Genomic DNA, 254453 nt, shown 5'->3' with positions numbered 1-254453 from the left:
CGGTTCAGTGCGGCGGTGGCGGCGGCGGTAAGGTAGGGTCTGTCACCGTCAGAACATCGAGGGGGCCGTTGGACGAGTAACTCGAGGGGGGAAAGCGGGGCGAGGGAAGAGGCAAGAGATTCAAAGGGGCGTAAGGGGCCGCTGTCGGGCATCCGGTGGCGCGGGGAGGGGGATGGGTGAGGGAACGGGCGGCAGGGACCTTTCCGGACGATGAAGGTAGGGCGGAGGGAGGGGGAGAGGGGTGGTATAGCGTAGAGAGCGAGGGGCTAAGGGGCGCCAGCGCTCATCGGCCGAAGGGGCTTCCACGGGTGTGTTAGGCTTGTGCTTAGAAGGGTATGTGCCCACCGCTTTGCTCCTCCGATGTACATGTGCGCATTGCTACGTGGACGTACGGTATCTACGGGCTCTATCTCTTTCTCTTTCTCTCTCTCTCTCTCTTTTCAGTCGATCTTGGTCTATTCGAGCGTGTTGCGCTTTATCTGTACCACTCCTCTGTTTCTCTTTCTCTTTCTTTTTCTCTCTCCCCCCCCCCTTCTCTCTCTCTCTCTCTCTCTCTCTCTCTCTCTCTCTCTCCGTTCCTCTGTCTTTCATCGTCTTCTCCTGGGCATCGGACTCTGTCCTTTGCACCATACTGTCACGCTAGTGTGCTACTACCGGCGATACGTAACGCCGCCGCGGCTTTGCCGCGGTACTTGAGAGACGTAAGTTACGCGGCACCTCCGACAAGAGTGGTCTCTCTCGCCTGTCCGCTTGCTTACTTGCCTGCCTACGTGCGACCTGGGCGAAAGAGCCGGACGGGTTTGCTCGCCCGATGCATTTTTAGGGAAGCTCTCTCCGTTTAAACCTTCCGTATTATTAGCTCGTCATCGTCGTCGTCGTGTCGCCGGTCCTGGTTTAATACCAGTGTCGATGATCCATGATTTAGATAACAGTTTCCTGTATCATTTATTTATCTTTTCCTGTGTGATTCAAATAATTCCTATGTGATTTAAATAAGTGGTTAAAATCACACGGATTGCTGTTTGTTTTTATTCAGCTACTTCATTTGTACAACGATTTGCATCAAGTAGATTATAAAAGTTTAATATCGACTAATACTTTTGTCGAATATTCAAAGTGCAATAATGATCATGCATTGATTTTCAAATGTACATATTATTCTTTTTACCTTTACTTTTATTTTTAGGGAAATTTCCCTATTTAAGACTTTCACATTATTAATCGATCGTCGTGTTACATTTAATGCCTTGTTTACAGCTGGCGAACGTGTAAATTCCAATAATTATAATATCGGGGCAGAGCGATTGTCAGATATATGTTCGTTGTCACTTTTACGTAATTGTAGCTTTAAGCTTGTAGCCCGATCCAATTCACATGATGAATCATTAAAAATCTAATTCGCAAAAAACGACGAACATAAAACTATCTACCTGTGTGAAATTAATCGTTATAAAATTTTTAAAAAATCAGAAAAAGTTCTGGATGTGTTTTTGGAAAGTTCCAAAATTTTTAAATTAGAAAACAATGTATATTTTTTAAAAAATGATAGAGCGATCTCTTCCTGCTGAGATTAATTTTTGAAGGTATTTTAAATAAAATTCTTTTGAAAGTTATCTAGAACTATAGAATTATTTCTGAAGTTTCTCAGAAGTAATTGCAATTTTTACATAATAGAAGACATCGCGCGCAAAGGAGATTTTGATATTTTCATTGTTTTAAATGACAAAAGTCTTTGTAAATCAATTAAGTCTTGTAAATCAATTAAGAATTTTCGGAAATTCTGAAGGAACAATCAGAGGAATTGTAATAATTTATTTTTAATTTTGAAAAAATAAAATTAAAATTTTTCGTAAAAATTAAATGTTTGCGTGCAATAGCTCTCTTACTGCACGTCAAGTTAAATCATATCACATACATATATATCTTGGAACATCATTCGTGAATGAATGAACCGACTTACGGTGACGCATGAAAGGATTCGTGTATACTTGAAAGACTTTAGTAATTCTTCAACAAGATTGCGATTTCCTTTTACTGTAAATTTAGAGTGCTCCTGCAGTCAATCAATCATATGCACTGATTTTATTAGGTCAAGTACGAATAAAACTATAGAAAATCTGCACTTTTTAATAGATGGACGTAAAATCCTGGCTCTTGCCAATTTTGGTACTTCAAACAATCGAGACTTCTTCAGAAAGTTTTTCCAAAATATTGTTCGTTTAAAACAGAAAAAGAAACTAGTTATGCAATGCTTATATCAAAAATTAATGTGAAACAAAAGAATTAATTAAAACGATTACATATATGTATATGATGTATATATAAAAATAAGGTAATAATAACATAAATTTTTCAAATTAATATACATCATCTATTTTGTAAGAATACAACGAATTTTATAAAAAATAGCTTTTAAAAAATAGGAATATTGCCGAGGTCTCTTACAACTCCGACGATGCCGCATCGCTGAAATTATCTATGCGACAATACGTAGACAAACCGACAAGCGGCAACATAGAAATGACCTCGTAAATGGTCCTGCGAAGGATAGTCTTAAGAGAAATGAGCAGGTTATCGGGCCAGCGTCGTAAAATGCTTTTTCTCTCGACTTTACGATGGTTATACCATGCGCACAGACGTCCTCGGGGCTCCACCTGTCCGCTTGACTTCCTTCCAAAAGGCGATCTTTTTATTGGCCGGTCCGCGTACTTTATTTACGATGTCTTCTGCAAGCTGTTTTTCCCTTTTTTTCTCCTTTCTCTCTCTCTCTCCCTTTCTCTACTTTGAAAAGCAAAGGAAACTCCAGTCGCGAACTAAAGCGCGAACTTATTGGGATTAATAATGTTTTCAACAATATCGTACAAAATGCACGCGGATAAAATAAATGAACGGATGAATGCGTGCGCAGACACACCTACGCTTTCGCGTTGTGTCGTCGACAATAAAAGTCATCGGCTTGTCGATTGAAAAAGTCGAAAGCGTAGGAAGAGAATGCACGAGTTTTTTCCTCCTTCCTGTCGATAGATCCTAAAGAGATTATTTCTAATTCCTTCACGTCGATGGGACAAACGTTCACCTCCCCTCTTATCACACCGCGGTACGCGATAACGATCTAAGCAACAGTTTGCTTCGACGGAAGTAAGAAAACTTCGGGACACAAGGAGCGTAAAAAAGTTTAAAACTTTCCGGCGAAAGTGCGATTTTTCCGATTCAATCTGACGTTAGATGATCCGTGTCTTACCTTAGGGAGATACATATAATCGCTTCGTTATCATTATTACCCTTATTATCACTCTTGTAAACGTCTTTATCAGTCTATTGAAGGATATCGCGTGGCTTCCGCATGAAACGAGAGAGGCGGCGGCTGTTAACTTAATTTATTACGAAAACTTTTCTTAACGTAGTAAGTTATATTCGTCTTTTTCTATTTTAGAAGTAACGAGAAGAATGTAGAAGTAACGGCATATTATCGGTGCGATTAACAATTAAATTCTGAACCGGAATGATTTATTATTTTTACTATTTTTTATTTATAGCAAGATGTTCAAATGTGTGTTCCTTGTTTAAGATCAATGCTGTACTATTCTTTAGCGTAAATTATGCAACAATCAGCCAAGTCGATGTGTATGTACGTATACATGTATAAAAGAGTCTCTTTACCTGCGTGCATGCATGTGCACCCACACATGCACAGGGTGCGTCATCTCAGCGAGCGAACAAAGTCCACTTCGGCATTAGACACCCTTGGTTTCTGAAGCCTCGGGCGGTAGATTCCCCTACCCTTTGCCGTGGCACCCCTATGGATCTCTCTAGTCGAGCTCTCACCCTCTCTCTTCCTCGTGGCAAGACCCTTTCTACCTCTCCCCCTCCCGGCTGTCCCCGCTCTTTCCTCGACCTCCCACACCGCCTTCGCTACCTTTACCCTAACTCTCCGTCTTTCTCTCTCTTTCTCTGTCTCGCTCCTTCGGTTCGTTCCCTTCTCCGTCTATGTTTCTCATTCCCTAGAGCAGCCCCTGCTTGCTTGCCGGTTTTTCTCCTTTCCTCTTCCCCCTCCCCCCCTCCGCCGTTGCCGTCGTTCCTCACCGTCGGCAGTCGCCCTCGCCCGTTCGTACCCTACCGCCCCCGTTCTCCCCCCCGTCTCCCTCCACATCCGTCCTGCGTACCCGCACACCCTTACAAAAAACCCAAGTCCAGTATGGGCGCAACGGGGGGTTTCTCCCTTCGCCTCCTTTTACCCTCTTCCCATCATTCCTCTACCTCTCCCTTAACCTTTCCTCGTCCCTTTTCCTCCCCTTCTGTTCTCGCTTCTCTCTTCCTCCATCGTCGTCTTCTGTCTCTCTTGCGAGTCGTCTCATCGTGCTATACCTTTGCCTCGGCTGTTCGTTCCCGAGTCTATTGCTCCGTCTCGCTTCAACGTGTACCTGAAAGTTGCCTCTTGCTTCTATCCGAGCGCTAGTGATTCTCAACCATCGTCGAACGCAGATGACTCCACGACTGTTCCATGTTTTTCGCAAAATTGGAAAAGTCATCCTGTGTGTTATACGCCGAAAAGAGTTTCCTCGAATTTCCTTTAATTTCCTTTCGCGCGTATTTGCCAGCAATGACGAGTTTTAATCAAGTTAATGTCTCTCTTTTTTCCATTTCGACTTTTCTCCCTCTATTATGAAACTTACTTTATCTTTTTGTTCCATGCCTGTATTATTTACACATTTTATAATAATAATACATTCTTATAGAAAAGTGACAAATATATGTGATCATTGTGAAAAATGAAAAATAATTTCACGGTTTATGTAATTACATATTTGCGCAACTGCGGATAGATGATTCTTCCAATTCCACATGGCTTACTTATGCTCCGTGTTCTTCAGATTTGACACTGATTAATTCGCTTTTACGAGGCCCAACGAATCGCAGTGTAACGTCGTTGATAAACGACGTTTAATGCGCTCCGATTGCCAAAATTGTATCACAGTAATCCGGGAGTTACCTGCTACCTGCCTCACTTTGCATCGATCCCCGAGCCCACGCTCGTCTTTTGTCGATAATATTCGTAACGGGATATACCGGTACGTATAACACCGACTAAATATATTACGCGCCAAGATGTACCGTTAAGACGCGCGCAGGATATAATCAGATAATCCCATTACGGTCGCCAAGTCTGAAAAGTGAGTGCGCGAACTGCCGTAGGAACTGATTTTACGGCGGCGGACTGAGGGAAAAAAAAATTAAAACTATCACGAAACTATTCCGATCGGTTTTCAAGTTCAGTATAATTTACGTGGCGCGTGATTACGTGGCTCATTCGTGGTGATTGATTTTTTTATCGCATCACGCGAAACAAAAATTTGAATCGATTTATTACGATTAATTTCAGAATTAATTCCAAACGACAAAATACTTTTTCATTTTCTTGACAAAAGATTACATTTTACACGACTATAAACTCATGAAGATAATTTCCAGGCTGATCGACGATGATTATATAATTATAACGCGTATTAAAATAATCGAGCAGTTTGGACATCCTTGGAGAGGATGCGTATCCTGTAGATTGCATACGGCAAAAGTAGCTCGAGTTAGAAAAGCGTGAAGAAAAAATATCGGCAACAAGATATTCCTCTTGTGCGATCGACACGAATGATAGAAGAGAATAAAAAATTGCTTTTCGATGTTATCAAGTTTTTTCTGTAATCACGTTCATATTTCGCCTTATATTCGCTTAATGATTTTCCCGTGTAAAACATGCTTTTACGATCATATTGTTTCTAATGGACTGTATTATTGTAGGCGGTGAATATCACACGGCAATTAGTCGATAGTATCAGATAGACCCTCCCGATGCGTGAAATGTCCTACTGGAGTCACAGGACTATCGAACTCTGTAAGCTCCTATTCACTTAACTTGCGACAAAGAGATATATCTATATATGTATGATCAAAGTTTCTTGGACATGATATTGTCATCCAACTGAAAGGAAATGTCACGGAAAATATTTTATATTTATATGTTTCGTTTATTCTCTCGACCATATTTATATTAATCATAAAATCTGCAAATAAGATATTATGGTATATTTTTCTGCACAAATATTTAAATTGTATTCTAAATTTTATTTAAGATATGAGATTTTTTTAATCATTGCACATGTTATAAATTCCCGACTCCGTAATGAATATTACTTTATTATCAGAAAATTATTTCTACAGAAAAGTATTAAAATAAAGTCTCAAATATTTAAATTATCGATCCAACTTTTGTAAAAGAAGAAAATAGGTTTATCGGAAAAACAAAGAAAACTCATATAAACTATAATTTACAAAATTCACAAAATTAAAGAAATACATAAATGATTGAATGCTTTGCATTTCTGATGATTCATGACTCAATAATTTTCTCATTCAATCAATAATTTCGTCCAATTACGAATATAATTTGTCCTTTTTTTTCACACACATCTCGATGAAAATTCGACGCGAGAAGGCAGAATGCACGCTGCGCGTGACTGTGCATTAGCTCCGGTCGCGACCGGAGGAGAACCATTGTCGCGGCCAAGTTTTCCAGGTGCAAGGTTTCCAGAGGAGAGAGAAGACGCCGGCGCGCATTCCCCTGGCCCTTATGTACCACGATGTACATCGACCGCAGGGCGCAGGATACACGAATGTGTGCACTATGCCGTCGCAAGAACCGAGAAAGAAACTTCAGCTCTCTCCTCTGCCATCACACATGGTGGCCACGTTGCCGCCTCCTCGGTGTGCCGAGACGCGCCGAGATGCGATGTTCCTTCGTCCCCTTCGCCTCCTACGCCTCTTCTAATGCATTCCCCAGCGCTAATACGCGAGGATGGTTCACACCGTGGCCACTCTGTCCCCATCGCGCGTGTAAAGACGTAACTCTGGCCCGTACTTCTCGCCGCTTTCTTCGTCGTCGTCATCGTTTACGCTGCCATCGTCGTCCTGGTTATACCTCTTACCGGGATGGTGGGAGACTCCTTTTAATAGTACCGAAGGAGGATGGCGGAACATGCTGGGGATGCACTCTCAAGATATGATCTCTAGGCGATATTACACTCGTTTGAGATACGCGTTTCTTGATTAACAATCTTTATACTAAGGACTACTAATCTTTATGCTAAAGATGATGTCTTTGTTGAATTAAATAGTAGCTCTCATCAAGAATAACATAACAATGCAATTTTGAAAGAAATTGATGCAAAACTTAAAAATTTGCATTTTTTTTTCAAAAAGAAACCTTTATTTCCGCTATTTTCAATTCGATTTTAGTTCACGAATTCAGACGAACGAAATATGAAATGTATTCGGTAAAACCTTTTTTGACCGTATTCATATATGTATGAGGCAAGGAGAAATGAGGAGAAAGAATGATTTTCAAAACACTGTTCAATAGCTGTACTCGCGGAGCGATCATTGCACCGCGCATTAATATGCAAAAGCATGTGCGGCGCAAAATGACGGCTAATAATGCATAGCACGGTTATGCGAGAGTTAATTAATGACTGGCGAATAAAAGGTTCTCAAATATAAAAGATAAATATCGGATTTTCTCTCGCTGGCGACTCAATTTTTTCACTTTTTCCCAAACTTCATATTGACGCCAAAAGCATTTGTTTGCAAAAGTTGCGTCACTACAAGTCTTGCATTATAAAATTCACACACACACACACACACACACACACACACACACACACACACACACACACACACACACACACACACACACACACACACACACACACACATGTATGCGAGCAGGTAAATATATTTCCCCTCTTTGTTCCACGTGAAATTACGAAAATTAATTTTGAAAGATTATATTTGCGTGCGCAAAATTCGAAACGGCACATGTTCGTTAAATATCGCACGTGTAATCGAGACGTGCCGTTTTCTAAAAACTCGCGCAACACGGACTTCGAAGGATCTAGGATCGGTCGTGTATAGCTCTCGCCTAATTAATATCCAGCATACGATTGGCCGAGATACGTAACTAACGAGCGGATAAGACGCGCATGTCACAAAGTCCTCCGGTAAACGGCGAAACTCCTCGCGAAAGCATCCCCGAGGAGGTGCGAACTTTCGCCGAAGTTCGTGAGCGAGTATCCGATCAACGGGGGATTTGACGTAAGGGGCAATTTGATGCATCGTCGGATTCATTACTCGTTACAGAGAGATGCAGCTTTGTCGCGTTCATCCGACTGTTTGTCGCGATCATTTTACCGTTTTACATCGAATGTAAATTTGAAAACCTGGAAATTGTTATCGTATGACATATGTATAGTGAACGCGATGAAATCGCACGTACGGAAAATATCATGAAATTCAGGAAACTCAACGATACAATTTTCCTCTATTTTAGGAAAAATGAGACGAAGAATTTAAATTATATAATAACATTATACTCTTGCCATTAAACGTCCTAATTATAAAAGGATAAAATTAAAACGATTAGAGCTTTGACAGAGGGCTATTCTCGGAGCACTGTGAATTAGGGGCTCCGCTTCTCGAATGTTGGAAAAACTAGACTTCTTTTCAGGTTTCAAAGGAACGCGATGGCTTCGCGCACCGACGACGATGCGTACAAATAACAGCACGCTCGTTATTCCCGTTGTTCCCAATTAGGCGGCGGGCGAATCGACGCGCGCGCGTGCACCCGCTATTCATGAGAACCGGATAGATCTGGATCCGGTGATTCCGCGGGCTAGGCGCTACGATCATTGCAACGCCTGTTTGTGTTACGCGACGTGGCCAATGACGGGTCGGAAAGAGGAAGAGGGGTGGCGAGGTGCGCGGGAGGGTGCGGAGATGGGAGAGCGGGGCACGGGTGATCGGTTTCGCGTTCGGTTCGATCGCGCCGACATGAATTATTTACGCGGGTTTTGCGATATCGCGTTCGCTGCGTGACGCCCAGCGTTGTCCGTCGCGTTACCTCTATAATTAATATCTCGTAATTTGGATAGTCAAAGCACGACAGCAGAATGTGTTACACGAGCATCGTACACACTGCACGCTGTATATCGCTAAAAGCGTGATCATGGTGGCTCGTTAATGCTTCATACGACTGCGATGTACATTTTTATTATATTATCGTATATTAAGAGTACATTTTATTTTTCTTTCTTTCTCTCCTCTTAATTTTTCATCTTATTTTAATTTCTTCTCTTGTATTTCACTTTTAATTTGTTCTTTATAATTATTGGTGATAGATATGAATGTAGAGTACAGATATGTAAGCCGACGTGTAAGTTTGCTTTATTCTCAAGAGAAAGAAATAATTAAAACAATTTATTAACAAGTCAAATATATTATTGTTCAATCTCTGAGAGGCTTTAATGCATTTATCTGAATGTTACGCAAACATGCAAAATGATAATGTACATGTGAATCTAACGACGATCTATATATATAAGTGTTCCATGCTTAAGTAGCAATTTGCTATTCTACTATCATGTCTTTTGTCACAAAATTTCTCAGACAATTACGCTTTAGGGATCATTTAACGTCCGTTTATTTTTCACTTTTTGCGACTCGATACTCGTTACATAATACATTAATTCGTTAGCTGGAGCTCGGAAATTTCGCGCTCAACGATGGCGGTTTTCACAAATAATTAAGTATTCTTTCTAAATGAAAACTGAAATTATCCTTCGCTTTTCCGCGGATATCATAACCCACAGTAATATCGAAATAGCCGGCGCACCGAGTCAGTCGCACGAATAGATCGCCCCTTTTCGCAAACGGACCAACCCAGGACGTCGAACTTACGTCATTCGGCCGTTCCCTAGAAAATCTATAGGAACCTTCTATAATTCACGTCGCTGCGATGCTCCCGATCGAAACGTTCCGCCGCGCAGGAAACACTAATGCTATTTCGAAATCGCAGGCAGATAATTTCAGAATCGATAAAGCGAGAAATTTTTGGATTATGTCATAATTCGGAAAATTCTCCTTTTTATACGAAGACATTTATTGATTTAAAATGTGAAATAAAAATTTTATTTTTCGGCGCGAAATGATTGTAATTACTCAATATCTTATAACAAGTATCTCTCTTTTAATATTATCATGAGTCTTTTTCCACAGAGAACAACTTTTCTTTAGCATAATTTATGTACGTGTATATTTAATTACCTATATTATAAATATATACACATACAATATGCATATATATAATGCATTACAGAGTTTAAATAATCTTCTGTCATTAATCTTGCGTTATCGTATCACATTTTTATGGCGAATTCTAGAATCTGCTCATCATGATTGTTTCCTTCCGGAACACCGCGTATAATTGCACGTATGTGCATATACATGCGCGCACACATCTCGCTATCACCGACGAGGTGGGTGCCACCCACTTCAGGATCTACCTACTCGACCGAGTCGGTCGTCCTTTGCGTTCAATGGGGGGAGACCGAGTGCACCGTGCCACACGTGTACATTCACGTATGATAGCCACATACGTGTACACGCCGACCGAGTATGATCCTGTACATGGAACTCGTATACGCGCAGCGTGGTGCATCCTGGGTTACCGGGAATGCACTCCCTGGACCGTCGTAAATGCATATATACAGGGTGTTTCGATGCGAACGTTCGATCCGCAAAATCCCTTTAGCATTCCGTTCATTAATCCTTCAAAGATATAATACGACGATTTGGTGCGTCTTTTGATTAAGGATGCGAGAATCCGATAACGTTCATCTCAAGGTATTGAAATAGCTCCAGATACATCGTGTATTAATTTACGAGTTATTCGATAAATTAACAATATTATTACTATTTTATCAATAATTTTAATAACAATTTTATCAATAATTATTTCGTAGTCAAGTCGTTCTGTGCTGATCTTTTAACTCTTAGATTTTCGTCTAAGATCTTTTAACAATTAATGAACATAACAACATACTTTCTTTATCTTCATTTAAATCTTGATAAATACTGGTCGTAGAAATCTGCTGACAAAAATTTCCTCAACGGTGCAAATGCCGCCTCACGCAACATGGCGCGTCCTCCTTAATTAAGAATGTATCTAGGATAACAGCTGTAAGATGTCGAGACTTTCTAAACCAAGCGGTACCAATTGAAGGGTTTAGCAAAACGTAACCCACTTTTTTTAAGAACTTTAGGAAATAAAAGTTCCCCGTAAAAATTTAAGGAAATCAAATTTCATCAATTTCAAGATTAATTTTGTCAAATTAAAAAAAAAATAGATGTTGCACTGAGTATCTTTCATTTTCTTCCGGACTCTTATCTATAGAACGTACTCGCTACGAGAAAACCATTGATAAATATGTTCCAATTTCGTTTCCGAGTTTGGAAGGACAGTCTGTCGGCTAATATCTGACAAATTCGTATGCACGTTCACGCACACGTGCGATCCCGGCGCTGCAGAGGAAGAGGGATAGAGAAAGAAGGAGGGAGAGGAGAATCGCGCGTGCAGGAGCAGCTCGCGCACCGTTGCCAACGCAATAAAACCAATCACCGAAATAACCGCAGACCACCTCAGCCGGCTTCCCGTCACGGACACGTGGCCTCGCGAACGCACACATGTACGACATCGCGACCCGTGCCGATACGACCACAGACAAGCCCGATACCTATATTCATATTCATCTCGATATTCCCCCTTGTTCGTCATCATCTCTCTCTACATTCGTCTCTCTCTCTCGGCCATCGATTACAGATCTATAGAGAACTGTATTTATCCATTCGCGAAAATCAAGATAAAATACAAGTAAAAATAAATCTTATATAAAATTATATACTAGTAAAAAAATAAGCGTTTTTATATAAAAAATACCAAGTAGTTTTCATTATATATGTGTGTATCTCTGAGATTCCCTCAATGAATCTCTTCATTCTAGGATCTAAAAATATTTAATAGGACATTTAAATGAGATTTTATTAGACATTTAAATTAGATTTTATTAGAAATTCAATGTATCACGGAATCGCGGATTGGCTTACAACTTTTTTATATAAAATAAACATTTATATAAAAAGATATAAATACCAAAAATATCATCTTCGTAAAATACTATCGCTTTATCAATAATATTTATTTATAATTAGAAAGCATACATGCATATGATTGTATACAGATACAATAAATAAATGGCATCAATTGTATTTGGATACTTTCTAGGATATTGATGAATTACAACCCTGTCGCATCGTCCCATTTCTCCTCTCAGTTTAGATATCCGTTGATCCCCCTCCGTTTCCTCCTGTCCCCATATTTTATATATATATATATATATATATATATATATATATATAATATATGTACATGTATATGTATGTATATGTATCTTCATATTATATATCTCTACGTATGGGAGCTGGAGGCGTGCGTACCTTCGAGTGCTGCGGCTGGCCGACGGTACCGCTAAAGGTTTAATTAGCGAATCGGTTAATCGGATACGTGACTATTAGCGTGAAATCCATGGCGCGAGGACGGCCATAGAAAAAGCCCACTTCCCGCGCGTAGAATCGTGACTCGTTTGTATTCAGGTGCGAGAAAAGTCTTCGACGAGTCTCCGCGTTATCGATTTATTGTCCGATGTTAGCCTATCATGTGTATCAGAGACGTACTGTGATAATCTTACAGCAATCGCAATGGTTTTCGCTCTAAAACTATTAGGTGTGAATTACAGAATATATTGCCTCAGAAAAGATCAATAAAAAGCCTGAAGGCTTAATTTTTTATTATTCAGAAAAATATATAACGATAACAGATCGCATATAAAATCCTATTAATATGTAGAAGTAATTCATTGATATTAATAAAGTTGTACAAATTCTCTTGTCAACGTATCGCGAATCATCCATTGACAAAAATCTTTTTTTTTTCATTAGTGTGTGATCGGGATACAGGATTTTTTGCACGGTCACCGGAAGGGCTAAAATCGCTGGACTCATTGACCAACATTCTTTTCATGCATTCGTTGGTAAACCAGAGTTTAAGAGAGCGTGGCGCGCGCGTAACGACGACAATTTATGCGCCCGCTCGAGTTTATACGCATGCAGAGGGTGGGGACGGAGAGGAACAGCGAGGGCAGATGAAATAAAAAGAGAGAACGAGAAAAAACGAGAGACGAACGAGAATAAAGGGGATGACCGTCGGACGCGTTTTGCGGCACTCGCCTCTCTAACTACCGCATAAACTTTCGCCCTCCGAAATCTTAAAATAGTCGCAATAATTTATGTGTCCTGCTGTGTAGCACCTTTGCCATCACGGTTTTTTTTTCGTCTTTTTGAAATACCCGAAATTATCTTTGCTCATGTAATTTTAAATTCATTTAAATTATTTGTTCTGGACGATTTTTCAAAGATATTTCATTCAGTATAAATATTTTCCAAAATAATTTTTACGTTGGTTTTTTTTTATAATCTCTATGATACAGAAAATATTTTAGTCCGTCGAATTTTGTAATCAAGAGACATATATAGATTGATTCCAAAAACTATTGAGAGATATACATGAAACATATTGGCCTTCGTATTTATAGTTGATGAATATATATGTCCGTGAACTAAAATCATGACATGGAAACATCTGCATGAAAACATTTCAACGTTTCGTATGATTATCATCGCGTTTGTTGCGAGCGGCAGCAGTGCCAGTTACCGCGGGATCTCGCCGCGAAAGCAAAGAGTTCTCGCCGATGCTGTTTTATAATACATCGCGTTTCCGCGGCGAAAAGTTTCCGCTGGAAACCCACTGGCACCGCCGCGTAGCGAGCATCGCGACGCAACTTCGCGAAAACGCCCGTCCGTGCGGTAAAATTTATGCCAGGTCTCGTTACGATGTTGCTCAAACGCGCGCGGTTCTCGTAATTGTGCGTTCGGCGGCACAAAATGGAAAGAGAGAGAGAGAGAGAGACGGAAGTTTCGCCGCGGCAAAATACCGTCGCGATAGAGACGCGCGAAAATTTTCGCGGCACTGATATATTTCCGCTACCGTGCTAATTGTTAATTATCTTCATCCCAACGACGCTCTCTCAGACTCTCCTAATAGATATCCGCACAATATATTTCTTTTTGGTCGCATTAAAATTTTTATACTGTTGATCTTTTTTCCAATCGCGTCTAAAAATTGACACGATGAACTTTCCAATAATAATAAAGGAAAAAGTGTGTCATTAAAATATACACATTGTTTTTGAATTTATTCTAAATAATAATATGTACCTATATCATCGTATTATATAAATTTATCATGCGTAATTTTCATAATTTTATATGTTTATTGTGTATTTCGATTTTTTATAATACGCTGTTTCCAAAATGACTGACACAACTGCTGTTGCGTTTTAGATAAGCATGCATCTCAATTGATATTTTGTTATATTCGATACGAAACGCCTGCTACACAAAAGCTAAGATAGCGAGACAAGTATCTTTGACACTCACTGCTGAAAAAGGTAATTTTCCAAAGACAGATGAAGATGGAAAGAAAAGTCAACTCCACTTTTCACTATTTGTTTTTATAACGAATAAAAAGGAAAACTGCACAAAAAGTTGTCTACATACATTTAAAAAAAGAACGTATAATTATTCTTTCTGTTATTTCTCATAAAACATCTAAAGTCTAAATGATCAATATCTTTGTATGTGGCACAAAAATATTGCATATGCAACAACGAGTATATTCATTTTTATTAATTGACGATAATAAATCTGGAGAAAATGATAGAATACGTATATAATGTTGGAAATTGATAGATCGCGTTGTTACATTGGCGAGTATCTCAAAGATGAATAAGTTCCTATAGTGGAATATGGAAATTAAATCAGGATTTCACTTAGAGAGACTATTATATATCGCAACGTACATCACTATCAGATTTAATTTTATACGTACTAGTATGTTATACCGGGCCGGACTAAGAGAAAAATCTCGCTCTCGCGTTCTCGACGCCTCAATTATCGTTAGCCCGAGCGACGTACGTTAATGTAAGTTACGTTATCATACCTTATTACACGAATGTAGCATAATGCATTACCGTGTCCGTTAACGTTCCGCGCTTTCTCGCCATCGCTCCTCCGCATGCAGATGAAACAAAGTGCGTAAGGTGGGAGCGAAAGGGAGCTATCGCTTGCGCAGGTAAGACGATATTCGCGACTAACGGTGAAAAGCTTCGTTCGTTATGCATGCTTTCGTAAATGAACATGTTAATTTAATTTATAAGAGAAATTAATTGAGAGAAAATAAGTAAATTCTATTTTAGAAAAATTACCCAAATTGTTTAATTGTGTTTACAAAGTAGTTCTTCACATTCGATGTGTCAGATTTAAAACACAATGCGGTATATCTTTTAAAAGTAAAATTCAAAATGTTATATTCATAAATCTTATTTATTAGATATATATTTGTGACGATGAAGAGAGCTTTATTTATTACACAGATATGTTGAATAAAATAATTACAGATATGTGAAGAATAAAATAATTGTAGCCAAGATGATTTCCAAAATAGTTTTGATGAGATAACAATTTGTAACAATAAACTTTACGCAGTTTTTTCCGTGAAGAATACTTCAACGCGCGACTTATCCTTACTCGTTTCATTTTCCCCAATTTTTCTCGGCCATAGTCCCGATGATAATCCAGTCACGGAGCCACGAAGTATTTTTTTTATTGCGCGCCGGGCAGGCCCCGGCAAAACCACAAAGAATCGTCATAAAATGATTCCTAAGAAAGGGCTGCAAGCTAGAAAGATCTGTCGGGAACAAAACGGATCTCGAACTAGGAATGTTTAATTTTTTGATACTTTTGACGTTATCCTTTATCGGTGATCCTTCGATTGTCTCGACACGTCGCGGACCTGGTATACCGAAATTATTTATCGTTCGCGATCTCTCTCTAGATTCGTTACGTACAAGTGGATTTTTGCCAGTCGGTTATATTTTATCGTTGGCGCAGAGAGCGACGAGGGAAGAAAACGGCACCGCGTTATTTTCCACAGGGAAAAGTCACGTAAGAGCCGGGAGGATCCTTCGACTTTCAGCAAAAAAGGACAGAGGGTGGGTGAGAAGGGGGGGGAGAGGAGGGAACTCGTTCTATCCGGGGCCGAGTCTCTTTCCTTCGAAGCTCTCAGAACCAGGCAGGACTACTCTAGTTTCGAGGTTATCCCTAGATAGGGAAAAAATGTCTCGGCCACAGCAGCTGGGTAAAATCGTATCTCCTCCGCCATCCGCACCCCCCCGGCTCTCTTTCCACCCTGGACGAGAAGGGGTCGTCCTCGTTGTCGGAGAGTATTGGCCGCCACGAGCAAAAACCTTGGAGCCGTATGTACGTGAGCACGTGTGCACGTGTGTATAGCGCGCGCGGCTCTTCCTCTCTACGTGTACGTGTCGGGGAGAACGAGAAAGAGGGTTGAGGGAGAAGAGAAAGCAGGCGAAAGGTAGAACGGTAGATGGGAGAGCGGAGAGAGGAGAGAGAGAGAGAGAAACCCGGAGTAAAAGAGAGCCTTGTAGGGAGCCACAGGGGGAGGGGGAGGGGGAGTGAGAAAGAGCACGAGGAAAGCGGACGATAGGAAGGAGGGGGAGAGCGGCAACAGAGGAGAATCGGAGGGAGATGGGAAGCTCTGTGAGATTCGTTCCAGCGCACACAAGCCATCCTATATTACGGAGCCTCACCCTCTATCCTGCCGCTGCCGCACCCTCCCTCGCCTCTCCGTCCCTCTAACCCCCGAGATGAAACCCAACTTCTCTCTGCTACCTCAACTCACACTCCCTCGCCACCCTTCAGTCTCCCTCTCTCCCCTCTCCCCTCTCAGCTTCAACCGCCCGGTTCGCCCACCCCGTGCCCTTCCATTCCCCCTTCCCGCCGTCTCTCTTCGCCATACCCTACGCCGGAGAGTAAGGGAGTCCTTTGGGGTTGAATCGAGGGAGCGGTGAGGGGGTACGTCGGTGCGGAGGAGGTAGAAGGACACGGCCGAGAGAGGAACGTATCCGCGAAGCGTTGTATGTATCGTCGTTATGTACGTATGTGCGCACTGTCCGGTATATGTAACGGTACATGTGCACGTGTCGTGCGCTGCGCGCTTACGTAAATGTGTGTGCGTGTGTGTGTGTGTGTGTATGTGTGTGAAGAGGTGAACGCCGCCGCTGGGCGATATTAATTTCTCTGCGAGGGCTTTCGTCCACCTCTACCTTCCCACACCGCTCGCGACTGCACGGAACGTCCCCCGCGAACCAACTCGCTACGACCACCATCTACCACCCACGCACCCCCGCGAGAGAACGCTCCGAGTTGTGACTTTCGGCGGTCATTTCAAACCGCCCGCCTCCCCCTTCGCCCCTCTATCCTCCCTTTACTCGTCCTACGTTCCTTTCACATTTGTCCGAGGTTCGTTCGCTCTGGATATATAGCGTGTCCTTTGCAAAGTCTGTCGTACACTTAGACAAGCTAATCATGCAGGATGCATGGATCCTAAATATTCTAAATAATAATGGAAGAAGGGAAGTGGAGGAGAGGAGTCAGTGTAAGGAATTGTATTTGTACGATTTCTATTTGAAAGATAGCTTTCTAATGTTCTTGTGAGTACCGGATATCCATTCTCACGCAGATAAGAGTTTTCATTGAGCAAACAAACAGATGTTTTCCATTTCTCTTAAGAAATAGCTGGAAATGATTGTATGACAGTCGGTAGGATTTAAGAGGCGCGATATATTTGTTCGTGAGGGATGTGAAGCCATTATATTCAAGGAGAACTCAGTCGAAAGTCGACAACTTTTCACAATGCACCGGAATAATTCAGACATGATATGATTTGTCATTCTCACCTGTATCTTATCGTGTACATATGTGTGTCACATTCCGTCTATAATATTTTATGAAAGTATCTCGAGCACTGTTTTTTGCCAGTGAAATCAGGAGAGTTTAATGACACTTGGTAGTTAATCATATTTCTCTGTCCTCTCATTCGGAATCGTGCGATCGCGTTTTATCGTCTAGTATCGAATGGCTGCACAAAGGATTGCAAAGTTGCGACCGACGATGCTGCTCGGTATAACGATACCTGCGCGCTGCCTTTTATTTCATAGATCGCTAGTTACGGCCCGCGGCATTTGCGTGAATTTAATTAAACAAACAGAGTTACGCGCTTACGGCTACACATTTTGCAAATAGAAACCTCCAGTAATCGTATCCTCACCTCGGTAACCGGAGGCTAACTATAGGGTGAGGTCAATCTTGCGCTGCAGCTCCGAAATAGAGCCCGATCGATTGAAACGGATTTGAATATGAACCGTGTTAACGCCGATTGCCATGAAAATAGAAGATTAAAGCTATGCATGTGATTAATGGATTGGAATCTGGCGATATTGACAGATATAATTTTTTACGATTCCGAATCGATTTTGTAGCCGTAAGAGTGATTTTCTAATTGTCAAAGTAACAGTTAAAATTAATTAATGAATTTCACTAACATGAGACATTATTCAAAAATACATTCACCATACCTCCACATATTATCCTCCACATATTAACCTCCATATTTATCGCAATAAGGTCCATTTTCTTTTTGTGTATAACATTGAAAATACAGAACCAGTTTAATATAGTTGGCTGTAATAAATAGGAAGCGATAATTATATCAAATATTTGACGGAAGTGTGAAGCGTTGAGGAAAATCTGTAACGCGTTTGCGTATCTATTACTTTGATCGTTCTACCATCAATGTGTTCTAGTAAATATAACTTTTGACAGCAGGCCGGATATTTGTTTCGCTCTCCACTTAAGTGATATATTCATCGCGTGCGTCCGGCGGCGACGTGAAAAATACCACCGAAAACAGATCGACCGGATTTAGACCTTTTATATACTCTGCTATTGCCGCGGCAGGGCAAACGGGAGCGCGCTTTAAAGTTGCACGTCGCACTTAACGTAAATCAATCCACCGTCAATCTAGCGCGCAAATCCGCGGTAACGGAGGAAATTAAATTATTCTTCTATTTAATATGAGACCGAATGCATTTGCCGCTTCGGCGCGAATAACGATTTTCGCCGGAAGATAGGAAAAAACAGCGTCGTCGTCATCCTCGTCCTCGTGAGAGACAGACAGACCGCCACGAAATTGAATTATAGCTGACAGATGAGGAGCAAGATTACGAGTTCGACCAAGCAGCACCTTGTCGCGCAAAAGTCGAAAAGTGGAGCGTACATTCCATCGCGAGGTCCTTCGTCCTGCCGTCTTGCCGTTCTGCTTGGTATGGACCGCCGGTTCGGGGAATCCTTTTGTGATCTCGTTGAGGACGATCGCGCGGTCCATCCCCGAGGAATCCGGGGGAGAAAGGATCGCCGGAGTCTAAAACCTGTGATATAGCCACCCTCATCGCGCGCATAAATCACAATAGAGGCGGAAAGTGGCGTGGAGAACTTCTCAAGCAGGGATATGTTCTCGGTGTAGTTCCTCCTCTCACCCCTCTCCCGCCCTCCTTCGCCCCTCCTCGACCGTCTTTCCCGCGTTCCTCGGTCCTTGCCAATACTCCCAGCCGCTTCTTCTGCTTCTTCTTCTTCTCCATTCCCTCTTCGTCTTTTTCCCTCGCGCCTCACAACCAGTCATCCTTTTTACGCGACCCGTTACGATTCCCTCGCCAAGTTCTAGCGAAACAGTGACACCGGACTGGAACTGTCACTTGATTTATCATAGCATTTTATATCGTGCGTTGTGTAGAATCACGCACAGCCAACATCAAAATAGCAATTTAAGCGCGGGAGAAAGAAACAGTCGTAATTAGAATGTCGTCTAAAAGCGACACGAAAAGAAACGGGGAGCACAATTAAAGTGTAAGGTTTTTTCGAGCTCGCATTACATGTGGGGAAAATGGAAAATTTCACGAGGGCCTTTCGTGGAAAATTTTCTATCTCACGTAGAGATAAGCCGCTGTACGTTAACGGATTTAATACAATGCAATATACGTGTTTGCAATACACGTATACATACACGTGCGTGTGCACCTGTATATATACGTTTATCTCTATATAGCGCGCAGATCTTATATAGACCCAAGAGTGAGGTACATGTGTATACATGTATGTCGGACTTTTACTTGTATGTGTGTATGCGTGTGTGTATATATGTGGTGTAGGACGGCGCGAGGCGGAGGGACGTGCGGAGAGGACAAATATAGGGGCGGAAAGACCGAACGTCGTCCTTTATACCTTAGGTGGTCCCCGTGGATCCTAGCTGAGTCCTCCTTTCGTATCTTTACTCCCATTTCATCTCCTGCCACCCCACCGGCTTCCCAAGCCGTCCTTATTCTCTCCACTAGTCTTTACCGCGTTCTCTTCTCGGATCGAGTCTCTTAGGTTGGGTTTCTGTTCTCCTCCTCCCTCCTCTCCCTCATCCCTCTTCGCTTTTCTCTCTGACCACCCCTCCAAATCGCCCGAAGCAAAAAACCTTCTAGCCTTCCACGAAAGGGTAGGAAGGACGACGAAGGGGAGTGTCACACAGTCGTCGGATGAAGGTAGACAGTTATCTTTCAGAGAGAGAGTTTGGCCATGATTTTTGTCGCCACTCTGAGAATCAATAAAATTTTATGACGCTCTTATATATGGAACCTTGATTAACCGAAGATAAAGTGACGTCAGTAAAATAGAATTATGGAATTGTATAAAGTATCTAACCAATATATTCCCTGCTAAAAGTAGTAGTGTTATCCAGAAATCATATTGCGACAAAACAACAGTTAAAAATATACCTATTCCTAAAAATAAGCGAACGTTCTAAATCAGAGGTGACGCATGAAAGAGAAAGGAGAGATCAAAATTTTTTGAATTTTCATAATAAAATAAATTGATAGTCTCTCTGTATTAATACAGCTTGAAAAATATGATGAAACTTCTATAAATTAAACCTCGAAATTAAACTGAGAAACAAAATTCCTGGAAACGTTCTTTGATTTTTCCTTTTTTATTTTTAGTTAACACTTCATTTTTCAGTATTCCAGAAAATTCTCAAGTCTGGAATATTATTCAAAAAGTAAAAAGCCATTTAGATTTAAAAATAATGCAAAGAGGATACATGCGATTGAAGATGTTATAAAAAAATTTAATAGCAATATTTTTTTTGAGTTTTTAATTTGGCTCGATCCGTGACATTTCCCAGAAAACTGAACTTTTAAGCCTAACGATAAATTCTCTTCATTCTCGCTCGTGTATTATATTTTTTTGTTGTGAACATAATATATCTTTTTGTTGTGAACATAATATATCTTTCACGCTATTAACTCTTTTAAAATTCTAACATTAGAGAAATATATTCCATACCAGTAATTGATCAATATATCAATAATTTTACCTATTGATAGTATAAGATATATGATAATATAAGATTGATAATATAAGAAATATTTTATTACATAATTTTCGCCAAATTTTTCTTTAGTGAAATAAGTGAAAATAAAAGAAAGAAAGAATGTAGGAAAATAAAAAAAGTGGAATTTGTGTGTTGCTTTGAAAAAATTCATAAATAAATATATAAAAACTCTAAATTTTTGAATTATTGATTAATTAATTCGTTAGCAAGAAAATACATATTTTATCTCAAATTTTATTTAAACTAATTGCGCACTCAGATGTTACGGATATTCCGGATGATTTTCCATGGAAAATATTCGACAATCGTGTAACACATAATTGTTCATTCGTTGATTTGTTCTTATAAATAATTTCGTATAGGAAAACCATATCAAGCGCGCAAGCATAACTACGAAAAATTTCGTAGTTTTATTTTTTCAGATAATTTCGTCTACAAAATCGTTCTTGACTAATTTTTCATGCTATATGACTAATTCGTAGAATGTAAGAAACAAGGACAATAGGATCAACCAAGTACAATGTTAGATGACCGCGCAGTAGTTTCTTCGAGGTAACACGTTGGGATTAAACATTTCCTTTGTTCGTTTCGAGCCCGAGTCGTCTGTCCGGTCGGTCTTATACCCCTTTGTCCTCTAGTGTCTTTTTGCAAAGAACCTCTCTTTCCAACCTGATCATCTTTCTCATTTGCTCTTTCTATCTTTCTGCCGGCGTCTCTTTTTGTTGATCTCTTTCTTTCGTTCTATCTATGTCATTTTGCCTCGCTTCTATTTTCCTCCGCCTTCCTTCTACAGCAGACCCTTAGGTAATACCATCGTAGCTGCCACCCTGGACACCACCAAGTCCCCCACAATTTCGATCTCCACCCTTCGTAGACCGAAACTCACATCCCGGCTTCCATCCAACCAACGCGTATCCCCGCTCGCCCCTCTGTATTCTCGCTCTCTCTTCCCGCATTCTCCATACTCCTGTCACTATCATCCTCCTTCTCTCAACAGGAACGATGGAACAACGTCGGGACGTTGCGCGGAGGGACGCTTGGGCGGAAGGGTAAGTTTCTTGTTAGGGTCCAGACTCACTGGCGACTCCTAAGTTGCTGTAGGCATGTGCCTTGTAGGGCAAAAGAGAAGTGACGGGACAAGGGAGGAAGAAGCGGCTAACGTAGGAACGAGTATAGTTGCCGAGATACGGGAGAGAACGGACAGGCGGGAGAGGTAGTGAAGGGTGCAAACAACCGTGGCTGGACAAACAAACCGATGGACCCGAAATCTCGTCGTGATTCGGATTGTTTGAAGATTAAATCAGCCTCGAACTACAACCGAGTTCGACCACTCGAGCCGCGATGAACACCCAAACGACAAAGACGACGACAAGTAGGAAGATCTCGCCGGAAAGGTTTCCAGCTGCTGGAGATTTACCTGATCCGCCACGTAAATTGACAATCGCTTCTAATGCTCGGTATTGCGATCTGTAGTAGAATCGGGATGGATTTGACAAATGATAGTTCTCGGGGTACACGCAACATTGTAGAAACAATTAATCAGTATATCAATAAATCGTGTCTTATCATGTGGAACATTTATACATATTAATCAATAAATTTTGAAAATATTATTATGTCAATTTTAAAATGCGCGAGAAGAATATTTAACTCAAATATGTAGTATTTCCAATTTAAAAACAATTTAAGTTTCGAAAATTTTTCTCATTAAAATTCATTATTTAAAAACTGAAAATGTTAATGTTTCCACAAAATGAAAGATTTATCAAAATATATACAATTTATGCATCATAAAATGTTACATACGGAAATATGATATTATTATATTATTCAATAATAAATAATAAATTATAAATTACGATTATCATGTTTTCTGAATGTTAATACTTCAACATTGAATCTCTATAACTTATTTTTCTATATAAAAAAATTAATACATTATAAATTATAAACAAATTAATTTGCACCATATTGTTTTTTTTTCGCACGTTACTTTTAAAAATTTATAAACGCCCTTTCATTCATAAATGAATTAACTGTTACCATCAAGCTTCCTTTCGCGATTCGAATCTCGCAGTCGGTTACGATGTCTGAAGCAATATTAGACAAGATAGACGGAAAAATTGATTGTTCCTCGGTGGAAAGCGCGAACCCTGAACTCGGCTAGCAGTTGCACAACCGTGGATCGAAAGTCTGTTCGATCGTTCGGCCGTTCATTCGTTCGCACGGCCTAGACTCCGACGGCCGCGAGAGCGAGGTGAATGTTCTTCGCTCGTCGGTGCGCGGCCGGACATTATTTAATAATGCATTACTACGTACATTAACACGATACAGCGGCCATATGTGACGGTGCCTAGATACATCCTCGTGCGCGCTATCGCACGTGCGTTCCGCGTCCACGTATGCGCGCGCGCACGTGTGTGTGTATACATGAGTGCGCAATAGCGTGCTCGCGTATATGCATATCTCCTATCCTTGTATACCTTTCAACGTAGTGACGAGCGAAAGAGGGGTAGCTATAGGGGAACCAACCCCTTCCCTCTCTCCCTCTGTCTCATCCTCTGACTCTCTCGTGCGCTTTTCTCCCTCTTTGTCTCTTTATCTTCCTTTCCCGTTCGCTCTTCTATCGCGTGCCCCTTTACATATACATATCCGTGCGCACAAAGACATATGCACACTCATACGCCCGTGCTCGACACACGCACGCGGTACGCGCTTCTAGTGGGCTGTATATTTCAGGACTGCGGGCATAGTTACAGTGCACCGTGCAATATGCACGCTGTGGAGGGTGCGGACTGTAGCGTTCGAAGCCTCCGAGTGCAACGTGCTAGGGCGCAGAGAGAGAGAGAGAGGGGGGGAGGAGAGGGAGAGTGGATAGGGAGAGATGGCCGCATGGGAAGGGAGGGTGGGTTTAAAGCGAGGTGCAGTGGACAGCGCGGTGGACTAACTGGGGCTCGTGTTACGGGGCCGCACATCGGCGAACTTAGCGTACCTATATGCCTGCAAGCAGAGAAACGGGACGAGATGCAAGGGCGGCAGAGAGAAAGGGACGAAACGCGCCGACGAGATAGGACGGTGAAGGCGAGAGAGAGAGAGAGAGAGAGAGAGAGAGAGAGAGAGAGAGAGAGAGAGAGAGAGAGAGAGAGAGCGAGAGCGGACAAAGGTCGCAAGGACGGAGAGGGGGAGAGGGATGAGAACAAAGGGAGAGGGAGAGTACACTCTAACCAAAATGTTAATTATTTAACTAGCAGGTAGCTCGGCTAACGAGTCGAGTATGCGGACCGGAGTCTAGGTGCGTCCGTATAGATCACTGTAACTCGGAAACGGCGGTGGAAGTTTAGCCGCGTCCAATTACCGGTGCCGGAAAAGCCGGTCTGAAAAGAAAAGAAAAGAGCTCCGAAACACGCAAAAGTGATATTCTCGGTCTAAGAAAACGTTTCATCTAATTTTCCACGCATCCAAATCCTAACATTTGGGAAGAAATTTGAAGAAAAACACTCATCATTCGTAAACTAATGATCTATATATAATAAAATAAATTATAGTATAACTATAAAAATAAAGAGTAACTTATATATATATATATAGTATCGTTGTAAAAGTGCAATTTAGAACGCGTAATATTTTTTGGGTCACAATCGAATTACTATTTTTCTTTTGTCTGCCGCACATAAAAAGAAGGAAACAAATACACGGCACTTTTAATTTACGGGGATCAATGAAGGGGTCGGCGATGCGATTATTCACCGGCGCGTTAGCCGCATGAACGGCACTTCAACACCGCGGTCTTTGTCATAAAAAAATCACGCGATAACATGTATATCAACTCACGATGCTGTAGATAAATAATACGATAACATGATTGTCTCGTTCAGCGATGCCACCCCGTGGCGCTCTTCAGCCTATCAACCCTCTTTCCATCCCGTTCTTCCGTATGCCTGACTGCCGCGCTGCCGGCTTGTAAAGCTGTGACTACAGTAAGGACGAGAGGAAGGAAGGAAGGGGGAGAGGGAGAGAGAGAGAGAGAGAGAGGCCCCTTAAGCGAAAATGGGGTAAATCGAGATAAGGGCCGGGAAATTAGTGCGTGGACGATTTTATTAGAGCGTCGGCGTGTAATGAAGATTTTATGAGCGCCGCTCAATTATTGGTTATTTAACATCTCCACGCTACCTAGTAGAGGAGAGAGGTGAAAGTGACGGAAGAGAGTCAGGAGGATGGGTAGACCGCCCATCCTTGTGTTGGATTCATAATTGTTTTGCAGCATCGAGAGAGGAAGAAAGAGAGAGAGAGAGAGAGAGAGAGAGAGAGAGAAGGAGAATGCTCGAACCCTCGCCGATAGGATCTCTCTCGATATCGCCGAATACCTAATTACCACGAAGCGCGCGGTCGCCATTCATCAGATAGCGCCAGTCGGGTCCTTATGGAAATTAGAGAGGAGAACCGAAACATACATATCGCGAGTCTCACCGTTCCTTCATTCCCATATCAATTCCGGATCTCGCTGTGTTACTGACCCTCTTACGAAACGAGAGAGAATAAAAGAAATTCTTTCTGCGAAAATATTTCTCGAACGAATCAGCTACTAAAAATTTAATGATAGATCCTCTTGAAAGAATAATAAGAACTAGAAGTATTTGACGCTCTTTTTTTTGTAAACATGGCAATTTAATAAGTAAATAAAAGTAGTCCCATGTTTAGAAATGAAGAGTGACATAATTAAAGAACTAAATAAAGTAAAATAAATGAAATAAATAAAATAGAAAGATATAAAATATAAGTATTAATAATAATTAATAATCACACATTTCAATTATACTAAATTATACTAAAAATAATTAATAATTAATCTTAAATATATATTAAATATATTAATTATATGCATACATATTTGTGTGTTAATTATATTTGAGATATATATATTTAATTTCAAAAGTACATTATATGTATGTATATACACACACGAGAACAAATACTATTGACAATGAGAAAAGTATGATTTTATTTATCTATAAAATAACAATATGTACAAAATAAAATCTTCAAAAGTTTAAATATTTCATTTCATATGAAGATCTCTCTCTCTCTCTCTCTCTCTCTCTCTCTCTCTCTCTCTCTCTCTCTCTCTCTCTCTCTCTTTCTCTCCTCCTCCTCTTTAAATTTATCATCTCCAAAATAAGACTATTCTAGAGTTATAATGCCTTCCAAGCCTCTAAAGTTAATACTATGTTATCCACACTGAGAGTGGAAAATTCTCGTCGAAAGTTGCGGATTCTTAAAGACCGAACTGCGTATATCGACTATGCGGCGTAGCCGAGTTCTCGGTGCTGTCGACCACACTCTCCGGTTATCCGGTCTCATCGCACGAATCAATGTCCTTGAAGATACCTTAGGCGGAAGTTGGCTCGCGGGTAAATAAGAGAGAAAATGAGAGAGAGGGAGAGAGAGATAGAGATGGCAGGTCTATGATACCTTGAACCACCGTCAGGTTGGAAGCGGCCATTTTGCCTCTCTCTCTCTCTCTCTCTCCCTCTTTCTCTCTTGGCCCTGCTATCTCTCTCTCTCTCTCTCTCTCTCTCTCTCTCTCTCTCTCTCTCTCTCTCTCTCTCTCTCTCTCTCTCTCTCTCTCTCTCTCTCTCTCTCTCTCTCTCTCTCTCTCTCTTTGGGCTCTCCAACCCGCACTCCCGCAGCACAGGGGATGGATACGGGGGTGTTTGAGGTGGACTAAACGGGGTGAAGGCACACAGCTACACAGAATGTTTGTGTATGTGCCTTTATATAGTATATATAGATATCTATATAGTATATATAGATATCTGCTCTCTGCCCTCCAGTACCGGAAACAGCTCCGTCCCGAACTCAACCAACGCTATGGCAGCATGGCGAACCCAGCGGTGCTCATATTTTTTGGACGGGTCGCTTTGTCGGCGTCGCCGCGACAACGGTGAACTTTGTCGGTTGTATGCAACGGTTAAAGCAAAAGTTGGATGCATATGCATCGCCTACCATCGCTGTTGTATTTCAGATGTTAAAGGTCCGCCCGAAGAACAACGTGCCACTACCACCAGAAGATGAGCGGTGACGTGAAAGTCGCGTCGCGTCAGTTCCCCTTCCGTTCACCGGCATTGGCACATGGCAATTTCGGCGGTATTCGATAGCATTAACGTATCGTTCACTTCAAATGGCTGAAAAATAAAATACGTTTAAATAAAAATTCGGTGAAAGAGAAACTATTCACGCCAGTGACTCATGTTTCTCCATTTCTACTGATACAATTCAATATTCGCAATTTTATTTCATCATTTGATCATTTTCGAGATCTATGGTACTTAGAAACACGATGCAAAACGAAAGTTGTTAAAAGTTGTACTCGTTACCTTTCGAGCCTCGCTCGAAGCCGAAGCGCGGAAGAAGATCGGTATATCGATTTTCACGTGCGACAGATACACGGTTATATTAATTATAATTTTATTTCGCATCACATGAGCATATTAGCCACCGCGAGCTCTCCCAGTGGATCCATTCTCGTTTGCGCCAGCAATCCGATTAAGATCGAAAAGTTGAATTGCGATGACCCAATTCGCGCTCTGACAAAGCGCGCGCCCTTTTTAATCCGACCGGAGAGCGGCGCGGCAATGCGAAGGTATTTCACGTGTGTACGCGAAGCGTGCGCGGCTATATACGTCCTTTCGTAAGTGAAAGAGGGGAAGAGAAAGAGCCAGCTAATGTGCGCAGCGCACGCCATACGTGGGTGTGACAGCGCGGTCATAATAACACGGCCCTTCACAGCACGATGTATGCCTTCGAGTGCTTAATAATGAAGAAATTAATAAAAAGCGAGAGCAGCGAGGCGTTTTGTTGGGGCAAACGCTCGACGGTGCAACCTACTCGTTATCTAAATAACAAGCTCACAAATGAGAAGAAAAGACTTCTGGATAGTCGAAATCTTTTTTAGAGAAATGAAAGTCACATGTGAAAATTTGAAAGAAAGTTATGACTATGTTATATATACTATCTTTTATAGCGGAGAATAGAATTTCAAATCCCCCCTCGATTCAAAAAAACACATCACACAATTCCAAATAGATATATTACTTGAATTATAAGCATTCGGATTACATATATATTTACATATATAATTTTTCACTTTTAGTTATTGTCTTTTGAAATTATTGCGTCGATTAAGAGAATGAATTGCAATTGATGACGCGAACTCTGGAAAAACGATATTCGAAAATTATATAATCCATTGAATAGAAAAATATGAATCGTGTACGCTTCACCTTCTGCAAAAGTAAAAGCACTTTGTATACAAAGAAACGCTAGAGACACGAGATTCTAATAGAGAGTTAGAAGTATTTGCGACCATACGCTCTTATAAGTAGAAGCACTCGACACAAAATACACACATACGCACATACACATGCACTCATGTCGACAGTAACATATAAGATTGGCGCATCGTAGAATGGTTAGTGAGTGAGTATTTGGACTTGCAGACTTGAAGATAGGTACTTTCCGCCTCCGGTGGAAACTGACGGCAAAGGGAGAGCTTTGCGAGAAGAAATTGTCGGCAGAAGATACCCGGGCTACGAAGATAGCGATGGCTACGAACCTTTCGGGAAGATATCATTAAATTTCCGGAGCTCGTCCTAGTTCGTCTACCTTCGTCCTAGCGTATCCTGGTCCATTCAGCGACGTTGCAACTGACGTCGTATAGACTGCAACGTGACGATCTATTTCTGCAATAGTCGGATAGTGCAATGGTTGAATCGTGGAATTTTCAAAATAATAAAATATTAAGACCATAAATATTGTTAACTGTTTTTAAAAATGTAATGTAAATATGTTGAAAAATAATTTAACAGTTTTATAATTTTATACTATCAAAAGATATATGAAATTTCATCGCTTTGCTTTCCGATCAACTGCTATTTAAGCAGTTTATAATCTGCTATTTATTTATACTCTAGAGATATTAATTAATACTTTAAGATTATCGAAAATCAAATTAAAAATATCTTATCTCCACACGCATGATATGAATCTAAATATCGCGGATATGTTTCGGTTTATTATACCATAAAATTTATTTGAATAATTGTTTTTCTTTAAATAATGTTTCTGGTAAATTAGAACATCTTATTTTCAAGGGCTTTTCCCGGGCAATGCGGAGCTTCTCCGCCGGGCTCGTCTCTTGTACGCGTTTGGAATAGGGTCTTACCTCTCGCCTGAGACGGGAACCAGGATAAACGGGAACAGGGAGGGTCTCATTCGAGTTGCAGGGTCGTTCCCTGCGAAGGTGGAGCAAAGGAGAAGCTTTCGCCTTCGACCCCAACCGGTAAGGACGGGAGGGCGGGAGGAGGAGAGGGGAGGAAAGGAACTAAGAGATCCGGAGGGTTGAGAGAACGAGCAACCCTCAGGATTCGACCTGGACCGACGACGACCCTTCTGCGAAATATCCTCTGGACCAAGGCTGTCTGCAGCATACATACTCTTCGTTGGTGTAAGGGACGCACATACATACATACATACACGCAAACTACACTTGCGAATGTTACATACGTTACCCGGCCATTCCCGCCGCTGCAGTAACTTCGCACTTGCACACACATTGGCGCATGACGAAGTATTCGTACGTGTACGGCCGTGTAAAGTTGGCGAAATCGTTTGTTCCATTCTTTGTGCACGTACGACTGCACCCCCGGCGGCTTTGTGTACGCGCATAATAGTCCTCTACGATTCGTTTATTACGCGGAGATACACCCGCGCGCCTCCTTTATATATAGATACACCGGTCGGATTTTTCTTTCGCGTCGTACTCAAAGGACTACTCTCCGCGCGCGTCGCAGGTCAATAGGTGCTCCGAGGATTTTCGCAACGAGTATATTGACTTTTCCGCATGTGTGTGGCTGGCACTGTTATTTTCATTATCGTTCTTTAACGTAGTGATTAATACATTCACAAATGATGAAATCTTTCATGATAATATAAAAATTATTTTATTATCAATATATAAATAAGTAGAATCATACTTTTAATTCAATTATATATACATATATATATATATATATATATATATATATATATATATTTGAGCTTTACCAAATTGCTAATATTATCTTTCAGACATAATATTGATTTAATAGACATTAAAGTATTGAGATAATTAAAAACAAGCTTCGATAATTTCTATCTTATGTTAATATGTTTATATTAAATACTGATTTATGATTAACGCATATGTCTAATGTTAATATTTTAGATAAATAATTAATTTACATTTTAGTGCAAAATTGAAAAAAAAATCGTATATATACTTATACATACATACATACATACATACATACATACATACATATATACATATATACAAATACATACATACAAATACATACATACATATACATACATACATATACATACACATATATATATATATATATATATATATATATATATAAATGTGTATACCAGAGAGTGTAAAGTTCTAATATCAAATTGCTTTAACAATTTCGAGACATTCAACGATAACCCCGCAAGTTTCGACATTAAAAAGATTAAGCCTCGCATAAGCTATCTCATTATTCTTCTCACGCGCCCGCTGATGCAAAGTACACCTCACGCCCGCCTTATGCCTCGCGGTATCGCCACCCCCTTCTTCTCCTCTGTAGCAGGTAATCCGCATGAACTCCGTAGATCCCAATAGTTAAAAACCGGTTCGGGCGTACTGGGAGTTTCACCGCGCCCGCGTGTCATATCTTCTTCCTCGTTTTTTTTCTCTTCACCCTCTTTGCCGTCCCCTTGAATAGTCGCACGGGTATGTGGATTTCGGATTTACCAAGCAGGTGGAGGTAACCGAAGCCCTCAGCAATCGTACCACGGAATTATTTAGAACAGTGGATAGTAGCCACGTTGTAGTTAGGTTGGCTGCGGTGTCCAGGACTACCACCCTATATCCACCCTACCTTTGCCATCCCACACTACGAGCGGACCCCGATGTTCAACCATCCTACTCACCCTTCCCCCTACTCCCCCTTGCCTCCAACCCCCGGCCGCCCTTCTGCCCCCGTGCCAGCCAACCATCCAGCCTCTCCTATCCCCTTTGCCCTTCGCCAACCACCGAGTGTACTCCACCTCCAGCCCGGCTTAGTTCAAAGCAGCCCAGCAACCCGCCACCCTCATCCGACTCTCTCTCCCTCCCTCCGCCCCTTTACCGCTCCCTCGCCCACTCGCTCTCTAGCCACCCATCTACCCGCCACCCCCTAGCAGTAGCTCGACGTACCCTTGCGTGCTTGCCTGCCTGCCAGCCTGCCTGCCTGCCTGCCTGCCTGCCTGCCTGCTTGCTTGCCTGCCTGCCTGCCTGCCTGCCTGCCTGCCTGCCTGCCTGCCTGCCTGCCAGCCATCCACCTAACCCAACCACCCCAACCACCCACTCTCTCTCCCGACTACGCTACTACCAACCACCCACACTCTGTGCCCCCCTTTCGACCCATCCCCTTGACGCGCACCAGCCCTGCCTGCTACGCCGCAACCACCCCCGAACAGAAAACACAGCTGAGCCAACGTGCTCTCGGGCTGAAATGCCTTCCACCTTTCAGAGGGAAGAGTGTCTTGCTTCGCTTTCCGCGCACCCACCTTCCGCCCGCTTCACATTCCCCATTCCACTCCCCCCTTCCCTTTCTACCTCCTTTCCGCCGTCCTGTCTCCTTTTCGTTCCTCGTTTCTCGACCTTCCTTCTGCCGTTGACGTCTCGGCTCTTACTCCTTGTACGATACGTAATACAATACACAACTGATAAAAATAATTGAAAATACGATGTGTGTAATACCAAATACTATCTCGTCTTCTGTCTTTTCACTTTCCTGTCGATTATCGCCTCCATAATAGCTACAAATGTATAGATATATATACCTGTCCACCGCGAACACGGCAACTCAGTCTGCGAATATTTTAGCGAGTACATCCTCCGTAACGGTCTCGCGTTGCGCGCGGTTGCTCCTCTTTCCTCTTGCTGTGTGTCCCCCAGCCGAGAAACAAGTCCGACCGTATGCAGACACAACATTACACAGCATATAACTCACCCGCCGCTCCCAAGTGGCGTTTATTTCGATGGTTAGTGCCTCTTTCGTCGTTTGTTGTGCCCGCGTTTCGTTTGCGAGGTAATTTCATTCGCAGGTTGAACCTTCCGTGCGTTTCTGACGATATCAGTCCAATTACATGTTATTAATTATAATTAATTGAATTGCAAACTTGTCTAATAATTAAAAAAGAACTTTAACTTCTGAGAATAATATATGTAATACTCGTAAATGCGTCAAAAAATGCGTATACTTGTATATTTGTTTCATCGCGATTTAAAATCAAACAGAACAACTTTTTTTTCATGTAATATTCTTCAATTTTTTATAATTCTTATATTCTATAAAATGAAAAAAATGTTAAATGTACACATATTTGCGCATGTGTAAAGTGTATTTGCCTTTTCTGTAACTCCATAACTAACTCGCAGAATAGAATTGATTGTCCTCTTTTCAAGATATTGACACTTTGATTTCGTGTTTCGTATTGGACTTCTCGCGGTTCTCGATTATCGTTTCCGTGACTTATTTCCTACATACATACGTAATGAACGTACTGTACAACGTAGAAATGCAATTCTTTACATAATCGCGCACTCGAACGATTAGTCCATTTATTTCCTTCCGCTCTTTGTCCGCGTATTCGAGCGATTCATTAATAAGCCGACATTTTGTTTTGTATCCCTTTGTCATTGAAACAATTAATTCGCGCACACAATCGGGCGATATTTTTAAATTATCCGGTAGAATTTGCGTTTCGTTCGTGCGGTATCGTTTCGAATTTCAGTTTGTTAATTCCATGCAGAATGGCTGCAGTATTCCAACGGTCCTCTGATACTACCGTTGCGTGAAAGGTATTAGCGATCAATTAATAAACAATTAATCCAACTGGCTGTAACGTTAAACACGTACTTAGCTTAGGGTACACGCGATCGATGCGTCGATATACACCTGACGTTCTCGACCGTCCTAAAGCCTGTGTAGAGCATCGTACAATCGACCAAGCATGTTATCTGTACTTTCTTATAAAAACAAGATAAATTAGAAATTTATTTTTCCCTTCAGAACTCTCTCGTAACAGAAATAGAAATTCTCTATGCATAAATATATTAATTTGTAAGAAATATATGAATTCAGTTGACATGGATTCTACAATAGAATGCAATAGATAGATAAAACTAATAATTTCATAGCGAAACAATTATAAAAAAATTATCAGTCAAAGATAAACGTCGACTTTTTATCTCAGCTAATAAATTTAGAGCATCTTTAATAAAATCATTCTAAAATAAAAGTATTAAACGATTACTATTTCTCGTTTTTTTACATATTATATATATATTAAGACGCGATGTCAAATATTTGTTCAATAATAATATACCCCAAGTGCTCTGAGGCGGAATTTTTCATCAATGAATAGTTAATCAATTATTTCCAAGATTAAGTTGACATTTAGTCAGCAGAACGCATCGATTGTCGCGTATGTATGTCTCACGTTCTCAATTATCCCCTAAAACCTACGTGCGTAGAAACGCGTTTGGCCAAAGCGGTCAGGCGAACATACGCGCGACTAGTCACCACCCCCTTTGTGCCATCCCCCGAGACCGCTTTCTCCCCTGTTTCACACATACTTACGCAACTGGTACCTGATACCATGTGCATGTCTCCGAGAATACCTGTCTCCGTAAAGCGGGTATTCCGTATGTATGTCCCTACCTGCCTTTCCCTTCCCCCCGAAGCCCCATCTTGCAAGTCACCCCCGCAGACACCGTGTAAGATAGAGATAGGGAGAGCGAGAGAGAGTTTATATATTGTCCTTTCTCTTTCTCTCTCCCTTTCTACCTCACCTCGCCTCTTCAAGTATGTGTACACTCGCGCGCATACACACGCGTGCGAAATCGCACCGACCCTCGTCGTGCGTGTGTCAGAGGGGACCATGAGCGAGCGGTTGAGAGAACAGAGGAGAAGGATAAAGAGAAAGAGAGAGAGAGAGAGAGAGAAAACGGGGGAGAGAGGTACAATATTCTCTATGTATTAGCTACATATCCGGCACATAGAGTAGCCCCGAGTAAATGGAGGTGATGTTTGTAAGGTGTAACACATAGGCGCGACGTATATAAGAGCGCGCGAGCGCTCACACGCGCCTGCACATGTATAAACATACATACACATATAGAATAAACCCCGCAAACACATCCATAGACGTCGTCCCTGTGCGGAGCGTTTTGCGGGGGTAGTTGAACGGGAAGAGCGCGGGTCGAGCGGGTGCGGTGGCCGAGGTAGCGAGGAACAGGGGAGAGGGAGTGGATGGGCAGAGGGTCCCAACGCGGCTGACACACAAACAACCGAGCCACCTCTTCCCTCCGACCCGCCCTCCCCCCGCAACCATCCCCCGGGTCTCTATCCACCCACCCGTCCACCCCCGCACTAGCAACCAGCCAGCCCGTCGACCACCCCAGCGCCTGTCCACCCCTGCCCACACTTTCGCAACCGACCCATCGCCACCCACCTACCGACCGACCGCCCGGAGCCACCCTTAACCAGCGTTAGGTACAGCTGAATTACGCACTCCGATGCGAATGCGGAACCAACGGGCAAACGCGCACCGGCGAGCAAGCGTGGAAAATTATGGGAAAATGAGCCAACATTTTCCGTCTTTCGTCGCGACGGGCCAACCGCGTCCTGCATCCTGCGAATTCCATCTGATATCCGCGAGATTCGAAATGCGCAAAAATTGCGCGAACGGAAAAAACAATGAAAAACATGCCGATAAGCATGCAAAAATTGTGGAAAAAACGAGGAAAAATTTCTCCTTTTTTTCATCAATAGCGATTAGATGATTTTACATCTTGCGAATTCTGCCAAATAGGATGAGATGACCTGAATTCGTCGTGATTTACGTGCGTACGAGGGAAATGCTCGCAAAAACGGTGGAAAACGCGTGACATGGAGAGAAAGTTTGCGCGTCTCGAGATTATGCGTTTTCCGTGCGTCGAGGGGAAAGTCGGACACATGTGATATACGAATCGACTATTGATATCAGTATAATACAAGACATGTTTAATGTTCCCCAGTTTTAAGAAATAAATAAAGGTATTAATCGTTGATTCTTGATGTATGAATTCTCTCTCTCTCTCTCTCTCTCTCTCTCTCTCTCTCTCTCTCTCTCTCTCTCTCTCTCTCTCTCTCTTTCTCTCTCTCTCTCTCAATATATGAAGTATCTAAAATACAACATGTAATTCTTTTTTGCATGCAAATATTGCAAAGAATGATAATAGTGATTTAATGTTAAATAAAAGCTGCGCTTGAATAGAATTTTATAACTAAATATAATGAATCGTCTGTTGACAAATTTAAAAAATGTAAAAGATAAACTTATAATCCTATATTTATAAAACAAATGGGCTATTAAACATTTATCAAAAGATATAGTTAAGAGAAAACGTGTGATACATTTCTCTTCTATATATTCAATATTTATCTACAAATATAACACTATATATTACAGTCGTAATTAAGTTTTCCTTTAGATTAATTTTATTGTCGCCTGCACTAAAATATCTTAATTATTCGCGATTTAGGAGATTATCCCGAATATATTTACGACTTACCGTCCCGAATATATTTATGCAATTTTCTTCGTAAATGGCAGAAAGAAATTACGATTTGGAACTTTTTCAAAATACTTTTTTTACTATTACATAACATGGAACGGGGCAAAGCGAGAGCATGGCAAAACATTTCTGGTCCCGGATCGCAGGGATTGTTACCGCAAAAAGCTACAAGCGACAAAGCGAGCACATGGGCGCCGAATAACCGCGCGAAGGCAAGGACGGCGTATAAGCCGTACACGCGACGGACATAAATAGTTATCAGCACCTTTTGCGGAAACGAGCCTAATGGATTCGCGTCGTATGGTAACGGTACGTGTGCGAATCGGAGTACGACAGAATTTTACTCGCGACGCCAGCCAATCTCGCTTTGCTATCTGTGGCAATGCGGCCCGGTCTTGTCGATTTTATATCTACCACATGACCGACCTTTTTTCATCAAGACTGCCGCCTGATTCAGAGAGCGAGTTACAGAGGAAAGAGAGAAAGAGGGGAAGAGAAAGAGAGAAACAGAGAATCGCGCGATACGCGCACCGGGTATTCCTCTCCACTATGAAATCAGCCTCGCATCGCGGAAATCCAGCCACCATCATTCCACCCCTTCCCCTCCCTCCCCCCGAGCACGCCACCCACCGGTAGCAGGGGACAGAGCCGACGGGGGGGAAGAGGATGCGGGTGACACGCGGGCCGAGAGGCGAGGGAGGAGGGAGTGGAGGAGGGGTGGATTCCGCATGGATTTCGCACGTTTCAATGGAACAAGGCACGTTGATGTCAACCTACCTGCGTTGGTTGGGTTCAACGCACCTCTAAAGCAACCACACCTCTATCCACCCTTGCGTTCACTACCTTCCCCTCTATTTTACCCTCTCGACCCACCTCCGACCTACGCCACCCTCTCTCGCCCTTTTCCACCCTCTGTCCCCTCGCGCTCTCACCGATCTCCGTCCCGCCGAACCCTCTAACCACTCTACCGGTCGACCCTATCTGTACGTACGTAGCCGCGCTCGCTCGTACATACGCTCTCTATGTGCCCCCATGTACCTCGTTTACATACATACATCTGGTACATAGATCGAGGTATGGTATCAAAATGGACGCAACCTACGCCAGTGGGCACCGCGCTAGATACGAACGTACACATATATGCATGTAAATACATATATACACCTACATGTGTTCGCGCGGCTATGACAAACCGCATTCATACGAGGCACACACCAACACATATAAGTGTGCATACATACATATACATACACATACATACATACATACATACATACATACATACATACATACATACATACATACATACATACATACATACATACATACATACATACATACATATACATATATATATATATATATATACACACACTTGTACATGTACGACAGTTATATAGTACATTCCCGTTACATAGTATCACGAATACTTGAATGTGTTACGCATCTTCGTATCGCGTCTTCGCTCGCGCTTGCTTGTATCTTATGTACAGAAACATCATCGTCGTCGTCGTCGTCGTCGTTGTCGTTGTCGCGCACAGATACAAACGCGAGCATACACGCGGATTGCGTATCGCCGGCCTCGGCTGATTGTGGACTTGTGCGGAATTGGGCCTCGGCTACACGGGAACACGGCTATGCGCCGATAATCACAGGTAGCGATTCATCGCCGTGGAATCGGCCCCCGTTCGCTCTGTCCGAGACATGGGTCGCCCTAAAGGGACTTTGAGATATGGTCACGGCTGGTTGAACAGCCGATACAGACCAGACTCCGTACCAAGGTAATCCGTATCGTTCCTCGTTCGCCACGCGTTTGTTTAAACGCAATCCTTCATACGTACCATGATATTTATTAATAAATATTTCTGTATAACGTTCAAAATAAAAGATTTATTTTTATTTTAATTCAAATTTGCAACGTGATAATCAGAAGAAAATAATAATTATATAACGAGCGGTATAAACAAGGAATGAAGTAACTAACTCGTTTTGTAACGATAATAATAACTTAGTGACAATTGATAAATGTGACAGGTAAAATGTAGAATATACAATGGTTAAATAGAATTCAGTACATATATATAATCAAAATAGATATGATATATCCTAATACGAACAAAAATAGTCTCTTGTAGAGAGATGTATTTTGTATATTTTTATAGAACACTAAAAAATGTAAATTTCAATTAAAGTTTAGATTTTAATGATGTAGCCAAAATAAAACTACAATGAAAACACAACAATTAGCGACATACATTCGGTCATTTAAATTATCGACGAATGAATTCATTACAATTATATATCGATCTCGTATCCTGAATTATGCGGGAATGTTTCGAGACTGAAATAATTTTCATATCGGAGATAATTTTCTATCATTAAATCTACCGTGGCAACTTGTTGAAAAAATACTAGCGTTATTTCGTAATTTTGTCAAATAATTATGATAAATAAATCGATGTCTTGCAATTGTAACCTCTTGAATAAAATAAGGCCGTTTCCTAAGTAAATAATTGATCGTCGTAAACGCAAGGACGATCCTGGATATCTCGATATTGAAACGCATTGCGGTAGCTCGCGAGTAACAATCGCGAACTGCAGCTCGGGCCGTAACGCAACCCTCGAATTTTTAGTTTCGCACAAACATTAAATATTCGCAGTCGCGGCCCGGCCGGGCCACGCCATGTCGTTGCGCGGATTTATTTGGAAATATTCGCGCGGGTCGTGCCGCGTCCCGCGGTTCTTCTCCCTGGTCCTCCATATATACGCGCATACGTATGTGCACGTACATGCACGGATACGCGAGTGCATAGATGCGTGCATGCGTGCGTGAGCGCGGCCGCAGATACTGCACAATGTTATTTAAAATTTCGACCATTCATATTTCACAGGGGCGACCGTCGGTACAGGTCTCGCAAATATTGACGGTCGTCGAGCGTGTATCGTGCCAAGCCGGCCGTTCCGGCCGGATACTTTCGTAAATATTTAAAGGTCCACCCGGGTGGTAATTAATCGGCTCTCAATGGAGCGTTAAAACAATCGCCGGATCGGCCGTGCCGGCTATCGACGATGGCAACGACTGCGAGAACCCTCTTCGCGCTTACGGACAAAAGCGCAGCATGGACGACGCGGCCGGGGATGACGAAATTTTCGGAAGAGTCGTTTCAATCAGAAACCTAATATTCTTTTCCAATTTCGAGCCAATCGATCCGGCGGTCTGCTGGAAATTCCCTTTGCTCCCGATCCCCATCCCGCATACGCATTCCCATACATACGATAAACCGATACAGCGCGGCCCGCGCTTTCTCTACCCCTACCCCCTACGCGAGACCGCACACATTCTATGTAAAACGTAACTAATTACCAATATCGTTATTGTATGAGTAACGGACCGCACGGCGTCGCCCGTTACCAAACTTTGCATTTACATCTCATACGGCAGGCGATCACGCGATACAATAACTGAATCTTCTTATGTTTTACAAAGGGATGATTAAAGTTTAATTTGGATTCGAATGTAACGCCGAGGCCGAGAGATGTAATTTCATGTGAATTCGGATACGACGCTGCAGCGTGGCATTGTGCAGAATAATCGATTACAACAGGCGGCGTGCAGTCGCGTGTACACACACACACACACACACACACACACACACACACACACACACACACACACACACACACACACACATATATATATATCCATCGCAAAAACAGTAAATCCAATATTTTATTATTCCGTAAATTTAATGATTACATCGCGAATGGAATTTTAACGTTTAAATTTAATTAAGTCGAGCATTTAACATGACTACTTTACTTGTATAGCGATTAACCAGTTGTTGAAAAAGGCCTGATTCTTCTTTTAAAAGTAATTAAATTACTCCATGTTAGATTTTTCTCTCTGTCTCTCTCTCTCTCTCTTTCGTAATGTTTAATTAAAAGTTATAAAAAATCTTGATAAAGCGGCAGGATTAATGAAGAACTTTTGCGGTTCGATTGCGCTTCGTGAAAATAATCGGAAATTCGTCCTACTTTTATCACGACACGTGCTATATCTCGCCATCTCGATGACACCTTTGCACTAGGTGAGTCGACCCAGCTTCCTTCTCCCGGCGACGGCAGAAGGGTTCCGTTAATCTACGATCCGTGGGTTGGAACGGCGATGCGCGGAGACGAGCGGACGGAGGGAAGGTTGACGGAGGGGCGGACAGAACGACGAGGGAACTGGAAGGACCAAAAGAGACTACGAGGGTAGAGCCGAGAAGATGGCCGAGGGAGAAAGAGCGGGCGGAGAGGAAAAGGGACGAACGGCTGCGGATAGGATAAGGGACGCTTGCGGGGAAGCGGGGTAACGGGGTTCGTAGCACTGGGGGCTCTTGATAAAGGTGGGGTTGGTAGATCCGTTGATGAAGGTTCAGGCAAGAGGGTTACTCTCCGCTCTTCTATCCTGATGGTTCCGAGGCGGACGAACCGACAACGGGGGAAGGGGAGGAGGGTAAGGAGAAGAAGAGAAGAGAAGAGAGAGAGAGAAGTGGTTACGGAGGTAGGAAGATAGTCTGCGAGGGTGTGGGTCCGGTGCGGTCCAAGAAGCACTGATTCATCCCCGGAGTTATGCCCCGGACGGTCAAGGAAGATATACAACACCGATGTATTTTCGTGGTGTCTCGCTCTTAAATTCTTTTCTTCGTCCACGGCGGGCTTTACTTCGTCCAAGGGCGGGTAGGAGGATAAAGATGGAACAGCACGGAGAGATGGGGAGCAAGCGAACCGAAGCCGCCGTCGATAACGAGAGAAACGAAACGCCTGGGGAATTGAATACGGGAGACAGGGAAAGTAGAGAAATAGAGAGAGGCATCGAAAGTGTCGAAATTAATAAGGACACCAATCGCTATTACAGCGGTAACAATGCGGCGTTTTTCTCGAATTGCGCACTTATCATTTCGACGTTTTTCCATCGAAATCGATTATCGCGGAATCAATTTGAAAAGTCGCGAATGGCCTTATGTAAACTGGAAAATGCTTAATTAGATCGTTAACATTTGTGGTGGAAGTTGCGCATCGTGCACGGAACGCTGCTATAAATTTTTTAATCGTCTTACTTTCGCATCACGTCCCTCTACCTTTTCCCTCTTCATCAAGTAATTAACGTCAAACTGAAATTTTAAGAAACGATTAGGACCGACCTAGATACGAAAAGACTTGCAAAATGAGCAAAGGAGAAATGCAAAATGAAGCAATTATATAACACCAAAGGTTTCTCATCTATATTTGATTAGGAAATTGTGATATATTGTTTATGAATTTATCATGATAATGATTATGTTACTCATATTTTATAGAAAAATATGAACAATAATGCAATAAATATTTTAATACAATATAAAGAATATTATATAATAATAAATTCTTAATATTTATAAATACAAAAAAAATGATATAATACAATTTAAAGTTTCTATGTCTTTTTTATGTTAAATTCATAATGTGTCAAAATCTGTATTGTACTGTTTATCTTGAATAAACATTTCATGTAAATAGAAAACAACATTTTCTAATTATATTACATAAAATGGCCGAAAATTGAAAATAAGTTTCGAAGAGTTTGGAATTATTTATATAAGAACTTCAATTACTCTAAAAATATAATTTAAACTTATTATCTTGTGCCAAAAAGTAGTGCAAAAAGTAATTTTTTTTTATACTGCAATAATCAATATGATTTTGGCAAAGTGGGTTTTATACATATAGATCGTTTGGCAGAGCGACGTAGATATATTTTTCGGAGAAACCAGCACAGAGAAGTAGAAGGACTATGATCTCATCTCAAACTAAAACCATAACGAACCTCGAAGGGGGTTAGCCAGGGTGTGGGACCATAACGACGGGGTGTTTAGATGACAAAGAGCACCAACGGAGTTTCGAAACATCGTCCTGACTTGCTACTGCTGGCCGAGGAAAGTGTATATAAGTCGTAATACTAGTAGCAGCCAATTAGAAGACTGTGTAACAACAAGCGCAAAGCTATATAAAGGGAAATATACATCACAAGTAAAAAAACATTGTTAATGTTAATGTAAAAAATGCAAAGCCCCGTGTATTTTTTATATCCTACTCTAAAAATATATTTGACAAATATTACAAATTGTTTTCAAATAGATATAGTCTTAATGAGGAATAAATGTGTACGTAGCATCTTTAACAAATGAAGTCAAGTAATATATTTTTCAAAAAAATATTTTTTTTCTCATTTATATATATATATATATATATATATATATATATATATATAAATGAGAAAAGCCTTAATATTTATTATATATTTTCAATTAAAATGATAAATTGTTTTTTTAATTTATAAATTCCCACTAAAATAATAAAATTTATCAGAATATATTAAAAATACTTTTTAGCCAGCTGTTAATGATTTCTATATAATACTAAACTTAAAGACTAATCAGAATATCGCGTGAAATCTCTAATGTATAAAAAAGTGTGTCATAAAACAGCAAATATGACTTGAAACGGTGCTACATATAATGAAAACATTCATTGTGTACATATAAGTACGTATATAGATAAGAACTTGTCGTGCACTTCGTATAGTTCCTCGTGTCTGTCGAAGCACTTGGAAGGCCAAGTGGACATTCGCGAGCCGTCAATTCGATCTTACACGAATTCTCGGATTACCGTAGTTCGACAATAGGACGGATGGGCGGCGAAACAGGATGGGTTACCTCATCCACGTAATGGAAAAGTAAATAACTCCGACCGAAAGAGAGAGCTAGGGAAAGAGAGAGAGAAGATGGTAGGAAACGGCGAGCTTCTTGGCGACGTAGGTGTCAGTTTGGGCAGAGACGTGGGAAGAAGAGGGCAAGCGGAGTGGAAGGAAGGGCGCGATCGTGGCTCGTGGGCCGGTGGTAGTCAAAGAGCGGTGTGGGAAGTAATAAGGATAAACTACTCTCGTTCCATTACGCGCGCTATCAAGGTCCGCGCGAAACGTTTATTAATAACCAAGGAAGCTAATCTCTCCGTCTCGCTCGCGCACCCTTCGCGCCCTTTCAGAATCTCCGTCTCGCAGTGCCCCGCGCCCCTCGCCCTTCCCTCTTTTCAACCGACGACGCCGTCTCGGCAGAGACCGCCGTCTATTCGGCTCGCACGAAATTCCACTCAGAATTCTGCTTCTTGAACGTGTGTGCGTTACGGTTATATCTGTCGCTACCCTTAGCCGCCTCTCGGGCGCCTTTTCCTCCCCCGAATAGTCGAGCCCCTCGAGATGGTCGTTCGAGGGGAAAGAGAGCGGCAGGGAAAGAGGGTTGGATATCTCGGGCGTCCTGTCCGTAATATCCCTAGTCCTCCTGCTTCCACCTAACTCACCCTATCCACCCACTCTCCCGTAGCCCCATTTACTCGTAGCGAGCCAGCCCACGTTCACCCCCGGGGGCTAGAGAGTTAGGAGGGTTGCCTGGCGCCCTTCTACCGCTCCCGCGTCTGCCCCTACGCCCCTGGCCTCCTTCTCACCCCTTGGACGCCGCACAAAGTGCGGACGGTTAGGGGCTGATGGTTGAGGGGGTGGGTGGGTGGGTGGGTCAGGATGGAAACGGACCACGAGCGTACGAATACCGACGTTTGTACGAGGTTACGCGCGCGCGTCTGTGTATATGTGTGCGAGCACAAGTTTCTCATGTTAGGCAATGATCCTGTATCTACCAATGCGTGGTGTAAATGTAACCATGAATGCGTAGTGAAGGTACCCTTTGTCACTGGTAAACGACTAAATTGTACGTCCTACTGTTGGAGAGGCTGCTGATGTACAATATTACTAATGTCCGGCGCAGATCGCATCCTACATGGGAATAATGAGGAAGGCTCGCGTACATAGAAGACTGGTAGTCGTTGTTATATAATGGTGGCCGTTAGTTATGGTGGGACACTTATTGCTACCGTAAACCGCTTTGATCTTGCGCGTTGCGGAGATTTTTACGACAGAACGCGAGCGAGATCGTCAACGAGGAATTATGATTTACGAAGCATTGCGAAATTATTAATTATGCTTTGGTTATCTCGAATCGAATCATCGAATTAATTTGTGCAAAGTTGTCCATCATGTTTCAAGAAATTAGTCTTCTATTAAATTATACATATTTAATATAAAGAAATTATTTGCTTTATAACGATTACATTGTTTTTCGATGTTAATAAGATTTTCTCATTTGCATATGATGAATAACTCTTTGTTCTATGAAAATTCGGAGAGGTTACATTCCAAATTTTTTATAATATCTTATTTATATTTCTTAAAATATTTTATTTAAGAAGTATATTGATTCTCCCCCCGTATTTGCAATTATCTAGTATCAACGAATTCCTACGCATTACTATCGAATGAGCAAAGATTCTGCCCTTTGCGATCTGAAGCAATTTTGCAATGGATTGCATCGTCTGATATAATTTACCATTTATTCAATAGCTACTACCTAAAATAAACAAAGAAAATTAAAAAAAAGAAAAAAAGAGTAAACGGCAAATGTAGAAATACAATAATGTAAAGTGGTTGTGTATTTGGCGCGAATATACAACCCAATTACTATTATCTCTTTTTTTTTAATGCAATATAAAGTATTAATCGGCGATTTATAAATAATAAAACAATCGACAATTTTGCTCAAAATTAAACGCTTGATACAATTTTATCGTAAAAACGTGAAAATAACAGCGAAAATGTAATTCTATAACACTTTTAAATAATATTCTAATTTCTCTTTTTTTAGCATATAAACTCTTATTATTTTCAAAATTTCGTTAATCCTTCCCAATCTCAAACGTCGATTTTGAAGATGCGGATCTTGAGATCCAATGATGTAGGATATTTCGCTCTTGTCTTGAGATGACGTTGACGAGTCCACGAGTATCCAATATCAGCAATTCTGAGGACGTATCCGTCATCGCCGGCGAAAGATCTAATCGTCCTTGGTTGGTTCCCTCGTTTCCGGCTGCGCAGTAGTCGGGCTTGCGTGCGAGGGGATTACGGGTAAAAGTCGAGAAGGGTTCCCGGGCGATGCAACCCCCGTTTTTCGTTTAGCCTCCTACCCCCGCGCATTTCGCCCGGGAACACAGTCGGTCGAATGCGTTTCAATCCGCGCCACTATTGGATGGTAACTGGATTGGTCCGTCCGAATTCGATGATTAACCGCGTTGTCTAAATATCAATGACTTTACCCGGGCGCAGAGTGGAGGGGTGCGGGCGCGGGCGCGAGCGCACAAAAACGATGACTGCGGAAAATCATTTACAGCGGTTCCGATGGGCGCGGCGCACCGCGGGGAATAAATCGCGTGCACGGTAAAATTGTAATTTCGCCACAGAGAAAATAAAAATACACACCGCGCCCGGCCGCGCAAATTACGCGCTTCAATTTTGAACATCATATATTTCATTTCGCCGCAGCAAGTTGCGTTTTTGGCCTCGCCCATTGTGTGTACCCTAAAACGGCCGGCACGAATTTACAAACTGATACGTGCCGCCACATATTTTCGCTTCCGAAAAAAAATGCGAATCCCTGATGCTCGATGCGTGGGATGCAGTTATATTTTTCAGAAAAAACGAGGAAATAAATATATAAAAAAAGGAAAAAGAATATCGCAAATCATCGGAAATTCCATAGCTATGAGCGGCAAGTGTTAAAAATTCGCAAGTTGTCATATAAAATATGTGTGATTTTCATTTATATATATATATATATATATATATATATATATATATATATATATAAACTTCCTTCCTTGAAAATTCAATTTTAAATTGTCTGAAAAATTGATGGTTTAAAATAAACGCTCCAGAGAGCAGTTTTGCTATGTTTATTTCTCAACAGTACTGTTTTTTTAAATCGCCGAATTATCTTATCTCTCATGCAAACGCACAGATCCCAAGACGCGTTCCGGATGCTAGCGTATACGCGCTCGCTCGCATATCCGATATCGGTAATTCCTCAACAACGGAGTTTCTCAGGTCACCCGGGTCCATAAAGCGTGCGCCTCTAATCTCTCCATACTCGGGAGGATCGAGGGAGAACGGATGATGCGGAAGAGAAAGAGAGAGCGTGGGCGATGAAGAGCTTGAGCCGATGGAACGGGAAAGGCAGAAACAGACGGGATGCGCACGTACGAACGACAGAACGGTAGGTACGCGAAGAGAAGGGGAAACGGATAGATGGAGAGAGGAGGCAGAGAGTGAGTGGTGCACCCCCTCGCCGATCTATACGCACCCCAATATCGCCCCCGGGCCGTGCAATCACGGCGTACAGAGAATGGGATGAGTCCCATCCGAAGAGAATGGGTTGGATAGTGCGGCACGACGAAGAGGAGGCAGGGGGACGCAAGGGGCGGTGGGTGCAACCGGAGCCGAGCGTCCCACCCCCGATCCTCGTCGCCGCCACCGCTGCCGCCGCCGCCGCCAATTGTGCGTCGTTGACAGGCCTGCATCGGGGGAAAACTTATTGTTGCGCGCGGAAAACCAAAGAGAACGTTCCCTCGGGGGACGCGAGCGCCAAAGTTACGGATTAAACGCTCCCCGCGATGATGATGGGGGGTGAGCGAGCGCGCGGAACTCCATCTCGCCTTTCCTGCGACGTGTGCTAACTCTTCCTTACTTCCTCGCTTCCTTGCTTCTTCTCGTCCTCGTTCCTTCGAGAATCGCACAAGAAAGAGAGGTTCGTTCTTCCTTCTCTAGCCGGAAGTTTGACGCGCTAGATTCACCCTTCATGGCGGTGTTCAGGCGGATCGTTAAGCGAAACTCCACCGGCAAGTAACAACGGTGGAATGTCAAAGGACGACAACGCCCGTTTGGCTTCTTTTTTTAGAAAGAACAACTCGCCGATGAGGTGATCAAAAATAGAAACGTCGCGCTCTGAAAATATACGAGTAGGTAGGGATCAATAAATAAGGATCAATAAATATTTCCAACAATTGATATTGTTGTTTATAACATTTCTTTACCAATCAAAATTCTTTCTTTGGATGCTAAATATATTAATTTGTAAATTACTACTGTTGATAATAAAATAATAGCAAATTATTATTAATAATAATCCGATTATAGATAGAATAACATAGAATAATAAAATAAATAAAATTTCGCAAATTCCTTTACGTTTTATTTTACAAATTTATGTTTCAAAAATTATTTCTAAGCTGTTTTCTTGATTAAAAATAACGCAAAAAGCATTGTGTTTCGTGCATATTTAGTACAAGTAGAAAATAAAGTGCTAAAGAGAGTATAATTTCGAAAAAAATCACTATGTATCTTTCATGCGTGCATCGGAATGAATCTTTGTGAAGGAATGTCGGAAGAGGAATAACAGAATGAAATTGACTACGTCGACGCGCGAAGGCGGGCTGTACTTCGGCCGGATTTATAGTACAGAATACTTTGTGGTTTTACGAGAGTGGAGAATAAGAATGGGCGTTGGTGCGATGGTGCCGCGATGCATTTTTGAATATTTGATCCATCTTTGTTGCTATTCGAATCATAGATACTCGACAAGTTGCAACTGTATACATTTTATGATATTCTAAATCTGATAGCTCGATTCTGTATTTTGTTAAACGTTTTAAACCTCTCAAGATTGTCATATACTGTCGTTATACACCGTATCTGCAATTTTTTATGTAACAAAATTTATTATTTTTTTGGAAAATGTGATATTAAATGCTGTGATAAAAAAAGATTGTTAAATTAATATTTCTAAAAAAACACACACACAATAATAATTATCAATTTGTATTTGCTTTTTCTCTCGTTCTCTAAAAAACAAAAGTATCATTTTACAGTGACGTATATGCAAATGTAATTAATTTTCTAATTCTACTTCGTAATAAAAGCAATTATTTAGAAAAAAAAACATTTTTTAAGTTTCGAAATTTTCTGCTATGTCTCTTGTTTTTATATCACATACTAATTAGTATTACGAATTGAATTTCTTTGTATGAAACATTTCGCTTTTATTACACGAGTATTGCGAACTTTCGCGCTCTTGTATACATGTATCGACCTATCTGTCGAGGGGTGCGTTACTAGGCAGGGGTGTGAACGAGTCCTTCCTCCGAGGGGTGGCAATGACCATCGGCTAGGAACGCATTGCATTCTACACAGCGTACAACGCTGCAATCACGTTAGTGATAATGGCCGTTGTGAATGAGGCTTAATGTCGAGAGCCTGCCGGTAGCTATTGTGCCGCTAGAAATTTATCTCTCGATTCGAACAATTTCCCGCGAAGTGGGAATGAAAAAAAATAAAAGGAAAAAAGGAAAAAACTAGAGCGCCGGTCAATTGAATTTCCACGCAGCACGCGTGGAAAGTGAGAAGCGGCATCCTGTTCGATTTAAAAATATCGGAGCATAGACGCGCGCACGCGATAAATTCGCTGTATTATTAAACATTCACCCACGCTAGCGGATGCGAACAGGATCATGCGACACATACTATTCCCAACGGAGATGACTATATAGAACTATAATACCCACTCTACGACCAACGTATATTATATTTCAACTATATACTTTTCAACGAATTTAGATTCGATTTTTATATTGCAAAGATTTGATGAAAATAATTAGGAGAATATATTTCATATTAAGAGGAAAAGAAAGTGTTAAGAGGAATTTAAATTTTAAAAAATTTAAATTAATATATATAAACTATATATTATACATATTTTCCACCTTAATTTTGAAACTGATATTCAGTATTGAATATTAAAAGGTCGCGATAAAAGCGAATTATTAATCACATTTTCGTTGAAAAAATCGACTGCTTCGAAGAATTTATAGGAAAAAGAATACATTAATGATGTAACATTTTGTATATGATATCAGAATAGTTGATCTTAATTTTAATAACAGATTATTGAAACAATTCAAGGCATGTTAATCTCTTAATAATTAAAATAAATATGACATTGCTTATTGAGAGAAAGATTATACAAAGGGGGGAAGATAAAAAAAATTAACGCGGCCAACGGCGGAGAAACACGAAAGCTCCAATAGTCACCCCTTTACCTTAATGGCAGGCATCTGTTTTTCCACCGCGAGCCACTACCATCGGCGGAGTCTCGCCAGGTTCGCGCGTCCCAACCTTCCTTTAATTAAAATTAAAAGACGGCAAACGCCGGATTCCCGGCGTCATTTTCATCCTCCGCTCCGTCGCTTCACCACTTCCATTCCGCCCTTTCGCTCGCCACCCATTCCCACCCTCGTCGTCGTTCTGTCCTTTACTCAAACCACCCACCATCATTCGCCGATTTATATTCATAATTACGGTGGACCCACACCCTCCAGTTTCACCTGGCACCCCACAGCGGCTGAATGTGGAAGAGATTATTAGCTGACGATGGAATCAAAATGGCAGGGAAAGTCGCACGATGTACTGCGTCTGTCGTTACAAGCGTTCTTTAAATCCTAATCATAATTCTGTGACGTTATTGTACTTTTAAAGATTACCTCCGATGTTGCAAATTTTGTCACGTATTCATACCGAAGGGTTTAAACAGAAATGTATTATATATTCTTTGAATGAATTATTTTTGAAAAAACGTATAGAAAAAGGAATTATTGCTTAGATTGTTTTACTCCGAAATATAATTTCGAAAAATAAACTTTTTAAAAACTGCATATTAAAATAAAAATTCTTCCTTATTATTTAAAAAATTATTTAGAAAATTATTGTCTTTTAAAATTTACACCATTGCATAAATAATCTTTGAATCAAAGAATGCATTTAACAAGTTGTACGCAAGATCTATTTGCCGTTTAAAGCAGACGAAAAGTATCGGACCGAATATAATAAATTGCAACAGAAAGAATGGCACAACCTCGCGAGATTTTACTGTCACTTTATGATAACAGCGCCGACGTTATAAAACGAGGTGATGAAAACGGAGTTACGATTGTTAGATTGTTACGACGGATGTAGAAGTGTATTGTACACGCACACAAATTTATACATATCGCATACATCGAAGGCGCTGGGCAATCTCTTCTTCCCCTCGCTATCCTTTAATTATTAATGGACGATAAATTTCCGTTTTAATCGTGGCATCCTCACAATGCTTAGGCGACAGAAGGGTCGATGAAGACCGGGATCTCCGTACCAATTGTATCAGTTGAGTCGAATAAATCTATAATCGAGTCTGTCATAGTTAGCTAAATGTCGATCGCTCTCAAGAGATGTTGAAATAAAATAATTGATTACAAGAACAATTATGGAATAGAAAATAAGAGTTAAAACATAAAGTTTGATATTTTCTAATCTCAATAAAACATGTACAGAAATATTTATGTGTGTGTATTTCTCTTTTTTTCTTTCTGCAAAAATAAAAATATAAAATATATCAACAGTCATGAAAAATGCAAACTGATAGGCCAAGTGAAAGTAATAGCAAAATCTATAAATTATAATTTAATACTTCCTCAACTTTTAACGGATACATCTTCTAATTTTGATTTATATCGACAATGAGAGAGAAAAGAGGTTTTGTTTATTAGATTTAATAAATTAGTCTTTATGCAAAAATAATAATGACTCACACAAAATACGTCTTGTCATTTTTCATTGTAATTATATTAATAATCAAGTGCGATCAAAAAACACATACAACAATGTCATTTCACTTTTTTTCCTTGTACAAGATTTTGTTCATGTTGAGAACTATTGTAATTGTTCGTATGTCGGAGCGAATCTATCTTTTGGTTCTGATATTGCGGCGTGCGCCTCGCGAGCACATGCACATATACGTATCGTGCACATGCACGTGTGCATATCACGCACACTCACAGAAATGATCTGAATTACACCAACTCGCGCGCCTGCAAATCTATCCACGTTCATCGAGCGTACCGGGTGTACGGGACCAACTGGGGCGAACTGCTGGTTCGATTTCGCAAAAAGGGCTCCCGACGGTTTTGCACTGACGTCACGGGCGCCGATGATCCTATAGTTCCATTACGAACCAAAATTCCTGAAACCGGCTGCGAATCGTCGAAACGCATTGCGCGATGCAGTCGGATTGTTTATGCTCGCGACATGCGATCGTGACGCAACGTAGTGACAAATATTGTCTTGTTTTTAAATTCAATTCATGGCTTTTATTCCGTTCATCTCTTTTATTAACTATTATTACAGAAATGGAAAATATGAATTATTTTACATATATTTGCGCAAATCGCGAAATGGCAATTAATATATACCATAAATCCACAAAATTTGGAAGTCCACCATTTCAGAAATACGAAATATTTGCGACGCATTTAATGATCATTACATACAGTCCGCATTTATTAATTGTATTTTCTTGTTCCGCGATCGATTTGACAGCAGGAAATCCACTGCGCCGCGATGTCGCCGTTCCATCATTAAAAACCATTAAACCGGTCGCCTGCAATTTTTAAATTACATGTACATGCGATAACTAGATCGATGAGCGAGTTTCCGGCTGCGAGACACTATTATCGAGCGTCATCAAAATATTTCAGTTCAGCCTGGTGTTCTCGCTGTAACGAGCCGTCGTGCATCAACGAGGCGTGTCATGAGAATTTTCACTGTTAACGAGTCATTGTAATATTTTCCTACCTGGCTGACTGATGCGCGTACGCGAATAAAAATTCCCGTACAAAAATTTGAAAAAAAAAAAAAACTCGCGTGTGTAAACACCGCGCGAGTCGTTTACCGTTGATTCTTGTTGGACATCTTTTTTTCTGGTTGCCATCGATTATCGGCCGATGCGTCAAGCCATCATCACACATCGACGCGGCGTAGTCCGGATAATAAAATACAAGCGAGGTATCGATGTTGCGCAATTTTGTTGCGGCAGCTTTTTCCAGGTTGATTCTATGTCAAGCGCCGGCGCGTGATAACGCATTGCTCTGGGCATTATAAACAATGAAGCCGCGGACGAACGTGCGACCGACTAATCTGGATATATACGAAAATAAATCTAAAACGTGCAATAGTCACATTATCGTTCATTCGCGAGACACTCAAGCAGCGGATTTTCAAACGAATTCAAATAAAATTCGTATTTTTAACCAACAAAGTTAAAATATGCGATAAAGCGTATTTTTTAAAAGAACATCCGCTACTTGACTTGATTAAGCATATGTGTTTTTACCTTTCCTCGGCAAAATATTAAGATTATAATTTTCAATGGATAAATTCAAGAATTAATTAATCGAAATAAAAGTCACAAAAGTGATGCGAGTAAGCGTTAAGCTGCCATGTACATATATTTCAAAATTGCATGCCCAAAAAATTATTTCGCTCATATAGTATTGATTCCTCATGACCCACTTTTACGTTTTAACATATTACACTGCGTGTTACAGTGTCGCGATAAGAAACTTGTGCTAAAATATTTAAATAACATATGACAGACATTTCGAATTTTTGTTAATTAATAAAACTTCTATATGAGCATTTAGATCCGCAATTCTTGCATCTCGTCGTTATAAATTGTTTCATTTATGTGCAGATGGACACATTAAGGATTTCATTACAAGTAATGTGACGCACCCATGAAATCATCTGCGACAAAAATATGTTAGTAAAATGAACGGAAATGATATCTACTTAAATTTATTTAATTAAGAACATTTTAACACACACAGGAGCATCATACGACGTATACTACACGTATTATTTTTCAGATATGTATTAACGATATACCGACCTATCTAGAATTTTACCCAAGAACTATGTCATCGAAAACTAAAAGCTATAATATCATCCTCGACGTAATATAAATGCTAATGCAAATGTGTCGTAAATGCTAATCCTCGCAATAATTTTAAATAGCGCACTTTTCATCTAGACTTAAAATACACAGTATTCGAAAAATAGTAATATATGACTATAATCCTTTAAGCTACAATTTGCAACAAAAGTAAAAATAAAATTTAATTGACATTTCGAAGATATGTATAAACACGTTTATATAAAATTTCTCAATTCTACAAAAATTAATTTGTTCATGAAAATATTTATTAACATTTTATCTATTAGTATTATCTATTATCCGTTAGTATTATTATTTATTAGTATTATATTATTTTATCTGATAAATATAATATATAATATATAATTTTATTGTTCTACAAATCTATCTCACTTTTCGAAAATAGGTCCCACGTACGAAAATCACTTTAAATCGATCGAAGGGCACGAGAATGGGTGCATTTTCGCGCGCGTGAATTCGCGCGGGAAGGGTGGGCGTCGCGATAGGTAGTTGGATAGTGGGTGCGCTTTTCCTCGTATTCAGCCGACCGCAATCAACAGTTCCGGCGGCCAAGTAAGCGGCCTCGCGCGTATGTGTACCGCACGCATGTACGCATACACACGTACCTATCTATAGTTAACTCAAATTCAGTTCGTGCCGTTAGCTAAGCGTGACGACCGATGCCACATCCATGGCGCTTCTAACCGTCGCAGTTCACGTGTACCTTTAGGCGCACATACGCCGTCCGCGTGGACACTCGTATGTACACGCAAAGATAGGGTGAGCTCGTTCGCCCACCGTGTTCTCTTTCACCGACATCAGCTCGCGCGACACAGTCACGGACGCACGGTAAACACTTACCAGGTAGCCTCCCACGCGTCCACGTGCACATTGTGACATATATTTGGCGATTATCCGCCGCTCGCCCACTCGCTCGGCGACAGGCGGAATACTCGCGCGATGACTATTCAGGGGGAGTCGTGGCGACAGGATGGTTTCGCGAAAGTGGAGGGTATACGTCAGGCACCCCAGAAGCGTACGGTGGGGGAGGGGACGGGCGGAGGAGGGGAGGGGTGTGAGTATGCCACACGTAGGTGGGCACCCAAAGGGAAACGAGCCAGGGGGTGGTATAAATTATACCGTTCAATCGATTTGCTGTCAGAGGAGACCCTCCGCTGCCACTACTATTGCGAGGAAACTCATGCTGCTATTGCTGCTGTTGCTATTGCTACCACCCCGTTACTACCACCGTTGCTGCTGCTTCTGCTGCTGCTGCTGGGCTGGTGCTGCTGCCGCTCTGCGGCTTGCTAGGGTGCATTTAGTCGAACGGACGCTCGAGCATCACGCATACAAGCGCACAGGTGCGCGTGTGCGCGCGCGCGCGCGCGCGTGCATAAGGTTGACATGCGTCCGCGAGGGAAAGGGTTTGTCACGGATCCGAGGCCGATACGAAGGGCGGAGGCGCTACCCTCTAAAGGGTAGCGCTCTCTCTCTTCCTCCCTCTCCCCCTTTCTCCTCTCGCTTTCTCGTTGGATCGAAAGGGGATTACGGTGGAGTTGGACTACCCTCGCGTGCATCATCGCGCGAACTTGCAACGATGATCGGCCGTGCATCGAGGCAGTCCCCTCTTGGTGTATGTAGCCGCGTGGCTTTTATCGTATGCTTATATATACTCTACCAGAAGAGAGAAAATGAGAAAGAGAAGGAGAGAGAGAGAAAGAGAAATGATGCAGCTGAGAATTTTTTGTAGGTGAATTCTCGAGCGTACAGTACGTCGGCGCATTCTTGGAACGCGTGGGATGGACATAGGAGCGTCACGTACTCGGCGAAGTCTCGCGGTTTCGTTTCAGTTCCTCGGAGAATAATCAATATAAGTCGATAATTAAATTGATTGGATTTTAATGTCTTGCAAAACTTTCTTTATATAATTTATACGGATTTTTGATCTTTCAATGTGCGATAATTTTATATTAATCAATTACATAAATAATTTATCCATCGCATTCTTCAACTTTTTAGAGATTTCTAGATTTAAGAAATTAATTTAATTTAAACTGTTTAAAAAATCAATTCATTAAATTTTCGCTAGATGTAAAGCAAAGTATTCAAGTATAAATAGTATCTTTTAGAGAAGTTTTCTGTGAATATTTCTAGTTTATTTTAAGATTCTCTACCTTGATATAATATATGCTTTAATTGCTAAATGGATAATTCATATGATAGAAATAGGGATATTCGCGACGTGTACATAATGGCATAAGTGTGACAGATGCATAAATGACAATCACATAATTCGCTGATGTTCGGCAGGTCAGATTTTGCTATGAACGACTTGACGTAGGTTGAACGGCAAAGCACATCAGTTGACTCAGATATCAAGCAACCTAATGTAGTTAGTATACCTGACACATCAGATGCGTAATTTAGATAATACATACAAGATATCGCGTACGCAAGCGGATAATTTACTCAACCTTGGTACAATATCTCGTATCTGAAAGATACTTTAGATTCTGACATGAATAATGACACACCTCAAAATTTATTGCTCAAAATTTCAAAATCATATTTTGATATATTCATCAAAATTCAATTAATAATAATTATTTGTTGAATAGGAGCATTTTTTTAGAATTACCTTAATTATAAAATAGAAAGATATAAGTTAATTATAAATTAGAAAGATAAAAAACTTTAAAACTTTGTATATGCACACATAAATCCATACATAAATATGTATACGCGCGTACAGTACGTATATATACATACATATACACGTATATTCTACAACATCTTCTTGAAAAATTTTCTTTTTTTTATAAATTAACTTCTCTTTCAGATTCATCGTAAATTCACACATATATATTCCAAAGTTAATAAAAATGCACGACATGACGCATGATGCGAAAACGTTATACTCTTGAAAAGCTGACATACTGATATTGAAAGGACGAAAAACAAGTCCGATGAATCGCATTCCCGCGAGTGGCGCGCGCGAAGAGAGAAAGAGAGTTAATCGAACCGGCTCTGAGTTGGCCAGCAGGGGCTGAAAGGGGCGGTCTCGCGCGGGGGAGGGAAAAGTTTCGCGGCAACTTTCGTAATGTACGCCGGATAGTTATACAAAATTGAACGTGGAGGACGGGCAGAAAGGGCGAGAGGGAGAAAGAGAAGGAGGACGCCCGACGAGGCAACAACGCAACACTCCGGGCAATGTGCCGTGTCTGCCGTTGGGGATGGGATGGAAGGAGTTGGAGTGCCGTAGAAGGCAGGAAAGGCGGCAGTAGGTACGACAAGGGTATACGGGACGAGGCGGGGGAGGCAGGGTGAGTTGCAGGTGGTCGGGGGGCAAGCGAAAGATGAGCGAGGGTGTGAGTCCAGAAAAGAGGGTTGGGTCCCCGAGTCCTCGGTAACTCACCCTCCAACGTAGAGAGCATCGCCAGAACTCCGATCCGCCCTCTCGTTCGCTCCACTAAAGCTCGCTGCCTCTTTCTCTCTCTCTCTCTCTCCCTCTCTTTCCCCTCATCCTCTCGTTCTTCCTTTCACTCTCTCCCTCCTTCTTTCATTCCAGCCTTACGAGCGCAATCCCATCCTACCGCCCTCGTCGCCAACATCGTACCTTCCAACGCTCTCGCTTGGCTTCAGGGACGCACGACGTTGCTGTAAAATTCCAAAATCCAAGGAAGGTTGTACGCTTCCAACAGCGCTACCATCTCCGGTATCCCTCTCCTCCCGCCCCGCACGGTCTCCTTCATCCTGCCCACGCTCCTTATGCAAGGAGCGGCAATGAGAGGTTGGATCGTGGCGCAACTTTTCTACCGAAGTCCCGAAGGTTAAGCGTCCTTTCCTGAAAATTCCAGGAATCTTTGAGAACCCGGTGAGAGGAGGAAGGAATAACGTGAATAGAAGTACCGGGGCAATTACTTGAGATATTAATAATTTTGCGACCGTAGAAACGTAACACCGACGTCGTCGAGGGTGGTCTCTTACGCTTCTCTCGGGATGGACGTTTCTTCGGCATGCCCTCGTTAACGCGCAGTGAAATATTGCGCTGCGACACCGAGACTTGTTCTTCGTTCGTATCTCGCGTTTCTCTTTTCTTTATCGTTTAGTCTTCGGATGGCTTCGCACTGTTTTATTCGAGCTTCGAGCTAGTTAAAGCTCGGAAATGAAAATTAGGAATCGATTCTGTCGTTGCTACCAATTATTTTAGGTTTGTAAACTTATAAAAGAATAAACAATAAAAAGAAGAAGAATAGTAAATAATAAAAATATTTTAAAGCGAATGAAAAATTACTTGATTTTAATCATCATTTACAAAATAGAAAAACTTGAAAACATATATGTACATATACTACATATATGTATATATTATATTATATTATATTAAACATACATATTTTAATGACATAATGTATTTTATTTTAACATTATTATTTTATGATAATATCACTATTCTTGTATATAATTCAAATATTGATTAATTTTTATTTCTTGACAAAAATTTAATTTTTATTTTTAAATATCTCCGGCTTAAATTCTTGTAATAATATTCTCCGGAAAAATAAAATTCTTGAACACATTTTCACATACATAAACTAATAGTCAAATTGTTTGGTCTCTTTGAAACTAATTTGCTTGGAATTTGCACGTCTTCCCCCGTAAACATACAATGCAAACGCGTGCAAAGTTAATTCTATCGTCGCAATGTAACATTATCTCTACAATGCGGCGGTGGTATTCGCGCGGGAGTGGTTCGTTCCTATCTATTTTAGCCAAACTACGACAATAGGCCAACCAGCGGAGCGTCTCGCCTAAGCGCCCCGCTGCATTAATCTCCATCCTCGTATCCGGGCGCATAATCACCGTCCATTATCGAGACCGACGTTCACCGCAAAATAATTCTACGAGCATAAAGACGACGACATTACCCGTTTGAACCAAAGCGGCCGTCTTTCTCGTCATCGATCGGTAAACTCGACGATGAGATCGCTACACCTTTTTGCGGTAACAAAGCCAACGGGACGTAAGAACGACGAAGCGACCCCGAAGAAGAAGTCTTTCAACGACCAGGGGTGGACGCGGGAAAGTTTTCAGCAAGCTCGAAGGATAATTAAGGCGGCCCTGCCGAGCGACCTCGAAAGTCTCCTCGGCCCCTGGCTACTACTACGTGGCGTACAGGGTGGCGAGTGAGTCCGTTACTCTCTTTCTCCCCCTCGTTCTATTCGTTACCCTTCCGCCACTCTCTCTTGCCGCAGTCCGCCCTTTCCGCCCAACCAACCAACCATCCACCCATCCACCCACCGTCGTCCTCGTACCATCGTTCCTCCTCGGCCTCGCCACCTCAAACCACCCGCTTCTCACCCTTCTCATCCCCCGACCCCTTGCAAGCACACTCACACTGAAGCTCCGCACCCGACCTAAGGGTTGAAACCACCCTCCATTTCCAGTGGTAGCGAAGGCAGAGGCAAGCAGACTCTCCTCTGCCTGGCAGACTGGCAGGCTGGCTGGCAGGGGATGTGCACGTCACCGTCTTACACTATCGTCCCGAACAAACACCCTCGCCCGGCTCCGCTACGACGTCGTACCACCGACGTCGTTTCCCTCATCCTCGCCTCGCCTCCTCTCACCGCCGCCCTCGCTCTCCGCCGCCTACACTTTCCACCCTGGGCCAACCTTCGAGCATCCTGCAAAGCACGTCTCCACGTGCACGTCACGGGACGTGTAGGTCGTCTCTCGGAGACGATCTACTCGGTCTTCCTCCAAGCGAGAGACGGAAGAGAACCTCGATGAAGAAAGGATAGATGGAGAGGGAAAGAGAGAGAAATTGTAGAAGGAGACAGAAACAGAGTTAAAGGAGTAGAGATGGAAGTCGAGGGTGCAGTCGAACGGCAGGAAAGATCTCCCAGCACCGTCTCGAGGATAAGGGATGTTTCCGGCGCTTGAGAAGCATCGCCGAGGGAACTCCGGAACGCTGGTACTTTTAGTGCGCACACCAAAGCTCTCCTCTCTCTCTCTCTCTCTCGTTCGTAGTTTTCCACCACGAACATATCGATTCTTACGTAGGGGATGTTTTCCCAAGACGGAAAGTTATGCCGCGAGAAAAAGCGAGAGGAACCAGGAACGCGGCTGACCTAGGCAGAATGTGATTTGAGGGGAGAACCGGTACCGTCCTTCCCCTCTCTCCCTAAAAGGTTGGCTTCGATGGTCAGAGATTGTACGAAGTTGTTTTCGGCAATACCGCAATAGTTTTCTGTCCTTGCGGAGAGTCATTTCACGAATTGAACTCTTATGCGATTCCATCGTAATTCATGTAAATTGTATTGATTCGCCAAAATTGAAGTACGTCTCCCTAAAGGAACTTGTAAATAATAACGTGTATATTTGTTTCAATATTATTCGAAATTATTATATTAAATTGTTGTACACTTTACTTTTGTCCGAATTTTGTTACCACTCATTATAGAAAGAAATACGCATTTACATCAAACTGATTGGAAATTACGGATTTAAAAATAAAAGTAACAAAAAATCGAATTATCAAATTAAATTAAACTTTTAATAAGTATTTGAATTTAGAGGCATAAAACTATTTTGACTTTTCTATTGTATTTCAAACCTCTAATTTATATTCAAATTTATATTATTTTCTTCGTCTTTTACATATCAATTTAAAAAATATATATAATTACAATATAAAAACTGCATAATCATAAAAAATCATATTTAACAAAACATAGCATGCCGCTACACATAAAGCCGTGTTTTACCCTTGTGGAGCACGAACCAACTTGGCGGCATTCACTTTTACAAACCACGCAAGGCTAGCAACCTCTCTAAAATTATTAAGTGCCCATACACAACAAATAGGCCCCTCTCTCTTTTATGTAGTATATCGGTTGATCTCTCAACAACGGCCGAAAAGCCGAATGTCGACGATAAGCAGGGTGATTTTAATTCCGTTAATCGCAACCTCTCGTCCTAATTTTACGAATGCTCTCCACTAACTAAAATCGCGTACACGCGCTTGATATTTAAGGCTGTCGCTGAAACACACTCTGGAAAGGAAGGAACGACCCTTGTTTGCCACCTCGTTCCGCGTATTTATGGCTGGATGTAGTTTGCGCCAAGGCTTAGATCCATCCCTAACTTCACCACGCACGTCTCTCTTCTCGTCATCCGCAATTCTTAAATCTACTTTCTTACTTGTAAACATGCGAATCACACACACATACATTTAGGAAGTTGTAAGGATGAACCATGCGCAGTAATATACATGCGCGCGAAATTAATTGATTAGAATAGATCAACGCAATTTGCACAATCACTGATTTTTCAAAATATGCGATTAATTTTGTGAAATTATATATGTTCGCAAAGTATAAATGTGTAAATTTTAATTTATTTGATTATGATTATTCTGTTGCCTTATATATAAAGGGTATTTCACATAAAGTGTTATGTATTTTTTTTAAACTTTACAAAAAAATTTTCAGACAAAATTGATAGAGTTTTGAGAGAGAAAAGATTTGATTTGTAATTTTGAATTTTAACTCGGATGGATTTTCAAGATTATGTAAAGATCAATCTTTTTTTAAATAGAAACCTTAATTTTTCATACAAATCGATTTCTCGCAATATTCGACGTAAAAAGTTATAAGGATAGGATGGCCAAAAATCGAATAGTTTATGAAATATTTTATCTTAATTCGATATATATAATTTTTCATAAACTAAATATCTCGTAAAATATTTATTTTTGAATTATTCTGCCTCAATATTTTTATGTAAAATAATAAGAGGAATCAATTAGTATAAAGAAACACACTGTTGTTTTTAAGAAAAAATATGCAGCTACTCGTTGCAAATTTATATTTTTCATATTATTCAAGACGCAGATCCTGAGCCTTAATTATCAAAGAGAAGAATGTATAGATTTTTTTAAATATTTAAATAAACAAAAATTTTTTAATGTGAAACCGCCGATTTCGTTGCTTCGTCCGGTTGTCTCGCGATTAATGCTCTTAAGGATCGTCGTTCTCGTTTGTGTTGCGTTCTTTAGTGTTATTTCGCGTTGCTTTTCGCGATGTCATTCTCATGTTTCGTACTGAACGATCGACGGGCAAGACGATTCATCCGCACCATTGCTACAGTTTTTCGACTTCTTCGGGATCGCCAGTCACTGCGTTCGTGTCGTTGTCACTTATCCGCGTTTTTGATACCGCTATGTTTTGTATCCGCGTTTTTATATTATGTCTTAATGTGCTCGTGTGTGAAAATTCACATTGGCGCCACCGGTGCGAAAAGTCGCGCTTTTTACGTAGTTCATGCTTGTACACGATCCAATGAATAAAATCTACGAGTCCCTACGTCTAATCAGTAAGACGATCGCTGCTATTATTGCCGAAACGGTTTCGAATTGTGACATCCTTTAACCCTGCTACGAATGCCTCGCGATATATCGAACATTGTCACGCAGATCGAGAGCGAGAGTATATGCGAAAAATTATTTCACATCATATTTTACGAGAACGCATCGTTCTATTCCTTTTCGTCCCATCGAACTCGCCGTCCGAAAATCGATCCATCTCGCTCGCGCTCGATCATTGCCGCGCACGTCGATGCCTCGTGGGCTGTAGTCCTATTCGCGTAACTCTGTCGAATAGTAAATAAGATATGCACATTGTATTTTTCTGTCTTTATATATCTCTTTTCTTTTAATATATTATATGTTTTTCATATTATACTCTTGCATTTTTAATGGTTCTCGACTCCTCACCTCCTTTCCTAATGAACCATCCCCTCTATCATTTAATGATTACCTGAGCTATCGAGCTACCGTCGCCTCCTCGTTTCTGTCTTTTTTTCGTATCCACGTTTTCGCGTTTGGCACCAGGTACGGAGAGTCATACCACGCTTTAGTGTGATATGACTCTCCGTACCTGGTGCCAAACGTTTTCCGGATTTTCGTGATTACTTTTCGGAGGCGTGGAATCGCGGATCGCGCCAAAGGTGTGTCGTATAACCAGCCGCGCCTTATTGCCCCATATGGTTAAGGGAATAATTGCACGATCACAATATATGTATATATAGAGGGAGAGAGAGAAAGAGAGTGTATATGTGTAAAACAATTTATATATTAATAAAAATTTAGTTAATAATAAAATTTACAAGTGTATTCTTTGATCAATTTACAGTCAATTTAATCAAAATAAATTTCATAAATTTCGTCCATATTTTCCGGATATATTATATTTTTATTTATTATATTTTTCGAATATATTATATTTTATATACAATTTTAGAGAACACAATTTCAGTTTTTATAGATTACTATTAAATAATAAAATTTACCAGCATATTCTTTGACTAATTTACAGTCAATTTAATCTTAATCAATTTTATAAATATTATTCACCTCTTTCAAATATTTCTTCAAATATATTTTACAAACAATTTCAGTTTTTTTATAGATAAATAAATAAACTGAATATATTATATAGGATACCGCTGAATTATCGCGTGAAGTTTTTGTCAGTTCGACAGACTGCAACTATTTAAATCTTGCTCCGATAAGACGTGAGAGTTTGAAAACTCTTGCAGTTTTCTAACGGGTGAATCCATACTTTAAAACATTTACCGTGCCCACCCGCTTTCCACGCGCGACTTCTTTAATCCTTGCTATAATATCAGACATTTCTCGATGAACGCGAAGAAGTTTTCCCACTTGAGATTCTTGTTAGTCCCAGCTCGCGACATTGCGACATCGGCTCCAAGTTTTCCCTTCCTTCATTCATTTTCTTTTTCAACTACCCGTTCAGGTGTCAAGATATCCCACGAAATGCTTGGCTTGATATCGTTGAAGAAAAGCGTTATTAGAAATGTATAAATCTTGATACGGAAAATATTTTGAAATATATTGAAATATATTGAAATAAAATATGGCGTTTTAAATATTAAATTAATTCAATCATAGTAAATATAAATTAATCTTTCACTCAGAATAGTTTATATATAATATTATTTCTGTTCTCTCTTTGTTTCTCTCTCTCTCTCTCTCCAACGTCATATATGTAATAAATTATATAATTATATTATAATATTTTTATAATATTTCATTAAATATCATTCATTTTTTCTCTCAAATTTTTACTAAATTTGATACATTTAGCATCTTTGTAAAAGAAATGTTTATTAATAAGATTAGAAGTAATTCTTTGATTATTCTCACGCATATGACAAATTATTGTAAAAATAAAATACTTTCTGAGAGAATAAAAAATAGATTTTTACGAATACGATAAAATGAATTTATCCGATACGCAATATTATAATAACGCGACGGTTACAACAACAGATTAAATAACACATAATAAAACACGATGTATTCCCACGCGATGGTACTCGTAGTATACATATACGTACAAATCGAGAACTTCATTGGTCGCGCCATCCTTAATAATTTCACACTTGAGAAAGAAATGAACAGCCTATTCATAATCCTTTTCCTCTCCTGCGACTTCCCTCGCTGCGCATACCACCCCCGCATTGACTTTCCCCTGTATACCACCCTCATAGCAAAATCCCGCCAGAAGCTATCCGTCCCCCCATCATCTACCGTGCTATCCCCTATGTGACGCAGGCGGGGTGCTCATTCATTTAATTTCAGTCATTGCCGGCAGTCGCACCCCCCTGTCGTGCGACCGACAAAAAATAATTAGTGAAGCCTTACACCCCTGTGGCACCTCGTTTCTTCCCTCCCCTGTAGGCTTCAACCCCCGACGACTGCGATGACGACGGCGACAGCGACGACGGCGACGACGACGACGACGACGACGACGACGACGACGACGACGACTCGACGCCCCCTTTCAACCCCACGGGTACGTACCTTGCGCTCGTATTCTCTCTCGCTCTCCTCTACCCCTTCCCCGCGCCCCCGTTTCCCTGCCAACCCAACCAACCAACGAATCACCCTCCTGTCCCCTCACCAACTCTCCCGAACAGCAGCAGCAGCAGCCGCCACTACTACCATTCTACCGCCAAAACCCTAGCTCAGTCAGGCACCCGCCCTCCTCTCTGCCCTCCCCAGCCCATCCCCTCGCCCTCGAAGCGGCCTCGGGCGGGATGATTCAGGCGCCAGTAGGGCGCACCCACCTTCAGCGGGTGGTTGGCGTTGGGGTGAGTCGAAGCGCCGGATGGAGGTAGCGGTGAGGGCGGGTTGGCGGGGGCGGGAGCGAGTGCGCGGGAACGGTAGAGCACGGGTATAGAGTAGAGAGAAGGGTGGGATGAGTAGGTGGGTGTCAGGGGGGTCTTAGGGTGGGTGAGATTGGGCGGGGGGGAGGGAGGGATAGAGAGAACAGAGTATGTCGGGGGACTGCGGTGGTACAGCGAAGCGAGGAGTGCGGAAGGGGAGAGTGAGAGCGAGCACGCAGGGGGTGGTTAGAGGGCGGGGGGGACGAGAGTGAGCTGCCAGAAGGTGGATTGAGAGTGCGGTGGAACGGGGCGAACGTAGTGCTAGGGGGTTGGGAGAGGCCGAGGGGGAGAGATACGCGCACACGGGAGGGTGGTTTTCCACGGCTGAGATATAGGCACCACCGACGCCGCGGTGGGTTATACCCTGGGCTAAGTAATACAAGGAAAAGTGCTACGTGAAGCTCTATCTTTCTCCAGATCCCCTCTCACCCTAACATCCTCCCCGGTACTTTCTCCGTTCCTCTTGCTCACTCACGCCCTACCACACTCTCGCTCTATTTGTCTATCCTGCCGCCTTTCCTTCCTCGCCTGGTGGCTCTCTTCCCTTCGCTACGACTCCCTCGCTCGCTGCGCTTCATCCGCGTCTTGCACTCTCGCTTTATCTTCACCACCCTTTCACCCTTCGTCTCTGCCATCGGCGTGCATCGTAGCCTCAGCGCAGGTGCACGTCGCGAGATGCATCCTCGAGGGGAATAGGGTTGCTTTGTGCGGATAGGGTTAGCTTTGTTACGCTGACGGCTACGCGGAGAGTTAAGTAACGGATGAATATCGCTAGCTGCTTATTATCAAGTGACTCCGACGAGGATGATATTTTAGCGGACAAATGCATTTGTATCTCGACATTCGTACCTCGTGCCTCTTCTTGCGCGCCTCTTTTATACTATATACTTTAATATACTTCTCTCTCTCTCTCTTTCTACATAGTACACCTTTCATTCTAAATATATCATTATAATATTTAATTAATATGTAAAAATTGCATACATTAAATCACGCAAAGTAATAACGAAACTATTACATTATAGAATGATATACTTGATTTTCTCATTTCTATATTAATTTTGAAAATGTAATATTGTCTTATTTATATTTACTTACTTTGCACCTTTTATGTTTTAACCCTCTTAATCTTTGCTAGAGGAAAATTATTTAAGGGCATTAAAAAAAGTACCATAAAAACATTGAAAAGGTATTATTCTTTAGTAGAATGGTGAAAAGTCGAGATGATAAGTCGAATGAACAACACGTGGATACGAAGATTGGCCTTGCCGCGTTAGGAAAAATACGAAGAAAGGAATGCGCCTTACATATGCGAAACACGTATTCGTACATATGCGCCAGTGGAGAATCGCGCTGCACCTTAAAGTCCGCGTTTCAATGGAACAATCTTTTTCCCGAAGGAAACGCCAGACATCGGAGGGTGTGCATGTAAATGGTTCGACTTTCCGGGAAAGGTTTGCGAAAAGTGTGAAAACGATAGTGGGACGAGTTTCAACACTTCGATTCGAACGTAGTGTATCCATCGGTGAAGAATCAACAATAAGAATATATAGTTAAACCACAAAGTTCATATACATCTTATACGCGACTATTCTATATCATTTCACGGATATACATTTAACTTTCACCTATTTTGCAAACGTATAGAAACCGTGTAAATATTTCGATGTGTACACGAGGCATAGTAAATTATTAAGTACGTTCAACTAAAATACAGACAAAAACTTTTATAAAACAATGACTCTAGTCCATCATAGTTTTAGTTGAACGTATCTAATAGATACATTCGCACAATAGTTTAATTTGGCAATTTATTGAACATTACATTTCTATGTTACATACATATCTGAAATCTAGAATTTTTTACTTATGGAATCTGGAATTTTAAATCGAGATATCAATTTTATTAAGCGAGTAATGTAAATAATTCGATAATCTAATTTCAAAAGTCGGCGACTCACGGAATCGTTTGATTTAAAATAAATCATTATCAGTTATCTGATATTTTATTCAATATATTTAATAAAAGATTAAGAGCATTGCATAATGATATTCTAATTAATGAAGATTTCATTTCAATCTAAATTATTTAATCAATTTTTCAATTATATATTTTTATCTTTTAAAATTATACTCTATATTAAACTTTTTTTCTTACAAAATTAAAAAAATAAGTTTTTCATATAACTGAGAAAAAATGACGAATATATTTTATTAATTAAAGTAACGAATAAGATATTTCGTTATCAACAGACAAAGATAATGTATCCATTAGCATCTATATGATGTCAGATGAAAGATCTTTTTACATCTAATCTCTGACAGCATTTTGCTTTCAACACGAAACCATCTACGTATGTGAAGTCGACATATGCGCGTCAGTAGATAAAAATATGGCTTCGGTTCTTAGTAAATATGGTTTCTCTTCGTGGTAGAAGACATTATAAATAGTAGTATTAAGAGTGTTTCTAACCTTTTTACGTGTGTAAGCGCCTCTTAGCCTTCATGAATATGGATATGTAATTGTTGCATATGTTACCTTTATTTTACTGCTTCAACAAGTTTGCTCTTTTCGTTCTTTAAACTATTGTCCAGTAATTGTCCAAAAATTCTAAGAAAATTAAATAAAGAAAGATAAGAAAATTATTTTTCTATAAATAGCGAAAAATCTTGAAAAATAAAAAATGTGAACATAATATTCTTAACAAATTTTGTTTATCTCAAAATGCGCTTTCAAATAAATAACCAGCGAGCAACAGGGGAAGCGCTTAATTCCTAATGGATTGGTTTTTTTCAGCAACGGTTCGCGCGATTCCCGCCGCGATTTCAATTAATCTCTCCCAACGGAGAGTATCGATACAGCCTCGCGTGTCGTTCCCGTTCTCTCGCTCTCTGTCTCTTTCCCTCTTCGCAACACAAACTTTCGCGGAGTGCCGAAGTTTCGGATAAGCTGGCGCGTTTGTCAAACGGGAAAGTGCGAAATTGTGCGTCGTCCTGTAAACCCGGCGGGTCGCTTCTCGCGGCACGAAATTAGCGAGAGTGAAAAGTAAAGGCACCCTCTCCCCTGGTGCCGCTAATGCCCCGACGCTCCGAAGGGTGCGCATTCCTTCGTGCCGGGGATAGCCAAGATAAATTACATAACATAAGTGGGCGTCGCGAGAGAAAGAACGAGTCCGCCGGAGGGACGAAACGAAGAATAAAGCGGTGTGCAAACAGTCTACCTTGCGAAATCTACTTGTCCTGAGGACAATTGCTCTCGAAAAAAGGAGTAACACGTTTGTTTAAATGCCTATCCTCCGATGATATCTTGAAAAGTTTTTGCCACTTATAAACTTCCATCATAAAATCAATAATATCAGAATATTCAACTCCTGTTGCGATCATTTGTATTTGTAGATTTAATATGATTTATATTATTTTTTTTAATTTGACAAGTGATATAGCATGAGAGATAAATGAATTTTGAACAAGTTTTGGAAATAAAGATACTTTCAAAAAAAATATAAGCAAAATAATAATTAGTTTTGAGTAGTCAAAATAAATTTTCTCCACAAGAAATTACTATTACCTGATAGTGGCATAGTATAGTAAAAAAACATTACATGTTTAAGAAAGCAAAAATTTTTAGTTACATCGCAAGTGTAATCTCTTACCTCTCGAAAAAAAAAATCGGTCCTAGATAGAAACACGAAGGAGACAATTAGTTTCGGGGTGACATTGTTTCTGCTAATAATGCGTAACATGCGGTCGAAGAAGAAAATAAAGCGCCAACAATGCGCATCGCGCGAGAGTGGCGGTCCCTTTCGTAAAGTGTACGAGGGGTTGGCGATTCATCCCTTCATTATTCGAGAATTAGTAACCCCGTTTCGATCTTTCTCCCCTTCCTCCGACTCACCTCCTTCTCCTCCCTACCATCCGCTCCCTTTCTTGCCGCACTCTGACCCCTTTATCTCGATGTTCGTGACTGCCTTTTCCGTCGTTGCATTGTTCGAAACGACGTTAATGGGGGTAAACGTTAAACCGATTTCAACGGCGGCCACGTGCTTTCGTATATTTCGAAATGTCTTGCTGTATATCACAGGTATCAACCGCACTATCTTCCTCGCGATGAGACGAAAATAGATACCTGTTTTTAGGCGATGGCATATTTCGCGTTCGTAGCTTATTTAATAAGACTCGCGGGAAGACAAATAATCTGCATAATGACAGGTTTCTATTTTTATAGAGATTCAGAATTAATTGCTGTTTCATTTAATTGCAAAAATTTCATGCGAGATATTTATTTAATATAGACACGATTTTTAATAATCAAAAATTATTACGACGAAATTATATATATATATATATATATATATATATATAGAGAGAGAGAGAGAGAGAGAGAGAGAGAGAGAGAGAGAGAGAGAGTATATATAGAGGTAAATATATAGGAATAATCTTTTCTCAGCGGATAAATAATTGATCTTTTATTTTAACAAGTAACTTTTTCAGTGTATAATATCTTCGTAATAAGGTTTGATATTCTAAATCAAAGACAGTATGAAAATATGTCCTCTCTTATTCATCAATATATCTCTTTTTTGAGAATCATACTATATAGAATATTCAAATTTAATATTTTACAGATGTATGAATGTCCAGAAGAACTCTGTCAATCGCGATGCGATCAAAAAATAACGAAAAGATGGTCTGTTTTAAAAAGATATTAACCAAACCTCTTAAATTTTTGTCATCAAGCTCAATATGGGAAATAACTCGGAGACAATTTAACAAGATGATCCGAAAAAACCATCGTGTCAAAAATGCGAAATAAGACATAGATCAGAAGTAGAGGATTTGTATTAACCCAATTTGTGTATCCGATATTTTCCCGATACTTTTTAATCACGTCTGCGCGGCAGATGGCCAGGTGACATTTACAAAACACGATTCGAAGTCTATTTATAAAGCGCATCTTGTTACTAGTCTTGTAATATATTCATGACTTTTCCGTCGCTACCCGGAAGTGGAAATTTACAATTTACAAGGTTGCAATATCATTTCCAACAAAAACTGTCGCTTTTTGTCAGGAACTTTTATAGTATCCATATTTGCAAAATAGTAATTTGTAAGAACTCGCTATTATATAAATTATGTTCGAGATAAATCTTTCGGTTATTTTTATTGTCGAAATTCTAACTTTCAAAAAAACAACATGCTTATTTTTTATAATTTGACATATCTTTCTATGCACTAAAAATGAAATATGCTATATTTTTTATTCTTCTTTTTTATTTCCCTTAATTTCCTAAATTTAAATTATAAATCAGATGTGTCAAGAATGCCAATTACTTTAATAGATAGTTGATTATTTACGACGTTACGATTTAAATCGCGCATCGAATGCGCATGTTTACATTCGCGCATCCTGTTAAAACAAAGCCGCAAATCTAAAAGATCGAAAGATACGAAACAGGTTTCCCGATTTGATCTCCTTAAATCCCAATAAACTTCCCCGCCAACTGTATCTACCCTCGCGCTCGACATGTGCACGTCTGTCCGCTATATCCCATAACCTACATCGCGTTCATTGGTTCCCGGTCAATATCGCTCGCTATCGGCCTGCTCATTGTCGCTCGCGAATGCCAATTACGGTAACCGCAAGCGATCACCGAGATCAATGTCGTTGCGTAACGCAACGTCACGTCGGTGCGCTCAGTACACACACGTACACTCTTGCAAATTATTTATTTAAAGTTAAACAAGCCAGAGTACCGCAGAACTATGAGCTTTTCCGCGCGCGCGAGAGAGAGACGGCACACAGAAATCCACACATACAGAGGGCCCATACACATGCAGCACTGGAGAGAAAGGCCGACACCTCGGCGCCAAACTCACCCTCCTGAGAGACTCCACAGACTCACCTCCATCCCCCGTCGCGTCCCGCGCTCTCCTCCGAGCTTCAACCACCCGTCCCCTCCTGTTCCGCGCGCGCGAGGCATCCCAATCGCAGCCCCCGTTTCGCAAACCCACACCCTTCATACTCCCCGGTATCCTCCGACCTCTCCCTTTCTCACCCTCGTCCTCTACCTTCTCTCCGTTCTCTAACCGTGGCAGCTCTCTCCTACACCACTCGTCTCGACCCGACCCATTCCCGCCCCCGCGCGCCACTTCGTCCACCAACCTACAACTCCTACGTACCGGAGCGACCCTCGAGCTATCTCCAAAATCATCCCTTACATTCTAGAGCTCGGCATGGTATCCTCCTCCTCCTCCGTAGAGGATAGAGCCGCAGTCGGACGTCGGGAGAACACGGGGAGGACTTGCTGCTGCTGCTGCTGCTACTGCTGCTACGAGGGCACGACGGGATGGCGGCTCGGAATGAGGGTAGACGCTCCGGGATATAGGTGGGTTTCGTCGGATACAACGAGAAAATAAGAGATCTTCCCGCACGACTCGCGATACGAATTGCAATAGCCGACGATGGCGCTGACGAGCCATCCGAGTCTTCTCCCCATTTTCACCCTTGCGACTGCGGGGCGCACAGCGATTTTACCGAATTTCGGGCCTCGTCAAAGATCGTGCCTCATATAGATTTATTCTATATGTATTCAACGCGTGCATTGCAATGATATTCCTGAAATGATGAGAAAATAGGTATTTTTAATTATTTCGATTATAAATAATTATATCGCTAATTCTCTGTGTAATATCATTAAATTATACGCTTTTATGAGACATGAGGGAGGTATATCCTGGTATATGTTAAACTATTATATTTCATATTCCTTGTAAAAAATTTCTTGAATTACGAAAAGACTGATTTAATCTGAATCGCGCATTTTTACCGTTATATCATAACTGAAACTTCGTTATTGAGTTGTAACGCGGAAAGTTTTAGTAGATTCGCTTGAATTTCGGTCAGCGTTCGTTAAGTTATCGCGTGCTAAAGTCGCAGTGGAAAAGCGTAATGCGAAAGCTCGAGTCTAAGCTCGCAAATGACCGTACAATATAGTTCTGTTTGTTCGACGCAGCTGCAATCGATATCGACGATCCTCGAGATGTTCTTCGCAAATTCTCGAAAACACCATGGCGATATTCTGAGGCGCGGAATGGCCAAAACTGCGAAACGTCAATTGCCGCGTGCTCATTTCCTGCTCCTCCTTTGAAGTATTTCAGAAAAATAAGACATCGTTTTCGAATCATCTGTTGCCAATACAGACGCGATATTATTTTAAACGATTGGCATTGCATAACATCAATTTTAATTGAAAAAAATCACTCTTACAATTATACCTCGCATCTTTGAAGTACGAAGGAGTCATCGTTTCAACTAATCGGTTTTCCGCATTCAAAGAGAAGGAAAGAGGTTGTTTCCAATGCATTGCGATCACCGCGAATACCATCGATATTTGTTAATGCATCACAGAACATCGCGATGCAATAATCACTTATCTTTTCATATGCACAATCGATTTGAAATCGCGTCGCACGCAAAACTCTTCCGCCTCTCGCCGTCTATGGAAACCTTTTTCCTCTTTTTTTTATCGGAATCCCTGAAGGACAATGGACGTCACATACATCGCGCAAGCCAGCGAGGGTGAAATGTTAAATCGCCGTTCGATCGAGTTAAGCCCCCGGTAATATCACCACTGCGGGCCGCAAGGGACCGCGCGGGGAATGCCTCAATCGGCCGACCCTGGTCCATCGAAAACGAGAGTTACGGGGATGCGACGTACGGCGAGTGTATTGCGAGACAATGGCGTGTTCTCTTTCGCGACGCATCGACGGATTGCACGTACGTGCGCACCGAAAGTATGACCGATCGTTGAAATCTCCGACGCGCTTCGACGTCGCTCGATCTCAATCCGAAGCGACGAACCTATAGTCCATCTTTAATCGATAAAATTCATAAGAATAAACTAATACGCAATTTTGAATAATATACAAATGTGTTTCGGCAGAAGCTTTTATACAGATAGAAAAAGACAGTTGAATAAAAATACGTAGTTTCTAAGTGTAAAATAAATCTTGTAGTAGATGCAAAATTTCAATATACATCGCACACTTTTTTCCTATTTATTGTAAATTATTTTCTATTTATTATAAATTTGAATCCTTTTGAGAACAAAACAAAGAAATTTTAATGAACGTAAAAGTGTGTCCGAGTATCAAATATCTGATGAAATATCGCACGCTAATGCAGTTAGAATTTAGGACGTGCAGCTTAATATCATAACGTTCGTTGAAATCTCTCGTGCGATTTCCTTACTTCGCCGCCGGGCGTCCTGGTTGTCTATTTGCAGCGACGTGTCAGCTTCGTAAAGTGGCACGGGTTCCTCAATGGTCTTTGCGAAACAATCGAAGCCAAGCCGGCGAACATCTCGCCGTAACAAAGACGACGAAAGTGGTTCGAGTCTATCTCTGAGGGAACGAAGCTTACGGCCATCGAGTCTAATGGGAGTTTCTCATCGCGTCAAACTCTACCGGCGACTTATCTGCATCGAGTTGTCAGATCGCGATTCGCAACCTGATATAGAAGGTCGGACATTGGGAGCAAAATAACTGAAAATCGATAAAATAAGACGAGCAATTTGCAGTACGACGAAAAACAATTTACGGCAACTCGAAATAATATAATCATATAATATAATACTCTTTTCATATATGTTATATGTATATATTATGCGAGATTGTAATTTAATAATTACAGTATTAGAAATGAATATAATCTAATAAGACGCGAGAAGCAAATTTTGAAAGGAAAAAAATGGAAATTTAAAAAAAAATCTTTAATTAAACCAAATGCATTAATTTTTTCAATACAATGGAAATTGGATGAATGGATTTTAGGGCAAGCAACAAAGTATAGATAGAAACGAGAGGAACAAACGCATGAACATCGCGTGAAAAGCAAACTATTTATCGTGAACGCAAAAGACACGAGGCGGGAAATATAACGGAGCGGAGGTAGTAACGCGGAGAAACTCAGAGAGACAGAGAAAGAGACGTGAAAAAGGGTGAACGAGGGTCGGACACATATACACTGCCTTTCTAGAATTCTCGTTATCCGGTCGACCGGATAGGTGGTCGTAACCGACGGTAGCCACGAGATATCCGAAGAAAAACACGTTTCCAAGTCCGAATCGATAGCAACAATGCCGTGGCGAAGAGAGCGCAAGAGAGGCCTGGCTCTCCAGTGGAAGCGGAGCTTTAGGGTTTGCCGCCGGAGGGTTGAGGATTGAGGGAGCGCGCGAGTGAGAGAGAGAGAGAGAGAGAAGAAAAGGAAAACGGTAGAGTGAACACGTGAGGGAAGCAGAGGGTGAAAAGCAGAGAGGGAGAGCACCAGCTAGACTAGGAGGTGGGAGGCGGCAGCCTTATTGGAACCGGGGGGAGGAAGTCGAGTTTTCCTGAGGGCTGAGCAAGAGAGAAAGAGAAAGGAGGGAGTAAGCGGAGAGAAAGGAAAGAGGAAACGAAGGAGATAGCTAGCTAGGGGAAACGTAGAAGTTGATGGAACGAGGTCGCTACAACGTTGGCAACAGCCGGATGAGTAAAGACTGCATTACCTATGGTACCTACCTCCTCTCCGAGAAACGATCCTCGCTTCACAGCGAGAGAGCAGGTGAGTCGTCGGGACGCCACCTCTTCTCTCCTTTGTTAAAGGCAACACGATCATTTCGTCCTCTTTGTTCGCGATATTAAAGTACGTCAGACGCCAAAGCGACTGCTTCTATCTACCGAGAGAGTTGGAAAGGGAAGAGGGAAGAGGTGTCAATTTCGTTTCTTGTTCATGCACAGGATCGACCGTTGCTTCTCGATGGAATCATCAATCGATCAAACTTTTTCGAGTATTTCGAATATATCGATTGCGTAATTTATAATGTAATTTACGCGTAGGAATCAACATATTCGAGAGCATCCTGTAGTTTTTTTTATAAATTCCAGATGGTATATATTCACACTATTCTATATAAGATGCGTCTCGAGTGCACACAATTTGTTACCGTGATATAACGCAATATTATGGGAGAAAGGGGAACTATTGTCGATAGTATAGTTTCTTCTAAAACACAGTGAATCAATTTTATGTGATAATACTAATAAGATAGTAAAGTAAACAAGCTAGGGATTGTAAAAATTGAAATACATCGGAAGAAGAAAGGGAAGAATCTTCTCTCTTGGATACGATGCAAATTACGTATGTATACAAAAAATTCTCAAGTATTTCAATTTTATATATTTTCTCGTTTGGCTCTCGCGCGCAATTTAAATACACAATAATAATACAATATAATATATATATATAATACTTACATAATAAAAATAATTAATAATAATATGAGTAATAAGATAGCAGTAAAAATAGTAATTATCTATGATCATTACAATAATGATAACGCATTATACATGTGTATGCATGTAAAAAAATGCCGTGATATAAAAGAATGATCGCCATCAATTAACATAATCGCGTATTTTGTTCGGTTGCACGCACTATAATACAACAATTATGTACAAAATAATATATACATATATAGGTGTATATGTATATATGTATATGTATGTATATCCGACGACACTCTCGAGGGTTCTTAACCCTCGTCTACTTTCACGACGATTATCGAACTTCTAGTAAACATTTTTTTTGTGCAAGCACACTTTAAGGTCTATCGTGTTAGCGGTGCACGTCTTTTTACCACCGGCTAACGACACGCTATATCGTACAGCTACTTCGAGTAATATCGTACACGAGGCTAGGCTACGTACACAGTCAGATACGAAGTGGGTCTCGCTGCCCGAGAATCGTCTCGATGCGAGAAACAATCGCTTTATAATTGCAGTCGATTCATCTTACCTGTAATTCTATGAAGACGCAGATCGCTCTCCAAGTGATACTGCCTTTGGTATACAATCAATATCGAGTCCGGCGATTGCTGCCGTCAACAAATTATTTTATAAAAGCATCTAAATCAGTTACTTGTGTATGTTCATAAATTAAACGAAAAAATCTTCTTATTCGCTTACATATATTTTTTTTATCCAAATAAATCTTAACTACCTTAATTAATATCGCGCACATTTAGAAGGAACAAAATAAAGTCGAAATATTTAAAGATTAAAGCCCATTTTGAAGTAAAATTAAACAATGTTTTGTTTATAAAAAACTAAAAAAATATTATATATTGATATAATGGCAACACTCACGATTATAATTATTTCTAAACTTTGCCTGAAATAATATGTTCAATTACGTGGTCGCGCCGTGATATCATTAAATATCGCCAAATCGATCGTGTCAATAATACGATAATTAATACAATGTAAAGGAAACTGACGATAATATCGGGTTGACCGATTTGGCAAAACGAAACTAAACGAAACGAGCCAATTTTGCTCAGCCCCGATCGATTTGGTGTATTTCCGTTGTATGTAATTACATGATAACATTATTACGATTACAAGATAAGACATCAGATTGAGACATCAGATGCAGTCAGCGCTTCTCGCATCAATAAGATGTTGTCCGATCGCGCATTAATCTAGACTGCTCGAGATTGTAACTTTATATCAGACAAAAGTATGAGACACATGTCTTTATTCTTTAACGGACAAACGCTGCCCGAGAAAAATTTTAATCTTTCGAATATCAACGCCTATCTGTGACTGAATTTTAAATAAAATTCTATTAAAAAGTTTACCTGGCAATACTGACGGATAATATTTCATTATTTATTTACCGCTCTAATTTATGTAATTTATCTTTACGGTTTTTAACTCAAAAATTATTAAAGCCAGGAAAAGTACATGCTAAATTCAAAAAGAATTCATTATTCAGCTGGAGGGTATTATTCGTCCATTCTAGGACACGTTATAATTAGAGCGATTCGTCGCGCGCGATCGAATCCGCGAAATATGAAAGACAATTCGTCAGGTCGACAACGACGCCGGATGTCGAATTCATCGGATGACACCCGAAAACGAGAAATTGGATCTCCTTCTCATTCTTTCTCCGTCTCTCTCTCTTCTCTATCTCGTTGGTTCGTTGAATATTCAGGACCTTCGCGATGTCGCCGCGCGGACTGCTGCTTTTGCCTCGCCTGGATGGATCGATCGGAGTCGAGTCCGGCGGCGAAATATCGCGAGATCTGCTCTCCGCGTAACGGATCCCTAAATATCGGACATAGAGGAGGCGGCGCGCGAATCCCTGACACATCGACCCGTATTTCGACAGACTCGGGAATTATCCCGCTCGCTTGGTCCATCGTCTATATCGGGCATCGACTGGCGTCGGACGCAAGCAAGCAACCGGCTCGATCGGATGAAATGTGTGACACGAGCGCGACAACAATAATCGATCCCTTCCGGTTCAATATGTAATTGCGTCCATCTATCGTTTCGCTGACGGAAGACGAGACAAGGGCGAATCGCCCTCGCAACCGCGCATCAATCGGATACGTATTTAAGAACGAATTAAAGATGAAGGGAGATCTGTGATCGACGTTTTGTACGAAAAATCTTATAACCGTTCGATTGCGATATAAGTACAAATAAATTAAATTTTAATACCTTTGTGCGAAATCAGATGTCCATTGTCTGATTTTAATAAACGAGTTGATCTTTTTATCGAGGAACACTCATCTGAAATGAATAATTGACGAGATTACGTTCAAGCAATCGGCATTATCGACGCGAAATAGTCCTGGTCGCAAAAATATCAATTTTTCATCTCGATTATAGTTTGGTAGTCTTCGTTCATCTTTCAGGAATGCCCTTAAACCAATTCACATCTGTCAACAATCCTGTCTTCTTCGCGCCAATCAGTTTACAAATGATTCTCTCCTGTTTGGACTGACACTTCCGTGGCCATCATCATCGAGCCCGCGAGAGCATTTGTCGGCGTCGATGGCAGAACTAAAGGACTCGCGATCGATGGTCTCAGTCGCTCGGTGAGCGCCAGCATCACTTGGCAATGCAGGTTCTGAATAGTCGCTAGTAGATTGAGGTTTGTGTCGATCAAACTGGTGGCCGGCGAGTATCTCTCCTTCTCGGCGCTTTCCGTTTGCTCGACAAGCGGCGTCACAACGATCTTGGGCTCCGATATCTCAAACGTCTCCCTTCCTGCGTTAGCGGCGGCCTTGCTCTTCTCCGCCTGGAGTAGCCTTTGCTGATGCTTTAAGTACGAGGTCGTGATGGGGAGGCTATAGTCGATGGGCGTGTTCTTGGGATCCAGCCCGGGGCTCCAGGGCCTCGGCAACGGCTGGCTGGGTTGAGGCGAGGGCGTACGTCCCTCCGGCAACATCCGCTTCCTCTTCGACGATGCTGAGCTCCTCGAACTCGCTCGGTCCGATTCCGGCGTCCTTCTCGATTCCGGTAGAGCGTCCGAGTTGGCGAGAAAGCCACCGTTCACTGGTTCTTTCTTCAGCAGGTTCGTGATACTCAACGGATTGTACTTCTCGTCTTTGTCCTTTTCGAGTTTATCCGCCGTTGCAGCGACGCTGCTGTTCTTGTGCTGCTTCTGGTGCCTATAATTGTGCAAATTCTTCGCCTCTGACGGTGCGTGGTGACTGCTATCGCGCGACTTGGAATTACTCTGCACCGTCGAGGACGACGATAACGACGAGGTCGCGAGAGCGGCGTTGCTAGCACCGCGATTCGGGCTCAGCGGAGTTGGCGTCGACGCCAACGTCGTAGCCGTGGATTGCGACTGATTGGATAAGTTCGTCGGACTAGGCGTCCGCGGACGACGTTGGCATTCCGTGCAGCCCAGCAGAAATCGCGTTACCGCTTCTCGGGGTAGGAATGCATACGTCTCTGTAATCTGTAACAGAGAGAGAAAGAAGATCGCAATCTTTAGAACGGTTCAAACTTTGAAAAATATTCGGCCCTCGTTTATATAATCCATATCTTTTAATACATTAATTTTAACAAAATATCATACTATTATTTTAATTTTTTTACTTAACATGGTATATAGAAAGACTCGTTATATGAAAGTAAAAACAAAATTTAAAAAATTAAATGTATAAATAAAAATTAAATAAATAAAATAAATAAGTAAAAAACACTCTTGCGGAGAAATAATTTTATGCAAAGAATTTTAAAATGTAATTACAGGTGACGTTCTAGAGAAACCTTATTGTGTGGAATTGTATAATAAGTAATTGTTTAATACGTCGTTAAATGATACTGAAAGTGTAACAAAGATTCGGCGAGATCTATCGAGAGGGCACGCATTGACCAGATTGCCGTTCTCTGTGTCTAATTTCTCGTACATTGCTTAGCGACATTGTTACATTCAAATACCATCGGTCAGGCAATTAACCAATTCCATGTGACCAAAGCATCGCACCCACGTTCGCGCGATAATACGCAATTGCAATATTGTCAATTGACGTATTAATGTGCACGCGAATGGCCTTTCCCGCTCTCATCTCCGCGTATCGTCGTCACGTGGCGTCGTTTTCCGCGCGACGCCCACCGGGGAAAATTCACAAGTCGGTATAAAGGAACTTTTTGATGTCTTTTGCGAGAGGAGGCGTTCAGCCGGAGGGATGTTCTCCGCCTCTTAATAGGAAACGTTTCTCTCTAAGGAGATGGAGGGGGTGGCATAACTTAATCAACGGAGGATGGCAGCCTCCGCCGGAGAATCGAGAAAACGGACGGAGGTTGATGTGTACGTGCACGTGTAACTGCACGATTCCAAAGGGGTGGTAATTCGATAAGATTTATCCGAGACTTCATGACGAGGTCGTGGAATGAAAAAAAGAAGAAAAAGTCAAATAAGAGAAAAGCAGAGAAATCGAGACAACATACTTTTAGATTGATATGACACAACTTATCCAGTTGATCGATACTTCGATTTACATTTCAAAAGTTTGTTGTATCAAGGTAATCGCAACGGAAAGAGATAAATGCCTGCAATAACGTAATATATTTCCACAAAATGTTAACAATAGTATATTGTATGTTATTGAAAAAAATCATGACTACTTTTACCCAACAAATATCAATTTTTTATCGAAAAATACATTCAGATATAAAACAATGATAAATTATTGTAGACTATATATAATTGTAAATTCAAAATTTAAGTATTCTTTCTTCATCTTTTTCATCCCTTATTCTACTTTTAGATGAAAATTTGACTTCATAATAAATAAACGGATACAAATGAATCTCGAATGTGATTAAACATTTTAAGCGAAATTCCAATAAGTTTGGCAGCCTTACGCGTTATTCTCGCGATATTACGAAAGGATTGATTTCCAACTTTGAGTGACAACTCGCGCGCACGCATCGTAATACGTAACATGCCGGACGGACGCGCTTTAAGGACGCGAACTGTCAAAGGTGAACTACGGCAGTATGTACAGATCGGTCAACTCGCAACCCTCTTACTTCGTAATAACAGCCCAACTCGAAATACACTCTCGACGCAGCAGCAATAGCGGTGGTATCGAGTTGCGCAACGCGAGCCGTGACATAACGCGGACTCCTCTGGAGCCGATGAATCCCGCCGCCTAACACCGACTTGAACGTAAAACAGTTCCACCGTCGCGCAAACGCTCGAGTGTGTGAGTAAGCAGGCAATGCAACAAGTGTCCTGAGGTTTTGAATCACAAGCAGATCGCGGCGTGCGAGAAAGAGAGAGAAAGAGAGCGAGAGAGAAGAGAAGAGAGAGGATGGAAGATCGAAGAGTGGGAGATTGGTCGCAGGGGCCGACGTTGAAGGATAGAGAGAGATCACGTGCCGTGGATGCGAAGTAGAAAAAGGAGGATAGAGCAAAAGTACAGATATGATATATCCCAAAGAGAGGTTTACGCGAATGCGCGCCGGAACATGTGAGATGACGTGTGGTATCGAGTGTTCGACGCTTGAACGCCTCGATGCCTTCCTTCGGGAACGGTAAATATCGCGTGTCGCGAGTAACCATGCAAGAATTCATCGCGCTCTGCTGCCGATAGCACTCGAATTCAGAATTCAATAGTTTGCGGATCGGCGGATGCTTCGATTAGCGCCGAATCTAACACATGTTGGATCAAACTGAAATACACAATTTATGCGCAAAAATGAATATTGAACGTTGTATTTTTAATGTCAAACTCGTGCATTTTTTCACATACATTAATCTATTATTTATGCATACATTTGACATTTTAAAAATTTATATTTCTAAGCTAACAAGAGATGGGCGTATTTTTATATTAAATGTATGTCTTTTCGCAATGAGAGATATTTTCAAAGATAAATATAAATTTTTTGAAACTAAAAGAAATTTTCTTACCGTTCTATAAGTGCGTTTCTGACCGGCATGCTTCCCAGGACGTCCTTCGAGATCAACGTGAACGGCGTGGATAATGTCGAAGAAGTTCTCTACAATCGCGACCTTCTTGTACACTCGTCCAGGTGGAACTGTGCCCTCGGCACCATTTAATGCCTGTGAACATAATAAAATAAAAAAATTTTACATAATCTAATTATTATGTCAATAATAAATGTATATAGATAACATATAATAAAATTATAAAATAATGTCTCCTGTCGCCTGTCTCCTGATTATTATTACATCGGTAAAATTGTTCATACTTTAATTCGTTGTGCTTGTTATATTATACAAACCGTAAATTAATTATTTAATTTATTTATAAATCTTTTCCAGTATATACTTGATAAGGACCACAACCATATGGTCGAAACGACAATTTATATAAAGTTAAATTTTGTAAACGTATATATCTTTTTTTACAAGCTCTCTCACTAAAAGTTCCTTATTTACAAGCTATACTATATTCAAACGCCACCTAGCATCTGAAGCACAACTCGTGTTCCTTCAATTTTGCCAGTCGAGAAACGTGTTTAGTTTTCAGTCGTTACCGACGCTGATTCTGATTCTACTTTATCGACTAATGCCATGTTAGAGTTCTCCAAGATGTACTAATCTGCTATCGATAAGGTAGATTCTGTTAAATATAATATAAAAAATTACTACTTATACTTTTTAATTTTATATGTTTGCAATTTTTCTCAAACTGCAAAAAATATATATTAAGTTGCTATGCCTAATATTTTTCTTACATCACCAATATTTTGTAAAAATGGATTTTTATATTTACGCAATTGCAATCGCAGAGTAAAATTTTTCTCGAAAAATTTATCTTTATTTTTGTTTATAAAGGATTGATAAAAATATAATATCGGAATACTATTAAATATATATTTAATATATATAAAAATAATTATTACGAAAAAGAAAATGCATGTATCACTAGAATTTTTTTCAATTAAATGAGATTGTAAAATCTTAGAATTTATTTCACATTACATCCTTCAAATTAAGCCTTATCGTTCCGCATCTCGAACGCATTAACGAAATTTCTCATTAACCGCGCGAAATTCACTTGTTCATGTAAGGTTATCCAGACGAGTTGAGAACCGCGGCGTCCCGCGTAATCTTAATTAATCTCGTCCTAAGTACCGGCATCGCCCGCGGGCATGGTCGCGGTCAGATTGTTCCGGCGAACTTTGCGACCTCAAGAAGTTCGGCGCGCATGCGCGACATTATTGTATTTCCCTAAACACCTGTTGAAGGGTAAAGTTGAACTCGTGGAGTTTAGTGCTCGGGCTAAGTGGCTGTGGTCAAGCGGGATAACAATAGCGACGCGTAGCTGATCATATTCGCAAAGCGGACGGTCTTTCGAGAAAAAAAATTGCGTTTGTACGAATTAATAATTTATCGTTTAAAGTATCAAATATGTACGTCATCATAGATATGATAATATAATTCCTTATTTATCTTGGATTACGGAAGAGGAATTTATTAATTGCTCTGAAGTTTATACTTTGATAAATGAAGGAGTGTAAAACACAGATTGGAAATGGACTAGCAAAAATTAGTTGACAGTAAAGTTATCTTGATTATATGTTACGAACACATATATGCATGTACTGGAAAAGTCATAGGTAGAGTTGAACAGACCGGAAACCGTCTTATTGGCCAATATATGTCTAGTCTAATTGCAATATTTCGCCAATTCTGACGCACATCATCATGCAATACATAAGTACATCGAATAGAAATGAGAGAAAGAGAGAGAAACATCATTCTAAGATATAATTTTTAAATCGTCTATCTCTTTCACAAAAGTTCGAATTTCTAAGCTCTCTTATTATTTAAATTTATTCGTAACATCTGTCGTCATGAGATGCTCATTAAAATTAATTTTATATCTTGAATAATAAAAAATCTTGGTATTGATTTTTATATTACAACATTAATTTATTTTAAATTAATAATTTCAAAATTATTAAAATTATTATATATATAAAATATAACATTCATAGGCATATATATACTCAGATACGATGAACACTGAGTGCATCAGAGGGTTGAAACGCGGAAGTGCGTGCACGCACTCGACAGACGCCCAAAGGGGCTCAAAGGACTATAGGGATAAATTTAGCCTTTTATCCGAGCTGCCCTCAGTACTGCTTCGCGTTACACGGTCAAGCTAAGCATCTCTTGCTTATGATGTATATCGACTTTAATGATTTACGTTAAATTTCATCTAATGTATTAATGCCTATTGAATCAATCAATACTTTCCTCAATTAAAGAAACATAGAATTGGCTTCATCGGCTTTGTCGAGCTAACAGAAAAGCTAAAAGATCTTACTTGTCGCCTTGTCGAAACAAAAATGCATATAAATTGATTAGTTTCAAGATATTAAAAAATTTATTAGGGTTCTGACATGTTCTTTATATTTTAAAAATATAAAATTAATTTGATAGAGACTTGCTTTCGTATTAATGACAGCGAAGACAGCACAATCATAAAAAAGAATAATTAATAAGAGCGTATCTTGATATATAAAATTCTAGAAATATTAAAAAGACAAATTTCATGAAAAAGAATGCAATTTTTTTTTAATTTCTAAAGAGAACACATCGTGCAAGATGTGAAATATTCGACACAACTAATATATTCTACATAAGAAGACTCGCGCGTATAAAGAGAAGGTAGAAAAGTGTTTGCGTTACAAAAAAATTAAAGAATAAATCGGAAAATTTCAACATACATTTTTTTCAATGTTAAAATCAGTAACAAAATTGTTAGAGATGAAATAAAAGTTCTATTATCTGCTATCTGTGCGTTAGTATTTAACAATTTTAACTCTTTTATTTAACGCGATTCCGATGAATCCATTAAACTAGATGAAATTACAAATCTATATACAACCCGAAGAAGAAAATTCTGATTAAAAATTTGTGATTAAAAATAAAATAAAAAATCAAGATTTTAAATTTACGATTCAAGTCACGACTGCCTGTCAAGACTAAACCAAAATAATTTCGATCGCAATTACTCTGTTCCAACATATATTCTCTTTAATCGAATAACTCGTCGAAAAAGAGGAGCGCAAAAAACGACAACGAGCGATACGGTAGAGAAAGAACGCGTCGCGGAGATATTCCTCGATGAGGGACGAGGCGAGACGAGACAAGGCAAGGCAAGGGATCCAGAATAGAAACGCGTCAGCGGCGCCGTAAATCCCTACGAGACGCATAAGACTCGGCGGGGCCAAGTTCGTCGGGGCGATATAACGCGACCGACCGGGCGCAACGAAAATCCGGGCATAGCGGCTGTTTTTAAAGCCCCCGCGGACCGCGAGCGAGTTTGCATTTTAAACGAACGCGAACGTTGCTCTGCGCAATGCCGAGGGGAGAAAACAGCGCGACACGGCGACCGGCGAAGCGGATTAAAAAAATTCACGAGGGAGTCGCGCCGCTCGGCGTCGGGACGCCACGAATCTCGCCCTGCGCGGGCGGCAGAGAGAGAGAGAGAGAGAAAGAGCGGTCACGTACCGGGTGGTCCGCGGGAATCGCTTCCCCTTCCGGCGTAGATAACGGATACAGCGAGCGCACTCGGCACGTAAAAAGAAGCACCGAGGAGAGCCCGGAACGGCCTTGTCGTCTCTCTCACCGTCGAGTACTTTCGAATGTTTCCGTTCCCGAGATATCAACGAGCTATCTAAATGCTCGAAAGTTTTCCGCCAACTCCGTTTTCACCGACGAATGCATCGTTTGCGGGCCACCGTGAGAGAAAGAGAGAGAGAGAAAGTTTAATTGCAATGATTAAAATATTATATATTTAGCGTTATATATACGTATTAAACCTAGCCTATATAATTCACAACTCCTACATACTGTTTCTAAAATTCATTTTTATTACGATTATTATTTACTGCAATTTTAATTCTAATTCTATCTTTCTTTCATACTCGCGGTAATAAAAGAGAAGAAGAATCTTCAGAACAAATGTTATCGCTTCCTTGAAAAAGTTTTATCTTCTACAATTGCTTATTACTTATACAATGATTTTGGCTGCAAAACGCGATCCGCGAATTTGGTCTCGCTCGAAAGTGCGTATCAATGAGCCGAGGACGACCGACCGCTCTGCGCTAGTCTCGGCTAAACAGTACCGAAGTGGCATCGTAATAACGTTGCATAATAATGATACTAGGAAGCAGCGGGAAAGTAGCACGGCATCGTGTATGCGCGCGGTCAGGGGAGAACGACCGTTAAATATTCTCTCAACGAGGTCGGATTACCTCCATTTCACCCGGCAAGTGGCGATGATAACGACAATGGCAATATGACGATCCGAGCTGGCGAGCAGACGGACAGGCTTTAACCGTAGTACCGAGAAATCCTGACGCAGTTTTGCTGGCACAACAATCGCCGAGCTTAGGATATCAGTTCTCGGTTCTCCTCGGGATCGTTTCTTCGACGCGCCGAAGAGCCGGGAGGCGTGTGATTGGGTTAGTTTTGGTTTGTTGGGACGGGACACGGTTGAGACCGGGCCACCCAGTAGCCATTTAGATAAACGAGCGGCCCCTGTTGAGTGCCGCGGGATGCCAGCGCCGGAGAGAGAATCCGACGAGGAGGAATGGGAGGATGGGGGCAGAGAGAGGAAGAGAGACGACCGTGTTAACAGCAGAGATAGAGGCGAGGAGAAAAGCTCCGGATCTAAACCGCGGTCATACCCGATATCAGAGGAGAAAAAGTATTCGGGATCGGATGACGGAACAAAGAGACGTGACGAGACACACCACGGTGGTTCGCTCCTCCAGAAAGAGAGAATCGAATTTCTTCCGGCATTTTTCCGTATTGCGGAATTGTGATTGTGGAATTTTCGACTAGGAGTTTAATAAATAATGTATAAATTAATATTACATATAAATTTACACCATTGAAAAAAATATTCTTTTGTAGCTCAGAATTTTAAATAACGTAAAGTTTTGATTTTTTTAATTCGAAAATTCAAAAGAATTATAAATCAACTCCATTGTTACGTTATTTCAATTATTGCAACTATAAAAAATGTCATAGGTAGAAATGTATATTTAAAAAATTAAGGATTTTATATAAAATATTTCTGACAATGTCAACTGTTCTTGACGCATAACATCACGTGTACGAATATATATCTCTAAAAATATCCCTCGACATATACTTTATCGAAATATTTCGCATCGGTGTAATACCCTTATAATCTAAAGGCAGATATTATATAGAAAGAGAGCCAGATTTCGATATTGGGGCGGAGAGATATCGGTTTGAACCGAGTAGACGCAATATCGAATCTATCCTCCGAAATCGCTCCGAAGCAATTTCGAACTTCTCCAATGGCCATGGCTTCTTTGGTAACTCGAGTCACCGAGCAGCGGAAATAATTCACAACAAGCTCGTGCTCACGGAACAAAGCGCGCAGCACGCGATTGATGTCGTTTCATATTATTGACGATACAATTCCCGCCGCGCGAAATCGCACTACGCTAATCACGGTTTTTTTCTTTTTTCTTTTTTTTTTTTTTATTTTCGTTTACTGACGAAGCGATTTTTCCCGCGGCCGTTTTATTCGCGCTTTTTAAATCCAAAAGCACCGACTGTGGATTTTTCCGATACCTCTCTTGGTACATCCCGCGAACCGCGTTATCGAGGTCATACCCACCATAAAGCGTCCCATTAGCTCCGGGCGTACTCACGTTACACCCACAAACTATGCTACAGAAAATCGATACAGAAAAATGCGAGCAGAACTTTCTTCGCATCCTAACTGTACACATTTTATAGCACCCACTTATCTTCTATATCTTCCAAAACTTTAACTCTATCGTTCGATATTTTTCACATAAGCGGATATTTTAATCGAGAAAAGATTACTAAATCTTATCACATTTATTAAGACAAATAAAAAGAGGAGTTATCCCTCGCAAATTTTAGAAAACATATTATTATATATATAAATATATATTCAATATTAAAATTATTTATTGCAACACGCGGCGCGCGTTATCTGAGCGACGATGAAAAGGCTAATGTGTAATTTTATCTAAAGTGACAAAGAGAAAAAATTTATTCTCTCCTATCGGCAGTGATTAAGAACGCAATTAGCATTACCTACGAAAATGCAATTTAGACGCAGTACATTAGCCTCTTCGCAGCGATATTTTTCAACCGATAAAAAGGGATGAAGAACGATTTTCCCCAAAACTCCATTTCCAGCACTTTCGTCAGTAACGGGGACCGCTTTATCGCGATCGTAGCTGTCATAAAGTGTCCCGACACCTTCTTGGAATACCGGACGAGCTCGGGCTGCGACGCGAGGAGAAGGAATCCGTCGGACCCCCCCCTCTGCGGAAACGCGGGAGGGAAACTTTCATCGCTCTCTCGGCCGACCCTAACTGTCCACTCGTAAAACCACTCGTCGTCGTCCCGAGAGCCGTCCGTCCGAGTGGCTCCTCGTCGCATCGCTAACGACGAACGACGACGACGACGACGATGACGACGACGACGACGGAACGTGCGAATCGATAAGAGAGGAGGCAGGCAACGGCAACTCACACCAGCATGTCGACCTGGAATCCGGGACGGCCCGTGACCGGAAACCGATCGCGCGCCGATCGCGCGGCCAATCATCCGAAAAGCCGCGTCCGCCACGCTTGCAAACCGAACGAGCCCGGAAAACCGAAACGTCCGACCAGAAATGCCGGCCGCAAACGTTCAAGACGCTTCGATAACATCGAGAAAGCGGCGAGAACTACTATAATGATCGTAAATTTACGCTCAATAATTTCCGAATTCATTCATTTTTACGACTGAGCAATTTAGGAATCGACGATTTTATGAACACTCGTATATAATTATACGATCTAGTTTTTATCTATTTCTATTTATCTAATCTTTTCCCGGTGTTGGAAATACGATTCATCGATTAAAAATTTGAAACCATGTGCGAAATTTCATAAAACAAATATTTCTGTATCAAATATTCAGTGAAAATCTTTTTGTGGGAACAAAATTTTTCAAAGATAGTTAGCAACTTATTAGAGCCAAAACTTTAATCAGCTGTTAATTAAAATTATTATTTCGTATTATAAGAATTTCACAATACATAACTATTGATTAATACATTAATTAAATATTAATGTCTTATTTTCTATAAAATTCTGCATTGTCCGTAACACTTAAAAATACTTAAGACTAACCAATGCATATATATTAATGTGCCAAGTAACGCTAAATCTTTTGAGAGCGTTTCTTGGCATTCATCTCGTCGTGCTTTATTTTCCGTAGACGACGCATCTCATTGAATGAGTCTAATTGTAAGTTGCACGGTGATGTGACTAAAATGAATGAGGGAAATACCGGCGCTCTAACACGTTTAATTGGCGGTCGAATAATTATAACCGATGGGCAGTATCACGCTTGCGTAACCCGGTGTCACGAAATGTCAGATGACCGCGACGTTAAAGTCGAGCCGACGTGTGGCATGAACGAACGGTCGCGTTTTATTACAACGTTATTACGTTTCATCGTGACGTTTTGTACAATCACAATGACGATGCGAAATATCAGCATTCTAGTATCCTATCGAACGTACAATTACTTTTTATAGCTCTCCTAAAAAAGTGGTACAATCTTAATTCCTTCATTAGCTCTCTTAATTTTCTCATATGACTAATGCTGCATTAACCGTCACTAATGTAGTATGCTATTATGAATTTCCTGGTCTCGAGTGATATCAGATCTAAGAAATAAGGCAACTCGATAAATGATATAATTGATATAATTCAATCATAAAATAATAATTGATCCTGTTATATAATAAAGATATGATGATAATTTTAATATATAAAAGACGGAGAAAGGGAACGTATATATTATACTAATCTGTCAGTTAACTCTTCTTTTACGATGTAATAATTTTCGCCGCGGTTTATTATATTTCGCTATGAATTATGAGTAGGATCACGGCTAAAGTGTCATCCGATTCCCGACAAGAAGACGTCGCGTTATCGGCTGTTCGCTCTCTCGATGTACCGTCATGCTGACGCAAAGTGAAACGAAGCGCGCGGTCGCTTCGTATCTTCTTCACCCTTCAACACGTGAAGAGAGATCACGATCCTCCATCTATCTCCTCGTGGCTCCCAGTCTGCCACGGATCCCCCGATGTTCGCGCATCGACCATGGCCGCGAAACGAGAAAGACGGAATCTCGAACTCGATATAGCGTATGCGAGAGACTTTCAGAAGATGTCTCCCTCTCTTTCTCTCTTTCGTTGGCATGCGTACGTTGTCGGTACCGGACACGGTAACGTCGTCGAGCAACGATTCGACCTTGAGAAACCACGACGATCATATACATATACGCTCGCCAAGTGCACGTGCAGGCTCCCAAGGATCGGAGAGAGAAGCCGAGAACACGGAGAAGAAGAGAAAGAGGAAAGGGAGGAGCAGGAGAAGGAAAAGAAGAGCCCGGATCCAGCGTCGAAGAGACTTGACAGCGAGCCTAAACGGAATAAATTATTACGCGAGCTCGTCGCCGTCGTGGCCCTCCCCCGTTCCTTCGTTCCCCCTTTCTTTCTCTAAGAACGGATGCCACCCCGCCGTTAGCAGTCGAGTGTGCGGGCCGCCCTCCCGGCACAAAGATTCATATCTGACTCGGAAGGCCCCCCCGAGCCTCCCCCCAGCTGCGCCTTCGAACGGGACCCTAAGCCTGGAGCGGGACGGGATCCGGACAATACTTGTCCGGCCGCTCGGCGACGACGGCCGCGGACCAAACTTCGGCATTCTCTGACTCTACGCCTCTCGTCGACCTCTCTCTCTTTCTCTCTTCCTCTCCTCCGCGCTCCATCTCCCTCGTGCTCGCGTTTGCTAAGCGCGCTCCCCCTCGCTCTCGCGCAGGCGTCGCTCGAAGCCGCCTGCGGTGTCGGAACGGAGAGCGAGCGGGATAGTCGGAGCTTAAAGGGGGAACGATGTAAAACGGGGAACACGAGTGGGAAGTTTTTGGTGCGAGCGAGAGCACGTGAACGGCCAGGTAAAGAAGGAACAAGGACGGAATCCGCGACAGACTAGAAGCCACGAGGAGATACTACACACGCGGAGACTCGGTATCCGTGTTTCGAGAGAAAGAGGACGCGCACAGTGAAGCGTGGAGAGAGAGAGAAAGGGAGACACACGGAGCGAGACGGAAAAAAGGATACGTCGGTGCGACGCGATGAGCGCTGGTATAAGTAGCGACGACGAAGCTGTGACGGTGCATGGCGATGCGATGGTGGAGAAGAGGAGGAGAGAATCTCCGGAGATTCCATGCATGGAGAGCCGTGGAGGAACAGGCCAGCCAGACCGGGCCGCCAGCCTTGTTGGTTGCACGGAAGGCAGGCAGCTGCCAGCCGGCTTACCGCCGCCGCGCATTATACGAGACGAGAGAGAGAGAGAGAGAGAGACAGCAAGGGACATTTCGAGAGGGGGATAGCGAGAGCGCGTGAAAAGAGTCCGTCGAGAGGCCTCCGACCGGCCCGTAAGCCTCGCCGTAAAAAGCGCGCGCTTAAAGAGACCCGACTGCGTGAAACCTAAATCATGCGGGAGCGACCGCGTTATGCCGAGACCGTTCTCCATCTCGATCGGCCGGCTAATATAATATCCAGCGACGCCTGGAATTGCGATAAACCCCGTCGCGCCGCCCCGACCGTCGCGTCGCGGCCCGCCGGCTCTAATTAGCGGCTCCATATCGGAAATCGATGACGGCGGCGTGGCCGCCGCGCAGATATAGTACTCGCGGTTGATTAAGAGCGTGTCTCGGTAAAAGGTAAAGCGACTCATCTGTGACGCGCGTCTGTTTCTATTTCTTGGACGCGTCTCTCACTCGTCGTAAACGCCGCTAATTCGCGCCGATCGAGTGTAATTAACGATTCGAAATCAATGCGCTGCGCGATGACGTAACGTTCGCAATCGCTTGAAAATACGTTTCGAAAGAAATATAAAAATATAATGCACTAGAATTTTCTCTTCTATGCCTCTATACTTGTATAATATATATATTTTTTATCGAAAAGATTGTTTTCATTAGAAAAAAATGATCCATTAAATATTTCTAATAATTTTTTATCCAACTACTTCTGATTAGGAACGTATGTAGTGATAAAAACAAATTATCAACTATTTGTGTTTCTATTTTCTTTACATATTTTATCGAAATGTGTCACCATTCTGATGCGACCTGCAGGTTCTAATTAGTAGCTAAATATTGGAAATCGATGAGTTGACCGATGATATATATTCGTGATTGATAGCACACTCTGATGCGACGCACATCTGTAAGTATAATCTATCTATTTCCATTCCTTAGGCTAAAATTTCTATCTATCTATTTCCATTTCTTAGGCTAAAATTTGTTCTTTCATAAAATAGCTTAAATGTAGCATTAACGAACTAAATGTAGTAACGAATAAAATCTTTATATTGTTTTGTATACAAGTTATAATTTTCGATTTCTTTATGCTGCAAATAATGGAAATTGATTACGTTAGGTAAGGAAATTGAATACAATAGGTAAAAATCTTAACGCAAATGAAAAAATATTCGTGTCACAAATATAACTTGGGTAGGTCAAAGTTTTCGACACGAGAACGCTAATTAAATCGATAGCATCGCCGGATGATTTTGCAGGAGTCAGCGAGATCATCCGCCGACGGAAGGAAGGGTCGCGAACTCCTAGACTGCGTCTGGTACGGATGAATTCGCAATCCTGGAACGGTACCAGGAACTTTCCGAATACGGATTCCGCCATTTCTTTCGAGCCGAAACATTTAGGACCGAAAGTTTACGGTAATGCGGTAGAATCTCGCGATGCGCCAGAAGGAGAAAGAAAACTATCGTCTGTAGAAATATCCTATGATATTCTGAGGTATCTTGAAACTCGTCTGATTAATCATCGAAAGACGTTATATGTACTATTCTAGACTAGCATATCAATATCGAATACTTCGGGGACTTGTTAACTTAGTTAACATTATGTCAACAGAATGTATGATTATCGAGAAAATAATCTAAATTCGAGGTACACGAAATTTTCATCATTTCTTAATTATTTGTCTGCATCGATCTATGCTTTCACGTAATAATTTATGAAAATTTTATAGAAATTTTTTAATCATTTAAAAAATATATATATAAGGTAGTTTTACACATAATCTCTAAATTAACAACATCATCAATACCATTGATTTCAAGTGAAAATAGAATCCTGAAAATTTTTACCGATTTTTCGAAATTGCTTCCAAACTATATCGAAAAGGAGAATTAATCCTTAAAATTGCCTTGCATCTATCATAGCAAAGTTAGTCCCATTGGTGCAATCTTACCCTATCTTACGGTACTTAAAAGTCAGTTGGCAGCTGGCGGTTTCCCAGCAGCCGTCGATAGCGAATCACGAGGGACGGGTTCCCGTTGTTCAACCCCGATTTACGTGAAAACGCCGGCGGGGCGACAAACGTATTACGGAAGTGACCGCGCTTCCATCCTCCTCGCCCTCGTTCTTTCCCTCCGTCTCTCTCTCGCTTTATCTCTCCGCCTCTCTCGTTCATCAAGCGAGCGCGCGTGTTTGCGTGTCCTCCTATGGTTAGCGACAAAAAAAAAGAGCGAAAAAGAGGAGAGGATCTCCACTGTGGTACGAGCTCGCGTTTCCACCCTCGTCGACATTGGAAGCCGGAGACCACGGGGTAGAGAGCACGATCCGCAGTCAACGCAAACGATATAAGCCCCCTCTCGCCCACCCTCGCAGCGCTCGTCCTCTCTGTCGCCGTCTGTCTACCCGATTCATCCTCCCTTCCCCCCGGGACACTCTCCCAACCCCCCCAGCGTCGTCCGTCCGTCCGTTCGTTCGTTCGTTCGTCCATCCGTCCGTCCGTCCGTCCGTCCTCTCTGTCCGCCTGGCGTGTCGGATTTCTGTTTGCGTTACCGTGTCACGCATCGAGCGTCGTCGCTTCGAATTCGATGGTGTTCCCGTCCCACTGTCCGCTCTCCATGGCTGATGCCGCGTCACACACGCTTTCCCATTCGACGTACGTGTGTAATCCAGGAGTCTCTCTCCAGCGAGACAAGCCGGCTAATAATTCCTTATTGCCGTAAATCGCGAGGATGCTCGTCAGACCGCTCGTTCACTAGCTCGTTCCAAACGGATTTTCGATAAAGCGAGTCACGAGTGCGATTACGCGTCGCGATATTCCGCATTCGCGTTAACTACGCTCGATATTTCTAGTCATTGCGAAATAGCGCTTGCGATATTTCGGATAATTAAATGCAATATATTATGCGTTATATATATATATATATATATATATATATATATATATATTTCTCTTGCTGTAAATTTTATGATAAGAAAAAATAATAATACTTTTCTTTTTAAGTTGTCATATTTATATCATTTATGCGTAATCATTTTTTATATGTATTTCATTAAAATATAATTTATGAATAATCTTTTCTTGTTCTCGATTTTGCAAAATTTCGATTCATAAAGATATTTATGAAATCGTCAAGCAATATAAAAAGAAAGCTTGTATGTACAGTCTTCAATCTTGGTTTTAATTAGTGAATTACAAATGTAATAGACGGAGTAGATATCTATCGCGGGATTAAAGAGCACATGTCATCCCATAAGTACACGCCATGGACTCATTGCCCGTATAATGCGTATAGTCGGTGTATGTATGCGTATGTATGATATATAGAACGGTGAAACCGTTGAAAGTTGCTCTCATTTATGTCATTTCATTATAAAAGCGCCAATCAATTACAGCATTAATATCATTTCGCACCCAGGTTGATCAGACATAAAACCCGCAGCAACCCGGCAAGACAGAAATTATACACGCCAACATAATGATCGATAAAATATAATTATTATCATCGTTATCACCAGCATTTTAAATAAAACGCTCCTATTCGTCACGATAGCTCGGCACAATTCGTGCAAGCTAAAGTGCTTGTATATGAAATCTATATTAAAAGCCAATGCGAGACGAGAATCTAGGGGAGTTTACACAGATAGGAGAAAGAAGCCGAGACGCACCGGCGTCCGATACGTAAACGGATCCTTCGCTCAAGCATACGCGACCATAATTGAACCCGATGCGAGCACACATTTTGCAACATCGCGCCGGAAATATCCAGCCGGCGCCTGAATAGGAAAAGCCGACGCGCGATCATCGGGCGTGTTCGATGCGTCCAAGTCGCGCAGCTTCGGAAGTGGCTTCGCCTCTATCTCGTTATCCGGTCTCGGGGATCTCTCCTCTTCTCTCCAGTAAAACGGTAGCTGTTGCGCGCCATTCGCGACATGCGCGGCGTGGAAAGAGAGAGAGAGAGAGAGAGAGAGAGACAGAGAGAGGAGATTCTCGCGTGCGCGGCGAGTCGCATGATACGTACCGACACGGATTCCCGGGCACGGTACTTGGGAAAGAGGGGAAGAGGGCCGGGGAGGGCCTCGCGCATGATTTGAAAAGTTGATGGAAACGACTCGGAAGATGTAAAAGCCGCGGCGCGCCTCTCCTCTCCACAAAAGGCCTCGGCTATCCGTCTATTCGCGCGCTCGCGCAATGCATTTCGTTCCCTTTGTCTTTCTCTTTCCTCTCTCTTACTCGCGTTTCTCGCCGCAGTATCAGCCACTCGCTTACTCTACGCCGCACGCTTTGTTTTTCCGCTTTCCAACGTTATCGCGGTCTTTATGCTCCCGCTCGGAACTACGAGACGACCGTCGCCAACGACCAACATATCGCGGAAAAATGGAGTAAGAATGCAACAGAGACCGCAATTGAACTGGGAGAAAACAAGGCAGGAGAGAAAAAGAGAGAGATAGCATAAAACTACATATAAACAGATATATAAATAATATATACGCACACATACGCGAAATTATGATTTTTGTATATAAAGATATATTTTCGACTCCATTGTTATCAGCTATTTCTTTATCATAGATAAAAAATTCTAACTATTTTGAACAAATCTAGATTATAATAGTTGGAATAACAGCTGATACAAGTTTAAAAATATCGATGATTGGAACAATCAATATGCACACTAGATGTTTCATGATAAAGATGGCAAACTATTTGTTCCTGAGACCACTTGATCTCGATTCTTTTATCGTTAACATTAGGTACATTAAATGATCCATGAACAGCTTCCTATACTTCAAATACTCGATTGTGTCGATATGTGATGCTGTTGCCGCCACTGTCATCGTATATAGCTGTTGCTAGGTACTACGATATCTGATTGCATACGGGAATATCGATCCCTCTGGACTTATGGCCAATCCAGTACAGTCTGGTATCGATCTGTACGTAATATCAGTGGATCGAAGCGTCTTTCCGCGGATTTTAAATGCTTTTCTCTCTCAGCATCGACAAACTCGCTGCAACCGCCCGAAACAATAACAACAACAGTTTAAATACCCAAAGTTTAACAAACTCCACGGTCGCTTCCGCTTCAGTTACATTGTATTTATTTCATGCGTCGAAAAACTTTCTTTTAGCGAAAAAAAATATTTAATGTGGAGATTGTAGTCTGAAAAGTGTTGCGCGAAATGTTCCGCTTGATATTTTCATACACATCGCTTCCACGTTCCACTACATTTGTCTTCATTCACCGGAACTGTTGTACGAAACACGCTTTTTCCCTAAACGCTAAAAATCTCCATCTATAATTCCCCTGTCCAAGTCCTCCTCCACTTACTATTCAGACCATAACCGAATTCAATCAAGTTTATCACCCAAATACAACGTGCTTAATGAACTAAGAGCGTTTCGCGTGGCTCATGAGTCGCGAAGTCGGTCGGCCCGATCATTTCGCGTGAAATAAATTGCTTTAAAAAAAAAAGAGGAAGAGGAGAAAAAAAAAAGAATCGCCGAAAAATCGCGACGTCAGTTTTCACCATGGGTTATGCGATAGCCGCGCGATTTGGCGGCGCGATCAATCACCGCTCTCGTCGCTCGCTCGCGGTAGCTTCCTGGCGGGCAACGGCAGCCGGCTGCAGCTGCTACCGTGGATGCTGTCGCTGCCGCCGCCGCCGCCGCTGCCGCTACCGCTGCTGTTGCTAGTAGATGGTGCGATATCGGACGGCGCGCATGCATGTGGGAGTATGTCATTACCGTGACGCCTAGGCAGCGCGACGTGGCGCATTGTGTTCGAGGCCGCGGCGGCGGCGGCGGCGACGGCGGAGAGAAAGAAGCGGGCGGCAGCGGAGGGAAACGTCGAAGGAGGGAGACGGCAGGCGGCAAAGCAGGGGGACGACGCGGGGGGAACGATGACGAGCGGGCTGCGCGTGCGCGCGGGCGTGTGCGTGTGCCTCATTAACCAGACGCTCGCGTTCGGCATTCTAGCGAGAGAGAAGGAAGAGGAGTTGGAAATTGCAGAGGAGAGGAGGTGGGTAGGGTAGAGGGGAAAGGGAGAAGTAGCGGGGACGCGGAGGAGGAGGGGGAGGGAAAGAGACGAAGAGGACGAGGAGGAGGCGCTGTAGGCCAGGCAGGGTCGAGCACGAGGCCGAGCCGGGCCAAGCCAAACCGGGCAGAGCCGCGCCGCTTTGAGCCAAGCTCTGAATTTTGCGTCTCTCGCTTTTTCCTTCCTTTCCCCTCCACCGCATCCTCCGACTGTCTCTCGCTCTCTCTTCTCTCTCTCTCTCTCTCTCTCTCCGTTGGATAATTCTTTTTTTTTCCTCGCTCTCTCGTTCGCTTTCGTGCAACCCCTTTTCCCGAATCCCTCTACTACATTGCCACGCTCGGCATCGCGCTCTCTCTTCCCGGCTTGGCTTCCCTGTATCGGCGAATCGACGACACACCAGCTGGCCGATCGTCGCCCGCTAAAAGCCCAGAGCCACCGAACGGTCCCGCGAACGGCACGATGATTATACTGGGTGTATCCGAGGATCACGTACGCCCGTTCACCCGAATCGATCGTTCGGAAAGCGTTCGGTCTCAACGCCGGTTCGGATTTCAAAGGGGGATTCGTCGCCGTCGATCCAGCGGCGTTTTACAATAGCATGTCGAATATAGGCTCTCGAGATTGTACATATTTAGAACTTTGCTTTGGAGTCCAACAAATCCTGAACAAACGTCTTTATTTCGCTGGAATTATACGAGATTAGATATTTCACGTATGTGTGCGTCGTGAAAATTATTTGCGCCCTGCCATGAGACAAAGTTCCAAAATTTCCAAGTTTTAACTTAACGATTCACTAGATTTATCGTTAAGAAATGTTGATCACACCTGGGACTGATCCAATTAATTTATCAATAAAAGCACGTCGAAAAGGAAGCGAGCTGACGAAACAAGGAAGTAGGGATCTCAAGAATCGGGATCCGATGAAAGAACGGGCAACCGCAAAACGTGAAGTTGATTAACGAACTTTTAAGTGCGGCGATCCAACATCATTTACGCGCAAACAACGTGTTACGCGTCCACGTTGAAGAATATCCACGAGCGATTCCAAGACGAGTCGCGCGCAATGTAATCTTTTATATCCGCTTCGATTCGGCGCCGGTGTACGTACTCTAGAACTCACGCAACTCGAGCGCGCTTTCTTTCTCTCTTTTATCACGCACGAAGCTCTATTCTCATCGAGCTCGCACGCGATGTTCCCGTCTCCGTCTTCCCTATCGCGCTTCTCTCTCTCTCTCTCTTTCCACCTCTTTAGCTTAAAGCCGGGCTCCCGCGACTACCGTGAGTTTTACGACCCGCTGCGGCGGCGGAAGTTGGAAATTTCGCACGTTAAGGTAGACACGGTGGAGCGCGCGGGACGGGGAACGCGGAAAGCACCGAGGGACGTCGGCGGGTGCGACCGCGGAAAAGTTACCAAGATAAGAGCGAAGGCGACGGCGGAGTGGCTGTCGCCCCCGCCACGCCGCTCGCCTCCTCCTCGTGTCGCCTGTCTCGCGATAGCGCGGGGTTAATTCGGTCGAGAGGCGAGCGGGAGAGATGGAGACGAAGAGGAAAGGGGAGCGAGAGGGGGAACGGACGACAGCAGGGGTTCGCACCTCGGGGTTTAGCCGAGGGACGGCAAAGTGCGAGGAGGAAAACGAGAGAGCGGAAGGACGCAGGACGCGTTTAACGCCTGGGGGATGAATCCAATTACACGCAAACCTCGCGCCTACGACCCATTACGTCCCGCCGTCTTTATCTTATAGCCGGATAGCGCGCGAAAGAGAACGTCACTCTCTCTCTCTCTCTCTCTCTCTCTCTCTTTCTGTCTCTTTTCCTTTTTCTTCGCGCGGTTCGCTACGTCCGTGAGGTGCTTTGGACCGTGGATAGCTGGAGTACAGTACCGCTCTTTCCGGACGCAGCCGGCCCGTGCATACGCTTCCCGTTCCTTCGTCTCTCTTCTTCTCTCCTTCCACGCATTCCGCTTCCGCTGCTCTTTATCCCGACCACCGACGACTCTAACTCGCTTATACGCGGACGGATTTGTGGCGCATCCGTTTTATCCCAGTTCGCTCTCTCTTCGCCAACCGCTCTGCGATTTCTCGTCACATCGTCGACCACTTGTTTTTCTCTCTTTCTCTCTCTCTTGCTTTTTCCTACCATTCTCCTTCTTCGATTCCTTTGCACATATATATCTCTCTCTTTCTCTCTCTCTTTATCCGTCTCTTTCTATGCACACGTACACAGACACATACACACGCACGCGCTCTTTCCCTCGTTCTCTCAGCTTTTCTACCTGCCTGCCCGCTCACGTTAACCGGCGCTCGTATTTTAGTGTTCCATCCACCTTCTCTCCCTCTCTCCTCCCTTCCTTGTCGTCCTTCTCCCTCATACCACGTCGGCGAAGCAACAAATTCCGCGACCCTCCAATTACCCCGGGGTCGGGAGTTTTGCCCGGCCGTTTTTAGATTTAAATGTCCGTGCCCCGACTTCTTTCATGGCGCCACGAACCACCGCAGCCGCCGCCGCCGCCGCCGCCGCCACCGCCACCGCCACCGCCACCGCCATCGCCATCGCCATCGCCATCGCCGCCGCCGCCTGGGAAATCGATGGTCCCGTCGCCCTATGTGGAACTCGTTCGCGCGAACTCGCTTCGCTAGTGGATCGAATAGAACGGAAGCGCCGTCGGCGAATGACAATGGGAGGGAGACCGATTGTAAGGCTTCCCGAGTGCGAATTTCGACGCGATTTAATTCTTAATCGTGCTCATTATTTTGTATTTCATTGCGTAATATATAATAATTTATAATATATTCATGATTTTTATGCGAATATTTTTAATTTCTTGTTTATCTTTTTTTAATGTGATAATTGCAAACTTGGAGCATTTGAGTGGATTTTGATAAATGGCATACTTGGCGAAAGATTGAATGAGGCGTCTTTAAGATTTCATGCATTTACTTGCGTCCTTTTTTAGGTAAATTCATCTCTACAAAATATTTTAAAATATTTTAAAATATTTTCCGTGACTGTGATACAGCAAAATAATGAGCATAGTCGCTTTTAATATCTTTAAATTGTGAAATAACGGCACTACAATATGTCATATGACTTTCAATTTAAAAATAAAAACATAGATTTAGTGTTATATTTATCGCGAGAATGCTAATATTAGTAGCTTAACTGTACCGAGACATTGAAATATTTTGTGAAAAAACGATCTTTACCATAAATCAGATATATCAGATATATGAGTTTGATATGTCTTGCTAAAATATTCACGATAATACAAATACTTTTGCAATTTTGCGCTCTATTTTTGTCACGTTAGTTAATTAATAACGGAACACATAGATCTTGTATTTCAATCAGTGATTGTGGAACTATACAAATTTCCCTGAAACGCGGAGAAAATTTGCTCTTTCCCGGTATTAAATTGATAGTCAAACATATTTTAACTCGAGTGTAAAAATAAAAATCCAGTATATTTTCAGGATTTGTAATATCGAAACAAAAATTCAATACGCGCTGCGAAAATACAGAGAGCTCGATGGGAAAAGTCAATATTTCTCCGATATATATTTCGAATCGACATTTCGGGAACAAAGATTTTTTTCCCGGAAAACGGATTAACGGTAGGAACTCGTTGAAAATCGCCGGCTGCGCTCGTTTCACGCTGGCTGCAAAAGAAAACGAGCGAAACGAGACGAGCCGGGCAACAGCCGTACCAAGCCGAGAATTCGAAGAAAGTTCGTTGCGGTCGGTTAAATGGTCGAAGAAAATTGCGCGGCGCGCCTCTCGTCTCCCGCTCCGTTTCGCTTAGTCTCGCGGCGACAGATCGGGCGTATCGATCGCGCTCGTCGCCGCACAACGCCGACCAAGGAATAATATCTCGCCGCGGAGCGGTGCGAAAATCGATCATGTCGCGATGGCGAAGTCCGTCCGGAATGGAACGGAACGGCCCGGTCCGGCCCGGCCCGGCCCCGCTTATCCCGCCGGCGGATCAAAAAGGAAAGAAGCGGAACGACCAAGTGCCGACTCACGCGGCGCGCTATCTGACGGGACAATCGATATCGTTGTCGAGGGAGATAATTCCGGGCGGCGGCAGCGGTAGTGAGAGTCACATTCGGGCCCGATAACTATACACGGACACCTATACACGCGTATATATAGCCTATATACAGCCGCGTGTTATCGTTTATGCATTTTACGCAGATCGCCTCGCGATAACGCAGACGGTGCGCGAAAGTGCCGGATAAGGCGTTATCGGATATCGATTCGATCGTCGAAGGAAAAATGTAACGATCCTCCTATTACTGAGCGATTATAGAGATTATAGCGATTACAGCCAATAGGCGCGAAAATGCAAGTTTGCCGGTGTATTCGCGCCCGTGTTAAAAATAACTGTCGCACACATTCGAATGCGCTTAATCGCGCTGTGGAATAATCGCGACAGTCCGGTCGTAATTTTCGAGCGGCGCGTTTTATCGCGAAACTCGATCCATAAATGCACGGTTAATTGCGCCGTTCGAGTGATTAGTTCGACGAACAAGCACGTCACAATCGCCGCCCACGCACATGGCCGCATACCGCCGACAGATTTGCGGAAGCTGCTGCCCGGTTTGACATTTCGCAGCCTTTCAATGTATTCTAGACGCGAAGCCGTTAGGTAAAGCCGGCCCGAGCAAAGATTCGAAAGATACGCCGGGATTTACTTGCCTTAATGAAGAGAGCACCATGACCGATCGATGGGCCCAGCTTGAATCCTAATATTGTGCCGGTCACGTGCAGGCTGACAAACAAACTGCGAAGCACCGGTGGGTTCGGGGAATAGAGAAAAGCGAGGGCATTTGCCGAAAATCCGTGCGGTGAGAGGGGAGCACAATGGACCTCCAGCAGTCGACCACAATCAACGAAAGCTCCCCGAACTCATCCTGGGGGTGACGAGCCATGAACCCGCTACCTCTTTTCCAAGGTCGACGATTTCACCTCGCGCGAGCCTGTAGTAAATCATTCTAGATCTCGGGCCCTCAGTTTGGGACTTCACGGTCGGAGTTAGACAAGTTCTTACGATTCTTACGAACGGCTTACGCGTTTCGAGCTCCTATTATGTCGGAATGCACGTCGGAGTGTTGCCATATGCAGCGACAGCCGGACGCTCCATAAATAGCGATTTGGGGTTACGTCGAAGAACCGTAGCATCCGAAGTATGCGCGGAGAATAAAATATTCGCCTATATAGATTTCTCGCAAAGCGTGTCTTAACGTAACATTTTGCGCTCTTTATAGTTTCAAAAAAGCGAAATAAACTTGTATTAAATATTTTCGATCCTTTCAAATTTTTTAAATGCAAAGATACATCTATAGAATCTAATATTTTTATGATTCTAGTAGAATATAGGACACTTTTATTTTTTTATATCTCTTCCCGCTGATAATTTTAATCTCTGCGGAAAAACTTCGTTGAAAAATAAAAAGCGTATAATAAAGCTTCGATAAAGCCTCGATCAAGAGATGACAATATCGCTTTCGAGAAGAGAGCCGGTCCACACACTTCCGGTAGCCACGGCCCATAAATTGCTGCAGCGTGCACACCGTGGAGCATCCTCGGTGGTGTTTATAGCGGCGGATAACAAAGAAAGTAACAGAAACGCCAAAGTGGTAAGAGAGGCGCGGCTAATTGGCCGTGGATACCGGATACCGGGTGCGAGGAGTTTCACTCGAGAGCTCGTTTCTATATCTCTCTCTCTCTCTCTCTCTCGCCGTCCTCGTCTATCTTGCGCGCGGCATTCACTTCGGTCCCGGCGATCGTCGTCCCCGGGGAGTCGGGGAAACGTGTGCCGGATGCTCTAGCGAGGCTTCGCACGGACTTGTCGACTCGAGGACTCGGTCGCGAGGGAATCGAACAATTGTACGATATCGAAAAAGAAACTTGATCTTTGAAAAAATAATATTGTAAATGTAAAAAATATATCTTTGCGATGTAAAAGTAAGTAGAAATTTTCGCGGAATATTTAAAGTTAATTAAAAATCCACTTAATCTTTCAAGAATATTTAATTTCTTTCGATATATTATAATTGTTGTAATTAGTAAAAAATGATGATACTCGTGTCTTTAATTTAAACCTTGCGCTATGTACTCTTGAATAATAACGAAATTAAAAGGCTAAACTATTAGAAATGACTATTTACAATTTCGAAAGCGATACATGAAATAATAAAGACTTATAAATAAATAAATAAAGATTATCTCAAGATCAAATTACTGCAGTCAGACTGTGCAATCTCGTATGTTGATATGAATAATGATCATTAAAGCGTTTCGAGACATTTCAAAAATCATGAGCATAATAGAATATCGAAATATATATATCTTTGATATATATTCTGTAGGATAAGAGATACATATGATGTACCAAAATCGATTCTTTTATCATTTATAGATTTTTCATTCTATATAACGTATAATAAAAAATAATGATGATAAGGTACAAAAATGTATATCATTCTCTTTATGTTATACTATGACTAAATATAATTTGAAAACGCTTTTCTTAAAGAGGGACATACTGCTACATTTTCTTCCAACTGTGTCTAATTGCCTCGATTCTTTTTTTTCTTTCTTGTTCGGATCCATTATAATAATTCGCACCCGTAGTCTCTCGAAATCACGTCGTTCTCCGAAATCCTAAAAGGCACCCGGCAGTTTCACAAAGAGAAAGGTAATTGGTAGTACCTATGGCGAGCGATACGGAGGATCCGGAATATCCCACGGGAAGCGGCGAACTCCGTTCCTTCCCGCGAAGCTTCCCGAATAGGAGATCCGTGAATAAGTAGTTCGGGAGCTTATTTGTAGCGAAGGGGGTCGGCGAGCGCGCGGTCGTTGGAAAGGGGTCGATACGTATCGCGATTTGCCGCGCTGTCGGGTTATCGGATAGGTATATCGGTCGACGGGCAGAAGGGAGAGGTCGGTAGAAGGGAGGTCGATTCCCTGTCTAACTCTACCGGGTCGACCCCCGCCCTAAACGTCTAAGCGCCCACGCCCGCATCATCGGGTGTCAGGCCGCCTACGGTAGATAAGAATCATCAAGGCGTGCTCTATCGGTCTCATCTCCGGCCACCCTCTTACAATCTCTCCCGCGCGCTCTTTCGGCCTCCTCTCTCGGGACATCAGCGGCGACGGAGGCTATAGAATACGGCTCTTCAAGGAAAAACGAGAGAGAACGGTAAGAAGGAAGAGGACGACGAGGACGGAAGAGACCCGTTGACGCCGCTCGCGCACGGGACGAAGACGGAAGGTTTCTCGGCGTTGCACGTCGTTGCACAGACGAATCGAGGGACACGGAGTCTATTTTTGTCGGGTGGCTGCGGCGGTGGCGGGACAAAAAGCTTGCGGCTTCTACCCCGTCTCTCTTTCTCTCTCTCTCTCTCTTTTTCTTTTTCTTTTTCTTCAACCGCTTTTTTCCGCATTTCCCTCTCCATCCCTCGTTCCTCTCCTCTCTTCCTTTTCGCCACGGCGGTTCCTCTCGCTCTTTTTTTCTTCTCTCTTGCTACGCCTCTTTTTATGCCACCGCACAATCCCAGTCCTTCTCTCTCTTCACCCGACGCGCGCATTCTCCCTCGTCCCTTTTTCTCCAGCGTTCTTCCTCTGCCTCTCTTGCTCCTGAACGCAACCATCTCCGTCGCTTTTTCGCTGATGTTCCCTCCTACCTCTCCCTCTCCCCTGTGCCCTTTTCCTGACGTGAAACCGATCGCGCACGCGAGCGAGCGAGAGCAGGGAGACCAGAATCGTATAGAGAACGAGCAAGAAGGAGAGAGAAAGCGAATCCGAGTCCCGTATACACACGAGCGAGCGAAAACGCGCCGCAGGAGTGCCGGCACGAAAGAAAGAGAGGCAGGAAGAAGAGATCAGGGAGGGAGGGGGGATATACCGGGGAAGAGCGATGCGATACGCCGCGGGCGGAAAGAGGAAGAGGAAGGAGAGAAATGTGGATGCTGAAGAGCGGACGTGCGAGCGGGACGCCGCGAACGAGTGGAACGAGATAGATCGCGGATAGAGAGCCAGAGAGAGAGAGCGCGGTCGGTAGGTAGGTGTCGGAGAGAGAAAGCGAGAGGTAGAATGGAACGGGCGGAGGTTGGCAAGCAGGTTGGGGAAAAAGGCCGAGGCTCCCTTGGCGGCCCGCTACTAATTGCCGCCGGCCGCGGTTACGTGCCGCGCGTTATAGCCGCTGAGTGCGCGAGGGGACCGAGGGAGCGGGGCGGTCGGGACCCCAGGACTTAGCCGTCCAGAACGGCTCAGCCGGTCCCGAGTTCTCGGCGCGGCGCGTACGCGCTCTCGATCCGCGCGCTTTCATTCCGCGTAGCCAGCGGATGAACAGCGAGCCGGTATGTCGACCGGTATGCGAACCACCGGCAAAATCTCTTCTCGAGAGAGAGAGAGAGAGAGAGAGAGAGAGAGAGAGAGAGAGAGAGAGAGAGAGAGAGAGAGAGAGAGAGAGAGAGAGAGAGAGAGAGAGAGCAGCGACGAAATTCGCCCCGCTAGGCGGAGAGATATTCCGCGGTCCTAACGAATGCGTGCGCCACCGATGAGAACGATCGAGTGCATTCGAAATGTAGGAACTTAGGCTCCATACAAGTCCAATTATGTAATTAATGCGATATCGTATGGAGGAATTTGACGTTCGTGTCGTATTTTGCTGTAGTCTCCTAATCGCATTTTGAAAATTCGCATATTCCTTTGCAAATCTTGTTCCAATATTTTTATTAGATAAAAATTCATGCCAAATTATTTTTAAAATATCACCGAGCATCTTATGTAAAATTTTAATGCAAAAATTGATAAAAATATAACATGTAATAATTTTGAGAGGCTATCCTGATATAGAAAGATATATGTATGTGAATATATGTGTACTCGTACATGTCATATTTCGGATGTGTGTTAATTTTTGGAGCAGAGGATATACATTGCTAACAGTATCCCCCGGGGGTGAACCAGAAACTCTGCTCCTGTTAGTTCATTTACAGAGTAAGCGTACCGAGTTAAGGCCCGGAAATCCAGATTGCAGTGTAGTATTTCACGCTACCATGGCTGCTCTGTCGCTTCTAACACCGTCCTTCCTATCCATGCACCTAGCGCAGCGAGTTGTCTGTTTTAATGCCGGGCAAATTTTGCGCCGCTCTGCTTTCTTCGCGGATTGTTTCGCGGAAAGAATTCGCAGGATGAATTCATTTGCATTCACCCTTCTCTTCATCTCTTTCGAGAACAGCAAGATTAATCCTCTCGTGACTGCATTTTAATCTCTTCGGGAAAAATAATGCTCATCTTTCACGATACTTTATATTTTTTTGATTTCTTTATAAATTTAACTTTATAAATCTAATAAAAATTTAGAATCGAACCACTTTTCTTATCAGACGAAAAGTTGTTCTTGATAAAACCAAAGTTATCTTTTTATGTTTAAAATTCTTCGGATAAATATCTAGTGATTTAGTAAATTTCATAAATTTATTTAAAATTCGGCTTTTTCGATCAAATTGAAATTTATACCACAGAATTCCAACTTGATCGAAAGAATGATTCACAGTAAATTGAGAGAAGAGCACATAACGTTACATAATAATGTGGCAAATTGGTGGTGAGAAGTTCCTAATTTTAGTAGGCGAAAAATTCGGAGTAACGAAGGGGTTAATCTCGGAACATTAGCACGAGCGCACGAACGAAGAGCGTGCACTTTGGTTATCGATACGAAGATAGCAGCGATAACAATCTTTACCCAACATTACCGTCGTGATAAGCCGTAGACTTATAGCTTAGCTTCTCTCTCTCTCTCCATCTCTCTCTCTCTCTCTCTCTCTCTCTCCCCCAGATTTTATAAATAAAATTCTGCTTGCGCAATGGACCAAGTTTCATCATCGCGAAGAAAAACATCAGGCATAAAATACAGCGCGACAATCTAATTTCGTTAACCGATTTGCATCATCGATATTAGAAGGAATTCTATAAAAATTTTAATATCACTTTAATATAGTAAATAATGTACATCTCGAAAAATATTGTTTCGTTTTAATAATTAAAATTGAACTCAAAAACATACTACAAAAGTTCTCTCTCAAACTTAATTACTGTAACATATTGCGTTCTATTGTTGAAAATATATACAACTTGAGCGATATCGTTATTATATTTATAACATATCCATCCCAAATAGATACGTTTTTTGTGAAAGTTAATGTATTTATTATTTTATTGCGAAAAAAATATTTCCCTTTTTTTTTGCTCTGTGTAAAAAGTACAATTTTAAAAAGTATTGTCTTTTAAAAATCGAGCACGGGGGCGAGGGTTCTGTGCGGATCAGTGTGGCATGCTAAAAATAAAAATTCCCGCACGAAGCTCCCGTCGTTGTCGTCGTGGTCGTTCGGAACCCTCTGTTCGTCCCTCACGGAGAGAGACCTCACGCGTTTCTCTTTAGTGCGTGACTCAGCAGGGCCGAAACACAGCGAGTATACGCCTCGAAGCCACCCTCGTTGTAGCCTCCCCCCTATCCCTTTACCGCCGCCGCACTTCCCATCGGGTCCCGTCCACCGCCGGTGCCCGAATGCAACCAGGCGGCGAACCCTGGTGCTCTCGACACAGACACGCACGTATACGTATATACACACGCAAGGGAGCGCGCGCACGTACTTTCATTATCGAGGCAGGGGCGGTGATAATAATCAAGCGCTGCTGCCTGAACTACGCTAAGGGCTAGGCCGAAGGGCGCGCGGAGCGATCTTATATACGGAATATATCAGCATCGAACACCATTACGAGGCGCGACTGTTAACGGATGTTGCTTTTTTTTATCTCGCCTTCTATCGACATCGATATTCGCGGAATCGAATAACGTGATTTATTTTACACATCACCTAAAAACTGTGCGTATATATTCTCGAACAGCTAAAATTTAGAAATTCAAATACCTAAATCTTTTCGGAGATAAACAATTTCCAATTGTAATCCTATTTATAAGATACGCCGATTAAAATCGACGAAAAGTGAGGAAATTGAATGCGATGAAACGGTAAAAGTAAATTTTGCTCCAGAAATCAAATAAAGTTCTCTCTCCCCGCAAGTTTTCCGATAATTATTCCTCTTTTAGAAAACATCACGCTACATCGACCGGTCGATCGCGATTTATTTACGCGTTCTTATCAGTGCGGCCTATTTGTAGTTGTCGGAAGAGAGAAAAAAAGCGACGTGAAACAAAGACGAGGAAAAAAAGGGAACCATTAGCGAAGAATTCGTAGCGTTCGCCAAAAATGCAGAGGACCTCGGGATCGTGTCGCTTTACTCATTCCGCCTTGCTACTCTCCTCCGGTGAAGGAGGTCAACTGTTTTATTGGCTAAGGGTCGCGGCACACGCCCTCGGAACCACGGTTTCGGTTAACCGAGCCAAACCCCCGAAAGCGGAGCGAGGAATTATCGCCTTGGTTAACCTCCGCGCGCGCGGATCGTCTTTTTCCTTGTTCACGTCTTGCCACCTATTCCACGGATGTCCTAGTTCCCCTTGTCCCATTGATTAAAAACTTCCAGCAGCGCTCCCCGGGCGCTCGCAATTTTCCCCAGAAATATCGTTGTTAGATGTCATCAGGTATTTAACATATCAGGTATTTAGAGATCATTTATTATATTCATGCTATTTTTGTATCACAGAAATCTCATCAGAAAAAAAAGAATGAAAAGTCTAATTCAACATAACGAATAAAAGGCGAGAACGCAGTCTAAACAATAAGATCTTTATGCATGCGCGTTAATATATGTGTGTAAGCAAATATAATCTAACTTTGATTAAATTTATATAATATATAAATTTCTCTCTTCCTTTTTCTCTTTTAAGCTTATTAAAATTCATTATTTTATTACGCACATTAACGATTGTGTCTATAAACGTTTTTTCTTTCACGCAAGCTGCAGAATCTTTACGAAAGGTAAATATTAATGTGTGATTGTTGCATGTTTTTTACATTTTTATCAAATATCGAAATTACGTGTCGAATCGCTATAGCCAACCTAATAACGCTGCAATTCGAGCAGTGCAAGAAGAGAAAAAAAAAAGTTTCCGCCGTCGCACGCACGAGAACGACGAGCGGAGCACTTACGCACGTGTGCTCGCACACATACACCCACACACATAGCTGCGACTACATGCCGGCGGGCCCGTGCTTGTACGGGACCTTTAGCGGCTCACAAGCCGCAGTCGGGACGATCAATGACAACCTCTCTCTCGCTGCATCCTCGTCGGGTTCACCGATATAAGCACGGTTAGTTCGCTCTCTCTCTTTCTCTCTCCCTGCGTCGTAATCACGAGAAAGAAGGACGGAGAAAACGACGTGGCGAGACGAGGAGAGAGCATACCAGCGCTCCCTCTCAATCAAGATAGACGCGCGAGAGGCTTAGCACCGAGAGAGGAGGCAAACACGACGGCGTTTCTCCTCACGAGGGGAGCAAGCGAGAACGTCTCGAAGCCACAGCCAACGGAGCCCGACGAGAGGGGAGACTTATACCGCTTCGAGTCTTGGAATCGGAGTCTCGTAGTCGGCGCGGGGGTGGGGTGAAGGGAGGGAACGAAGGGTGGCCGGTGTAGAGAGACTGTGCAAGAAAGGCACGAGGAAGGCACGGAACCGTAGCGAGACGGAGAAGAGGAGAGCACGAGCGGCCGGTAGACGGCACATGGAGCGAGACAAAATAGTGGGGAAGGATGTAGAGAGAGAGAGAGAGAAGCAAGCATAGAACCGGAGGAAGCGAAACGGACGGGAGGAAGAGCCGCGGCCTGTCTGTGCCTCTGCTTCGGAAAGTGACTAATGACTGGCCAGACCTACTCTTCTGCCACCCTCGAGGCGAGCGAGCGAAAGGGACCGAGTGGAGCAAAAGAGAGAGGAGAGGAAGGAAAGCTCCTCTCTCCCGTGAGAGTTATCGCGGTGGCGAACCTTTCCTCTCCGCCGTTGTTATCTCGCGGCTCTCGACGACGGTCAACCGTGAAAAATGAGTGTCGCGAGCGGGTGATATTTTGCGGGACGCCGTGAACGGAAATGGAGTGGGTGAGAGACAGAGAGAGATAGAAAAAGGACGGGGAGAATCTCGGAAGGCACGCAAAATCCCGTCGCCGCCGCTGGGCGAGAGAAGGATGAATCCTTCGCCTCTCCGACCACCCGGAACTGTGAATCCCGATCGATGGACCCGAGCGAGCGAAGCGGCGGAATTCTAAGCGCGCCCGCTGTGCTCTTCCTTTTCCGTGAGAAAGAGTGCCGCTTCGGCGCTCGGAATCCCACGCCATCGCGACGCGCGCCTCGGATTCACGCAAACAGCAACTATGAGGTGCAACTAATAGAACTGCAATTTTAACAGGGAGAGAAAGGACGTCCGGATTAGTTACTTCCCTTCTTCACTCGACGAATATATAAATTAGATTCGCGAACGAGAAGATTGTACGTGTATATATATTCATGCGTTTGATTCTATAGACTGCGTGCCATTTAATAATAATAATCCTAGTTGATTGCGAAAACTATAATGTAGTGACGACGAGCAGTTGGACAGACTTCAACTTGACGTTTACCGAGTTCGCCGCGATTTCGCAATGAAACATAAATTCACTGCGATTTATCAAGAGAATTATTATCGGACAAAATAACGCTGAACTCGAGGGGCGACGACTGATTTTTGTAAGACTGGATCGCGCGGTATGCTAAGCGGTTAGGCAAAGAAAACTGTGAAAGCGTCCGCCTCTCGCGATAGAGTGAAATGTAATTGAGCAACGGGGAAAAAGTGTACGTTATACGAGAGAAAGAGAGAGCGTCTCTTACCGCGTGTGAACACCTCTCACAGATATACGGATGATAACGGGGCATCGTCGTATTCTGACAAAGGAAACGATAGTACCGAGAAAATAAATGTTCGTGCCAATTTTGACGAATTATTCCTCCCGACAATATTCTGGAGGATTTGCAAAAATATCATGTAATCGTAAAAAAAGGAAATGCTGTAAAATATAATAAAATCGAAGCTGTTGTACGATAATTTTAATTTATATATATTAGAAAAGTATTTTCTTAAGAATGTATCGATTTCATTTATATATAATCAACGTATCACCAATTTCGACCTCGATGTCGAAACGTATATATATAAATCAATTTTACAGATTAGATTATCACTTCGTTTATCGGCTTATCCATAACCATGACCAGTTTAATCAAGACGTTCCAGCGAGTAAATCACAGGATATTCCCGGAATATCCAGCGCAGGCCCGATAGGGCGTGCACGATGACGTGGCGCTGTCTAAGTAATTTAACGCGTTATCGGATAGCCTTAAAGTAGCGTATCAGGCATGAGGAGGCGAAGCAAGAGCTCCTCTCTCGCAGGCTTCGTTTTGCCGGCTTCCCTGCGAGAAGACGCGGATAGAAAATCGCGGAAGCTGCGCCAGAGAGAGACCGACCAGACGAATGGCGTGGCGCGAAACGGCCTCTCTCTTTTCCTTCGTTTTTTTCTCTTTCACTCCGAGCTTGGCAAGGCTCCGGCAAGTGGATCGAAGCGCCGTTGCATCGACGTAGGTCTCCTTCCTTCGTCCCTCCCCTTCTCACCGACGAACGAGGTGGCGGCGTCGGCCACCGGCCGTGCCGTTACACGAGCGTATATACATAATTAGATGCAATTAAGCGGCCCCCTTATCTGCGCGAGCTTTCCATCTCTCTCTCTCTCTCTCCCTCTCTCTTGCTTTCTGAATATACCGCGCCCGAGATTTCTCGCAGTTTTTCTACTCGCCGTGAAGATAAATTCCACCGACCCGTAAACCTCGGGTTTCAGTAGACCGGCTGCGGTCTGCTCTTTTCCGCACACGGTCACCGCTCGCGAAACGACCAATCTACGTGAATAAAAGCCCGAAAGTCAATTTTCCAGGAATAAGGATAAGAAGGCAGAATTTACGGGCTGAATATAGGACGCGAGAGAAAATTGCTATAATCGCTTCTTCTTCGCCCTAAGCATTTCTCTTGCGAGTATCACTTGTAAAGTACGGCGAAAGATGGACGAATCGTATGTATCAATATGCGAATCTTGATGCAGAAATATGTTTAATTTTATCCGAATCCTCCCGCATTTACGTTTTACGTTAAATAAAGCTATATACATTTAAAAGCTCGTAAGTAAAAAAAAATGCATAAATTTTACCATAAAAATGACGCCAACGTAAAACTCCTCGTCTATCACGCTTCATTTATTAATCTAAATCACGGTGACTCTTCGAACGACAAAGATTATATCTTGACGTCTCTCTCGCGAGCGCTCTTAATCCTCCTTTCAACGATCACATTCTACCCGACCAACGAGCTCTACCTGCTGAGAAAGCTCGTTTCCCGAGGAACGTTTCTCGCGACTACAGGAGACAGGATAATTCGTTTGGACGTACTCACCTTGTTGTGCGGCAGCTGCGTGGGCACGTAGAGCGGTGGATCCAATCCCGGGCTCGTGACGGCGTGACGTCCGATAATCCTGTCGGCCGGTTTCGCGTCGTAGCCTTCCGGCTGACCGATATGGAAACCCTTGCTCTTGACCCAGAAGCGGAACTTGCTGTTCTCCGCGCTGTTCACTTCCTCGCCTCGCAACGTCCTCAGGATGCGCGCGTATTTCTTGATAGTGATGGTCTTAGTTTTGGCCAGATCGCCGTACGTCTTGATCACCCACGGTTGATAAGCGTTGAACATGGCGTCATTTTGAAATTTCCTCGGCGAAGCGGCGGCCACGTCGGCTCCGTTCGGGCTCTTTTGCACGTACGAGCCGCCGTTGACATTCGACAACGCTATTCCGCTCTTCGTGTCTACGGCGGCGGAGCCGTTCGTCGCGTATCCGCTGTTTAACGAGTTGGCGACGCCGGAAGCAGCCAAGGAACTGCCGGTCATGTTGGAAATGTCGAGGTACGAGACGGACGAGCTCTTACCGAGGTTCGTGGCGTTCCCAACGAAGGTCGCCATGGAGGTCGACATGTACGGTGGTATCGGTGCAGGAGGCATGCCGAGGCTTCCGGCGCACAGGCCGGCCGTTTGTCCGCCCGTCAAACTGAGCCCGGTCACGGAAGCGTAAGACAGCACGTCCGACATGCTTGACGTAGTCGTCCAGCTGGTCGAGAGCGCGGCGCCGTTCGATATATCGCTCGTCGAGGAAGAGGCAGCCGAGGTGGCAGCCGTCGAAGTGGACGACGACTTGGTCTGAGTGGCCGATCTAGAGACGGAAGTCCCGCGACTCCTCGAGCTGTGGCTGTCGGTCGAGGTACTCGTGGTTGAACAAGACGTACTACCCTTCGCTCCGCTCGTCGAAGTCCCGCGGGACTTCTTCGTCGGCGGCTCGTCCCGAGAGCCGCCGTTCATCGAGTTCAGATTGCCGTGAGACGGGCTGTTGTTGTTCTCGTTCCTCAAGCGCTTGCTCGATGACGACGTACTCGTCGTGGATGGCGACTGATTCGAAGGAGTTGGCGAACTGTTCACCGGCGCTCTGCGACGCAGACCCATCATTGTCGTGCTGGCCATACTTGCGTCGTTCGCGTGATTACGCCTCGCGAATGGCCTTCTGTTCTTCGCCGTTATCTTGCAACCGGCACATCGACACTAAGCACTACAAGCACCAAAGTCACACTGCGGGGATTATCCACGATCGCTCGTTCAGAGATTCAACGAGTCGTTTGCGGCGACATTAACACCGTATCGTTCGAGAAACGCCCCGGCGTTTTTCTTCGAGGCGGACGATGGCAGCGACGACGATGATGCTGCGCCTGGAAACAAAAGAGGGACGAAATGTGACGAGGAAAATTAGCTATGCGCAATTAAGCGGCGGAAACGTTTAAGCGCGAGGGCGCCGCTAATGGACTACTAGCCGAGCGGGTGGAGGCTATCGTCAGTGGGAGAAGTAGATTATAGCTGCTCGGATATAATACGCGGCAGAAATTCACTCGGGAAATTGACTCCCGTCGCCTTCCACTTTCTGTCCGATAATAGACGCGCGGCACGGCCGCCCTGCGCGCAAAAAAAAACTCTCGCCGCGAAAAACTCCCCGCTCTATATTCTCCGCTCGACCAGATCCGATCACTCTCGTCTCTCTCGGAGCTTATTCAGAGGCTCCAACGTAAAGGCATCCAGCGAGCCATTTATTTTCAAAGTGACGCGAGCAAAATTTCGCTAAAATTGAGAGATTAGTTTGTATTTCTAGTTTATTTAGCTCATTCAGATTCGAAACCTGTTGCTTTTCAAATAAACGACTCATCTAGAATCTAAACTTGTTTTTTTTTTTCATTTTTGAAAATACAATCACGTTACTGTCATCGTAAATAATACAAAACATCACTTTTTTAGACATTATTCATACTTGAAATAGAAACCTCGCGCTTCTTCACGTTTCAACTCTAACCGCGTATGAAGAAATAAGAACTTTTCGCAAGAACAGCATTAGGATAGACGCTGACACAATTAGCAGCTTACACGACGTATTAAACAGAGAACCGGTTAGTCGCAACGACCTTCCCTTTCGCGCGTGGGGCGCTTTTGCGTTTCGTGTGTATATTCGAATACCCGATATCAAACTGAAATATAGCGTGCCACATGTCGTTTGAAAAAAACATCCCGATATAGGATCGCGCAGTTTATTGTTATCAACCTCCTGTGGCGTGTAAAGCCGAAAAATAATGAGATATAACGATCTAAAAATGAAGCCACCCCTCGGTTCTCACCCTCGATATCACGCCCTTCCATGAAACGTTCTATCGCAGGTTCATCTAGAAGATCTCGCTACAATATTATAGGCGATTCGTTAAAATTCATACGCACGCATATTGAACACACATGTATACACATGATGAATATAAATTTATAATAGCAAAGCAAAGTGTTCAAAATCACTGTAAATGTGTCGAAGATCTCGCGAGTCACGTACTGCGAATAAACGTGATCGAATAGAGTATAATCCGCAATCGTGGTGCGAACCTAGGAGCGGGAATTAATTCGATAAGGTCGATCGAAACGTCCGTCGACCTCACAGTCCGCTCTAACAGCCCGAGAGCGATGCTTAAAGCATCCTTAGATGGCGGGAACTGGATAATCCTCGGAATACCGGTAGGTCGCACCGCGGCGGATATCAAAATGAAATCTCGCAGAGTTGCGGAAACAGTCAATTCCATCGGCGGCCTTGGGCTGCGTTAACGGGCAAATTGTAGACAATTGCAGGACACGTTCAATGAGCGCGAGTCGCAGGAATAAATGAGAATGTAACTATTTCGACAGACTTTTTCGAGATAGCAGAGAAAACAAAATATGAAGAATCATATTAAATGAAATGTATATTAAATGAAATAATTAAATGTTGTTTGTATTGATATTAATCAAATAAATTTCGCAAATTATAATTTGAAAGCACACAAATGAAACTTAAAGACCTCATTTATATATTATTCTATGTAAACTAATTATTCTAAAAAATGCGAATTTTATATCTCAAATATTATCAATATTGTCTTAATTAAAAAGAGTCTTCAGTATTTAAAATCATTAAAAATCGGCCTAGGCCTGTTGAACGCTTTTATATCCGTAAGATATTAGTTATGGACGGGATAGTGAGTTCTATTATCTGTAATAGATCAAGATATATATATATCCCTAAATATCTTAGCCTGGATCGCTCGATATGTCTTGACGAAAGAAATCACGCGAAAGACTGGAATAGATTTTCTTATTTTCGCGATTACCGCTCTTGAGACTGTCAATCAATCAACAAGCTAACCCACGAACAGGTTTCCGTGTAAAATGGTATATCTCTGCGGTTTACGCTGGACAATCGAGAAACAAGCCCGCGAGCGGAAACTAATTCAATAAGGTCGATCGAAGCGTCTAGCATAGTGGTTGGCATAATGGCCGAATCGCGAAGTACACCGTCTACAACTAACTAGCGAGAAAGACGGAAAGAGAGAGAGAGAGAGAGAGAAAAAGATCACGAAGACAAATATCAAAAAGTCAGGATGATTCTTACCAGATAATCGATATTATTATACGCGAAGATACAATCGAAAAACGTGCGAAAGTGCCAATAGGTTTATTTTAAGAGAGCCGCGATTCTTTAATTAACGGTCCAATTAAGTATTTATTACTACTACAGTCTCGCATTTAATCGCCGTCACCATCGAAGCAGACTCGCAGACAAATCAATGGAAAGAGATCAAAGTGGATAAAGTCGACTGATAATATCAAACGGAATATTCGATGATGCTTTTTGATTACGAAAGAAAGTATGAGAATAAAAGCAAGATGAGGAAAATATGAAAATCAACTTCTCAAGTGGCGTGTAATATTTAGTGTATATCGCCGGGAAATAACCTTAAATGCGATCGATAAATATCAATTACTCTATTCGAGAAGTCGTACAATTCAAAATTTAAAATCGGCAAATTATATTGTCAAGAAGTTTTCATTTATAGTAATTACTCTAATCAAGCTGCGCGAAATATTTAAGAGAAATAAAATTTAAACTCAACTATTTCATGGCTTTAAAATATTAAGCAATCTTTCGGAACGGCTCAAAGAAAACTTATTAGTGTTCGCATGTACGTGGTACATGAAAGAGAGGAGGGAAATCCCAAATTAAGTTACCTCGCCGCGTTCTGATTTCACCGAACGTGTACAGTACGCAAACGTTCGCTGCGGACAGAAATCTGACTAGGTGAAAAAAACTCGAGAGCCTCGCGTTCGCGAATAGGTGACCCGATTAGGTGAGCCGCAAACTGCGCTTAGATAACTCGCGACGAACAATCGGAAAACAAACCCGTGCGGCGGAACGATTGCGGGGAAGAGCGGAGGGGGGCAGGGGGGAGGGCAAATTCAATAAGGCCGATCGAACACCGTCCGTCCGGCACGGTAGCCGCTATAATGGCCCCGGCGCGCGATATATCCGCGCGCTCCTTTAGGTGGCAGAAACGGGGCCCCGGGACGGTGATATGTGTCTCGGCTTAGAGCCGCACACAAGTCACGTAGTGGCATGGGACCACCACCGAGTATTATAGCGCGTCCCCCGTCGTCCCCGCGGACACCATCTTTTCCCCTCTCCCCTCTCTCGTTTCACCTCCTGCCCCCTTTACCACATCGCTCCGTCTCTCTTCCTCGTTCGGCGGCACGTCATTCTCCCTCTCGCGCTCTATCTCTTTTCTCTATCTCTCTCCCTTCATGTACATATTACTCAGCGTATAATATGGGTGCCGCTCGCACACCGAGCGGCCGGGTGTCACGCTACGTGCTTCCTGCCCGCAGGCCATAGTGCGACAAAAGGCCTTATGTCCGCCCGCTCGTGGGACACTCGTGATCGCAATGTGTAATCAAGCTCGCATGGCCACTGTATTACCACGTACGCCCACGTTGTACGCGTGCATACGCGGCAGTTTCGGTTATCCGTTTCCCGCGCAGGACGCCACCGGGTCCTCCCGTTCACCCTCCTGCCCCTCGGTCCCCCGTACGTCCCCTCTTTGTCTACCCGTTGATCAGTTTCGTAACGACGGCGTCTCGCGGCCACCGATCGACAAATTCGCGATCGCTATTTCATCATCTGGAGAAACGTTAATTTACGTTTTTTTTTATTATTGCGAATAAAAGTAATATATACGAGATATATACAAGATATTTTTGAAATAAATTGGCAGATTTTGAATGAGAAAAGATTTTATTACATATAAGTTTGTAACGTATTTCTTGTCTTCGGCAAGATTTTATAATTAGAAATTTTGACGTTTGATTTTTGAAGACATTTGATTTTTGTCTTTAAGAAAACGTTAAGAGTTTTATTTCACAATTATTTTGTATCGTTTCATGACTCAAATACAGACAGAGTTATTTATGCATACATTTTAATTTAATTTGATATATAAATTAATTACTATATATTAACATATGAAGTTAACTTATTGAATCGCAAAAAGTATGTTGTTTTTTTATCCTAAAGAAAAATAATTATCTTTTAGCATTCCTAATTTTGTAAAATATTTTTGCGAAAGTCTGTTATAGTCATTAAAAAATTTATAACTGATAAAAAAAGAATTTTATTCCTTTTTTGCAACGAATTACATAGATTTTTTCTCTTTTGAAGAATTTACAATGTAATTAATATCTCTCACAATTTAACGATTTGTAGATCGTTGTTTTTGAAAGTTTATTCATCCTTTTTATTTATTTAAAGTAGATATTAATAATTAGTAAGCCATTCTTCTCGTCTTTCGTTAAAAATAAAACTCAAAATTGAAAGTTAATGCAATTGTTTATTGAGAGAAAATTTCTACTTATTAAATGATGAAATTAGAATACAGATCTTTGCCATTTGCAAAAACTCAATTATTTTATCAATTTTTACTATTTAATGCTTTCTAGTAATTATCGTATTTTTATTTTGTTAAATTAAGATTTCTAAATAAAAATATTCGTCGACGCAACTGAATTCGCGAAATAGCTTCCATTTTCCAACTAAAATCTAGCCGCGAACATTTTCGCAATCGCGGTTGAAAGATCGCACGTCGAATTCCGACGACTTCACAAGTCGACGGACGAAACTCAAAGAGTCCATAAACCGAGGCAATTTACGATCAATATAGACACATGTTTTGACGCGCGACCAGTTTGCGTAAAATTTCGAACGTTCGCGACAGGTTTACAACAGACGTATATGATTAGCACGGAAGAGTCAAAATTCCGCCAAGAATATCAAGTAGACTAAATATCATCTGTAGATGTAGCCACGCGATACTCACGAAAACCTCTTCAGAAACGCGACGCCGTTTTATTTTCAAGCGTCGAAGGATCAGCGTAACGAGATTGCGAGATGCAAGCGCATAAGCGTATTCCGGTCTTGTTCAAGCGCTAGAGTTGTGCGGGGGAAGCTATATCCAACCTTAACTACTTTTATCGATCATCCATCAGATTAACGTAAGATAGTTTCACTAGTTGCCTTACGTCTGGTCAAAGTCACTGCTTAGAAAGAATCATAGATGGGATAGTAAATCTCGCGATGGTTAACATACATTTTTTTAACGATTAACTTTTTTAATGGTGTGATATTTTGAGTCTAATTATTTTTTTCGGTAGAGAGATATTACTTGTGAGATAAATAATCCGATAGAAAAATGGAATTGCAACAAATATTAAAAATTTCGAAATGATTGAATATGATATATATTTAAAATCAGTCATATCATTAGCACATTAAATAAATTTAAGTCGAATTTAAACAAAGAATTTTTAACGCAGCCCTTCTTTTCCCCTAAAAAAAGACGTTTAATTTAATCGTCACTTAATGCTGCGAAATGATACGCATTAATAACAAATTCTTTAAAAAAGTTACAAATAGAGTCGGAATGAGCTATCCCTGATAATGATACTTTATAAGAACATCGCGAAAGTGCTTTAGATTCCCAATCCAACCTTTATACGAATTTTCCACTGTTCGTCTACGTCGAATTAAGTGGCTAGTGAGACAAATTAAACGCAGCGATCGTGTGTGATGGAAATGGCGGCAATGTCTTTACACTTCGAAAGCCGATAACGAAACTTTTCTTAGACATTCCACCGACGAGGCAATCTTGAATGTGATAACAGAACTTGAGCAAACGCACACATCCTCCGAGATATCCTCCATCGAATTAAGCGCCTATTGATAAGAAAAATTATACTCGACGGCGATGAGTCCTTTACAAAAGGATCGATCGATCGAATCCACCGCGAATCGGCGCCTTTCGCAAACGACGACCCGTTAGATCCCGTCGGAGAAACCGTCGAACGCTCTTCTCGCGCGAGTCTCGAGTGGCAGTAAGTTGAATTCCCAAACGGGCGGGTGTGGCGACCGGCCCGCAACGGGCACCGGAACGGACGGATGCCGCTATCTCTCTGTTCCCTTGCCGACGAGAGAGAGAGAGCGAGAGAGAGAGAGAGAGAGAGAGAGAGAGAGAGAGAGAGAGGGAGGGAGAGAAAGAGAGAGAACTCACGCCTCTTCGAGAGACAAAGAGAACAAAACGAAATCTCTAGACACACGCCATTCGGAAATAATTCGGATTTTACGTCCTCGATCCGCGCTGTTCGCGTGCGTCGATCGATTGTTACCGAGAAATGTCACCCTTTCGCGCCCTTTCGCGTCACGAGAGGGATCTTTTGACACACCTAGACGCACCAGCCGCAATATAATCGAAATGCAGAGATTAGAAAACGAACGTACGATTAAACGTTTCATATTGTTAACGTTTTCCTTTTTTAGCTGCGCCAAATTTTCCCACTTGCACGTGTGATTCTAGCATTAATATATTTTAAAGCGTGAGATCGATTAATAATTTATAGCACTTATTTACACAGGTATATCACTGTGACTTTGGAAATTTCGTGAACAGTTTTTATCGCTGAAAAATGTATCAATGCGATGAATGGTATAAATGGAAATATCAATTAATATAAACTAAAAATCGTATACTATTCGATATGGAATGACGTAAAAAGAGGATTAAACCGATAGTCGCGACGACCCGACGGATAATCGAGAAAAACCGTTAAAAATGTCGTAACTTTTTCAAGCGAATCTTTCACGTTTGAACGCGTCGCACCAATTTCACAATGATTTTTTTATTCGGGTCGTATGTAAAAAAATTCTCGAGATAAATTTCCAAATGAATCAGAGGGAGAGAGCAATTTTCAGAAGCGGAATCGTAGAAACAGCGTGAAAATTACAAGTTATGATTGGAACTCACTTGAAAATCGTCGTCCTCGGCACTGTCACACTGGAATAATAGGAATTGCCCGTTTTAAGCACTGGCAAGACCGGCTCGAGCTCACTCAACTCACGAGACGCTTTCGGAACAAAGGATCCGAGTGGAGATTGAAAAAAAAGGACGGGAGAAAAAAGACGAAATCTTGGCACCGTGACCAATCTGCAACGGAGCGCGGCTCTTCCGTGTCCTCGCGTGCGTCCACCGAATGCGCGAGATCCGTGCCGCGTGTCTGCCCGAAAGTGTCACCTCCCTCTCTCTCCGGGCGACTCCGAAGCGACGTGCCGGCGAAGATCCGTGAAAGGAGGAAGAGGCGAGAGATCGTCCGCGGACGAGCGCCGTCGGACGGTGGCGGCCGCTTCTGTGCTCGCTTTCCTTTTTTCTCGCCTCTCTTCTTCCTCCGGGTAACCACCAGCCCGATGATGTTGACGTCGCGCGGCAACGAGGCGAGTATAGAAAGACCACTACGACGACCAGCAGGAGGAAGAACGGCGGTAGAAGAGTAAAGAGTGGAAGGTGGCGCGGGGGTGGGGAGGGAAGAGAAGTGGAAAGCGGAGTAAGCGAGAGAAACGGAACAAGGACGAAGACGAACGAAGCGCGCGCGAGAGAAAGAGAGAGAGGAGAGCGAGAAGGAAGAATCGGAGCAAGAACGCCGGCAGACTGGGTTGACTCGGTGGCCGAGCGGTATCTCACCCGCGAAAAGCGTCCCGCGATCAGGTGACAGCGGGAGTACACACCGGCGTTACTCCCGTGCGAGAGAGAGAGAGGAATCGAAGACGGAGAAGGAGGACGGTTGGCGCGACGAGACGAGGACAGCCGTGTCGCGAGCGGAACGTAGGGGGGATCGTAGAACGGCGCGGAGGAGGGCTAGGCTAAGCGCGTGAGGGGGAAGAGGACAGACGGACGCGGAAGGAAAGAGACGGAGCGCGAACGAGGGAGATACGAGAGGGTGAACGGAATGGAAAACCAGCCGACAGAGAGAGCGATAGCCGGTGCTCGTGCGTTCGCCGAGTGTAACTCGACTACCGGAGGAGGGCGAGGAGAGGTCTCGACGGGACAGAGTGGGACGCGAAGAAACGCCGCGCGCCAGGGACGAAGAGGGAGAAAATTTCAAGAGGGAAAGAGAGGGACACGTGTGTACGTATGTGTGTGTAAAGCGAGAGAAAAAAGGACGGGGTGATGGAACGATGGTGAGGGAGACGAGGGACGATACGGCCGTGGGTGACGAGGCCGAAGTGGGGTGCCGACGAGAGAGCGTACGAGCAGGGTGGCCGGCAGGGAGGCAGAGAAGGGCTCCCTGATCGCTTCTGAGTGCAAACGGTTCGGCGTGCGGTGGGACACTGGCAAGCAGTCAGGCGGGCGGGCTGGCTGAAACTGCTGTGGATAGCGGGTGGCGAGCGGCGCGGTGCGATACTCTACGGAACGGGACGGGACGGGCCGAGAGCGCCGAGTCGGGCCGGGACCCCCAACCAACACACGCGCGCACGGACGTGCGCGCACACAAGTGCAAGGCCGAAGCGCTCGCGTGTAGTTGCCACCGACAGAGGCACCACGCGGAGAGACACAGACGCGCGGTTCACACGGATAGAGTTGGAGTCGGGCTGTCGGACGGACGGTCGGATGCGGGATGTCGAGGGAGGAAGGGCAACTAGCAAGGCAGGCAGGCAGGCAGGCAGGCAGGCAGGCAGGCTGGCTGGCTGGCTGGCAGGCAGGCAGGCAGGCAGGCAAGCAGCAAGCAGGCTCGACGCTATACGAGCCTCACGCGTTACTACGCCAACGGCTCTCTGTGCCCTCGGCTCGACTCGGTCTCGCTCGGGCTCCCGTACTAGCCCGACTCTACCCCGCCGTCTCTCTATCTCGTCCTCGTCGCTCTAGCGTGACTCGTCTCTCGGCGCGAGCACGCTTCTCGCTCCGTTCGCTCGGTCTGGCTCCGCCACGCCGTGCCAAGCTGAGCCGAGACGAGCCAAGCCGTATCGCGCCACGCCGCCACTCACGCCGCGCCGATGCTCTCTTCCGCAAGTGCGCGCGCGCGCGCGCCCAACGCGGTCGTCTCTCTTTTTCCACGCTGTATCCGCCGGCCTTTCTTCCACTTTGAGCCCCGTCGCAATATATCCCCCCTCCCTTTCTCACCCTCCTGTTACTTTTTCTCACCCCCGTCGCAGCTCGCTACCGTCCTTTTGGTCCTCTCTGCGGGACGTCCGTCCTTTTCCGTCGGAATCCTCCTTCATCGTTGTCGAGCCTTCGTCATTTTGCACATCTCTCTGCCGATTCGACGAAAATTTGTCTTCGACGTGTATGCGCGCGTCTGCAACGGTAGCGTATCTCGTTGGACTATCTGTCTGCTTACCGGAACTTTTCGGAAATCGAACGCGAGGAACCGAAAGATACTTTAGCAGCAAAATAAAGAGAGTCAGACCTGCTGTAACGTCTGCTATTGCGTGACATTCGATTGCTTTATTGCCCTTTGAATTTTTCGAAACGTCGAAAATTCATCTGGCAACATTCCATAAACTATTTCGTGAACCTCGGATCGAAATGTCTCGATTCCCAAATTCACAAATCGTTTCGATGCAGTCGTCGCTTATGTTTTCTTTAATTTTATAAATGTTGAATTTTTTTGACGCGCATCGTGTAAAGCTGTACAGAATCTTTGAAAGAATTTGGAAAATCATCGCGATAACGTTGAAACTGAGAATTCAAAGATCTCTTCATCTCGTGGAATTATTTTTTTAATGTGCTTTGAATATAAAAAAAGAAACTGAAAAAAATTTAACCTAGAATTGATATTTTACTACAATTTTACGATCCTGCTACTCTATGTTAGATTTTTACATATCTTCATTAGCAAATTTTTACATCATCGTCATGTGGTCGTCAAATTATGTTATAAAATAAATTATTTGTCTATGTAGTAAAATTTATTATTATCAGGCATTATTAATGACTATGACATTAATGCGTACATTGAAATTATAAAGAACGTTTGTCACATCGTTGTAACTAATTTGTCTTTTGTTCGAAAATTCGAAAAGTAGATAAATTCTTCATTCTTAAGAATTCATTACAAAAGATGTAAAAATTCCAATAAAGCATACATATGCAAAATAGTATTTCTTTAATTTCTATTTTTTTTCTGTTTCACCAAAAACAGCCGACTTCGAAAGTATCTATATGCTTGAAGAGATAAGTCCAGTAGAAAAGAAAAAACAAAGAACAAGAAAAGGTAAGGCAAGGGTGAGAGATCCATAAAACGCAAGCACACAAAGAAATGGGAAAAATGATAGGAATCTAGCATAGAGGGAAGGAAAGTGTTTTGCCAGTCAATGAAAGCCGCTAAAATTCGAAGAAATGCGCGTGCGTGAAAATCACGGATTTCCTTTTAAGTATCGCTTAGAGGAGAGAGAGATCGTCGTGCCGAAGCGAAAAACGACGTTCACGAAATGCTCCTTTAGAGAATTCCGACTATTCAGAGAAAGCAGAAGTCGACATAAAAGAGCGAGAGATCGGCATGGTAAGCGGGAGCGAGCGAGACTAATATACACAGTAGGGGGCGGTACCCCCCTTAACACCGGGCACGAGGCAAATAGAGGGACCAACTGTGTTCCATCCTTGTTCGGATTGCTCTAAGGGGGTCGAGGATTATTAAAACGCGGACGAAGGACAGGGAAGAAAAGCAGAAGAAGGGGAGAGCATAGCCTTCTACTGTTACAGTGCACAGCCTCTGGAACCGGTAACCCCCACCACCCCGCGTCTCTCGCTCTCTTGTTCTGCCTGTCTCCCTCTTTCTCTTTCTCTCCTTCAATCTCCCTGATTCAGTATTCAAGTTGGAGCCGCGGTACATGCTCTCGGTGCATAAAATGCCCCCTACAATGATCCCAATCAACTGTGGTACCTATGCGCGCTCAGCAATCAGGATCGCTTTGATGACGGCGGCCAAAAATTCGGCATTAATTCAATGAGAGACGCCGCGCGGCAGATCGATAACGATCGATCGATCGATCGACGACTCGCCGCCGCTCGTTGTCGATCGCGCGCACGCGAAAGTGGATCATCTATCTTGATCAGCGAGTTTGAAAGCCGAAACATTCTCGAGTGAGCGTTGAAGCACTTCTTGAACGTAAATGTCCCGCGAGAAATTGCAGGTCGTAGAAAAGAAATGACCGGATGAATATCGCAGAAAAAATGCATAAGCGATACAAATAATACAACGAAAATTGTCTATACCTTGCGATATTTCTTCGAGACCTTGCGCCTTCTACGCACAATACAATGTCAAAAAGTACAATGGCATCCCTTGACAAAAATATGTTACCTGTGACATTTAAAGATCCTAATACCTTACTTAGGATCGTACCCTTATCAAACAAAGGAAATCAACTATTAAAAAGTCATTATAAAAGCGTCAGCTTTAAAACTAGTGCTAAAATATTGTGATATAAATATTAAAAACTTAATTGATAGACTTATAAAAACAGCATCAATCTCGCAAACTTGTTTAGAAAAGAACGCACAAGTTTTTTTAATTGTTACTTACCTCTCAATTTGATTATAGAATTCTTGATATTCTTTGGCTACTCGGCTTTTTTGTCTATTCCTGCTCCTATATTCGAAATAAAAGTGTAATTTTTATATTTTAATATTTATATTATTAAAATATAGTTTTTATATTTAAAATGTAACGATTTGTAAGAAAACGACGCGGTGTATAATTTTTATAATATTAATCTTGAAATTTTTTTACATTGCTAATTAACGCATAAAGAAATTGTAAGTTAATTTTAAATTCTATTAAATTCTAATTTGTAATAAAATCTAAGCATGAAAAATACTTTGATATGTCTCAGTTTCTTTGGCTTCAATCTCAACGTAACATTCTCTCGATCGGATCGCATTCGTACCTCCCCACTTAACCATTCGGCTCAATCACGCGTGAACGTTCCAGAGATGATTCCCTTTCCTTAAGCGGGACAGCCACGGCACAGACATAGTCCGTCAACGGCGTTTGGAAACAGTCTGGGATGCCGTTCTGGACGAAGGGTACGAGCAAAACCGTCAGTATCGGGCAACAACCACTACGAAGGATCAACACAACACAACGTCCCGTCACTAATTACATTCTCCTCGCGCAATCACGGTTGGCACATATATACAAGGTGCGCATATACACTGCACTACACACGTTACGAGTCGTACCGTCCGCTGGCAAAAGTCCAAATCTCTCGGCAGATTAAAAGCTTCTCTCGGCGATCCTCTTGGCTGGAGTTTCTGCCACGTTTCCCTGAAAAGCCTCTACGGAGCGGATCGGCGACGGAGCCCGCCGATCCTCCCCTCCTTCCGTCCTCGTTTCGAGGCGAGGCGACCTGCCCCGCGAAATCGAGCGCACACGTGAGGGACCCCACGCCCCCGGGGGTCCTCCTTCACGTGTGAGAGAGAGATGCAAGCTCAAAATTTAAAACCGCTGAGAGACCTCTCTCAATTCGTGGACATATGCAATGACACGTATACGCGGAAATGCTACCAAAAACTGAATGTTTACAACTCAAACTCTTTAAAGATTCTAATTATTAAAGAATCTCGTATCAATTAATTAATAAATTTAGCAAAATTAAATTTATTCAAAAATGTTTGTCAATTTTTGAAAGTTTTCTAAAATGCGACGAAAAATTCATTTTTGCCTTATTTGATTATACAAGGCAAGAAGCAGGTAATACGTGATAAAAATAGAATTGGAAGGCGAATTTTTTTCAGCTTCGAAACTCAAAAGATCAGAAAAGATCTTGTTTTTGTAAGAGACGGAGAAGAGGTTCGATTTTCTACTGCCAATGGAGTTTGCACAGGGTGGCAAAATTCTCGTTTTGTCGGGACACCACGATTAACGCGCAACTATACTCCTTTATGAGCATCTCGACTAAAATAAATTTTGCCGACGATTAACATTCAGATGAAAGAAACCAATATATACGGGAAGCTCTAAATTTCGATCGTCGCGTTTAGAAAATGACAATAATTTGGATATCATCGAATGTTTCTCTTACGCACATGTAAACTATGTAATCGGTCTTTTGGAGACTTTTTAGAAATTGAAAATGATAAAATTGTATCGTTGAGGTTTGGTGTGATTGCTAAAAAAGCAATTCTGTAAAAAAATCTCTGAAAGTAGAACGGAATCTCTGGAAGGATCCATTATCAAGCTATCAAGGATCATCAAAGATCACAATTGGCTATCCAGTTAATTTGCAGCGTTGTTAAAGACGGAAGAATAAACGCGAAAACCTTGTCTTCTTTCAAGGAAGATAGAAACATAATGGATTTTTTACACCAAATGACTAGCGTCGCTTCGAAAAGTAAGACAGACTGGAAAGAAGGGAAGCAATTAAAAGTGAATGGAAAGTGAAAAATCGCGAACGACAGTGATATAGTTTTAATAGTTACTTCGTTTTCAACGGTGTAATTAGATCAAAATAAATTACTTGAAGAATAGCTTTAGCGCGATTCGTTCCTTTAAAAAGAAATTCTATTAAAAAAACATTATTTCTAATGCAATCGTATATTAAAATAATTTAGATACAATCTTTAAATATACAATATAGAGATAAATAAATCAAAAAATTAAAAAAATGTGATTAATCAAAATAAATTAATATAGAAGAATATATATAGACTATATATTATCGAATAATTGAATATATATAAATAATATATTAATTAAATAATATATTAATATATACTACAATTAATTATGTCGATTATATATTGCTATATTAAGTAGCATCGAAGAGAATAAATCTACCGTAAATTTTTACATTATTCATTTAATTTGTTATTTAAGTATAAAACATTTAAAATATATTTGGAAAAATATAGGACGAGAAAATGGACAAAGACAAATCGATAGAACAAATGAACGAATAAAATAAAATAATTAGAAAAAAATGATATCATTCTTATTTATAGAATATGAATATTGCGGAAAATTATGTTTTATTTTGTTAAACGCAGAAATCTGCCAAAAGATATTTAGAAAGTGCAATTTTTTCCAAATTATTCGCTATTATTACTGCAATTCATGAATATTTATATCGATTATTTTGTCATAGACAAATATCAACGGTATTAATGGATCGTATATCAAGAAGATCGGATCACACCGATTTAGAAAGTCAGATAATAATGGTAGACATAAATATCGTTTTGGAATAGAACCGATATTGCTTTGAGTATTTCCAGAGATATGACCTAGCTGACGCCTTGTAAAAAATTCGCATGTATAAAGCAACACTAAATGAACTATGCAGATCGTTATATTCTGTCTTTTTATAATACAAAAAAGACCCGCAAATACATAACTCATAGTACGTATCGATCCTGTGCACTGTGTCTACATCACGACAGTTAACACTGAAATGTTCTTAAATATCAGTTTGCAACACATCACAATTTCGAGAAATTGTCTGGGAAATGTGTCCTAGATCACTCTAGGATCACTCTAGGATCCAGCTAACAATCTACGCACGATTAGAACGCGATTCTTGGACTGAATTCGTGAGACAAGAACTTCCGCGCTCGTTCCGGTACGCGACTCTAATTCATACTTTTTTTTCTCTCCCCTCTCCATTCTGTGAATCTGATTCGCGTCCTCTGGACCAGTTCTCGATCCCGGAGCATTCTCACGGGACGGGAGAGGGATGCTGATGCTGAGAACTGGACAACGGTCAAGCCTCGGCCCGCGAACGAGAGAACGTATAAGGAGGGGAGCGGGGGGCTAGCCGATGCTGGACGATGGCTCGAGATGTGTAGGGGTTGAATCTTCCGAGATCGGAAGGGTGAGCGCGGCGTGATTCTGGTTTGATTTTATTCCGTCGAGGGATGATTCCGCTCTCGCCGCGTGAGAAAGGGCTCTCGGATTCGACCTTTTTCGCCGTTCTCTCCTAGCAACGTCGCTCGTGTACATGACGTTATAGGAATATCATCGCTACTAAACTTTTTCTTCCAGAATGGATGGTTAATCTGGAACTTCCGAGAAGCGAGAAACTTTATTTCAAAAGTTTCACCTGATTTAATCAGCTGCGACAACATTAGGCTATGTAATACGAACGTAGAATAAAAGTCAAGACAATTAATTAAAAGTATATCGAAAATCAAAAACCATTCTGATAGTTAAATATTCTAATATTTTACTAAGTTCTCTTTAAAAAAGAAAGAGGAAAAACATGCATAATTTTACGGATTGAGGGTTAACGCTCAGATAATCCCGTAATCAGACGCATTTTCGCGAAAGCCACACTCGGTAGAGAGACGCTCGGGTTTAAGGTTCGCAATTAGAGCCGCGAATTAAGCGACGCTTAAGTGCGAGTGAGCGAGCGAGCGAGACCCTGGTCGAATATCGGCCTGCGATATTCCCGGGATAACGCCAAGTAAGTTTCAGGACATCCGGGATTATCCTCGAGATCTGCCGAATATTTCGGCGATCCCTCGTGAGACGCGATCTTCTGCAACTCTCCGAAATGACGCGGTGGATTTCTCATAATTTCCATCGGAGAAATATTCTGACATAATAGATTGCGAAAATGAGAAATAGAAATATCAATCTTATATAGTTTCTTTCAAAATTATCTAAATTATAGTCAGAAATTTCGCGTCCATAAAAATGTACAGTTCGACTAAAAATGAAGAGAATAAAGCTTTTTGTCATCCACATACATATCTGTTGCAAAATAATTCTTAATTATTCAGTGTTATAAACTGCTGATGCTTCGGGGGATAACTATTTTTTTTCCTTAATTGGTCTGTAATATCTGATAGAAGGGAAAATTCGATAACTAGGATAAAAATCGAAAACACAGCCATCCGCAGCGGTTCAAATTATTATACAAAATGACGGTTACCGGTGTGAAGCACGATGAAAAAGCGGGATCAAAGTAGAGGGTAGCGGCCGCTAAGTCAACGGTGGAGCGGCAAAAGAATTACCGGCATTGTTCCAGTTCCCGGGGCTTCCCGCCCCTTTTGCGAAAACAAAAGGACGGACGCACGAGAGAAACAGAGGTTGGGGCGCGGCGTGGTCGCGCTTAATTCTAAATTCGGCACTAATAACGCCGACCTGTGTTTCGTTAGCCCCTGGGAGATTAACGCGTCGGCGAGCGGCGGTCTAATAGCGCCCGTGCACAACGAATTCGAATAATATTTACCTTCGGCGTGGCGCGGCACGGCATCGCCACCCAGTGGTCTCCTGGGAACGGCAAATGCGATTGGTTTCGACATATGCGCGCGTTTGATCATTCCGCTTTTCACCGATCAATCGGATCGTCCCGTGCGCATCACGCGCCACTCCATGTCCTTTACTTTTATTTACCGCCTTCAAAAACTCGGTTATACGCGTTTTTGGTAATGATCATTAAATTATGAATAACGAAATGCGTGCGTGACATTTGAATTATTCGCAAAAAAGTCAACTAATTATGTGTATACAACTGATACTCTTCGCAACTCCAAAAAATTATTTCGAAAGAAATATAAAAAATAATTGACTCTCTCTTGCTTGATGGAATTTTATATACAATATGAAATGATTGATAAAATATTTAAAATATATATTGTATATTAAATGTAAAGAGCAAAATATACACATATTTGAATTTAGAATACAATTTAAAAAATATAAGTATAGAAGAATATAATATTGTATTTTAAATATTAATTAAATACTACTTTGATTCGAATTATGCAACCGCAGATTTTTCTTTCATTTACTGATCCTCGTATTAATTTATCTCAGAAACAATCTGGAAAAAAATTAAATATTGACAATAAAAAATTTCAATATCTTTTTGCGTCATATAAAATTAATAAAATTTCTAATTAAATCGCGTAACATCTAATTAAACTTATTAAATTCAATATCGAATACAAACTGAAAGTTTATCGAAAGCTTCGTGCTCTCATCGAAATCTCGAGCAGTCTAAAGACGGCAGTCGACAATTTGATTAATATCGCGCATTATCTTTCGTCTACTGCGCGCGTAATCAAGTATCTATTAAGGTGTACAAGCGGAATCTCTTGAATCAATGATTGCCATTCAGTCGGCGTCCGTATCGCGATGGTGATTCGCCAGTTTTCCTCGCCGCGAACACAGGAGACGACGCCAGTCCGAGGGATCTCTTCTCGGACGAGACGTTGCTCTCGGAACGATCAATCACTGTCGGCCCGTGACACCACGAAGAGATCGCTCGCGTGGGATCTCTCGCGGGTCTTGATTCCACAACCTCGGAATATGTTCAGAACCGGTCGGTCGCAGGGATTAACCGTCCATACCGATGAATGACTTATTGAAATGTCACGGCGCCACGACTGCGTGCACGTCGGCCCCGTTATGATTTACGACTACGCGACCAGCGGATGATTAATTTCAATTAAGACACGTGGCCGCGCGTGTTAAAGGATGCATGCTCTCATTATCAAGCGCATTGTATTTGAAAGCGGTCGATTTAACATTGCCATCGATTTATACAAAAAGAATATAATAACAAGTAGCAAATTAATAGAGATTTAGTCGATAATATCGATAATAATATGTCTCGATCGATGTTCGTTGATAAGATATATGACACATTTAAATTCGATACTTGCCAAATATTTTATTAATTAATTATTACGTAGACTTTTTTGCGACGTGTGAAATATATCTATTTATAATTCTTGAAATTTAAAGAATTTAATAAAACAATTTAATAAAAAGATTTTATTATATAAATATATATCACTCTGAATAATACAAGGCATAGGTTGCTAGATAAAGGATAAGTTAATTAAAACTTGCCAAAATATATTTTCATTAATTTTTTCAACTCGAGTATCTAAAGACTTATAGTATGACTGCTTTTTAATTCCCCTTCATTTTCAGAATCTATGTGTTTCTCGAAAACTAGAAAAATATGCTTACGCAAACAATACGAAAAGATTAAAGGAGCAGGAGGCAGAAAGGTGGAAAGTCGGGAATAGTAGGTATCTCTTGTTGAGGATCAGAAAAATTTCCCCTTGACACAGATGTCAGATAAAGGATTCTGAAAGTTACATCGAAGGTGGGATCAGCGATCTCGTCGCGGGATATCGAAGAAAATGCTGGTCAGCAAAAATTATTCTGTCTTGCTGAACTACGTAAGTCGTATATCGTGTCTATAGCACTACACATCTTTAACATCTACATATATATAATCTATCTATAGCCTTTCAAATCTTTTCACGAATATCTATACGTAAAGTAATATTTTACATAAAAGATATGTATCGCGTTATTCGATAGTGAAGTCAATTCAATCATGTTTTTCTTTAAAGATTAGAAAAAATAATGCTAATATAATAATAATGTAATAATTTAGAGCGATAGTAGTAAAAAATTAAGGGAAATTTGTTTTCAACAATTTCTTTAGAAAAATCTTTGAGGAACACATTTTACGTCATTTATATGAATCGTATGTATAAAATTTTCCAAACTCCCAACATTAAACGCAATTTTACATCCCAATTCAAAGCTCCTTCAAACGAGGTTTTACGAATACCAATTTCACAAAAACTGCCTGGGGTCGCAGGACGCGATTAACGTTTTAATGACATCACTTATTCGGCGGATAAGCCAATCGAAAAATCGGCGGGGCATTTTCCAGCTCGTCGTCCGGTGGACGGGATGGAAATCCCACCACGACGGTAAAACCGGCAAGTCCACCGCCGGAAGGATATGATCGTCGCGAGAGCCTTGGGTAATCGCTGCAGAGAGAAAGAAAGAGAGAGGAGGAGAGAGAGAGAGAGAGAGAGAGAGAGAGAAATTCGACCGCGGGCGGGTTGCCTTTATCGGGCGCATATTTGCCGGGTTCTGCAAATCCCACTCTGGGATTCCGTGCGCTGTAGCGAAAGGGAAAAAAAAAGGAACAGCGGAAAAGAGCGGGAAAGAGAGGAGATTTAGGGAGGAGACGATGCTCTCGGGTGGGCGCCATACAACCACCACTATTACTACCACCACCACCACCATTGCTGTCGCACCAATACACTGACACTGAAGCGCCGTAAACAGCCTCTCTCTCTCTCTTTTCTTCTCTCTCTCTCTCTCTTTCTCTCTCTCTCTCTCTCTCTGTATATGTATGTGTCATTGGTTAGACTCTACGGCTTTGAGGGATGATGGAACGACGGGAAAGGGAGGTGGCAAATAGAGTGGGACAGCGCGAGAACAAGGGCGTCGTGACAAAAGACTGAACGGGCTAGGAAGGCAGGCGGGAGTGGCGGCGGAGGATGAAAGAGATAGAACAGGCCCCCCTGAGTAAGGGCGCGAGAGACGAGACAGAAAAAGTACGCTGCGACGGAAAAAAAAGAGAGATCGAAGCGAGGGGACGAGGGACAGAGGCAACAAGCCGGATGGAGAATTCGAGGGCGGCGGAGTAAATGGGGACCGACGTAGGACGGACGGGGAGAGGGGCAGGGAAAGCGCGGGTGGCTCACAAAGGGGACGGGAGGGAGAAGCCCATCGGGGTTGAAAAGTTCAATTGCACGTATTCTCGCAGTGACGTCTCGCAAATCCTGCGACTGTCCCCTCGTGTACTGTACGTCCACTCCTTCGACGCCCTTCTGCCTTCGCGTAATCGTCCGTCTCGGTCTTTATCCTTCATCCTTCATTCTTTATATGCACGAACGACGGAAAAACTGATGATATATACATGGCCTTTTCCTCCTTTCTTCCACCCACATAATACTCGTGTATAAGTTCAATATTCTCTCTAAGTTTGTACCGCGCGTGTATTTTATGTTATCTATTTTAATTCATATGAAATGCAACAGATCAGATAATTCATATAAAAATTAAATAAATGATTACGTGAACAGCTGCAACATATAAAAATTCTTAATTTTCGAAACATTTCAAAAGTAATCGAATTATTATTGAAGCAAAATTATATCAAATTTAATTGGGAAGCGAGACCTCTTTACTGAGTGTCTACACACTTTCAAAACTTCGTAATTTTCAACGTTAGATAGCTTAATTTTATCATTGAAATAATTATACCGTTCTTTTAATTTCGTCGTTAATATCTTCAGCCGGAATGACATTTTCGTTAACTTTAGGACACCCAGTGCACGAATGTATGCAACACGCAAAATTCAGTTCGCATTTTCCCTCCTTCCTATTATTGCTCCGTTTCTTTCTCCGTTACTCTCATCCCCACATCCTTCACCCGTTTTTCTTCCTAAAGGGAGAAACGAACGTTTTGCCCGCTTTACTATCCTCTTTTCCCCTCTTCTTCTCTCGCTACCGCGCCCCACCTCTATTTTTATTGTCATAACCAATTTAATTAAGTTTCGCGCTTCGACGTCGCGTACTCGCGGCTGTGTTAAACATTTTAATTAAGCGCCTCGCGCATTTGCGTCGCCACCGCCCCCGTTTCGTCCCGTTCCTCACCCTTCAACGTAGACTCGCACCACCAGTCGAAGCATCGGCATGGAAGAGAACCGTTCGACTATTTTACGAATTAACGAGAACGCGAGAAATGACAGCGTGCGCGTGCGCGCGCGCGCGTATCGGTTAGTCGGTAGCGCTTGCCGCCACCGACGCTAATTCGAAGGGGGTTTGCGAGGGGGAGGAAAGGGGGAAGCGAGAAGAGGGATGTTTACGCTGGGATCTGCGAAACTTCCGAGAGCGGCGGTGGTTTTAGGGGTGCGCGCCGTCGGGTCGTGGTTTCGCGGTTAAGGCGACGTCACCGAGCCAACGTTGCGGAAATCAAATCGTTAACCCTTTCGATGGACGTGCTCGTGAGCGTCCCGCAATGGTCCATCCGAGACTCGGTAAATATGCATTATCTCGAGAGGGTCGAACTTCATAAAAAATGAAATAATTTCTCCGTATGACGATTAATATACCCTTTCTTCTACACGCGCATATGTGCGTATTATATTATACATGTGTTAATGTAGTTCGTTAATGTAGTATGTCATTTGAAACATGTACTTTTATAGCGAATAATAAAAAAGTGATAAAGTTTTAGTTATGAATATTTTCTCGATACATTCACAGTTTTGCGTACGTTTACTACGCAATCTCAGAATTATTTACTAATTATTGATATTGTTATTTATTAATTACCACAGTCCGAGTAATATTACTACATTAATGTTTCGACAATAATTAAACCCCTCTTTTGTGAAATTTAATGAGAACTTTTTAATAGAAAAAAAGAAGAATATATACATGAAATTTATACATAATATATCGCACACCCTTGTAAAAATCATTAGAAAATAATATTTAAATACAAGATACAAGATAACTGCACGTGAGATATTAAATAACTTTACATTGCAGTTGACCTCGAGTTGTATTTAAAACTTTATGTTTCTCCGATTTCAATGCCATCAGACCCAAAGGATTTATGAGAAAAAATTTGAGAAATGACAGTGGTAATTTTTATGTTTTATCATCGCCAAGGCGGGTGACTAATTGCCTTGCTTAGATCCGGAGAGGAGCCAGCTGAGGTGACTGCGAATGTAAGTCGGCCGAGGAAAATTTACGATAAAGCGACTTTAATTTTGATTCATGGCGGATTCTCCTCGAAAGAGCGAGGGCAGACACACACTCTAAAAAAGATCTTTTCTGACATCTTTTGCGATTTTTTTACTATTTTACAATTTGCTACGTATTAAATTTAAGTAATCAAAATTTGCACATATCTATGTATATTATACATATGTACAAAATATATATAATATGAAATTTATATATATGATATTTTAAAATTGAAAAATTACAAATCGCTTAAGACTTGAATAAAATTTAAAAAATATTTTTTAATAGAATTAACAAAATGTTTGCGTTAGTTATTTTACGGCTAAGTCCGATAATTCTCGGATAAATTTTTAACGCAATAATTCGATGCTAGATCGTCGTTATTTCTATCTCTTTCCGCAGAATCATAAACCTGCGGTAGTGGCAAACGGGCGCCCGGGTCCCGGGACTTTTCAGCCTGCGGGAGCCGCCCTCCCGCACTCAATAATCCCATGGCGCTATAGCAAGCCTCTATTACGAACCCTCGATCCCCCAGCCGCCCGGTATCCCCCCAGCCACTCCTCGTCGACGTTCGCCTGCTCGGGGCCGAGAACGGATAGAACTCGCCCTGATTCCTGCCACGGAGCACTACGTACCGTAAAACCGCCCTTCGCTCTCCCCTTCCTCTCCCCTACGTTACTGAATTGATGAGAAGGCCTGACCATGTTCGAACTGCAGACAGATATCTGACCTTCTCCGGGAAACCTTCCTGTTCTGGGAAGAAATTGCGCGTAAACGAGCTCGTGTTTCACATGACATGTCCGTTTGTTAATTTGATATATTTCTTAATATAATATGTATAAAAAAGACAAACAAATTCTCATAAGTTTAATGCATAAATTCTATGCGTTAATAATAATATACACATGTAAGCAACAAAAAAGAAACTGTTTTTGGTTTAATATTACTGCAATTCGGTGACAAAATTATGAAAGATTTCACCATCAGATTTTCAAAATTTCTTCACGTACAGTTGTTGTCATAATCGCGCTCATGCTTACATCGCTGAATCTCACACAGAGGAATTTTTTTTTACAAAAATTTGCCTGGATTCACGACACGCTGGAGAAACATTGACCGGTCATGCAGCGTCACGCCGTTCCACACGTTGCGCAAGAAATACGCGGTCCTACATGTGCGGACAATTTCACCGTGCATGCGTGTGTCGGTCTATCCTCGTGTCGAGACAGAGAAAGAAAGACGGAGAGAAGAAGAGAGGGAGAAAAAAAAAGAAGAGGTGTTGGGTACACGACAGCTGTAAACCCCGGGGGCATACGAGTCCTCGACTCGCACCCCCGCTCATGACCCTCGTCGCCCCTTTTCTCCCCCTCTGTCACTCCACCCCTGCCTCTGTCCGTCTCTTTTTCCCGCTGTAACCCTCTGCCTCCCTTCGGGCTCGTCCTTCATAGAGAGTCCCGACAGCGTTGTACCGGGCTTACGCGAAGAGAGAAGGGGCGAAGCGGGGGAATGGGATGGAGGATCAAGGGGGAAACGATGGCTTCGCCATAAGCCAGCGATACCAGCCCGGATGACTGGCGATTACGTTATTCGGAGGGACGTACGTGCTCTCATCTGCACCGGTTCGCGTGCCCGTTCGTTTGTTCGTCCCGCGTGTGTTCCACGTGACGCCCGATTCACGAACGAGCCGCGGCCTCCCGGCTCTAATTCACCCCATTAAATTTAATTTCGAACGGCCTGCCCGCCGGCTTCCTCTTCTTCCCCTCCCTTCCCCCGCGCACTGTCCCCCTCTTGTGGGTAGATCGATCCGTTAAATGGGACCGACTAATACCGAAGCCGACGGAATTATGGCACCGAAGATGCACCGATGAGAGGTGTTGGACTTGACCATAATTAAGTTCAATGACGGTATTCCCTACCATTTGCTTTCGATCTCGAATATAAATTAATAATGCTAATGTGGTTTGTATAATTCTTGCATAAAATGCAGTAAAGATTTAACGTTTTTATTTATATTTTTTAAAGGGCCACAAAAATCTTTTGTTTTTATATCGCATTGTATTTATCGTGTCAAATTGCATTCATTCTACAAATAAGTGAGTTAAATTTGTAGAGATGTTAAATCTTTTATAATGATAACTATTATGTATATATCTTTATTTTTTATATTATGTAATAAATTATACAATAATTATTATATTTTTCATTTTTATTAAAAGATAATAAATTTTTTTATATTAATATGTAAATGTAAAGAATGCAGATTTTTAAGTGTCAAAATTTCTACTAATAAAAAAATCGAAATCAGATTATATAAGATTTAATTCCGTTTTTTTTTTCGCGTATACTTCTTTTTTCAAACATATTGTACATTATTAGATACATACATATAAGCAAATAACCAGTTTGCGCATAGACGATAAATGTTAGCAATATTTTCTCTCACTGTATTTAACGAGCTCGCGGGGATGGCCACGTCCGTGGCGTAAACGAGTGCCATTCTTGGTAAAGCTATGGTTTTCTTTGAAAGCGTTCTAGGGCCGACTGGCCGCAAAATGCCTTTGCACTTGTTTTCCAAAGAAAGTACAAAGCTTTAGCACTAGTAATTCGAACCATAAAGATGATATGATAAATATATTAAATATGTAAAGAGAGAGAGCAAAATGTGTTATCATATTATCGAATAATTTTTCTATTCTTTCAAATTTTTTAATCAATATTTTTTTCGCCATTATATCTTTTTAAACATTTGCATGCATATATATGTATATATTGTAAAACTTCTAAATCTTCTTGAAAAAATAATAAAATTTATATGCGAAAGATGTGTAAAAGAAATTATATTACAATATTACAAACCTAGAAATATAAAATTAATATTTAATAATCTCAGATTAATGTATCAAGCGAACAAAATGGTGTAATCATCTAGAAGATCAAGAAAGCAATTTCGGTCGTAAGCATCGAAACTACACAAAATAGTACGCACATGCACATATTAGGCACTTGACGACAGGCAAAGACAAAAGGGAGTCAGACTATCATTTAGGAGACTAAGCTAAGCAGGTGATAAACACGAGCAATCCTCATCTACATCGCCTTGAGCCAACAACAAATAAGGAAGTCGCGTTTCCGAGGAGGGTCGCGCAACTCGGCGATATCAACGACGCGTACCGAATAACTTTCTATAAAGAGAGAGTGTCGATTAGAAGACATTTCGCTAACAGGCGTCGAGCTTTGTCACCGCGAGACAATGTATGTATGTGTCGATTATACGCTAAAATTGGTTTTGCTGCACAGACTTAATAAATTTTAAAAGAGACATTCTGAAATATCATCACTGGATGGAAAATTTATACTCGAAAAATTGGATATTATATAAAATAATGACTCAGAAATCTCAATTTTTTTAATAATATATCTTATAAGCGAGGATAAATTGATAAATCTATTATTGCAAATGAAAATAGATTATATATACATATATTAAAATTAGAAAGATTTTTAAAAATAAAATTAATTGTAAAATAAGACTCTGTCTTCCCTTAGTACATTTCGAAAACTTAATTCAGTAAAGATTTATTTTTAATATTCGATGAAAAAATATTGACGTATACGTGTAAATAATCCCTTACGTTGAGACATTAAGCGAAGCTAGTTTAATTAAAATACAAACATCCCTTACATGACGCTAAGTGAAAAAAAGGAGAGATGGAAAAATGCACGGAAAATCATATGTACGCATATACATGCAAAAAGCAACAGCAATAGAAGTAGTAGCGAAAAAGCCAAACTCGCGGGCTGCTTATGAGCTTGTAAAGAGGCGATAAACATAACCCGGCGGTTCTATATCGGCCACTACGAGTAGACCGGCAGAGGAAGAGGTTGGTATCGGTGATGCAGAGAAGAGGGTCGCTTCGTCGTCCTCGTCGTTCTCGGCGTACTAGTCGTTGTGCTCATCAGTGAGAAGAATCGCATATGTGTGCTGGTTTCTCTCTTGCACGTGTAGCGGAGAGAGCGTTGCGTTATGTATTTATATATATGTATATGTATGTGTGTGGAGATGGTGGCTGATGTGCTGGTTGGTGCGAGGCTGTCTGGGTTATCGATTATAATCATCGGCGTACAGGCGCCGCGACGGATCTGCAGTCATTAGGGACGCCTGGGCGGCGTTCCACCTTATTCCGACTGCCGGAAGAGAGTAGGGCGGAGAAGGAAAGGGAAGAAGAGTACGGTCGCTCTTGACAACATCTACGCAGTCGAGTTTTCGCGCGAAAACCCGTGCGGCTGAAAGGGTTTGTTGGTCTCTCTCCAGTTCTAGCTTTCTGCCTCCTTATCTTTTTTTTTAGAGCCAAGTCACGTAACCTTCCTGTCGTCTCGTACCGTAGCTCAAGTTTGTTAATGTAATTTTTCGCGCCTTAACTCCCACGATGAGTCTTTGCGTTTTATCCTCGTCGTCCGCCGTTCGACGAACTTCACGGTCTAATCCTCGCGCTTACGATGTAATATGTCAACGCGAAAATCGGAAAAATATGAGATAGCTAAAATTATTAAAGCTAAAGTATTGATTCTTATAGATTACGCGTTAAGATATTTCCAAAATATTTGAAAGACAATTTATATTTATTATTGTGATTTTCTTCTTTTTTTAATAACTTATGTGTAATAAATACTAGATATTTTCTTATCATGCAATTATAGATGGTTATATAATTTTCGCTTGATATCTCGATTTAAATACTCGAGAAGTATTTCCTCGATAACAATAAAACGCGCTTGGTGTTTACGCCGTCAAGGATTAATAACACATTAATGACGTCCGAGTGATTTCCCCGAGCGCGATATTTCCATGATTCTCTGAACGCGGGAAAATTGTTCATGACCGTATCCTCATTAATTTAAATGACCGATTGATTCAAATGTAGCAGCTTTGTTGAAATTCGCTCTTTTAATTGTTCTGACAGTAATGCCGATAAAAACGCTAATGATGCTGGAATACGGACAAAAATGAGCCGATTAAAATAGTAACTGAAATTATCGGCAATTGAAAATATGGATATGATATTCCGCCTAATCAAATCCATGCAATCCGAAAATATTCGAACTTATTTTCCTTTATTGTTGAAAAATTAAAGCAATAAAAACAAGTTTTTACATTTTGAATAAGCGAATTAATATACATGAGATATATTTGATTTAAATTCGAATCACCTACGATTCAAGAAGGATTATATAGTTGCAAAAGAGCTTGAATTTTTTAAATTGGACAATATATGAAATTCCGAAATATGTACAAGTTTAATAATTTGATTACTTGAATTAATATAAAATTATTTGGCATAAAAATTGATATCTTTATCTAACAATACAAAACGATACTCTGATGAAATTCACAATGCCGATCTGCGTTATTCCGCGTTCGTGCAGTAAGCAATGATATCCGAGCGTCCACGCAATAAACCCTCCTCCAACCATATTGAGCGCCCAATATCGTACAATAAAGTCCGTACTACATCTTGGGGAACAATGGCAGAGAGATTCTGGAAACGATGCACGCGGCGTTTGGCATTGCCGACGACGTGGACGGAACGTTTGGCAGGAACACTCGCAGCACGGATGCTCAAGAAGAGCGATCAATCTCTCTTTTTATTATCTATGGTCGGCAAATGGCGTATGTGGCAAGACAATATTCGCGAAGGGATAGCGTCTACGCGACGTATTGCCGGGACATTTGGCAATGGATATTTAGAACGTCCGGCATACTAAAGCGTTTTTTAGTTACGCGTTACCCACGCGCGACGACAAAGCGCAAATATGAATCCCATTAGTTCCTTTTTGCTCGTTCGAGAAAGAATTCCACGAATAAAGACATCAATTACATTACTTAATGTGTCTTAACATTATTTTGATTGTTATTTATTTATTTTAGCTGTATGTATCTAAAAATAAATTTATCCTAAGTTATACTAAATATCATTAATAGGTTATAAGAAAATCTTACTTAATAAAAAAAATTTATCATATATCATATATATCATATATCATATATATATCATATATATGATATATGATATATATGATATATGAGTATATATCATATATATCATATTTATAATATGATATATACTCATCTTTTTCATTAAAAAGTTGTAAGTGCAGACAAGTAAGATAATTAATATAAACCAAAAATGATGTAAACATTCTTTATATTCATATATTGTAATTAAATTTTAACTATTTTGATTATTTCATCAACTATAGATGTAATTATTCTAAGATATAATTATTCTTTTACTGATATTAATTATACTCATGAATCATAATAGAATGATGTATGTAAAATAAATAATTAACTGATAATTATTAAAATGAATAGTTAAAACGTTTCACGAAAATTTACTTCAAGTAAAATAATTATTTACGAATTTTTTGCTCCTCATCAGTATCTTATCTTGTCTTATAGATGTTTTATTTGCATTATAATTATATATAAATTTTACTTTTCTATCATATATTAAATAAATAGCAATTTTAAGTTTAGTATGTATATTTCGCTACATAAAAATTTCTTATTGAAAGTTAACTTCTCTTGCTCGATTTTATATTAAAAAATATATTATATATATATATATATATATATATATATATACTTTCTTGAAAAAAATTCACGTAAAACTTATGTAAAAAAGTGTTATTATTCTTTCATATCTCTTTATATTAATATAATTAAAATAATACTTGAAATAATATAAAAATAAATAATTGTTAGAACAATATTAAAGTACAATAATTATATTTAAAGTATTTTTAAAATAAGAATTAATAATGGAATACATAGCTATTTTTTATTAATTTCCATTGATTTTCATTAAATCTATCGACAATTTTCCAGCTTTTTCTTTCCCCTCTCTTTCTTGCTATAAATTTAATCATTAAATCTACCACGGCTATATAAAGAAAATTTTTAATTCTAATCGTTCCATTTTTTATGTCTATGATCCATAAGCGTATCCATTTCTCGACATGCCAAGTGAGCATAGATGGGCGGTGCCGTCGGCTCAGGCCACGAAAACAAACGAATTTTTAATTAATCACCTGCTAATGAGACGGCAGCCACTGCGTCGGGTGAGAGACGGGTCGAGTTGGACCAGGTGCATTTTCGTATGTTTCTCATTCACCGCGAGAGAGAACCGTAAAAGAGAACAAAGAAAGAGAAAAAAAGAAAGAGAATAAAAGGAGAGCGAACTAACAGGCAAAGAGAAAGAAGAGACAGAAAAAGGAAAGGGCACCTGGTAAATGTTTCAAACTTCATCCGAGGCTCCGTCGAGGCGGCGAAGGAGAAATGGAAGGCTATACTTCGCTGACGATCTTTGTTCTCTTATCAGTTTTATTTTTTTTTATTTCTTTTTTCTTTCGCTCTCCAATTGACGATGGAGTAATCGACACAGCGTCATATCTCGCACCGAGAACCTTGGTTTTCGTTATCAACAGTCTGACGAAGAATGACCCGCCGTGTTCCTGACTTCGAATATCGATTCTTCAGGCTTATCGGTCCCTGCATACCTTTTCGTTTCTCTACCTTCCCCGGCCGTTTTCCACCAGAGTCGTCTCCACTTTTGCCTGTGGCTCGTTTCGAAGACGTTTTCGTGAGGTTTTCCCTGGCGCGTCATCCCCGGGGAGAACTAAAACAATGCGGCTTTTCTCCGGGAACCTTCGGTTTCGATCCCTTCGCATTCGCGTCATTCGTTTCTTCCTCCCGCAGGCTTGTCTTTCTGCCGACGACCCTTTTCGTGGGAAAGAAACAGATCAAGCAAATAACGGAGGACGCGAGATTCGAGTTTTTTGTTTCGGAATAAAACAGAAATAGATCTGGATAGAGAGTGTCCGAAACTACCGACATTTGATTTAACGATTTTGTTAAAGCCAGGAGAAATTGTCTTTATATATAACGTGGAATTCAAAGAACTTATTATAAATTTTCTGTTTTCGATATCTTTAAAGATTTATATTATTAATTTTTATTGTTTATTAATTTTTACTTACAATTTATTTTTTTTACGTTTTTATTTATATTTATTTTTTATATTTTATTTTTATATATTTTACTTCTTTAGATTAATCGCCAAAAATTTATATTTTTTAATCAATCGTTTCAAGAACTACCGTTGTTGCGATATTATAATGCCATTTTTTCTCTATCATTTAAAATAGATGGGTTGCTTTGGAGGCACCCTCTACATACATTTTTGCCATAATTTTATAGTGAACGCGATATGAGGGAAACGAGAGAAAAGTTCCCACCTCGATGAAAATGACGTACCCCGCAAAATGTCAGGACGCTATTATTTACAGTGGTGTAGTCCCCCTAGAATAGAACAGGATATTTCTAAAAGTAAACTACAATTTGCAAAATGATAATACAGTCGCGTCGCCGCTCGGTAACTCGATTATACCTTCAACATCTGGAAAAGTTTCCATCTTTTCATCGAGGATATTACATGTATAGCGTTTAAATAATAGCACGAAGGCGAAAACTACCTATCCATCGATATTGCGAATTATATTAATCAAAACTTCCGAGAAATTTATCAAGAAAAATTATCAAAAATAACAATAAAGTCATATATTTAATTTTTTATATATGTAATCCATAAATTGTTCGTAATTCTTCTTCTTACATAGCAGTTGTACAAATATTTGTATATATCTATCGTTCCTCATTCTTTGAAATACGTAAAAGTAAATATTTACTAAATTAGTTAATATTAAAAATCACAAATGTTTATTATTGTGCATATGTGTATATTTATTATTTCAAATTTTGAAAACGCGTTAATTTAAACAGTAAAAAAGCGAAATAATAAAAGTGGCAAATAATAGTAAAAATTTGAATTTTATAAATGAAATTACTCAATCTGTCTATATTGCAATATATACGTTTCGATGTGCGGGCGCAGATAAAGCAAGAAACACTAATATGGACAAAGTATGGTACGCGAAGAGTTAACAAACTAAACGATTAGCTACGCAAATGAATCCAGGTAAGAGCAGAGTCAGACGGGTGGGTAAAGTGCGATTACGAAGAGGTTATTTCGTTTGCGAGGGGGTCGCATCAGGTTTCACTTTAATTAAGCGAAATAATTAGCCGCCGAAGGCTAAAGCAGCAACGTCGGTCTTACAGGAAGTGGAGATAATATTTTCTACCATCGTATCGGTTTCCGTTCGTTAAAGACCTGGCATCGAGGAAGTACGTAAGGACTCCTTAAATCAAGATTGTTTATAGAAACCGAAACAGAGTTTATATAAGTATAAGGAAAGTTTTAGCTCTCTTACGTTCCTATAAAAATGGACTAAATTTATAATTTTTAGGAAACTGATAAATTCCTATCTTGTCCTCATTTTTATTTTTGTTGATGGCACTACACAATTTATAGATAAACATATAATTAATACGCGACAATGACACTTTGAAATCATCCCCAAAAATAGTTCTCGTATAGAAGCGTGAAATTCAAATAGCGTCGAGATTCACTATGTGCACCTGTTTCTGAAGGGAGAGGCGATTAACGCAGGACGCTTGTCATCCGCAGCAAATGTGTTAATTATAACTTCTAGGTAGAAAGCACCAACCGTTATTTCATGTTTCGTTCAACTCTCCGCGATGTAGAAAAGCTATAAAGTACTCCTATAATTAACACAAATTCTTGCTATAATTTTTTGAATTTCCAGATTTATTATTTTACGTAGTATGTGTTACGTCTCTTCCCTATTAATTTTACAAAAATTTTACAAAATTAATTCATACAGATACGCATAGTAATAATGGTTTTATATTTTTCGAATATGTAAACATATTTTACATCTTGAAATAAATTAAATCATGAAAACTTATATTATCGACTTTCTTATATTAGTGATGATTTAATCTGTTTCAATGTAAATAAATTTTCTGTAGTTAAAAATAATTGAATTGAGAGGGCTTATATGTGAATAAAATTCTGCGGACATAAATTTTTTCAACATTTTGTACGTTGAAAGGGATAAATTTACGAGCATGGTGGAGAAGCAGGAACGGAGTATCGGAGTTCTTGTACACTTCCCAAACACCCCAAACGTTCCCTCATTAATCCTCCGATACCGTCCATCGTTCCTCCGTCATTCCCCGACTGCGGAAACCGAGAGAGGAGACCTTATCGGCCCTTTACTTTCTCGCCATCGCTTCTCAGGGCGCGCGCGCACGAGCTGAGATATTAACGACGCCATGTTAACGGGATTTCCGCGGAGTCGGAAAATACGATGGCTGAAACCTCCGGAGGATTTGGATTTCGGCGAGCTCTGCGGCTTGTTCTCGGTCATCCAATAAAGCGCGCTTTTACTAGCTCACATGTTTCCTGTGCGAGAATACACACGCATGCACACATATGGTTTCATACATATGAAAATATAGACAGTCATCCCATACACACACGCGCACACGCACACACATGTATATACTTACATTTAGAAACTTGCACTATTGTAAAAGCACAGTGGCTGCGAATGTGTAAAGTTATGTATGCATGCGTCACGCACGTATCATATTATCCGAGTATGGAGAATATACATGTGATTGTGTGCGTGTGAACTAGAGAAGCGTAATTACGATTCTGCCAACTCTAGACTATCATCAGACATCGCTGATGTTTTTAAAACGTCTATATACTATCTCCGTAAATTTGTATATGTTATAGTGTTAATTTTCACATTGGTATAGTTTGTATACTATAATAATATTAGCCTCTATATTGCCTCTAAAGTCAGAGAGTTAATCTTTATTCTTTAAATATCTGATATTATATAATCAAAAATATCTGAAGAGAGAAATTCAGTGTATTATTATCATATAAACATTAAACATCGCTTTCCGATGTTCCGATATTAATTAAGATAGTCGACATTTATCTACACGCATATGGTGTGCACATATGCTATATTAAGATACATCTTTTTGCACCACACCCACGTTTGATCAATCCAATTTCGGATATAAAAGGTTCAATCGAAATTATCAGGATAGTTGGAGGGATAGTTATTCGGGAGAGAAACGAAGCAGGGAACACACGTGGAACATGGAGTAGATTCAGTCATTGGTCTCTCAACAATTTCTGTATCGATTTACAGTTCCAATAGTATCCTCATAGGCGAAAAAATAGACGTATCTATCGCGAATAATTCTGAAGTTCCGCTCTTAAAATGTATTTTTATCCCAAATATTGATTTTGAAAATAAATTTTCGTTAAGTTTGTCTTTCAGTTACTTCGAAACTGATTAGAGAAAGAGAGATATAAAGGGGAAAAGAATATTTTTGATATTATAAAAATTAAATATTTGAAATATTGTTTCGATTACATATAATTTCACCGGTTCGGTTTCCGGGATTCGATTACGTTCAACTACCATCGGAAAACGTCGATTTACCGACGTCACATATACAACGCTGAAATACATCGAGTACTTGCCCCTCGGTTCGCCCGCGAATCCTCTTATCGTCGCAATCTCAGATTGCGTCGGGCTTAAATGCAAAACCAAGGGCGCGACAACCCCGACGACGATTTTGCGGGCGTCCGAAGTCACGGTGCTCTCGAGGACTTCGAACAATTCGTTCAACCTGTTGCAAAGCCGTCGCGACATCGATCCCGTCCCTCCATTGATTTCCCTCTTGAGTGACATACCTATCGCGAGGAGGGTGTGGCAAAGTGACCTCGTCACGGAAACTCGAGAGGAAGGCAAAACGAAGAACGCTCAATTAAATGTCGAGCCGCTCGACATTTCGCGACGACAGTTCCAGAATCAATGCGATAACGCATTATTGGAAAGCGGATAATGGCGATTGTGAAAAGGTTAAACTGTCGAAAGAGAGATATATTTTCGTCTAGATGCAGACAAGAGAAAAGTGCGTATTTCCGATACATGAATTTGCCGCGAACTCGTATTGGCGTAACTTGTTTCAAACGGTGAGACTTACGCGATATTAGGAATGATTAAAACAAAAAGGGAGAAAAGACGAATAACTGTAATAATATTCGCGATGACAATATAATAGCAGTCGTAACACAATAAATATAATGACAGTAATATATTTTTAAATGACAATTAACGTACTTATGTCTATGTCATTTGATTATATTTAATAACGTAACTTTAATAACGTAACAGTCATTATAGATCAAAGTGTTCCTCGCAAAAAAAAAGTACTAATCGTGCGAAAAATAATGATAATAATAATAATAATCGATAACAAACGACAGGCGCTACCATTCGACTACCGCGTGGCATAAGCGGCGACCTATTACGCGAAACACGACACCGGCGCCGGTCCGAGGCTGGAACCACTTGTAAAAGCGAATCCCTTTGCCACGGGCGAGATCGAGAGGGACGTGCATCGGACAGAGCTAGAAACCATGAGCGAACGAGCAGGACAAAGGGGCGAGGAAAGAGCGCGATGTAGTCGCGGCGTGAGCCGAGGTAAGGGAGGGGGGAATTGCGCGATACAAGAGGGCGAGAGGCGAGGGAGGGGAAGTGAAGGGGTGAGAGAGGATACAGCCGCTCGGCACCGGTGGTGAAACGAAACGGGGCAAAAAGAACGAGGAGAACGAGTGTGCCGGCTGCCTGGGAGGAAGAGATAGGGAGGCAAGAGGGAAATAGACCTCTCGAACGTGCTCTTACAGATGAGAGGGGGCAGAATGGAGGGAGCGAGTGAGAGGAAGAAGAGATGGAGAAGGAGGGATGCGTGTGCACCGAATAGCGGCGGAACGAGTAGAAACGAAATGCACGGGAATATACACGTATATATCCAGGAGCACGAAAGAGACGCCGAAAGAAGTTAGAAGAAGAAAGAGAGAAAGAAAGAGAGTGGGAGGAGGCAGAGAGGGACGACAGAGGAAGGGAGAAAAAGTGAGAAAGGGGGGTACCGGAGGGAGAAATTCTGACTCTCGAGATGCGAGAACTGCCGCGAGTCTGTGGTGTGCGAAACTTCCTCGCGATATATAGACGGCGGTGCGGCAGAAGGGTGCGGGTGAGGGGAGAACGGGGAGTTAAAGGGGATGCGAAGAGAGAGCGATAGAGAAGGAAAGGGCCTGAAGGGAGAAGCAGGACGAACAACGGAATCGTAACCCGACTCTGGATGGAAGCCAGCATGAAACCCATGGTATGTAAAACTCCCTGTGAGAGTGGAGATGCGGGGTAGAAAGGGGACAGGGAGAGCACACTCGAGATAGCCCGCGCGGGTAGCGTGTCGGTGGAGGAGAGAGAGAGACAGAGAGATAGAGAGAGAAAGAGAGAGAGAGGAGACAGGAGAGAATAGGGAATCCACGAGTGTGTTGTAATCAATGAGTTTAGGCGAGCGAGAGCGCAGTGTGATTCGGTCACCTTTGAGAACACACGGTTAATTTCGTATCAAAATTATCACAATTAGCGATGTCGCGTTCGCGTAAGATATTACACGAATACATAAAGATTCTTATTTTACGTGTATATGCTCATATATGCATGTTGTCTTCACAATGTTTCTTAGCTTTATAGCTTATTTTCTATACATCTTCGAGAGACAAGTCATATAATTATTTCTTCTTGCTACAATATATTTGTAAATCAGAAAGATTATTTACATTTGTTATTCATCATCTAATTATGATATTAAATTTTTCTCGTGTGATAAAAGTCATTTGATTATAATTATAATATTTTTTACTTCAAGCAGAATGTTTTTGTAAACTAATATTTATTTATAAAATATTTGTTACCTATTTATTCTTACATAATTACTCATATTTAATTAACGTTTCATCAACAATATCGTGATGAATCAAATCGTTATTATTCCACGCAAGAAAGATTCCGAGACGTGTTCCTCTCTAACCTGACAACAAAAAGTTAAGCAAGCGGAAAGCGATACGCGTGAATGCAAGCGAGCGAGCTGCTCGATGTTCCGTTGACTTTAGAGCGTAATGGTTTTACGGTACGTCAAAGCTGGCACACGGGGGTCACGAGACGGGGTTCAAAACGCGGGGGTGAGCTACATAGTGAGTCGAGGTTGCTCGTGGCGGGGATTCGCGTTCTGACGGGGCCATTACACCCTTGATTTCATTACGGCAGCCTTGCTAGTCGACTGCAATCTCTCCCGACTCCATCCCCGACTCTCCCTCTTCTCTTTTCCTTCCACTGCCTCTCGTTCGCGTTCTGTAATTCCATCATATCGCCATCCCTCACTCTCACTGTTTCTCTCCTCATTCCCGCCCACCCTCTCCTCATTCCTCCTGAAACCTTAACGACTCTCTCTCTCTCTCTCTTTCTCTCCTTCTCCCTCTCCTTTCGTAACCATTTGGTTACCGTCTCAAATCAGTGATCTTCAGTGTCACTCGGAGATCGTTCCGATCTTCCGTGGTATCTCGCTAGGATGTGCAAATTGAACGATGAACTTTTTACGACGAACTGGCCCGGAAAATCAGAAGTTTTCTGCGAGGGTGGAGACGGCTTAATTGTAAACCTCCGGCGAACGGACAACGCGGCGTTATCGAGGGGATTTATCGGAAATTGGATGGTGCCCACAAGCGGAGGGAAAAAAACTCACCCACCCAGATTGAAATCGTAGGCGGTGTGTTGGATGTCGCGACAGGGTAATCCGTCAGATTTCACGATGTTTATCTTTCTGAGTTTACCACGAAGTTGATGCAACATCGTTGCGAAACTATACGGTTTGTTTTTAATGCTTTTTCTGTTTCAGAAATAATATGAAGTAGCGGGAAACATAAAATAACACAATATAATTTTAATTTTAATAAATATAAAAATTTGGAAAAAATTTAATTTTTTCCAAATTTTTTAATTAATTTTAATAAATATAAAAATTTGGAAAATATGTTTCATATAATTATTCATGTTCGTATCACTGTAAAATTCACAATTTAAATAATAATATAATAAACTTAATCCCTAAAATTAATTGTTTATAGTTTTATTTTTATCTTCTTTACATTTTCAATTTGATTTTAAGAACGAAGCGAAAGAGAAACGAAAACAATCGAAATAATCGTACGTAAAACGTAAATCTGACCGCAACTGGAAACAATCAGAAGAGATTTCGAGCGGGAGCTAGATTGAGGTTTACATCGAGGCGACCCTCTTATCTATCACTCATCCGGGTCTCCGATTCAACCACCTCTATCTTCGACCCTTCGATGGAAGCCCTTGCCCTTCGGCTTCTAAAGTGCCAACAGTTTGCGGCAAACCGCAAGAGATTAAGAACAATTATCACTACAATGATAATCGATCATGAAATTCTCGCAAATGGAAAAATGATTAAAGTAAGATTTGAAACGATTTTCAAAATCCACAAGATTAAGTTATAAAAATCAAAATTTTGAAATTATACCTATGCAATTCAATTAGATTGACATTGCAGAATGAAATATTAGACCGAAGAGTGAAATAAAAAGACTACATTGCAAAAATTAAATATTAAATTTAAAAAAAAATTATAGGCGATTAATTTAAAACGATAATTTGGGGAACCCGACATATTAAAATCTCGTAAATTCAAATGTATAACATCTGAAATAGAGTTAAAAATTTTTTCATATCTAATCCCTCAGATTCTCGATACTTTCAGATATGGGAGATGAAAATTACATTCGTTGCACTCTTAACGAGCGCGAAAATTCGTAAAGTCGTCCCCATTGAAGGATAAACCGAAGTTACCCACGATTGGCCATCGAAAGTGGCACTCGATTGATAATCCACCGAGCCCATGCTCCGCTTCGATTCGGCCGCGGATCGCCCGAAGGAGTGAGACGGAACGGGACGAGGGGTGACGCGGGAAATCGAACAGTGGAACGAGAAGCGAGTGCTCGGTTATAGTCGAGCGAGGGTTGGATAACGGCAGTTCGGGAGAAATCGAAGCGGGTGGGTCGAGAAGGTTCGGGTGAACGCAGACAGGCGGGCGAGAACAGGACGACAGGGGACATCGAAATAGGGTTAGGCAAGGTTCCCCTGGTAATGTGATTGCTCACCCGTTTCACCTCGTCTCGGCCCGGTCCCAACTACTTGCCGACTCGCTCGTCCATCTATCCCATTTTTCCCTACTTTTGCTCCCTCTCCCCTCTCTCTCTCTCTCTTTGTTCTTCATCCAGTAGGATTTTCTCCACGGTCTCTGAAAACGACGACGGTTTTTCTGCCTGTCCACCGGAATATAATTCTCAACCGCGGAGACGGATGTGGCTGGCATGCGGCTGTGTTCCGTTATACTTCGTGCTCATCCCGCACTAGAAACCGAGCGAGATCACCGTGCAGGAGAGACGGCTGACCAGACGGGAACAACAAGTGGTCACCGCCGCGATTACAAGCTATCTCGCATCCCGCCTTCCGCGAGATAGATTCAGCGAGCTTCGATTTTAGCACTGAGCGAGGGAATTAACCCCGTAATCGCAGCTTAATGACGAACGTTCCGGATGCTAATTGACCTATCAAATTACTAATTAGTCTATCGATCAATGCGGTCTGGTTTTATTGAACTTATAATATATATTATATGCACATTTTTTATGTTATCCGATAAAAAATTTAGGATTCGATACCTGATAAAAATTGTCAGTGAAGAGAAAAGGAGAACGTAATAGATTGCATAAGACTCTCTTTTTTTAATTAATTATATAAACATTTAAACTTTTAAATATAAGAGAGAATCTACTGCAAATGAAGATTAATAACTTATTAATAATAAAATAATTTGTTCTTTTTCTTAACAATATCTTAAATATGTTTAAATAATCTTTTATTTTTGAAAAAAAAAACATCTTTCGTAGTTTTTAACCAAACGCGAGATCGCTGTCGACAAAACCAATATCTGAATGAAACAACAACTGCTTCAGAGGATATCAATATTACGGCAGATGTTTCGACAGATACTGACACCGATTATCTGACGTTGAACACGTTCAAAGTTTCGGGAATTAACCAGTCTGCGAAAGCTTTCGACGCTCTTGTCGTCATGCACGATTCTATTCTTACCGGGCTTACTTTAATCGATTATGAACTACAAGTATTTAAAAAGGATTGCACAAGTATTGATTACAGAAAAAACGTGTGTCTCTTAAATTTCCCTTTTCGAAAATTAAGATTATTTTTAAAATTTTTTGAAAGAGAAGGTCCTTCTTGTAATATCTCATATTAAATGCAAATGAATTAATTTCAAGCCTATAAAAATAATTTTGCATCGAAGTAAAAATATTTCTAGATTCGATCGATGCTTATGAAAGTATTCACATATTTTCAACATCTATAAGAAAGTTTTTTTATGTATTGATTAATATCTTAGAGACAAGGTAGACTGTTCTAAAATCATTTTTTTTTCGGTACAATATCACCCCATCCGATAGTACCGTAAAAATGTAAAAAACGGCTAAACATCTCGCACGTCTGCCTCTACATCCGTCCCGACGTATACGTATATCGACCAAAAATTCCGATAGCAACGACGGAGGCAGGCCACAATTTCCGATTACCCGGAAGCCATACCGCGCGCGTAATATAAATCCACAGCTGGGAGAGAGGGAGGAGGGCGGAGGGACACATTAGCGTCTGCTCTAGGGGAAGTAGTCGTGCGACCGGCTCTCCGCGCGATGCTAATTTTAACACAACATTTCCATCCTTGTCGGATGGCGCTAACGACGTCAGCGAAGACAAATCATCGGCGTTGCACCCGGCGCGCGAATTCGGAAGGTCAGCGTAGCTCGCGGCGAGAGGCGTTGTAACCGTCCCTCTCGTCTCATCCCTTCCCTTAGGGGCGGAAGGGCTATATACCGTGGCGGTGTCAGTTCGAAAGTGCGAGCAGGCATCGGCCCGCGGCGCGACGCATCGATCCCGCTTTCCAACCCTCACCCTCCGCTCTCGACGTCATATCCTCTCTCGGTTGCGCCCTCTCCCCCTGCGCGCCCTCCCTTGCTACCGCCGCCACCGCCACCGCTTCCAGCATTGCCCTCCCTGCCCTTCCAGACCCTCCTGTCCCTGCGGCGCGCTCACACCGACCATTTATACCATCCCATCCCTCCGACGTAACGTACGACGGCTAACCATGATACAGATACCAGAAATCCACCCACATCGTTGCACGTTATGTGGGTAGGCGAGTGTGTACGTATGTGCATGCGTGCGTGCGTATATATATGCGCGTACGTGTGGTCGCGAGAAGCGCGTATGCCCGGCCCGGCTGTGCAACACGGCCCGCCATCATTTTAATGAAGATGTAATTACGGACGTTTCGGCGCTGGAATCAGCAATGCGCCCGTAGCGCGACACGCCGAGTCGCATTATTGGCTGCCTTATTAACCACTGCGCGATGCACGCGTTTCTCTCTCTCTCTCTCTATCTATCTCTCTTCTTCATAAAGCGCGTTGTATTCGGCCATATACCGTGCACGTTTCGTTTCCACAATTATGCTCGTGAGCGGCCAAATCTCTACGAGTAATATTATAGCGAACGCTATATTCTAGGTGCTCTTATAAGGCGCGGAAAGAGAACACGCCCTCTGATAAAAACGTTAACATCGTACAAGTTTATCCGCACAAATTTACACGCGCGGATAAAATTGAGGAAAAGGAAAGGGGTTGCGGCAGCATTAAACTACCTTGTAAGTGATCTTCGTTGGAAATTTGAATTTCACCTAAGCTAAGCGTAGAGCGTTAGTTGCCGAAGTGGTCCTGCACGAAAGTTCATTAAATCCGCAAGCGTCGGGGCCGCCAATTAGTATAATGACGAGCTACACGGTGTAAAAAGTTACGCGCGACACGTTGTTAATTTTAACGACGTGTTGTTTCGTTGGAACGTACGAAACGCCACATTCTATCAAGACAACACACACGAAGCTAACCTCGGTTTCGCATTATTTCGCGGACGGACGGAAAAGCTGGGAGCACGAAAATGTTAACGAACCTTCGCGATATCTCGTCCACATCTCATCTTCATCGCGCGCGCGGTCGGCGCGATGTTTCGCTCTTCTCGATGTTCGCCTATCTAACCATTGACCAGAAGGAAACCCTTATATTAATTAGAGCAGTTAAGGGCAACTATCCCCTGATGGTATGTAATGTGCTCTGGTTGATTTGATCCCCTAACGGGATTACGCGCATCCGGGTTTTGGCGCGCTCCGGCTGCACCATGCAATCCCGTTCGTCCCGCGCGCGTGTTTCGCGTGTATGTATGTATGTATGTATGTATGTATGTATGTGTGTGTGTATGTATGTATGTATGTATGTATGTATGTATGTATGTATGTATGTATATATGTATGTGTGCTACGCGTCTTCGTGTGTCGGTTGTACGTGCACACCGCTCGATTGGCTTTCGGTTTCTACTGTTTGGTATGGGATCAGCGACGTACATTGCTTCGAGAATTCGAAATTATTCCTCTAAATTAGAACTAATGGCTCCCGATTTGCACGTTTGCGTCGATTCCGGGAAGCATCGTGCAGATTATGGTCCAAAAGTTTTTTTATACAAACTGCGAGATCAGTCTCAGGAAGAGCATTCGATGTATATTATAAGAACAATATTAAGCGACAAATTTAGTTTGCATTATAATATATATAATCATAAAATGACCATGTCATTCTTATCAATATTAACCGTATTGAATTTATCATAAACGCGCACGCACGATTTTTTAATAATTATATGTAACAATAAATAAACTTAATGTACAATTAAATTTTTGTTGAAATAATTTAATCCAATGACAATCTATTCTTAAGAAATTATTCTGAATACATTGTATTAATAATTATGTGAAATTATTTGTATTTTGCTCTGTCAGGTAATAATAATATGATAATATAATATCATTTTCGTTGAGAAATACTCTGTTGATCGAGAAATTGGATAAAAGTAAAACAAACTTATCGATGTAACAGAAGGAAAACATGATTCGTCAGTTTCTTGTTCGAATTCGGTAACGCCTCGATGGAACTTTTAATAGAAAACAACCCCCATCTCTAGAGAATTTCATCCCTCATATTCTGATCCAAGGGGTGCGGTACGTCGTACCGAGGAGAGAGTGACCCCTGTGAAGGAAACCACCCCATCCAGTTCAGGGATGCTGTATGGTCCAGCATAAGCTCTACGACTGAATCTTGATCTCTGGACGAGGTCAGAAGGTCGTTAACGGTCTTTGACCAACGGTTACATGATTTTTTATCATATGTGTGAGACTAGAGGCATTTTAACGCGAGATAGCCATCACTATTTTAACCACGAATTTAAAGAGATAAAGTAATTTCTCTATCATATAATCGTGTTAAATTCCTAACTAAAATAATATTTCATATTCGAAGATCACTATATACAATATATATATATATATATATATATATATATATATATATATATGTGTGTGTGTGTGTGTGTGTGTGTGTGTGTGTGTGTGTGTGTGTGTGTGTGGGTGTGGGTGTGGGTGTGTGTGTGTGTGTGTGTGTGTGTGTGTGTGTGTGTGTGTGTGTGTGTGTGTGTGTGTGTGTGTGTGTGTACGTATGTATTTATCATAATTTATAAGATTGTATGAAGATATTTTGTCATCTCTTTATATCGAACAAAATTAATTTGAAAAAATTCAGTAACGGAGAAAAACCTAGAAAATTATTATTAAACTATTAATTTTACTCGATTTAAAATCATATACAAAATACAGATTTAAAAAAAATCTGTCCTATGAGTATCAACTTTTAAAAGAAATATGAGCACTGTCTGAGTCCATTGCGAGATGGATCTCTTACTGTGGAGAAAACCTTTTGAATTTTGAACGCTTCTCCGCGTCTTAAAGGCGGCAGTCACGATTGGTATCGACACTCTTAGCTTTTTCCTTTTTCTCCGCTTGATCTTCGCTCTGTACAATACACTCGCCTCATCGACTATCTGCTCCATATTGCCCCACCTTTCTCCATCCTCCTTCGCCTTCCTCGAAGTAATATAGGAATTCCCTAGAGTCTTGTGTCTATCCGAGGTAAGTATCGTTTATTCGGCTAATTAAGCCGATATTGACGAAAACACGCGTGACTGCATTTTCTACAGTCTGTCTATTTCTGTCAGACTCAATTTCTGACAGCGAAGAAAAATGTATGTGTCATGATATGTATGCGATAAAAGAAATGATGTGCAGAATTTTCTCAAAATGTGTCCTTTTCTTTGCAAGGATTTGCAGATATAGATACTCGCAAGCTCTAATCATAGTTCTATAGCTTTTAAAATTGTAGAATATGTATAATATTATTTATATACATATATTACAATTATCGTGTCATAATTCGCAAAAAATATACAATGATAATTTTTATTTTGACAAAATTTACTTTCCTGGCGAAAAATTTAAAGAGAAAAATATGGAAATTATAATCGGAAATATTAAAAGGTATATCCTGCATTACATCGTAAGATTATCCTACCATTCAGCAAGAAAATGCGGAACGATACTCTTGGTTCGACCCCGAGGTTCGTGTGATTAGCGAGCTAGAAATTAATTAACACTGCAGGCCGCCCTGCGTCATCGCGTAATTGCCAGCACCACGATGTGTTTGTTAGAGCATAAAGTACGGAAGGGCTGCCCTCCGGGGGTAGCGGCCAAGGGTAAACGCGAGGGTGACGGAAAGGAAGAAGGGGTCCGGGGAGAGGGAAGGGAGAGGGCGATAGGGAAAAATCGATATAATCTTCCATCTGCTAATAATAGAGGCTTAGCGCGATCCATTCATCTGCGGTAGGACTCGCGCGAATCAGTCAGACATGTTTGTATTTTCGCATTACATGCCGATTGAATTCGCGGTGTAATGGGATATTTTCGTGTAACGGATTATTATTGCTAACGTTTATTTAACGTTTAATTGTTCACGTACAATAGCCGTAATAAAAAACAATATGTAATATTAATAATATAGCAGATAAAATATATATAATAATGTAATATAAATTTAAATAATATATTTATCGAGAAAAAGAGGGAAGGAGACCGAAATACGAGAAAGAGAGAGGAGACCCCTCTCGAGAAAGAGAGAGAGAGAGAGAGAGAAGGAGACCGAAATAAATATGTTAAAATTAAATGTTAATCCCGAAAAATAAAAAAATATTCTTATTCAATTATACATATATATACGTATTTTATTTCTATCGGTTCCTTGGTTGAGGAATTTTTTCCGAGAACTAAATAAATATTATAATACACACATACGTATATAAGTATAGCGATAATAATAAAATCCTATCTCTCATAGGTATGTTGGACTAATCGGTATTCGGATGTTGACTACAGTTATGACAATTTATCAGTTTGCAGACGGAACTGATAATCATTAATAAAATCTTTCTAACACTCCACTTTGCCTTGGAAATATTAACGCATCGTCTGCACATATGAATAATTGAGCACTTCATGCATTCATATCGAAGACTTTTAACGAGAGATTAATAATCATAAAGCGTTCACATTTTTTTAAAAATCAATGACACAGTTTTACAGATTAATATTTCTGTGAGAAGGCTGATTGTTCAAATATCGATTATAAAGAATCAAGAGTCTTTTCGTATGTAATGTATTTGTAAAAATAATTTATATAAATCCTTGATATTGCGTTCGCTTATCTATTCGAATAATCGAATAAATAAATATAATGTAAACGCGACTCTCACATCTTACAATCTTACTATTTCCAGCTATTAACGATATTAATTGAAAAATCGCGACGAAGAAAACGCGCGCGTTCATCGAACGTCGACATTAAATGAGTTATTGTCGAATGATAAGTGATTTTCACCACGAAGTACAACGTCTGGAATATTAATATCATCTGATTAACGACACGACTTATCCCGACTACGATGATGACAACGACGATGACATACTTGCACAACCATAAGCGAGTCCGCGAGAGGAAGTAATTTAGACGGAGTTAGAGTTCTCTTGGAGAACTTTCACGAGCTGTAACTTCAAAGTTCAATATCCGATAGATTGTTTATCATAAAAAATGTTGATACCAAAGCTACATACTTTAAAGCATTACTTTTACAGCGTTTCTGAAAGCGAAAATTTTCTCTTCGAGACAAGTCGATAAATATTACCAAGCTTTCGGCCGTGTTAATTACAAACAGCTTTGCAAAATTTAGAATGAATACTGTTAAACTTCGCATTTCTTGTATTAAACACACAATAAACTATCACATTACAACACTTGCAAAATCTTTCCAGTCATTAATATGTAACCGTATCGCGGCGTAAAATGCTGCGGAAGTATTTCAAGGTAATTGTGTAAAGATCCTTTTAATTTGTATGAAAATGTAATGTAAACTGCTAAACACACCATTCTATATATTTTCCGTCTTAACGAAAAGATAATTTCACGAATAAAACGTTTAGACTTTTTTTTAAAAGTCTTCATTTCAAAAGCTCATTATAAATATTATAGATTTTATTCGAATGAATCATGGAGATAAATTATTCGCATGTTTGTGAAGGATCGAAAGATAATATCAAAGAAATAGCATTTTCTTTATGTCAAGTCTTCGAAGATGTTTCGAGCGTGGAAGATTAAAATGCACAACCGCCAAGCTATTTTTTATTCGGTAATGATACAAAGATCCTGAACGCGCCGCATGTTCGCGACGTCAAGAACTCAACGGCGGGGCCCCTTGTTACGATTCCGATCACATTTTCCAGACATACGCGTCCCGCCGTGCCACCCTTCTTCCAACCGACCGCCCGCCCTCTCTTGCGATCCGATCGATCGACCGTCGTCGTCGTCGTCGTCGGATAGATAGGCGGAGGAGGATATCGCGTGTCCCTTGGCCTCCGAAAAGGGCTTAATCCTAAGCATTCCACGCGCGAGGACTCGACAGGTCCGAGTCACTCGGTTGGGAGATAATCGTGACGATAACAGAGAGCACGAAGGAGAAAAGGAGCCCAGCCCGGTCCAGGACCAGTCTTCTTTCTCGAACCCGCCGGACCGGATGCTATATCCTCGAGGTGATTCTCTGGTCGGAGTGTGCGGCGAGGTAACTGGGAAGGGGGGAGGAAAAAGAGAAGGAGTCCGGAAAGCGAATGAGAGGCAGAGAGAGAGCGAAGAAAAGACTCCTTAATTCGCGGTCGGTTCGACCCGGGGCCTCGATTCCCGAGAGATTCGTTTGCATCGCGGAATTCGCTGGTATTTAAGCCCGAACGGGCTGCGAGATCGCGGCCATGATATCCTCCTCTCGCTCTACCCATCTACCGTCGAATGACGGGAGAGCGGAGTGGAGCGGCACGAGACAGAGGCAAAAAGAGAGAAAGAAAATCGGGGGGAATCTGGAGGATGAGGCAACAGCGATGGAGAGGATGAGGGAAGAGAAAGAGAAACAGTAGAACGCAGAGATAGAGAGAGAAAGAGAGAGTCACAAACGAGAGCCCGTCAGCCAAGCGCGAATTAATTCAACGCACAGCTCTTCCTTCCACCGTCTCTCTCCCACGACCTTCATCTACCCTGCTCCCTCGACCGATGCCGCCACCCTGCCGCTTCCCCCATAACTCTACCCTAGAAGATGCGAAGAGTACAATGAAAGAGAGAGAAAGAGAGAAGATAGAAAGAGGGAGAAGGAAGAAAGAGAGATAGCAAAGGCGGCATCGCGTACGAGAATGAGACAGCGCAACAAGAAGATCAAACACGTAGAGAATCGAGAGACGACATAGGTGAGACGCCAACGTCGACCAGACACGAACAAAAGAAACGCGATTGTGGTAGTGACGATCTTCGGAAACGACATTGAAAGTGAGATCACTAGCAGTCGCGCTATTCGAAAGGCGGAAATAGTTCTCTCATCGTGTGCGGATGCTGCGCGGTCCCGGATCACATTCGCAGTCTGCACTATTGTAACGCAAGTAATTATCAACAAATACAATTATTTAAATGATTAATGCACTTATTTATTTATCGTGACATTTGGAAAAGAATATATCTTTATTGATTTTTAAATGTATTTTTTCGATTCGTGATAAAAATTAATAACAAGTAATCAGATTCGAAGTTTGGATGTAATATTGTGAATATCAAGAAATGAAGTAATAAAAAATTATTTAAATTGCTTAATAATCAGCAAATATATTTAGTTAATGATCTGAATGTATGAATCTATCTATGTAAATTAATGATCTGAATGTATGAATCTATTTTTAATTTTGTCATATATTTTTCATTTAAAATCAAAATTAAAACTCTTCATAAACATTAATCTTGATTGATACTTGCAGCAACATGACAAAAAATATTTTTATTATATAATTATTATATAATATTTTTATTTAATAAAATATTCTTAGTTCATTATGAAATTGAAATTGTATTACATTTTTTTATACTTTTCTTCATTACCTAACAGTTGTTAATGCGACTCTATGGAAGAGAATAAATAAAATCACGATACAAAAGTTAAAAATTCAAGATTTTCCTCCCCCTCTCTTTCTTTCTCTCGAAAATCGAAATCGAAACTCGCGTTCGGCGTCGCGATGGCATTCATTCGGAAAAGGCATTGAATAAGAGAAACGATGTGCTAATCGGCTCGTTTATAGTCACGTGCACGCCCATCGTCCGGCGGTGACGTTCGATTTGCATCGGCCACTTAACGGGTGTACATAATATATCTACGCCATCGGCGTTCGTTGATTGCCCCGTTTCGCTCCCTTTTGCCGTATCTATCTACCTTACCCTCCACGGGCGAATCAGCTCGTCTCTGTTTTTCTCTCCCTGCGTGCTTTTTTCCCCTGTATTTCTCGTCTATCCCCGATCCCTTTTCTCCCGCCTTTTCTCCCCTTCAAGGCTACCTGCCCTCCGTTCCCTACTTCGTCTCTCTCTAGATAACACGCTCCCTCACTCACTCCGACCTTTACACAAACCCCCTCACTCGAGAGAGCATTTCCATCCTAGGCGGCGGCGACAGAGGGAGAAGCGAGTCGTAGAGCCAAGGACGGGGGCGAGTATGGCGGAGGCCAGAGGGCAGGGTGAGAGAACCAGCAGCCCTACCTTAACAAGCAACAAGGGTGGAGAATTAATGAGAGAGGGCGCTCGGACGGACACTTGTGGCTACCGCCCAACCTCGACTATCAAACCGAGGCGCTGCCGATCCATGGAAAACCCTCGAATTTAACCCACCGTTGACTTTTTTAGTGGATCGGGGGAAAAAATTTTTTCCGCGCTCATGGCGAATTTTTCGAGAAACGATATAACGAATCGCCGACACGTGTACGCTCGAGAGGAAGTTACGAGATTCCGCGTGACCCACGTTCCCATTTTTGCGCATGCTTTTGGAATTTTAAAGAGAATTATTCGCCCACATACGCGACTGGACGCATTTTAAAATTTTTAAAAAGGTCAGTTCACGCCATGCGCCAAAAAGAGCACATCGGAATATTCGTATATTACAGCGAGTTACGATCAAATGGGTGTTTCGGGGCCGCCGATTATTGTAATCAGATATTTTTTCATCTGCAATTGATAATATTAACTTGCAGATGTAAACGCGCGATCTTTTTGATAACCCGAAATGCGATAATTAAGTAACAGTACAATATAATATAAATATTCATGATATATATATTATATATAACTGTTATAATATTTAATTTAAAATAATAACATTTGCTCCGCGTTTGAAGATTAAAGCATTTAACATAAAATAAAGCATTTAACAATAAATCTTTTAGATATACATCTATTTTTCGAACATTGTTAATAACTTTTTTTAGAAGATGTCACTACCTATATATTTCGATATATAAAAATATACCAACCGACGAATAAAACTTGCTCGTCCACACCGGCGCCCGCACGCCAACAATGTCGCGGCGCACAACGTGAATTTTAATTAAAGCAATTAAGCATGCGTCCATAACTAGTCGCATTAACCAAAACGCCCGAGCCGACTCGACTCAAAAACGCGACGGCGATGTGTCACGCGAGTGCCAACGAAAGGGTGGACATCTGGCCTATCCGCACCATCCTCTCGACCATCCCCCTGTTCCCCTATCCTGCCGTCGACCCCATGCAAACCTCCACGCTAATTTCTACTTACCCGCATAGCGGCGGCCGTGCCTTTATTTTAATTAACACTCAGTGGATTAGTCACCCCCGGCAACTGTTTTCGCGACCCTCCAACTGGCGAATACCAAGAGTAAATTGCAACATTTCTTATATAAGTATGATTGGTTCATCGCGTTTAGCTTAACTGCAATTTTCTTGATAATGTGAGATATTTTCGTATGGTTAGATTTTATATTGCGGTAATATTTATATCGGGGGGGGGGAGGGATATATTACATTGAATTTATTAAAATATTTAATTTTTTACATACGATATATTATAATTAATAATCTTTTCGTGTGAACGTAAAAAAGTAAAACTAACAATCCACGAGATCTCATTTAGAATACAAAATCATAATTTATAATATTCTACTAGCACGCGTCAGGTAATTGCCTTTTAAATCACAACTACGATACATAATATTCTGAATCTTCTCCTAACAGCTTAATTGCTCTATATAGAAAAATCCCATGTAGAAAAATCAAAAAGAGGACACGATGCGAAAGAAGACAAAGAAATTGAAACTAGGAGAAAGAGTATCAACGATGAGAAGAAGACGCAAAACTGAATGCCAATGCGAGAAACGGCGGACGGCGACGAGAATGCAACGTTCGGGCTTGAGAATTCGCTCGTCTCGTATCGTAAAAATCGAATGTTTCTACGAGACGCGTAGGCGAGAGAAGATGGGAGGGAGGGAAAGGGAGCGTTAGAGGTACCTTTACGTCCGTAGACGTGACTCCAACCGCCGGCGTTGCCGACTGCGGAAATATATGGGGCCATAACGGTCGCGGGAAGCTCGAGCCGAGGAACTGAAGTAGCAGCTAGAGGAGGATGGAAGAGGACGACAACGACGACAACGACGACGATGGGAGGATAGGAGTTTGAAACGAGGGAAACGAGAGCGTTGCGGAGAACGCAAAGTTGAGCTCCATTGGCAAAAGCTGGAACGAGAGAGAAAGAGAGACGATGAGAGAGTTATGGAAACGCCAGAGGAACGAGAAAACCGCCCGCAACGACGATGAGAGAGAGAGAGAGAGAGAGAGAGAAGAAAGAACACAGCAGAAAAGGGCCAGAGGACGGAACGGAACATGGATATACCCTCCGTCGCCGTCGCCGTCTCACTGCTTGTCCGTTGACCCATGGGACCCTCCCGACTGGCTCCACGACGACCCCACCCTCCCTCCCTCGCGACCCTGTTATTTGCATACGCTGACCTCCTTTACCGATTTCCATGGCCAAACAGAAGCTTCTCGCGGACACATCTCATTCTCGCTCGACTTTTTTCGCGGTTTCGGTTTCCACGAGAAAGCCAAGTGCATATATTGTTTATAGAGACGTCGGCCTCTGTAATGATACTCACTCAAAAATGACGTCAAAATTCTCAAACCATGCAACTGTTCCATTTTCTCGATTGTCTGGACTTTTGGCAAAAAACTCATGTTACATACTTCTTTACATTACTAATCGATTCCTAATAAATTCTTGCTCTCTTAAATTGAATCAGTGAAAATTTCATTAATAAAAACAGAGGTAAAACTTCACGAAGATGAATGAGTATTTCATTAATTTTCAATGAGAACTCGTACTTTGCTCTTTTATCTTATGTTTCATTGATTATGGCAATAAGATTTCAGTCTGCAGTGCCTATATTTATAATTGAAAGCACTGTTTATCAATGATAATGTACTAATTTCATTCAAGAGAGCGATTATATAGAATTTAACAAGATATATTTAGATCTAATGTCTACACTAGAAATTCAATCGCATTGATAGCCATTCTATAAAACACACTGAATGTATTTTTAAATGGAAAAGAAACTAATCAAGGAAATGTAATTTCTGAAAAATTTTTCAATTAAGTCGTAAACAAATTTAAAAAATGTGTAAGCAGATGTATAACACAATGGTTATATTTTCTATTACGTATTAATGTGTTGTATTAATATAATCTCTCGTCATTGTTCATATTATTATTGAACGCGAGAGGCCGAATTAATAATTTCGTCAGAGTACCTTTACAGGCTCTACATCAGCAGCTTCCATTTATCTGTGAAACGCGTGTAGCGGGACCAGCGAATGGCGAATCGTTTTACGTGTAGTAGAGAGAAGTCTCGTTCGGAATCAGGCCGAGTCGCCGGTGCACACTCATTGTCCCGAGCATGAACAATGAGTTACCGGCGCCTTTATCGTCGCGGCGCCGCAAGACGCTTCGTAACGAGACGGCGCGATGGGAATACGAGATTGTCGCGTGCGTTCTGTCCCCGCGTGTCGGTGTGTGTATGTATGTGTGTGTGTGTGTGCGCGCCCAAACGGCATACACATACACGTGCATGCACGCACACAACCATCGTGTCCTTTGGTGTAGTCAGCTTTTTGGCAGTCGCGCGATACCTCATTCGCCTCGTCGCCCCTTTGTCGCGGGGAAAATCGTCGTAAGCTGAATGCTCACGATAATAAAGGACCCGTATGTACGTATATACACGCGGTTAGAGACTCTATTGCCCTGCGTATCGTGCAATGCTCACGTGACATCACGCGCGCGACATAACGCTTTTTATGGACGTTCTACGCATTTTTTTCGTTGTGCTCATTGTGCGGTAAAGTATCGCGCGAAAAAAGGATTTTGTAAGATCGCAAAATTGTCGCTGCGCTATTGCATATTTAATGTGAAAGCAATCAAACCTCACTATTATGTATAATTAGCTATTTGATATTACAACAAATCTATTTGGCCAAAAGATAAAAGTTGGTAAGCGACTTTGTTTTTCATAAAAATATCAATATTTGTTGCTAGAAATAGCAAAGGTATTTTGCAAATGTATTGAAGTGAAATAGTTTATTATCGTGGCAAAACAATTTTTTGTAGATTTGATAAAATTATTTTAAACAAAGTTAATATTTTTTTAGAAATATTTTCTTATGTTATATGATAACTAACGATGCCAGAACATATTTTTTCTATATGCGAGTTACGATAAGTAGCAATTACTTGTCAATTATCGTGATAAGAAATTTTTAAATATCTATACTATTATTAATTCATTTATTACAATTACGGATTTTTCAAATTTTTTCCCCTGTTGTAAAATTTGTAATTTAAATTTATATAGCTTTCACACAATGTTGCAATTGATATTATTTTATTTTAATACGACGCACGACAATCGATGCCATTGAGAAATTATTAGCACTCAAGTTCGGTGAAAGCGTATCCATTTACAAATCGTACAAACATCGCGCCATTAAAGGAATATACAATGCACGCACGTGAGTTGCCACCGCAACGATATCAAGGTGGCCGAGTTGGTGACGATGACGCTGAAAAAGGCTAAGGTCGACTGTTATTGCGCGGAATTCGTGACCGTGTGTGTGACAGCGTGCATTTTCCGCGATTATGTTCGCCGACCTTATACGCGACAGAGCCTTCAGCACGGCTTATTTCACCGCGTTAACACCATACTTTGTGCATCCGAGCGAGCGTACGTTGACGTATCCGTACAAGAGAGAATAAACGTACGAGAGCCGCATCTGACTGCTCTGGACGGACGCCAGGACTCGTCTAGGACGTGTCCGGACATCGAACAGCTTGCTAATGCGCGGAGTCTCGACCACGGTGCGCAAAATGAGCATATGCATATGCACCACAGTGTATGCCGTTAAAAAAAAATGCACCGCATTCACGACTGCTAAGCGAGCGGATCTCGTAGCGAAAGGTCCAACGCAAGCATGGTATACGTAAAAAAAGGTTATGTAAAATTTGGCGAAAGTCAAACAATCGAATCATTCAATGATTTAGTATATAATAAGATTAGTGAAGATTATATAAGCCCATCATTTAAAAAAAAAATCCTCTCGTCGAGAGAATTGACTCTTATAATATTCTCAAAAGATATAAGAGAAATGTGATATAGAAAAGAACGTTTCAAGAAAAAAGATACATTACATCGTGGAAAAGTGTACGTGGAAAAAATCTTCGCAAAATCTCTAAAGTATTTCGAATGGAAAAATGTCTTGTATCGCGTTTTTCTTATTTTAAATCATAATACATTTTATAAATTATATTCAAAATTCGATATTTAAATTTCTACATAAGTCTAATTATTTTAGTATTAGAAATTGAGCAGTGAAATAACAAGAGTAACAAGAGAATTTCACGTGAAAGAGAAGAGATAATAACCGTGAAATTTAGTATGATACGAAAATATTACGAGCGAATCCTTTTTCCACGTTATTATAATGAAAGAATGACAAGATGAAGAAAAACTCACGTAACGTTGCTCTGCATAGATGATTTGACCCTCAGAAAATCTGTAAATAAAACACAAACTATTAAAGTTATAAAAAATTTTATTCAAATCGCACATAAATAAAAAAGACAACATTTTTAATATCGACGATATAAATGGCAGATTTTATCAATGATTATTATGCATATATTATTTTGCACTATTTTTCTATTACACCTGCACGTTTAATACAACTGATAAAAATTCAATATTAGCTTTAAGTACTTTTTTAATCATTTAGCAATCTAAAAGAAATGCAGGGATATTTTAAATACAGGATTAAAAATTAATTTTACTTTCCAGGACACATTGGCAGAATGACAGAGCACTTTAACTGAATTGTGACGCTTACAGTAACGCGATAAAAAATGGATTATAATGCAAGAATACTGCATAATTATGCTCACCATCATTCGCATCGGTGTTGTCCCTCCAGCTGCTCCATCGGTCCAGGCACTCCTCCACGCGCATTGATACGAATCGATCGGAAAAACGCGGCTAATTACTGACGCGCACATCAATTAACGCAATGCAATTCGATCGCGCGACACTTGGTTCGGCACTCCCGACGCACATTTTACCCACACGCGCTTAACCCTTAACACGCACAAGATACGTCGCGACATTTTCGCATCCGATAATAGGAATATCGGATTTAGAGAAAAATCTAAACCGCGATAACGATCAACCGAGACTACGTATTATCACGCACCTCAATTAACGCGTAAAACGAATCGCGATACACTTCACTCGGCACTCCCGCACTTTGGAACATCGTCGACTACGAATTACGCATAAACCAAGAAATACGATATTTACATTTTTAGCTTATGATCGTACGATGTCTCGCTCGACACTGCCGAAGCGTAATTCAGTTTGTATTGTATACACGCGCTGTTTTTGGAAGCAAGGTCACTAATGACTTTGACTTTGACACGACGCGTCGCGATCTCACCGGAACGTCACGCGCGACGCGCTCTACGGTGAGCTATTGATACACATACACAAACATATCTATAGACGTACGTAACATACGGAGAAAAACACGTCGTTCTCCTTAGCTTTATAATAATATGAATGTACGAAAAAAAATGTCGTTTTCTCCGATTATCAAATATAGTATCAAGTAGAGTATCAAATATAAGAGTTTTATAATCCGATTGTATCAAATATAAGAGTTTTATAATACGAACTTATACAAGATAATAATTGTGTGTATTACAGTTTTTTTTCAAGAAATTATTTTTTTCAATTTAATATATAATAAAAGTGACCATATATGTGACCAATTATTTTTTTCAATTTAATATATAATAAAAGTGACCATATATCTTATATTGAATATAGAATTAATCTTTTGACAATAAACATTTATAAATATATATATGTATAGTATATCAAGCATTGATGCTTGATGTTAAGAAAAATCGAATGATATTTCATAATAAGTTACGAAGATTTATGATAACGAAGATACGTAATCGAAGATTCATACAAAGATTCATAATAAGATATTTCATAATATGTTACGAAGATTTATGATTTATTTTAAAAATTAGTTTATATAACAAAAAATTTAATTTGTTTATTATACATTTTAAAAATAAATCACACATACAGACATTTTTTTGAAACTACACATGTTAAAAATAAAAGTGTATGTGTGTGTGTATGTAATATTAAATCCTCATGAAAAAGAATTAAAAATTTTTTTAACTTTTCCATTTCTTTATCTATTTTTATAAACTTATCACATAAATATATTCTTTTATTATTGTATAACTTTTAGCAATAATAAAGTTTTATACACACAATTATATATTCTGTATATGTCTAATTTACATGTATATATCTAATCTACTAATCTCTATCATTGACAGACTTTTAAAAACTATTATGTGCTGTCATCTAAAGGTGCATTATTCGAATTACATGTGCATGCAATCAATAGTTTTAACATGTCGGTATCACATATTATTTGCCGCTAGATAATCGTGGCATCTTTATCATTGATTTTTACCGACCTATGATATTATCAAATATTGCATTTAATATCCTATTGATTAATGGTGGTATCATATTTATCGACGGATACCAGTAATATTTTTTTAAAGTGACGATCATAAATGATACAAAACAATTTAATATATTGAAATAACAATATTAAAAAGTAGAAACTCTTAAAATTTAACTATAATTGTTTTTATGCAAATTCCCATGTATAAATATATCTTTGCCTTTAAACTTTAAACCATTGCGCTTGTTGTACTCGCGTAAATAATATTGAGCTATATACGCAGAAATTTTATATATTAATTCGGCGAAGTTAGTTTGTCAAAAAAACTATACATATAAATTAATACTATTTAAAATTATATGTACTGATATTATATGAAATATAAGAAATTATATGAATCATATCAATGTAGACGAGCTTTTATATCAAATGTATATATTCCTATCATTATTTTATTCCTCTTTCTCGTCTATTGTTTCTCTTTTGAATTTTTTGCAAAGAATCGCCATCATGCATACAACGATGCACAAGTCATGCAAAGTGTACAAGTGAAATAACTCACCGACATGTTGCTACAAGCTGCATTTTCCGGACAGAACATCGTAGTTTAATCACACTTTATGGAACTAGTAAAACTAATATTGCGTTTCTTCTGCATGTATCGAAAAAGAATTAATTTGCACTCGCGAGCCGACAAACTTCCGCACCCGAGAAAAATTGTCGTTGATCTGACGTCGAAATTCAAAAAAACGGCACACGGCGCGAAATTCACGCATCACGTGACCCGAGTTGCGCAATACGTCATCGTGACGTCACGCTCCAATGAAGGTTATATGCCCCATCGTAGGCGCACAGCGCGAACTAACCTATATTCCTCGAACGATGCCAATTTAAAAGGGCGACGATATCGCAAAAGTAGCATGTCAACGCACGAATGCATTTATCCGATTGACAGGCATTGACACACGTCGTCGCGAAAATGTTCGCCGATCCGTCGTCGCGATTCGCAGCACAAACTTGATATCTATTTCGAGTGATTAACGCAATGCGTTAATCGTTTATTTATAACATCGCTGTATCGCTTTTCCAGTTACCGTTTACGAAGTCTACGTATTGTCGCGCTTTAAAATGTGTTAAATTTTGTTATCGTTTTATTTTTCTTTTATCGCGTACAAATTATGGATGAGGTTTGCTTTCATTTTTCGAATCAACTTGAAACATTACAGGTAATTGGATTTTCTCCTATATGAATCTCATTTGCTCTCATAATTGTGTGTTTTATGTAATATTTTCATGTGTAGTGCATGTGTATGTAGTAAAATTTTTTTGTTAGAATTTAAATATTCTATCGAATAATTGTACTAATCGTTATCTGCTGTTTTTAAATTGCATTACATTAATTATATTGTCTTTTTATTCGTAATTTTTGAAAAAAATTATATAATTTTCTATTCTATGTAGAAAAATGTATAATGTATACATGTTATATATAATTATATACATATATATGTTTCGTATATCTTTTTTTAATATTCTGTAAAATTTTGTTATTTTAAACTTAATATGTATGTGCAAATTACTTTGCATCAAATATAATTATTCATAGAAATCTCAATGTACTACAAAAAAAAATTTGGGGGAAGGTTCAAGCATCCGTAGCAGTTCAACAGGCACAGCAATCGTGTATGACATGGCTAGTTCAGTTGCGTGAGTTTATCCTGCAGCTTTTTGACGAGCAATACACGCAGTATGCAAAAGACATTGTGTTACGTATGGTTACTTCTGTACAAAGAAGCTGGCAAGAAGTCCAATTTCAATTTTATAATGCCCAATGGAATACAGTAGATTATTATCGTCAATTAGGAACCATGTGGGCTAATAAAGGTATGTTGAATGTTTAAAAAATTTTTGATAAATTATATTTTTCTGTGTCACACTTGAAAATTAACTATTATTATAAATTTGTTTATATTTTATTTAGTATCAAGAAGAGAAACAATGTATTGCTTAACAGGCATAGCAATCGGAACTGTGATAGGCTATTATATTGGTGTCAATTGGAAACCTCCTTCTTTTCACATACATCACATAAAAGCTATAGCTTGTCATCATTATTATGGTATCGAGGTATATCATATACATATATATGTATTAAATTACAAGTTTTGAATATAAATAATAATTTTTTTTATTTGTCACATAGGGTGTGTTGATGATAGATGATGTTGAAATGCCAACAATCAAAAAGTCAAATGATTTATTAATACAAGTTAAAGCTGCTTCACTTAATGTTATTGATACAAAGATATGTTCTGGTTACTCTAAAATATATAGAAGATTACTTAATTCAGGGGTAAATATAAACTTTTTCAAAAATCTATTCATATCTTATAAGATAATATTGTAATATATGAATATGTATATGCTTTATTCTTCAGAAACAGAAACAACTACCTGTAACTTTAGGGAGAGATTGCGCAGGAGTAATAGTTGATATTGGACAGGATGTTATCAATTTTGATATTGGAGATGAAGTATTTTTAGCCGTTCCATCGTGGGCTCCTGGCACGATGGCGGAATATATAATTGTTCCAGAAACGCAAGTAGTAAGACGGCCTAAATCTTGTAACTTTGAAGCATCTGCCAGCTTACCATACAATGGTTGCTTGGCATGGGATGCTCTAGTTAATAGATCTATTATTAAAGAAGGCAATGCCAAAGGAAAACGGTAATGCTCTTTATTACTGTTTCCAATTTTTTAAATCCTTATATTCAAAATATTAAATGTCAATAATATTATAATTACAGAATTCTCATTTATGGTGGGAATACTCCAATTGGTTGTATTTTAACACAATTGGTTAAGTTATGGGGCGGATATGTAGTGACTGCATGCAGAATAGATGCAGAACCTGTATTGAAAGCATTAGGTGCTGATGAAGTTATAATAATAGGCGAAATCGACATTGAAAAGGAATTACAATTGCATGACAAGTATGTAAAATTAAATACAATTTATTATATATATATATATATATATATATATATATATATATATATATATAAACTTATAATTTATTAAATAAACAAAAAAAGGCGATTTTTAATTACGGTACGTTTTTTTATATAGGTACGATGCAATTTTTTATACCGATAGTCAACCCTTTCAAGAACATATTTTAAAAAAATTCTTATTGCCACATGGTTCCTATGTATCTACTATTCCTGAACAATTAAGATCGGACTCGTTGGGATTTATTTGTGGAACTATTTTTGCTGGATGTGTTAGAGTGAAATTATTGATTCAGGTATGTCTCAGTAAAGATGTTTGTGATATTGAAATTAGTTGTTACTGACTGATGTTTATGTTATAGTATATGTTTGGATTCAACATGCATCAGTGGAAGGAGGGTGCAAAATTGAATGTTGCATATTTACGAGCTTTATGTGAATTGACTGATGCAAACCAACTGCAAACAGTCGTAGATAGAGTATATGCACCATATAATATTGAGCGAGCATTGCTCCATGTTTTAGATCCAAATTCTATTGGTAGTACGATTATTACATTTCAGTGATATTTCATTGCCATTACTAGAAGAAAAGTTTATTCCGCAATTACCTCTTTTGTATATAATATTAGTATGTAATTTTGGTGTATAAACTGCCAAACATTATTAATACATTCATTATTTAAAAATGGTAATCATACTTGGTACTAAAATAAAGACTGACAACATAATACAATTAACAAAATATAAAATGTTAATATATACTTTACATTTTTCTAAATTTTTCATAAATCAAATTATGTCAATAGAAAACAGAAAACATGTAATGTATAAGTCGCATTTGGAAATCTAAATAATGTTTATAAAGATTTTGATAGAAATACAAATATGTAAAAAAATATTATTAAATGTATTGGAGTTTATAACGTGTAAGAAGATATACATTATATATATGAATATTATAATATTGATATATTTTATAAAATAAATAAAAAAATTATACATGCTATTATGTTATCAGTTGAAATTTTACAATTTGTTTAGAAATTTAAAAAATAAATGCAAAACGTGTGTCACAGTAGAATAAACATTCGAGACGTCTTATAAATAATACATAAATATGCAATTTTAATATTGTACCTTGTTTGTGAAGTTTGTAGTATTATTCTCATTTTGCTTTCCCGCGGAATTTACTGTTACCTACTGTTTTCGCCTTTTTAGCTGGTAGTTTTTTTTCTTCTATCTATAATAATATACAAAAAAAATATTTCATTTAAATATTTGTGTAAATTAAAATATAAATATTAGATGGAGATCAAAAAATATTTTACCTTTCGCTTTGGTGTTGGACTCGATTTCGTCGGTAAAACTTTGAAGAACGAATCCAGTCTGCCTTGTGTGGATGTATTTCGAGCTTTATGAAGTTTCTTAGCTCCATTTCTGACTCGTTCCTCATTAAACTGCTTATCACTGCATAAAAACTTTACCAGACCTTCTTCATCTGGTTCAGACCATTTTAACTTGCAAAAGAAATCATATTTAGTACACATAGTTTACAAACAAAGGAAATAAATTTATTTGAAAATTATAAAAATTACTTGGATATCTTCTGCATTTGCTACTTCTGGTTCTTGAAATAATAATCTTGCCTCTTTGTAATTCCAATTTTCTGGTATGGGATATTTTTTAGTATCTATATTTTCAATAATTTTGTCAAGAGATCTATAATTTTTTATCAATTCTATTGCTCTTTTTGGACCAACACCTTTAATGCTTCCAGTATAATCACAACCCAGCATAATACAGAGATCAATAAACTGTAAATTATATGCTATTTTAGATTAGTTGATAAAATATTTACTATAAAATAAAGATAAGGAAAATATATACCTCATCATGATTCAACTCTAAACCTGTAAGAACTTTATCCATATGAATCTCCTGTACAGGCAACTTTCTGGCTTCGCTGAGAGTTAAACGTCGAAGCAATATATCGCAACCAAAGGTGAGAGCATCCATATCTTCTGTAGCAGTAGCAAAAACTTTACCAGCTTTCACTAAAGCAGCACATTGTGCTTCAGCTTCGCAAGGAGCCTATATAAAAAATATATTACTAATAGAAAAAAAAGAAACTATGGTTTCATACTTACATCAATATAGGGTATGCCCATTAATTGGAGTAATTGTTTAGCTTCGTCAGCATGATTTTTTGTAACTTTAACCAATCTTCTGCTAAATTTATCTATAGCCTCTACATTTCCTTTAATAAAAGACATCTGCTATTAACATTTATAATTTTTTCTGCAGAATGTAAAGTTTAAATTATTTTAAAAATAATTTTATGATAGTGAAAAAAAAAAAAATGTATATATATATATATATTACATAATATATTAATATATTATATAATATATATTACAAAATATATTACCATCTTCTTCAGCAGCTTGCAAAAGTTTTTGAGCTTCGTCTCTTCTCTCAGCCCGTTTAGCTAACTCTCCGCTTTTTAAGTTAGGTGGTTTTCCATCAAAAACATATACAGGCTTTATTCCTTGTTCTACCAAACGTATAGTCCGATGAAATGTACCCATTAAATGGCTATGTAACAAAATTTACTATTAAAGAATCCTTCTTTAGTTTATTTTATAAAAATCTAACATAATTTATACATTATAATTAAGAAATATACCTGGTTGTTTCGCCATCTACAGTAGTAAGCTGAGCTCCTTCACTGCGTACAGCTATAAGAAATTGATATAAACACATAGAGGCATCAATAGCTATTTTACGACCTGAAACATAAAACCAGAAATTAATAATAAAAATATAAACAAAAAAACACAACTAATTAAGATAATATGACATATGTATATATTATAAACATTGTATATAATCATGTAGATTTAAAAACTTGTCAATTTTTTTGGTTAAATATAAAAATTCAAACACACGTAGAGACAATAATAAATTACATACCAAAATAATGCTTCAATTCTCGCTCTTTGATAGCTTCCGGAGCTATATCTGCTATGAGTTTCGATAAGCCTAAAATACCCATATTGGCGAAATATTTATCGTATGTAAGAACCTGTAAGAACTGACAAATCTTGTTGCAATCAAACGTACGCGACCGACATTTTCTAACAAACAGACACGTTTCCCGCCAATTTGCTATTTAATGTAAACGAAGCTTAAATCAATATATGAACAGACTTTACCACATATGAAATTGGCTGCGGTCGGGAAAACGTTCTGGAGTACGTTCCAAAACGTACTCTCGGAGGAAAATTTTACTCGAGCTAGCCGTTCTGAAACTCTTTTAAGGCCTTTGCACGTACAAAAATTTTAGTCGTAACCGTGAGCCTATTCTTTTTAGCTGCACTATTGCACTAGTGCAATTAGTTAGAGTGAAAGAAAGTATGAGTCTGTTCGTTTTAGCTGCACTGCTGCACTAGTGCAATAAGTTAGAAAGAGACAAACATACTTTATTTCACTCTAACTAATTGCACTAGTGCAGCAGTGCAGCTAAAACGAACAGACCCTATGTTTGTCTCTTTCCAACTTACTGCACTAGTGCAGCAGTGCAACTAAAAAGAACAAACCCCCGTAAGGTTGTAAAGGTGCAATTTCATTGACGCTAGAAACCAGCGGCAAATTAAAATCACTAGACTTTCTCTAGATATGGCATCAATAAAATAAAGTTCAAACAGTTTCAACTTTTTCAGTGTGTAAAGCGGCCTTTTCATTGACGCTACTTTTTAGCGTCAATGAAATTGCACCTTAACAGTTGGCAGCCCTACGAGATAGGCTGTGCAGCACTGCGCGTATATAAAATAAATTTGAAATCGCTTCTAGCCTAACCATCTTCACGCGATCGACTTTATTTGAATTGCACGGCATCGCATCGAATTATGATGCGGCGGCGATTTGTTCGAACGTAATTCGGGACATCGCGATGCTGTATAAGCGTCGAATGAGCACGAATTGTCACGCAAATATGATAAATCACATCTACTCACCGTTCACCGGCTGTTCCACAGGCCGCTCCACTCGCTCGCCTCGGGACGTCTCATTCCGATCTTGATGCACACAAACTCACACGAAATCATCAACGCGAACGCGCGACACTTTATTCGGCACTCCCGATATTCGCTCGCATCCGATAATCATCATCAAGGGCGCAAATAACGCGACGCGACTTCGCTCCATCTTCGCGATGACGCCATCACTGAATATCGTCAAAAATCGCTGTCGCGCGTTTCCATCGACACATTATAAAAGTCGCGCGATCATCCTTCGACACTTTCGACGCTCTTTCACTCGCGATATTCGTTTAAAAACGGTTAAAAGACGCGAAAAATGCGGACGTACGACGATCCGTGTAACTGCGTATGACTCCGATTCACGTATGACGCGTATGACGTAGCAGTCACGCGCCAACATGGCGGCCGAACCAGTGCGCACTGGTTCGGCCGCCATGTTGGCGCGTGACTGCTACGTCACTGCTACGTCACAGCTACGTCATACGCGTCATACGTGACTCGGAGTCATACGCAGTTACACGGATCGTCGTACGTCCGCATTTTTCATGTCTTCTAACCGTTTTTAAACGAATATCGCGAGTGAACGAGCGTCGAAAGTGTCGAAGGATGATCGCGCGACTTTTATAGTGTGTCGATGGAAACGCGCGACAGCGATTTTTGACGATATTCAGTGATGGCGTCATCGCGAAGATGGAGCGAAGTCGCGTCGCGTTATTTGCGCCCTTGATGATGATTATCGGATGCGAGCGAATATCGGGAGTGCCGAATAAAGTGTCGCGCGTTCGCGTTGATGATTTCGTGTGAGTTTGTGTGCATCAAGATCGGAATGAGACGTCCCGAGGCGAGCGAGTGGAGCGGCCTGTGGAACAGCCGGTGAACGGTGAGTAGATGTGATTTATCATATTTGCGTGACAATTCGTGCTCATTCGACGCTTATACAGCATCGCGATGTCCCGAATTACGTTCGAACAAATCGCCGCCGCATCATAATTCGATGCGATGCCGTGCAATTCAAATAAAGTCGATCGCGTGAAGATGGTTAGGCTAGAAGCGATTTCAAATTTATTTTATATACGCGCAGTGCTGCACAGCCTATCTCGTAGGGCTGCCAACTGTTAAGGTGCAATTTCATTGACGCTAAAAAGTAGCGTCAATGAAAAGGCCGCTTTACACACTGAAAAAGTTGAAACTGTTTGAACTTTATTTTATTGATGCCATATCTAGAGAAAGTCTAGTGATTTTAATTTGCCGCTGGTTTCTAGCGTCAATGAAATTGCACCTTAAGAAAACTGACCAATCACAGTTGATTATTCTTTTATCACAGAAAGAATACTCGACTATGATTTGTCAATTTTCTTATGACACCTCTCAGTTTTCTCTCTGGAAATATCAAATACCACGTGTATGTGTTTTGCTTACACTTTTTATATTCAGATATTCTTCCCTTTCTTTTCTCACCTTTCTTTTCCTTTTCTTCTGAGAACAGGTCTGTCTTATGAATTTATCTATCATTTCAAATGTAATCTCATTCAAGTAGAAATTTTTAGGAATTTCAAAACGAATTAACCTAATTGTACGTTCCAGCATTTTCAAGATGGAATTTGTAGACTCTACGAATTATTCGGAAAGTTCGGACGAAGAAGACGATGTAAGTTGAAATGATTTTATTAAAAAATAATGCACACGTATCTATGTATTAAAAATATATTATTTAATGATACTTCTTATTTTTATGAATACATTTTTATTTTACCTTAGTTTTTTTAATAGCAAACACTGAACCCATAATAGAATTTTGCTTTTACATTCTTAAGAGGAATATATAATATTAGAATAATATATAATATTAGAATAATATATAATATTTAAAAAAATAATATTAAATTTTTATTTATTTTTAGTTTCAGCCAAGAAAACAAAGAAAGAAAGGGAGTAAAGACTTTGACAGTAACTTTCAATTTATAAGTAGTACAGATGAATATAATCAAGATCCTTGGAATGATTTGAGCAAATATATTAAACGTAAGCCAAAAACGAAATTAGATGATAAAATAAGAAAGATACGAAAGGAATATAATGAGCAGGTATGTAATATTGTCATTTATTTGCAAATTATAATGACATGCAATATAAATTATATTATTATTACAATTTGTATAAAATGATTAGAAGAAATATGTTATTGTATTTGTTAGGATGGAATTGAAGATGATTTTAAAATTGAGCCAAATACAAATCAGAATGATGATACGATTTCCCTATCTGAAGATGAACTCAAGAAAGGTACATAATTTATTTACATAATCAAAAAATAAAAAAAATGGCGTAAGAGCCAATGTGCGGTTTTCAATATTAGTTTATTAAAAACATATTATAATAACAAAAAGTATTTTTTGTTATTATAATATGTTTTTAATAAACTAATATTGAAAAAAGAAAGAAGTGTTGTTGCTTCTTTGCGCTCCAACTATCGCGCGTTGGTTCTTACGCCATTTTCTTTTTGATTTTTTGATTATTTGAGCCAAGTCTCTAATTATTAGATAATAAAAAAAATTTATAAAAATTATGATTCTCAAAAGACATTACTTATGTTTACAAAATATTTAATTATATATATATATATATAATGTAAAAAATATGTATAAAATATATATATATATTTAAAATATTTATATTTCTTTGAGGGAACAAAAAAGATATTTCTTATTTATTAATTTATTATAGACACTGTTAAAACCAAGGAAAAGAAAAAGAAGATGAAAAACTCTATCAATAAAGATGATGAGGATACACTTGATTTTGAAGAATATACAGATTCTCAAACATATTCTACATTTTATCAAATGAATTTGTCTAGACCTTTGCTAAAAGTATGTAATGTATATAATAATTAATTAGTAAAGTAATTACTAAAATAATATATACAAAATAATATGTAAAATATATAAAACTATAAACTTGATAAAAAAATGTAAAAGATACTGATTAATTTTTAAAAATTTCTAGGCTATAACAGCAATGAATTTTATACAACCAACTCCTATACAAGCTGCTACTATTCCTGTAGCTTTAATGGGTCGTGATATTTGTGGTTGTGCAGCAACAGGTACTGGCAAGACTGCGGCTTATATGCTCCCAACTTTAGAAAGATTGTTATATAGGCCATTGGATGGCCCTGCTGTTTCACGTGTTCTTGTACTTGTACCTACTAGAGAGTTGGGAGTACAAGTTTATCAAGTGACAAAACAGTTAACTCAATTTACAACAGTAGAAGTTGGTTTATCTGTAGGTGGATTGGATGTGAAAGTACAGGTGAAGATTTTATCTCTTTTGTGTGTGTTAAACTTCTTTTATATATAAATCTTTTAAATAAATTATCTACAATAGATGACATCTAATAAATTATAAACAGATAACATGTCTAATAAATTTACCATTTTTATAATGTAGGAAAGCGTATTGAGAAAAAATCCAGATATTGTAATAGCAACTCCTGGAAGATTAATTGATCACTTAAATAATGCACCTACTTTTTCATTGAACAATATTGAAGTATTAATTCTAGATGAAGCTGATAGGTATAATAATTAATATAAAAATGTATTCTAATATATACCATACACATACACACACACATATACCCAATACAATAATATTAATTTATTAGATGTAATAAAAGATAATTATACATTTAATCATATATACATATTTTCTTTAAGAATGTTAGATGAATATTTTGCTGAACAAATGAAATACATTGTAAAGCAATGTGCAAGAACCAAACAGACTATCCTTTTTTCTGCTACTATGACAGAGGAAGTCAAGGATTTAGCAGCAGTATCTCTTAATAATCCTATTAAAATATTTGTGGATAGTAATCAAGATGTAGCCTTTAACTTACGCCAAGAATTTATTCGGTAAATATAAACTCCATCTATATAATTATATTATTTTTCATATTTCTTACTATTACTTTCTCTTCTTTTACCTTGAACAAATATGATTTTAGCATACGTAAGGAAAGAGAAGGAGATCGTGAAGCAATTCTAGCAGCATTAGTTTGTCGAACTTTTCATGACCATACTATGATTTTTGTACAAACAAAAAAACAAGCCCATAGATTGCATATTTTATTGGGATTATTAGGCTTGAAAGTAAATAAATCGATAATATTAATGAAATTAATTATTTTTATATATTATTTTTATTTATTTTTTTTATACTTAACTAGGTTGGAGAACTTCATGGTAATCTCACACAACCACAGCGATTGGAAAATCTTCAAAAATTTAAAGAAGAAGAAATTGATATTTTATTAGCAACTGATGTTGCTGCAAGAGGTTTAGATATAAGTGGTGTAAAAACTGTAATTAATTTTATGATGCCTGCTACTCTACAACATTATATACACAGGTATGATTTCTAATTAACACAATTCATATATCAGAACTATAACAAGAAATTATTTTTGTAATTGTTAGAGTTGGGAGAACTGCAAGAGCAGGTCGTGGAGGTGTTTCTGTATCATTAGCTGGTGAACAGGAACGTTTCTTAGTGAAGGAAATTATTAAACAAGCAAAAAATCCTATCAAGAATAGGATAATACCACCTGATATAATAGAAAAATACAATAAGAAATTACAATCACTAGAAGTAGATGTAGAAAGAATTTTACAAGAGGAAAAGAATGACAAAGAATTGGCTAAAATAGAGAATCAAGCTAATCGTGTTGAAAAATTACTTAAAGATGAAGATACCAAAGATCAGAGAAGTTGGTTCCAAACTAAAAAGGAAAGAAAGAAAGAAAAAGGTAAATAAGAGAGTTAACACATTTTAATATTATATTCTACTAGTAGTAGTATATAATCATATAACTATTTAAATTTTTTTTATATTTTTAGATAATCTTCGATTAAGTAAAAAACAAATTAGCAAAAATAAAAAGCATGAAAAGGAACCTTCCAACATAGTAGAAGAAAAAAAGAAGAAAACGCAAAATGAACCTAAAGATACAGCTGAAGATAGAGCTAAAAGAGAATTAGAAAAGATAGCTGCTTATCAAGCGCGATTAGCTAAAAAGAGTAATAAGCAAAAGAAGATTAGAGTAGTTATGGATGAATATAATCGTGACTTTACTAAAAAAGGTACAGTTTTGTATATATATTATTTTATAATATTGAAAGAATTTTTTTTCTAACCACAATTATTACTTCAGGACCATTGAAACGATCACGATCATCCTTTGCCACTGATTTAACGGACACGAGCAAAAAAGGTGTTAAAAGAATACGATATGAGTGAGTACATTTTTTTATCAAAATCGAAAGATAAGAGAAAATAAAGATATTTCTATTTAAATATGATATATTAATCTTTATTATATATTTTAGGGCAAATATTAAGAAAAAGCAAAATACATTGAAAACACAACAAAAAAATGTAGCAAAAAAAGGCCAAAAAAAATTTTCTAAAAAACGTTAATTTTATAATGTAACATAATTCTATAATTAAATACATGACACATTATTTGATTTGTTTTATTACAGAATGATTATACAATTACGCCATACGTCTCACAGATTGATAGATGAATAGCACTGATTGATCGTTTAATCAGATTATGTATACTTTTCATACTTTATAATCTGTTTGAAAAAATTGCAGTACTATGCAGAAAAACAATCGTATACTTGCAAAGATATTTCAATAGAATCAGTATAGTAGATAAAGATTTGCTAATAGAAATACATATCTAATGCAAAAATATGAAAAAATATATATAAATGACAATATAAAAAAAAATTAGAGATATTAAATAATTAAATATTTCTATGTTTTCACAAATATGAAAAATTACGTAAAGGTTGAACATTGCATTGTACTGTAATTTCTATGAAAAGGTAATAGATATATGTTAATTCTATAATTATTAATGTGATTTCAATCATTCATCATCATTCATAAATTCATTCACAATTTTCATTCATCTTTAAATCTAATGTAGTTGAATGCTTAAGTTTAATAATTCTATTATTGAGAACATAAATTCTCTCAAAACCTAGGCCCACTTAGTTTAAACTTCATACTCAAAAATTTTTCTATTTCAATATTTAAAATATTTAATAAATAAAATCGAAACACTTACGTTCTTTTTACACATATCTTTCGTAAAAATTGCATGTACTATGTTAATATAAATTAAGGTATTACACAATAATAGTTTGCAATCGATATAATTTTAATTTTATGTTTATTTATAAATACAAAAGTTGAAGGTTTTCGCACAAGTACTCGCAATATTCATTTTTTCATTATTACACATGTAGATACTTAATGTGTGTCAATTATAATAATCGCGACTAAAATGTGGCGATAATCGTATTGTTAAAAACCAACAACTTTAGATCACAAAGCCAATAAACACACAACTTCTTATTTAATATATATTGTTTATACGCAACAAAACTATAGTATTTTTTTCTGTTGTTTATAAAGTGACAATATATTTGATATATATTTCTTTTGCAGAAAATGGATTTCTTGTGTTTATTTATTAATAATGTTGTGACAATATTATTTATATATACTTGCTGTTTAAACTGAATACTATTTTTCAAGCAAAACAATGTCATAATTAGATGTTTGCAAAGTAGAAAGAAACAAAGAACTATCTTTTATTTTATAGTGTAAAAATGAACGTCAAATGCGAAATAAAAAAAGAGTACATCAAGAAATACACTCTATAATTTACAAAAAGATTTCATGTTCACAGCATTTCCTCGTTAATAAAAAAAAATTGTTTTGAATTAATCTTTGATCCATTAATGAAATAAATGAGAGGGAATGAAACAAATAATTTTTGGTATCAAGCATTGCCATGTCAAAAAATGTTCAAATAAGTTTGAAACTTGTTCATATAAAAAAAAGAAAGAGAGGGATGACTTTCTTTCTGTTAATAAATTTTTTTTGGAGGAAATACTATAAATAATTATTTAAAAGAACTATTCTATTATAATATATGTATGCATGTGTATATATATATATATATATATATATATGTACATACACACACATATATATATTTATGTATATATATATCATATGAACATGTTTCTGTAATTTGAAAAACTAACGGAAAGCCAATATATAATTCGTTATTTTGTTATCAATGACAAATAAATTTATGAATTCGTATTTACTATGAAGAATTGATAACATTTTCGTTCTTCTCATGTTTTTCTTTACTCACAAGTTGCAAGTCCAAAGAGTTCTTTGCATTGTAAGCCTGACATTAATGTGTCATAATCTTAATATCTTACACTCTAAAGATACACGAACGACTTAGGTTTATTAATTGTTATACATAACCAAAATATTCTGTTTTCTAATTTATAAAGTATATTTTAGATCCTTTAATTTTTTTTCCTTATTCTCACATACTCTTTAAGTCTTTCCCCATCCCAATGTTCCCCGGATATAGTCCAATCACTGAATTATTTATTTACTTTATCCGATTCTCTTAATGCCCTCTTTGCTGGTGGTTCCTCGATCTAAAAATAATTGTGAAAGATAAAATCAGAAAGACATTTTGTCACTATTTTAAAAAAATTTCGCTTTTTTAAGGCAAATCAACTTACTTCTTCTTCCAAGCCAGGTAATTGAATTCTGGTTTCTGATGCTTCAGCAGGCTGCAAATAAATTTATTTAAATAATCAAGCATATTCACTATATATAAATACTAGTGTATTTGAAAAAAGTCTTCCTAAGAGCATAAATTATTCTAACATTGTATCTAAGTTACCTGTGCATCGATACATTCCATTTCTCCAATTTGCAGCTTGAAATTATTAAAATTATACATATCCAAAGAATTAAATATGTGATATTTCACAATTTTTTAATCTACTATATATCATCATTTGATGAATTTAAATATTGATTTATATTTATATTATATATTATATTTAATTATGTTAAATTGAGTCTCAATAAGCAATCACAGAATTATTCTAAAAATCATCTTACCCTTGCATCTGTTTCATTAGGTCCAATGCCCACTTCTTTCTGTTGTTTAGATTTAGTTTTGCGTTGTGGTTTCTCATTGACTGTATGTGTATTATGGAATGATCCCTTTCCTTTTGGATTCGTCATATTCACTTGCATTTCCGCGGGTAAATAATTCTTAGTATTAGCCACCATATCGTCTACTCGTTTGAAATACATCGTAGGTATTCGTGTTTCGCTTGGAAACTCCTTCATGTCAAAGTTGGTAGTTTTTGTGTATATTACATTCATTGCCAAGTCACAAACGGCCCATAATTTCTATATATGCGTATAAAAGTAAAAATTAATTTACCGATAAGCTTTTATTGAAAAAAAAATCTTAACATTTATGATAATTACATAATTCATTTCGTTGTTGTCAGGTTTGAGCGCGTCCTTATGACTTTTCATGCGTTCCACCAGGTTTTTATAAAATCCATAACAATAATATTCGTTCTTTGTAATGAGGGGCTCCAAAATGAACCAGAGACACTGTTGAATAACTTTTAATTGGCTGACCATTATGTAACTCGTGAATTCGGGATCATGCGCAAGAATAGGTACCGCAAAAACTAGCATGTAATCTGGCAAAATATGAGGCAGTTGACCTATAAAATTGTGAAATAACAAAAATTTTTGAAATATAATAGTAAAAACAATTATTATTATTATTATGAAATAATAAAAATGATACTATTATAATTTATTTCAACTATCCCTTACTATTTAATCTCTTACCCATAGCTCGCTCGACGGTACCCAATGAAAGTGTCTTCACATAATCTCTTCTTTTATTTATGTCTGTTTGCATATATGTCTTCATAACACATTTTAATCTTTTGTCTTGTTCTTTGCCGGCCAAAGCATAATATCCCATGAAATCCAGTGGTAAACACTTGTTTGGAATTCCTCTTCCCAGACCTTTGTGCAATTTACCACCAAAAGCTTCTCTGACTTGAGGAACTTCATCCTATATATCAAATAAATACAATTAAATAAATTTTATCAATTATGATTAAAATGTTTTTTATTAAATGTAAAAAAATATGTTTGTATCAAACGTACCACCATGAGTTGTGAAAGATTGTAGAATTGTTCCGCAGTAAACTGATCTCCGACGCCTTTTTGCTCACATATTTTCAACATTGAACAGCCCGCTTGCAATCGTAACCAACTCATTTCAGCTTTGCTTAGCCGTCCTTGCGATAATAGATCTCCTTTGTTTACCATAAAGGCATTCAGCATCCTGAACGTCTTTTGTGCCGATAACACGTCACTTTTTAATCCTAACAGCCAACGCGCCATACATTTCAAGCCTTCCAATCTGCATCGTGTTTCTTCAGGTAATTGATCCTCTCTGCACCAATCTCCCTCAATAGTCTCGGAAGTTTGCTCGCTGCTTTCCTTCACTAATAATTCTTTAACTATCTGTAGAAATGAAGATTGTGTCTCTTATGTAACAATTGTGTAAAGCATTCAGAAATTCGTTAATATAATATTTTGTTTTCACTTACTTTCCTGGAAACCATATTTTTTATTTGTATTTGATATTTGTCTGGCAAATTATATGCTATGTGACCTAACGTGACTATAGACGTTCGATAATATTCCGATGTCGGTGTTAGTGTATTCTTAATTCTCTCGATGATCTCGGGGAAGATGGTGTCGTGAATATTGGTCATGTTAACGAATAAACACCTCACGGCCTGTTTTGCCTGCTTTGGTGTTCCTGTTTCCGCGAAGTTCTTGCATATTGGCACCATAAGATTCATGATATCCGGTGCTACATCGCATAAAGGTTTGTATTTTCCCAAAAACGTGAAGATGGACAGAACTAGTGGTGCAACCATTTCGTCTTCTAACTCGAGCAAATTGACCAGTTGCATTAAGATATCGTTATGTAAGAAATGTGGGCCAAATACAAATGACAACATCTAAAATATTTCAAATAATGTATGCCTCTAATTATAAAATATTATAAGTTTAATTTATTACAAATTTGAATTTATTTATAAATATTCAGATTTAAGAAGATAAAATTCAATTTACCACTAATAATCTTAATCCTTTTTCGCCGGCATTATTTGGATTAAGGCCGACCTCTTCTATTACGTTACCTCCTTTCAAACAATCCAAGACATATCCTATCAAAACCTAAAAAAATTTATATACATATACATACATACATACATTTTAAATATATATAAATATATAAATATATATATATATATATATATATATATATATATATATATATATATATATAGGAATAGTATATGTTGAATGTTTCTTCATAAATAAAAAAATATAAAAAGATTTTCAAAAATAAAATACCTACCCTAATTGCCTCTTCATCAATCATAACAGAGCTTACTCTTTCGAGTAGCATCTTAATCGTGTTGTAATATAGATTAGTCATAACAGGCTGTCCTAATTTTTTAAGAACTTTAGTTATTGTTTCTGCACATTCTTTACAGGAGACATTCGGTTGTACGATCGTCTCCATTTCCTGTAATAATCTAGGATCTTTTTTCATGTGATTGCTAAACTTTTGAAGAAATTCTTGCACTTTCATAGGATCTGGCAAAAAGCGTGATATCTGATGAATCTTTGTTACTAATTCGTTTTTAGCATCCGTTTTCTTCACAATGTCTATCCATTCAACTACTGCTCTTCGCACACTAAATATATACATAATCCATTTGTATTGAAATGTAAAACTGTTTTTGTAATTATATATAATTTGAAATAATTAATATATAACACATACGCAAGCTGATGCTTTTGAAGTTCCACGAAAGCTTTAGAAGCATGATCATCAATTGTACCTAAGAGATGGTACAATTTTTTCATTCTTTCCTCAGCTGGTAGTTGATAAGGTACTAAACATGTATTTAGCAGTCTTTCCACTAACAATCTGTCTTCCATCCCTGCCATATAATAACCATGTAATATTTTATCTTTTATCCAAATAACTGCTTTCTTTGTTGCCTGTGGCACATCTGCATCATTTAGATGTTTCTTGTATATCATAGCTAAACCAGACATCGCCTCTTTTCGTATTTTAAACTAGAAATATAATCATTAGTAAGTTCAAGTCATAAGTTGTAACATTTGAAATTTCTAAACTTAAACTCAATTCCATGAATTTAATATTTTACCTTTTTGTCTAATGTTCTTTCTTTGACAAATTCCAATAAATCCTCACTATCTGATACGACTTCGAAATCTCGTCTGGCAGTTGTTACAATAGCCATCACGACTTCGTAACGAACACTTTCATCAGCATCGTGTTGCCTTAACTTCAAAGTATCTGTGATATCCTTCCTCAATTCAGGATGATTTAACAAAAAATGCATTGAATACTGTACACATTTAATACGAATGGACACGCTAATATCGTTAAATCGTCCTAAAAATGCTCTCCACAATTGTGTATGCTGCACAGCCAATTGCGAACCCTTCTCCGAGAACATTCTTGCTAGCAATGCTACAGCACCTAATCTTTCAGTCTCGGAGGAAGATTTCAATTTGCATTCTAATTGTGGGAGGACGGACAACAAGACACTCGGGCATATATGATTCAACTCATAAATTAGATCATACACCTTTTTGCAAATCTGCAAACTTTTTTCCTCCTTACCCAATATCAAGACATGATTGAAAAACTGTAAAACACATAACATATGTTTAATATATTACATGTTTCTAATGTGTACATTCGTTTTTTGTGACAGAAATCTTTCATATTCTTATTACTTACTGCTTGAATGTATGGTTCTAATGTATCACTACATTTAATCACCAGCTCTTTAGCAAGCAAATATGCATTCTTTTTCTGTGTTTTGTTTGGCTCTACAATATTCATGAGTATAATATCTAAAAGTTCATTACTGACAATATCTGATTCAGTAATAAGTGGGCATAAAACATCCAGCATAAAACTTTTAACTTTACCAGAATGTTCATCACTAAAACAGATTGCATTGACCACATTAAATAAATTTATTACATTATGTTGCAGAAATTTAACAGTTATTTTATTTTTTTCATTTTCAGATGTACTCACTTTACAATTCTGAACATGAGAGAAAATAATGCGCAAAAAATTTCTTGGCAATCCTCCAACTCAAAGCACATATTAAATGATTTGACATAAGCTAAATTTTCAAGTAAGTAGAAGTACCTCTTAAAAGCAGGATCTTTAGGATCTTTTAAACCTGCCAGTTGTTTAATAAGAAATAGGAATATTGTCTTGACCTAAAAATTTATATTAAAAACAACAATGTTAAACTGCTTTATACAGCATAATTAGTATTCATTAATTTACTTGACATAAATATAATAAAAATTATTCTTGATATATTGCTATTAATGTATATCTTTACCTGATCAGCATCTTTGTAAGGAGCCTCTGGTGCATAAACTCTTAAGACGTCTGCAATGCAACAAGCAATTAATAATTGTACATCTTTACTCTGATGCATTAGAAAGTGCTCTTCTGCCAAATGTAGCGCAAGTGGAATATATTGTTGGTACATTCCTTCATCTTGTCCCATAGCTTGTAATGTATGGGCTAATGTCTATACAATTATTATATTTTAATACAATATTTTTTTGTATATAAATAAATATATATATATATATATATATATATATATATATTATTTACTATAGCAGCAATAGATGTAATATAATTATACCTTGAGTCTCCTGATTAATTCATCTGGGCCTAAATCTTCACTAACTGATCTGCACCCTGCTGGGTATACTATTTCTGACATGATGGTTACTTGGTTAACCAATCAAATGTAACAAGCACTTTATTTTTAATGTATTCTAAAACACGGTCCAAATTCTGCAATATAGTGATATTTATATAACCTTTGATACAATATATAATTAAAAAGATTTAAAATATAATTAATATTTTTAATGATTTTATGTTTCTTTTGTATGGCCTATATTAAATAATATATACTAATATCTTATCTCATATGTATGTTCTTCTGAAAGTATATAATTATGTTTCAGAAAATATAATATATGCATAATATTTGAAGGAAAAAGCAGGTAAAATTTATATAAATTTATATAAGATTAAAAACTTTACATTATATTTTAAATAGCATTTTTCTTTACATGCCCTTGCACAATTTTTTTATATACTATTTATAATATATCTTAAGTTATATCTCTGTATTATAAATATTACTGTAAGGTATATTTTGATAAAATACTTTAAATACAGAATTGTGGCAAAAGAAGGAATTATGCATTTTAATACAAGAATCAATCAATGTAACAATGAATAACTATTAGACTAAATATTAGATATTACAACAATTAGTGCAAATACTATCAATCTTTCAAATCGTGCAATTCTTTATACATCTTTTAATGTATCTTATACAAGATATTAAGAAAAAAGTTCACTTTATTTAACAAATATGAGTGAAAATATTATTAAAGAAAAATACATATTAAATTCAATGTCATATTAATACATTAACAGGTGTACTATTGCTAGAAAAAATCTTTTTCTTTTTTTTTTTTCAGAACGCTCCCAAATTAAAAAAGTTAGCCACTTGATTTCGAGGTTATGTGCATTCGCCGTGCACGTATACAAGCCACGACGTAAACAAGAAACGAACGTAACAAAATTTGTGAGAAGTTCCGGGAGACGAAAATGTTGTGACGGAAAATGAAATAAGCGGTATTATTAATACGATTAAACATTACCTGGAGATATGCATAGGCCTGTGACACTCAAAATATCAATAAAGCAAATATATCCGACGAGGGGAACTCACTGCACAGTAGATCGCTTCTCTCAGAAAGTTCACTGTCCGGGCGAACAAGTCACCAATTTTCGACTTCTTAATTTACTATGTGTGCATGCATCGCCTGCGACATAACTTGCGCGATTTTCTCGAAACACTTGGCATGGTCAGAACGACTGAAAATGTCAGCGGGGAAACAGTGGCGGAATCGGTTTCAATACGCGGTTAAGCGTGTCAAAGGACGCGAATTCGTTCGTCTGAAGTTGCCGACCACGGAGATGCGATGCGTCGCTACATCACCAAACTTGCGTTCGAAAATTTATACTCGCCGAACTGGAGCAACATCTGATTGACCAATCAGGGTGAAAGAGGCGACAATTTCTCTGTCTCGATTGGTCAATCGTAACGCTACTGCATCTGACAAATAGGTTTTCGAACACAACACGGTCTGAATTGACTCCTCAAATTCTATTGGTCGGCGCCCGGCGATCGTATGGCGCGAAGTTGCTGTTGTTTGGTACTCGAAATCGAAGCTTTGGTGCGCGTTTTCACAAGTCGCGATATCATTTTCGTTTAACTGAAAATAGCCAATGAAACGTTTCCTTCGTCAAATGTACAGAATCGCATTGGCTACTTTCTATTAGTGACACAAGTCGACACAAGCATCATTCTATTCTTTTTCAACATCGGCGAATAAAAGCTTCCTCTGTATATGTGCTACACGCTATGTGGTGCGTTCCATAAGCTATTTTGGAAAATTTGTTAATCTTATTTCGTGGATAACTGACGTCTCTCACACACATTTCTTTATTAATTAAATTAACAAATTGTAATTTTAATTAAAATTAAATTCAAATACAACGCGCAATGGCTGTTCGATATACTCTTTCTTCGTCATAATCGATTTCTCCGCAGTATGTGTTACACAACACACACATATATCTGAGATATATAAACAGTATAACCTCTGATATTCCGAGATGCTTGGAACAAATCATTAGAAATGTTAATACAGCAGCGAGAGTTATTCGCAATTTTCCATCTAGCAATATAAATTTCTCCGACAGCATCAGATATCAGCAATATTTCTCGGGCAAGTATGGAACTTATGCGAAATCTCATTAGCCATAAATTGAGACGGTCGCTCCTGAAGGCGCCTGCAACACGCGTACAACATGCGCAATACGTCAGGTATCAAAACAAGAGATTTATTTTTACCTTATATTAAGCATTTCGAATAATCATGATCACAAATATCATTATATAATGATCATTATCGTAAATACATTTATTTCAAAATAAGATTTTAGTCTATTATAAACTGATTTCCATATACTTACCTACTCATATTTAGATATAAGATTATTAAAGAAAAGATAAAATTTCATTTTAATTATTCCATGATCCATTAATTAAAATAATTTATGTAAAAGTGAAACATCTATTTTTATAGTGGTTTAAATTGTTATTATTATATACTGTTATAAATTGTAAGGAAAGAAAAGAATATTTAAATATATATTAATATATCAATAATTATTTTCGTAGATTGGCAGAAGTCGGTAAACTGGAAACACCAAAATTACAGGGAAAGTACGAGGCAGGTCAATTGATTTTACACAGAGTTTTTGGTTATCGAGGTGTAATTCTGTTTCCATGGCTGGCAAGAGTATATGACAGAGATATATCTAATAAAAAGGATGAGTATGTACAAATATTTAATAATTGCATGAATAAATATTTATTTGTTTTTTTTTATATATATACTGTATATAGATAATCTGTGCATTTATTTGTATAGAAAGAATAATACGAACAATGACGACAAAGAAGTAAAAGGCAGAACACATACATTTTATCAAGTTTTAATTGATCAACGTGATTGTCCTTATATAGTAAGTAAAATTAAAAAATTTTTGATGATTAATTTTTGTGTGTAACATTTTTGCATATTGTTTAGCGTGCCCAAACAGAGGCAGTAACTTTCCTGGGCAATCATGAGAGTAGTCGCAGCTTATATGCTATTCCTGGATTAGATTATGTTGCTCATGAAGATGTATTGCCATATACTACAAATGAAAAAGCAGCACTACAACATGAATTGTTTGATAAATTTCTAAATTATCATCCGGGTAAAGAACCATGTTTTGTAGCACAAGAAACACTTCGAGCATGGCAGAAAAAAAATCATCCATGGCTTGAATTATCAGATGTACATAAAGAAACAACTGAAAATGTTCGAATTACTGTTATACCATTTTATATGGGTTGTAGAGAGAGCCAAACCACTTCTGTATACTGGGTAAGTTAATACAATGCTACAGTTATTGTATATACAGAATAGATGTAATTGATAAATGTTAACTTTTACATTATAGTGGCGTTATTGTATCCGACTAGAGAATTTAGGTGAATTAAGTGTGCAATTGCGTGAGAGGCATTGGAGAATATTTAGTCTGTCAGGTACATTAGAAACTGTTAGAGGAAGAGGTGTAGTGGGTCAAGAACCTGTGTTGTCAAAAGCTTTACCTGCTTTTCAATATAGTAGTCATGTGAGTTTGCAAGCTCCAAGTGGTCATATGTGGTAAGCACTGATTAACTAATTTTTATGAATATGCAGATGTTATTTCTTAATTATTTATTCAATAATTTTATTTATAGGGGAACATTTAGGATGGAAAGGGAAGATGGATACGCGTTTGATTGTAGAATACCACCATTTTCTCTAGAATCAAAAGCAGAAGAATCATCCACACCTAATGTAGAAATCTGATTCTTCAAAAGAAAACAGAATGAAATAATTGTAAGCGACTAGTTAGTTAAACATATAACAATTGTTAGGCAATATTACAGCTTTAAGTACAATTGGCAAATGGATAAACTTGATTAAGTGTGAATTTTGTGATAACTTTTGAAACTAGTTTCTATAATATCAAATTCAATAAAATTATGTGTACATATTTTCTTCCAAAATCCTGTTACAATCTTCTATATAAAAGATAGGAAATACCCACTTTCAATTATTTACTTTCCAATTATGTTTGAGTGAAATTTACTGACATAAAAAAAATTTAAAATTATTTAATATATAAAATTATCTAATTATGCTTTTTAAATATAATATATATAGAAAAAGAACTTTATTAACATATATTTTGTAACTTTATATAAAATCACCCTTATTTATAAAAGAATGAAGAAAACAAAAAATATAAAGAACAAGAAACCGGGAAATCCTAAATTAAATAATAATAAGAATTATAAATTAACGATATAAAAAAAAAGATATATATCTATACATTTTTAATTTTATATATGTATATATTTATATTTATATTTTGTTGCTTAAGATGATTGTGTCCTTCGAATGTCGTTACATATATCGAATTATATGAAGTCTCGTCAGAAAAAAGAAAACAAGAGAAAGAAATAAACAGTTAAGAGAGCTCTCTAATTTAAAAAAATTTAGGACAAAAAATGGATTGTATAGTCGACAACTTCTAATGTAGAGCACGAAGGAGAGCGAGCGAGACACAAAGCCTGTAGATTTTACTTTGTCTATCGATCACAAGGGCGACGTGCGTTTCTATAAACGGCAGTTTGAACATAGCTTAAGAGTAGCGTGATACATACAACTTCTTGGCGTCGCCCGAGTTGCTTGGAGTTCGGAATTGCTCACTACATCCATTACAATGGTTGTTTGTAAGTTATATTTATCGTATTATATTACATATACATCGAAGAATTTTTCACTGTGGGAAATATTTGATATGAAAAACTTATTTAAAAAGAAAAAATTAGATTAGATGCGATAACTGATATGTAAGAGTGTAACTGACCAGCCTTAACCTTTCCAAATATGCCCGAATTTTTGCTCCGGAATAAGCCACACCCCTCTGACGCTATTAATAATTTTAAAATCAGCCTATCCGTATATTTGTTAGCCGTTATAAGATTGCGTCAACATATTTAAAATATGTTCGCGTAAACAAATCTTCAAGGTCGTGATCAAGATATAATAAAGGTTTTTTGTCTGTCGTAACGTGCAATTGTGATGATTATATAGAGCAAAATTATATAGAGCCAAGACGTATAGAATTAACAATTTTTCTTTTCTTTGAATAGGTCCTCTGTCCAACGAGGTTCTTAGTCAGCTGCGTGAAAAGTTTTATGCCGACGACCGTAATGTGTTGGCGCAAAATGTCTGTACGAAAACGAATCCTATTGAAGCTTGCTCCTCGAGGAAGATCTTGGAGGATACCAATCATGTTTTCACCCATAAAATCGAGACTGAAGGCAAGCCTATAAGTAACCAGAAAAATTCGGGAAGATGCTGGCTGTTTGCCATCTTAAATGTCATAAGGACTAGCTTCATGAAACAATATAATTTAGACGAATTTGAGTTTAGCCAGGCTTACTTATTTTTTTGGGATAAGGTATGTTTTTGTATGTGTTACAAGACAATATTGTACAAGTCTTGATTTATTTCATGTTAAATTACATGTAATATTTGTCCTATAGGTAGAACGTTGCAATTATTTTTTGCATAATATCGTAAATACCGCGAAACGTAACGAACCAGTTGAAGGTCGTTTAGTTAACTTTTTATTGACCGACCCAACTTCTGACGGTGGTCAGTGGGATATGATTGTAAACTTGATAACTAGATACGGTGTTGTACCTAAAACCTGTTTCCCAGAATCATACAGTTGTGAAGCCAGTGTTCGCATGAATAGCTTACTGAAAAGTAAACTAAGAGAGTATGCCAAAGCTCTGCGGAGTATGATTGAGAATGGTGCTTCTGATGAAGAATTGAAAACGCGGATAAACGAGCAGATGACCGTGCTTTATCGAGTAATTGGCATTTGTTTGGGCATACCTTCTGAAAAGATTACTTGGGAATACTATGATAAATCGAAGAATTATAATTGCATAGGACCCATCACGCCATTGGAATTTTATGAAAACTATGTGAAACCATATTACAATGTGAATGATAAAGTATGCTTAGTGACCGATCCGAGACCGTGTAATCCTTATGGAAAACTGTATACTGTGGATTGCTTGGGAAATGTCGTAAATGGAAATATTACTCGCTACAATAATCAACCAGTGGAATTGCTGATGAAATTGTGCGCACAGAGTATCAAAGATAATGAGCCTGTCTGGTTTGGTTGCGATGTTAACAAAAGATTGATAGATAAGCATGGTATTCATGACTTAAAAACTTATAATTTTGAGCTGATGTTTGGTACAGATATTCATCTTGGACTTTCTAAGGCTGATAGATTGGTTTATGGAGACTCCATGATGGTGCACGCAATGGTTTTTACAGCTGTTTCAATAGATGTAAGTATTTTTGTAAATAATAATTTTTAATATAAATAATAATTTTTTAAATAGGTTATTTATCACGTGGATACTATTTTAGAGAGATGGTAAGATAAAGAAATTCCGGATAGAAAATTCATGGGGTGAGGATCATGGGCAAAAAGGTTATCAAGTCGTATCTCGTGAATGGTTTGGCGAATTTGTTTTTGAGGCAGTCGTAGATAAAAAATACGTACCTGAGGACGTGCTTGCTGTATTCAATCAGGATCCTATTGTTTTACCTGCCTGGGATCCTATGGGCACACTCGCTCATTGATGTTAAAGTATATTTAATTAAACACAGTGACAAGCTGTTTTACTTTACTGATAAAAGATTTAAGGCATAAACATGAGAAATGAAATATTTAATAAAAATTCCGGATACGGCGAGTGTACAAAAATATAGATATTTTATACCTTACAAGAGAATGTAGTAGTATACATAAGTGGCTTTGTCATTTATATAAATTTCAAGTCTATCTTTTTTTACAGTATATGAGAGCAATATTTAGTTCAATTATCAAGACTGAATGTATGAGTTACCATTTCAAATTATGAATTTATAAATAATTATTTTTTTACATGCGCATAAAATTACAGTTTCTGATCATTTGTGTAATTTATTTGTTTAAACATATTATTAAACATAATTTGCTATATTATATCATATTTTATATAGATATTAATATATCAATTTTAAATCCTACAGATTACAATATAAATTTGTGTAATATATATATATTTGTAAATATTACATAAGTTTATATATTACAAGTTAATATTACACAAGTATTAAATGATTGTCATTTTTCAATGCGATAAACTACATTAGCCTCATATAAAACCAAATAAATACATAAATTGCAAACAATTTCATGTATTATTATATTTAAAATGTGAAAAATTTTCGTTATTTAAATAAGTGCAGTAATGTATGATGTAGCATAGAAGCAACGCATCTCTGAATATGTTAATTTTTAAATTACATCACAAATTGCACATAAAGCAATAGAAAAATTATAAATATATATGCGCGTGTGTTATAGATATGTCAAATTTATAATAAAGACTTGCCAGTGATTGAATATGTTTGCTCAATAGGCTATTTTGAATTTATTATTATTTATTATTTCTGCCCTGAATTATAAATAAATATAAGATTTATTTAAATTAAGAAGAAAATGTTCAATAAATTATAAAGAATTATGTGCTTGCAAAATAATATATTAACATACATACTTAAAAACATACATACAAAGATTAAATTTCCTATAATTTTGAAGATATATACAAAGTTTTAAATGATACAGATTTTTTTTGTTTATATTGTTTATAATTATGTCGTAACTTGGCCCATACACCTTGACACATATTTTGTAGACGTACATCTTTCTCTTTAATCGCAAATTTATAAATTCTTTGTATCATGTATTTTGGAGTAGTGAAATAACCACGCTGAATTAAGCTTAAAGCAGAATATAATCTACATCGAGCAATAAGGAGAGGATTGTCAAGGCGTAGTGCCAATTCAAATTGTCTCATTGAAATTTTACCTGCCATTTTAGCCTATACAAAAGAAATATTATAGATTAATTATATCATAGTATATATAATTTGACAAAATGAAAAGCCCAATTGCAACTTACACAATGTTCAAATTCTTCTCCCAATGCTGAAAATGCTCCTCCCAATGTGGACAACCAAGACATAGCGCAATCAGTTTCTTGCCTTTCTAGAACCATTTGCATTAATCTATTGTTCCTAAGAAAATATAAATATAAAAAAACTATAGCTTATTATATAATTTGAATGTTGTATTACAAGATCACTGATAAAACTTGCCAGTTGTAATCTAAAAATTGTTTTCTCGGCATCCTCAATCTTATAAATATTATTTGTAAATATCCTTCATATATATCAAATAAGTTATTGTTACGTGTTTGCAGAAATGTTTTCAATACTTTCATAGCACTTTTACGATAAACAAATGATTTTGATAACGTTACAGTGTAAGCTGAGACAAGGTAGGAATTGAGTCCTTTTGCACATAGACAAACTGGCTTTGCTACATATGTATTTTCAACATTATCTCCTGCAGGTCCTTTGAACCATTCATCAATATTGTATTTAAATACAGCTTGTAGTCTGACAATGATATCATTAAAAATCATGTTATCCCTATATATAATCAATCGCAGGCAAATATCCATTTCTTGTCTTAATTCATCTAACTTTATATTTTGCAACGTTATCGCACTCGGTATCTTCATCATGACGTTAAGATTTATTGATTGAATTTACTGAGATGATAATTTTGTCTGGATTTTTATAATTGGAGATTGTCAAGTTTAAAATTTTTCTAAAACTGGGCTTTATAAATAAACGGGAGCCCCAATTTATATTCCATTGACAATTACTCCCGAATCGGTTTCTGGAATAAGGTTATAGTATCATTTGATGCAACATGATGCATGCGTGACATGCATCACAGATGATAGGAAATGACATGCTTTCGGACAAGAATCATCTGCGAACGTAATCGATCGTCCACACTATACTGTACTAGTGCATTTTAAAGGCTGTTATATATGAAGCACCTGATGTAATATGGAATAATATAAATACTTGATGATGAAATATATATAATTAATACAGGTTTCCCTAAATAACGTGACAGTGCATCATATTATTAATAACTTTAATTCTCTCTAAAATGTATTATATTATTTTTATATTTAGGTAACTTCATGTATAGCAGCCTTTAGCACGCACTAAGTAGGTAACCGAATTCGCTATAAATTTCCCTAGTTTGTTATCGCGTTAGTTATCATATCTTGTGTGTGGCTACACTCAACATCTTTTTATGAATATTTTTCCGGAACGAGAAGTTTACATACATATGTGGAAAGTAGATTTAAAACAGGTTCAAAGCTGTGCGATCGATAAATCAATAAACATCTCGTCGACGATAATAACTTCGACGAAAGGTTAAATGTTTTCGCACGTTTTTTGCATCTCAATTATTTATCAATCGTATTATCTATGTATATATTGACAGACGATGCGACACGTTTATATCCTATTTAAAGATCTTCTATTTAAATGAATAAGAGAAAGAATTCCCGACATCTCTCGGCGCTATTCCAGAAAAATGTTAAAGGTACGATTTTAGATACAAAATTTAGTTCAAGGTTCTTTTCTACAACATTTTAGCATGCAAATTTAAATAATGAATCAACGTCAAGGCAAGGTTTATCTCGGTGATAGCATCAAGAATTTAATTACAAAATAATGTTACACAGATATCTCTTCGAGAGAATAAATTACAATAATATCATAAACAGCAACAACATTGACAATAATATGTTATTGCGATGGAATATATGTGTATATTTATATATGTATGTATGCGTGCGTCGCGTGCGCGCGCGCGCGCGCTTTGCTTAAAGTCGAATATAGCTTAAAAAATATTGCTTGTACGACTAAAAACGTTATTAGAAGTGCCATTATATATGAATAATATTATTATTTTTTTTATACATAGTAGTATATTTTTATATTATTTCTCACATTATTTCTGCATATACATAAAATGAAAGAATTTAAATGTGCAATATATAAGAAGCTTTCACTCTCTGTGGATTAATATTATTTGAGAGTAACATATCGCGTATCGCGTAAAATATGGTCATGTGGAGCTCTGTGTCGCTTACTTTTAAAAATATAAAATAAATATTAAATTTTATTAAAATTTTTGTAAAAAACTGCGTTTTCTTATTTGAAAATGAAAAAAAATGTAATGATTTCATCCAAAGAGGATTACACATATCGTGAATTACCGTATCTCATAAAAAATAATTGAAACCAAGGCACTTAATACAATTTATTATTTTGAATTGTAAAAAGAACGGCGAATATATATCGGCTTACAAATAGCCGCAATTATACATATATACACGTACATATGTATATACATACATATATATACATATGTACGTGTATATATATGTATATATTATATATTGCTAACTTAAAAATACAGACGATATAAGACAAAATCATCCGATAATAAAATGTATCCGCCATTTACTTATTATTATGCGGCGTTAAAACTTAGATCTAGAAAAATAGAGCGTAAACTATATATTTGATGATAAAATATATACGGTTTGTAGCAGATTATAATATCTCTAAATCGATGTAAAACAATATCACATTATTTGCATATTAGGAAAGTTTATCACCGGCTCGGTTCATCGCCAACATGCATTTTTTTACACCTGATATGTCGATATTGTCAAAGATCTAAGCACAAAGCCTTGATTGCCGGAAATACATTTGTGTCTACATAACAATACTAAATTTATCAACAATATTCATGTATATATACATTTCATAATATATGTATTATAGTAACAATACTGGGCTTTCGTCGTCAAAGACATGTACGTCGCGCGATATATGAAAGAATCAATAACAATCATGAGATCAAAAATATATCACGAGAAAAATATCAATATACGATGCAACAATTAAACTTTATACACGCAATTCAACAATTGTAAGTCTATACGAATTCTTACGTATATTGTGGACGCTTATTATCTTTTCTTATAGGATTACAGCATCTTTTCCTACAAAATTAAAATTTATGCCAAGAAATTTCTTGAGAAATTTCTCCGTACACAAATAACTCCTTTTGTAAAATATATTTATATATAAATTTTCTGTACGTTTAAAATGGAAGATACGCGAATTAGAATTTAATTAATAATCATATCTTATACGAATTTATCGTCCAACCGAGGTCCGTTAATTAATAATTTATTTCGTTAATTATAAATCGATGTAGCAATTTTTCGTAGATTTCAATTACTTCAGGAACTTCCGCATTTGCTTCGTCTGATGCTGCATACTATATTGAGCGTTTTCAGCCTTCATGATCAGAGAATCCAACTTATCCAAGTGAGACCCCATTTTCTGACTAAGATCGATTTGTTTCGGCTGGACGCCGCTGTTCGCAGGATCATTTGCAACATCCGCAGTGTCATCCGATGTTTCCACCATCATCACTTCATCTGCTGCGGGTCCGAGCTCCTTTTGGCTCCCGGCTTCTTGACTATCGTCGGGAGTCGGCTCTTCGGGCTTGTGATGCGGTGTGCCACTACGAGAGCCCACCTTCACTTTGAGCAATGTTCCCAGACTGCCGCAAACTGTCTACAGAATTTATTTTACTTTAGGTAAGAATTCTGTTTTTACGTGATGTATACAAATATCCGCGTATATAATATTAATTATAAATTGTCAATAATAATTATAAATGCGTAAGTTACATTATTACAACTTCTGCTTGAAATAATTTGTTTAACCGACCGATAAAATTAAAGTGTAGCGAAAAGAAAAGCGTTATCAGTTTGTTATCAGTTTGACCGGGTAAGAATATAAAGCATTCCATCATATCGGTCGTAAAAATTCCACGCTATCGTTATGACAAAATAATAATTAATTCGAGCGAACATGAGCGAAATGAGCAGGCCCGCGCGCTCATTTCGCTTATGTTCGCTCGAATTAATTATTATTTTGCTAAGTCACCTTGAATCTATTGAGCTTCTTCTGCGTGGTGCTCAAAATGCTGTTCAGCTCATCCAGCCCGCCGCCGATGCGTCCGGCCTTCTCGTCTGCGTAATCCAAATCCTGAGATAAAAGTCGTCGTAAGAGGAATTATACCGTGACATGCAAACGTAGGCGTTAATGAACTCGTGATTCGACGTCAGCGATTTATTCCTGACAATCTGGCTTGCACGTGGACGCGCAACTCGATTCTGTCGCGTAATTACTATCGCGAACACGATATTGACATAAATGCGTTCGTTTTTAGATACATAAAGGAATGGATGAATAAGAGAAAAGAAATTGCACCATACGCAATATGCATATTGTTCAAATCGCTTTTGACATTTTAATGTTTATTTATTTATTTATTTGGTGCAATATTCAATTTCAAATTTTTATTAATTTGTAATTAATAAGAAATAGATTAACGTTGATGGATGTCGATTAATCAGTAAAAATTTATTATTCTGCGTTTCTTCTGGACATTTTTAGCTTATATTTTATGAATTTTTAGTCATAATTTTAAATAATATGATTACCTGTAATGCACCATCGTCGTCATCGTCGCCACGATTTTCGTTTTTCGCCGCTTGTGCCTGTCTCCACTCCTCCTCGCTTGGCATCGACAAGCCCAATAATTCTGCCCTCTCACAAGCGTGTTGATAGTCCTCAGACATTATACTAAGTTCTAGCTATATGACAATGGGTTATACCCAGCCGTGAAACGGAAATTATCGTCGCAACGAGGCGAACGATCGTTCGCGAATACTCTCGGACGCGAAATTCCGTTAAAATTGCTGCACCCTTAGCATGAAACATGCATTATACTCGGGGAATCCATATTAAGATACAAACTGCGCAAACTCCGACCATTGAGGTGGTGAGTATTTTAGATAAAGCTTGTATAGTGCGCTTGCGTTCGCAAGCTGTAATATTTATCTTATTGAAATGATTCAAGTTAATTTTAATTATATTTTAATTTTCAAAAAAGGCAACAGGCTGCATTAATAAATTTAGAAGAATTAAACAATATATAAATAAAAATATTTTTTCGGAAACTTCCAAATTTTGAAAAGCTTTGTGAAGCAATTATAATAATGTATTGTATTAGTATTGAATTACAAGTTAGAAAGTAAGATATGCAATTAATTATGTAATTATGTAATTAAAATACAACTATCGATTATGAGAAAAAAGCATCAGATCATGAGATAAGTATGGGAAATACGGAATTCGAGGTTTTTAGGGTGGCGCAACGTATTGCCGCGATAACGTGCTCATATAATTAATTTCAATCCCATCGATACACTCGATTCTGCATACAACACTACTACATACGTCCTCACCACGTGTATGCATATCGTAAAGACATTCATGTATGTACACCTTATATAAGCTACGCGACAGTTTGATCGGTTTGCATTGTGTCGGAGCGAACTGTATCGTCTCGCGAGTGACTTATGTGAGTTATGGCACTGACAATGTCATCTCAATTTATAACACGGGGAATCGGATGCACTTTGATCATGCTGTTTGTGTTATCCGTGCAGGTGAGACAGGGATTTAATCTTATTGAAACAAGTTAAAAATTTAAAAAAAGAGAGAGGAAGAAAGAGAAAAAAAGAAAAAAGAGAGAAATAATGACCGGAGATAATAATAAGAGAGATATATTTTTAATATATTTCAGTTATTTATTTTTATGAATATAAAGAATTATAATTTTTTAAGCTTTTGGATTAAAAAATTTTTTTATATTAATTAGTTAATTAATAAAAATAAATATTTTAATAATTAGAAGCTTTTAAGACATATTAACATATTAACACATATTGTATTTAATGCATAGTCTTAATGTTTAAAACAAATCATTTCAAATATTATAAACAATTTTGTGATAATCTAATTTCAAGTTGATAAGAGGAAACAAAGAATTATATGTATTTTTCATGATTTATTATGAGTTATTATCTGTCAAATTACAAACATCAACTGTCAATGACATCAATTTCGAAATGAATAACAGTATTACTAATATTCGCCTTGTCGTCGCCATTATTGCGACGTGTTATCGAGCAGTTAACAACGATATTTGACATAGATCATTAAATTTTTCGTGACTCTCGCAATAATAGAGAAAATAAAAAAAACACAAATGGCTATGAAATTTAGAAAATTAATTGACATTACTAGTTAATCACACTGTAAGTGGCGTTATAGTTTTTGCTTGATTAATCGATTAATCGATTAAATGAAACATTGATTATAAACTCGATTTTTTAAGTTAGCTCCCAATCTCTTCAAATCTTTTTTTCTTTTGAAAAGTAAGGCCTACTTCCACATATTTTTAATTTCTATATACAATGTTTCCGTATACAATATAATTTATTTCTACATGCAATAACATAAAAAATATTGAAAAAACGTATACATATAAATAAAAATAAAATTACAGTTTAAAATAAAAACTAAAAAAATAAGATATATATTATATAAAAATTTAAAAAAAACAAATATTACTGAATAGTTATTAGTAACGCAATTTTAATTTATTTAATTATATTAATAAGAATTAATTTAGTTTATTAAATAGAATTAGAAAATATATTAACACATAAAAAAGGGAAGAGGTAGTTTCGACAATCTATCTTAGTGTTTCAGGATAGAAATTCATTTCTCAACAATTTCTCTAGGCGATCAACTATGAAGTTCATAGACACGACATAACATCAACGAAACTCAACAGCAACATAATCTTAACGAACCATGATCTTCTCGAGCAATTGAATCTTGTCGCACCGAAAACGAATTATACATTGCAAGAGGGCACGGAGCGCTTGTTGTACTTTGGTGCACTTCTGCGAATGCGAATCCTTGACACCTTCGGCAGTCTCTTATACATCTATTACGATGACTTCAGTATAAAAGAAGTAAAGGCATTACACAAAGTCTATCAAGCGATTTTCGAGCGACGATACGATATATTCAACTTGGTCCCCGCTATTCTGAGGAATCCGGACACAAGACCGTCAAAGATTTGCGCCGAAATTTACACCTATGCAGAGCCTTGCCTGAAGAGTAGCGCTAACATATGTCGCAAGATCAAAAAACGGCACGATATTCCGTATCCTGATGATCTTAGCACGTCGGCTTTGGATATTACATACTTAGCATATTTATCCAAGATATCGAGGCAATATCTCGGAGGATTTTCCTTGACGGCGTTATTAAAATTTCTACAGAAGGAAGTGCTGATAATCACGCCCGATCTATTATCCGGACTTCTTTACAACGTACAATACAATAATTTCGATGATGACGTGCGCCTCGCCGAAAGAGAGCTCGTACAATCTTTTCATAAGATTACACAGACTAACTTACAAATCCTGATATCGGCAATAGAGTTAAAGAAATTCCATACTGTGAATTCCTTTCTCAAATATTATGTCAGTATATACGCTGAAAGATTTTTGGACGAAGATTTGAAGAGACACGCGTTTCTAATTAAGAAACGTATCGTCGATGATGTCGGCATGATCAATGAGAATATTTATCTACTTGGTAATGTTTACGAGAACCGAACAATTCATATCAAGTATCTCTTTGATCTTGTGTTGCCCGACGATTTACTCGACAACGATGTCATCGAGGCTAAGAAATATCTGGTAAAGAAATTAAACGAATTTAACGTAGTGGAGAAATATCTCAAGGTGCAAAAATATCAGCAGGTTACACCGGCTCAACTGTTGATGGAGATCACCGGACAGCTGAAGGATATCGATTTCGCTAAAAGCATTGCAATATCTTTGCGAATACATGCGAGATTTTGGCGCAGCCATCGCATGATCGAGAGTCTCGATGAGTTGCTAGAGCTGTTTGATGCCTACGAAAATCTACGTCAAGTGCCGCGCTATGACGGCATGATGCAGAAGATCGACAACATTAAAAAATATCTGTGGGATATGAAAGATATCCCCGTTGAGATCCTCTGCAACGCTCCACGAGCTTGTCTGCAAATAGGTCTAAAATCGATTTTGTATTGCAAATATGTGAGTTTCGAAATCAAGGAGCTCATCGAGGATTTCCTTAAAATAAGTAATATGTGCGTATACATGACACAAGAAACACCGAGACGTACGATTGATATTCCTTTTAAAATATCGAAAACGCGTTTTTCCATGCAGCCGGCAAACATAAGCAAAGATGCAACAGAAAGTTCTGAATCTGAAGAAACTACGGAGTTTAATGAAATATCTGAAGAATCTACTGAAGTTTCAACAAAGCTCGAAATATCTTCGGAAGAGAGTACAGAGTTTGTAAACACGACGATGACGACTACTTTGAAAACAATTGAATATACAGAGCCTATTTCAACGGTAACAATGGATACATTGACGATTCAAGAAGAGACAACTAGGACTACAACGAGTACCACAGCTGTGACAACTACACCATCACCTACGACAACTACAACGTTATCTACAACGACTACTACATTGCCTACAACGACTACAATATTACCTAAAATAATTACAACAACGTTACCGAGTATAACAACATTGCCTACCACTACAATATTATCTAAAACAACCACTGCATTACCCACAACGACCACTACAGAAACGCCTACAACAACTACCCCTACAACAACTACCACCACATTACCCACAATGACCACTACTTCTATATTATCTACAACGACTACTCCATCAGCAAGGACTACAGAGCTACCAATCGCTAACATAGCAATTGAATTTGAGCATTCGATGAAAAATATTAATAATTTTTATGACAATGAAATTACGGAGAGTTCAATATCTGTTATAACATCTACCTCGAACTTTTGCGAATCTAATGAATGCTCTAATAAGAAAAGTTCAGAGGAAATTAGCGAAGAGACAACGACACAGGCTACTCTCGAATTTACTCAAACAACATCTCCTAAAGCGGCAACAACTAGTCAGGATTTTGTCATCACCGAGACGACAGTGACTTCGACGACGGAAATGAATGAAACACCAATTACAAAAGGTAAGTAAAATAATTTAACGCAGCTCGCAATAATAATACGAGATAAATTTTCATATGTCATATATCGTTATCATAGAAAAATGATTGCGATTTCTTATTTTTAATGTTTTTATTCCAATGATATTTCAATTCAAAAATATTTTTAAAAAAATAAATTTTTTATTGAGTGATGCATATATTCATACACACACGCACACGCACACATTAATATTAATATATCTTTTAAACAATTCTATAAAAAAGAATCTTGAGATTAATATTATAAAACGTTATGCAAGCGATGATTGCACAAAATTATCTTGTTTAGAAGGATGCAGATCCAAAAGCGAAAGCATTGAGATATCAGAATCGTCCTGCGAGACAAACTGCGATTCCATGGTGGAGGATTGCGATGAAGAAGATAGTGCTCCCAAGGATATTTTCGAAAAAGTAGAGAATCACACTGCCAAGTGTTCCAAGATGCGCTGCAGGGAGAATTCTCCAGAGATCTCTTCGGAATGCGAAACGAAGACCGACAAGAGTTGCGAATGCGTTCCCAATAAAGAAAAAAGCGCAGAATGTATAACGTTGTGTCCCTCGAGTCTGGAGAGTTCGTCATGCGAACAAAAACAGAATGATTGTTCGAAGTTACAAGTACCAACGGTCACTATGAAATTCGAGTCTCGAAAACGAGGCATATGCGAGATTCGGGATCCTCATCATCGACGCCAGATGAGACGGTTGGCAAAGATGCGAGCCATCGATACTGTTGCAACGTCGGACACCGATGTTCTCAGATCAAAAGCACGACATCGGATCGTAAGCAAGAAGCTATACAATCTATTAGCCGCCAAGCTATCTCATGCCAAGGACAGAAATTCCAGTAAAACAGCAGAATATTTGTTGAGAAAACCTCTTAGCAAGCGGAACAGAATTGAAGATGCAAATCAGAAACGTCGCAGGCAACAAATTTACAGGAGGAAACTGGCGAAAAAACTCAACAGAAAATTGATTGGAACGACGTCGATGAATACATCGCTTCATCAGAGTCAGATCGAGAGGATATAGATCCAGCAGAGATATGAAATCAATCAACGCGACAGCGCATAAAAAAGTAATATAAGATTGGAATCTGTCCATTTAAAATTACATATCATGTTGCTAATAATATTATATATAGCGTATATTATATTATTACATAAACGATTAGTATCGAGTGTATATTATTACTGTTCGTGCTGCATTTATCAAACTTTTCATCTGATTTATTAATTTGATCAGGAACAAAAAATATTAAAGAACCTAACGAGATTCATTCTTAATTATGTTTGAGACAAGAGCGAATTGCTTTATCGAATTTGATTAAACAATTATTTGATCTGAATTTTACTCTCACTCAATTTAAAATACACCTATATTTAAAATTTGACTTCGCGAAATTAGACTTCGCAATATATTTTTGCATGTTTTATAAAATTATTTCTTCGATTTTTCCTAAAGCCATCTTCGAGATAATCAATTAATCTTAATAAAGTTTTTATCAGTGATTCAGGCAATGAATTATGATATGATATTACGGCCGAAAGTGTTTCTTCATCATTAATCATCAATATCTTACATCAATCGTTAAAAATTTCGATGAGTTTGTTTAGAATATACTTAGTGTTTGATAAAGATATATTCAATCATTAAAAATAACTTTCTAATTGAATGTTATATTGGAGATATGTACAATGCAATAATTTTATTGGCATATCAAATCTATTTATTATAGATTGATGAAAATTAACAAAAAAAGTTAAAAGCATAAATTACAGAGACAGAAAGAGTAGACAATTTAATAGAAGATATACCTACAATTATATGAAATTGGATCTCTTTATATTTTTACTAGATCTAAGCCCTTTTTTAACAAGCATCGAACAAATACTCGTTATATATTTTCGGTTCGTGCTGAAGTAACAACGAGGTACGGTATGAATGTCATAAATGGATAAGCGGGACGAACGATAGAACACAATGAGAAGTAAATTTGACATGGCCAGTGCGCGGCGCGTAATCTGTCTTATTAAACGATCCCGCTTGCACGGTGAGCAATTACATTTGAATTTAGTTAACGCTCGAAGTGTCGCGTTATCGGCCAATTAATTCTCCATCCCTAGGATAACTTTACGAGCACGGCAAATTCGCTCGATTTCATCGACGTTATTTCACCGCGACTTACAAAAGTAATTTTTTTCCTCGCAACCGAGATCGCGTGTTCTTCTAAATCTTCGTGATCTCGGAGTCGCCCGACACGCGACTCTAGAATTATTGCGAAAGAAACTCGGACACTTTCACCTGTCTCAGCGAAGCAAACACGCGCGTTTCCAACAAACGTAAATATTTCACCCACGCGGCTCGCATTCGCTGATAGAATCAATATTCGTGAAGGCAAATTAAGGGAACCGTCTATATTTAATTTTACTAAAGGACAGACGATGTAAATGATTTCGCAAAAAAAGATGAATTGCGGGGGATGAATAATTACTGACGATATATATTATTTTTAGAGGAGAAATAAATCTACGGCGAAGAGACGAATTCAAACGAGACGATAAATCTTGTAATATAACGTTTTAAAGAAGCTACTTTTTATTGAAAAAATTTTTTCTCAAAAATTACTATTAGAGAGATTATATATTCTTATAAGATATCTCATTGCTCCTTTTTAGAATTTATCGCCTCAATGCGACACTTATCCTTTGTCGACCTTGTGATTGCGAGAGAGTATGCAGATGCAAGTATTGATCCGTGATTATGTGTAGCTCTTAAAATTCTAAGGACCTTGCCTTGGAAAACGTGACACGTGCGGGAAAAGAGAAGTTGAGACAAATTGTCGGTATAATCAGTACACGCGCCAGACTGATATTTGAAATATCGTTCGCTTTGCATAGACAATACGGCCATCCAACGAAGCGTATTCACACAGATATACAAGTGTACACAAACACACACACAGATACACACGTGTACACGCACACACGCGCGTGTTGACCTGCCACGAGCTAAATGGAGTCGAATGGAATGGAAATCTTAGGGGAGCGAAAGAATAGGAGCCTTATACGTCAGGGATTGCTCTGTAAGATGTAAATTACTTTGCGCAAGTATTAATCTACTTTATCATAATCCCTCGAGTGCATCACTGATGAATCCGCTGAATAAACAACCGTATTTTACACATACAATAGAAATTTTCCGCTGAAGAATTTTATAATTTATGCAAAATGTTACGATGTGTCATGGCAGATAGATTGACACTTGCGGTCGCTTGGTGGTCACAAATATCTTTAAATAGCTTATAACCAGTTGAAGCTGGTCGATTCCTAAAATACGCCGACTGTCGCACATTCAGCAGAGCATGTAAGTTGTTTTTTATGAATTCACTTGGCATCACGTGCTTCTCTATAAATCGCCTTTTGCACGCGCGCGAATTGACTACGCGCGACATATTTGCGGTGCTCATTAACTTCTGCGGTTAACACACCTTGCTAGAGCCGACTCATATGACTGACAATTTGTACCGATGTACAAATTGCTATTTGCACAGGATACGTCATCGCAAGATTCCAGAAAGGTAAAATGGAAACGATTATATTGTATGCGGCAAAAAATAAATAAATCGCGATCATCGCGATCTTTCGATCCTATGCAAAATCTTTTGCTCGCGCGCGAGAAAATACAATTAAATATTAGCGAAAATTAACGAAGCATTATCGAAATACATCCCTTTTATTTTACTCGAATAAAAAAACCACTCCATTTTCTGTCACGAGAATTTTGAGATATATACGCGCTCTTGTACACTGTTTATTTACATCTACCTATACACGACTCGCCCCTAAGATAAGATTTTAGTCAAAGGGCAAAAACCTAGTCCATCATAATCTAAAGATCGAGAGGGGGTCCAGCGAAAGTTCCACCGAGACGCCGTTGCTAGGCAGCGGCAAACATCCCGTAGAGACGTGCAGGGAAGATAGAAACAGAGAAGAGAGAAAAAAAGAGAATGAAAGAGTGAGAGAAACTATCGCGACAGGGGAAGAAAAAAAGAAAGACGATCTCCCGCGCGTTTCGCGCGCGCGCACATTCACCCAGTCTCGGCTGCCGGTCGTGCGGCGATCGGGCGTACTCGGCTGCGACCCACGACGGTTCGGTGGACGACGCGCTCAGCGCTCACTTCAGTCCATTACGGTGCGTCGCGTGGTACGGACGCGTGCGTTTTTCGGGAAAGAGGACGCGTCGTTGTTGCAACAATCGCTGCAGTGTGAAGAGCGCGCACAGGCGGCGATATATTTCCGACAATTTTTGTCAAGCGCGCTCTTTCCCTCTCTCGCGAGAAGACCGTCTCGAGCGTCACGCATCTCTGACATGCGGTCGGCGATCACGAGCCATTGTTCGCGCCGTTTGACATTCGGGGCAACGGCCAGCCGCGGCGACTCTCCGCAGCTATACCGTACGAGCGAGCGTGCCGCGCGCGCGACTCCGGCTTGAATTTACCTGCGGATCGTCGAGAGGAGACGGAGAACAAGACAGGAGGCTGCGCCGAATCGGGGATATTTTTACGGTGAGTATTTATCTTGTATTGCTTTAACCTCGGCTTTGCACTCTCGGCGGACTGGTCTATCATCAGTACTCGCTCTCTCAGAGTGGGACGTCCTGTGTAAATCACCTCTTATTAAGATTTCGGATCTTATCGATTAAATTTATCATTTGCAATTATTCTCTTTAATTCATTTAATATCATGTATAATATCATGCATGTACATATATTTTTTATAATAGTAATTTTTTATACACAATATATATATATATATATATATATATATATATATATATATATGTCACAAATCTTAGGAATTGTCCTATAAGCACACAATATTCCTAAGATATTGTATAAATGTTATTAACTGTTAATAATATTTATACAATATTTTAGGAATATTGTGTCTTATAGGGTATTTTGAAGTTTGTGCATTTTTATTCTTAAACATATTTTTAAATCTTTTTACACATTTTTAAATCTTGCTATCGTGTCATTTTTTTTCCACTATCGAGACGAATAGGAGTTGTAAATTTCCTTGTCTAGCTACGTAAATGCAAACCGCAATGTCATTAGGTGCTACATCTTGTTGGCAGGACTTCCCAACGAATAACGAAATTTTTTTCTCTCTGTTTTTTCTTTCTTTTTCTATATCTCATAAGAATTACGATAAAGCAAAGTCCCGTTGTGATATTAAGAATATATTTATTTTTATTATTTATTAAATATATAGAAATATATAGAATTTTTTTAAATATATAGAATCAGCCATTTCGAATATTTCAAAATGTTATTTTAAAATGTTAATTTGATATATTGGTAACATAAATTTTTAAACAGATAATTGCAATTTTTTCAATTTAATTTTATGCAAAATTTGTTAATAATATATTAACATGTATAATAATAACTTAATTACACGCATATACATACATATAATTGAAAAAAATAATAACAAAGTTCCAGAATACAATAGATTAAAATTTATATTCTTTTATCATGATGAATTATTTGTTACTATTAATTTATATTTATATATGTCGGTACTAACTTATATAATTTTTTTATATAATTTTAAAAGTTAACATTTGAATAATCAACTTCCCATTATAACGCGCTTAGTGCTTGACGCAGCGAACCGATTGACGTTTCTCTAGCTATTTTTTTTGCTTGATACGAAAATAAAAAGCGGAAGGTTCCGTTGGTTGAATCAGTATCGTTGTGTCTAACAACATCGCGTAACATCATTATTTTCGGCAATTCACTTCAAGAAGGTATATTTCAAAATAATATATGATCGATACATGTATAAATATTTAAAAAAAATTTCGATATACACAATCGTGAATAAGATTGGCGAAAAGAAAAAAAAGCAAAAAATTCTTACTAATTTTGGTTTTCATTCTAAATCGATATTATATTCTGTCATTTCACTAGAAATAGATATTATATTTATCGTCATTACGGTCGACAGATTTCTGTGAATGAGATCAAGATCATATTCTAAAGGCGGTATCGCGCGCGACTCCTGTTTAGAAAGTTTGAATTTATGTTAACTTACGTAATATATTTCGTTCGAGATCGTAGCTGCCGACCTTTGCCTCGCAATGGCTGCAGTAGCCACTTTCGATATCTGGGTTCTTCATGGAATTTTTATGGTTTATTTTAGTATCAAGTTGTAACTGCAGAAATACCCGTGCGATATTACTATTGATTAAAAATTTACGACTAGATCGAATAAATTTTTTTAAAAATAATTTTATACGTTATTTTTAATAGCAATTCTTGAAATCTATTTTTAATTCGTGAAAAATATTTGAAGAATATTGTTTGCAAAATTGTTAATTTTATTTAAAATTTATTGTATATTTATTATATAAATTTTATTACATGTATGTATATATATAAATATAATAAAATTTAAGATAAAGAATCTAATAATATTTAGAGATTAATGTAATGATTGAATATTTTATTTTTTCTTTGTTTTATCGTGATGAAAGAGAGAAGAAAGAGTTTATATTAAAACTATTTTAGTTATAGTATAGTTTTAGTATAGTATATTTATTGTTTCCAACGATGTTATTACACACACACACACACACACACACACACACACACACACACACACACACACTGTGAATATGCACTTCTTTATTATGTTTATGTATCATTTCTACTGAAAATAATTAACTTTCTTTCGGATTCACTTGTATATACAGAATGCATGCCATGCAGTTATCGACTTTTAAAAATCGATAAAGTGCAGATACGCAAAGCACAGTATTTTCCACAAATCAAATGACATTTAATGACTCCGTAATGTGTATGACGTTTGTATTTAAAGAAGGTGTATGATTCACACGGTTCTTTACATGGCGTTTGTATCCAACTGATGTCATCATCAACAATGTAACCTTTTCATGCATTCAATCAAGAGACATACAATAGTGTCTCATGCCAAATCACGAATTATGTATTTATATACAAATCTTCCGTTGAAAATATCAGAGATTTTAATTAAACTAATACTAATTAACTAATTAACTGTAATGTTTAAATTAATTAATGAAATTCATAATAAGCTTAATCTCTTGAATTTCAAATATATAACAAAAATGTCTGTTTGCAGTATAACAAAAATGTATGTCTTATGAAAATAAATCTAATAAAGTAATCTAAAGAAAATAAATATGTCAGTTTTTGGACGATCGCGATGGATTTGACTTTATTTTTCTGGAAAAGATAATGTATATAATAAGATAATTTATTTGTTTTTATTAATTGAGATATAATATAAGAAAGATATAATAATCTAAGAAAGATATAATCAAAGAAAAATATAGTAATAAGAAATAGTCCAAGAGAATCATTTTTGAAACGCCTTCATTTGTTTTATTATCTCACATACGAGATATACAAAATTATGCGAAAGTCAATAACTTATGACAATAACTTATTAAGTCAATAACTTTGATAAAAAGTAGAAATTGGATCGGTCACCGATAATCATAGCTATAAGAAAGCACAAGTTCAGAATTCCATCTTCGTTAGCCAGTTGACGTCAAGAGCTCCTAAAAAATTTCCAATGTACCGAACATGACTGAAAATGATTGGCAGATATGTTGTTGAATAGCAAGCGAAATTAGATGAACACGAATTACGATGGAATAGTACTCGATGCTCTGTTATTTTTGCTACAGACAGTCTTTTAATAGAACATACCTCGTCGATCTGCATATGCGTGAAAATTGATTTCGAAGTTTTGTTTCATAACATGTACCGCAACAAAATAATCATATAAAAATATATCTAACTTTCTCAGAATTAATAACCTATTATTTAATGATTATTCTGGAGCTCTAGGTATGTAATATCAAAGATTTCAATAGAGAGACAATCTATGAAACGAATCTCTCGAGGATTTCTAGAGCCATGGACAGACAGACACGTAATAAACACAGTTTTTAGCTTAATATAAAAAAAAGAAATTTAATAGATTTACTGTTATATCGTATAATTATAGCTGATAGGTAAGAAAGTTGAGAGTAGTGAAAGTGACGTGCAATAAATTACTCTGTAATGTACTTTTTAATGTACATAATATACATAGGAGTTGGCGATTTATTCTAGGGATCTATATATTGGGATCGCCGATTTTTACTCCATTCTAATACCTCAACATCCTTCTGATCGTATAGACAAGATATGGAATTTCTCCACAATATGGATCTTTATATGATTCTAATCTAATTTCCCAGACGAGCGAATTATCCATTAAGCGGAACAAAATATATGATTATCTTTCCGACGTTTGAAAAACATTTCGACGGCGCTCTTCCGTATTATGATTTATCTTTGATCGCATAGGAAAGCAGCTTGGAAAATTACCGTTACGACATTTTCTTGCTCGCGATTATCTTGTAGAAAAGCTCGCGCGATTCCCTGCTGTTCGGTTGGTGTTGCTAGTGTTAATGTCTGATAAAAATCTGACCGGGTCAACAGTGATTCTCATTCGCCTTAACCCAGACCGATGGTGCAGACTGATCTGTGCCATGATTACGGGCGCAAATCGTGCCGGTAACGATAACCGGCACAATGCCAGTTCGTGTCACTGTTGCTGTAACATTGAATGGAATCGCGTTTCATATTGCCCTTATTGGTAACGAAATCGCGAAAGTCGATAGACGATTCAATGAATTTAAAAATAACGATTCAATAAATTTAAAAACACATTAACTTTTAACTCGTTTGATTCAATTATAAATTTATTTCAAATATATATTGAACAAAGAATATATTATACATATACACACACACATTCAGAAAGTTATTAACACACGAATAGTACATAAATTCGCTGAATGATTGTCTTTAAAAAAAAATATCATAAATGTATAACATATCAATTTATTTGAGTTATTCTCATTTTTGTTTTACATTTGCTCTGAAAAGAGATAAGATACATATTGCCTTTATTGGTTCCATCGCGCGTCTCTAGTTAAATAGTAAATAATATCGCGAAAAAAATGTAATTAGTAATACGAGAGCGAAAGGCCATGTTATATTGGGAGAGGTTGAAAAATCTCAGAAAGAACTCTTACAGCACTGCATCGAGCGTTATTCGATAAGCTGCATAATTTTTCCATGATGTTGCAATATTGCTGTTATATGATTCGAGCTGAATTAAGGAACTTTCCTTTAGATGACACAAGAGGATCGCACGAGGCACGATCCCGATAATGTAATCGCCGCGAAAGAGGAGGTATGCAACCGAATTACGATGCATGACAAAGTCCAAAAAATAACGAATATATATTCGTCTCAAGTACTTGACGTTATTATAAACTGTCATTTTGCATCAGTGACTTTTCGCTTTGTACTGCGTCAAATTCTTTGAATTATTGCGCTCTCGACCATATTTTTAACATTTCTCTTAAGGCTTTTTCTCGAAATAGAATATTTATTAACGTGAGGAGAGGAAGAGAAAGAGAGAGAGAGAGAGAGAGAGAGAGGAGAGAGAGAGAGGAGAGAGGAGGAGGAGAGAGAGGAGGAGAGAGAGAGAGAGAGAGAGAGAGAGGAGAGAGAAGAGAGAGAGAGAGAGAGAGAGAGAGAGAGAGAGAGAGAGAGAGAGAGAGAGAGAGAGAGAGAGAGAGAGAGAGAGAGAGAGAGAGAGAGAGAGAGAGAGAGAGAGAGAGAGAGAGAGAGAGAGAGAGAGAGAGAGAGAGAGAGAGAGAGAGAGAGAGAGAGAGAGAGAGAGAGAGAGAGAGAGAGAGAGAGAGAGAGAGAGAGAGAGAAGAGAGAGAGAGAGAGAGAGAGAGAGAGAGAGAGAGAGAGAGAGAGAGAGAGAGAGAGAGAGAGAGAGAGAGAGAGAGAGAGAGAGAGAGAGAGAGAGAGAGAGAGAGAGAGAGAGAGAGAGAGAGAGAGAGAGAGAGAGAGAGAGAGAGAGAGAGAGAGAGAGAGAGAGAGAGAGAGAGAGAGAGAGAGAGAGAGAGAGAGAGAGAGAGAGAGAGAGAGAAGAGAGAGAGAGAGAGAGAGAGAGAGAGAGAGAGAGAGAGAGAGAGAGAGAGAGAGAGAGAGAGAGAGAGAGAGAGAGAGAGAGAGAGAGAGAGAGAGAGAGAGAGAGAGAGAGAGAGAGAGAGAGAGAGAACGATATTGAAACGTATGGAGTAATGCGAAATGTAAACGATGACGCATATCTGTAAATTCAACAACATCCAGGTATTCGTTAGAGATATACGCACGCTCTAAGATATGTATAAATTTCTTCAGCAATTCGCTTAACGATTTGTTTTCTTACGTTGTACTTAACGATCGATGAACAGTGGCGAAGTGGAAAATCGGGCAAGATGTTTATATATTATTAGTGTCATGATACATCACATAATATTACCATGGTAACGAGAGAATATACAATTTGAGCCCGCATAATCAGATCACTTTGGATAAGAGTTTATAGGGAAAGTTTATCAGTCGACCGAGCGATGTTGACCCGTTTATTAAGTTTCGTTAGACTAATTGTAACTATGATTAATGCGACTCATCGTGTTGGCCGGTGCTAAATCATTCGAGACACGTCTAGGATAGGAATGGCGGGATGTCAAGCTAGAACGTTGTTGAAGCATTCCACGGCAGATCATTGGAATTAGCATTCGAATCTATTCTTTGTAATGGCCGGATATCAAAGTACGTAACGCGATAAGTAATTGTCTAGGCTCATAAGCGTTCAATATTCTACGAACAATTCTGACGTAATAATCGTTCTGAGACAGAGATAATTCATAACAAGATTATTTATTCTCATTAATTAATATTCTCGGAGGAATTTTTATTTCAAAGATTGTCGATGATATTTGAAAATTGAAGTATTTTGTCTGGAATTATCTTGATTCGATAAACAATATTCGAAAAATAAAAATGAGAAATTAAAGAGAGAGAAAGAATCAGAAAAAATCGTTATCGAAAATAATCTATAATAATTTTTCGATATAAGTATGTGATCTTGATTCCTTCTAGTCACACTTAAGAATTGTTATTCGCATGATTTTGCAAAATTAGCATTATTAATCAGTATTATTAAGACTGTTAAGTATTTTCATGTTAAAATTATCTACCCGTATAAATACAGTAAGTGACAGATATCCCAATGTCGTTATCAAAATTGAACCACGACTTTTAGATATGTACATTCAACCTTGATGCAGAATCTTTTCGTGCATAACACGATTTATATGCATGTCATTATGATTTAACGGGAAAATTGGCATGAAATGATTTACGATCTCTCTTCTCAAGAAATTAATATATACAGAGATAATAATCAGGAAGCAATTAATGCGACTTGAGTTCACATCGGATCGATTTCACACGTGTATCGCTGCTTTTTATTCGAGCATTAAGTATCTTCGTTTATCGTATCGAACTTTGACGAAGCGAATCTGCGAAGTCTTTCTTCGCACAATTCGAAGCATAATTATTCCGGACGTGCGTTCACTTGACGCACTTTTTCCCCGAAGTTCGCTTATTAATAACAGCGTGTGCATTTCACCACGAGAAATTTAAGGCTTTAAATTGGACGTAGGCGGCGTGTCGAAACAATATTTCAAGATCAGCGATCCGTTGATGGACGCACCAAAAAGTATCAACCTTGATGTCGCCATCGACACAGCATGGATAAGTTGTAGTCACTAAAACTTTGACAATGGATTATAAAAATAAGCTATAAAGAGAGTAAAGATAAAACGCAAAAGAAACATTGAAAATTGTAATGAGCAAGGTCCGAGCATAATTTTACCATATCCTGATATACATGTTTACATGCGTACGTATACATATATATACACAGAAAAAAAGACTTGTTTTGGAAATATTTTTAATTTTAACATGGAATCTGGAAATAAGATTATATTGCGTTAATTAAAGAAAAATATAATTGCTTGAATAATTGCTTGCCATTTTATATAATTCAATTAAGGAAAATATATTCTTATGATTTAAGATTTAATTTTCTTGAATGGAAAGAAAACAATGTTTGATAGAAAATAACATTTTTTAAATCAAAGATTATTTTCTTAAAGTAGAATTAAATAATTATATATTCTTGAGATGACAATTATTATATTGAAATAAGATTAAAATATTGTTGAAATTTAAAATTACTAAATTCTTCTAGGAAGATTATAGATTGTTGCGTATATGGAACAATGAACGCGTTAATTTAAATATATAAATTTTGATTTAACACTTATTTTTTTTCTGTATAAAAATTTTAAGTAATTTGTATAGTATATTCGTCCGCAATTTTAATGTATTCTGTTCTAAAATCGTATTTTATTCTCTTCCTCTATCTCAAGCAGATCTTTGATGTTGACCGACGATGTAGGTATCGGTGGCGAGTTGCAACACATGCGAGTGGCCGCGAGCCAGTGCTCAAGGTGCTAACAAGTCTATGAAACGACGAACACTCTCGTTCTCTCTCACCCGATATCCACCTTGTGGAATTTGCTAATTGCGAGGTTTTTGTAAGCTACAACGTTACGAAATGCATAACGCGTGCGTACGTGCGCGTCGACGAAAGCTCGAAGGAAAAAGCTATTCGTGTAACGGGAAAATTTTATGTCGTGCGTCGCATAAGAAGAGATCACGTATGTTTCCGGCGTTTATAACAGTAGATGATTGCGTGGTAAAATTGGACATGGCAAATCTTTTTCTTCCGCCGAGAATCTTGTGAGAAAACGTAGTACATACGCTTGGAATATGTTGCATTTTAATTATGCAACTCGTGCATGTTCTGAAAATCAGGAATTTCCTCTGTGCAGTAGAGATATTATTTGTCAGATGAACGATTTGTCAGATGAACGCAATAGTTTACAGTTTATTCAATTGCTTTACGTTTGATATTTAGATAGCGCTACGTAATACTTGATAAATTCCAAGAACGTCATTACGTCACATACGATTACATATGTTTATATTGCTAGTAAATCGACTAAAATATCTAAGACATACCGGTCAAAATTGAGAGTACCAAAAGAAAATTATAAGAAAATAGAGTCATGAGTTTTCTATGAAAGATACTTCCTTTCATTGAAAGAAACTTTGATTATACTTGATAAAACGGTCAGAAATGTTCCGCGTGCGTCGGAAGCAAACATCAAGAAGGAGAAAGAGAGAAGTTTCAGCGATGTCAGAAGTACTAATGTCGGAAACCCGCATATAACCGCCTGCTGCGCTCGTTCTTACATAGTCCTCTTTGTTCGTTACACGCTATGTAGAGAGTATTCTAGAACCATTAAGAGTGCTTTCTCTCAATACTATGGCTAACTTATAAAGAAAAGGCCAAATTTATCCATTAAAAAATATTTAAAACAGATATTTAAGAAAAGATATAATTCGTTCTTATATAACTTTTTTTATTTCTTACATTTCTCGTATATAAATATCCCAGTATAACATCGTTAATAAATTTATTTTTAATTTATTATAAATTTATTTATTAATTTATGAATTTGAACTTATTTTTAAATTCATTAATTTTAATTAAAAATTTTTAATTAGAAATTTTCAAAAATTTTTTTTAAAAGAAAGATTAACATCAAGAGAGTTGTTGAAGATATAATATTAATTAAATTTGTTCGAGATATAATAATAAAAATCGCGATAATTTTAAAGTATCTTGTACCGATTGTATATATTGAACAGATAAATTACTATGAATTTGCATAAATAGACTTTGAAATGCATCATTCGAATGATATATCATAATCTTACAGAGGTAGAAGCTTGATTCCTATTAGTCGTGTATAATTATTGTAATAAGATAATCAACAGGAGTAGCCTTGTAAATATGTGGCAGAGTTTTTGCAAGTAACTTGTAACATTATTTAATAGTCATTATCGCATAAATAGTATGTTTATTCATTCTTTAAAATAGTATAAGACGTGGAAAATAAAAATTAACATGAAACAGTGTCATATATAAAGATACATTTTTTGCAACTAATATCAGCAGTAGCTAGTGTCAGCTGCGAATATCTTGTTCGATCATGGTTAGAGATTTTTATTAATCGTGACGATAATTTATGTTAAAATTATTTTACGCCTCGTTTAGTAAAAGAAATATCAATGATTTTTTTTTCAAAATTACATATTTTTAGATTTAATGGATGTATAATAATTTTGTTGATACATGTGGTTTCAAAAAAAGCATACATACATACATAACGGGAAAAAACGATAAACATTGGAGAAATGGAACACCTCATATTCGAACGAGGAAATGAGATTGTATTTGACGTGCGTTGGTGACATTCCGGTTTCTCACAAAGTTTCGTAAATCTTCAACCGGTTTATACGAGGGGTGCCTATATATGCGTATTCTCATATCCGCAACGAAAGAAACGATATTCTGTTTTTGTCACTGGTAATATGATTTCAAAGGCACTCTGGGAAAATTCCGCGAGATTCACGTCGTAAAATTTTTTTCTCCCCCAACGTAATACGCGGAAGTAGCAGACGATATGACGTAATAATAAATAGGGGTTCGGGGAAAAAAAGAAACGAGAAGAGTTTCTACGACCGTAGGCGGTGAATTAATTAATTACGAGCGTCGTTGCGTAATTGTGATAAGAATGATGTATTAAAAAAACGTGGAGATATCGATTTCTTGTCCACCAAGGTTGATGTTAATGGAATTGATGCTATGGAAAAAAGATTATTAATGCAAAGATGCATCTGCCCGTAATGAGTATACTCGGTTTTATGATCTTTATTGCGCGCAAATCGCGGCATGGATTAAAATTGTTTTATTGTAAATCTTAGCATCAAGTCCGTTCCGTGCTATATAACACGCACTTTCTACGCTTCTCTATATTCTGTTTTATTATTTTTCTCTCGCTAGTGTTTCTCAACTTATCTAATTTCTCAACTATATAATTATTCAGAGTAATAATCTCGTGAAACTGTATGCAATAAAACTGGCGATATTTTATCCGTGCTCGATATAATATATATATATAATATTAATTCAGGAAATCACATGATACCATATATATTAATATTAAAAAGAAAGAGAACTAAATTTAAATGTCCTTCTAGACTCTCTTCTAAAGTGATTTTAAACATTTCATCAATGGTGACATCCCTCAATTGACATCCCTATATTGTTTATGATACAAATTGGTTCTTGCGAATTGGCTCTTGCGAATTGAAACACTTGTTATCTTTAACTATCTTTTACTGTAACGTTTGACAATTTCTTCTTTGCGAATTAAATTAATTTCTCATGATCAAAGTGATATTCGTGTTCGCAAAAGATTCAATCGATGATCTTCATTCTTAGATCGATGCTAAAGACGCGAAATTAAACTAACTTCTTAAAAAATTCGCGCAAAAACAAACATTGCTTTAACGAATTTTATTTACGAATGAGTTTTAATTCATACACACACACACACACACACAATAGTGAGTAAAACTATCTTTTAAATATTTGGCAGTTTTGTGGAGCTGTGTGAATTGGTGGAGCCATTCGTTTTCATGTAATCGCAATTCTTCTAGGAGTTTGTTTTCTTAAATGAATCATATCTTGTAGAGCGAAATAGTGCACATTATATCGACACATATATATTTCACTTTGAATGTGCACTTTTCCAATATGTATAAAAATTTCACTATATATCCAAATCAGATTTTTCATGAATAAATTTTTTTACAATACTATCTTATTCGATGTGCTATAAATTTTATCAAAATAAATGCTATTTATTGTTACTCAAAATTCTAATTTTGTTCTTTGATCTATGATCTTTCAATTTGAAATTCTTCCAATTTATATACATATACACTATTTCCACGTGTTATTTGCGTTATCAAATTAACTGTTCATATGCAATGTTACCTCGATACACAACGAAGAATGTATAAATTTTGCCAACAATAAATTCTACGATAATGAGTCTTTTCGGAAAGTAAGCGATCTTAAGTCATCGTACAAGGCGGCATTCCGGAAAGAACACTGACACGTCTCTCGATAAATACGATAAAGTGCCGCTTATCAGTGTGATCTACTCGATTTGTAAAGAGAGAGAGAGAGAAGAGAGAGAGATACATCTGCGGATTTATCATTGTAATTATTGAAAACATTCGATAATTATTCTTGGAAAGGGCATATGACATTGAGAATGAAGATTTAATGGATTTAAAATAAATTTTAATTTTGTTTTAATGTTTCAAATTTATCATATAGATTACTTTATGATTTCATGCTTTACATTTCTTTGTTGTTTTCTTTTAATTTTCTACGAAAGTTTATTTCAATATATTTAAATCGAATTAACATCGCGGGGAAACTTTTGTCAACATTTTATATATTTTTCAAATTAATTATTTATGTTTTGATTAGAAAATATTTTTATGTAAAATTTATTTTAAGTTATATCTTGCGTGGTTCCGCATTGCGTGGCCATGTACGATAAAAAATACTTGGGGAATACTGTTTATCAAGAAGCAAAATGAATAATATTTCTTGTGTTTGTTTTATCTTCAAGGTGTTCAATGGAATACGAAAAACTGATGAGAAGGGAATAACCGCTATCGGCGCCATGTCACGCTTTTGTGTCGTCGAAATCATCGGCTGAGTTTCACACCTGGTGAGTGACCTCTTTCCAATTCTTAATTCAATTTCGGATAATCTTCCAGAATACTAAAAATTAAGATATTTTTTATCGCGCCTGATAATCGCATTTTTCTATCCAAGATTATTTGGTGAAACTATTGTGTGTATGTGTGTGTGAAAATATAAAATGTTTTCAAAACTTGCTGTTAAAATATTATATCATTATTCTTTCTACGATAGCTTTTTAGTGTTGTTTTTCAATTTTATCTTAAAAATTTATTTCGTAATTAATGTGGAAAATGAATTAGAGAGAGAAATAATAAATTCTTTATTGTTCTATTATTGCGATATAAGCAGAATAGTATTGCTGACGTGTCTGAAAATGCGAAATGGGATCTTATCGGAACCGACAGAGGCGTACACACGCCGACGTCGCCGACGTCGCCAATTTCCCGATATATATTTATATATGGAATATTATATATGTATATATTATATACGTGTACGTGTGTATATATTTCCGTGTATGTACACCCGCATCGCACGTGATGTGCACTGTCGACATATCGTGGTTAACGTCGACTCGACTCACGTGAATGACGTGCCACGCGGAATGACAATGACATCTGTTTTGGATTTACTGCCGATGGTTTTGTTATCACGTTCGTATATAATCGAATAAAATCGCAACAACTTTGCGCTCTGTTTAGATTTTCGCCTGCTATTTTTAGCAAGATAAATACAATAGTAGATATTGTCGCGGTCGTTCGCGTGGAAACGATTTCGTGCTTTATCGAGTCATGCGCGCGAAAATAACGCCGTTATAAAACGTTATAAGACGAATACATTACGCAGCAATTTCGCATAATCGGCACTCGTGCCAGCCTTTTATAGCAACGGCTCCGGCTCTTGATGCTGAAATGGTCACGACGAATCATACATTGACTATAAATCGTCTTTCGATCGAATGCTAAATTAAATATAATAAATAAATTAAAAATAAATACATTAAATTATATACAATTTACATTTTTGAATATAAAGATTGCGTCGATTAACAAATTTAATTATACATTTATAATTTCAATTTAGGAAAAAAATTTATTAAAAAGTTTTTTTATATTAAAAAAATTTGTGTATATATATAAAATATACTATGAAGTACACTATATAATATAATATAATTTATACTAGAAATATAAATGTGTTAAAAGATTTTAAAAATAAAAAGGCATTAATAATGTGCGCGTCCCATACAATTATAACATTCTATGTTAGATCATACAAAAAAAATGTAGTAATATAAAAATATAAAAGAGAAAAACGCATGTATTTTTTTATATATATTTTCTAATTTTATATCTTACATTTACGAGATTTAAAATTTTTATCGCAAAATATATCTCAACGATTTCGCTCGTGATATTCGACACGGGTTATAAAAAAATACATTAGAGACAGAATTTTTTTCCATATGTTAAAGGATTAAATCTGAAGGATATTGAGGAATAAAATCGAGTTGAAACATCGGATTACGTATTTATTGCGCAAGAAGAACGAGCTTTACATACGAAATGATTTCTTTGACTCAACTGTTATCATTCTCTTCATAAAATTGCAGAGGGTTTGTTTGTTGTTATTGGCATATTCGCGTTGTTATTGGCATATTCGCAAGCGCATGACACATATGCACGATAACACGATTTCGGAACAACCAGCTGATAATGATCCGACTGTTGGCTCGATTTGCGTCTCGCGATCGCTTCTTTAAGCGACACTTTCCACCGAGAGTTTCGTTAAACGGAAATAAACGACTGTACGCACACATGCAGATCTCGTAGATTAATGTCTACGAGATGTTCTCTCTCACTATTCGAATCTTGAACCGTTGCCAAACGTCGCGATCGAATGTAAGGTCGATCGCTGCACGTCGGAGTGACGAGCCGCCTCTGTCGACTTTCCTCTTTCTGTTATTCATCGTCGCAAAAAATATCGAAACATGAAAATTATATTTTACGTCGATGCATAAAAAGATTTTGTAGTCAGGCTTTTTCCCCGTTGTTCTTTATCGCAAAAAAGAAATGACATGAACTTAAGATTTTTTTATAGGAAGTTATAATATCTTGTTTCATCTAAGCACTTCCCGCAATGTAATTTTTGGATAGATTACTATTGAATGACGTAATACAGTTTATTGCCGACTATACTTTACGACATTAAATATTGACTGCTTTAAATAGGCGGCATAAAATCTGTACAAGGTATTTTCATCCTTTTAATCCTCTTCATGTATATAGCCTGGGTCTCGCGCTGTAAGTACTAGCAAATTTAGACCTGATGTGATATTAAAAGATATCTTGATAATATCGCTAAAATTAGTGCTGTCTAAATAGGCACTTTAAAAGCGACGAACATTCTGCGCGGATTAAAAGATAAGCGGAGAAATGTGCGTGATAAAGATTATTGACTTAATCGCGGCAAATAATTGAAAAAAAGAGCGAATTGCGATAATATCAATCGAAAAATATTAGTTGACGTCAATTGAAAGAGGCAGTGGGAACGCTTTATTTTTGTGTGAAATGTGTTACATATCTTTACTCTTTCTGTTTGTGCATCCCGTGTGGCGAATAAAAACACGTTTCCGCCGTTGAAAGTTATGTTCACGTGCGATACTACAATTCACCGATTTTTCACATTAGCTTGTTTTATTATTCACAAGGAAGATATCATTTTATATCTTCCTTGTGAATAATAAAAGGGAAAAAGAGAGATAACTAAGAAATACACGTTAGACTGTATTTAACAAATACATTTTCATTACATTAACCTTAGCCTCTGTTCGCATGAATCATGTTTCTCTTTTATTATTTAAATTAGACATATTTATTCAGACAAGTCTTTTATATCCAAGTATATTTGTGGAGATCTCTCTTCACATAAAAGACACGTTTTTTTGTCATGTTCAATCCGTCCCTCGCTCTTTTGAATTCAAATCTCGGTATGATTTCGATCATACTTTGCGAATATGCGTTCACGCGCGAATAATTGGGCACGTAGGGTGCTTGTGTGTGTGTGTGTGTGTGTGTGTGTGTTTGTGCATCACATAGATATTTTTACAGCACATGCGTTCAGTGAAATCCGTCTAAAAATATATGTCGATGGGAACTCCTTAGCTTTATATATTGGGGTCACGCCATTTCCTCGCAACCATCACACAAATTGACCCATTTTTCGAGAACGTAATTCTGCATACAGTTCTCTAGTATCATCCAAGGAATAATCTGCGTCATAATTGACGAGTTTACGGTACAATGATCTAACGTAATTTTCTTGGGACTTGAATAAAAGTCAAGTAAATTAATCTTCTCTATTTCCACAAACAAACCTAATTGTTCTAATACATTCTATATTAAACTTAAATCAATATTTAATATTTAATTTAATTTAATTTAATTTAATATTTAAATTTAAAAATGCAAGTTTTAATTCTAATTCTAGTATTAAAATTAATATTTTTAAATTGATATTTCTTTTTAATTAATTGATGGTTCTGTTTAATGACGAACCAGATTAATCATTGAAAAATTCAATTATTCTGACGAGAACGTGTTACGTTATGTTACAGAAAGCCTCGTGGTACATTTATTATTTATGAATGGATGGAGCTGCGACGGGGATCATTGAAGAAGGATCGGTTGCGGGTCTGGAAGGTTTAGAGAGATGGTGGAACAATCCGGGGATCGCGGCCTGGAGCTTTGTGCTCTTCGGCTGCTTCCTCCTCAACGCGATTCTTCTGCTCGCATTTCTTGTACGTCCCGGCCTACGCACCATTTCTAACAGGTCAGTATACCGAATGTTTCATATGGAATAGGACACTAAAATGAAAATAATTGAATTACTTTTATGCTTCAAAAAGAAATATCAACGTCAACTTTGATTATCGTATCCACTAATTCCTTAAAATTGTCTAACATTTCTTTTATATATTTTTTCTTGTTTTTTTAAATATTTCTTTTTTATTCAATATTAGAAAAAAATGGGCGGTAACTCTGAATCATTCTATGTTCCGTTTATTTATTCAGAAAAAGAACACATAATAAAGATAGATAACGAGATGACGTATATAGTTGCAAAATTACTACCGCGTTATCACCGATAAGCTGTGTTCTTGTCAATTGTGAAAGAAACGTCTATCTTTATACTTTATTTTTGAAACTCGTTAATGTGATTCATTGACGTATGCTACGACAGATATAATCTTTTTCGCGGACAGTGTAAATAGTAGCATAATAGAAGAGAAACGAATATTAAGAGTCTCATGACACTTTGCAACGTTGCGCCAAAGACCGGAAATAAAACGTACACGCTGATTGGTGCAACAATATATTTAGCTGGTGTCAGATTTGCATAATATTCGTTGAGACGCCACGATAAATAATATATCGTGCATTTATTTCACGCATGTTGCGTTCGTGCCAAGGTTAATAACCTCACAAATGCATTGATAGCGTTTGCATTTTTTCTTGAAGAATTAATAATCGACTAAGGCTTAAAGTTTATAGCCTACTATAAATAAAACGAAATAATAACGTAATTGCAATCAGAAATAGGTTTCATATTTATTACACGAATGATATTAATAAACATGTAAAATTTAAGAGCATTCTGATAAAAATTATGAATTATTTTTGAATTATTGATTATAAATAAGAATAAAAAAATATTGCATATTTTCAAGTTATTAGAATATCATATCATATCAAAATATGGTTGTCTAAAAATCGTTAAAGCTCATTTTCTTGTATTGGTTGTAGGAAGATTATTTTCGTTTTCGTTCTACGTATTCTTGTGAAGTGCACTGACGTATTTTGCATCACGCTCATAAATAAAATCGCGTTTGAAGTGTCATTTCTATAGACTCGCATTTCTTGTGAGACACTGCTAGTCTAAATATTCCAGTTTACGATTTCATCGTGTTACTGGGAATGTACGATGTAATGCGGAAAGAAAAAAAGTAGATAGATATATTTCTTCGTATAATTTTCGTTGGAAATTTAACTATCACGCTCAAATAACTCACAAAGTTTATACTTATAAGAAAATTTATAAAAAAAAATAACGCGTACACATATAAATACATATAAAGAGATAACTGACGTATATAAACTGCATGTATACTTCTGATATATATTTGTGTATACATGTGTATAGTATAATTATTTATCATATAAATAAAATATATAATTGTATAAAAAATTTATAATTATATATAATTCTGAATATTTTTTTGAAATTTAATCCTACTGAAAATAATAATTTGAATAATTTTAAATAATTTTGACGGAAAAACTAAATACGTAATGTTCATATTAGTAAGATGTATTAATAGAGTTTTGCACCACACACGAGGATTGGATCTATCATTGTTATTACGTAGAGTTCCACCTGCTGAGCCAGGAAATCAATCATACGCACCTAATACTTACCAAATTTTGGCAACTTTACCGCAACAAGTATAATAATAAACCTTCGTATTTTGAGAGTGCTTCGTTGCTAACAGTGCATTCAAAATTATTTATATTACTGTAAAAAGTTAAGTAATTTATATTACTGTAAAAAACAAAATTTATTTATCATATTATTGCATCATATCAAGGTTTTACAAAGTAAGCAAACAATGTTTTGGAATTATAATTAGATCAAAGCAATTTTTATCATTTGACAGAATGGTTGAACGAATCCATATGTCAATCTATTGACAGCACAAACGAGTAAAACGAGACACATACGTTTTTTAATTGTCACTGTTCTTTCTTAGGATAATAAATACTTTAAAAATCGTAAACAAAATTTGTCCGCGAAGAATAAAAATGATAAACAATTCGATAATTTATATATACTCTTGTACATTTCTTATATACTAATATATAACTCTTGTAATTAAAAACACGGCAGAAAAACGATGAATAATATGAATGTAATTTAGAGAAATAATGCTTTTTTCTTTTAATTGTATCTATCTTTTTTATCGAACATCACTTTTTGTCAGTGCGTTATATTAATTTGTTATGTACATTAAATTATGCTGAATTAAAATTGACACGTGTAGAATAAAATGAATAATAACATGCTTTTCCTCTCCCCCTTTCAATTTTCATTTTTCCTGCTTTACATCTCATTTTTCTGTAAGTCCATTTTAAGCATAATTATTTATATATATCCATATAATTGTGTAATAAACTATTACTTATTTAAGTTAATTTAAAAGATTTATATTCCTATTCGTCTTCTAAGTCTAAGACACTCGCACAGGTATCGAATACTATCAATATTTGATTGAAGGAAACGGCCTGCTTTATATCGATTCCAGATTCGTGATGAACCTAACCATCTCGAATTTGCTGACGTGTGCCATGCTGAACCCGCTGCTGATGATGGACGGGCCGGTAGCAGGTAACACATTGACAACATCTACATCGACGCCGAACAATGCCACGTCACCGTTCGGCTCGACATCAACGTCAACACCGACATCCGCATCGGCCGCCAGCAATATTTGCGCGATATCGGAAGGCGCGACCGCACTCGTCACAACATCATCTGTATTCTCGGTCTTACTGATCGCTATTGATCAGTATTTTGCCGTGGTGGACCCGCTGCGTTACCGGGCTCGGGTTGACAAGCTCAAGTCGGCCGTGCTGATCGTCTCCGTCTGGTTGATCTCTGCGGGATTCGGCCTGGTTGCTGCTTTGAATCCAAATCCGCGCAGTTTGTGGTTATCTTGCACGACGATGACATCAGATAACTCATCCTTCCATGAACACATCGCGCTGAACTCTTCCGCGACAGAGTTCCCGATTAACCCTGCGTTTATATTCTTTAGCAATAAAACGAGCGAGGCGGAGATCGACAACACGACACCGACGCTGCTAAAGACGATCGAATCTATCAAAATTAATCGCAGCGTCGGTCTCCTCGAGAACTCTACCGTAATCTTCCGTAGTCTGCCCAACGATTCCGTCACTTATGGACTCGTCTATGCGATCGTTTACAGCGTGTTTGCGTATTTATTTCCGTTCGCCGGAGTCTGCTGGATCTACATCAGCATTTATTCGGCCGCGCATCGGAACTCTGAGAGAACTCGCAGGACCGGCTCGCGACCGATTCTTTCGTCAGCCAGCTTTTGCGAAGATTCAAGGTCGCAGCATCAATCCATCGACGTGTTTCCGGAAGAGTTCCGCAGGATACCCAAAATCTCGAGTCTCTCATCCATTGATGAAACCAGCGAGACCGCACATTCGGCCAATCAAACGTCGCGTCGAAGATCCTTCTCCTCGGACATTGCACCATCGGGACCAAACGACGAAAGACCCTCATCGGGAGTCGTTTTCACGGTCGGTTTGCAACCAGTGGAAGTCTCGCCTTCGCGTGAACAAGATAACGATAATAATCTGACAGAGGCGGCAGATCTCGAGAAGGATCGCGACACTTCAAGTTATGAGACCCTCGTCGGAAATCAATTTAATAATACGGAAGCGAATCACAGACGGAAATCGTTGCACGATCTAACAGACGAAGCTGGAGAATCTTCCCAATGGATCGCCGGAGATTCTAGCGGATCTGAATCCGAGGACGATCGACATTATAGTTATTTTGATTCCTTGAAAATTCCTAATACAACTCGTAAGATAGCAGACGAAAGATCTTCCGATTATCTCTTGTCATTCACTAGATGCGAGACGACGAAAGAACAGTGTGAAAACACAGAAACTTCCATACAGGATTCTCTCGAGAGTCAGATAGTTTGTCATGTTGAAGAAGCAGAGAATTCTATCACGGTTAAAAGCGCAGAACAAGAACAGATTCAAAATGAGATCTCGAGTTTCAATAGTAATTCGGAGAACAAGAGATCTAGACGACCGAGTCGCCGTTTGTCAAAATCTGGCATTTTGGAAATTAACGGGGAATCGCACACGATTGAGCGTAGAAACGCGGATAACAATCTGGAACCCTCGTCTTGCCTTTTAACACCGATCGTGACAATCACTCCAGCGCCCGGAAAGCCAGGTACTCTGCACCGGGCGGCCAGTGTTCGCAGTACGAGCAGTTATATCAACTGTATCAAGCATAGGATTAGTAACGGCTCTTTGTTTAAATATCGCGAAGAGACCCGGGCGGCCAGGATCAGCGCGCTGGTGATTGTCATGGGTCTGATTTGTTGGTCGCCGTACGTATTATTAAGTGTCATGAAGAATCTGCCACAGTACTCGGACTACGAGTTCCCGCACGAATACGATGTGTTTGCTCTCAGCTTTCTGATCCTGGCCGCTTACGCGAGCCCGTTGCTCTTCGGTTATCGGTCCAAACGGGTAAAGCGAGAGTTGCGCAAGTTTTTTTGCTTCCATCGCGAACTATCGTACAAAAACAATCGAAGCCTGATGGCGAAGAAGGTGCTGAAACGTCGACATAGCAGTACTTTAAGTCACTTGGAAATGGACCACCGATATAACATCTTCAATTGCGTCTACGGTAGAAACAAGTGGCCCAAAGAAAAGGTACAATTTGTACAGGTGCCAGATACCGCTCTTGCGGTGGAGACTTGCAGAAGTAGCTTCTCCAGTGGCGCAAGTACGCAGATTTCCAGCACGTCCACGGAAGAGTGTTGAATCGCGATAGATTTCGCGAAGCTGTGCGTCGAAATCGCGAGAGAATTAGTTCCTTCAAAGATCAATATAATTATATGTGAAAAGAGATACGAACGTGAGAGACAGCGTAAATTATTCCTGCGTTTATGTAGGTGCAAATTTGTCGGTGGTCTTCGAGCAATCGAGACAATAACGAAATAAATGACATGGTCGAATGAGAGAATGACAGCTTATATATATATGTTTTGATGTACGACTCGGCATACTTTCGGCATGAATTTGTCATAGTTTTTACGTGTTCCAGAGATAGATCGCTCTTTATTTTCGAATATATGAATAAGGCCAAATGACGTTTTCGCATATTTTCTTGCTGTTTTGAATTCGTATAAATTGTTCTTTTTCCAACGACACACTTTGTCACTTATACGTAAACGCGAAAGAAACAGAATAAAAGTACAATCGGTCGTCGTTGAAGCAGTTTGTTTTGAAAACGTCGCGAATTTGAAAGCTCTCGGTGAGAGACCTTGTCGTAAACTAAATAACACGTATTGACATCACCTTGTATCGCAATCAAAATAAACAATTCGTTGCATCGTTTCGAGCTTTGGCAAACGGCGCGATGACTGTTTGATGAAGAGAGCATTCGCATTAGTATTAAGAGCATTATTGTCATCGGGTATTAGCCAGCTCGAGAAGTATTAGAGTTCGCCAAACCCGAGAAGGAGGCTTTAGACTTTACGCTTATTTACACACTGCGTCCACTTCCTTCTGCATTTGTTGCATTATTTGGTGCACGCAGGTAGATCAATCGATGCAGTAGCGTACACTTTTGAGCAGCTATTTATTCGAGTCGTATTGTCGTACGATTCTATGTAGATATGTACACAGCATTTCATGACAAAATCATCGTCGAGATGTTTTGATGCCTCGTCGAAGATATCGCTCGTAATTATTATTTTTGTACATTACAAGAATATATATACATATACGTACGCTCATTTATATTTATGTTAAATAATTTGTACATATAGAGAAAAAGAACGGCGAATCTCATCACTGCTAGTTCGTATTCTGTATGTAGAATTACTTGTATTCTATATGTAGAATATTACTTGTATCCTGTGTGTGTAGAATTTCATCAGTGTGTCCAAGTGGTCCGTAGTAATGTGTGATACATTATCATTACCGTTTTGTATTATCCGTCATGGTGAATTCAACACAGGCTGTCTATAACATGTGATAACACGAAACCAATCGCCACTTAATATTAATTAATTTATGTGACTTTCTCAATAAAATATTTTTTGCGAGAGGCAATTGATGATGAGTGCATATATATGAACTGTGTATTTCGCGATTCCTGGATCAATCCACTTCCTAATAGATACTTAAAACACGTATAGATCACAATTACTTTAATTATTTTTGTGGATTTCTAAGATCTTTGTAAAAATCACAAATTCTTACACTTTTATTACAAATATCTATTTTAAAAGCATAAAACGCTTTAAAGATTGTCGAAAAGTTTAGCAAGCTTTTTATAAAATTCTTTATCAAAAATCTTATGTAACTTATGTAATTCGCCGTATGTTCATATGTTGCAACACATTAAATATAAATAAAACAGGATCCTTAATTATCGCAGCTGTTGCTTAACGCGTTCGTACAATTTCATAAATCTCACTTCGACGCGAGGAACTTTAACTCATCAACGAAAAACGCAAAAGAAATATCGCACTTACATTTCTTTGTATTCTTACCATCAACCATAAAAACTGTTATATTTATTGATATGCGATTTTCGACGTGCGATTTCGTCTTGCATTTTTCTTCAAATTGATTTCTGATTAATGTTAATGAGTTATTAACATCATAACTACGCGATTTGTACTGACAATGAGCTTATATATGGCTCAAAACTATGTTATTTACAACTTATTCTTTAGAGCAACAATTTTTCACGACTTATAATCGAGAATGTTCATAGATTGGCGATCGTGCCGGAAATCGCGGCAACTCTAATGTTGATTGACCATCATCATTAGTAAATGTGCTATTGTCATATGCTGACGAAGTAGTCTTTGTCATTTCCGTGTCTGCTGTTTTCTTCACTTCCGCAGAACCGTCCATTAGAAACATAGTGAAAAAGAACATAATAGAACCTACAAATAAAACATTATGAGATTGTTGCCCAAAAAGATTCATGTAAGAAGTTTCATTAATCTTATAATTATTTTCATTTAGATATTAAAATGATTAAAAATATTAAAAATATATCATAATAATTATTATTAATTGTAATTATGTATACAAGATAACGTATATTACCAATTAATCTTGCAAGAATTTAATTCTTTACGTTTTTATAAAGATCTTAATGACACAATTCATGAAGATGAACGATTATATGAAATAATGAGATTTAATTTTCCATTCTATTACTTACTGATGCCATATGCGCCAGCGTAAAAAATGAACAACGATTCTCGAAAACCAATGGTTACTCTGATGGGTTCAACAAGAATCGGTAGGTTTCCGCCAATGTTATTCATGACGAACAAAAAGACACCGACGGTAGTCGATCGCAGATTTAAAGGAACGATCTCCACCACAATAGCGAACAGTATTCCAAACCACATTTCGGCTGCGAGCAAAACGATAAATAATCATAGAATATGGAAATATAATCATCACATGCATATATATGCGATATAGTATAAAATATATATCAAATATATATAATAATTTAATTAATTATTAAATTATATAGAGTTTCTTTGAATGATTTTGCGAATTTTTATTTCATATTTAACATCTTACCGAAGAAGTAAGAGATTCCCAGTGTGATCATAGCCCAAAGAGGATTAAAGTATACCGAACCGAATGCAAACGGCGTCGCAATTATTTGACTGATCGTCAAACAAGCTACGCGTGATCGAATTCCCATTTTCGCCACAAACTTGTCGCTAATTATCCCGCCGGCCACGACACCGATGCTGCCGATGACAATCGTGACAGCGAAAAGCCACCAACCGAGATCATAATCTGGGAAGTATTCCCTATAGTACAGATCACAATTGTAAGCGAAGCACAAGCCACCTGTAAATAGAGATGAAAGTTTCCGATTTAATTATATTTTTTTAAAGGGATACATGATACAATTGAAAAAAGATTGTGATATAGATAACAAATGTGTGAATTACTCAATTGAAGAGGGAAACAAATTTGCTAATTAAATCCGAAATTTCTTGTTAATTTTAATTTTTACACTTGTTTTTAAATTTGAAAAAAATTTGTTTTAATTAAATATAAATTCTACCTCAAAATTTCTGAAAAAAATTTGGTTATTTAGTTACTCGTCACAATCGACTCATTCCCTTCTTTAAGTCAATAAGATTCAAATATTTCAAAGATTTTAATTATTAAAAAAAGAGATTGGAAAAAGGGGTATGCCATTATTGCCATTATATATTAGGGGTATCGAGGCGAATTCGCCGATTTACTGCAAACTCATAGACATGTACTCTCGATATGTATCTCAATCCTTTTGCGTCAAGGTATTGCCCTTTACCGCAATGTCTGATGCTGGCGGCGAGGCATAAGAGAATAATGCGCGGTTGCAGTAGCACTTTCCAAATCGATACTTGCTTTCCGTCATTGGCTTCTTCGCCGATCATTTTTCTCTCCGGCTCGGTGAGCGTCAAACCGGTGAGAACAGCGATGATTAAACCGATCACACCGGCACCGTAATAACAGACTCTCCATCCCTGTCGATTAACGATTTGTTCCGATTACGTTAATTCTTAATTATACATCTTACAATCAGTTAAAGCAGCATTTAATTTATAGCGTTATTAACGTAATTGTTAGCTATGTCATGGTATTCTCTCGTGTCGTCGATATTTAGTCCTAAATTATAGTTATTTTTTTACATCGTTGGAAAAATATATATATATTTTCCATCGGTACTATGATTAAAGCAAGTCCAGTTTAATTTATCGTGTCCTCTTTTTTCATACATGCTTTCCTTCCGCGCGAAAATTATTTCGAAATGTATATCAAGCAATTACCTGTCAGACGTTAGAAATCATAACGCGGACAAAGAGAGGAAAAGACAATAAAAGAGACAATTGACTCACCAGATCCCAGACGTTTAGTTCGGGTATGTAGCGACCGACCGGAAAGGCAATGCCGTAACCGCCGTAAATGCCCCAATTAAAAATGGACATGACGAGGCCTCGTTGCTGTTCCTCGAACCAGTCGGACAGAAGACCAGTCGCCATCGGATTGCATCCTGCCTCCCTGCGATATTCGTTCGGACTTAATTAACTGCGATCCTCTATTGTCGTTCGCGAATGAACGAATCAACGACTGGAAACGGAAGTGCCATAATTACTAAAACTCACCCCGCCGCCAGGACCATTCGCAGAATAAGAAGCTGCCAATATTCCTTCACCGTCCCGCTCAGGAAGATCGCGATGCTGAATACCAGAGTGCAAATCGCCAGCAGCCTCACTCTGGAAACGCGATAGATGCAATACTCGTGGGTTACATAAATTATTAATTGATTTTGTTAATTACCTGTTATATCTGTCAGCCGCAATGCCCAAGATAATACCGACGATCGTATAGATCGCGATGAAGCTAGGCCCCGCCAAGATTTGATAGTCCAGACCGAGGCCATTGTAATTCCATTCGCAGTAATAAGATCCGTTCAATTCCAGGGACTCGCAGCTGTGGAACAAAGAACGCATTATGCGAGAACTGAGCGAAAGTGCAACGCGATGACGAATGCGATAAATTGTTGTGCGCGTATGGACAGCTTTCGATCTGGTTGATTGATGCTCGAGAATTATTGTACAAGTGGAATTTAGAGACGGAGATGAGAGATTTTTTTTCTATCGTGAATCGCGAAATTATTCGTGGCATTTAGCAATTTTGCCGGTATGTTGATGACGAGTCAATTAATCTTGATGTCGTGAATCCCCTCGCGACGCTATCTTGTTCCATTATCGACGCGTGACTTATTGTCAACGGTATCAAGCCAGTGAATCAATCACAATCACTCACAAGGAAGTCGATTTGTCAGAGGAGGAAATACTGACTGCTAATTACGCTTACAGTTACGTACGATTCTTATTTTCAGCTGGAATTTTTAGAGCATATATATATATATATATATATATATATATATATATAACTGACACTAATTAGACTTACTAGGTGGAATTCTTTGCAACTTCGCATTGCACCGGAAGGTCGACTAGCCATAACGTCTTCGAATTAAATTGGCAGGAAATATCGCCATAATGCAGGTCCTTGGCGATCTCTTTGCTCGTTACACCTTCCCAAAAGGATTACCGTTAGTAAAACTAGAAATGCATTGAGAACCGCAAAATGTAGTATATGAAAAGATAAAAAAAAGATTCTAAAAATAAAAAATAAAATATTATTGAAATTAATAGTTAAGACAAATTAGATGATTAAAATATCTAAAGAATAGAGAGTATCAATGGACTTACCTATTACAAAATGACCTAATTCTGCTAGGACATAGCCGATCGACAATATAGCCAACGCGTAAGGTTTGTAAAGAGATGCCAATTTTTGCATCATCAAACGAAACATTCTTGCTTGATCTGGAAAACATATAACTTGAACAGGATCTTTTTTTACTTGTGCAGCAAAAGGATTATGTAATTAGCATGCGATGAGAATTATAGTTGTCGCATTTGTTGGACATATCAACTATCGCGTAGTTAACTGCGAACCTTGTATTATTATTCGGAAGGATTGCGGATAATGTGCATGCAGTAAATTGCGATGAATTTAATTATGAGATACCTAAATAGCGTTTTTGAACATGTATGTACGTAGAAATTGCTGCGATTTTTCTTAAAAATTAACTTGATTAATATTTACATTTATATAACTTTGATTAAGAATTAATGATTTTTAAAATTCTCGTAAAATACCAGGTTTAATTTCTTTTTAAAGAAAAAAAATATGGCATACATAGATTTTTACGCAGATATTTATTGTTTAGCAAAGATTAGTGTCATTCATGAATATGAACAATGACGATTGCGTGAACGAATGCGTTCATCACCGAAACGAGAGGATGAGATCGCGAATCGCGATTAGAAATTACAAGAAAAACTGCTATTACGAAACTGACTTTATTATTCGTGATTAATCGACAGTATTTTAATTTCAATACTTTAGCCAGCTAGTACGTAGTATTATGCTGATCAATATATGGTATCAATCGTTCAAGGTAATTTATATACAATACCATTGTGCACACATAGAGTGTACGAGCTTAAAAGTAAGCAAGTGGCGAGTGCATTTTGCGATCTATGTCCACTCTAGCATTAGATCGAAAGACAATGGAAAACATTCTAATTGTTGAATTTACGAATATACATGTTATACACGTTCTATCTAACAATAAGAATCGTTGTTTTAGGATCGCGTAGGAAAACTTGTCAGTATAAAAGTCACTGTAAAATTATAATTAAAAGAAATAAATACATATTATACGTTAAAAGATATATAATGTAAATATATGTTAATATATCTTATTTTCTGCGGATGTTATGCAATTTTATCGTTACAGATTTATGTTTTTGCCCTATCATGTTTATAGATTACTAGGTTACTAGGTTTAGGTAAAAGAATCAATAGGATTAGCAAGATATATTAAATATTTTCTTAATTATAATAAATAATTTTGACAACGTGTAACGTTTTCTTTAAATTTTATATATATTTTTAACTTGGTTTTGTAATATTATTAAAAAACGATAACGGAAATTGCAAACGTTATTGTGACAGTAATGATAATAATAACAAATTACTTTCTAAAATTGGTAATAAATGATGATAACGAGTTATTCTTAACAAAAGAAACGATAACAGTAACGAGTTATTAAAGTAGTTTTTTTAACTCTAAACAACAGCACATTTTCGCTCATTCCAACATTATTTTCGCACGTGTCGCGTTTGACACATGATAATTCGCGCAAGAGAATGCGAAATTGTGCGCTTGTTTTCATCATGATTTTATGTGATATCACGTTTCATCGCACGCACGAGTATCATCTTCAGGGAAGAAAGATTCATGATTATGATTGTGATTATGATAACGAACGGAAAAGCTCGTGTTCTCGTACACGCGCGAGAAGTTTAATACACGAGTCTTACCGCACATATACATTGTAAGGCCAGATCACCTTGAACCAAAATCATTGAGATGGAAAGAAAATTGTCATTTGAATATTTTTAGTATCATTCAATTTGTTAGGATAACGACTCGCTACTTTAAGCAGAAAGAACATCCCTTTAGAGCGAATCATATTTTAGGATCAATCTCTCTCACTTACTATTAATTTAAATCTTATATTTTATATGTCATGTATCTTATATCTTATATATGTAATGTATAAATTTTTATTTTTGTAATGCTTATTTTACTTTTCATAGTTTATTTGATATATACATCAATTTGATTTATAGGAATTTATAAAGCTATGCAATACATTAAAATGAGGCAAAAATAAAACTGACGAAATTTTATGCTACGGAGAATCCATTTTTAAAAGCCGTTATGTTTCATTTAATAAAGCAATAAATATGAAAAGAAAATAATGATATTTTTGAAAAAATGACGATGTGAAATCGATGAAGGAATCATTGTTCGAATAGCATGGACATCTCAAATTAGCAGGGACATTTCAGTATCGAGAAGAAATACGATTATATGAATAGATACAGTGGAGGAATTCCTTCATTAGAATTTTTATATGTCGATAATTGATACAGTGAATATCAAGATTTAAACTTGACAATGAGATGTAAAGCTATAATAATCATAAAATATGTTACACGACAGTAAATTTTTCGTTTCAATGAGCGTTCTATTAACGTCAAAGTACATCTGATGTATGGAAGCGATGCAATCTGTAATTCAATCCGCTGTAATTGCACGCGCGAATAGTGTGCTGATACAGTCATAGATACCGATACATGAAGCATAATTATTTGTTATAATTAATCGGTGTTTGCATACGTCCGTTGTAACTAATTTTTATTTATTGTTATTTATTGTATTTATTTTTAATTATTTGTTTGATTATTGTACGGTTGAAGAATGTAAGAGGCAAGATTCGTACACAAGTCTATCATTGGCAATGCGTGAACCGCCCACAGGGTATCCCGGAAATTCTTGGGCGGGAGAAGCACGGAATGTGATTTATGTAAAAATCCTTGATTGCTCACAATAGATGGATAAACGCATAAATAAGATTATAACGAATGGGTGTATGTACTATGCGAAATTATACGTTATATCTTTTCGCGGCATCTTCGCCGCATTCGATTTGCAAAGTACGAATAAAGCTATAAAAATATCGTAAGCGAAGTTTCCGCATCGTAGGCAATAATGATATTTTATCGGATAACAATAAAAAATCACCGTCTCAATTATATTTTATTGTGTATTTGAGCGTTTAAAAAAATAATGGGAATGCTAATAATAATTCTATGCTAGTTTATATAATATAGTGGATGTTATAGATCGGGAATTTCTGAATATTATGCATCGATTCACGCGGACGCTGCGGACAATGTTTTATATAATTGTTTATTTTATTTTTTTAATTATAGCTCGCGTTTGTACAAATAATTCATTCGATGCGCTTGATACAGCAATCTTACGAAGCGTTTCTTTTTAACTTTCTTTAACTCGATAATTAGCACGGTGTGTAATATAATTAATCTTCATTGTGCGAAATTATCGCGCATATTACCGTATTATTGCACCGCAGACACACGCGTTAATAAGTCTGATGCAGAGCAGGTAACGAACTCGTGTGTAACAAGTTTCCAAGCAATACTTGCGCTTATGAGAATTTTCGCTAATAATTCCAATGCGACAGTTGTAGAGCATATTCTTCTTGGAAACTTTTATTATTTTTTGTAATTAAAAATCTTTTGAGATTTTCAAGTGGATCAAAATTGCCACATATCCATAATTCGTGGATTTTTTAAATATCCGTCACTTTATTCGTTATTTTCGAAATTTCATTGATTGCGTTTTTAAATGTAAATTATGAAATAATAAAAATAATATATGAAAGTATAAATATATGAAAATATAAAGGTTAAAGTAATCGAGAAACATCTACTAAGTTCAAACTTTAACTAGAAATTTAGTTATTGTCAATATTTATTATTACAAAGTAGAATTGAGTGATGGAAATAGAGACGTCAAAAAATGCATATTTAAAAAACGAACTTTAATTAAAGTTTCTTTAAAGCTACTTCGAAGATTATATAGTAAAATTGCAAAGCAGAGAAAAACGAAGATATATACGATGTTGTTGCAACGTCAAAGTTGTAATTTACGGGATAAAATATAGATCGCGTCTTATATCTTATTATGCGCAAAAGTGTCATTTGTTTATATTTTATCAACATCGATTAGAAGAGAAGTACTTAATTGGAAAATCGTTTCGCAACGTCAACGTAACGATAAGCGGAACAAAAGGACGCATCAAAAAAATATTTATTTTTAATAAGCAATTGCATAAATGTGTTTCTTAGAAATGTAAAGATTCTAGGTAGAATCTAGCAATGAAGAACCTAGTAATTTTGTTTTATAGTTATAAGTAATCACATTTTTTTTCGAAGAAATTCTACAAGAGATCAAATGTTCTCACCCTTAAAAAAATAATCAACATATTGAAACAGTTTTATCAGTTACAGATATAAAAATTGATCAATTGATCGATACATATAGATCGAACTTTCAAGATACATATCGTATTATACATTGTACGTTCACATGTTGCCAATGATTAGTATAGAACAAAAACGAAGGAGTAGATCAAGGAGAAACGATGCATCTGATATTCGAATAACAGACAGTAAAACATGCAAAAATGGTATAAATAATGAATTGCATAAGATAATTAGAATATGAATATGTATTTATATACATGATTAGAGTATAATATGTATTCATATATATATATATATATATATATATATATATATATATATATTCGTATTCAAATTAGTTATTTATCAATATATTTTTATCTCTGTTCATCGACAAGCTAATTTATCATTTTCGTGATACGTAATCTGTTTGCGAATCTTAAAGCTCTTATACGATAATTTTCGTGAGTATATATTTTTACAATAATGGTTTACTCTCGGCTCTCCCTTTCGATACATTATTTATACATCGCCCAGAGAGCACCCCTTCTTCCCCCTTTCTTCCCCCCGTTGGATCGATTAAAAGCCATCTGCTGTCTCGCTTTTCCCGAGGGGAGCTTTTCGTATTTTCCAACCGATTGGATTTAATGATTTTTCCAGCATCGTTCGAGAGAGATTCCGCAGGGCGACGAACATCATTGTGCTTATACAGGGTGTTCCACGAAGCGTGCATCATATTACGGGAACGCTCTTACAAGCTTAGAGCTGACCTTTCTTTGGTGAAAGTTTGATCGTAATGAAAAATATATATTTACTATTACAGCAATATGAAAGTTTTATTTGAGCAATGCTGTTTTTTAATATCATATTGAAATTTTTACTTTTTTTCTAAATATGTAGAGGATAAATTTAATTGCTCAAAATAAATATATCGTCTTTTTTATATAAAAAATTTTTATATAAAAAATTAAATAGAAATCTGTACAAATGATTCTCGTCATATAACGATCTCAATAACTAGTGAGATACGATAGGAAAGATTATATACAATGAAAATAGTATAGGTGTTTTATGTCGATGAATACCAACTAATAAGTAGCTATTTATAACATATGAGATCATCACCTAATAAACGTATATTACATAAATCCATTAAGTTATCCACGAATTTACTCCGCATATTAACTTAATTCATAATTGCACATGCAGTAAATGCGAGACAATACACGTGTCATGAATACGAATGACGCGATACTGTGAATGAATGCGAATTTACGTGATGTACATCTATTAACCATAATTATTCGACCAGTTGCACAATTTATTGATTATTAGCATCCACCATTATTGCATCTTGCAAATATTTACAAGACCATTTTAGTTTAATTGAAGCGTGCATTTATTGTATGCAATCAGAGATCTGACACTATTTACTTATTTGCAAGATTGCGAAATTGAAGTTATGACATAGAGATATGGCTACAAAAGAGATATAAAATAAATCAATAATGATTTCGCGCGAAATGAAAGATCACGTCACTATCTATAGCCACGTCAAGTTCGCGTCATTCGCATTGATCGAAGCGGATGCGAGAGATTTTTAATTAGAGCTTTGTGCACCAACAAGTTGAAGGCTGAACGAACGTTATGGGCGTAGATCGTGCGTCGGCATCCCGGATTGGACGCGGATCTAACGGGCCTCTATCGCGAGTTACGAGCCCCGCAAATAGCGCGGAACAGCGCGGCATAATAATTGCGCCAGCATTAATTAATTAATTAATTGTCGATCGACAACAAAAAATTCATTATGATTATGCGAGTTGTTCGTATCAATCAATTTGCAATCAAAAAGTAGTTTATTCAGCATTTGAATTTATCAATTGCCAATGAGGGTACTCTTCGTGTTTATTAAATTTCGCGAATCCTATTATATATATATATATATATATATATATATATATATATATATATGTATATACACACATATATATATATATATATATATATATATATATATACATATAATATAATTGACTTTCATATATGTATGCGTATGCGGATTTCAATTTTTGCACGTGTCGATTCTCTTTCACTAAGCAGTGTTTTATAAATAGCGCAACAAGATAGCTGTGGAAACACGAGTCTTATACTAACGTACATATTGTATAATATATTGTAGGTATGCCTGGAATTTTTTGCATATTATCTTTCCTTTATACGTTCATTCGATACTTTCACTACATGTCTTTTTCCGTATTCAATCTCACTCATACAAAATCCAGTTCAGCGAACGTTATATGGGATATATTATACTTTATATATATATATAAAGTTTTAAAATATTTAATATAAAGAGCAAATATTTGTAAGTTGAAATAGAATTAATTAAAAAATATGGAGAATATTAGGAAAAGGAAAATAATAATTTAAAGGAATATTCTATGTACAATGTACAGCCAGTACATCATAATTCTATAAGAAGGAATGTTCTGACACAAATCTCAGAATAAAGTCAAAATAGGGCAGAATAAAAAAATATATAAAATTTTTCACATATACATAAAATTTTCTTGCAAGTGGCTTGCCTATTTCTGTCGTAATAAATTTTTTACAAAATAAATATAATATAACGCTAAAAGTATAAACAGCATATTTTTATCGCTTGAAAAAAGATAAATTAACAAGTAATTTATTCTTTTTTGCTTCATATAAAAATTTTGTCGAAAATCAATAAAATTACGAAGGAGAAAATTACTTACATATGTTTTGACACACAAAGTCCGTGATCAAGATCCCCAGACTCCAGAAAGGATTAATAAGAATCCGCGTTCACATTAATATTGGATCGGCCGCGTAAGAATCTAATCCGCGTAAGATGATAAGGGAACTGAAAGAGGAGAAGGAAATAATGAGAAAACACGAGAGAGAACCGGAACGTTCTTGCGGATCGATCTCTCCGCGTGCGGAGGGTGGAGCGTCAAATGAGGCGCGAGTCGGCAGCCAAGCTTCATTTATAAGAAAGTGTCCAAGGATCTTCCTTCTGTCAGCAGCAGCCAAGCGAGGAAGGGATACGAGACAGAACTACGGACTTTGCGATGGTGTAGATGTAAAAACTGTACTTCTCTATGGTGGGAGATCGCCACTACTACGGGAATACTCGCGAACTTCAATTTTCAAGGTCGCGTCGAGACTTGACCGCTTGCACTTCGCTCATTATATCATCGCGTTTGAAACGGCAGAGAACGGAGAGAAGGGAAACGGGGAGATACTTGACTATGACGTTCGCCACGGAAACAAAGAAGTCCTTCGAATCACGCACACTGGTAATCCAGCAGAAAACATGAAATATGGGTTTTAACTCGGATAATTACCATGTAACCGTATTTAGAGACATTTATGAGAGTAGATTGGCTTATCCGAAAGGTAATTATTAATATACCTTATACAGAATCTGGGCACCATTTAACATATTGATTTTGTTCTCTTACTATTGCAATTTTCAAACGTGTGAAAAACTATTCAACAATAGCTGACTAATTAGTACTTCTCAACTCCTAGGAAGTGCTAATCTCTATCGAGTGGTAGAGCACAATAAGCAGTCTAGGGTGATTAACCTCGTAGCTCGTAATGGTTCGTACATACGTGATACATGTGATTGTATATAACATTGACATACTTCCCCATCTTCTTTTTGTCATGATTCTTATGCGTGGCAATACAATAATAGAGACAGGAGCAGGGCATACACTATTGATCGCTAATCGGAAAACGTGATCTTTGGGAGGAGATTAAATGAAAATAATCACCTACCAGGAGTATTCATCGTGCCGCTCCTTCGAGACGTGTCTCGATGCGAGATCTAGCTTTTTTAAACGATAAATTACATTCATTTACTACATTCCATATATTTATGTTATTGCAAAACGGTATTATTTGAATCTAGATGAAAAGATAGAAGTTAAAATGCGAGTTGATGTTGTCATAAATCTGTACATTTTTCAGGCATGTCGGTTTTATAGTCATTCACTATCTGAATTTTTTAATTTTAAGATTGTAAGAGATGGATCGAATGTAGCAGGACAAAAATGCTATTAAACGAAATGCAGCGGAAGTTTTAGAATATCACATTGAAATTTAGAAAGTTTGCTGGCGGAAATAATTGGACTAAATTTTATTTAATTATTTCCACTTATTTGCTACATTAAAAAAATAGTACATGTTTTTTTCTGTCCTTCTCTTTTTCTCTTTCTCTTTGATTTAATTAACTTTACACCCTGCCGATATCGCATTTAAACGCTTCACGCTCGATTCTCCCTCGCTATCGAACGTGTCAGCCACACGTGACAAGTGCAACAATCGACGTTACCGTCAACGATACGAACGAGAACTCGCGACATAATTGAAAGATGCACACCCGCGGTACGTATGTATCAGTGGAAGGCCATTTGATTCGCGAGCAAAACCTTCGTCCCCGCAAAAGCGCGGGTCATTAGTGACTCGGAGATACTGATTATGGATCTAATATTGTCCACAAGCGACCCCGACCTGATTTTTAACGAGCGACAGGAAATTTCGATGCCAATTAATTCGAACTCGCTTTGTTTCAGAAATGGAACGCGTGAATTATCGTTTAATACGCGCACCGTTTATGTTTACATAATGCAAGTGTTTTTAAATTTTAGTAAATTTATTTTTTATCTCTCTTTACATCTTTACAATTTTCAGATTATCAGATTTTTAGATTATTTTCACATTATTTAAATACGAATTAAATTATAAATGTAATAAACGATTACGTGTTCTTAGGAGATTTATATATTCTTATAAATAATGTATGTGAAACAAGCAAACGTGCGCTAATAGATATCATCGCAAAAGGTCGGCTGGGCAAATCTTTCAATTAATCTCGCAATGATCAAATAATATCGATCTGAATAATTGATCGATTAAGATTTGCGCACAGGATTTTTTGCATGCCAGAGTGAAATTCAAAGGAAATTGCACTCGGGAGAGATTTGTAGGGGAATTAAAGGAGTGTGCCTTCAGTACGCACTCTCGTTGTTATCGACCATCACCGAAGAGGCCGAGCCGAGCTGGCTCGAGTAAAACCGAGCGATACCGAATTGCGGACGCAGAGTTGAACCGCTCCGTGAGTCTTCCCTTCATCGGCCCAGGACCTAGATCCCGTCCTGCAAACGCGCAGATCGAGATTTCGGACTACTTGTCGATCGCGATCTCGAGCGAGCGAGCGATCGCGAGGTATTTCACGTTTACGTTAGCGTCTTTAAAATGGATGCGAGAAACCGGAAGAAATCAGGCGGAAGAATCAGAATTACGGACTAGCACTGTGTTTACATTTTCTGAAGAGAAATACCAGGATTTCTCGACGTTGATAGGAATAGAGGGATCTTAATTAGATCCACCGGTGAAACGGAATATCTCACTCGACGATCGATCATATGTCAGTGCCCTGACGTATTCTTCACATTTCGTGACTCGATCGTGCTCTTTATATCTATTACGATTCATCGTGTCAATATTCCGCGCGTTAATAATGGCCCTCAAAGTGTTATCCATGGATCTGCGCGATAATTCTCATCTCGATTTCGTCTCTTTCAATAATCATTGACATGTCGTAGGTGCATTAGGTCCATCGAACTTAATTATTTGCGCGCGATATCACGTCGTTCATGATTTTAATTCAATTTTGATCTCAAATGCAGTGACGACTCGTCATTTTTATACCAAACGCTAATGTCTCGCTTCGGGTTTAAGTTTAATTAAATCCAAAGTGAGAGACGCGCAAACTCACGCGGGATGCGAATATTCGTGACAACTCCCTTGAGTCGCTAACATTTTGCAAGTGCCACGAGTGCAATTAATGTCGCGTGTCATTAACTCTTGTATTTGATTTAAGCCTCCAAGAGGCTACGTGCGAAACTCGTACCGCAAATATCGGTGACGAAGTAGTCATTATCGCTATGAAAGCGAGCGGTTTCTCGAACGACGATCATGCACCGTGACAATCCACTGCACGACAACTGGTTAATTTTTGGCAGTTTTTCGTCAGCAATCATGGCAAATGTCGAGCGGCCACACAACAGTGTGAACGCGAAAACGTAAGTTACGCTCTTCTTTATGACTTTTTTCTGTATTGTCATTCCTTCCGCTTTGCAAGACTTAAAATCGTTTTCTGATGATTTGGAACGTCCTTCATCTAAATATATAATTCGGGTATACGTACAATAAAGTGCTTCATCATTCGTTGTCTTCGATTCACTCTCCAACAGCCGCGTTATATTACTATCGTATAAAAACGCAGTGAAAAAACGCGTGAAAAAATAAACCTTCGCATGCGGTTCTATCCTTTCGATCAAGCATTTCGTCACTTACTTTTATTTCTTTTATATCTTTTTATTTCTTTTAATAATTTTTCAACAGATACTATATATATAGAGAGACTTCTTAATTTTAAAAATTATCTTGGCAATGTTAAGCTTTTTAAATTATTTTTCTCCCTCTCTCTTTCTTTTTCTCTCAGGATAAAATCAATTAAAATTGATTACCAATTAATTTGAAAGTAAAATTTCGTCATTTACTTTTTCGTATTGAGACTGGAGCGAGTCTTCAACAGGGCTTTGTTAGAGACAGACGTTAGAGAAAGAGATGAGGGATTTACAGCATTTTTTTTCATTCTCAATCATTGTACCTCGTTACTCGAGTCCGGTGGCGCAAACCTACGTAATTATCGGCAGCTTTAACGTTACGTGGGCCGACACGAGAATAATAGTCAAGGTCAGGAGCGCGGACAGTGCTGAAAAACGAAATATCGATTGCGCACCGTGTCGCATCGGCCGCATTTTCCCTTGTGACGCACGTCGTTGCAACACCGCGAGATGCATCCAGCATCCACGCAGCGGATACCGCACGGAATGCAACTGTAGCGCGCTACCGTCGAACCTTCAGGTCTTCTAGAGAGGGTCGAAGGGTCAGAGAGAAAGAGAGAGACAACTATGAACAATTTGGGCCCATTTCTCTCCCCCCCAAAAATTCAAACAACTTTCATTCATTATTTTACTTTATTCACCGTTAATTATTTTTTTCGGCAGCATTCACGAGCTGGAACATTAATATAATTATTTTATTAGATTTTATTATCACTACAGTCATCTAGATTTGCAGAATCTAATAAAATCTCGTTATATTTATTTTTTCTTTTTGTGAATCTTAGATCCTCCTCGGATTTCCTGAGATTGTTAGTTAGATATACATATGTGTGCTGTTAGATATAATTTTACACGGAAACTAGTTCACCTTCAATTGACTGACTACACCTATGTAGCTTTTTCGATAGACTTCTACATCATTTTTCATCGTTAAATCGCATGCAACGTGCACGTTGACGTTATGAAAGATTAAAAAAAGATTGGATGTATAAGAAATTCGATGATCGAGAGATGCAAAAAGTTAGCCGTGAATCACTTGAGTCACTGAGCCAATGTTACCTTCAGCTTGAAAAATATTTGCTCTCTGAAAATTTCTCTCACTAACCGAACTACTCGATGCAAGTTCCAATGAATGCTCACTCGAATATTGTTCTTTAAAAAGTGACGTCCATAAATATTGTTCTCAGGTATACACGCTTTGTAATTCTTCTGGTTCCTTGCAGACAATTCCTTGCACTACAAGCCAAAGTATTGTATTTGAATAGAGGCGAAAATTATGACTTTTTAAGAAGAAATGAACGAAGAGCACGCCAACTATCAATTACTATGTTTTCAGAGATTAAAAATTTAGTAGTTCAAATATACTCCTGGACAAAATTAACACATAATTTTTTTTCACTTTTTCTTTAAAATTTTTCGTTAAAATATCGTTTAAATATGAGCTTTAAAAAAAAAAGTGAAAAAAAATTATGCGTTAATTTTGTCCAGGAATATATTTCGTTATCTTATGAGTGATAAATAAAAGACTTGGCTTGTGACTTCGCAAATAAAAATTTCAATGTAAAACTAGTCTAAAGATATAACGCTACAAATTAGAATATAAATGTAATTATTTCTCGTTTTCGATCCGATCATATGATAATAAGGATTGCGCATGTTCCTTAGAAGTATGAATTGCGAAGCAGGTGTTTGTTGAATTACAATCTCGGATTACATAAGCAGATAATCATCGTATTCTCAGGGAATATACCGCTATTGATTTGCTATGTATCTTTTTTTTCTCTTTTTCGATCTAATTAAAATCGCGAATGCCGCAATCACCGCTATTCTGCCCAATAAATTTGCATTTGTTTGCATTTCCGGTTTTAACCGCCGATTACCGCCAATTGTACAAAACCATTCGAAGTGACACTCAAGGCCTCACATATGTGTAATTTATTTATATATAGTATTACAAATGACTCGCTTGCTAGGCAAGTTCTCGTTCAAGGTTGTGCGGGTGACCGTTGGGATTTTTATCTTTCATTTTTTCATACATCTCGTAATTGGCATGAAAATCGTCACAATTATGCAAGATGTGCGCCGATCTCGTGGCAATTTTCTGATTTAATATCGTGATCGGATCAAATTCCGAGTGCGTTTGTCAAAGAGATAGATTATTGAACGTTCTGAAAATTTTGGATATAATATGTCGAAATGTGTATCGAAAATTTCTCACACACATACTATTTTATTTTTTTTTGAAGCTCTAGATTTAAAAAAAAATAAAATACTTTATAGAAAATTACTTTATAGAAGATAAAGTATATTTTTATCAAGCTTATAAATATTTTAAATTGCAAAATTTTTAAGTATATATATAATTCCATGCAATTTATTCCATATTTATTTGACAGATGTATAAAATTTTAACATACGAAATTAAATTTGTATGTAAAAAAAATTATGTTGCGCGTTTTACAAAGTTCATTTCTTCCCGTTTAGATGACCAACTCGCAGATGAGAGAAATGATCATGACGGCGGTTACTAGATCGTAATGAGATGCAAAGGGCCTGATCGCACGTGAGAAGATACCACACGAATAATCGCGAAGCGACAACGGCGGGAACGGGTGGAAACGATGGGGTCCTTGCCGAATCTTCATGAGCTGTCCAAGGAAAAGCTGGAGAGCCCGGTGTACAAACCGGCGCCGATCGGCAGTCTTGGTCCAGTGCGATTGCCGCCGCAGCCTCCGCCGTTGGCGCACTCGCATAAACGCGCGAGAAGCAGCGGACATCATCATTCTACCCTGAGCGACAATGATGCCATGCTGGAGGTATTCATCCTCCATCAATAAATTCAATTTAAATTTAAATTTAAATCGATGTATGCAAAATCAATTTCTAAAGATATATCGGATATTTCAATGTCTCCTGAAGATTCAAACTTAATTTTGAACTTAAATTTGACGTTTACTGAAATCTAAAAAAAAAGGATTCTAAAATCTTAGATGAAATCTAGAGCTATAAAATTCGATCCGCAAGAGTCGAAGAAAAACGCGCGATACTTAGCATAATGAATATTCCACAAGTGTTTTACTATTTGTAGTTTCCATCGCGCTATTATTAATTTATCGCGGTGTTTTTAAGCATTACCGATCACGCCAAGTCATGCTCGCAGATGATTTTCTAGGTAGTAAAAATAATCATTTTCACGTTATTTTAATATCAAATCAAAATGACTATTGCGTCAAAATTACTGTTTTTGTTACCTGGATTCTCTTCCCATTAATCGACACGTGTCTCATTTTGCAGCACATGGCGGCATATTCGCCGATTTCCTGCCGATCCACGCGCACATCGGCGCTGTCCTGGCGACGTCGCGACTCCATGAACTCGTCGGCGGGCGCGTCATCGGTGCGCCGGCTGATCGCGGCGGTCCGTGCGGCCCCAGCTGGACCTCGGCCACCGCGTAAGGCCGTTTTGCGCCACATCGCGGCCCTACTGCTCGGTCACGCCAGTTGTTCAGCTGCCACGCTGCCCATTTTCCCGCTGCAAGCAGGTCTAGGTGCGTTCGAGCCGCATCTGGGTCCGGTGCTGCTGGCGCAGCTCTACATGATGGCAGCCGTCACCAGCTGCTTCGCGCCCATCGTCGTGCAACGGCTCGGCACGAATCTCGCCATCACCGCGAGTCACGTGGTCACCGCAATCTTCGTCGGCGTGCATTTGTATCCTAAATGGTACGACATATGCCCCCATATAGCATCGTATTTTTTCCGTTTTTTGAGTTTTTAGAATTTTAATTCCCTTATTTATTATCTTTACAGATCCAATTACAGATGTTTTATTTGATTAATTTATTTGAAATAATTTTATTTCACTGAATTATAATCGCGAATCCATTTATCGTATTGAGTTGGATATTGATATAATTCGATAAGAGATTAAATGAATCGAAGAAAACTATAATCCAAATTATTAAAGAAAAGAAATGTATATATATAATATATACACGCATGTTCTCTTTGCACGTTTTAGGTACATACTCGCACCCAGCTACGCGATGCTAGGCTGCTGCGCCAGTTCGAGTTTTCTAGCAAGAACGTCGCACATCAACGTGTCCGCGAATAGCCTGGCGATGGTCTGCGTGGATCCTGAAGATCCGGATGAGACGCGACGCGAATGTCTGTTGAGAAGGCTCAACCGAGGAATAAAATTAGCCGAGGACATCGGTCTCGCAATTGGTATTTTCAATATTTTCTTTAATTTCATTATTCAATTTCTCTCTTCCTAAGAATACATTATTAGTATACACGTTACTTTAAAATCAATCGAAGGATTATGTAAAGTAAAAGTAATTACATGATAAACATAAATAAAATTCAATAAATTTGAAAATTGATTATTCAAATTTATTGAATTTTATTTATTTCCAATATATGCATATTAATATGCATGCAAATTATATATTTTTCCTTAATAAATAATCATATCATCTAAAAATTACACTTTGTTTTTAATAATTCCAGGTTGCCTCATCGCCGCGGTTCTCGTCAGATTAACGGATCTGATACCGTCTAGCATAATGAATAGTGATATAGGGGATGTCTGCGGAGCCGAATACTGTTCGGAGGAGATGTACTTTTACAACGAATCGCTCTACGTGCCCACGATCGCATCGGGCACGTCGAGGGTGCTCGTCAGTATTTGGCTCGGTCTGGCAGTGCTTGGTTTAGGCATTTCCTGCGCATTCCTCGACTCGAGAATGCAGGAGCCTCAGGCAAACCACGATCGCACCAGCGTCAAGGACATCCTCAAATCTGTAAAATGCGCTTTTCAGGATCCAAAGCTTCAGCTCGCAGCACCGCTCACGCTCTTCATCGGACTGGAACAAGGTTTCATCTACGCCGATTTTATGGAGGTAAATGAAACGTTTCATAATCGATTACAGATTTTTACATTACATTTACTTCATCTAATACTAATTACAATTATACATATTACAATTGCCTTCTAAATTTAATTTAATACAACTCGGAGGATAAATAATTGAAACTAAGGAAAATACCAATCTATTTATAATATTCTATCTTATTTTTGGAGTTCTTTAAACTTGAAAAAGAATTTCTCTTTTTCCCCTTTCTATACAAATATAAAATCGCACAAATTCGTCTTTCCTGTCTCGCGCGTGATTTATGAAAAAATATTTTACGAACGCAAATATACGACACGAGTGACTTTGTAAATTTTTTCTCAAATCATCCATCTAAAAAAGTTAGTACTGTATATTTTCTTAACATAGCATTGTCTTTGTATAGGCGTATGTGGTGTGCACCTCAGGCGATGCTGGCACGGTCACCTTAAATTTTTTAAGCTTGGCTCTGTTGCAAGCTCTTGCTGCCGTAACACTCTCGATGCTGCTGAGGCAAATTAAAAGGTACTATGTTGTGGGTAAGTGATTCTTCTAATTCATTCAATAACAAGCGCAAGGTCGGATTTAAATATTATTGACAATAATATATACAACATAAAATGAATAAATGCTGCTTTAGAATGTAGGAATGAAGAGAAATCAATATATAAGATACATAAATAGTTAAGATAAATGCTACAAAGATTTAATATAGCAAAAAAATGAAAGAGAAAAGTCAAATTAATTTATAATAGAAAGATAATCCTTTGATCCGACCCGATTAATTTGAATCAATCGTGGATTGAAAACAAAAGACTTTGTTTTTTATAATTTCAGTCGTGGGTTTCGCCTTCCACGCTTGTCTCTTGCTTGTCTTGGTCACTTGGAGGCCGACAGGAGACGACCCAGCTCTCTTTCATGTCATATCAGCTGCCTGGGGAGTTTGTAATTCCATTTGGGAGACTTTGATATATAGTAAGTATCTTGAATGTTTTTTATTATATGAATGTCAGATATTTTGTGTTCGCAAGTTAAGTCGATGGCTCTTAAGAACTTGGGATCCAAGTTGCAATTAAGCTAGATCAAAAGTTTCGAAAGTGATTTCCAAGCTTTGCTTTGTCGGTCGCGGCTGTATTTCGTCGAGACGTAGCACCGTTCGCCAGTGAATACACAACGAAAGGCGCTTATATGTTCGAGCTGTGTTGAACAAACAAACCGAATTTAAAAGAAAACGATTCGTCTTCGTAAGACCCGAAGAAGCAGCAAAAGCATGAAGGGAGAAGAGTGAATACTAAAAATAACGTAGTTTAAATTAAACTCTTCCTCTCCCTCTGTCTCTCCTGCGGACATAATACATTAAACATTTGGCTGCGCAAGATTATATCGGTACCCTGAACAAATAAATGCATGACGAAAACACTTATCATTCGAAGACAAGAACTTTTTCAAAACACTGATGCGAGGGGAGCGCAAAGAAAGATTTGAATCTTTGACATTTCAGCGCTGGTGATGGGCCTCTACCCGAACGCGTGGCAGGGTCCGCTGTCGACGTCGCTCTTCTGGCGTTGGCTCGGACTGACCCTCGCCCTCAGCCTGCACGGCGCGGTGTGCACCCGTTACCGCGTTCTGGGCCTCGCCGCGACCCTGGTCCTGGCGGTGGTACCGCATCTCTGGCTGGAGAGTCGTCTAGCGCGCCGGGGTAAAACTCTGGCGCCCTTATGACCAGGCGACTCGACGGCGAGCGAGCGCGGGTCCACCGTCGAGACGGCGACGACGACGGCGACCGACGTCAGACACCGGGGGGACTGAGAGCGAGCCGTTCCGTCCAGCACCGCGGCGAGATCGTGGACGGGGATCGTGCCAGGAAGACGCGGTAGCCACAGGAGCAGCAGCCTGATGACGCAGCTGCAGGAGCACCAGACGCAGCAAGTCGCTGGCGGTGGTGCGTCGAGCAAGAGCAAGCCGCGACGCAGGGCGAACAGCGTCGCGTTCGCCTGCCGCACCGATTACGGCCTGCCCGACGACAGCGACGACGAAAACCCGCCGAAAAATCCGCTGCTCCTCATCGTGGAACCGGAACGTCGCAGAAGCGCCATCGACAGCACGGAAGGAGCCAAAGATCGCGCCAAGGTCTTCACGCTCTCGTGAGGAAGACGTCTCTTTTCCACGGGCGTGAACTCCCTTCCGAAGCTTCGTCGGGTCGTGTGATAACTGTATTAGGTGTGCGATGTTCTAGTGCGCTGGATAAGGTATCGGGAAAGGGGATGATTAGGGCTCGAGAGTTTCCGAACCGTAATCCTTCAACCATCTCAAACGATTCAAAGAACGCTTTTCATCCATGAGAGAAATACCTGTCAACTTGGGTGTTATGCCGAAGATTTGAGTTAATCGTGGAAACACGTAATTCGCACAATCGATATACCAATATCCAGCGCATCTCGTGCGAGCACAGAATATTGCAGCTATTGCAGAGTGCCCTATTTAATACTCGACTCGGGAGGGAGAGAGAGAGAGAGAGAGAGTTGTCTCTTTCCCTCACGAATTTGGAGCAAGGACGGCGATCGATCGATAGATGCTTTAAAGCTCTCTCCAGGCGCGTTTAAGCTGCGATTAATGAGAATAGCTCTTCCAAAGCTGGATGGAACGGCTGTGTATACGGACACTATATACATACATGTGTATATATATTATATATACACATACATACACGCTTTTTCTCGCTACGGTGCGATCGATGCACATGACTGAATAGCGGGAAACGACACGCATACATACATATACATATATATACCATATATATATGTATGTACATAAATCTACATATATCGTATTCTAGTATCGAGCGTACCGTTTTGTATCACTCGAACAAATCGCCGTTTGACGTAACGAAACGTCGAGATGTACCTGATGTCTTTCAAGCCAAGCTACATAAAGTATAAACGGAATCGCGCTTCGTGCGAAATACCCGATATATATATATATATATATATATATATATATATATATATATAATATATACACCTCCCTATTTATCGTAGATGCTCGTATACGAGCCTTACGGGGGTATCGATTTTTTTGAGCGAACGACTCTTGTCATTTTATATACCGATCGTACTCGAAATAATACGCAGAGACGCAGCTGACTCGTGATCGGCAACAAAGTCGAACGCGAATCGATATGAATACAGTGAATCTATAAGCGCTGTTAACGGTTCAAATATCACGACAATTCAGATAAGATTTTTTATGATAATAATTCATCGACGCTAGTCGCATACGAGAGAATTCCCTCTCCTCGAAGAATAACGAGGGGACGAATTTCGATATAATTCTCTAGAGATAAGAAAAGCGAAAATGTGCACTGTAATTTCCGCTCCTCTCTCGTCGCGGAACAATCGCTATGTTTGAAATCCGTTTAGGAATTTTTCCCCGATCGTGTGTAGTGATGATGATGATGGTGGTCTCCCGGTTACGGACGTTAGTTGACGTTTGTTTTGTTACAGATCTTAGGCTAAGCAAGCGAAACTGTAATCGCATAAAGTTTAAGGAAAATTAATAAGTGTTATCTCGTTTAATGTTACACGTGTAGGCGGATCGAGCGATAAATTAAGGTGAGATTGAGGCAACATAT

General features: G+C 38.8%; 13 protein-coding genes across 27 annotated transcripts; 7 read left to right on the top strand and 6 right to left on the bottom strand.

The window, feature by feature from the left end:
* Window positions 1–74389: 74389 nt before the first annotated feature.
* LOC105254833 (serine-rich adhesin for platelets) lies at window positions 74390–166581 on the bottom strand. Of its 4 annotated transcripts, none has more exons than XM_011263759.3 (5): window positions 165944–166581; window positions 165519–165558; window positions 111251–112602; window positions 80322–80474; window positions 74390–77855 (listed from the first exon to the last, which is right to left on the bottom strand). In XM_011263759.3, exons 3-5 carry the CDS (start codon window positions 112358–112360, stop codon window positions 76860–76862), a joined length of 2259 nt encoding a protein of 752 aa, XP_011262061.1. In that variant the 5' UTR covers window positions 112361–112602; window positions 165519–165558; window positions 165944–166581; the 3' UTR covers window positions 74390–76859. The 4 variants fall into 4 exon arrangements, with proteins under 4 accessions (XP_011262061.1, XP_011262063.1, XP_011262062.1 ...); XM_011263761.3 differs by lacking the exons at window positions 165519–165558; window positions 165944–166581 and adding exons at window positions 124133–124198; window positions 124497–124992; XM_011263760.3 differs by lacking the exons at window positions 165519–165558; window positions 165944–166581 and adding an exon at window positions 119581–121676.
* A 1770-nt stretch (window positions 166582–168351) lies between these two features.
* LOC105254836 (reticulon-4-interacting protein 1, mitochondrial) lies at window positions 168352–171318 on the top strand. Of its 2 annotated transcripts, none has more exons than XM_011263763.3 (8): window positions 168352–168779; window positions 169160–169437; window positions 169535–169680; window positions 169757–169906; window positions 169992–170281; window positions 170362–170547; window positions 170684–170861; window positions 170928–171318. In XM_011263763.3, exons 1-8 carry the CDS (start codon window positions 168736–168738, stop codon window positions 171129–171131), a joined length of 1476 nt encoding a protein of 491 aa, XP_011262065.1. In that variant the 5' UTR covers window positions 168352–168735; the 3' UTR covers window positions 171132–171318. The 2 variants fall into 2 exon arrangements, with proteins under 2 accessions (XP_011262065.1, XP_011262066.1); XM_011263764.3 differs by having other exon boundaries at window positions 168353–168779; window positions 169197–169437.
* On the bottom strand, window positions 170966–173865 carry LOC105254834 (flap endonuclease 1). 2 transcript variants are annotated; one of them, XM_011263762.3, is made up of 9 exons: window positions 173541–173865; window positions 173254–173356; window positions 172996–173162; window positions 172715–172824; window positions 172455–172658; window positions 172163–172381; window positions 171896–172084; window positions 171705–171807; window positions 170966–171147 (listed from the first exon to the last, which is right to left on the bottom strand). In XM_011263762.3, the coding sequence occupies exons 1-8, from the start codon at window positions 173620–173622 to the stop codon at window positions 171733–171735; spliced, it is 1149 nt and encodes a 382-aa protein (XP_011262064.1). In that variant the 5' UTR covers window positions 173623–173865; the 3' UTR covers window positions 170966–171147; window positions 171705–171732. The 2 variants fall into 2 exon arrangements, with proteins under 2 accessions (XP_011262064.1, XP_025262409.1); XM_025406624.1 differs by lacking the exon at window positions 170966–171147 and having other exon boundaries at window positions 171589–171807; window positions 173541–173864.
* A 1599-nt stretch (window positions 173866–175464) lies between these two features.
* On the top strand, window positions 175465–180385 carry LOC105254879 (probable ATP-dependent RNA helicase DDX27). 3 transcript variants are annotated; one of them, XM_025406643.1, is made up of 14 exons: window positions 175465–175487; window positions 176192–176255; window positions 176509–176691; window positions 176803–176890; window positions 177332–177477; window positions 177614–177919; window positions 178058–178185; window positions 178327–178524; window positions 178617–178761; window positions 178839–179020; window positions 179089–179417; window positions 179509–179751; window positions 179823–179904; window positions 179998–180385. In XM_025406643.1, exons 2-14 carry the CDS (start codon window positions 176202–176204, stop codon window positions 180086–180088), a joined length of 2175 nt encoding a protein of 724 aa, XP_025262428.1. In that variant the 5' UTR covers window positions 175465–175487; window positions 176192–176201; the 3' UTR covers window positions 180089–180385. The 3 variants fall into 3 exon arrangements, with proteins under 3 accessions (XP_025262428.1, XP_025262427.1, XP_025262429.1); XM_025406642.1 differs by lacking the exon at window positions 175465–175487 and adding an exon at window positions 175976–176009; XM_025406644.1 differs by lacking the exon at window positions 175465–175487 and adding an exon at window positions 176022–176093.
* A 1319-nt stretch (window positions 180386–181704) lies between these two features.
* On the bottom strand, window positions 181705–188711 carry LOC105254837 (sister chromatid cohesion protein PDS5 homolog B). 2 transcript variants are annotated; one of them, XM_025406594.1, is made up of 17 exons: window positions 188393–188711; window positions 187354–187508; window positions 187039–187233; window positions 186720–186910; window positions 186414–186621; window positions 185812–186318; window positions 185421–185719; window positions 184989–185331; window positions 184700–184804; window positions 184165–184584; window positions 183716–184078; window positions 183389–183620; window positions 183011–183258; window positions 182633–182929; window positions 182409–182444; window positions 182245–182295; window positions 181705–182157 (listed from the first exon to the last, which is right to left on the bottom strand). In XM_025406594.1, exons 2-17 carry the CDS (start codon window positions 187432–187434, stop codon window positions 182101–182103), a joined length of 3633 nt encoding a protein of 1210 aa, XP_025262379.1. In that variant the 5' UTR covers window positions 187435–187508; window positions 188393–188711; the 3' UTR covers window positions 181705–182100. The 2 variants fall into 2 exon arrangements, with proteins under 2 accessions (XP_025262379.1, XP_025262380.1); XM_025406595.1 differs by lacking the exon at window positions 182409–182444.
* A 445-nt stretch (window positions 188712–189156) lies between these two features.
* On the top strand, window positions 189157–191442 carry LOC105254838 (polymerase delta-interacting protein 2). Its single transcript, XM_011263768.3, has 6 exons — window positions 189157–189624; window positions 189982–190137; window positions 190235–190328; window positions 190394–190735; window positions 190812–191017; window positions 191095–191442. The coding sequence occupies exons 1-6, from the start codon at window positions 189533–189535 to the stop codon at window positions 191204–191206; spliced, it is 1002 nt and encodes a 333-aa protein (XP_011262070.1). The 5' UTR covers window positions 189157–189532; the 3' UTR covers window positions 191207–191442.
* Window positions 191443–191913: 471 nt separating this feature from the next.
* On the top strand, window positions 191914–194411 carry LOC105254839 (bleomycin hydrolase). The gene is made up of 4 exons (XM_011263769.3): window positions 191914–192135; window positions 192559–192869; window positions 192955–193782; window positions 193865–194411. The coding sequence occupies exons 1-4, from the start codon at window positions 192126–192128 to the stop codon at window positions 194078–194080; spliced, it is 1365 nt and encodes a 454-aa protein (XP_011262071.1). The 5' UTR covers window positions 191914–192125; the 3' UTR covers window positions 194081–194411.
* Window positions 194412–195016: 605 nt separating this feature from the next.
* LOC105254840 lies at window positions 195017–196329 on the bottom strand. The gene is made up of 3 exons (XM_025406664.1): window positions 195646–196329; window positions 195450–195564; window positions 195017–195369 (listed from the first exon to the last, which is right to left on the bottom strand). Exons 1-3 carry the CDS (start codon window positions 196074–196076, stop codon window positions 195073–195075), a joined length of 843 nt encoding a protein of 280 aa, XP_025262449.1. The 5' UTR covers window positions 196077–196329; the 3' UTR covers window positions 195017–195072.
* A 1482-nt stretch (window positions 196330–197811) lies between these two features.
* Window positions 197812–200268, bottom strand: LOC105254841. The gene is made up of 3 exons (XM_011263771.3): window positions 199956–200268; window positions 199396–199497; window positions 197812–199020 (listed from the first exon to the last, which is right to left on the bottom strand). Exons 1-3 carry the CDS (start codon window positions 200091–200093, stop codon window positions 198676–198678), a joined length of 585 nt encoding a protein of 194 aa, XP_011262073.1. The 5' UTR covers window positions 200094–200268; the 3' UTR covers window positions 197812–198675.
* Window positions 200269–200599: 331 nt separating this feature from the next.
* LOC109610268 (uncharacterized protein YMR317W-like) lies at window positions 200600–205727 on the top strand. Of its 3 annotated transcripts, none has more exons than XM_020028622.2 (3): window positions 200600–200966; window positions 202107–204444; window positions 204755–205727. In XM_020028622.2, the coding sequence occupies exons 1-3, from the start codon at window positions 200886–200888 to the stop codon at window positions 205489–205491; spliced, it is 3156 nt and encodes a 1051-aa protein (XP_019884181.2). In that variant the 5' UTR covers window positions 200600–200885; the 3' UTR covers window positions 205492–205727. The 3 variants fall into 3 exon arrangements, with proteins under 3 accessions (XP_019884181.2, XP_025262430.1, XP_025262431.1); XM_025406645.1 differs by having other exon boundaries at window positions 200602–200966; window positions 204752–205725; XM_025406646.1 differs by having other exon boundaries at window positions 200602–200966; window positions 202067–204444; window positions 204752–205725.
* A 2830-nt stretch (window positions 205728–208557) lies between these two features.
* Window positions 208558–231096, top strand: LOC105254843. Its single transcript, XM_011263773.2, has 4 exons — window positions 208558–209026; window positions 221050–221151; window positions 224743–224957; window positions 227488–231096. The coding sequence occupies exons 3-4, from the start codon at window positions 224773–224775 to the stop codon at window positions 229781–229783; spliced, it is 2481 nt and encodes an 826-aa protein (XP_011262075.1). The 5' UTR covers window positions 208558–209026; window positions 221050–221151; window positions 224743–224772; the 3' UTR covers window positions 229784–231096.
* A 226-nt stretch (window positions 231097–231322) lies between these two features.
* Window positions 231323–242481, bottom strand: LOC105254842 (putative metabolite transport protein HI_1104). 2 transcript variants are annotated; one of them, XM_011263772.3, is made up of 10 exons: window positions 242245–242481; window positions 235285–235401; window positions 234983–235106; window positions 234344–234496; window positions 234169–234279; window positions 233902–234064; window positions 233334–233529; window positions 232583–232861; window positions 232209–232406; window positions 231323–231924 (listed from the first exon to the last, which is right to left on the bottom strand). In XM_011263772.3, the coding sequence occupies exons 2-10, from the start codon at window positions 235388–235390 to the stop codon at window positions 231728–231730; spliced, it is 1527 nt and encodes a 508-aa protein (XP_011262074.2). In that variant the 5' UTR covers window positions 235391–235401; window positions 242245–242481; the 3' UTR covers window positions 231323–231727. The 2 variants fall into 2 exon arrangements, with proteins under 2 accessions (XP_011262074.2, XP_025262364.1); XM_025406579.1 differs by lacking the exon at window positions 242245–242481 and adding an exon at window positions 235472–235566.
* A 2146-nt stretch (window positions 242482–244627) lies between these two features.
* On the top strand, window positions 244628–252583 carry LOC105254844 (UNC93-like protein). Of its 4 annotated transcripts, XM_011263775.2 has the most exons (9): window positions 244628–244744; window positions 245403–245604; window positions 248416–248747; window positions 249226–249650; window positions 249949–250154; window positions 250440–250831; window positions 251229–251361; window positions 251660–251797; window positions 252324–252583. In XM_011263775.2, the coding sequence occupies exons 3-9, from the start codon at window positions 248553–248555 to the stop codon at window positions 252542–252544; spliced, it is 1710 nt and encodes a 569-aa protein (XP_011262077.1). In that variant the 5' UTR covers window positions 244628–244744; window positions 245403–245604; window positions 248416–248552; the 3' UTR covers window positions 252545–252583. The 4 variants fall into 4 exon arrangements, with proteins under 4 accessions (XP_011262077.1, XP_011262078.1, XP_011262076.1 ...); XM_011263776.2 differs by lacking the exon at window positions 245403–245604; XM_011263774.2 differs by having other exon boundaries at window positions 244628–245604.
* Window positions 252584–254453: the final 1870 nt, after the last annotated feature.

This window comes from Camponotus floridanus, unplaced genomic scaffold, assembly GCF_003227725.1.
Source record: "Camponotus floridanus strain SB8 unplaced genomic scaffold, Cflo_v7.5 scaffold15, whole genome shotgun sequence".
In the NCBI taxonomy this organism is placed as follows: Eukaryota; Metazoa; Arthropoda; class Insecta; order Hymenoptera; family Formicidae; genus Camponotus; species Camponotus floridanus.
This window is presented reverse-complemented; position numbering and strand designations above follow the sequence as displayed.

Excerpts from the sequence above, each read along its gene's own strand:
- LOC105254879 (XM_025406643.1), top strand. The coding sequence starts at position 176,202 with ATGGAATTTGTAGACTCTACGAATTATTCGGAAAGTTCGGACGAAGAA. Across the intron at positions 176,891-177,331 it reads TGAAGATGAACTCAAGAAAG|ACACTGTTAAAACCAAGGAA; the intron begins GTACATAATTTA and ends AATTTATTATAG. Across the intron at positions 177,478-177,613 it reads TGTCTAGACCTTTGCTAAAA|GCTATAACAGCAATGAATTT; the intron begins GTATGTAATGTA and ends AAAAATTTCTAG.
- LOC105254838 (XM_011263768.3), top strand. The coding sequence starts at position 189,533 with ATGGAACTTATGCGAAATCTCATTAGCCATAAATTGAGACGGTCGCTC. Across the intron at positions 190,736-190,811 it reads AAACCACTTCTGTATACTGG|TGGCGTTATTGTATCCGACT; the intron begins GTAAGTTAATAC and ends TTTACATTATAG. Across the intron at positions 191,018-191,094 it reads GCTCCAAGTGGTCATATGTG|GGGAACATTTAGGATGGAAA; the intron begins GTAAGCACTGAT and ends TTTTATTTATAG.
- LOC105254841 (XM_011263771.3), bottom strand. The coding sequence starts at position 200,093 with ATGTCTGAGGACTATCAACACGCTTGTGAGAGGGCAGAATTATTGGGC. Across the intron at positions 199,498-199,955 it reads ACGACGATGGTGCATTACAG|GATTTGGATTACGCAGACGA; the intron begins GTAATCATATTA and ends CTTTTATCTCAG. Across the intron at positions 199,021-199,395 it reads AGAAGCTCAATAGATTCAAG|ACAGTTTGCGGCAGTCTGGG; the intron begins GTGACTTAGCAA and ends TAAATTCTGTAG.
- LOC105254836 (XM_011263763.3), top strand. The coding sequence starts at position 168,736 with ATGAGGTTTGCTTTCATTTTTCGAATCAACTTGAAACATTACAG. Across the intron at positions 168,780-169,159 it reads ATCAACTTGAAACATTACAG|AAATCTCAATGTACTACAAA; the intron begins GTAATTGGATTT and ends AATTATTCATAG. Across the intron at positions 169,438-169,534 it reads AACCATGTGGGCTAATAAAG|TATCAAGAAGAGAAACAATG; the intron begins GTATGTTGAATG and ends TATTTTATTTAG.
- LOC105254840 (XM_025406664.1), bottom strand. The coding sequence starts at position 196,076 with ATGATGAAGATACCGAGTGCGATAACGTTGCAAAATATAAAGTTAGAT. Across the intron at positions 195,565-195,645 it reads CAATTTTTAGATTACAACTG|GAACAATAGATTAATGCAAA; the intron begins GCAAGTTTTATC and ends ATATTTTCTTAG. Across the intron at positions 195,370-195,449 it reads GAGAAGAATTTGAACATTGT|GCTAAAATGGCAGGTAAAAT; the intron begins GTAAGTTGCAAT and ends TCTTTTGTATAG.
- LOC105254843 (XM_011263773.2), top strand. The coding sequence starts at position 224,773 with ATGGATGGAGCTGCGACGGGGATCATTGAAGAAGGATCGGTTGCGGGT. Across the intron at positions 224,958-227,487 it reads CTACGCACCATTTCTAACAG|ATTCGTGATGAACCTAACCA; the intron begins GTCAGTATACCG and ends TATCGATTCCAG.
- LOC109610268 (XM_025406645.1), top strand. The coding sequence starts at position 200,886 with ATGGCACTGACAATGTCATCTCAATTTATAACACGGGGAATCGGATGC. Across the intron at positions 200,967-202,106 it reads TGTTTGTGTTATCCGTGCAG|GCGATCAACTATGAAGTTCA; the intron begins GTGAGACAGGGA and ends CAATTTCTCTAG. Across the intron at positions 204,445-204,751 it reads TGAAACACCAATTACAAAAG|AAGGATGCAGATCCAAAAGC; the intron begins GTAAGTAAAATA and ends TATCTTGTTTAG.
- LOC105254834 (XM_011263762.3), bottom strand. The coding sequence starts at position 173,622 with ATGGGTATTTTAGGCTTATCGAAACTCATAGCAGATATAGCTCCGGAA. Across the intron at positions 173,357-173,540 it reads AGAATTGAAGCATTATTTTG|GTCGTAAAATAGCTATTGAT; the intron begins GTATGTAATTTA and ends TTTATGTTTCAG. Across the intron at positions 172,085-172,162 it reads CAAATGCAGAAGATATCCAA|TTAAAATGGTCTGAACCAGA; the intron begins GTAATTTTTATA and ends TTCTTTTGCAAG.
- LOC105254844 (XM_011263776.2), top strand. The coding sequence starts at position 248,553 with ATGGGGTCCTTGCCGAATCTTCATGAGCTGTCCAAGGAAAAGCTGGAG. Across the intron at positions 250,832-251,228 it reads TCTACGCCGATTTTATGGAG|GCGTATGTGGTGTGCACCTC; the intron begins GTAAATGAAACG and ends GTCTTTGTATAG. Across the intron at positions 251,798-252,323 it reads TTGGGAGACTTTGATATATA|CGCTGGTGATGGGCCTCTAC; the intron begins GTAAGTATCTTG and ends TTGACATTTCAG.
- LOC105254837 (XM_025406594.1), bottom strand. The coding sequence starts at position 187,434 with ATGTCAGAAATAGTATACCCAGCAGGGTGCAGATCAGTTAGTGAAGAT. Across the intron at positions 184,805-184,988 it reads TTGATGAAGAGGCAATTAGG|GTTTTGATAGGATATGTCTT; the intron begins GTAGGTATTTTA and ends AAATTTTTTTAG. Across the intron at positions 182,296-182,408 it reads TGGAATGTATCGATGCACAG|CCTGCTGAAGCATCAGAAAC; the intron begins GTAACTTAGATA and ends ATTTATTTGCAG.
- LOC105254839 (XM_011263769.3), top strand. Across the intron at positions 192,870-192,954 it reads ACTTATTTTTTTGGGATAAG|GTAGAACGTTGCAATTATTT; the intron begins GTATGTTTTTGT and ends TTTGTCCTATAG. Across the intron at positions 193,783-193,864 it reads TTACAGCTGTTTCAATAGAT|AGAGATGGTAAGATAAAGAA; the intron begins GTAAGTATTTTT and ends ATACTATTTTAG.
- LOC105254842 (XM_025406579.1), bottom strand. The coding sequence starts at position 235,505 with ATGTCCAACAAATGCGACAACTATAATTCTCATC. Across the intron at positions 234,497-234,982 it reads GTTGCAAAGAATTCCACCTA|CTGCGAGTCCCTGGAATTGA; the intron begins GTAAGTCTAATT and ends TTTGTTCCACAG. Across the intron at positions 233,530-233,901 it reads AACTAAACGTCTGGGATCTG|GGATGGAGAGTCTGTTATTA; the intron begins GTGAGTCAATTG and ends GTTAATCGACAG.
- LOC105254833 (XM_011263759.3), bottom strand. The coding sequence starts at position 112,360 with ATGGCCAGCACGACAATGATGGGTCTGCGTCGCAGAGCGCCGGTGAAC. Across the intron at positions 80,475-111,250 it reads CGCAGCTGCCGCACAACAAG|GCATTAAATGGTGCCGAGGG; the intron begins GTGAGTACGTCC and ends TTATGTTCACAG. Across the intron at positions 77,856-80,321 it reads AGAAACGCACTTATAGAACG|ATTACAGAGACGTATGCATT; the intron begins GTAAGAAAATTT and ends TCTCTGTTACAG.